Raw genomic sequence first — 269,211 nt, 5'->3', positions numbered from 1 at the left:
ACATGTCACTTGACCCTGAGAGGGCCCCTGAACTGCAGGGGGCTGTGCTCCCACAGGGTGTTTGGGAGGAAGGGGCCGTTTGTCTGGGTGTGGGGTGATGGGGCTGGGTGGGATGTGGAGGCACCTGCTGGTTATTGGGGGGGCAAGGGAGAAATCAGACCCTGGGGGGATGAGAGGTCATCTCTGGGGAGGGGCATCTCTTGAGGGTCCTGCCCTGGGGGAGGGGGCAATCTGGGGGCAATCTGGTGTCCCAGGGAGCTTTGGGGGTCCTTGTGTCTGCACTAACTGCCTGGCCCTGGCCCCTAGGGTTTGCTCTGTGTCTGGCTCTGGCGGGGCCCCCCTGGCTGAACTGCTGGTTCGTGGAGGAGGCTGGGGGGCGCATGGGGGTGATGCCGAGTTCCGTGACTCAGCGCCGGGCGCTGCTACTGCTGCGGGGGGTGAGAGGGGGGCTCCCCGAGACAGAGCCCGAGCTGCCCCCCGACCTGGAGCCAGGCATGGTTTTTGACATCACTGGTATGTACCCTTCCTCCCCCTCACTGGGCTCTCACACCCTGATCTTCCAGTGCCTGCCCCCACTACCACCCTGCTGCCCGGTCCTGCCCCACAGGACTACCACTACATCCCATCTTCCCCCCAGTGTTACCTCACCTGTCCACCACACCCTGCTCCTCCCCTCTGCTCCCCCATACCCGCTTCTTACAGCCCCCTCTTTTCCCCATCCTCCCCAAGTGCTCCCCCACTCCTCCACCCTGCCCCGCAGTGCCCTGCCACTCCCATGTCTGGCATGTCCCCCCATTTGCTTTCCTGTTCCTCACAACTGCCCCCCCATGGCCTCTCTCCCCTCAGATTCTGGGGGACCCTACATTGTATCCCCCTCCTAGCAACGGTGCGCATTGGGGTGTCCATGTCTCTCCCCCTGATTTCTTTCTCCCCTCCAGACCTTGCAGGGGCCCTGCACCGTGTCCCCCTCCCAGCGGGGGGGCACCCCAAGGATGGGGAGCTGCCCTCCTGTGAGATCAACGCCTACACACCACAGGAGGCCCACGTGCCCTGGGCAGCCGGCCTGACCCCCGAGCACCGCAGCCCCCTGGGCCTGGGGGGCCCCTGGTTCATCAGCAGCGTCCAGGCCCCGGCCAGGGGCTACGGAGTCAGCACTGTCCTCAAGAGTGAGGAGGCGACAACATCCCAGCAACCAGCGGTCATCATGGCAATTGGTAACCAGGGCGACTGGGAACGTAGGGTGGAAGCAGCCTCCCCCCAAAATCCTGCTGTGGGGACCCTCTCTTTCCTCAGGGCCCCAGGCTCCTTCCCTTGCCCCTACATCCTGCTGTGCTGCTCACAGCAGTACCCCCCCCAGGCACTGTCCGTGTGGCGCTCACAGCCCTGCCCTCCCTCAAAGCACTGTTCTTCATGGTGCTCACAGCCCTGACTTGTGCCACTGTTCCTGTGGTGTTCAAAGCACTACCTCTGAGGCATCATGCTCACAGTCCAAACCGTTCCCCATGGCACTGCTCCCATGGTGCTCACAGCCCTCCCCCTCCCCCATGGTACTCATGGGGCACTGTCCCTGTGGTGCTCACAATCTTGCCCCCCCCGGCATCATGCTCACAGTCCAAACCGTTCCCCATGGCACTGCTTCCATGGTGCTCACAGCCCTCCCCCTCGGGCACTGTCCATGTGGTGCTCACAACCTTGCCCCCCCGTGGCACTGCTTCCATGGTGCTCACAGCAGTAACACCCTCATCTCTGCCCCACAGCAGTGTTGTCCGTGTTCTCCCGCACCCCGCACCTGCACTCCCGCCTGGGCCGGGACGTGCTGCTGGACTGTTGCTTCACCGCACCACCTGGCCCATTCTCGGTGGAGTGGCGGTACCAGTACCGGGGTGCTGGGCGCGTGGTGCTGGCCTACGATGGGGTGTCAGGCCGAGCCCACGTGGCCGAGGCGGGGGCGCAACTGTTCCTGGAGGAGGGGAGGGCGGGCGCAGACACCAACGTGTCGCTGCGACTGCCCCAGGTCGGGGTGCGGCATGAAGGAACCTACATCTGCACCATCTACCTGCCCCACCTCCATGCCCAGCAGGCCCTGGAGCTGCGCATCACTGGTGAGTCTGGGGGGGCCTCCCGAGCTGCTGCCTCTGCTCCCAGCATGGGGGACATGGGTATGAGACTATCTTTGCACCCCACGGGTATCTTCCCCCCACCCCAGGCTAGTGATGCATGACTGATTTTGGGGAGGGGTCCCTGGACTGATGCTCCCACAGCCTGGGCTGTGAACTCCAATATTTACCCCCTTAGTTGGAGGGGTCCCAGAGTTCTCCACATTGACCCAGCACCCCCTAGGCTGTACAGGGCTGTATGGGACTGGTCTCTAATCCCGCCTTCCTCCCAGAGCCCCAGGTGGTGGCACTGTACCCCATGCCCCCCAGGAGATGAGGAAGGCCAGACTAGGTCGTAACTCATCTCTTCCTCTGAACCCACTTCCCCCCACCCCCAAGGTGACACTGCACCCCAACCCTCTGTCTGTGCCTCCCAGGGAGGAGAGACGCCGGGCTGAGCTCTACAGGCCCATATGGGACCAGTCTCTAACTCCCTCTCTCCTCAGAGCCCCCTGTGGTGACGCTGCGCCCTGACCCCCTATTGCTGGCCCCTGGGGCACCAGCTGAGCTGGCCTGTGAGGTCTCTGGCTATTACCCATTGGATGTGACGGTGAGCTGGCTGCGCCGGGGTCCCGGGGAGGCAGGGGGCGACCTGCTGGAGTACATGACTGAGACCTGGGAGTCAGGGCACCGGCGTGGCCCTGACAGCACCTACAGCCTGAGCAGCTTTGCCCGCCTGGCGCCCGTCCAGCCCCGCGACCACGGAGCCACCTACAGCTGCCACGTGACCCACGCCGCCCTGGCCACCCCTGCCCGGAGGAGCGTCCAGCTCCGCGTGGCAGGTGGGGACAGCAGGGGGACAGGGCAGGGGGCAATGGGAGAGGAGTGCAGGGATGGGGGACTCAGGGGAGCAGGGATGGAGTGGGGGCGGAGGGGAGATGGGGAGGGGGTAACACAGGGGTGTAGGGCAGGAAGGGGAGGGGTGCCATGGGGGAGGATCCGGGGGGGAGAAATGGGGAGTGTCTCTTGGTCTCATCCCCCATCTGCCCCAGGTGCCACGGGCCCCTCCCTGGAGGACGCCATTGGGATGTTCCTGGCTGCGTTCCTGCTCTATGGGCTCTTCCGCCTCCTAGGAAACAAGGGTGTGTGCCCCCCCATGTCACCTCCTCCCCCCATACACGCCCATCCCCACTGCCTCTATTGGGACAAGGATGTGTGCCTCCCCATGTCACTTCCCCTCCCCCCACTGCCCCTCATGTCACTGCCTCCCCCCATACACCCTGATCCCCACTGTCCCCCCGTTCTTCCCATTCACCCCAACCCCCCTGCCTCCTCCAGGACAAGGGTAGGTGCTGCCCTGCCCCTATTCACCCCATTGCCTCTCATACAGCCCCCAACCCTCCCACTCTCCCCATATGCCCCCCAGTCCCCATCCCCCCATACCACCCTCCATTGCACCCCCAACCATCCAGCCTCCTCTGCAACACCCCCCCATACTGCCACCCTATACACCCCTCAGCCCCCAGGTACCCTCCAACCAGCCCATTGCCTCCCAGACCACCCCCGTTCTCCTCCCCTGCATCTTCTGGGGAAGGATATGTACCCCCAGACCTCTGCTGCCCCTACTCCCCTCAGACCCCCTCTGCCTCCTTGCACCCCCCAATCTCACCCTGTATCCTCATGGACAGGGCTATATACCACCCGTACCCCCAGCCAGCCACTCTCCCCCACCTCCCTCCTACTCCTGTTCAGGGGAGCCAGGGTCTCACTCCTCTCTTGTTCCTTTTTCAGTCTGTCCATCCGGAGCTGAAGAGAAAAGCAAGGTAAATACCCCCCCACCCCCCAGTGCTCCTGCCCTGCTCCCCACAGCTCCCCACAGCGCCCCCTGTTGGGGGAGGCTGGGGCTGGAGCACCTGGTGTGATTCTTACCTGACTCTCTTCTCCCCGCAGAAATCAGAGTGAGACGTGCCCAGGGAAGCTGAGATTTTGGGGGCTGATCTGTGACCCCCAAAATAAGATTGTGAACCTCAGGACAGGAACCAGAGTTGGGGGCTTAATGGACAATAAACGTCTTCTCCAGTCCCCCTTCCCTGCACCTCCCGTGCTGTCAGCCAGGATCATGCCTCAATCCTCCCCCACTGTTTCCCCATCCCCTCTTGGCCTCCTCTCCCCACAGCACCCACCTCCCCTGCTGCCGGGGTCCCTCCGCCTGAGCCCCCCACCTCCACCTGTGCTCCCCCTACCGCCTGCCTCTCCCTGGGGGGCTGGACAAGTGGCCTGTTGTGTTTAAGGTTGGGGGGCTGTTGGTCTGCACTGCTACATGGGGGCTTCAGTCCCAGAAATAAAAATGTTTTGCTGTGACCCCCGTAACTCCGGCATGGGCGTCGTCATCTCTCAACACCCCTCCCCAGAGCCCCCACCCCCCAAGCAGAGGCCTCCTCTCCCCACCCAGCCCCACATGCCCTGCCCAAACTGCCCTCCCCAGTGCCCCATCTCCTTCTGCCTCAGCAAGAGACCTCCCCATCCCCTCACCCCACCTCCAGCTCCCCCATCCCTGAGACCTTCATAGCCAAGGCCAGTTGAGTTCAGAGAGTCGCCTCTCCCTAAGACCCAGGGCACATGGTCCCAAGGGTTCATGTCCAGTAGCAGAGAGTTCCACAGGCTCAGGGAGACGAAGCCTTTCCCTCCATCCTTACTACCCTTCGTTGCTCCTACTCTTCCGTTATGTTATGGGGTCTTGTATGTCCTGCTCTTTACTTCCCAGCTCTCCTCACTCTCTGAGCATTGCCCACGCTGGGTTCATACCCAGTGGGCTGGCACTGGAAGGGTGCAGTGGGGGTATGTGGGAGGTGTGACTTCCTGGCCGGAGGAAGACAGGAAGGCTGTCCCCATTGTTCAGCTTCCTCCCCCCCCTCCCCCCGGGAAGGAGGGAGAATGTAGGGACCAGAGGTTCCAGACTCCAGTGGAGGGGGAAATATATGGACTGGAGAGATGGGAAACACGGAACTGGACCCAGGGGAGGAATGTAGAGACTGGAGAGCTGGGAAACGTGGATGCAGATTCCGAGGGGAGGGGGAGAATATACAAACACGGGGTGGGGTGGAGTATATATACAGACTGGAGCGCTGGGAAACATAGAGCTGGATCCTGGGGGGGGAGGGGGAAGAATATACAAACCAGAGACCTGGGAAACGTGGATCTGGATTCCATGGGGAAGGGGAGAATATATACATACTTCAGAGTAGCAGCCGTGTTAGTCTGTATTCGCAAAAAGAAAAGGAGTACTTGTGGCACCTTAGAGACTAACAAATTTATTAGAGCATAAGCTTTCGTGAGCTACAGCTCACTTCATCGGATGCATTTGGTGGAAAAAACAGAGGAGAGATTTATATACACACACACAGAGAACATGAAACAATGGGTTTATCATACACACTGTAAGGAGAAAGAAAAGGAGTACTTGCGGCACCTTAGAGACTAACAAATTTATTAGAGCATAAGCTTTACATTTTCGTGAGATGCATCCGATGAAGTGAGCTGTAGCTCACGAAAGCTTATGCTCTAATAAATTTGTTAGTCTCTAAGGTGCCACAAGTACTCCTTTTCTTTTTGCGAATACAGACTAACACGGCTGCTACTCTGAAAACTGTAAGGAGAGTGATCACTTAAGATAAGCCATCACCCACAGCAGGGGGGGGGAGAGGAGGAAAACCTTCCATGGTGACAAGCAGGTAGGCTAATTCCAGCAGTTAACAAGAATATCAGAGGAACAGTGGGGGGTGGGTTGGGGGGGGAGAAATACCATGGGGAAATAGTTTTACTTTGTGTAATGACTCATCCATTCCCAGTCTCTATTCAAGCCTAAGTTAATTGTATCCAGTTTGCAAATTAATTCCAATTCAGCAGTCTCTCGTTGGAGTCTGTTTTTGAAGCTTTTTTGTTGAAGTATAGCCACTCTTAGGTCTGTGATCGAGTGACCAGAGAGATTGAAGTGTTCTCCAACTGGTTTTTGAATGTTATAATTCTTGACGTCTGATTTGTGTCCATTCTTTTACGTAGAGACTGTCCAGTTTGGCCAATGTACATGGCAGAGGGGCATTGCTGGCACATGATGGCATATATCACATTGGTAGATGCGCAGGTGAACGAGCCTCTGATAGTGTGGCTGAGGAAACTACAGTCCATTGGTAATCTTCCTAAAAACACCATCCTAGCCACTATGGATGTAGAAGCCCTCTACACCAACATTCCACACAAAGATGGACTACAAGCTGTCAGGAACAGTATCCCCGATACTGTCACGGCTAACCTGGTGGCAGAACTTTGTGACTTTGTCCTGACCCATAACTATTTCACATTTGGTGACAATGTATACCTTCAAATCAGCGGCACTGCGATGGGTACCCGCATGGCCCCACAGTATGCCAACATTTTTATGGCTGACTTAGAACAACGCTTCCTCAGCTCTCATCCCCTAATGCCCCTACTCTACTTGCGCTACATTGATGACATCTTCATCATCTGGACCCATGGAAAAGAAGCTCTTGAGGAATTCCACCATGATTTCAACAATTTCCATCCCACCATCAACCTCAGCCTGGACCAGTCCACACAAGAGATCCACTTCCTGGACACTACGGTGCTAATAAGCGATGGTCACATAAACACCACCCTATATCGGAAACCTACTGACCGCTATTCCTACCTACATGCCTCTAGCTTTCATCCAGATCATACCACTCGATCCATTGTCTACAGCCAAGCGCTACGATATAACCGCATTTGCTCCAACCCCTCAGACAGAGACAAACACCTACAAGATCTCTATCATGCATTCCTACAACTACAATACCCACCTGCTGAAGTGAAGAAACAGATTGACAGAGCCAGAAGAGTACCCAGAAGTCACCTACTACAGGACAGGCCCAACAAAGAAAACAACAGAACGCCACTAGCCATCACCTTCAGCCCCCAACTAAAACCTCTCCAACGCATCATCAAGGATCTACAACCTATCCTGAAGGACGAGCCATCGCTCTCTCAGATCTTGGGAGATAGACCAGTCCTTGCTTACAGACAGCCCCCCAATCTGAAGCAAATACTCACCAGCAACCACACACCACACAACAGAACCACTAACCCAGGAACCTATCCTTGCAACAAAGCCCGTTGCCAACTCTGTCCACATATCTATTCAGGGGATACCATCATAGGGCCTAATCACATCAGCCACACTATCAGAGGCTCGTTCACCTGCGCATCTACCAATGTGATATATGCCATCATGTGCCAGCAATGCCCCTCTGCCATGTACATTGGCCAAACTGGACAGTCTCTACGTAAAAGAATGAATGGACACAAATCAGACGTCAAGAATTATAACATTCAAAAACCAGTTGGAGAACACTTCAATCTCTCTGGTCACTCGATCACAGACCTAAGAGTGGCTATACTTCAACAAAAAAGCTTCAAAAACAGACTCCAACGAGAGACTGCTGAATTGGAATTAATTTGCAAACTGGATACAATTAACTTAGGCTTGAATAGAGACTGGGAATGGATGAGTCATTACACAAAGTAAAACTATTTCCCCATGGTATTTCTCCCCCCCCAACCCACCCCCCACTGTTCCTCTGATATTCTTGTTAACTGCTGGAATTAGCCTACCTGCTTGTCACCATGGAAGGTTTTCCTCCTCTCCCCCCCCCCCCCCCCCCCCCCCCCGCTGTTGGTGATGGCTTATCTTAAGTGATCACTCTCCTTACAGTGTGTATGATAAACCCATTGTTTCATGTTCTCTGTGTGTGTGTATATAAATCTCTCCTCTGTTTTTTCCACCAAATGCATCCGATGAAGTGAGCTGTAGCTCACGAAAGCTTATGCTCTAATAAATTTGTTAGTCTCTAAGATGCCACAAGTACTCCTTTTCTATATACATACTGGAGCAGTGGGAAACATGGAGCCGGATCATGGGACGAAATACGAAGCTGGATCCCAAGGGGAATATAAGGACTGGTTTCAGAGTAGCAGCCGTGTTAGTCTGTATTCGCAAAAAGAAAAGGAGTACTTGTGGCACCTTAGAGACTAACAAATTTATTAGAGCATAAGCTTTCGTGAGCTACAGCTCACTTCGATGAAGTGAGCTGTAGCTCACGAAAGCTTATGCTCTAATAAATTTGTTAGTCTCTAAGGTGCCACAAGTACTCCTTTTCTTTATAAGGACTGGATAACTGGCAAAACGGAGCTGGATCTCTGGGGAGCAGAAAATACAAAAAATGGAGATTCGGGAAACGTGCATCCAGGGGACAGAGCCCATAGCGCGTCTGCCCCAGGTTCTGGGTCTCTCTGGCCTTGGCTCCGTTCCCAGGCAGATCTGGTCTGGGCTTTAACTCTCTGCAGTCCTCTGGCTCCTCTCTGGGCTTTGCAGCTCTCTGCTCTGATTTCAGAGTAGCAGCCGTGTTAGTCTGTATTCGCAAAAAGAAAAGGAGTACTTGTGGCACCTTAGAGACTAACAAATTTATTAGAGCATAAGCTTTCGTGAGCTACAGCTCACTAAATGCATCCGATGAAGTGAGCTGTAGCTCACGAAAGCTTATGCTCTAATAAATTTGTTAGTCTCTAAGGTGCCACAAGTACTCCTTTTCTCTCTGCTCTGAGTTTCATGTCACTTCCTTTCCAGGTGTACTCCACTCCAGGATTTCGGTCTCCCCAGCAGGCTTTGCTCTGGGCTGTGCCGTTCTGGCTCCGATCCTCCCACTGCACTGCTGCCGGCTTTGCTCCCGGCTTTACGGTTTCCTAGAGCCAGTCCAGGCTGATACAGCTCCGGGCTTTGTGCCTCTCCACGAGTTCCAGCTCCGGGCTTTCCGTCCTGCCCCACTTCCAGCCCCTCCCTGGCTCCAGCTCTGGGCTTTCTGTCTCTCTGGCTCCAGGCTCTGTCCAGCTCCGTTCCGTCTGTGCCAACTCCAGCTCCGGATTTCTCTCTCTCCGGCCCCTGGCTCCACCCCGTCCTCCCCTCCTACCCAGCTCCGGGCTCCACAGCTCCGGAGTTTCCACCCAGCCTGTTCTAGGGCGTAGCAGGGAGCCGGGTGCCCGAGGGGAGAAGGGACCTTCCCACCCGCAGCCTGGCACCCAGGTGGGCGTGCACTGGGAGAGCGGGGTGCAATGGAGGGTATGGGAAGAGGTGCAAGGGGGTGCTAGGGAGGGGTGAAGTGGGGAATATGGGGGTGTGGGGGAGCAGGGGAGGAGTGCTGTGGGGGTGTTGGGCAGGGAAGGGGGTGCAGTGGGGAATATGGGGGTGTAGGAAGGGGAGGGGTGCAGTGGGTATGTAGGAGGGTGAAGTGGGAGGAAGTGGGGAGCGGGAGGGAGGGGGACAAAGTTCCCCCAAATATTTCCTGCTCCTGGAGAAGTTCTAACTTCCCTCCCATGTCCTTCCGTTTCTGCCCCTCTCTTTCTCAGTCCTGGACCTCGCCTGACACCCCCCTCGCACGGCAGTAGGGGGGCAGCCCATGACTCCTCCGTGGGGCTGAGACGTCCCCTCCCCCCATGCTGCCCCGCTCGCTGCGCCATCTGCTGGAGGGGGCCCGGCTGGAGCTGGGGGAGGAGCAGGGGGTCACTCTGAGCGGGTACCGGAGCTGGCCCCCTGACCCCCTGCAGCCACAGGTGAGGAGGGATGGGGAGGGATTGGGGTGGGGAGGAGCAGGTGAGGTGGGGATGTGGGGAGGGAGCATGTGAGGGGGGAGCAGGGGGCAGGCTGGGGGGGCACCGGGGGATGGGTCATAGGAAGGTGTGCGCTGGGGGCGGGCATGGGGGAAGGGGTGGCTGCCCCGTGGGGTTGTGTTGTGGGGGTAGCTTGGGCGTTGCTGGTAGCAGTCGGAGAATGAGGGGTTAGAGGGGATGTGGGGTCACACCCTTGTGTGTGGCTGAGGGGGAGGTTCTGTGTGGTGTTGGGTCACTCGGGTGTGAAGGGGGGGTGTTGTGGGGTCACACCATTGTGGGTGCATGTGGTACACGGGGGGGGCTGTGGAGCTGTGTGTTGTCTGATGTGTGTGGTGGGGTCACACCAATGAGGGTTTGTGGAGCTGTGTGTTGGGAGGGGCGTGTTGTAGTGTCACACCCTTGGTGCATGTGGTGGCACATTGTGTGTGTTGTGAGGTCACACCTGTGTGGGTTTGCGGAGCCATGTGTTCTCAGGTGTATGTGGTGGGGTCACACAGTTGCGTGTGGAGCGCGGTCATGAGGGGCATGTCGTTGGTAGTTGAGGTGTGTGTGATTGTTGGCTTTGCTGGTAGTTCTGCAGCTTGCTCAGGGTGTGGTTGTGTGGGGTGTTTGGGGGCTGTGTGTGCATGTGGTTGGGCGGTGTCTGTGTTGTGAGCTATTTGTGAGGCGTGAGTGACTGGGGTGCTGGGAGTGTGGTGTAGGGCAGTGAGCGGCTGGTGCTGTGGTGAGGGGCAGTGTGGGGCTTGGGTGTCAGTGAGCCCTGAGATGTCCCTTCACTTCCTGTCCCAAATTCCCATTGGTCCCCAGCAGCCATGTCCCACTCAGAGGTGGCTGCCGCTCCTTGGGGTCATAAGGCTCAGGTGAGTGCCCCCTCCCGAGGACACACCCAGCCCCTGCAGTGGGGGGCAGGGCAGGTAACCTGGCAGCTGCAGGGTTTGGCAGGGCAGGTTTGGGGAAGTGCCTGGGGGGGCAGGGCTGGAGCGGGAGGGGCTGGAGCAGACAGAGAAGGCGGAAGCAGTACTGGGAGGGAGACGGAGAGAGAGAAACTGGGGCAGACAGACCGGGGAAGGGGAACAGGACAGACAGACGGGGGAGGGGAGGGGTGTAGGGGGAACGGGGGTGTGGAGGGGGACAGACTGACAGGAGTGTAGGAGGGGTTTCTTGTTGGGGGTGTGTGTGAGAGACTGGGGAGGCGGGAAGGGTGTTTGTCTGTCTGTCTGCCCTGGCCTGCGTGTTTGGGAGGTTCACTGGGTCCCACGGTGCCCTCTCCCCCTGCACCCCCACCCTGCTGTCTATGCCCCTGAAGCCCCGCTATGCCCCCTAACTCTCCCACGCTGCCCCCCAGCCCTACGCACCCCGAACTCCTGCCTGGGCCCACAGGCCAGTCCCATAGGGCTGTGGGGTTTGGGGGGGCTCAGCTGGGTGATTCCCTCCCCCACACGCCCCACCCCAGTGAGAGTCATGCCCTGGGGTGGGGCTGAGTGAGACCCGGTGAACCTCTTCAACATACGTGCACCTTGGGGTGGGGTGGTGACCACCATCTGTCTGTCCCCACCCATGTATCCAGATGCCCCCTAGAGTGCTCCCTCTGCCTGAGGGGAGGGGGCAGTTCCTGGGGGGGTTGGCGGGGGCTATGCCCCAGTAGGCAGCAGGAGGGGGTCTCTGTTCAGGGGGTGGGGGGGCTGATGAAGGTTTTCCTGCGGCTGGGGGCATGCCTGGAGCCGGGAGGTCAGGAGGGAGGGGGGCTGTCCCGGACACGGTGGTACTGTCTGCCTGTCAAGGTGAGTGTGTGTGTGGCGGTGGGGGGCAGCTCCTAGTCAGCTGGGTAGGGGATATCCAGGAGGGCGGCTGGAGTAGGGGGAGGGGGATGAGACTCCTACAGTTGGAGGGGGCGGGGGGTGGAGAGCAGTGATATCTGGGGTAACCCTCCCCTCTCCCCAGCCCCCAGTGACCCTGATGGAGGAGACCGAGGAGGGAGCAATCTACACAGTGACCACACGCCGGTCTGGGGGCGCCCAGCAAGGGGTGAGTGGGGGGCAGGTCGGCTCTGATGACCTCTCTTTCCCCCAGGCCTCAACGGTATGGGGGGGGCGTATCCAGACTGATTGATGGTCTCCCCACAGGCCCGGGGGGGTCATGGAGCCAGGCCGGGTCACTGAGGGGTAAGTGGGGGGCTGTCCAGGCTGACTGACGCTCTCCCCACAGGCCCCGGGGGGGTTTTGGAGCCAGGCCGGGTCACTGAGGGGTATGTGGGGGGCTGTCCAGGCTGACTGATGCTCTCCCCACAGGCCCCGGGGGGGTCATGGAGCCAGGCCGGGTCACTGAGCAGAATGGGGGGGGGGTCCAGGCTGATTGACGGTCTCCCCACAGGCCCTGGGGAGGGCAGGCAGCCAGGCCCGCTCACTGAAGGCCGGGTCGCTGGTCCGGCTGGTTCGGCACCTGCTGGAGGCCCAGACGCTGGGCGATGCCACCTACGTCCCTGCCTTCCTGATCACCTACCGGGTGTTCGCCCGCCCCCCCACGGTGCTGGGGCTGCTGCTCGACAGGTGACGGGGTGGAGGGGGCGCAGGATGCTGGGGGAAAGTGGAGGGGGAGGAGGGGGTGCAGGACATGGGGTAAGTACAAGGGTGATGGGGGTGCAGGACACTGGGGGGAAGTGGGGAGTGACTAGAATTGGGATTATGGGGGAGATGTCAGGGCAGAGGGGATGGGGGGACACAAGGGGGGAGTTGGGCCCCATGGGGGGATGAGAGGGAAGGGCTGCGACCCGGCGGGGGGCGGTTAGGGGGCATGAAAATGGGAAAAGGAGTTGTCAGGGTGTGGGGAGGGGAGCGCAGGGGCAATGGCAACCCCCTGACCCGGTCTCTCCCTCAGGCTGGAGGAGGTCGGGGCACTGGAGCTGGGCCCCATTTCCCAGGAGACGGCTGAGCTGCAGCGGTGAGTGACCCCCCCCAGCCGCCACCCACCCCAACTTCCCTTTTCCTGGCCATGTCCCCCATTCATCCCCATCTCCCCCCAGGGCCTTCTCCTCGGTGATGTGCTCCTGGCTGGACGGGTACCCTGAGGATTTCGGGGGGGGCTTGGACCCTGGCCTGGTGGAGCGACTGGGCCGGAGCCTGCAATGTGCCCTGGGACAGGACTCTGAGGCTGAGAGACGCCTGCTCGCCCTACGGGGGGTGCCGGAGGGGCACAGCAATGGAGGTGAGGGGGGCTGCAGGTGGGGGAAGCCTGCAGGGGGGCAGATGGATGGGGAAGGATTTGGTTGGAGAGGAGTGGGGAAGCCGGGGGGGCAGGCAGATGGGGGTGGGGGCAGATGGGAGGGGGTACTGGGGTAGAGGGGAGGGTCTATCTGTGGGGCAGGCTCCCCGCCCTCCGCTGGATCTAACACTGCCTCCTCCCCCCTGCAGGGGAGCTGGAGGAAGAGGAATTGGGGGAAGATGGCCCCGAGGGGGGTATGAACCCTAGGGGGGACCCTGACCTCCTCGACATCCTGACCTTCCAAGCTGACCATGTGGCTGCTCAGCTGACACTGGAGGAGGCGGTGAGTGTGTGTGGTGGGGGGGCTGTACCCCAGGGGCCCCCATGTCAGGGTATATGGGGGAGGGGGACTCTGTTTAGGTTACAGGGTGTGGGGGTGCAGGACATCCCAGGAGATGTTCCTGTGGGTAAGTGAGAGATAAGGGACACCCCTAGCAGTGGGTGGGGGTCAGGGAGCAGCCCCCCATTAACCCCTGCCCCCCACCCCCAGGCGCTGTTCCTGCGGGTCGTGCCCTACCAGTGCCTGGGCTCACTCTGGTCTCAGCGGGACAAGAAGGGGCGGGAGCGGGACTGCCCCAGCGTCCACGCCACAGTGCGCCAATTCAACCGCCTGGCAGGGGCCGTGATCCACTCCTGCCTGGCGGGGCCGGGGCTGCGCCCCCAGCAGCGGGCCCGCATCCTGGAGAAATGGATCCATGTGGCTGAGGTGAGTGTGGGGCCAGAGCTCAGCCCCTCGGGGTTGGGGTCACCATGCTGCGTCCGGCCCCCGGCTTGTGGGAAAAGAGCAACCTCTGACCTCAGCTCTGCTCCCAATACCAGCCAGGCCCTCCCGACCCCTCAGCCCCTGAGCCAGCCCAGCCCCTGCCCCCGCCCTGCAGTTCCATGGGAGCTGGCCCCCCCTGAGCCAGGCCAGCCCAGCCCCTGCCCTGCAGCAGCGTTGGAGCTGGCCCCATGACCCCGACTGCTGTGCCCCCAGGAGTGCCGCGCCCTGAGGAATTTCTCGTCTCTCTGTGCCATCATCTCCGCCCTGCAGTCCAGCCCCGTGCACCGGCTCAAGCGGACCTGGGACGAGACCGCCAGGTGGGGCTGGGCTGGCGGGGGGGGGTGGAGCTGGGTGGTCAGGATGTGGGGGGGCAGCATCTCAGGGGTCACTCATCCCCCCCCCCCCCTCGCTTTCCCCACCAGGGATGTGCTGCGCAGCTATGAGGAGCTCTGCACCATCTGCTCTGAACAGGATAACTACAGCCTGAGCCGGCAGCTGCTGTTCCAGGTGAGGGGCCGCCTGGCTCCTGTGCCCTCCCATCTTGTCTCCCAGCTCCTGTGCTGCCTCCCAGCTCCTAGCACTCTATCCTGCCCCCTGGCTCCCAGATCCCCATACTGCCCCCTATCCACCTCCTCCCCATGGCCCCCTAATGTCCCCCTCTCCCATCTTGCCCCCGCTTCCTTCTTCTGCCCCCTCCCTACCCAGCTGCCCCATCGTGACCCCCAACCCCTAGGTCTTCTGTATCCGCCCTCATCCCCGACACCTTCCCATGTCTCATTGTTCCTCCCTGCGCTCGAACCCTGTGCCCTCTCTCACATTCCTCTGACCCCCCAGGAGGGCACCTCCAAACCGTCTGGTGCCGACCCTGCCCCCCGCCGGCAGCCACGGAGACCCCAGGAGCAGCGCCCAGTGGTGAGTGGGGGAAGGGGGGGCTGCAGTGATGAGTAAAGATGCAGGGGCACAGGATGGGGGGGCTGTCCCATCCCTGTTCTTCCCCTCCAGCGCACGGGGGGGCAGAGGTGGGGGGGGATACTGGGGGCATGGTGGGCTTGGGCAGCCCTGGTTGGGATATATGGGGCACTGGGTGGGGGATATGTGGGGGGGGGCCCAGTGGTTTGGGTTGGAGGTGTGGTTTGTGTGAGGGTACATGTGGGGGCTGGAGGGGGGGCACTGGGGCCTGGACTGGAGGTGTGGTTTGTGTGGGGCTATATGGGGGACTGGAGGGAGCATGGCAGCCATGGGGGGCCTAGGCAGGGTGCTGTGGGGTGGGGGCATTGTCAGTCATAGCATATGTGCAGGCAGCTGGAACAGCCTCACCTGCCCCAGAGGTCTCAGCCAAAATCACACACCCTATTCCCACCACCGAGGTGTTGGTGCAGCACACAGGGAAACCGAGGCACACATTATTCAGGCAAAACAGTAAAACTCACATAGGTTCAACAGTAAGACTAACATACAACATAACAAGGGAAAATCCCCACTTCGTCACAGCAGGGTGCTGCAGGGTGGGGGGTTGGCGGTGTGGTTTGTGCAGGGCTATGTGTGGGGCTGGAGGGGTGCATGGTGGGGCACAGTGGGGGCTATGTGGGGGGCTGGAGGGTGCATGATGGGTGGGGTGCTGCGGGGGGGGGTTGGCGGTGTGGTTTGTGCTGGGCTATGTGCGGGCTGGAGGGTGCACGGTGGGGTGGGACACAGTGGGGGATATGTGGGCGGCTGGGGGGTTGACTGCCCGCTCTCTGACTCCCTGCTCTCCCCAGGGTGTGGTTCCGTACCTGGGCACCTTCCTGCGAGACCTGGTGATGCTGGACACAGCAATGAAGGACGAGCTGGAGGTGAGACCCGGGGGTGGGGGGGTGATCCAGGACCTTGTTAGGGGTGGGGGCCAGGCTCGGGGAGGGGCTGGGGGGCCAGGCATGAGGGGCGGTGGGAGGGGCCAGTGGGACGGGGGCAGGCAGGCCATGGGGGAGCACGTGTGCAATGGGGGGCCAGGCAAGGGGACAGGAGAGCAGTGGGGAGGCAGGCTGGGGGAGGGATGGGGGGCCAGGCACATGTGGGAGTTGGTCACGGGGCTCATGGCACCTCTCGTTTCTCTGGCAGAATGGATACATCAACTTCGAGAAGCGGCGCAAGGTACCGGGCTGTGCCAGGGCTGCTGGGCTCCCTCCGCGTCTGGCTTGGGGCTCCCCTCTATCGCTCTCTGCCTCCCCCCGGTACAGCCCCCCTCTATCGCTCTCTGCCTCCCCCCACTGGGTACAGCTCCCCCAGGCTCTCTAAGCTCCCCCCCACCCCAGTACAGCCCCCTATGCTCTCTGTGCGGTCCCCCCCGCTGGTTACAGACCCTGGGCTCTGTGCCCCCCTTCTGTCCCCCAATATAGCCCCCCCACTTTCTGTGCTGCCCCCCAGTATAGCACCCCCCTGCTCTATGCCCTGCTGCCCTGTTATAGCCCTGCTGTCTGCAGTGTCCCCCCACCCATGTAACTGCCTCGCTCTGTGCCCCCAGGAGTTTGAGGTGCTGGCCCAGCTGCGTCTCCTGCAGTCCATGTGCCGCAACTACACTGTCCAGCCCAGCTCCCACTTCCAGCGCTGGCTGCGGGCACTGCCCCCCCTCTCTGAGGCATACAGGTAGCGGGGGGGGGAGGAGCGTCCCCCCGCGGCTGGGGCGGGCGGATGGGGCTTGTAGGTGCTGCATGAAGTGGTTGCTGCATGTAGGGAATTGTTTGCATGTAGGGTTGTGTAGTGTGGGGGTTGTGTAAGAGGAGTGTGTAGAGTTTTGGGGGGATATTGTGTGTTGTGTAGGGGGTGTGGGTAGAGGAGTTTGGGGATTGTGTAAGGAGTGTTGCATGTAGGAGAGGGGTGTGTGTGTAGAGGAATTTGAGGAGGTTGTGTGTATTGTGCAGTTCTAATCCCCCTCTCCCAACAGTCACAGTCTCTCCTGTGAGATCGAACCCCCTGGGGAGGCCCCAACCCCCCAGCGGCCCCTGAAGCCCACCCTGGTCATCACCCACTGCACAGAGTGAGTATGGGGGGGGCAGAGCTGAGGCACGACTGAGGGAGGGGGAACTGGGGGGCTGGAGGGATGGGGAGGGCTCAAGGGGTGAAGGTTGGTGGGGCTGAAGGTAGCAGCCCCCATTAAATCCATCTGTTACCTCCCCACCTCCAAGGCTGCTGAGCTCTGTGGGGAACCCTCTGGTCTCCTGGGAGAGGCCCAGCTCCCATGAGGGGCCCCCTGGCTGCTGCCACGACCTGCTGCCACCCCCCCGTGGCCCCACGCAGCTGCTGTCTCGCCTGGTGCAGGTGAGAGACCCCCCCCATTACCACTTCCTCCCCCTGCCTGATCTCCCCCCCCAAGGCCTGCACCCCATCTCCTGTCCCATTCCTCCCCCGCCCTGTCCCCCTCATCCCTTCCTCAATCCCAGCCCCTCGCCATCCCCAGTCACCTCCTCTGCGTTTCCGCAGCACATGAAGTGGTCATCAGTCTCAGCGCTGGACACAGCTCCTGAGGACGTGGCTCCCTTGGCTGGGGGCCTCTCGCCTCCCACCCCCACTGCGGGGGGCTTTCCCCAGGGGCACCGGCGGTCGGCTTCCTGTGGCTCAGCCTTCCCTGCCCCTCCCACCCGGGAGCCCGGGCCCCCCCACCCTGACTGCTGCATTATCCGCGCCCGCATGGCCCTGCACAACGGCAGCCTCTACAAGAGCATCCTGGTGAGCACCGGACACCTGGATCCTGTCCCCAGGGTGGAGGCTAGGAGCCAGGACTCCTGGGTTGTCAATCCTGCCCTGTCTGTCTTGCTGTGACACTTTCCTGCTGCAGTCTTAGCCTGGCCCACCCACTAAACACAATTAGTTTAGTTAGGGAACCCCCGCTTTTCCCCAGGGTGACCCTAATCTCACAGCTGCTATGGAGAGGGGGCAGCTGGTCCCCTGACTCACTGTCTCTCCCTGGGGGGAGGGGCTGCCCCATTGTGTGTCTGGTGTGAACAGGCTGGACCCCTACATGTCTGTGTGGGGCTGTGTTGTGTGTGCGCCTTGTCACAGGGGGCGGGGGTGTGGGGCTTTCTGGGATGTCTGCTGGGATTTGCTGCATTCTCCCAGCTTTGTGTGTTGTGCACGAGGCATGTTTTTGTAGCTGCACTTGTGTTATCTCTGTGGGGTGATCACTTCCCTGTACGTGGTGATGGTCGCAGGGGCGCCTGGTCTGGCTCTGTTGTGGAAAGTGGGAGTTGTGTGTTGTGTTGCTGTAGGTAACCAGCCAGGACAAAACCCCATCTGTCATCGCCAAGGTGCTGGAGAAGCACGGCCAGGAGCAGGGGGCTGCCCCCCAATTCCAGCTGGTCCAGCTGCTGCCTGAGGGGAAAGGTGAGGGGGGCAGGGGAATTGGTGTCCCTGGGGTAGGGATTGGGGGGCCCATTGGGGGGGTTGGGGAACCCATAGTGATGAGGGGTCTCCAAAGGAGTCCCTAGGGAGCTGGGGTCCCATGAGTGGGTGGGGGGTCCCTATTCCCAAACTGCCCTCACACCCTCTTTCCCTGCAGAGCTGACCTTCCTGCCTACAGCCAACATCTTCTATGCCATGAATGGCTCCAGCTTGGACTTTGTGCTGCGCCCCAAGGGCCCTGGGGAAACTCCCCTGCCTCCCAGTGCTGCCCTCCGCAGGGCTGAGCTCAGCGCCACCTTCCCCAAGATCAAGGCCACCGGCCGCAAGCTCGCCAGGGCCCTCTTCTGATGGTGAACCCCGAAACTGCCCTGGGGCTTCCTGGGCTGGAGGAAAGGAAGTGACCTGCGCCTGGGCTCTGGGGAAGGGAATTGGAGCTGCACAGGGCCTAGGACTGTCTGCTTGGCCTGGGGCTACCTTCATCTCCCCCTGCACCAGGCTCTGGTCTGCCCCAGGACTGTCCTGGGGCGGGCAGCCAGCTGCCTCAGGGCCATGACCTAAGTATCTTGAAATGGGTGATGTCCTGACAACCCCTCCCCCTCCAAACTCCAGTACATACTTCCTATCCACCCCGGAGGTACAGTTGGGGGGAGGGGTGCGACTGGGGCAGTGACCCCACTCTCCCACAGCCTGGCCTCACCCCTGCCAGAAGGACTCTGCAGCAGAGGCCAGGGTGGTAATTCCCCTCTAGATGCAAGTGGGAAGTGGGGTGCCCCTGCCAGTGCCAAGATGGCAGCTTCTCAGGGACTCAACTGGAGATGGGGGGAAGGACTGTGTGATCCAAGCCCTGCAGGGGCAGCTGATTTCCTCCCCCCCATCACTGTATTAGGGGACTTGTGGCCCCAGCCCTCTTTGCTGTAACACTAATGCAATAAAGACACTAGAAGCAGCTGGCAGAGAGCTGTGTCTCTGGGGAGGTGGGGGGGGGGCAGTATCTGCCTGGCACAGCACAGCCAGAGAACCCAGGAGAAAGCAGAGGGGACAAAACTCAGGGCAGGTCAGAGCACAGGCTGGGAGCAGCAGTGGCCCCAGGCCAGTGAGTGGATACCAAGGGGTAGGGGGCACAGAGGGCCAGGTGCCATCAGTTTTGTGCATCACCTCTTTATTTCAAACAGCAAAAAACTTAAATACAGCTCCCCCCTGCCCCAAAGATCCAGCTTCCCCCCCACCCAGCACCAGCTCATGCCTTAGCTGACCCCTTGCCCTGGGCTCGCTGATACTCCTGCTGCAGCCGGGCCAGCACCTCCCTCTGCTGTTCCGCCTTCTTCTCAGACTCCTGCATCTGCAGCTCATAGCGCTTGCTGTGGGGGGGAAGGGGAGAGTGAGATGGGCCTAGAACCCTCCCCCAAGCTCAGGCCCCTATCTGCCATAGGGCTGGATCAAAGCCAGTGAACCCTAGAGGAGAAGGGCTCATTCCTCATCCTAAACCAGCCAGTGCCCTTGTGGGGCAGGGGGCCAGCCCACCACATAGGAAACCCCACTTCCCCACACACATACATACATCTCCCCAGCGATATAGTCCAGCCGCTTGCTGACTGTGGCTTTAGCCTCGTCCATGTCCTGTTTCACCAACACCGGGCCAATCAGCTTGTAGACCGTGTTGGTCACATCCAGCAGCCCCAGCTCCTGTGGGGGAGCAGAACAAGGGGAGGTGAGGGGCAGGGAAGGGAGGGAGAGTACAGAGTTTGGGGGCAGGGTGCACTCACCTCCTTGACAATGTTGTTCTCAGTCAACTGTGCCTCCAGTTTCTGCCGTGCTGCCATGGACTTGCTGAGATCTGAGGGGCACACACAGAGGGACTCCATGAGCTCCAGGGCTGCAGCCCCATAGGGGGCACCAGAGACCTCTGCCCACATCACAGCCCCCCAGAAATCAACCTGCTCTCTCTTATATCGCAGCACAGGTGAATAACCCCCAGGGGTCTGCAGGAGGAGATGACCCAACTTCCCTCTGCCCACAGGGGGGGTTCTGCAGGCCAGTGGCTGGGGGTCTCTGCCAGTGCTCAGGTACAGGCAGAAGGGTCAGGTGGCAGGGGAGCTCTCCCCACGGGGATCAGAGCCCTCAGCCTGTCAAGCCAGCTCCTTCCCCAGCCTGTGTAATTGCATTAGGAGTAACTGGGGGAAAGAGAGTCGAAGGGGGGCTCAGGGCTGTGGGGGGCGGAACGTGGAGGGTGCAATGAAAGATCCCGGGGGGGGAGGAAATCGGAGGAACGGGCAGTTTGTTTGTCCGGGGGGGGGGAGCAGGGGCCCTGGGAGGAGGTCAATGGGCTGCTGGAACCCCAGAGGGGGGAAAGGGTGGGAGATGGACTGTGGCCCGGGCCTGCGGGGGCTGGGGCGGCGGGAGGGGGAGGGGCCGGTACCTTTCTGCAGCTGCTGGTATTTCTCCAGCTCACCCTGCAGCTTCTTCTGGATCAGGTCCGCCATGAGGGTCGGGTCCGCCTGCGGGGGGAGGGGGTTAGAGCGGGGGGGCATGGTCTCTTCCCCCGCCCCCTACCGAGCGCCCCCCACCCCGAGCAGCACCTACCGCTCCCCGCAGCTCCGGCGCTGAGCCCCGCCCCGCTCCGCGCGTGCGATCTCTCGACCCGGCTTCCGGTACAGTCCACTTCCGCCGGAGGCCGCGGTGCACCATGGGATTTGTAGTCCGGCCTCTGAGTCCCTCCGCTTCCTCCCCCGCGGGTTCCGGACCAATTCGGGGGCGCAGGTCCCGGCCCTCCTGTCTTGGGGAAAGGGAAGACGGGACAGAGAGACTAGCCTTCCAGTTCCGCCCGCTTCCAACATGGCCGCCGGCTGGGGGGGGCCTTGAAGGGTAGCTCACTTCCGCCTCTTTCCAAGATGGCCGCGGGCTCATGCGAGAAGAAGATTAAGCTACTTCCGCCTTTTTCCAATATGGCTGCATCGCTAGCCGGGGGAATGCGCCTATTTCCGCCCTGTTCCAAGATGGCGGCCACCCGTGCCTGAAATGGGAAGTTTCAGAGTAGCAGCCGTGTTACTCTGTATTCGCAAAAAGACAAGGAGAACTTGTGGCACCTTAGAGACTAACACATTTATTTGAGCATCCGATGAAGTGAGCTGTAGCTCACGGAAGCTTATGCTCAAATAAATTTGTTAGTCTCTAAGGTGCCACAAGTTCTCCTTGTTTTTTTTTGAAATGGGAAGGAAACTACTTCTGCTCCATTCAAAGATGGCGGCGGCTCCTGGGTCAGGGCGGGAAGTTAGTAACCTGCCTGGGCCCATGTAATTAAAGCCTGAAGCCCCCCAGGCCCAGAGCAGGAGCACAGGAGACATGAGATTCACATGTTAACCACACAGCATTAATGACATCACACCCGGCATCCCAGCGCGTCGCCGACACAGCACTAATGACATCACACCCGGCATCATAGGTCGTCACCAACCTGGTGTTAATGATGTCATATCTTGTGCAGTACTGTGGGGCTAATTAATATTATCCCAGCTATGTCCTGGGATGAGGCGGTTAATCCCCTGGGGATTAAATGCTTCCCCACTACTCCCTGATTTGGAAGGATGGGGGGGGTCCCTGAGTCCTGTCTCCAGACCCCAGCAAGCACAGTCCCTGGGTGGGGGGTCCCAGACATGAGCTCTTGTTTGGTCTGTCCAGCACTGCCCAGGGGGATGGTTCAAATCACAGGCCATGTTTGGACGTTTTCTAGGGGACCAGCAGGTGCAGTTGCCGTATCCTGCCTGCCCCACCCCAGCCCGCCAGTTGAGCGGAGCTGCCAAGCCCTGCCATGGGGCCTCAGAGGGGTGACAGGCCAGGCCCTGGCTCCCGACCCTGGGGAGCGGGAGAGCCCCACAGGGAGGTGCTGAGTGACAGGCCACGGACAGGAGCGACACTCGAGAGGCTGCAGGTACCCCCTCCCATGCACCCCCATGCCTCCACACCTCCCCCACTGCACCCCTCTCTGCACTCCCCCCCCCCGGCAGTGGCCTCTATTTAGGTACTTGAACTGTGGGATTCCTCGGTGCCGGGGGTACTCCCACGGATGTGGGGGGCAAAGGGCCCTTGGGGGTTTTCTCCTTCCTTGCACACATCAAGCAGGGATGGTGCTCGTCCTGCTCCCGGGCTGCCCCACCCCTGGGATCACTGGCAATGCTGCTCTCATGGTGAGGGGCTGGGGGGGGGCACCTGGCCATGTCCTGGGTGCTGGGGGGTGCTCGATCTGCTGAGCCTGCCAGATATGCTGGGAAGCAGCTGCTTTAGGGACTCCAAATTTCACCCTCCATCCAGGGGGCAGGCACCCTAGACAGCCATCCTCCTACCTCTTACACATTCCCAGGGAGGGGCAAGCAAGGGATGGCCTGGGCCAGAGGCACAGTCTTCGCCTTGCAGTTTAAGTCCCGTGTTCCTGGGACACCCAGCATCTGACGCGGGCTCCTCCCAGAGCTACCAGGGCCATGTTCTTGACTAGCACAGCTCTGAGCCATACATGTAGTGAAAACAAGGGCACGGCTGCCAGCAAAAATCCCAGTGAGCCTGAGGCAGAATAGTGGAGACAGGTGGTTACAAATAAAATCAACACGCGCTTTCTAGAGATGAAACGTAACAACCAGGTCAGTGCTGCCCTTGGGCCCCTACCTGCTCGAGCCCTGGCCACTCTTGCAGAGCTCAGGTTAGCCAGCTGTCCAAGAGGTCTGTCTCAGCCACAGGTCTCTGCAGCACTTTCAACTAAGGTTGGCTGAGCTCCTGTCTTCATGAATGCGCCCACACCGTCTGTGTGCGGGGTGCAGGGTGTCTTTACCTCCTGCAGGGGAGTCATTACCTCCCAAAGTTAATGGTCTATGTGCACAGCCAGCATACACCCCCCCGCCCTCCACCCCGGGGCTTGTATTTTCCTGGTGCTGCTTCCCTGGTGACTTTGTGTGCAAAGGGGAATCCTGTCAGTGAGACAGGCCAGCTCTTGTGAGACAGGAAATCTGGTTTTGCCCATGGCAGGATGTAGGTGCATTCAGATGCGGGTTTCACTGTACACATGCCCAGTCCCTTGGTCTGTACACACCTCTCACAAGCTATCCCTGACCCGTGTGACCCCCCAGCCTTCACTGGAGGCCTCGCCTGGAAACACCAGCCCACGAGCTGTCTCTATACAGGCTTAAGGGTCAGGGCCACACAGTGGGGGATGGGAGAACTGAGGGGGGGAGACGGGGGCTGGAAGGTGGGTGCTGGGGGATGGGAGAATGGGGGGGCTGGAGGGTGGATACGGGGGGGGGAACATGCCAGTGGGGGATGGGAGAACGGGGGAGGCAGATGCCGGTGGGGGAAGGGAGAACTGGGGTAGAGGGGGCTGGAGGGTGGGTGCCAGGGGGTGATGGGAGAACTGGGGGGGTGGGAGAGGCCGGGGTGGGGATGGGAAAATCGGGGGGGGGACTGGAGGGTGGGTATGGGGGGGGCAGATGCCGGTGGGGGAAGGGAGAACTGGGGGGGGACACTGGAGGATGGGTACAGTGGGGGGAGATGCCGGTGGGGGAAGGGAGAACTGGGGGGGAGGGGGCTGGAGGATGGGTGCCGGGGGGAGCGATGGGAGAACTGGGGGGGGGGGGCTGGAGGATGGGTACGTGGGGGGGAGATGCCGTTGGGAGAAGGGAGAACTGGGGGGGAGGAGGCTGGAGGGTGGGTGCCGGGGGGGGGGCGATAGGAGAATGGGGGGGACTGGAGGATGGGCATGGTGGGGGGAGATGCCATTGGGGGAACGGAGAACTGGGGGGGAGGGGGCTGGAGGGTGGGTGCCGGGGGGGGCGATGGGAGAACTGGGGCGGTGGGAGAGGCCGGGTGGGGATGGGAGAACTGGGGGGGCTGGAGGATGGGTATGTGCGGGGAGATGCAGGTGGGGGAAGGGAGAACTGGGGGGGAGGGGGCTGGAGGATGGGTGCCAGGGGGGTGATGGGAAAACGGGGGGGGGGCTGGAGGATGGGTACGTGGGGGGAGATGCCATTGGGGGAAGGGACAACTGGGGGGGAGGGGGCTGGAGGATGGGTGCCGGGGGGGCGATGGGAGAACTGGGGGGGGAAGATGGGGGGCTGGAAGGTGGGTGCTGGGGGATGGGAGAACGGGGGGGCTGGAGGGTGGATACGTGGGGGGAGATGCCGGTGGGGGAAGGGAGAACTGGGGGGGAGGGGGCTGGAGGGTGGGTGCCGGGGAGGCGATAGAAGAACTGGGTGGGGGACTGGAGGATGGGTACGGTGGGGAGAGAGCCAGTGGGGTAAGGGAGAAATGGGGGGGAAGGGCTGGAGGGGGGGGTGCCAGGGGGGCAATGGGAGAACTGGGGGGGCTGGAAAGTGGGGGCTGGGGGATGGGAGAACTGGGGGGAGGGGGGTGCCGGGGGAGCGATGGGAGGACTGGGGGGCTGGAAGGTGGGTGCTGGGGGAAGGGAGAACTGGGGGGAGGGGGTGCTGGGGGGGCGATGGGAGGACTGGGGGTGCTGGAAGGTGGGTGCTGGGGGAAAGGAGAACTGGGGGGAGGGGGTGCCAGGGGGGCGATGGGAGGACTGGGGGGGCTGGAAGGTGGGTGCTGGGGGAAGGGAGGACTGGGGGGAGGGGGGTGCCGGGGGGGCGATGGGAGGACTGGGGGGCTGGAAGGTGGTTGCTGGGGGAAGGGAGAACTGGGGGGAGGGGGGTGCCGGGGGGCGATGGGAGGACTGGGGGGGGCTGGAAGGTGGGTGCTGGGGGAAGGGAGGACTGGGGGGAGGGGGGTGCCAGGGGGGCGATGGGAGGACTGGGGGGGCTGGAAGGTGGGTGCTGGGGGAAGGGAGGACTGGGGGGAGGGGGGTGCCGGGGGGCGATGGGAGGACTGGGGGGGCTGGAAGGTGGGTGCTGGGGGAGGGAGGACTGGGGGGAGGGGGGTGCCGGGGGGGCGATGGGAGGACTGGGGGGCTGGAAGGTGGTTGCTGGGGGAAGGGAGGACTGGGGGGAGGGGGGTGCCGGGGGTCGATGGGAGTACTGGGGGGGGGGCTGGAAGGTGGGTGCTGAGGGAAGGGAGAACTGGGGGGAGGCGGGTGCCAGGGGGGGCGATGGGGGGACTGGGGGGACCGGAAGGTGGGTGCTGGGGGAAGGGGTTGGAGGGGGTGCCGGGAGGACTGGGGGGGCTGGAAGATGGTTGCTGGGGGAAGGGAGAACTGGGGGGAGGGGGGTGCCGGGGGGCGATGGGAGGACTGGGGGGGCTGGAAGGTGGGTGCTGGGGGGAGGGAGGACTGGGGAGAGGGGGGTGCCGGGGGGCGATGGGAGGACTGGGGACTGGAAGGTGGGTGCTGGGGGAGGGAGGACTGGGGGGAGGGGGTGCCGGGGGGCGATGGGAGGACTGGGGGGCTGGAAGGTGGGTGCTGGGGGGAGGGAGGACTGGGGGGAGGGGGTGCCGGGGGGCGATGGGAGGACTGGGGGCTGGAAGGTGGGTGCTGGGGGAGGGAGGACTGGGGGGAGGTGGTGCCGGGGGGCGATGGGAGGACTGGGGGACTGGAAGGTGGGTGCTGGGGGAAGGGGTTGGAGGGGGTGCCGGGAGGACTGGGGGGGCTGGAAGGTGGTTGCTGGGGGAAGGGAGAACTGGGGGGAGGGGGGTGCCGGGGGGCGATGGGAGGACTGGGGGGGCTGGAAGGTGGGTGCTGGGGGGAGGGAGGACTGGGGGGAGGGGGTGCCGGGGGGCGATGGGAGGACTGGGGGCTGGAAGGTGGGTGCTGGGGGAGGGAGGACTGGGGGGAGGGGGTGCCGGGGGGCGATGGGAGGACTGGGGGGCTGGAAGGTGGGTGCTGGGGGGAGGGAGGACTGGGGGGAGGGGGGGTGCCGGGGGGCGATGGGAGGACTGGGGGGGGCTGGAAGGTGGTGCTGGGGGAAGGAGGACTGGGGGGAGGGGGGTGCCAGGGGGGCGATGGGAGGACTGGGGGGGCTGGAAGGTGGGTGCTGGGGGAAGGGAGGACTGGGGGGAGGGGGGTGCCGGGGGGCGATGGGAGGACTGGGGGGGCTGGAAGGTGGGTGCTGGGGGAAGGGAGGACTGGGGGGAGGGGGGTGCCGGGGGGGCGATGGGAGGACTGGGGGGCTGGAAGGTGGTTGCTGGGGGAAGGGAGGACTGGGGGGAGGGGGGTGCCGGGGGTCGATGGGAGTACTGGGGGGGGGGCTGGAAGGTGGGTGCTGGGGGAAGGGAGGACTGGGGGGAGGGGGGTGCCGGGGGGCGATGGGAGGACTGGGGGGGCTGGAAGGTGGGTGCTGGGGGAAGGGAGGACTGGGGGGAGGGGGGGTGCCGGGGGGCGATGGGAGGACTGGGGGGGCTGGAAGGTGGGTGCTGGGGGAAGGGAGGACTGGGGGGAGGGGGATGCCGGGGGGGCGATGGGAGGACTGGGGGGGCTGGAAGGTGGGTGCTGAGGGAAGGGAGAACTGGGGGGAGGCGGGTGCCAGGGGGGGCGATGGGGGGACTGGGGGGACCGGAAGGTGGGTGCTGGGGGAAGGGGTTGGAGGGGGTGCCGGGAGGACTGGGGGGGCTGGAAGATGGTTGCTGGGGGAAGGGAGAACTGGGGGGAGGGGGGTGCCGGGGGGCGATGGGAGGACTGGGGGGGCTGGAAGGTGGGTGCTGGGGGGAGGGAGGACTGGGGAGAGGGGGGTGCCGGGGGGCGATGGGAGGACTGGGGACTGGAAGGTGGGTGCTGGGGGAGGGAGGACTGGGGGGAGGGGGTGCCGGGGGGCGATGGGAGGACTGGGGGGCTGGAAGGTGGGTGCTGGGGGAGGGAGGACTGGGGGGGAGGGGGTGCCGGGGGGGCGATGGGAGGACTGGGGGCTGGAAGGTGGGTGCTGGGGGAGGGAGGACTGGGGGGAGGTGGTGCCGGGGGGCGATGGGAGGACTGGGGGACTGGAAGGTGGGTGCTGGGGGAAGGGGTTGGAGGGGGTGCCGGGAGGACTGGGGGGGCTGGAAGGTGGTTGCTGGGGGAAGGGAGAACTGGGGGGAGGGGGGTGCCGGGGGGCGATGGGAGGACTGGGGGGGCTGGAAGGTGGGTGCTGGGGGGGAGGGAGGACTGGGGGAAGGGGGTGCCGGGGGGCGATGGGAGGACTGGGGGGCTGGAAGGTGGGTGCTGGGGGGAGGGAGGACTGGGGGGAGGTGGTGCCGGGGGGCGATGGGAGGACTGGGGGACTGGAAGGTGGGTGCTGGGGGAAGGGGTTGGAGGGGGTGCCGGGAGGACTGGGGGGGCTGGAAGGTGGTTGCTGGGGGAAGGGAGAACTGGGGGGAGGGGGGTGCCGGGGGGCGATGGGAGGACTGGGGGGGCTGGAAGGTGGGTGCTGGGGGGAGGGAGGACTGGGGGGAGGGGGTGCCGGGGGGCGATGGGAGGACTGGGGGCTGGAAGGTGGGTGCTGGGGGAGGGAGGACTGGGGGGAGGGGGTTGCCGGGGGGCGATGGGAGGACTGGGGGGGCTGGAAGGTGGGTGCTGGGGGGAGGGAGGACTGGGGAGAGGGGGTGCCGGGGGGCGATGGGAGGACTGGGGGCTGGAAGGTGGGTGCTGGGGGGAGGGAGGACTGGGGGGAGGGGGTGCCGGGGGGCGATGGGAGGACTGGGGGGGCTGGAAGGTGGGTGCTGGGGGGAGGGAGGACTGGGGGGAGGGGGTGCCGGGGGGCGATGGGAGGACTGGGGGCTGGAAGGTGGGTGCTGGGGGAGGGAGGACTGGGGGGAGGGGGTGCCGGGGGGCGATGGGAGGACTGGGGGGCTGGAAGGTGGGTGCTGGGGGAGGGAGGACTGGGGAGAGGGGGTGCCGGGGGGGCGATGGGAGGACTGGGGGCTGGAAGGTGGGTGCTGGGGGGAGGGAGGACTGGGGGGAGGGGGTGCCGGGGGGCGATGGGAGGACTGGGGGGGCTGGAAGGTGGGTGCTGTGGGGAGGGGTCTGGCGGGCGGGCAGCAGCGGCTGCGGCGGGGCGGGGGGAGGAGCACGGACGTAGCACGGAGCGGGGCGGGGCCGGGAGGTGAGTGCCGCTCCCCGGGCCCCCCCTTTTCCCTCCGGATCCCCCCAGTTCCTGCCCCGTTAGCCCCCCTCCGCGTACCCCCCCGCTCCTGCCCCCTCTTCTCACAGCCCCCTGCCACGCCCCCTTCCTTTCTCGTCCCCCGTGGCTCCTGCCCCCTTCGTCCCTCCCTGGGGCCCTGCCCCCCTCCGGCCCCGACCCCTTTCTGCTGCTTACCCCACCCATTCCCCCAAATTTCTATCCCCCCCGCGATGTGCCTCTGTCTGACCTTCTCCCTCCGTCCACTGCCCCTCCCCCCCAGAACAAGGGGGGGTTGCTTTGGGCGGGGTAGTGGGGGGCTCATACTGAGGGGCTGCAGGGACACTGGGGGGCTGTTCTGTGTGTCATCCCCCATCTCTCTTTCTCTTGCAGGCGACCTCCATCACCGGCTGACCCGCCCTCACCCCGTATGGCCCCCCGGCTCTGGCCCCACCGGCGCCCCCCTGCCTGGCTGCAGCGGGGGCTGCTGACAGGGCTGGGGGGGCTGGCGCTTGTGAGCCTCCTGGTTGGGGGCACAGGGGAGGAGCTGCTATCGTGGTCACTGGCCCCCTTCCTGGGAGGCGGGGGGGGTTTCCTGCATGCAGACCCCCCCTTGCCTGGCCCCGACTCCTTCCTGCTGCCCAACGTGGACGCCTGCGGGTCCCAGCCCCCCTTCCTGCTGGTGCTGGTGGCCAGTGCACCAGGACACACGGCCCAGCGCCAGGCGGTGCGTGCCAGCTGGGGGGGCGCCCGCTGGGCCGGCGGGTACCCAGTGCGGACGCTCTTCGCCCTGGGGGCACCGGGCTCGGGCGAGGAGCAGGCCCAGCTGGCGGAGGAGTCCCAGCGTCACGGAGACCTGGTGCAGGGCCGCTTTGCCGACACCTACGCCAACCTGACCCTCAAGACCATGATGCTGCTGGGCTGGGCGGCCGCCCACTGCCCCAGCGCTGCCTTTGTGGTGAAAGTTGATGACGACGTCTTCCTTAACCTGCCTGCCCTGGCCCGCCACCTGGGGGCGCTGCCCAGCCCTCACCAGCTCTACCTGGGCCGGGTCCACTGGCGGGTGCAGCCCAACCGCGACCCCAGCAACCGGCACCACGTCCCGGCCTCCGCCTACCCAGCTGGGGCCTTTCCCCCCTACTGCAGCGGCACGGCCTATGTGCTGTCCAGCGACGCTGCCCTGTGGGTGCTGGGGGCCGCCCCCCACGTGCCTTCCGTGCCCCTGGAGGACGTCTACGTGGGGCTGTGCGCTCGCTGGGCTGGCTTGGCCCCCACCCACACAGCCCGCATGGCTGGATCCACCCACTACCCCATGGACCCCTGCTGCTATGGGGAGGTGCTGTACAGCGTGCACCAGGTGGGCCCTCAGGCACTGGAGGCAGCCTGGGCTATGGCAGGGGGAGAAGGGGGATCCTGTACCCCACTGCATAGGGGGCTGGGAGTGCTGAGGTGCAAGGTGCTAGCTCTGCTGGAGCGTCTGTGAGGGGCGGGGGGGCTGGGCGCCAGGACTCCTGGGTTCTCTCCTCAGCTCTGGGAGGGGAGTGGGTTCTAGTCCAGTGGTTCTCAATCAGAGGCACGTGTACCATTGGGGTACGCCAAGGTCTTCCAGGGAGTGCATTGACGCATCTAGAGATTTGCCTAATTTTACAACAGGCTACACACAAAGCACTAGTCCAGTCAGTACAAACTAAAATTTCATACAGACAATGACTTTGTTATACTGCTCTATGTACTATACACTGATATGCAAATACAATATTTATATTCCAATCAATTTCTGTTATAATTGTCTGATGAAAATGAGAAAGTAGCGATTTGTCAGTAATAGCGGCTATGACATTTTTGAATTTTTATGTCTAAGCTAGTAAGCAAGTTGATTTTAAGTTAAGTGAAACTTGGGGGTACGCAAGGCAAATCACACTCCTGAAAGGGGTACAGTAGTCTGGAAAGGTTGAGAGCCACGGGCCTAGTGGGGCGGGGGCATGCTGGGAGCCAGGACTCCTGGGTTCTAACGCCAGCTGTTAGTGCAGTGATGCTCAATGGGTGGCCTGGGGCCAAATGTGACCCGCCAGCTTACCTTAAAAAAATGGTTGTAACTAAACTCATTACCAGTGATGTGCTGCCTATGGCTCCCTTAGTAACGTCCTGGAGCTTGGGTTCTCCAATAGCATCGGCTACAACTGAGTTGGGACGCCGCCTGTTTTATCATTGGTGATGTAAATGGAGCCGGAAACGAATTGTGAGTGGGGGAGTAAATGTCGCAAAGCCGACAGCGAAAACCAAGCTTTAAATCTCAGCTGCACGGTGGATTTTCTCCTTATTATGCCATTGCATTTAAATGCAAAACCTTTGTGTTTCCTCTACCAAACCACTGGATCTGTCTGTAAGCTCCCCACGGGGAGGCGCCACTTTGACTCAAAGCACAGTCACTTCCACGCGGCCTGGCCTCCTCATGGTGCTGCAAAATGTGACAAAATTGAAAATCTGAAGTCTTCATGTCACACCTGAAATGTTCTCACGAGATCAGCAACTGTACAGGGGAAAGCAACAGCTGCCTCTCGTTGGAGAATGTAGGCACTAGCTAAAAGGAAAAGGCCTTTCCTGAATGCCAAGCTCGTGAAGGAGCCCACATTGGAAATGCTGAAGGAGCTCTTTGCCAGGGATAAAAAACAAAGCTGACATTGTGACCCATGTGACGCAGGTTCCCCTGTCTGATTCCATGGCAGTGCAAAGAGTGGCTGATATTTGTAATTTATGTGGATTGTCTGTCAACACTGCTTTCTGATTTAAAAACGCAAAACACATGTCTCCTGCAGTGGACAAATCATTTAAGTTACACTCCCCAGCTAGTGCTGTTTGTTAGGTTTTATGAGGGTGAAATTTTCAAGGTAGAACTTTTATGCTTAATACCATTAAGAAACCTACCCCACAGGAACATCCTCTGTCGCCCACTCCCAGCTTCTGGCAAACAGGGGACACTCATCCTGCACATCCGCTCAACTTCTAGCTTGCAACATTGTTTTTATAAAACTGTTTTACGAGACATTTCAGCCGAATTCAGTGACCTGTTGCAGCATGACATTCGCTGGTTAAGCAGTGGGATTCATGATACAGGTGTTGTGTGCTTCAAAAAGAAATAATAGAATTCCTTTCAAACCCCAAGAGCAACAAGGCTTGCGAGTTCCTGGAATTTATGAATTATGTCACAAGTAGCTTTTCTGTGCGATATTACTGGTCACTTGAATTCCTTCAGCTTGCAGTTCCACGGTCATGCAAGCAGTGTCAGGAATCTGTTTGAAAAAGTGTGTGCCTTTCAGAGGAATCTTGAAAATTTTCAGGCAGACTTAACAGGAAAGCTGTTGCACTTTCCCGCATTGCGTGGTGTTGTTACAGATGAAGCCTCGATGAAAATGCTGCACAAATTCCTGAACAATCTGATCAAAAATTATAAAATGGGATTTGAGAATTTTAAAATTCCCAAGGATTTGATTTGATTTGTTATCTCTGCCGATGGCCCTTACCCTTCTGAAGCAAAGAACACTCTTGATTCAATCAATGAAGGGGCCTTTCTATTAGAAATCGTAAGGCTCGAGAGCTCAGATGTCTTGAAGGCAAAATCCAGAGAAGCGGGACATTGCAAGTTCTGGACTCAGTCTGCTGACCAGTTTCAGAATAGCCAGCATCTGGCTTTTAACTGTGTTCGGACCAACGTACCTCTACAAAGCTGGGTTTTCTGCCATGAACACTATAAAAACCCAATATCGCCATCACCTGAGGAACGAGCATCTTCATGAGTGCATGGGCCTTGGCCAGACCACCTACAACCCACTCATCATGTTTGGTGCTGTCACCTCTCCCACTAGCAAGTGCCACAAACACAGGTAATAATGTTGAGTTATAAACTGTGTTAGAATAGAGAATCACTAATACTTTCCTTGCCTCTTGTTGGAGGGGCTTTATTTATTGGCAGCTGAAGTGTTTTTTTTGTCAGACATCTGTACCAATAGGCTGCCTTGCGTCAGAACATTCTCAAATTGGCCTGTGGGTAGCTCTCATTGAATATCACTGAGCTAGTGGGTTAGAGTTTGGTTGGGGGGGAACCAGAACTCCTAGTGCGCTGGGACAGTCAGTGTGTGTCTGTGCAGGGCTCAGCCCAACAGAGGCCCTGATCTCAGTCAGGGTCTGGGCTACCTGGCCCAACGGTGGGGGTAGGCTTGCTCTCACTCATGGGTCTGTGCCACGCCCAGTGAGGGCGTCAAGCTCAAATAACCTGGTTGGCACCTGACCAGAAGGACCAATAAGGAAAGTAGATACTTTCAAATGTGTGTGTGTGTGGGGGGGTGTTGTTTGTGCTCTTTTTTTGTTCCCTCTCTGGAGGGAGAGAGAAGCCAAGCAGGGACAACATCTTCTGAAAATATATCTGGAATAATCCATCTAAAAATTACAGATATTGTAAGTGAGCCAAGGAAATGCATTAGGTTATCTTTTGTTTTAGCTTGTGAATTTTCCCTATGCTAAGAGGTAGTTTTATTCCTGTTTTCGTAACTGAAGCTGAGTCCAGAGGGGAGTCCTCTGTGTTTTAAATCTTTTTATTACCCTGTAAAGTTACCTTCCATCCTGATTTTGCAGGTGTGATTCTTTTACTTTTTTCTCTATAATAAAAGTCCTTCTTTTAAGAACCTGATTGATTTTAGTGTCCTAAAGATAAAGAGTTTGGGCTGTGCTCACATTGCAAACCAATTGGTTGGTATATTATTCTCAAGCTTCCCCAGGAAAGGGGGCAAAAGGGGTTGGGGGAATATGAACTCCAAGTGACCCTTTCCTGAATTTTTCTGTAAATCATGTGGTGGTGGCAGCGATATCGTCCAAGGACAAAGAAAGGAATTTGTGCCTTAGAGAAGTTTTTAACCTAAGATGGTAGAATATAAGACTAGGGGGTGTTTCAGGTGAGTCCCCACATCTGTACCCCAGAGTTCAGAGTGGGGAAGGAACCCTGACAAGGGCCCTGTGCTGCACCCAGCTCTGGGGAGGCACCGGCACATAGACTGAATGGGATGGGATGGGGTGGTAGGCACAGACGCTGTAATTAGTGTGTGGGAGGAGACAGGAACCCCCTATTCCCTCAAGGAGCTGGTACCTGCTCCTTGGGGTCCCTAGCAGTGGGTGGGGATGGCAGACTGGACAAGCCCTGCCTGTTGTCAGCACTGACAGGTCCAATGCCTGCCAGTCCTCAGCACCAGAGAAACGTCCGAGCCCTTTAGGACCCGTGCTCAGTTTGTGGCCTCAGCACAAGCCCGCGGGTGAATGTGCCCCTAGCCACTCAGAGCCAAGAGTCACTACCAGTTCCTGCTGGGCCGGGCCATGCCTGGCCCTGTGCCAGGGACATACAGCTGCCAGGTGAGGTATTACAGCGAGCGACGCTGACAACGGGGGTGTACCGGCTGGGGCAGGGATTCATCGCCAGCCAAGGGGAACCCGGGCTTCCCTCCAGCCAGGGGGTGAGCCCCACACAGCGGGCGAGGTCTAAGTCCTTAGCATACGCACAACGAGCCTCACGCATGCCCCCCACCTCGAGTAACCCCCTCCCCTTCCCCAAACATTCCCCGCTGTACAGAACCACCCGAGCCCCACCAAGTCTGCACTCAGCTCCCAGCCACGCTCCCTGCTTCCCCTCATGCATGCCCCCCACCTTGAGTAACCCCCCCAAACACTCCCTGCTGTTCAGAACCATCCGAGTCCCCCCAGACTGCACTCAGCTCCCAGCCACGCTCCCCGCTTCCCCTCATGCACGTTCCCCACCTGGAGTAACCCCTCCTCCTCTCTGCCCAAACCAGAGCCAGGCCAGGCAAAGCCAATGACAACTTTAATACAAAAATATCAAGGTGACAGTGCAGGGTGAGCGGGGGACCCCACCCCTCTCTCACCCCCACAGCCCTTACCCCGGAGGGGATGGGTAATGTTCGTGATCCCTTTTGCCCCCATGGGGGGCAATTCTCTCCCCCCAACCCCAATGAGGCTATTTCCTGAATCGATCCAGAGCCGACCTCTGAGCCCAGGGTGCCGCCTTCGGCTCTCGCTCCGCCACCGCCTGCTGCTCCAGGCTCTTCCGGATCTTGGCCTGGGGGGAGGGTGAGCGGGGGTGAGCCGGGGATGCCCCAATAAATGGCCCAATGTGGGAGGGGGGCTACCCAATGGGGGGGGTGACCCTGGGGACCAACCCCCTACCCCATCCCCCAATTCACAGCGTAATGGAGCCCTGGGGTATATGCCCCGATGTCACTGGCACAGTTGGACAGGGGAGTAGTGGGGGGGGGCGGGGCACACGGGAAGTCCCTATTTGAGACAGGAAGTGGAAAGCTGCCTTTTGGCAGTGGGGAGCAAAGCCTGATGGGTAAGGGCTGGCCCAAGGGTGGATGGGACAGACATACCCGTTGCTCCTCGTTCGCCACCTTCTTCTTACGCCGCAGGAGGTTCCCGGCTGAGCTGCGCCCCTTCAGCTTCCGGCGCGGCTGGAACGCCGGCTTGGCCTGGGGGTCGAAGCCCTGGGGAGCAGGGGAGGGGGGGAGAGAGTCAGTCCTTCTGTATCCCACAATGGACCATAGAGCCCCTCTGCTCTCCTCCCACCAGCTCCTGACGTGCCACAGCGACTACGGGCACTGCCTGGTCCCCACTGTGCCACCCCCCCACTTCCTGTAATGCTTCACGGTGCCACCCAACCCCTCACCCCACAATGCACCACAGCACACCCTGCGTGACAGCCACGGAAGTGCCCAGTCCCCACAACCCGCAATGCCCCACAGTGTCTCCCCACCACTTCCCGCAAGCACCACGGTGCCCCCCAAGTCGCTCACCAGCCGCGCCACTCGCTCCTGGTGCTTCTGCTCCATGGTGATGGCATCCACCCGGCCCAGCTGCCTCGGGTCCAGCGTGATCAGCTCTGATGGGATCTGCCGGGTGCCAAGCTATTAGGGGGGGCCCAGATCACCCAGTCTCCCCCCTCCCATGACACTACCCCTCCTGACGGTGCCCCCGCAGACATCCCAGCTACCCGCCCTGGTGTCCCCCCCAAGGGGTGACCGTGAACTCCTCCCCCCAGCCCCAGAGGTCCCTCCCTTAGCATCAGCCCCCTTGGACCCAGAGATCCAGCTGCCCCCCAGCTGGGGCTGCATGGCGGGGGGACAGGGCTGGGCACTGTGTGCGGTGGTGGTGGGGGTGACGTTACCTTCTCCAGCAGGGCTTTGACCTCCCACTCCTGCCGCTGCTTCTGGCTTCGGAACGGGTTGTTCTCCAGGGCATCGAAATTCGCCTGTCCAGCACCTGAGATGTTTGCGGGGGGGGGGGGGGGGAGACAGGAGGTTAGTGGGGGGGGGCGATAACCCATCCCCCCTCTACCACGGACACAGCCACAGCAGGCTGTAGCAGGGGGCATATGACAGGCAGGTCAGCTACCGGGTACTGTGGACATGGGGGGGTGGGGAGGTTATGAGGGTATAGTGGGGGGCCATACCTGGCACCAGGAGGCTGGTGACACTGAAGGGGATGGGGAGTTGTACTGGGGTGGGGGTCCATACCTGGTACCAGGAGGGTGGTGATGCTGTTGGGGATTGGGGGGGTGGTACTGTGGGGGGGAGGGGAGGGAGAACCGGGTCCATACCTGGCACCAGGAGGCTGGTGATGCCGCTGCCATGCCCTATGCCCAGCACATCCTCGAAGGGGCAGAAGCGCAGGCCGTGGGCCGCCCGGGCCAGTGTGTGCGACAGGTAGGGCTTGCGAGTCAGGTGCACAGGCACGTCCCGGTACACCTGGGGTGGGAGGGGCAGACATGGGGGATTAGTGCCTGCAGCAGGGCCTGGCTCATAGGGGGTGTCAAAGCACTGGGCAGTCAGAGCTCCCCCTCGGGTGGGGGACAGACAGGGCCCAGGCTCATCAGAACAGGGGCCAATGCCAGGTGCCCAGAGGTAACAAACAGAACAGGAAATCAAGTGATCCATCCCCTGTCGCCCATTCCCAGCTTCCAGCAAACAGAGGCTAGGGACACCATCCCTGCCCATCCTGGCTAATAGCCATTGATGGACCTGTACTCCATGAATTTATCTAATTCTTTTTTGGACTTTGTTATAGTCTTGGCCTTCACAACATCCTCTGGCAAGGAGTTCCACAGGTTGACTGTGCGTTGTGTGAAAAAATACTTAAACCTGCTGCCTATTAATTTAATTTGGTGATCCCTAGTTCTTGTGTTATGAGAAGGAGAGACCTAATTTCTCTTCGTTACCTAATTTCTCCACACCAGTCATGATTTTATAGACCTCAATCATATCCCCCCTTAGTCGTCTCTTTTCCAAGCTGAAAAGTCCCAGTCTTGTCAAGCTCTCCTCATACAGCAGCCGTTCCATCCCCCTAATCATTTTTGTTGCCCTTTTCTGAACCTTTCCCAATTCCAATAGATCTTTTTTTAAAATGGGGCAACCACATCTGCACACAGTATTCAAGATGTGGGCGTACTATGGATTTATATAGAGGCAGTATGATAATTTCTGTTCTATTATCTATCCCTTTCCTAATGATTCATAATATTCTGTTCAGCTTTTTGGCTGCTGCTGCACATTGTGGATAGTTCTTTGGAAACATCCACTCAATGACGCCAAGATCTTTCTTGAGTAGCAACAGCTAATTCAGACTCCATCATTTTGTATGTATAGTTGGGATGATGTTTTTCAATGTGCATTACTTTGCATTTATCAACACTGAATTTCATCTGCCATTTTGTTGTCCAGTCACCCAGTCTTGTAAGACCCCTTTGTAACTCTACACAGTTTGCTTTGAACTAAACTATCTTGAATAGTTTTGTATCATCTGCAAATGTGGCCACCTCACTGTTTACCCCTTTTCCCAGATCATTTATGAATATGTTGACTAGAACTGGGCCCAGTACAGACCCCTGGGAGACACCACTATTTACCTCTACTCATTTACCTCTCTCCAAAGCAGTTGGGGTGTGGGCGGGGGGGGGGGGAAAGAGATGGGAAGTGGGTTTGAGCAATACCCAGTCTGCAGGAGAAGGATGCGGGGCGGATGGGGCCCTGCTGAGCCCAGCGAGAGCAGGGGGGATGGCACAGAGTATAAGGTCCCCTCCTTTACCTGCACCACGGCCCCACAGCTACCCCCAGCAGCCCCCGCTGGCTGAAGGCCAGGTGCCAGTGTGTGGGGGGAGGAGTAGGGGGGTGTCTGTGTGTGCAGGGGCGGGGGGAATTGTTACCTGAACCACATCCCCGCAGGCGGCCCCCAGCAGCCCCCGCTGGCTGAAGCTCAGGTGCCCGGCGCCCACGGGCAGCACCAGCAAGTGCAGGGGCTGATATGTCCTGAGGTCATAGACGCGCAGCTTCCGGTCCAGCCCCGATGTTGCCATGTACCTGGCGGGAGGTGGGGGCAGACCCACAGCATGACCCCCCGCCACGGCACAGTGTCACCCAAGCCCCCCCCCACCATCCCACCCCAGCCCCGACATCGCCATGTACCTGTGACACGCCATGTCACAGCGTGACCCCCATCCCCCCCATATCCAACCCCCGGAAGGTGTGGGGGGAGACCCACACCACGACCCAGCCCCAAGCCTCCATATTCCACCTCTGCCCTGATGACACCATGTAGCTGGGGGGAAGTGGGGGGAGACCCCCCCAGCTCCCCTCCTTCCCCCACATGCACCCCCCTTTCCCTGTTCACCCCACTCGGGTCCCCTCCCCACCACGGCAGGACTGCCGCCCCTAGTCACTCACGTTCCAGAGCTGTCGACGGCCACGGCCCGGACCCCCCCTTGGTGGCACAACATCCGCACCAGAGGTTCCTTGACATTGGGGCTCCACAGGGTCACCGTGCCTGATGGGGGGGGGGCCCACAGAGTACGAGGGGTTAGCAAGTGGTGGAGGGGATGGACAGGGCCAGGTTCACCGCTTGAGGGTGTGGGGGGGGGCTAAGGGGCCATCATAGCAATGAGTCTGACTAACCAGGCCAGGCTGAAGGGGCAGGAAGGAGATGGGGCCAGTGGTCCCCAGGCCAGAGTGGGGCCATGCTGAAGAGCTTGATGGAACGTCGCTGTCTGAGCCGGTGCCTGCCCCGGCAATGGGCCAGGCTAGGCTGGGGGGCTGTGCCCTGCGAGAAACACTCCTAGCAGTGTGGGGCAGGGGACGATGGCGCTGAGGGGGTGGGAGCTCCAGTTATGGGGTACTGGTGGTGGCAGGGGATTATGGTGGGGCACAGGGAGGTCTCATCATTGCTGTGCCCCAGGTGGACGAGGACAGTGGCTGGGCGGGCGGTTGGTTATGGGGGTACGGGGAGTAGCAATGGGGTTGGGATTCGGGGTAGCAGTGGGTTTGGGTTGCGGTTCGGGGGGTAGTGTTGGAGTTGGAGTAACTGGGTTTGGGGCAAGGTTAGGGGTAGCAGTGAGGTGGGGTAGTAGTGCGGTTAGACTGTAGCGGTGGGATCAGGTTGGGGGTAGCAGTGGGTTTGGGGCAGGGATGGGGGAAGCAGTGGAGTGGGGGGTAGCAATGGGGCGGGGTTGGGAGGTAGCGGTGAGAACAGGCGTAGCAATGGGTTGGGGCGGTCTCACCGTTGCTGTGCCCCAGGTGGATGATGGCGTTGGCCGGGTTCTGCCCCATCACGCCCAGGCGTCCCCCCCGGGTGCAGATGGCAGCGACCTCCTTCCCCACCGAGATGTCCAGGTACTGCAGGAACCCCGTCTCGCTCTGCATGGGGCATGAGGGGTCAGTGGGGCACCAGCCCCCCAAACCCTGGCGCCCAAGCCCACCCCCCGTTTTACAGCATTGGCCAGCAAGAGCCCTGGTGTACAGGCCCCCCTCTTTCACTGTGGTGGGCAGCAGGAACCCCAGCATCTGGACCGCCCCACAGCAAGGCTCCCCCACATTCACTGCGGTGGCCAGCGGGACCCCCATCCCACCCCAGCACTCACCGCGGTGGCCAGCAGGAAGTGGTAGGGCAGGAACTCCATGCGCAAGACCCCATTGAAGCGCTTCAGGCAGTTCAGCTCCACGCCCTGGTTGTCGTAGACGTAGAGCCAGCGCCGCTGGGCCACCGCGAACATAGTCTCCGTGTGCAGCCACCTGGGGACGGGGGGCATGAGACAGGGGTGGGTGAGGGACCACAACGTGTCCCTTTGCACGGCTCAGCCTGTGTGCAACCTGGCAAACTCTGTCTGTGCAACACGCCTCCTCGTGCAACTCAACCAGCCTCCCAGGCCACGGGGGGGGCACGGATGTGCACATTCGCTTTCCCGATGCACGCCCACACGTGCGATGTGCATGCCCTACTGATGCACCGTTACACCTGCAGGGAGAGGCGGATGCAGCCCCCCCAGACACCCCCGTGTCGCATGCCCCCCCGTCGCACACTCACGTGACGTCAGTGACCGTCTCCATGACGTTGATCTCACACAGCAGTGACTTGGTTTGCCAGTCCAGGGCTGCCACATGGCCCCGCCGGCCCCCCAGCAGCAGGTGCCTGTACGGGGAGATGGGAGGGGTGAGGGGAGCACACACACAATCCAGTCTCCATATGTCTCCTGACTTGCTCCTCTGGGACCCCCAGAGCAGGTCAGGGGAGGCCTGCGGGGTCAGGAGTCCCTGATGCAGGCACTCCCTGACACAGGAGAACCCAGTCAGGCTCTGCCTCTCCAACCCCTCCCCAGAAGACATGCTACTTAGGTACAGCCAGCCCCCACACCTTCCCCACTGCCCTATGGGTCCCGCTCCCTCCTACTCTCTCCCCACATGCTCCTCCCTGCCCCCCCCTCACCTGCCAGGTCGGGTATAATCCATTCTGTAGGGGCCAAACTGGCTCAACGTCAGCTCAAAGTGCTATGGGGGAGAGAACTGGTTAGATACAGCACAGGGACCCCCAACTCCCTATGACGCCCCCTGCACCACTGAGACGCTGCCCCGGGATCCCCCCCGCCAGGTCCCTGCCTCCAGGGTGAACCCCCGCCACGTAGACACTGCCCTGGGATTCCCCTAGTGCCCCCCCAACTGAGATGCTGTCCCGGGATTCCCCCCCAGCAATACTGCCCAGTGACCCCCCCACACCCTAGGGGCAACCCCTCTCCCGGCCATTCCCCCCACCTCACAACACCCCCAGACCCGGTGCATGGGGGTGTCTCTGACCTTAGTGGCACTGGCGATGTCCGTGGCCTTGGCGATGTCAGCCTGGGCGATGGTGCAGGTGTCCTCGCCGGGGTCCCCCTCCAGGAACCTGCGGGGGGGACGAGGGTGAGAGTCAGGAATGGACCCAGCACTGGTGGGGGCGGGGAGCCGGCCGGGATTGGGAGTGTGTGTGTGGGGTTAGGGGGGTCACCCATCCCATCCAGGGCGGGGAGAACCAGCAGGCAGCGCCAGCTCAAGTGGCAGCTCCGGGCAGGGGCCCGAAGGGAGGAGATGATGGGGGCACTGGGGCAGCTGCCCCAGCTCGGGGGAGGGGGGGGAAAGGGAACGGACTCACCCTGGCTCCTCGGGCAGCAGCAGCTCCATGCGCGCAGCCTGTTGTGTTGCCAGCTCCACCTTCTGCTCCAGCGAGGCCAGATGGTCCCGGAGCCGCCGGCTGGACACCCCTGCCTTGGAGGGGGGGTGGATGGACAGACAGACAGACGGGGTGAGAGCCACACCTGGCCCCGTCCCTCCCACCCCCCCCACCACGGGGGGGGGATCAGTAACCATGGGGGGACCCCCTCGGGGACGACCTTGCCTGGCAACCCCCAGGGACCCAGCTGCCCCCCAATTTCCACCATGCCCCTCAACTCACCAGCTGTGATTTCTGGCCCCGCTGGAATTTCTTCACCTTGTGGAGGAGGACGGGGGCGGTGCCGGGGAATGGGTCCCTCTTCTAGGGAGAGAGAGACACACAGACAGATGGGGGGTGGGAGGGGCCTGCTACAGGCCTCCTTCTCCCCCCAGAGCCCCAGTTGTACTTCCCTTTGCCATGCAACCCCCCGGCCCTCCTCCCCCTGACCTCAGCCACCCCTCCTCCCCCCATGGCCCCCCAGGATTCCCAGCCTTACCCCAGAGATCCGGCTTGCGGCCCCTGACGCCTGCAGTCCCTTCCTGGCCTCCAGGCTCCCCTTTTCCCCAGCCCGCGACCTAGTTTTCTCATTGCGACGCCTCTTGGCCCTGAGGTGGGCAGCTGTGGGGGCGTCTGGCTGGGAGGCCCCTTCCCAGTAGCGCTGCAGCTTCTTCGTCAACTTCTTCTTCGGGGGGAAGGGGTGGGAGGGAGAGAGAAAAGGGTGATGAATCGTGGGGAAGAATCAGTTACCCCCAGCTCAGGAGGTAGGGACATTGGCAAGAGGATGAGACATGGGGAGTCAGTTCCCCCAGCTGGGAGAGTGGGCGGCACAGAGGATAGGAACTAAAACTACCCCCCAAACTTGTGGGGAGATACCTGCCTCACAGGCCAGAATACCCAGCCACTCCCACTGGCCTCATGGGGAGTGCCCCCCCCACCCCGCCGGGCAGAACCACAGCCACAACACATAGTCGGGGGGGCAGTCCCCAATAGGGAAAGACTTTCCCCCCTATCCCAGCAGGGGACTAAGTGCCCCGCGGGGACGGGGCTGCCCCTGCTGTAGCCCCTGCAAGAGGGCCAGCCCTGCCCCCCAGAGCACTCCGCGCATACACCCAGCGCACAAACAGGGACGCTCTACAGATACAGCCAGCCCCTCCCCCGTGTCCCCAGGTTACTAGAGGAGCCCTAGAGACCCCGCCACCCCACAGACATGAGGGCAATAAACTCCCTCCTAAACCCCTGTAATTGGGTGGTCGCCCCCTGCATACACCCGACTCGTGTTAGTGACATAACCCCTCCCTGCTCGTGACCTGGGGTAACCCCCCGGGAATCCCAGCCCCACTCCCCAGAGGGGAGGGGCTCACTGCCCCGGCACTCACCTTGCCCACCCCGGCTGGCCCCCCTTGCATCCCACTCCCAGCCACCACCTCCATCCTAAGCGCCCGGAACCACGTGCAGCCTCCAGCTGCGGGCCAGGTTCTTCCGGTCGTGGCCGCCGCACCCAATCACGGAGCGAGGCGACTGAGCCCATGGCCAATCAGCGCGGCGACAACCTGCCCGCTAATGAAGCCGTGCTACTGACATTATATGTGAGGGCAACTCTCCAGCTACGGAGACGCGGCGGCGAACCGAAAAGGGGAAGTCAAGCGACGGCCATCTTGGGTGAGGGCACAGGCCTGGACCATCCCATACAGACCTTTTGGCGGGAGGCCACTGAACTCACCAGCTCCACGCTATGGGGCACAGAGATGCAGCCACCTCTGGGGAGGAGCAGGGGTTTCACAGAATCCAAGGCCAAAAGGACAGCGACCAGCCCCACCATAACCCCTAGCGCTGAATTCATTTTAGAAAAGCAGCCAATCCTCATTTAAAACACAACCATGTCCGAGACTCCACCCCCACCCGCTTGTGGAAATTGGTTTAATTACTCTCAGCATTAAAAATTGATGCCTTATTTCCCATGTGAGTTCGTGTAACTCCAGCACCAGCCACTGGATCCTACTGTCAGACGTTTGATTGGAAGGTAGATACCTACAGACTGTCACCCATTGCCCCATAGATTGACCTCCCGGAGCCTAGCGGAAGATGGCCCCTTTTCCATTCTTCTTTATTCTCCAGACTCTTCTCTGACTCCTCCAGCTTATGGACAGCCTGCTGGAATTGCAGGTGGCAGAACAGGACACCCGATTCCAGCAGCAGGCAGGCCAGAGCCCTTCCAGAGGAAAAATAACCTCTGTGCACAACTCCAGTTTCAGCATCTCAGCATCCCATTGGTGAGGTGCAGCTGTCCAAGGCAGGGCATAGGGGCTGTTTATGCAGGGATCCCGCAGGAGGGCACAGGCACAGGTAGGGCAAGGTGCAGGGTCTGAAGCACTGTGCACAGGCTATGAAGAGGCAGCCTGTACCCCACCGCCAATTGTGAGTAGTTCAGGAGGCAGCATGGAACCCCACACTCTTGCCCCAACACCGCTGGGGGCTGCACTGACCACCCTTATCCACTTCATGGTAGGGAGGGCTCCCTGAGACCCAGTCCCACACCAACCCACTCCAGAATCTCCAGGGCCCAGGCCAGAATGATGCTTGCTCAGCTCGGCCCTGAGGTTTACTCCTCCCCATTGCCCTTCCACTAAGGCAATGACAACCCCCTAATCTCTCCCTATTTGGGGCCACTCCCTAGTCACAGAGATTCCCCCTCCCCCACGCAGTCAGGAGTCAGCTCTGAGAACAACACTTTATTGCAGACACAGGGCAGACACTACTTCTTCTTGGAGACACCAACAGTTCTGCCCCGGCGCCCAGTCGTCTTGGTGTGCTGGCCCCGCACGCGCAGCCTGGGGAGAGAGGGGAGTGAGACGGGCCCAGACCCCGGCCCGCCCTGCTGCTTCTCCCAGATTCCAGACCTGCCTCCCGAACTCTGAATCCACCCCCCCAGCCAACTCCCTATAGCCCTGCAGCCCCAGCTTTGCATTGTCCCATAACCCCCTGCTACGCCAACATGCAAAGGCTCTGCACCCAGTTCCCCCTCCCCTTATCCAACCCAATGACCCCCTTTATCGTCACCCACCCATCCCCTTCATCCTTTGCTGCAGAGTGGGGATGGGTGGGTGACGATAAAGGGGGTCATTGGGTTGGATAAGGGGACACCCCCCTGACATCTCACAGGGAGTAGGCAAAAGGACCCACCCCCGTTCACTAGACCCCACCATTCACCCCTCCCACCCCCACAGCTCTCACTCCTCTCGTACCCCCAGAAGTGGCGCAGGCCCCGATGCGCCCGGATTTTCTTTAGCCGCTCCAGGTCTTCGCGTAGTTTGTTGTCCAGCCCATTGGCCAGAACCTGACGAGGAGAGAGACATGGGGGAGGGGAAGTCAGGCACAGCTGGACTGGCTCAGAGCCATCCAGCCGAGTTTCCCTCTGCAACAGGGGCCAGCACCAGCTGGGGAAGTGTCCAACAGCTGCTCCTGTGGGCTATCTGCCCCACATCAGGGCTTCTCCTGCTCTGTGATCATCAGAGATCAGCTCAGCCCTGCAGCACAAGGTTTGAGATCCTTGCCCGATGTCAGCATGAACTGGTCCAGCTTTGAATAGTCTGTGAGCCACAGAAATGGCCAATCCCTTTGTGAACCTGGCTCAGTGACATCCTGTGGCAGTGAGTTCCACGAGGTAAGTACAGGACACATATAAAAAGTCTTCCCTTGTAGCAGGTTTGAACCTAGGGTTAGGGCATGCATGCTGGGATTCTTGTTAACTGTGCAGCGACGATCAGCCCTGGGAGACATGTGAGAGCCCTAGTGACAGCCAATTGGCTGGTGCCACCCCCAACGCACTGGGATGACAAAGTCCCCTGCTGCCTACAGGACCCCAGAACAGCCCCTGCAGTGGGGGGAGGAACAACCCTTGCCCCACACTGCTCTGATCAGAGTCCCCCCAAACACATCCAGCAATGGGCTCAGCACCCTGCTCTCACCTGGCTGTATTTGCCATCTTTGACGTCCTTCTGCCTGTTGAGGAACCAGTCGGGGATCTTGTACTGACGGGGGTTCTGCATGATAGTGATGACACGCTCCACCTGTGGGGGGCAAAGAGATGGGGTCAGGCAGGGGGCTCCCCTCATCCCAGAGACTCCCAACACTCCAGAAAGACCTCCCTCCTTCACCCCAGACATCCCTCCTCCAAGACATTCTCATGCTTTTGACACCAACCTACACCTAAATACCCCAAAAAATACACCCCCACCCCAGACACCCCTCAACTGGCTCCCAGATACACCCCAAGCCTCAGCCCCCCCTTCACTCCACAGCTCCCCACCCAGATCCCCAAGTGAAAGCCATACCACCTTCATCCCAGAGACCCCAGCTTCCCTTAGACCCCACGCATCTGAGACAAGTGCCATCCCCCATGGTCCCAGAGAGACCAATCCCGCCCTTGCCCACCTCATCCTCTGTCAGCTCCCCAGCCCTCTTGGTCAGGTCAATGTCCGCTTTCCTCAGCACCACATGGGCGTAGCGCCGACCCACACCCTGCAAGGGGGAAGAAACATTAATACAGCCCCAGGGCGGGGACCCAGTCCCCCCACCCCTTAAGGTTCCCGGGAAGCTCAGTCTCAGATGCAGAGAGCAGGACCCCCCCTCCCCAGGACAGGAGAACCTGCTTCAAGAGACACCCATGGTACAGCCCAGCTTTAACCCCTGCCCCATACCTGTCTCCATATACACCCCCACCCTTGCCCGTGTAACAGACAAACCACAGGATCAAACCTGGGACCTCAGGAGCTTGCTGCATGAGCTAAAAGCCACGAGGCTGTTAACTAAGGCTGTAGAGCAGACTCAATCTCTCTCTGAGTGGTCTCGGTGCCACTAGATGGGACAGAACCCCCCACCTGGGAGGGGTTTGGGTTACACCTGCACCCCGCTCAGTGAGACCTTGTGAGTTCCCTTGGCTAACTGCGTGGGGTGAGAACCTTTGGGAGCCTGACCCACTTCTCCATCCCAGCTGTACAGCACCTCTCCTTCCACCAGGGCCAGCCTGCCCACTCCACCACACAGGGTCAGCCTTAGCCCCTAAGTCTTCTCTGGCCTGAACTAGAGATGGGGCACCCACAGCAGAACCCCATCTCCCCAGGGAAGGCACCCCATGGATGCACACAGAGGCAGTGGGATGTTTTCAACGTTCTCTCTCTGGTACAGCATTCCCAGGGCTGATGGGAGTACCCAGCCATGCCCCCCTCACCTTGATGGCGGTGATGGCGAAGGCGATTTTCCGTCGCCCATCTATATTGGTGTTGAGCACTCGCAGGATGTGCTGGAATTTCTCAGGGATTACAAGAGACTGGAGAAAATGGGGGGGGTGTCAGCACAGGAGAACTGTTCCCGCTCAAATGCCCACTAACTGTTCCCTATCAATGCTCCCTCTGAAGCCCCCCCCGATACACTCCCCACAAGCCAGAAGTCAGCCCCAACCCTCTGCTCCTCCAGGAAGCAGCACCCCCCATACCTGGTTGTTATATATAGCAGCCAGCCGGCCCATGTCCCAGCCTTGCCTCCAGTGCCAGTTCCCTGAGCCCCCGACCCCTCCACAAGCAGCCAGCCTCCCTCCGCGACCCTCCCAAAGCAGCCCCCTCCTGTCCCCCGGGAGCCAGCACTTTCCAGCTTCTCCCCACTCCAGGGCCAGTCCCCCTGGAGCCCCCTACTCCTCTCCCCACAAAGCCCCGCTTCTATCCTTTCCAGGGAGCGCTCGCGGGCCCCGCAGCCCCAGCTGCGGGGCGGATGGACGCCGATTCCCGCCCCCCCGCCTCCATCCCCCCTTAGGTCTGATCGCGGCTGTTCCCCCCAATGACCCTTTGCCCCCATCGGCTCCCCGGGGAGCCCCCAGCTGGAAATAGGGCCCCCCAGAAAGCCCCGGCTCCGCCCTCTCAGACAAGCCCTCGCCAGCCCCGCTGCCCCCTTCCCCGGGGCGGATGAACCCAGATTCTCCCCCCTCCCCCCCACCATAGCGGCGACTCCGCGCTCTAGTCTCGCCCCGTCCGGAAGAGAGAGAGGAAGTGACGCGATGCCTTTTATAGACACTCCCCCTACAGGCAGATAAGCTTCCGGTCAGGGCAGTTCACCTTCCGGCAGAGACGACAGACTTCCGGTCCTCCCCGTAGTCTTTCCGGTCATCCTCCCGTAGAGTTCCCCTAGGGACACCGCTACTGGGTTTCAGAGTAGCAGCCGTGTTAGTCTGTATTCGCAAAAAGAAAAGGAGGACTTGTGGCACCTTAGAGACTAACACATTTATTTGAGCAGAAGCTTTCGTGAGCTACGATGAAGTGAGCTGTAGCTCACGAAAGCTGATGCTCAAATAAATGTGTTAGTCTCTAAGGTGCCACGGGTCCTCCTTTTCTTTTTGCGAATACAGACTAACACGGCTGCTACTCTGAAACCTCTCCTTACAGTGTGTATGGTAACCCCCATTGTTTCATGTTCTCTGTGTGTGTGTATATAAATCTCTCCTCTGTTTTTTCCACCAAATGCATCCGATGAAGTGAGCTGTAGCTCACGAAAGCTTATGCTCTAATAAATTTGTTAGTCTCTAAGGTGCCACAAGTACTCCTTTTCTTTTCGCTACCGGGTTAGGCAACCATATATCCGTTCCGGGTATGAAACCTGCCCCATGATAGAAGGTTCCTATGGGATTAAATCCCCTCTATGTGGTGGGGGCTGACCCCATTCGACTCTGGGGGGCATTTTCATGACGTCACCCCCTTCCGTTCCCTAAAGGAGGGTTTTGTTACCTTATTTCCGGTAAACCCCCGCCACCCCCAGCCGGTGCATCATGGGAGTTGTAGTTTAAAGGCGCAGGCCGGAAATGAGCCCTTGGAGGCCCGGATGCGGTGGGAGAGAAAGACGGAGCGGGGCGGGGACGATGGCGGCGCTGAGGCCCGATGAGGAGCTGGGGCTGCGGGCGACTGAGATGGAGGAAGAGGAGGGGATGGTGAGGTTCTCACAGCCTAACTTCCGGTCCCCAGGCACCCCACTTCCGGTCCCTCCAAAATAGGCCCGTGGTAGGGAACCGCCTCCTGATGTCCAAATTGGCCCTCACTTTTCATCTACTGCCCCCCCCGCAACGCCCTGGGGGCGGTTCTGGGCCTGGGCAGGGTTTGCATGTGACCCCCTTAAGTGTTGTGTGACATGTGGGAGCCTCAAGGTTCTGTGACCTTTGACCCTGACCCCAGTGACTCCAGGCCCTTGCTTGCATCACCCTGACCTCTGACCCCAACACGCCCCCTTGCCTGTTCATGTGACCTCTGATCCTTGTAACCTCTGACCCCCCCGAACCTCCTCCCCTCCCCCCTCTGGTGCCCCTAATGACCCTGACCCACCCCCTGCTCTGTTCCCTCTCTCTGCGCCCCCCCCATCCCCGACTCAGCTTCAAGGGCCCCACGTTGCCCCCCCCATGTGGACCCAGTGGCTCTGTCCCATGGCTGGCCTGGTGTGTGGGGCTGCAGCACCTGATGGCCGTGTGTCCCGAACTTCCTAAACACCAGAGTGATGTTAGCGACCCTCGCTGAGTGCTGACCATGTTCCCTCTAATTTTCCCACCCATGTGCGGAATTAATTTTGTTATGTGCACTGATACATAATCACCCCTATATTGGTACTCATAACAAAATTCATGTGGTGGAGTTGAGGCCGAGGGGTTCGGAGTGTGGGAGGGGCTCAGGGCTGGGGCAGAGGGTGTGGGGGGGCATGAGGGCTCTGGTTGGGGTTGTGGGCTATGGTGTGCGGCCGTGGATGAGGGTTTTGGGGTGCAGGCTGCCCCAGGGCTATGATGGGGAGAGAGGAGTCTTTCCAGCTCTCTCTCCCCTCAGCAGCATCTGGGCAGGGCAAGGAGAGGCACAGCAGCTCCGGGGTTGGGGCCGCATGATAGGTACCCCGGCCCTGGTAGGTCCGAGCTGGGGCTGGGTTCGGACTGCGGGAGAGGCGCCCTGGCAGGGCTGGGAGAGGGGTGCCGCAGCAGGTCCGGGCCGCAGCAGAGTTGGGGCCAGGGGAGGGATGCCTCGTCCGTGGTAGGTCCCCAGGTGGGTTCCCTGAGTGCCTGCACGGCACTGAATAGGCTGCTGTGTCGCCACGCAGCTTACAGGGAACTTAGGCGCTGACCCTTGCCAGTGCTATGTTTCCTCTGTCTCCACATGTTAGCCATGATCTTTCACCCCCTGCAGTGCCCCCAACCCTCCATAACCTCTGATTCTCCTATCCCCATCCATCCACCCTTGGCTCCATATCCCCTGAACCCACCTTCAGCTGTCATCTTTGACCCCACACTGCTCCCCATGACCCTGGGACCTCCTGTTTCATGGGTGATAGAACCCCACTGACCCCTTTTTGTGCCCCATACCCCATAGCTTCCAAGTCCCGTTTCATGCCCCCGTAGTCTTTTATCTCTGCAGTGAATCCTATGTTCTGTGCTCCCTTCTTTACCCCCACTTGTCCCTCTGTTCCTAGCCCACCCCCCATAACCCTGAGCTCTATTCCCTGAACCTCTGTAGCGCTTACACTCCCCAGCCTCCGGCCTGTCTAGCCTGGTTACTAGGTGTACCTCCAAGATCCCTTCCCCAGAGCCTGATAGAGCTCACTGCTCCCCCACAGCCCCCCATAACTGCCTGCCCTGCACTCCCCAGGGTCGTGGAGAAGAGCAGTCGCTGCAGCTGAACTTGGGGGACCTGGACCTCACCTCCAATGAGTTCATCCTGGATGAAGTGGACAGTAAGTGCGGGGTTTACCCCTGCACAGCAACCAATAGGGGGCAGACAGTGATCTGGAAAAGTGGGGGGAAGGCTGTGAGGTGGGGGAGACCAGGAGTAGTTTGGGTGGATGGAGGGTAGGGGGGGAATGCAGGGAGGTGGGGGTACTGTGGGGAGGTAGGTTTGAGGGCGACTCTTACTGGGTACTGACCCAGTCTCCTCTCCCTCAGTTCACATCCAAGCCAACCTGGAGGACTCCTTGGTTCAGGAGGCACTGAAGACAGTAAGTTGCCCCCCTCCTCCCTCTCCTGGGGCAGGGGCCCAGCTGAGCCCCCCCCCCAGGCCAGGTGACTTTCCCTTCTCTCCCCAGGGCGTGGATCTGCGGCAGTACTCCAAGCAGGTGGAACTGGAGCTGCAGCTCATTGAGCACGCCTCCATCAGGGACTGTATCCTGCCCCATGGAGTCCCCCCTAGGGCCCATTCTCGGGGCACAGTGTGGGTGGGGGCAGATGGGGGAGGTCTCAGTGTCAGAGGGAGGTCCTTGTACCCTGGCTGTACCGCTTCATATCCTGGGGTGTCTCCCTCCACACCAGCAGAGAGGGGTGTTAAGGGGCAAACCCCTCCCCAGGAGAAAGAGGAAAATGGCCCCTACCCAGGGCCTCTCACATGCATTCCCCCCACTGCCCTGGCTGGCTGGGCCCCCTGGTCCCCCATGCCTATTTCCTTAGCAGCCTGCGTGCCCTGCAGACATCAAGGAGAGCAAGAACATCACCTCCCTGCACAACCAAATCACCGCCTGTGACACCATCCTGGAGGTGAGCTCCTGAACCCCCTGGGAAACCCCCAGCTCCTGGGACCCACCCCTCCAGCCCCCCACCCTTAGGTCACTGCCTGTGTTACCATCCTGGAGGTGAGACCTGGAACCCCATGGGGCCCCCCACAACCTCCTGATGCCTCCAAACTCTCCCCACTCCCCAGAACGCTGTCTGCAGCCTTGGCCCCCAACCCCAGCAGCCCTCCCTGGGGTGTCTCCCAGCCCGTGCACCTCCTTGCCGGGGAGGGGGGTGTCCATATCTCTGACTGTTCCCCTCTCCCTGCCCCTAGCGCATGGAGCAGATGCTGAGCTCCTTCCAGTGCGACCTGAGTAGCATCAGCTGCGAGATCCAGACATTGCAGGAGCAGTCGGTGGCCATGAACCTGCGGCTCAAGAACCGCCAGGCCGTGCGCAGCCAGCTCAGCCAGCTGGTGGATGAGCTTGTGGTGCCAGCTGCTATGATCAGGTGGAGGGATGGGCTGGGAGCTGACCGCTGTGGTCAGGTCAGGGGCTGGGCTGAGGGCCTGCTGCCAGGTGGGGGATAGGAGGTGTGGGGAAGGCACCATGGGGGGACAGGCTGGCGGCTGGCTGCCATGGTCAGGTGAGGGCTGGGGGATGGGAGGTGTGGGGAGGGCACTGTGAGGGGACAGGTTGCAGAGAGATGGGGGAAGGTGCTGGTGGGTAGAGGGGCTTGGGGTGCTGGCCACCACCTCTGCGGGGAGACTGTCTCCTGGGCCGGATGAGTAGGCTGTGAGGTGTGACCCTGGGACGCCTTTGTCCCTGCCCCCTATCCCCCCAGCACCATCCTGGAGGCCCCGGTGACCGAGCAGGACTTCCTGGAGCAGCTGCATGAGCTGAACAACAAGATGAACTACGTGAAGGAGCAGGCCTTCCGCGAGACCATGGCCTGCACCGACGTGCACCACGTGCTGGACCGGCTGAAGGTCAAGGTGAGCCTTGCCCCAGGAGACCAAGCTCAGCCCTTCCCCCAGAGCTGGTCACACGGGTGTCGCAGGATGGAGGTGCAGGGGTGTGTGGAGCTGAGGGGGGTGGGGAGGCACTGGGAGGAAGGGGAGGGTGTCGGTGTGGGCTCAGCCTGCCCTGTGTCCGTGATCTGCTCCTCCTCAACCCCCTGCAGGCTGTGACCAAGATCCGGGAGTTCGTCCTACAGAAAATCTACTCCTTCCGCAAACCCATGACCAACTACCAGATCCCCCAGAATGCCCTGCTTAAGTACAGGTCAGCCATGGGTTGGGGGATAAATGAGAATCTTCCAGAATGCACTGCTCCAGTACAGGTCAGCCCTGGGTGGGGGTGGGGGTGGGGGTGTTAAACAGGAATCTCTCAGAATGTCCTGCTCCAGTACAGGTCAACCCATGGGAGTGGGGATGGAAGAGTACGGCGATCTCCCAGAATTTCCTGTTCCGCTACAAGTTAGCCAGTGGGCAGCTGGGGCTATGGAGCTCTCCCAGAATGCTCTGCACCCAGTGGCAGGCAGTTTCTCAGGCTGACTCCCCTTGGCAGGTTCTTCTATCAGTTCCTGCTAGGGAACGAGCGGTCGGTGGCGCAGGAGCTGCGGGAGCAGTATGTGGAGACCATGAGCAAGATCTACCTGTCCTACTTCAAATCCTACACCAGCCGCCTCATGAAGATCCAGGTGAGGGGAGCCCAGGGAGAGTGGGGCAGCCCTCGGGGTGGTGGTGTAGGGAGGCAGGGGGGCATGGGGCAGGCGTGTAGAGGTGGGAATTCCCACACATCGTGCTCTGGTTCCCCCCCATGTGAATGACGGGGTGGGGATGGGGGAACCCACCCTAACCCCCGCCGTCTGTCCTGCAGTATTGGGAAGAGGGGCTGGGAATCCCACACTGAGCCCCTCCATCTGTCTGTCCTGCAGTACTGGGGGGAGGGGCTGGGGACCCCACACTGACCCCCACCGTGTCTGTCTGTTCTGCAGTATGAGGAGGTGGCGGAGAAGGATGATCTGATGGGAGTGGAGGACACGGCCAAGAAAGATATCCTGGCTCCCTGTGCCTGGACAACTGCATTCCCCGGCACCCTGCAGGGCAGGGAAAGGGTGGGGGGCTTTGGGGCGGGGGGGCTGGGAAAGCAACGGGGGGGGTTGGATGGGGCAGCATCTCCCCGCTCTTTCCCTTGACACCCTCTGCCACGGTTTTTCTCAAAGCCATCGCTGAAGAACCGCAACACGATCTTCACGCTGGGGAACCGGGGCAGTGTGATCGGGGGGGCTGAGCTGGAGGGGCCCATCATTGTGCCTCACGCCGCCCAGAAGAGCGATGTCCGTGTGAGCGAGTGGGGTCCTGGGGGGCTGAGACCCTGGGTGGGGTCAAGCTGTGGGAGGGCGGGAAGGAGATGGGGAGGTGGGGAACAGGAGGCTTGGCCTGGCTGGGGTGGAGGGGCAGGAGGCTGTGACCTCTTAGGGCCAGTGGATCAGGCAGGTCACTGGGGAAGCAGGTTGGGTGGGGGGGCTGGGTGTGTGTCCCTCCCCCCCAACGGCAGTACCCCTTCGAGTTGCTGTTCCCCTGCCAGAGGGGTTAGTCCTCCCCCTGAACTAACACTTCCTCCCCCCCCCCCCCCCCGGCAGTACCCTTTCGAGTCGCTGTTCCGAAGCCAGCACTACGCTCTGCTGGACAACAGCTGCCGCGAGTATCTCTTCCTCTGCGACTTCTTCCTGGTGACGGGGCCCAGCGCCCAGGAGCTCTTCAACGCCGTCATGGGCAAGACGCTGGCCATGTTCCTGGTGAGCCTGGGGAGGGTGGGGTGGCTCAGTGGGGGGCAATCCTAGGGTGTTGCTGCAGGCAGTGCGTGGGAGATGGCGGCTGTTGGGGGCTCTCAGCCCCTTTGACCCCGTTTCTGTGCCCTCCAGAAACACATGGACGCATATGTGTGTGACTGCTATGACAGCATTGCCATCTTCCTCTGCATCCACATCGTCCTGCGCTTCCGAGCCATCACGGCCAAGCGCAACGTCCCCGCCATCGACAAGTGAGTGTGGGCCTGCCCTGCTCTGTCGCCGGGTGAGAGCCCCGGCGTCCTGGCTCCCAGCCCCTTGCTCTGACCCACTGCCCGCGCGGTGCCAAGTGAGAGCCCCGGCGTCCTGGCTCCCAGCCCCCTGCTCTGACCCACTGCACCCCACTACCCGCTCGGAGCTGGGAGAGAGCCCTAGAGTCCTGGTTCCCAGCCCCCCTGCTCTACCCCACTACACCCCACTCCCTTCCCAGAGCTAGGGAGAGGACCCAGGAGTCCTGGCTCCCAGCCCCCTGCTCTGACCGCTGGGCCCCACTGCCCACTCAGAGCCAGGGGAGATCCCAGGTATCCCGCTTCCCGCCAGGTACTGGGACACGCTGCTGGAGATCCTGTGGCCGCGGTTCGAGTACATCCTGGAGCTGAACATCCAGAGCATCCAGAACACAGACCCCCAGAAACTGGGCTTCCTGGACACGCGCCCCCACTACGTAAGGGATTGGGCATGGGGTGCGGGGGTCCGTGCAGAGACAAGGGTTGGTGGGGATGGGGGGCTCACCCTGGGTAGTGTTGGGGGGGGCTTTGCAGGGTGTGGGGAGTTAGTGGGCACTCATATGGGGCAAGGGGGGCTAGGGCTGTCAGGGAAGTTGGGGGACTGGCCTAGGGCAGGGTGAGGAGTTTGCGGGGGGTTGGGGTGTCGGGTGGAGGTCAGGGAATGCTGGGGGAGGAGTGTCTGGGATCCCAGGTGTCCCGCTCCCCCCCAGGTACTAGAACCCTGCCGTGCCCTCATGCCCAGTGTCCCCCCAGATCACGCGGCGCTATGCGGAGTTCTCCTCTGCCATCGTCAGCATCAACCAGACCTTCCCCAACGAGCGAACCCACACGCTGCTGGGGCAGCTGCAGGTACGGGGGTCCTGCCCTGCTAGGGGCGGGCTGCAGGTCTGGGAGGGAGACACAGCACAGTGGGGGGCGCAATGGATACCAGGGTGGGCCCTGTGCAGCCAGAGGGCTATGGGTACCATGGGGGGGGAGATACAGCCAAGGAGTCCTGTGGCCAGGGAGGAACTGGGGTCCCTCAGGTCTATGGTGGTGGGGCACACCCAGCCAGGGGACCCAGGAGTCCTGGGGTCCCTTGGGCACTGGGGTCATTGGCTCAGTCCCTCAGCCCCCGCTCTGCCCCAGGTGGAGGTGGAGAACTTCGTGCTGCGGGTAGCGGCTGAGTTCTCATCGCGCAAGGAGCAGCTCATCTTCCTCATCAACAACTACGACATGATGCTGAGTGTCCTCATGGTAACGGCCCCCCAAGTGCTCCCCCCCTCCCAAGAGCCAGCCTGTGCCCCCTAGAGGGGACAGGCCCCATGTCCCCTCCCCCACACCCCTCTGAGCCAGCCAATCCCTGTCCTGGGGCTGGATGGGAGCTGGCATCTCCAGAGGGGAAGTCCCTGTGTCCTATTCTCTGCCCCCCTGAGCCAGCCAGTCTGCTCTTGGGCTGGATGGGAGCCAGTGCCCCCTAGAGGGGACAGACCCCATATCCCATTCAAACCTCCCCCAGCCATTTACCCCCCTGCCCTGGGGCCGGCTCAGGACCAGCATCCAATAGAGGGGAGAGGCCCCGTGTCCCTTTCCCTGCCCCCCCCCCACATCGAGCCAGGCAGCCCCCCCTACCTTGGTGTTGACAGCCTTGCGGTGACAGGTCACACATGCCCCCGCTTGGTGCTGACTGCCCTGGGGTGACAGGTCACACTCTCTGCCCTGTTCCCTGCCCCCCCCCGGCTTGGTGCTGACGGTCCTGGGGTGACAGGTCACACCCCCTGCCCCATTCCCTCCCCAGGAGCGGGCGGTGGAGGAAAGCAAGGAGGTGGAGGGCTTCCAGCAGCTGCTTTCAGCCCGGTCCCAGGTGAGTTCCCATGCGCCATGCAGCTAGGGCCAGAGCGTGGGCTGTGGGTCCAGGCGGGGGAAACTGACCTGATGGACGGGGGTCTGGAACAGACGGGAGTGCAGGGCAACGGGGGGGCTCTGGAACAGACGAGGGGCATGGTAAGGAATCCGCTGAGCCTGAGCTCCATCCTGGGATCATGATTGTCCCTTCTGGCCTTGGAATCAAAGAATGCGTCACGCGGCCCTTTGGGGGGTGGGGGAAGGGGTCTAACCACCTGGTGCTACTCCAAGGCCCCCCAATGGGGTCTCCCCACCCAGCAGAAACCTTCCTAGGGTGCCCTGATCCAGGCCTGGGACCCTGGGGTAGGAGATGAGTGTGGGGGGGGAAAGGTGCTGTGCTGGGCAGGGGGGGCAGTGCTGGGGTGGGAGTGTGGGGAGGGTGAGGGGGAAGGGCTGGCACTGACTCTCTTCCTCCCCCCCAGGAGTTCATCGAGGAGATCCTGTCGCCCCCGTTTGGGGGAATGATTGCCTTCGTCAAGGAGTCGGAGTCACTCATTGAGAAGGGGCAGCTTGACCGGCTGCGTGGGGAGGAGGGTGAGACATGGGGCCCCCCTACCCCCTACATGATGAGGGTGACAGACAGGGACCCCATTCCTACCCCCTTGTCTCCACCCCCCCACTGGTTACACCAGGAGGGGAACTGAAAGAGTCCCTCAGCTGCCGGTGTGAGCCTGTCCCCAGTGCTGGGTTCTCTATAATTGGGTTCCCTAGACTGGGGGCTGGTTCCAGGCTCTGCCCCCACCCTGGTGGCGCTGACCCCCTGTCTCTCCCCAGCCCGGGTGACCCAGCTGGTGCGCGGATTCTCTACCACATGGAAGGCGTCGGTGGAATTGCTGAGCCAGGACGTCATGAGATCCTTCAGCAACTTCAAAAACGGGACCAGCATCATCCAGGTGAGACTGGCAGCAAATCACAGAGCCAGGAGGCTGGCAGGGACCCCCAGAGGCCACCGAGTCCAGCTCCCTGTGCTGAGGCCAGGCCAAGTAAAGCCAGCCTAGCGCCGCCTGCCCTGGGGAGCTTGTCCAACCTGGCCTGAAAAACCTCCAGGGCTGGGGATTCCCAGGTGTGGGGGCTGGTCTGGGGTCCCAGCCTCCCCCAGCGCCTGGTCCATGGCTTTGCTGCCTGGGCAGTTAGAAAATGTTTCCTCATCTCCAGCCGGACTCACCCTTGCTGCAGAGTGGGGACACGGAGAGCAAGCAACCCCCGTCCTTTCTAAAACAGCCCGGGACAGAGCTGAAAGCTGCTCTCAGCCCTGCCTCAGGACTAAACGAGCCAGGTGTCTTTTTTAACCTGATCTCACAGGTCACGTTCCCTAAGCCTTTGTCACTTGTGGTGTTCTCCTCTGGACTCTCCCATTTGTCCCCAACTCTCCTAAACTGTGGGGCCCAGGGCTGGACACACACTCCAGCTCTGGCCGAGCGGGACAGTAGCCTCCTGTGTCTTACACACAACACCCCTGTTAACACAGCCCAGCGTGACATCAGCCTTTTCCACAGCTGCATCACAGGGCTGGTTCACACTCTGTGTGATGCACTGTAACCCCAGCTCCTTCTCAGCGGTGCGCCCCCCAGCCAGCTAGGCCCTAGACTGGAGCTGTGTGTTTCAGTTCTTCTGCCCCAGTGACTTACTTTGCACTTTATTGAATTCAGACCAATTCTCCAATGTGTCCAGGTTGTTTTGAATTCCAACCCTGCCCTCCACAGTGCTGGCAACCCCCCCACCTCAGCCAGGGGTCAGCAGCAGATTTTATAAGCAGCGTCTCAGCTCCATTCTCTAAGCCATTAATAAAACTATTGACTAGTACAGGAGCCAGGACCGACCCCAACAGCACCCCCTGAGATACGCCCACCCAGTCTGACAGTGCCCGCTGATACCTAGTGGGCAGACCGGCTCCCTGCTTTGTCACTTCATGTAGCCCCTACGTCCCGTGTTTGCTTAGGAGACTGTCCTGGGGGCTGTGGCTAAAGCCCAGCTTCCTCCCCGGACCCCTGGCAGAGACTGACGTGAGGGGGGCTGGGGTGTTCCTTAGAACCCTGTTACCCTGCATCTGCTCACCCAGTGAGGGGCTAATCACTTGGCCCAGCAGCTGTACAGGTATTGACCTTATGTATGGAGGGGGGGGTGTCTGCCTGAGAGCCAGGTCCCGCCAGGTGGTGGGGGCTGGAGTGCAGGGGAGGAGGGGGGCACCGAGGTCCAGCAGGTTTTAAGGACGGGTGAGGTGGCACTGTCCAGCAGAGAGAGCCCTGTGGGGGGATGGACATGGGGGGGGGCTCTGACTCCCACACTCTCTCTCCCCTGCAGGGGGCGCTGACCCAGCTGATCCAGTACTATCACCGCTTCCACAAGGTGCTAGCGCAGCCCCCCCTGCGCACCCTGCCGGCCCGCACCGAGCTCATCAACATTCACCACCTCATGGTGGAGCTGAAAAAACACAAGCCCAACTTCTAGGAGAGGGGAACCCACACCCCACACACACACACCCTGCCCCTAGCATGGGTGGATCGGTGCAGCCCCCTTCCCCGTGTGGGCACAGGGGTGGTCTGTGCCCCCTCCCCCCATCTGCCCAATGCACTGTGGGAAGTGGAAGATCCTTGTCCCCCATTTTCCCCTGCCCCATGCTCCTATAACCCCTTGGGACCAGTCCAACCCCAACACTCCCCACCAACCTGGGGGGCCCCTATGGTTGGGGGGTGGCTCCAGGCTGCAGCAGGGACCCCTCCTTCCCTCCTATGTCAGCACCCCTCTCTGCCCTGCAGTGGATCCCCACAAGGGAGGGGGAAGGTGAGGGACTTGCAGGTGGGTGTCAGGGGGCTCTCTTCTCCCCTCCAGATTGCTTGTGTGTGGGTATCTGACTTTGAACAGTGACAATAAACTCTCTGCTACTCACTAGCTTGTTTGGGACCCCTGGCATGTGATGGGGGAGGGGCAGAACAGCAGGGAGGACCCTCCCCTCTCCCACCCTAGCACAGGGAGGGGCAATGGGGTGGGACTCAGGACCTGCAGCAGGTACCTGGCTCAGATACATGTGCTCCAGCTGCCTAGACTCCCCCAGCTCAGACCAGTCTGTCCAGTTCACCCAGTACCTCCCCTCCCACTCCAGCCTGTAACCCCTCCCCAACCCAAGGGGGAGCCAGGACTCCTGGGTGCTCTCCCAGCTCGGAAGAGGAGTGGGATCTGGTGGGCTAGAGCAGGATGGGGGCTGGGAGCCAGGACTCCTGGGTTCTATTCCAGCTCCGGGAGGGGAGTCGGGGCTGGAAACCAGGACTCCTGGGTCCTCTCTCTAGCTTGGGGGGGGGGGGGGGGAGAGTGGGGGCTGGTTGGTTAGAGCAGGGGGGTCTGGGAGCCCAGTTCTGTGAAGATAGGGCCAAGGCTCCTCCACCTTCCCCCCCCCCCCCAAGAGACTCAGACGCTGATGCTTCAAAGACCCAAATTGCTTAATGAGCCACAAACAGCAGAACCACTGTGAAAAGCCCCCAAAGCGAATTCCCCCCACAACAGCATGGGGGGAAGCAGCAGGTGTCCCCGTGCAAGGGGGACAAAGCAGAATCTAAGGGATGCCCCTTAGGGGCAGGCATCTGTCCTGGGAGCAGCACCCCATCCTTGGGGGAATATTTCCAGCTTTTGGGGGGCCCTATCTGGGCCCCCAGCCCTGCTGGCTCCAGCGGCTGTACATGGGGGTGCAGCAGCAAGGCGATCGCTGGGCTGAGTTCCATGGGGGGATGGGTCAGTTCTGGTCAGAGGGGCCCCCCTACTTCTGCTCCTTGGTGGGGGCATAATACAGCTCCAGGGGCTTGGTGACCTTCCAGAACTTCTCATTCACCAGCTCCAGGGTGAGGGAGCCATTCAGAGTCTGCAGGGAGATAGGGTTAGTGGGGGGGGGGAAGAGCACCCCCTGCTGCCCCCATCCCCCACAGCACAGCCCTCTACTGCAGAATTGGGGCCAGCCCTGACTGCCAGAGGAGAGCACCCCCTGCTGACCCTGCCCCCTAGAGTTTCAATGGGGCCAGCCCTGACTGCCAGGGGAGAGCGCCCCCTGCTGCCCCCACCCCCTAGAGTTTCAATGGGGCCAGCCCTGACTGCCAGGGGAGAGCGCCCCCTGCTGCCCCCGCCCCCTAGTGTTTCAATGGGGCCAGCCCTGACTGCCAGGGGAGAGTGCCCCATGCTGCCCGTCTCCCACAGCACAGCCCCCTACTGCAGTAATGGGGCCAGCCCTGACTGCCAGGGGAGAACGCCCCTGCTGCCCCCGCCCCCTTGTGTTTCAATGGGGCCAGCCCTGACTGCCAGGGGAGAGCGCCCCTGCTGCCCCTGCCCCCGCCCCCTAGTGTTTCAATGGGGCCAGCCCTGATTGCCCGGGGAGAGCGCCCCTGCTGCCCCTGCCCCCGCCCCCTAGTGTTTCAATGGGGCCAGCCCTGATTGCCAGGGGAGAGTGCCCCCTGCTGCCCCTGTCACCCACAGCACAGCCCCCTACTGCAGTAATGGGGCCAGCCCTGACTGCCAGGGGAGAACGCCCCTGCTGCCCCCGCCCCCTAGTGTTTCAATGGGGCCAGCCCTGACTGCCAGGGGAGAGCGCCCCCTGCTGACCCTGCCCCCTAGAGTTTCAATGGGGCCAGCCCTGACTGCCAGGGGAGAGCGCCCCCTGCTGCCCCCACCCCCTAGAGTTTCAATGGGGCCAGCCCTGACTGCCAGGGGAGAGCGCCCCCTGCTGCCCCCGCCCCCTAGTGTTTCAATGGGGCCAGCCCTGACTGCCAGGGGAGAGTGCCCCATGCTGCCCGTCTCCCACAGCACAGCCCCCTACTGCAGTAATGGGGCCAGCCCTGACTGCCAGGGGAGAACGCCCCTGCTGCCCCCGCCCCCTTGTGTTTCAATGGGGCCAGCCCTGACTGCCAGGGGAGAGCGCCCCTGCTGCCCCTGCCCCCGCCCCCTAGTGTTTCAATGGGGCCAGCCCTGATTGCCAGGGGAGAGCGCCCCTGCTGCCCCTGCCCCCGCCCCCTAGTGTTTCAATGGGGCCAGCCCTGATTGCCAGGGGAGAGTGCCCCCTGCTGCCCCTGTCACCCACAGCACAGCCCCCTACTGCAGTAATGGGGCCAGCCCTGACTGCCAGGGGAGAACGCCCCTGCTGCCCCCGCCCCCTAGTGTTTCAATGGGGCCAGCCCTGACTGCCAGGGGAGAGCGTCCCTGCTGCCCCTGCCCCCGCCCCCTAGTGTTTCAATGGGGCCAACCCTGATTGCCAGGGGAGAGTGCCCCCTGCTGCCCCCGTCACCCACAGCACAGCCCCCTACTGCAGTAATGGGGCCAGCCCTGACTGCCAGGGGAGAGCGGCCCCTGCTGCCCCCCCCCCACAGCACAGGCCCCTAGCACTGCCCTAGGGCCAGCGTTGCCTCCCAGCCCCCGTACCGTGAAGGGCCCCCCGGAGGTGGTGATGTAGATCGTGTACTGCTTCTCGCTCACATCCTCCAGGCCGGGGGCCTCGGGGCCAGGGGCTGGTGCCTCCTCCAGTGCGATTCGCAGGGCCAAGTACTTGGAGAGGTGGTCCACTGTGGCATTAGCCGTCGTCTTTACGTACCTGCCAGGCACAGGGCAGGGTGAGGGGGACTGCCTGACCTGGGGGGGGGGGGAGTATGGGTGCTGTAGGAGGGGACAGAGGGGCAGGTCACTTTGGAGGCTGTGCTTGGGAGAGGCGCAATGGGGTGGGAGCAGGCAGGCACATGTGACAATGGGGTGCTGGACTCTTGGGGTCGCCAGGCTCTCCCCTCTGCTGCAACTGGCTCGGGGGGATCGTGGAATAGAGGGGCCCCTGGAGGCTGCTCTCACCTGGTCTGGGAGAACTCCCACTTCTTCCCAGCACAGGGAGCAGCCTGGGTTCTAGGAGGAGGACATTGGGGCTCGGGGGATCGTGGAATGGAGGGCCCCCGGATGCTCAGGGGGCTGCTCTCACCTGGTCTGGGAGTATTCCCCCTTCTCCACCAGCACGGGGTGGGGGCGGAAGACAAGTTCGATCTCGCTGCTGCCCGGCTCGACGCCCGGCTCGGGAGTCCCGCAACCCCCCCCGTCATGTGAGGTCTCAGGGTCGGGGTCGGGCTCAGGCCCCGAGTCGTCGGAGGCACGTGAGCGCTTGCGGCTGGGGCCGGCCTCAGGGTGGCTGGGGGCCGAGGCGTTGCTCAAGTGGGAGCGGCTGTCACAGTTGTCCTCCCCCCCGCTGAATGTGGTGTTGTCAGACTCCTGGTGCAGCTTCCGCACCCGCTGCGCCCTGGGGTGGGGAGGAGCAGAGCGGGGTTATCGGGGGGGGGCAGCGGAGGGGGGTTATCTGGGGGAGGGGGAGTGGAGGGAGAGCAGCTGGAGGCGGGAAAACACTAGGAAACTCCCTGCAAAACCTGTGGGAAATGCCAAACTGAGCCAATAGACGCAGCACTCGCTTTGGGCCAGACCCCTCAGCCTGCCCCAGCCCCCCAGAGGAGGGCATTGAGAGCAGCGCTAACAGGTGGGATTTAGGGAGGGTGGGAAGGTTCCTGAGGGATGGGTGGGGGGGCAGGGGCACGGCTATAGCGATACCCTGGTTCCTCTGCACATGAAAACTGTGGTAAAAACCCAGGAAATTCCCTGCCAACAACAGTGTGAAATGCGGCCGTGATCCTGGGGAGACCCCTGCCCGCCCCCCCAGGACGCCTCGGTCCTGCCCCCGCACCTATGCATGGCCTGCATGCGGAGCCCCTCCTCGATGCTGCTGCTGAGCGCCTGCTGGTTGTGGAGCCGGCTGAGCTTGGCCAGCACCCGGTCCTGGTGAGCCTCGTACTCGTCCCGGCTCGGGTAGATCTTGGAGATGAGGGCATCGAAGTTGGGGTCGGGACGGAGCGAGCGCTTGGAGACCAGCTTCTTCCGGCAGGTGGGGCACTCCTTGTTCCTGCACCGAGGGGGGGTTATCCCAGGCATGGGCCCCCCCAACCCGCTTGGCCCTTCCGCAGCCACCCCCCAGCCATCCCCCAATCCACCTGGCCCTTCCCTGTCTGCCCCCCACAGCCTGATACACCCCCCAGCAACCCCCTGATCTGCCCGGCCCTTCCCCGTCTGCCCTCCGTAGCCACCCCCCACCCAATGCACCTTCCAGCGACCCCCCCTCTGCAGCCACCCCCCACCCAATATACCCCCAAGTCACCCCCAACCCCCCCGGCCCTTCCCCATCTGCCCCCTGCAGCCACCCCCCACCCGATGTACCTTCCAGCGACTCTCCCAGAGCCATCCCCCACCCAATATACCCCCAAGTGACCCCCAACCCACCCGACCCTTCCCCGTCCGCCCCCTTCAACCACCCCCAACCCAATGCGACTTCCAGCAACCCCCCGCCGCAGCCACCCTCCACCCAATACACCCCTCAGTGACCCCCCAACCCACCCAGCCACCCGCACCCAATGTGCCCTCCAGCAACCCCCCAGCAACCCCAGGTTTTCTCTGACCTGCTCCCAGGTGGCCCCATCCCTTCCCCAAGACTCCCCCTTCACTTCCGTCTTTCCCCGCAGCCCCCCGTACCCGCTGCGCAGGGCAGTGACGATGCAGTCGGAGCAGAAGCGGTGCAGACACTCCTTGGTGGTCATCGTGTTCTTCAGCATGTCCAGGCAGATGGGGCACATCAGCTCACTGTGCAGGCTGCGTGGGGACACCGCGATCTCCGTGCTGTCCATGATGGCCTCCTGCCGGGGGGGTGTGTGTGTGTCAGAGCCTAGGCACCCACAGACCAGCCGCCCGCCCCCCCTTAGAGCCTGGGGTCCCCATACCCTCCCTTCCAGCCTAGTGCCCCCACTGCCACTTCCAGCCTGGTCTCCCCCAGCCCCACCTCCCACTTTGGTGTCCCCCCACCCAGCCTAGTGTCCTCACCCCCCTACCCCACCAAATCAGACCAATGGGTCCACCCAACCCCCTCCTTCCAAGCCTGTTATCCCCACCCCGTCCCCCAGCCCAGTTGCCCCCTCGCCTCTGTCCCCCCCTCACATGTCTCACCTGGGGGGTCCGGTGCAGCTCATACAGACTCAGCTCCCAGGTCTTGCTGGCACTCTGAGCATTGGCCGGGGTCGCCATGGTGGTGGGGGCTGAGGGGAGGGGAGCTGGGGGGGGAGACAGATTAATGGGGAGCAGGCAAAACTGGGGTTACCTAGGAAGCCCCCCCATACACTGAGCCCCCCCAAGGGCTGCCCCTTGAGCCTCCCACTCTTCCCCCATAACCCAGCCCGCAGGGTCCCCTGAGCCAGAACTGCCTCGCCTCAAGTCACAGGACTTCCCCCCCATTCCCAGCCCTCCCTCCAGGGCTTCCCCAGCTGCAGGGTCCCCCCATCCCCATCCCCCCAGCTGCAGGGTGCCCCCAGCCCCCCAGGATCCCCCCAGCTGCAGGGTGCCCCTCATTCCCAGCCCCCCAGGGTCCCCCCAGCCCCCAGGATCCCCCCAGCTGCAGGGTCCCCCCAGCCCCCCAGGATCCCCCCAGCTGCAGGGTGCCCCTCATTCCCAGGGTCCCCCCAGCTGCAGGGTCCCCCCATCCCCCCAGGATCCCCCAGCTGCAGGGTGCCCCTCATTCCCAGCCCCCCAGGATCCCCCCAGCTGCAGGGTCCCCCCATCCCCCCAGGATCACCCAGCTGCAGGGTGCCCCTCATTCCCAGCCCCCCAGGATCCCCCCAGCTGCAGGGTCCCCCATCCCCCCAGGATCCCCCAGCTGCAGGGTCCCCCCACTCACCGACTCTCCGAGTCCGAGACACAAACAACGTTTTTTTTCCTCCTTCACTTTCGGGGGGCGGGGCCTCCCCTCCACCAGAGACGTCACTTCCTCCCCTCCTTCCCCGTGACGTCAGGCACTCCCCCTCCACCCACCGGTGATGTCACCCGCCCAGCCACGCCCCCCTCCCGAAGCGGAACGGGGCGGGCGGGGATCCCGGGGAATCCCCCCCAATGGGTTCCCCCCCACGGCCCCTCCCCCAGACAGAGACCCCCCAGCCCCCCTTAATGGGACCCCCATGGCTCCTCCCCCAGAGAGTCCCCCGCCCCCCTGGAGAGACCCCCTCCCAGCCTCCCAACAGAGACCTTCCCCCAATGCCCCTCCCCCCAGCGCTTCCCACAGGGAGGTCCGGTCCCGGACCCCTTTCCGAAGCGGTTTAACCACCCCCATCCCTCCCTCCCCCCCCTCAGAGAGAGAGACCCTGCCCCCCCAGACCCTCACAGCAGCAAAGCCCCTGAGCCTTGCTCCCCAAGGGGCTTAACCCCCTAGACCAGGACCCCGAGACAGAGACCCCATAGTTTATTTGCCATAGCTGTGGGACCCTCCCCACACACTATTCCCCCCATGTGTGATTTACCTGCCATTACCCCCCCCAACACCTCCATCAGGCCAACTCCAGAACTTGGGAGCTGAGGGGGCTGCAAGGGGGGGCACTGGCAGCACTGGGGTTGGAATTGAAGGGCACTGGGTGGGGTTGGGGTGGGGGCTCAGGCATGCAGATGGGGTGAAAGCGGGTGGGAGGGCTACCTGCCAGTGCCCCCTTCCTGCCCCATCTCTCTCTCTCTCTCTCTCCCCCAGCCTCCTGACCTGACCCTCTGCCAATCACCCCCCTGGGGACAGGGGCTCGGTGTTTACTGGGGGGAGCTGAGTCGGGATGGTAGGGGAGGGGTTCTCTAGGAAAGGGGGTGGGGGTGGGGCAAGGCATGGCTAAGAAGCGGGGGTGGGCTGGGAGTGGTGGCTGCTCCGGGTGTCTCTGCTGGGCCGTTGAATGGGACTGGGACCACACAGGCTGCACCCCTCCCCTCGCCCCCCACCCATTGTGCCCAGTGAAAGAGCCCAGAGGATTATGTAGCGGGTGGGGGAGTTAGCTCTAGTGTTGGAGTTGGGAGGGCTCACACCAGACACAGGCAGAGCCCCTCCCCCCTCTCCTCACTGCCCGGTCACCCCAACCCAGGGTCCTCCCTCCCCTCCCCTCCCCTCCCCTCTGCCCCTTGGCTCTGCTGTCAGGCCCTGCCCCCCCAAACCCTGGAAATGGCCCCTTAATACTTGGGGGGCACTGTACCCTAAAACCTGAGCCACCTGCACGCCCCCCACCTATCAGCCAATCAGGGAGTGTCGCCTTCACACCGTTGGCTAATCAGGTCATGCCAAATCCATATCTTCCCACCTCTTGTCCAACCAGAATGGGTGTTGGGAGGGAGCTGGCAAGCACATTCAGCCAATCAGGTTTGTGACCTTCCCCAGTAGCCAATCAGAGGGCGCTGTCTATATTCCCTGCCACCTGTCAACCAATCAGGTAGCATCACCTGTATTTGCACCCCCACCTGTTGGCCAATCAGTTTTCAAATGGTGAAGGTGGGGATGGATCATCCCCAGCTTATAGGTTCCCCCCTCAGCCACCTGTCAAGGTCGGCCACTGGTCTCCATAGAGATAAGGAGATGGGGGGGTCAAAGGGCAGAGGTCATAGGGGCTGACAAGTTTGGGGTTGATGGATGAGGGAGGTTGGGAGAGGAGAGTCGCCCGCCACACCCCACCCACCCCCAGGCCAGCCTGTCCCTGCCCTGGGGCTGGATCAGAGCCAGGCCCCCTAAAGAGGCCTCATGCCCCATTCCCTGCCCCCCTGAGCCAGCCAGTCCCCACCCTGGGGCTGGATGGGAGTTGGCACCCCCTAGAGGGGAAAGGCCTCATGCCCCATTCCCCCAGGTTGTGTGGGGTGCTGTGGCGATTGTCCCCCCCATCTTCGCCAGGTGTCGATAGGAAACCCCGGCTCACGACGTCCACACTCAATTCTTGGGCGCAGACACAAGAATTGCGTTTGGACAATCAGGAGCCGGCATTCAGTGCAGGGTGCAGACAGAGTTGGGGGCTGGGGGATATGTGAGGGCAGCCACGGTGCAGGGAGGGGTGCGAATGACAACATGAGGGGGACAATTCACACACGTCACCTCCAATGAGCAGCGAGACCAACACAGGACGGCATCATGCTGATAAGCATTTGGGCTAGAACAGGTGTGGACTGGGATTCAGATCAGTGTGAGGTCACTATGCAAACATGTCAGTTCACATGTGTCACATGACACGTCTGAACTGGGCTGGAAACCCATAGACTTGCACATGGGTGAGCTGTGATGCAAACATATTAATTCAGACACACTATACAATCATACATGTAATCACACAAGATCACACACATGCATCACACACACCATACACAAGCATATATGTGAACACACACACAGTGCCTGATGCAAACATACATGAACCCACAATAAATGAGTCTGATACAAAAGTGAACTCAGTTGTCAATAGAATTGTCTAAACATGTGAATCTACACGTGCAAACAGGGCAATCACCGCATGTGAATCTGATCATGTGACCTCATATACATGAGTGGCTACAAATGCACACAAGCATGCACATTCACACGTGTGACCCCTAGCATGAACATGTGTCCATTTGAACATGGCAGTCATGAGCTGTTACGCAAACAGGTGTTAATGCACAGCTATACATGTGAGCTGTCATATGTGTAAACTCAAAGATAGGAACTGACACATGGGATCTGGTCCAAACACACATGGAATCATGGGTCACATGTATGAACTCTGATACAAACATTTGTTAACTCACATACATGCCCTCTGATACATCCATGAACAAAAAAAAACAAACGTGACCTTGTGTGGCACAGACATGAAGTAAAAAATAACCATGAACCATGATGTAAACACATGTGAGCTCAGCACCCAGATGAATGTGCATACAAAATCACAAACACACATGAACTCAAACATGCTCTTACATGTAGAAGCTCTTCAAACATGTGAGCTCATATATGTGAGTTCACATATGCATGTGATGTAAACTGAACACAGCTGAGCTCACAGACATGAACAAGGCTCATTAACATGCACAAATTCACATATATCATCTGGCACAACTGTGAGCTCCCATGCAAAGCCACATGACCTACGACACACTTGAATTCACAAACAGCACAAGGTCTGACATGAGTGCACATGGAATTGCACAAGCGTCAATGTGTCTTCACAAGAACTCAAATGCAGACATGCATGAACTCACAAATAAATGTGATCCAACATTGTCTGATCAGAAATAAACATTAATTCATGTGTTCTTGCAAACACACATGAGCTCACCATTAAACATGTCGTCTGCTTCACACGTGATCTACACGTGGCTTCACTCAGGTGTGAGCTGTGATGTCAATACATGTGATCGCACATACATGATCCTCTACACACATGAAATTACAAGGAAGTAAATGTGGAGGTGCACATGTGCATGCACACACACGGCTGACACATTCTCTCCTGAACTCAATGACCATTGTGACCTGGGTCCCACATAGGAACCCAGATATCTTGTGAGCACACGTGGATAATCCCAGGAGTTCACGTGTGTGACCTCAGGAACTCACCCATTACTTCCTAACACACACACACACACACACACACTCAGGCAATTAACAAAAGAAGGGAACTCACCCTGTAGACCCCGATCCCTGGCACCCAGACACAGGACATGGACTGAGGGGGGGAGTGTCTGGGACAGCCCAGCCTGGAATAGTCCCTCGGGATGGTCCCAGGACAGGGTGATCCCCAGGGATTCAGTTCTCCCCCCACCAAGTGCTGAGAGATCCCACGAAGGATTCCCCTGGATAATGCATGTCACATGCTAGCACCTAGGACACCTTACAACCTACACACTAACATGCAGAACCCCTCCATCCCACATGCCTGACACACACTAACACACCTCAAGACATGGTAACACACAGGATACCCTCAAGCAACATGCTAACACACAGACCCTGTCAATCCTACACACTAGGGAGCAGTGCATGTCACAACCCTCACACGCACTGACACAAACACTGCAAAGCTCTCAGGGTGCCAGAGACCTGACATAATAACACAGGCTTGTACACATGCTATACCACATGAGACACATGGGACACCTTACAGCCCTCCCAATAACACGGAGGACACCCGAAATCCGACATGCTAATGAACACGCGAGCACACACACAGACACACAGGGACCCCCAGCAGCCCTTACACTACCCCAGACACACGGACACGCGTGCTGGCAGCTGTAATGTACAGCCACTCCCGCACAGAGACACGCTAACACACACGGGACGCCCAGCGCCCCGTCTGCTAAACACACATGGCGACACAGGCTCCCACACGTTAACTCAGCCAGCCCCTGACTGCCACATGCGTGACACGCACGTTAACACGCAGGACCCCCCCCGGGGGGGCTGACACAACCCAGAACATACAGGAGCTAACACAAGTGACAGCCCCTCCAGCCCCCCCCCAGCAACTCCCGTCTAGAAACAGGTGGGGAGAGACGGCTGGACAGACCTCCCGCTGCCCCCCGACTCCCACTCCCCAGGAGCTGGGGGGTGTTTCCCCATCAGACACAAAGCGGAAGGTTTTGGAAAGTCCCGGGCTGTCCGGCTGTCCATCTGTCCCAGGCCAGCGGTGGAGGGGTGGGGGGGTTGACACCAGTTCCCCGCATTAGGGTCAGTGTGTGCTGGGGGGCCCCCCAAACTTCACCCGTCGCCGTCCTAAATTCCCCCTCATGCGGCTGGAGAAAAGGGGTTAATTCCTGCTCCCCTTCCTGCCCCACAAATCCCTCCCGATCCAGCCCCCTATTCCTTCCCCCACTTCCCTGCTCACTACCCCCATCCCTACACCCCACCCTGACCACCCCCATCTCCCCCATCCTGTGTCCCAGCCTCCACACAACCTGCCCGCTCACAGCCCCATTCCTGCCCCCCAAATCCCCCCACAAACCCCTGCAGTTCCATTCCCGCTACCAGTCCCAATACAGTCCCCTCCCCCCACAGCCCCAGACCTCCAGCCCCAAATCCCCCCTAGTACCCATCCCGCCCCCTCTTCCTGCCCCCTCTGAATCCCCCAGCCCCTACCCACCGGCTCCCTCTCCCCTGGGGGCTCCGGCCGAGCCCCCATCCCGCAATGAGATGGGGGTATCTGGTTTCCTCCCTCATCCCCCCTCCCCACAGCAGCTAAGAGGGGGGCTGCCCCCATCTCTCCCTCCCCCCCATTCCCCATGGGGGGTGGACGGATCCCCCCACCCCGAACCCCGGTCCTGGGCTCTGTGCGCCGGCTCCGTCCCTGGTGTGTGAGCTGGGGCAGGCTCCGGCCGGACCCCCCCCCCCGCAGCCCCCCCCCGAGGGGCCGGGCAGCTGGGCCACAATAGGCGGGAGGGGGAGGGGGCGGGGGACCCTCCGGCCGGCTGAATAGGCTCGGGGAAAGCTGCCTGAATGGGGATGGATCCGCCCCCTTCCCTATGGGGCGCGGTGTGTGTCCCCCGCCGCCCCCGGGCCGAGCAGCCACCCAGGACGATGGGGAGGGGGCTTAGACCACCCTAGAGGGACAGAGACCCCCAGATCCCAGCACACTTGGGGGGCATGGCGAGGGGCTCAGACCACCCCAGAGGGGCAAAGACCCCCAGCTCACTTGGGGAGCAGGGCGAGGGGCTCAGCCCCCCAGATTCGGGCTCAGACAGGGGAAGAAGGGAGAAGGGCTCAGACCCCCAAAGCCCCCCCCCCACCTGGCTCTGACACACGAGAGTCCCTCCCTCCCCTCTGCCCCCTTTGTGCGCGGCTCCTCCGCCCCCGGCCGTTGCCCTGAGAGATGGGGCTTTGAATGGGGAGGCATCTCCCCCCAGCGACCCCCCCCGCAGGGATAAGGGGGCGGCGGTTTCAAACACGAGGGAAGCGTGTGGGATGGACAGAGCCCTCCCCTCCGCACAGCCAGCCCCCTAATCCCCCTGATCCTCCTCCCCACAGTCAGCCTCCTAATCCCCCTCCTCCCCACACTCCCTCCCCCTCCCCGCAGCCAGCCCCCCACTCCCTGCCCCTCCTCCCCACAGCCCCCAATCCACTTTTCCCCCAAACCTCTTCCCCTCCCCACAACTCCCAACTCCCTGCCTCCACCTCCCCACAGTCCTCTAATCCCACAGCCCCCTCCCCAATATCCCCCCTCCTCCCCTCCCCCCAGCTCTTATACTCCCAGGCCCCAAATCCCTGCCCACCACCTGTCCCAGTCCCTCCTCTTTTCCCCAGTCCCAGGGTACCCCCACCCCCCGCAGCTGCAAACACTCATTAATGCAGCCCCACACGCAGCCTCCTCCAGGGATTTGTCGCTGGGTTACAGAAGAGAAACTGAGGCACAAAGAGAGAAACAGAATGTATAGAGCCAGGGGGTGAACCCAGGAGTCCGGGCTCCCAACACCCCCTGCCTGCTCTAACCCACTAGACCCCCCTCCTTTCCCAGAGCGGGTGATAGAACCCAGGAGTCTAGGAGCTTTAGGGAAGAAAACAATGGGAGACGGAATCAGCCTGGTACAATTAGTGCTTTATTTTATAATGCCCCCCCCGGACCTCTCAAACTCAGGTCTGTTCCCCAGATCCTGCAGGGCTGGGGGCTTCCCAGGGGGCAGCTCATAGAGGCACTTGGCAATCGCTGCATCCCCCAGAGGTGGCCGTATGTCCAGAGACTGGGGGCAGATCCATCAGAGAAAGAGACCCCCTGCAACAGAGAGAGAATGAGGGAGCCCCATGGAGGAGGGAGCCCCCAACTGTTTCCCCTCTCTCCCTTGTCTCTCTGTTCCTCCAGCTTTCCCCCCACCCATGCCCCTACTCCCAAGCACCCTGTAGCACTGCCCCTCCCCTCATCTCTGTCTCTCACCCCATCCTCCCATCCCTCCTGGCTTGTCTCTACCCCACTACCCCCACTCCCCTCCCAGAGCAGAGATAGAACCCAGGAGTCCTGGCTCCCAGCACCCCCGCTCTAATCCATTAGACCCCACTCCCCTGCCCTCCCAGAGCTGGGCTAGAATCCAGGAGTCCTGGCTACCAGCTCCCCCCCCGCCCCACCCCATACCTGTCACCTCCACACTGGCCCCTGTTATGTAACGACTCTCCTCTGAGGCCAGGAAAGCGCATACGTCAGCAACCTCTGGGGGGCGGAAGGGGGGGTTAGTAACAGCCAGACGTGTGGGGTCCACAGCCCCTTCCCTCATGGGGAGCCTTCCGTACAACACCCCAAATCAGTGTGCACAGTCCCGACCCCCCAATCTATACATGCACCCCTCAGAACTGTGCCCGACACCCTCCTCCCCACACCTGGCAGATCCAGCCCCACCTACACAGGGCACCCTGAGTCAGGGGGTCTCACCTTTGGGGTCCCCGAGTCGTCCCAATGGCACCATCCCTGCAAACTGAGCAGCAGGAGGGGAGTGGTCAGAGATGGCTGCTGAGCATGGAGCCCCCCTGCACCCCAGGGGAAAGGGGGGAACCGGGGGGCAAGGCACGGCTCTGCAGGGGAAGGAGAGGCATTGCAGTGGGGAGGGGGTAATAAGAGGTTATGGGCTGGATGCTTCAGGGGATACAGTGCACACCTCCCACCCCCTGTGCACCACTTAGAGGAAGCTCACAGCCCCAGATAGTCCCATCCAGGGCACTGCTCCAAGGACGCTCACAGCCCCAATATCCCCCATCCCCTAGGTTGTGGAACAATGGGGGGTACTGGGCAGGAATAAGGGGTGCAGCGGGACTGTGGGGCTCAGTGGGGAGGAGGGCACTGGGGGAGGTATGAGACAGAGGAGGTTGTGGGGGGCAGGGTGATGGGGGAATATGGGGCAGGTTCTTTAGAGGAAAAGGTGGGCTGGCCATGTGGAGAATGGAGTAGAGGGGGGCTATGGGGCAGAGAGGGGTTGTGGGGCTCAGGATGATACAGGGCAGATTCTCTGAAGGGAGGGGGCGGGGAAGTTATGTGGCCCAGCCCCTCCAGTGTTACCTTCTGCAGCACTTTGGGAGGCACCTTGTCCGTCATGGGGGTGGCGATGAACCCGGGAAGCACCACATTACAGCGGATCCCGAACCTGGGGGGGGACCATGGGGGAGAGGGAAGCCCCCCCCCACCTGGTTACCACAGCTCCCCCTGGCCTGCTTCCCCCCAATAGCCAGCTGCCCCCAACACCTCCACCCCAGCCTAAGCCTTTGCCCCCCATCTTCCCAGCACAGCCCCCCCACCATACCCCTGCCCTTCAGCCTGCCAACCTGCCCATGATTTGCCCTACTTTTCCCAGGCCTCCTCAGCCTGCCCACCAACCTGTACCCACAGCCTGCCCTGCCTACCCTGCAGCCTACCTCCCTGCCCTGCAGTCCCCCCGCAGCTTGCCCCCCTGCCCTGTCCTCCTCCCCCATGCCTGCCCCCTTGCCCTATAGTCCCCCTGCAGCCTGCCCCCTTGCCCTGCAGTCCCCCCCAGGCTGCCCCCCTGCCCATTTGGACTGCCCAGCCAACTCACCTGGCCAACTCTTTGGCAGCGGTCTTGGTCAGCCCCTCCACACCAGCCTTGGACGCTGCATAGCTCACCTGCCCCAGGTTCCCCACCTTCCAGGAAGAGGGATGTGTGAGTACAGGGCACTGCTCCAGGGAAGCTCACAGCCCCATTATCTCTCCCCAAGGGCACTGCTCTGGAGAATTTCACAACCCCCATTATCCCCCCCATGGCACTGCTCCAGGGAAGCTCACAGCCCCCACTATCCCCCCATGGCACTGCTCCAGGGAAGCTGACAGCCCCTATTATCCCCTGAGGAAACTCACAGCTCTCACCTTGCCCACGATGCTGCCCATGTTGATGATGGACCCTCCTGGGGCTCCGCTCTCCACCAGCCCCCGTGCCACAGCCTGGGTGACCAGGAAGGTTCCCTGAGGAGAGGGGGGCCAAGTTAGCCCCGGGGGCATCCCAGCTGGGGGGACCCTGCCCTACCCCCGTACGGAGAACCCTGTACCTTGAGGTTGACTTGAAGCACCTTGTCGAACGCCTGCTCTGTCTGCTTGAGCAGGAACTCGTCCATGGTGATCCCGGCGCAGCTCACGCAGACCCGGGGCAGAGCAGAGAACTGGGCCTGGGGAGAGGGGGGTTCAGGGGGCCTGAGTTCTCCCAGAGGCCAGCGGGGCTTGTGCTTAGAGTGTGGGGGGGGGAGGGAAGGGGCGGAATCAGGACATCTGGGTTCTCAGGGAGGGCAGTGGGGCCTAGTGGTTAGAGTGGTGGGGTGGGAGCCAGGACTCCTGGGTTCCCTGGGAGCAGAGAGGAATCTATTGGTTACAGTGGGGAGAGCCCGGACTCCTGGGTTCTCTCCAGCCCTGTTACCTGGATCCGAGCCATGAGCTCCCCCACGCTCTGGGCGGAGCTGACGTCCACCCCGAATGCCTCGTGCTCCTGGCCAGGCTCCCCCCGTGGCAGCCCCCGCACTGTCTCCGCAGCCCCCACTTCATTCTGGTCAGCCACGGCCACCAGCGCCCCCTCCTCGGCCAGCCGGGCACAGACAGCACGGCCAATCCCGCTGCCCCCACCTGCCATGGGGGGAACCAGGGTCAGGGACGGGGTGGGGGGACCCAGAAACCCCTCTAGAGACCCACCAGAAACACCCCCCACTTATACCAATCTCCCTCCCCCGCCTGCCATGGGGGGAACCAGGGTCAGGGACGGGGTGGGGGGACCCAGAACCCCCCCCGAACGTCCCCCAGCCTCAAGGAGGCCTCCCTATCCCCCAAATGCCCCCCCAGGAACATCCCCCAGCCCCTCAAATGCTGGATGGGGGAGGGGTGCCCCTGCCCCCCGGCTCAGCCCCCCTCGTGTAGCCGGGGGGGCTGGCTCCCCATGGGGGGGTTCAGGCCCCGCCCCCGAGCGCCCCCTGCTGGGGGCACCTGTCACCAAGGCCAGCGTGGAGCGGAGCCGCAGCGGAGCCTCCATGACAGTGGGCGGGGACCATAGAGCAGGCGCGGGGACGGGCCCCATGAACAGCGGCGCTAGGCGGGAACTCTATGGTCAGAGTCCTCCCGACCCAGTGGGCGGGACTCTTGGGTTCTCTCCTGAGCTGGGGGGCCGGGGAGGGGCGCACGCTAGGAGCCAGGACTCCTGGGTTCCCTCCCTGCTCGGGGGTTGGTAGCCAGGGCCAGATCGTGACAGAGCAGGCAGAGGGGCGTCATTCTGTGCTCCCTGCTTTCCATGGGGTATCGCCACCCCCCTTCTCCAGTACATACAGAGTTCACATCAACAGCCTCTCAGATTATTGTTTAATTTGTTAATTAATGACACAATTTTCGCTACAATCATCCACAAAATAGTCCTGCAAGGCCCCACCCTGCCCCCCAACCCCCAGCCCACCCATACAGAAGCAAAATCATATACAAAAATACACCCCCCTATAAAACCTTTCCTGCCCACCCCGGGGAGTAATTGACCCCCACAACCACCAGGCTCCAAAGTCACCCCCAATTAATAGTCCCTCCCCCAAGGCATACCATTCAATAGGGACACCATCGAGCCGGGTGCTTGTGATTCACCCTCCAGCCCCGGAAGCCTGGGTCTGCATAGCACCCCTTGATCTTGCAGTATGTGCTAGTTCCCCCAGGTCCCGCTGCCTGGGTCTGCATGCCAATCCTCCCTTCCCGGGCAGCCCCAGATGACTGGGTCTGCTTGTCCCCTCCATCACCAAAGCCCCTGCACCCCAGAATCACCCCGTCCCCTCCAAAATAACCTCTGTCGGGGAACTGTCCCCTAGCAGTGTCTTGATTAGCCCCACTCTGTCCCCCTTGGTCCCCAGTGTGCTGGGGGGCTCAGGGCAGCCTCCCCCATATGGAACTAGCCTGGATACCTGCTCTGGTTTGGGGGTCACACAGGGTGGGTTGTGGGGGAGATTTCTGGGTAATTATCCCAATAAAACCTGGTCCAAGAAGCAAAGGATTCTGGGTAACCCCCATGTAGTCCAGAGGACAGGGGCTTTTCTCCCCATCTTCTCTGAACCAACCCATGATGTGGCCCAGAGGATTCACTTCCATAAACTCCCCCTTCCAAAGGAAGGGGTGGCCCTGCTGCCCCCCATCTCACCCCTAGGGAACACACAGGGCCTGGGAGGTGGGGAGGGACTTCGTTTTTGACCCTTCCAGAAAACAAATCAAGCAGCATCTCATTATCTCCCCCGCCCCAGATTTGCACGCCCCCTGTTCAGCTGATGCCCCCAGATGCCGAGGCCCATGAGATTCCCCTCACCCCGATGTCTGGGCCATCCTCTCTCCCTGGCTGCTGGGGCTGTGCGGCTGATCCCCTCCCCCAAGCAGAGATGCCTGCGTCTACAGGGCACCTCATATCCCTGCAGTCTATATGGTGCCTGCCCCAAGGTCTAACCCAGCCCCGGAGCCTGCACTGAGCCAGCCCTGCTACTGGGGTCCATGCCACCACCCAATCCCAGAGCATGTCAGCACCTGGACACCAGTGTCCGTGCCACCCTCTCCCCACAGCACGCACTGCAGCCTCCCCAGGGCTCACACAGCACCCCTGCGCTGGGGGGAAGCTCTGTGTGGACCCAGGAATCTGGGATGGGGGGCCACGTCCCCCCACCCTGGTCACCAGGATTCATGTGGCATTCCCCCCCCCACAGCCCAAATAGCATCCCCCATCCTGGACACCCAGGGCTATGCAGAGTTGGCCCCCACTCCCCTCCCCCCTGTGTCTCGGATGCCAGGGTCCACCACACCCCCTGCAGTCCACATGAAGTCCCATCCCGGACGCCTGGGTCCACACGTCACCGCCCCCCAGGCGCCCCCCCGCTGGGGCCTGCTATTCGTACTGCGCGATAAGTACCATCATGGCGACGCCGCAGACCAGACCCAGCACCTCCAGCAGGGACTGCAGGGGCGCTGCGTCCCGCAGCAGCTCCGGGATCACTGACACAGTGCCCACGTAGATGAACCCGCCCGCCGTGAAGGGCAGGATCCAGGCTGTGGCCGCCTCCCCAATGCCCTCAGCCAGCAGTGAGCAGGCTGTGCCCGCCAGGGCGCCCAGCGCCGTCAGCAGCTGCAGCTTCATCGCCTGCGGGGGAGAGAGAGTCAAAGACCAGGGGAAGCAGACTCTGCTTTCCAGCACCCCCAGCTTCCATGTCACTGTGTACGGGGGGGGAGGGAGGGAGAAAGAGAGTCACAGACTGAGGGGGTGGGGCAGGCCCTGCTTTCCAGTGCCCCCAGCCATGTTACTGTGTGAGCGTGGGGGAAGCAGAGCCTGGCGGGGGCGGGAGGTCACAGACTGGGGGGAACAAGCCCTGCTTTCTACCATCCCCAGCTTCCATGTCAGTGTACCGGGGGGGGGGGGGGGCGAGAGAAAGAGTCACAGACTGAGGGGGTGGGGCAGGCCCTGCTTTCTAGTGCCCTCAGCTTCCATGTCACTGTGTACATGGGGCGGGGGGGAGCAGAGCCTGGACGGGGGGGGGCGGGGGTCACAGACTGGGGAGAACAGGCCCTGCTTTCCAGCGCCCCCAGCTGCCAGGTCACTCCTTGCATGGGGTGAGGGCAGAGCCTGTGAGGGGAAAGAAAGTCACAGATGGGGGGGAGCAGGCTCTATTTTTCGGCGCCCCCAGCTGTCACCACCTCACTGTGTGCATGGGGGGGGGGGAAAGGGGAGAGAGAGGCAGAAAGGTCCAGGGAAGTCTGGGGAAGTGAGGGACCAGAGACTAGATGTGGGGGGGCTGGCGCAGCAGGGAGGGACGGGGGGTGCTCTGGGGATATAGGTGGGGCCAGGGACCATGGGAGAGGGGGTCAGTGGAGGGCTATGAGCTTTGGTGGGACTGGGGCGCAAGTGGGAGTTTGGAGCAGGGTCAGCAGGAGAATACAGGGGGGTGGGGTCAGGCCTTAGCAGGAGTCCCGGGGCAGGGGTGAGTAGGGGAATATAGGGGCGGGGTCAGGCAGCAGTGGGAGTCCCGGGGAGGAGTTAGCAAGGGGGCGGGGTCAGCAGAGATCCTGGGGCTGTACCTTGCGCTTGCTGCAGCCTGACTGGACGAGAATGGCGAAGTCGCCCACTTCGTGAGGCACCTCATGCAGCAGCACGGTGAGGGTGGTGATGGCCCCCACACCAGCCCCTGCCAGGAATGACGCCCCGATCGCCAGCCCGTCCGTGAAGTTGTGCGTCAGGTCAGCCGCCAGGTTCAGGTACCCTGAGACCTTCATTGCTGGTGGGAGGGAGACAAGAGTTGAAACCCCCCCAACCTGATCACAGCCCCCTTAAATTCTCTCCCCCGCACCTCCCCCCCTTATCCTTCCCCAGATGCTCTCTGTGTCATGGTGCCCCACCCATGGACCCAGCTCCCTCCCTCCAACCCCCCCCCCCCGACAACTTACCGGATTCCTGAGTCTGCTCCTCTGACTCCTGGCCCCTCTTCTTGGGGGCTGCCTTGTCAGGGGTACACACCTTGCCGGCCTTCCTCTCCTGGGGCCCGTTGTCCTCCTCGCCAGAGCTGCTCTTTGCCTTGGGAGCTGCAGGTGGACCAGGGGATAGGTGGGGGGGGATCAGGGCTGACTGCTCTAGTCTCACCCCCAGGAGCCCACCCAGGGACAGTGCAGGGAGAGGAGGGAGACTCTCACTACTGTGCGGGTCCAGGACCCCCCAGCACCCCTACCACTGATCCCTAGAGTCACGTGCAGACCCCCATCAGGGCCCTTGTATGGACACCCCCCCACATCTTCCCAAACCCACTCCAATCCATGGATTCCGAGGCCAGAAGGAACTGTCTGACTCCCTATACAGCACAGGCCAGAGACCTGACTCACGATAATCCCCAGAGCAAATCTCAGAGAGAACCAGCCAACCGTGAGTTAAATACAGCCGGGGTGGAGAATCTGCCAGGACCCTGGGAAATGGTTCCACTGGTTCATTCCCCTCCCTGTTAAAAACTCTCAGCTGGTGGATGGTGTTAGACCTTCGTGGGCTAGACCGGGAAGCCCGGCAGGAAATGTTCATCTCCTTCATGTCACCCCTTCAGGAGCTCCATCTGTTTCGTTGAATCAGGAGAAGGTGGACTCCAGATTTTCGAGCCCTTTCACCGTTCTCATAGCTCTTCTCTGACCCCTTCCCAATGTATCCCCAGCGCACTGGAGTTGGTGGCTTCAGAATCGGACCTGGGATTCTAACAACAGGCACAAACGGGGGGTGCTAGAGATGGGGGAGGGTGTTTCAGCTGGTACATACCATGGCTGTGCCACCGTGGCTCTGCCCATGGGCAGGGGATCTGGGGGGGAGGGGCACATGGGGTGTCGGAACGTAGGGGTCCTGCGTGGTACGTACCATGGCTGTGCTTGCCGTGGCTGTGCCCGTGGCCATGTCCCCCTTTCATGTGTCTCACAAACTTCTCCACCACCAGGAAGGCTACGATGCCAGCCAGCACGCAGAGCCCCACAGTCATCATCCGCTGGTGATCCTGCCCTGGGGGGCAGAGACAATGTGGGGCAGGCTGTGAAAGAGACTGCCAGCCCCTCTTCCGCCCACCATGGTACAGCCCCCGTCCCAAGACTAGAGTCCCACTACTGTCACTTGCCAGGGATGCTGCCCTGGGGGGGAGGGGGAAAAGAGTGCCAATCCACTAACCTGCTCCCCACTACACCTCCCCTATAGCCATTACCCCCATCCCCTGTCCTAGCCACAGACATGAACCACTCCAGCTCTCCGTAGAACCCCTAGCCCTTCTGGACCCCCCTTCATGCTGCCCCACACAAACCTCCAACCACAGCCCCCTTCCCCCAGTCTGTCCAGCTTTCCTTCCCCCATCCACTGCCCCCACTTCCCCCGGCCTCACCTTGGTGGGAGTGACCATGGCCAGCCAACACTGTGGAGGAGTGAGAATGGGCATGGCTGCCCTCCGCATGGTGGGAATGGGGCACTGGGGAGGGAAAGGGGCAGAGATGAATGACTAGACCCCCGAGAGAGGAGAGGGCCCATTCCCTGCCCCCTGAGCCAGATGGGCCGCACCTCAGGCACCTCCCAGAAAGGAATGCCCTGTATCCTGTTCCCCACCCCCGAGCCAGCCAGACCCCCAGCCGGATTGGAGCTGGGACCCTGAGAGGCGAGAGGCCCCTTGTCCCATTCTGTCTGTGTGCTGCTCACCCAGCGCATGGGGGATGAGGTGCAGGAAGGCATCCCCCAGGAGTCCCCCTGAGGCAAAGCTGAGCAGCAGCCTGAGCAGGGCCTGGTGCTGGGAAGTGTTTGAGTCCACGGGGATGAGGAAGAGGATGAAGTAGGGAGCGGCACTGATCAGCAAGGTGGCTCCGATGGCCTGCAGAGGTTGGGGAAAGGGGGAGGAGAGAGACTGTCAGGGGGTTACCCCGGTGCAAGCACATGCAAGGCAGCACCTCCACATTTGACACGGGAACTCACGTGTGTCCATAGCTTGACCAAGTCCTGCCTCTCCTTCCCAGGCAACTGCTGGTGGCTCGGGGACACCTCAGCCGAGTGCGGAACACGGACCTCCTCGGGCTGATGGCTAAAGTCAGCCTGGCTGGGGCCATGGAAGTCCTCATGTGAATGCCCATGGCCATGAAAGTCCTCGTGCGAGTGGCTGTGGTGAGCATGGCTGTGCCCATGGTGCAGATCCTCATGGCTGTGCCCGTGGTACAGATCCTCATGGCTGTGCCCAATGTGGCTGTGGCCATGGTGCAGATCCTCGTGCGAAGGTCCATGGTGCAGATCCTCGTGCGAAGGTCCATGGTGCAGATCCTCGTGCGAAGAAGTAATCTGTATCAGTGCTGCACAGACCATCATGGTGGCGACTGGGCCATACAGTCCCGCTCTGCCCTGCGTCCATCTAGGCAGCACCATCCTGCTGTCACAGCTGGAAAGCAAGAATGTGAGCATGACCTTCCCTGTCATGCTCATATACCCCCTCTAGTCCCTGTTACCTCCAGCAGAGGTAGAGGGGCCTCAGAAATGTGGAAGAAATTCTAGAGAGTCCAGTGTAAAATCAGAGAGGCGCAGCAGAGTCTAGAGCCTGCACTACACAACCATAAATAACCAGAACAGACCTAGCACGGCAGGGCCACAGTGATGGAGAGGAGTGTCTAGAGCGGCACTGCTGGGTCACTGGGATCACAAGAGGAGGGTCTAGAACAGCGTTTCTCAGCGACCGGTCTGAGGACCGGCGCTATCTTGGAGATCTCCCTGACACAGGTTAGGAAGGCAGAGAGTCAGTCCCTAAAAAGAAAAGGAGTACTTGTGGCACCTTTTTGCGAATACAGACTGACACGGCTGCTACTCTGAAACCAGTCAGTCCCTAGTATCAGAAACAGTGACAAATACTGCTCTTGAAGAACCCCTGCAAGATCCTTCTCACAATCGCCATGACTCACATAGTACATACTCTACACCCGCGGCCCTCAGCCTTTCCAGACGACTTAACCCCTTTCAGGGGGCTGATTTGTCTTGCGTACCCCAAGTTTCACCTCACTTGAAAACTATTAGCTTACAAAATCAGACATAACAGTGCAAGCGTCACAGCCCACTGTTACTGAACAATGGCTGGCTCTCTCATCAGCTGCGTGAAAGTTCAGTTTGCAGGGACTTGGCTGGTGCTTTTCATGCCGCCTGTTGTGCGGCTAGGCAAGTATCCAGCTGAGCTGATGAACCCCCCGGAAGACCCCCGCGCTGTGCCCCTGGTGGAGAACCGCGCTCTAGACTCCCGCCCCTGCCCCCTCTTTGCCATCCCCATGGCCCCGCCGCGCGCTTTGCCCACGGCCACGACCCCACGGCGGCGCCTTCGGCCACGCGCGTATTTATAGCCCGGGGCGTCCCAGCGGTTTGTGCGGCCCTTCTGGCCCCCTCGCCGAGCATCTCTGTGGCCATTATACCTCCAAGTGGCCCCCTCTACCTGCCATGCCAGCCCACCAGGCCCTTCTACCCCCCCGCCCGGCCGCCGTGTCCAGGGCCCCGCGGGCCCCCCAGCCTGGGCTTGTCTCGGGGACCGCGGGGCCCCTCGAGCCCCAACCCAAGGGGCGCTCTAGCCTCCAACACCTTCCTCTCTATGGCCCAGGGGCCCCGTCCTCCCAGCTCCCGAGCCGCAGATCCACGCGGCCCCTCTAGCCCCCTCCCCCGTCTCTATGCCCGGGGGGTCTCACCGTCACGGGGATCCGTTAGCTCCGGCTCAGACCCGACGTGGCATCCAGGCTCCGCCCCCTCCAAAATCTCGCGGGAACAATCCCCAGACCCGTCCGCCCCCGCCCCCGCCCCCGCCCCCGCGAGCAGGCAGTGCCCCTCACAAAGATGGCGGCCACCATAGAGCTCAACTTCGCCCCTCTGAAAGATGGAGGCCGCAGCGGGCCGTCAGTTTGCTCCTCACAAAGATGGTGACTGCGGCGAGACGCAGCCGGATAATTACCATGGGGCCGCCATCTTTGTTTAGGGCGGAGTGCTTCCCCCCGCTGGTGTGGTAGCAACCAACGGGGGCAGATCTCCCGTCTCTATCGTGAGTGGGCGGGGGGGAAGCCGGGTCAGCGATAGATCGGTCGCAGTGACTGTTTGGAACATATCCCGTCTCTATGGTTCATAGCGTTGCATGCCGGGAAGGCGGAGGGGGCGGGCTCTCGTGGATGGTCAATGGTGCGTTGCGGGCTGGTTTATAGTCTCGCCACGGTGCATTATGGGCTGAACAAGCCTTCGCGCGATGCATTATGGGCCCGGTTCCCCCTCCCGCGCGGTGCATTATGGGCCGGAATCCTCCCTCCCCGCGCGGTGCATGCTGGGCCTGGCCGCGGTGCAGTTTGGGCGGGGGAGTCCCCGCGCGGGGTATCCTGGGGCCGGCCGCGGTGCATGCTGGGCCGGGGAGGCCCCCGCGCGGGGCAGGCTGGGTCGGCTGGGCCCGGCCGCGGTGCACTGTGGGTTTGCTCGGCTCCCGCAGGAGGCGGTGGCGGAGCCCGGATCAGGCCGGAGCCCGGGGGGGTCTGAGGCCCGGATCCCCCCGGCACGGAGCGGGGACCCCCGGGATGGGAGACCGCGGCCGCGGTGAGCAGGGGGGGACCGAGACGCCCCGCCCGGACCCGGACCCGGACGCGCGGGGGGGGGCCCGGCGGTGCAAGCTGGGGTGTGACGTAATGGGGGGCCTGGCCCTGTCGTGGGGGGGAGGCCCCAGGGTTGGGGGGAGGATGGGGGGTGCCCAGCGCGGAGACGAGGCTGCCCGCGAGCAACCCGTCAGGTCAGGCAGGTTTGGGGGGGCCCAGGATGGAAAACGGTGGGGTTGGGAGGTTGCAAAGTAGGGGGGGCGCTGGGGAGGGAGACCTGGTGGTGGGGCCCAGGCAAGCCCTTCTCGGGGGCTACCCTCCACCGCGGAGGTCCTGTGTCCCAGAGACCCCTGGCCGAGGCGGGGGGGCTGCCCCTCTCTGTGGGATTCTGGGGAGACCTGTCCCCCCGGAGCACATAACCCCCCGCGCTGGCAGGCCGAGAGCTGCACAGAGATTGCAGGTGGAAGTGCGGGGGGGGGCGTTCCCAGTGCTGGAGGGGGTGCCTGACTGGGAGAGGGCCCATTTCTGGGGGGCCACTCCTGATCCCTCTCCCTCCCCCAAGGTGCCTGTTGTGGACCGGGGTGATTGGCAGAGAAGGGTGATCATGTGCTCACTGGGCTCTTGTGCAATAGCTGGGGAGGGGGGGAAGTGCAGGCATCTGGGCAGATGCTGACCTGCAGTAACCCCAGGGTGAGGTGCCATGCTGCTGGGGGCCCTGCCCTTGGTGCCCCATCTCCCCAGGGGTCGACACACTGCGGGGGGAGGATCCCGCTGTGCCTCGTCACCCCAGGGGGTGTCTTGTTACTGGGGGCCCTGCCCTAGGTGCCCTGTCTCCTCAACTGGGTGCCATGCTGTGGGGGAAAGTGTCATCCCAGCTGTCCCCCGTCTCCCTAAAGGGGGGGGGCACATCTCCCCAGCCAGGCGCTCGGGGTGCCACACTGCTGGGGAGGGAAGGGTATGTCCTGGCTGTGCTGTCTCCCCAGCCGGGCACAGGGGGTGCCATGCTGCCGGGGGGGTGTTGTCTCAGCTGTTCCCCGTCTCCCTGGGGGGGGCACATCTCCCCAACCGGGCGCACAGGGACACCACATTGCCAGGGGGTGTGTACTGGTTGTGCCCCGTCTCCGTCCCATCTCTCCAGCTAGGCACTGGGGGCTGCTGTGCTGATGAGCTAATCCCCTTCTTTTCTCCCCAGACTGCAGGAGCCCCGACAGTTCATCTCTGAGCTCGTCACCCCCACTGGAGCTCTCGGCCCCACTTCACCCCTCCATGATCAGCTCAGCCATGACCTCCTCCGTCAACTCGCCCGTCAGCAGTTTGGGTTCGCCCTTCCCTGTCATCAGCTCCTCCCTGGGCTCCCCAGGGCTCCCAGCCACGCCCTCCAGCGGCTATGGCCCTGTAAGCAGCCCCCAGGTAAGGGGGAGGGTGGCTCCTCCCCCACGGTCAGAGGAGATCGGGTGGGGGCTGAGGGATGCTGTGGCTGGATGGTGAGGGGCGCTGGGGAGAGGGTTGGGAGTTAGGGGGATGGTCTCCTTGGAGGCAGGGGAGGCAGGATCCAGCGTGGGAGGATGGACAGCCAGTGAGCTGGGAAGTGGATAAAATAGGGAAGGCGCCCCAGTTGGGAGAGCTGAGGGGTCACAGACATGATGGGGATAGGGGCACATGTGTGGCTGGGCTGGGGGCCACAGGGGTAAGGGGAGGGAAAGGCTGAACCCTAGCAGTGACCGGGGTGTGATCTTCTGGGGAGCTGATACCCATGAGGGGATGGGAGCCGAGGGGAGGGATTGGGAAGTGGGGCATGCTCCCTTCCCCCGGAGCACTGCAGTGTAGCCAGGTCATCTCTCATCTCTCTGCCCCTAGATTAACTCCACTGTGAACCTGTCGGGCATGCACTCCGTCAGCAGTTCAGAAGACGTCAAGCCCCCCCTGGGTGTGCGGGGTCTCCCGTGCCACCCCCACGGTGGCATGATGCCGGGGAAGCGCCTCTGTGCCATCTGTGGGGACAGATCATCAGGTACTGGGGGCCAGGGAGCCTGGGTTCTATCCTCAGTTGTGAAAGGGGAGTGGGGTCTAGTGGGCTAGAGCGGGGGGGCTGGGAGCCAGGACTTCTGGGTTCTATCCCTGGCTCTGGGAAGGGAGTGGGTTGCGGAGGGCTGGGGGCCCGGATGCCAGGGTTCTCCTTGACTCTCCCCCTCCTCTCAGGGAAGCACTATGGGGTGTACAGCTGTGAGGGCTGCAAGGGTTTCTTCAAACGCACGATCCGCAAGGACCTGACCTACACGTGCCGGGATAACAAGGACTGCATCGTGGACAAGCGCCAGCGTAACCGCTGCCAGTACTGCCGCTACCAGAAATGCCTGGCCACTGGCATGAAGAGGGAAGGTACTGCCCACCTGGGGGGCAGGGCCAGCAGAATGGGGCGGGACCAGAGGGGGCGGGGGCGGGGTTGGTACTGGTACCAGTACTACTGCTACCAGAAATGCTTGATGGGAAGGTCCCCCTCTGGGAGATGTGGGGCGGCAGCAAGGGTGGGGAGGGTGTTGTCGGGGGGTGAGGGATTCTGTGCCGTGTCTGACCTGCTCTCTTCCCCAGCAGTGCAGGAGGGGCGGCAGCAGGGGATGGGGAGGGCGTTGTCAGTGGGGGTTCTGTGCCGTCTGACCCGTCCCCATCTCCCCGCAGCGGTGCAGGAGGAGCGGCAGCAGGGAGTGGGGAGGGCGTTTTCGGCAGGGGGAGGGTGTCTGACCTGTGTGTGTCCCCTGTCCCCGCCCCAGCGGTGCAGGAGGAGCGGCAGCGGGGGATGGAGAAGGCATTGTCGGGGGGGGGGGGGGGTTCTGTGCCGTGTCTGACCTGTGTCTCACCCCCTTTCTCCCCCCAGCCGTTTAGGAGGAGCGGCAGCAGGAGATGGGGTGGGTGTTGTTGGGGGGTGGGGTCTGTGCTGTGTCTGACCTGTGTGTCCCCTCCCTTCCCCCCCTCCCAGCGGTGCAGGAGGAGCGGCAGCGGGGGAAGGAGAAAGACGGGGAGGGGGATTTTGCGGGCGGTGCGAATGAGGAGATGCCAGTGGAGAAGATCCTGGAGGCAGAGCTGGCTGTGGAGCAGAAATCGGACCAAAGTGTTGACGGCTCTGGCACCGGGGGCAGCTCGGTGAGCGGGGCAGGGGGATGGAGCCAGGCCCTGGCAAGGGGCATGTCCAGGGAGGACAGGGGGCTCCAGAGGCATGGGGTTTCAGGTCTGGGGTGGGGGGAGGGAGGTAGGGGAAGCGGTGGTCCTCGGGGTGGGGCTGGGTTCTGGGGGGGAGGGCAGGGGTCTCTGGGGGGTCAGGGAAGGGGGGAGGGAGAGCAGAGGCTGCGATGGGGGGAGGAGGCTGCATCTGACCCCCCCCGTCTCTGACACCCCCCCCAGCCGAACGACCCGGTGACCAACATCTGCCAGGCAGCTGACAAGCAGCTCTTCACGCTGGTGGAGTGGGCCAAGCGCATCCCCCACTTCTCCGAGCTGCCTCTGGACGACCAGGTCATCCTGCTGAGGGCGGGTAAGTGACTCGGGGCGCGGGGGCAGGACATCCTGCTGCAAGTGGATGAGTGACGGGGGGTGGGTGGGAGGGAAGTCCTGCTGATGGAGGGGGTGCCTCCCTGGGGGTGCCCTCAGGCAGAGGGTGGTGGAGTGAGTCAAGGGGGCTTTGGTGCACACGGTTTCAGGCTGGATCCTAGAGAAGGAGGGGACCCCAAACTGTCCCCTCTGCTCTGTGTCTCCTGGGGACAGGGGTTCTGTTGAGGAGGGGTGACTGCCAGTGGAACTGGGTTGGCTTCGTTCTTAAGTCACGTGGCGGGCGGGGTGGATTTCCCTCGCAAAGGGGGCAGTCCTGGGCACAAACTGTGGGGAGGGCAGGGGATCAGGGTGGGGGGGCTCTGGGCACAAGCTGTGGGGGGGGTGGGGTGCAGGGGATCTGGGGCATCCCCGGCCCGGCTCTCAGCCGCTCTCCCTGCACCCCAGGCTGGAACGAGCTGCTCATCGCGTCTTTCTCGCACCGCTCCATCTCAGTGAAGGACGGGATCCTGCTGGCCACGGGGCTGCATGTGCATCGCAACAGCGCCCACAGCGCCGGCGTGGGGGCCATCTTTGACAGGTGGGGGGCAGGGGCCCAGGGGGCACAGCACTGGTAAGGGGGCTGCACTTACCGGGGGGCACAGGGCTGCCAAGGAGGCTGTAGTTCCCATGGGCACAGCGACAGGGTGGGTCCCGGGGCCCAGAGCTGGCGAGGGGGCCGTTGCTGACAGGTGGGGACGGGGTCTCCAGGGTGTAGTGTGGGGATTCAGGAGGGGTCAGGGGAGCCTGTGCTGAGCTGTCAGTGGCGGGGGTGTCCCTGCCCCAGTGCCCGCTGATGTGTGCCCCTCCCCGTCAGGGTGCTGACTGAGCTGGTCTCCAAGATGCGGGACATGCGAATGGATAAGACGGAGCTTGGCTGCCTCCGGGCCATTATCCTCTTCAACCCGGGTAAGGGACCCCCCTGAGACCCTCTCAACCTCCCCGGCGCTGCCTGCCCCCACGTCGGGTAAGGGACCCCCCTGAGACCCCCTCCCAACGTCCCGGTGCTACCTCCCCCTGCCAGCTTCTTCAGCCCGGGTAAGGGACCTCCCCAGAACCCCCCCAATCCCCAGGGACTCCTCCCCCCATCGTCCTCTACAACCCTGGTAAGAGGGTTGATCCTCCTCTCCCCCAGTTGTCCACCACCCTATCACCTTGGGGGCTGTTGACCCTGTGACCTTACAGCCCCTCCGCCCTGGGGGTGTGGAGCCATGGGGGAGGGGCAGGGAAGGCTGTGTAGGCGCTGATTCCAGGAGGGCTGACCCCCCACAGATGCCAAGGGGCTGTCGAACCCTGGGGAGGTGGAGTTGCTGCGGGAGAAGGTCTACGCCTCTCTGGAGTCCTACTGCAAGCAGAAGTACCCCGAGCAGCAGGGCAGGTACGGGGAAGGGACAAGAAGGAGGGGAGGCCGGAGATGGTGTTGGGGGCATGGGCCAGTGCCCAGGTGTCTGCACGGGGGGCTGCTGCTGTCAGTAAGGTGAGCTTTGTGCCTGGATTGGTAGATGCTGCAGGTGGCCACTAGATGGTGCCAGCTCACAGTGTCTGACCCATAGCTTGTCTGGCATGGGGTGTTTGTGTGGGGTTGGAGGATCCCACTGGTGGGGGTTCTCTCTGGGGAAGGCTGGGTTGGCATCCTGTCTGGGTGGAGTGTGGGGGGGTTCTCTGTGGTGGGGAGGAGCAAAGCATGGGCTGTTGTGGGACTTCTGGGGCAATGTTGGGGGCAGCAGAGGGTGTAGGGTGACGTGTGTATGGGGAACCTGGGGGGTTCTGGGGCAGTGTTGGGAGGTGCAGGGTGCTGTGTGTATGGGGAGCGTGGTGGGTTCTGGGGCAGTGGTGGGGGATGTTGGGGGGTTGCAGGCTGCTGTATGTACAGAGAGCATGAGGGGTTCTGGGGCACTGTTGGGGGGGTGCAGGGTGCTGTGTGTACGGGGAGCATGGGGGGTTCTGGGGCAGTGGTGGAGGGGTGTGTGTTGCTGTGTGTACGGGGAGCGTGAGGGATTCTGGGGCAGTGTTGGGGGGGTGTAGGGTACTGTGTGTATGGGGAATGTGGGGGGTGCGGGGTGCCGTGTGTACAGGGAGCGTGAGGGCTTCTGGGGCAGTGGTGGGGGGTGCGGTGTGCCGTGTGTACAGGAAGTGTGGGGGGTGCAGGATGCTGTGTGTACAGCGAGTGGGGGGGGTTCTGGGGCAGTGGCTGAGGGGTCTCCCCACCCCCATCTAACCCCCTGCCTGTCCCCCAGGTTCGCCAAGCTGCTACTACGCCTGCCGGCCCTGCGCTCCATTGGGCTGAAGTGCTTGGAGCACCTCTTCTTCTTCAAGCTCATCGGGGACACCCCCATCGACACCTTCCTCATGGAGATGCTGGAGGCCCCCCACCAGCTGTCCTGAGCCCCCGGCCGGTCACACAGAGAGCGGTGCAGCCTGCGGCGGCTCCCTGGCGCCCACCGCTGGACTGGGGGGCTGCGGACTCTTTTTGGGGGGCTGCCAGGAGAAGGCCCTGGGGGTAGTGTTGTCAGTTGTTGTGTTGGGGCCCCCTGGGCATACCCCCTTTCGCCATCCCTGGTGTGGGAGCCCCCTAGGGTGTACCCTGTGTGCCTGCCTAGAGCTGGGGTGGTCCCAGACCACTCCCCAGGGGTGGGCTATGGGATGTACCTCGTTCCCCCAGTTGCTGGTACCCCCTGGAGGTACCCCAGGTCCCTCATCCATAGTGGGGTGCCCCGGGCTGACCTCCCAGGCTCCCTCAGTGCTGTGGCACCCCAGTATCGGTGTGCTGGGGGGCAGCAAAGCTAGAGATTTCAGGTAGGGGGGTGAGGAGCCCCCCCAAACTCCCCGCTGTAAAATAATCCCCGATCTCCCCCTTCTCTCTGCAGGGCAGTGGGACCACCCCCCCATGGTGTGGGAAGCTTGGCCCAGGCCCTCACCTTGTGGGGGGACCTTCCCCTGTCTGGGGGGGTCTTCTGGCGAAATCCCCCTCCAGCGCTCCTGTGAGGAATGGTTGTGTGTGTGGAGAGACTCCGGTGCTGTTGGGGGGGGGGAGGAGAGGGCACCTGTGTCAGCGCTGACCCCCCCCCCCAGGGCCCGTGGGGGCTGTTACCTGCCCTGGTGGGCCAGGGGAAGTCACTCTTGGGTGGGGGCCAGCTCATGCCTGTCATTAGTTCTCAAGGCCACGTCCTCCTGCCTCCTTGCCATTCTGCCGGGGGAGGGGCAATCCCTATTTGGGGGTTTCGGGGCAGATCACACTGAAATCGCAGGAGGGTTATGCCCCGCTCAACCCCCCCAACCCCCATTTCTCAGGCACCCGGTTAGCACTTTGAATCGACACCCTGTGCCCCTCCCCCACCTCAAACTATGCAGCAGGTACCAGACCTCCCCCCCCCCAGCCTTCCGGAGTCCAGACTGCAGCCTCCCCCATCCACACTAACCATGAGCTCTCCCACGGGGGTGTGTGTGGGGGGTTATTGTAGGTCCTACAGCCTCTGGGGGGTGGTGGTGTCTGTGGCTGTGAGCCAGAGCTCAGACCCCCAGTGAATTGGGGGTGGCAGGAATGTCTCACCCCCCCCCGTTTGCAGGGTCTGGGGGTCCCCCCTGCTTGGACAGTTTGTTTGAGTTGCTGTGGGGGGAGGGGTGTGTCGGGTGGGGGTCCTGCCTTAGCAGCGCCCCCTGTTGCGCTCTGCCTTTCTCCCTGCATGCCCCTCCCCCAGTTTTTTTCGCTTTTATTATTATTAACCCCTCCCCCTCCCCATTGCTTTGGAGTTACAGTGATTAAAGCTGCTGCTTCTCAACCACAGACAGCGCCTCCCCCTGGTGGTGACGTGCTAGCGCCCCTGGAGGGTGTCCTGTGCAGACTGGGACCTGTGGGGGCAGGGGACTGGGACTCTGGGAAGGGACGTTTCTCTGACATGGGGGCAGGGACAGGGACCTGGTTGGGCCCCTGGGGGCGGGGTGGGGGGTGAAGGAGATGGTCAAAGTTTGGACCAGGTGGTGGGGGGGAGTGGAACTCTGGAGATGGGGGCATGGTCCAAACCTGGACCCTGGAGGGGGGTGGGGGAGAGGAGACAAGAGGGAGGATGGTTCAAACTGGGACCCGGGGGGCTATAGGGGTCCCTGAGTGACTCTCCTGCTCAGCAGGGCAGGGTGGGGGAGATCATCCTACTGCCGGGGGCTCAGCTGTGACCCTGGCTGGGATGGGGGGGGACAGTTCTGGGGTGATTCACACTGTTGGGGGCGGGGGTGTCAGTCCTTCTCCAAGGTGACAATCCAGGAGGGATGTGGGGGTTAGGAGATCAGACAGAACCATCCCCCCCCGCCCCCCAGCCCTGCTTGCTTCCCCAATCTGCCTGGACCGCAGAGCCCCCGCCCCCTCCAAGCTGCGGCCTCCATCTCTATCCACAAGAGATCAGCTCCCCCCATGACCACCACCCCCCGCTGCAGGGCCACCTGACCCCCCATCTCTGCGCAGCTCCCTTCCACTGCAGGGACACCTGACCTCCGCATCCCTGCTGCACAGCTGGGTCCCCCTGGCACCTCCCTTTCACTGTAGGGACACGTGACCCCCCTGCACAGCTGAGTCCTTTCCACCCACCCTGCTCCCCCCTCGTGAACCCAGCCTACCCACATGTGCCCCCCCCTTCCTCCTGCCCTTACAGGGAGGGAGGGGATCCCGCTGCAGGGAGTGCCAAGTTGCAGCTGGCTGATCCCTGTGGGGTCCCTCCCCCTGCTAGGAAACACACCCCTTCCCGTGGCCCGAGGTGACCCCGCTGCATCTCATCAATGGGGCTTGTCTGAGCCGGGTGGGGGGGTGGACAAGGGGGCTTTGTTCAGCTGCCCTGTGCCCGGAGCTGAGCTCACCTTCCAGGCCGGGAACCCCAGGCAGACCTTGCTCCAGTGGGCTGGCTGGGGGCAGGATTGGACCCCTCTGGTCTGCCCCCCCCCCAACCCTGAGAGCAGCTGGGACAGGATTGGGCCCTTCCCGTCTGTTCCCAGCCCAGAGAGTGTCTGGGGAGGGGATTGGGCCCCTCTGGTCTATTTCTCCCCCCCACACCCCAGCCCAGATAGCTATTGGGCGGAGGAGGCTGAATGGGGGGGCTCTAAACTCTCCCCCCCCCGTGTGTGTGGGAGTGGGTTGGGATATTGCCTGTGTGGGAGGGGCAGGGGAGGTTAGGGGGCTGGGATATTAGGTGGGGTGATCCCTTGTGCTGGAGGAGGGTCTGGGATACTGGGGGGTGGGGGACTCCTACAGGGGAGGGTCGCACTGGATCCCAGGTGCCCCCTAGAGGGGAAAGGCCCCGTGTCCCATTCTTCAAACACACCCCTGGCCACACCACCACAGCCAGCCAGTCCCTGGGGCTGGATCAAGGCAAGCGGCTGGGGGGGAGGGGGGGCAGAAGGTGGATGCAGGGCGTGGTGCCTCCCCTCCGGCCACAGTGTCTATTTCTAGTCCCAGCCCAGAGCAAACTTCCCTCTCACAAAATAGCCGGGGAGGGGGGGCAGCATCTGTGGGGTTGAGTGTTAGATGGGGGGTGTCTGTGGGTTATTGGTGTTTGTCCCCTCCTCTGATGATGTGTCCCCCTGGGGGGCAGGAGGCAGCTGGAGCGGAGCAGGGGGGACCCAAGATAGGGCCCTAGCAGAGGCAGCTGACCCCCGCTTCAGGGACCCCATCTGGCCCCCAGTTATGGGAGATCCAGCGCTGCAGCCCCCCCACACTTCCACACTGATGGGAGCCCTGGAAGCAGGTGCAGACGTTGCACAACCCAGCGTGCCCCCAGAGAAACAGGCATTGGTGCAAAGTGCACACTTGTGCACGGATGAGCTGGCCTCTGAAACTCACTGGTCAGCACAAATCCACCCAGCTGTGGGCAGGTGCACGCACACACATACACACGTGGCACATGCACTAACACACACCAAGCACACATGCCTCACTAGACACACAACTGCTTCACACACACTAGTGCAATGCACAGGTGCACACGGGCCAGCCGTGCGATTCCCACGCAGGCCCCGCCCCCTGCAGGACGTTCCCAGCCTCATGGACAGTGGGGGTCCTGTTCCTAGCCAGGCTACCGTGGGCACCCCCCCCCGTCTCAGCGCAGAGCCCCACCCCGTGGCTGGGAGCTGGCAGGGCTGGGGCCGCACCAGGGCCCCTTTGAACCTGGGCAGCATCTCGGTGCCGTGTTTATCCGCAGGGCGGACAGAGGCAGCTCTGTGCCGGACATGAACAGCCCCGCTGTCTGGCTGCTGGGCTGGGGCTCAGCCACGAACCACAACCCCCCACTTCCCCCATCCCAGGGGGCGAGCGGTGCAAACAGCCCCTGGCAGAGGCCAGTGGGGCTTTGACCTGGCAGACCAGGAACCAACTAGCCCTTGTGCCCAGCCAGTGGGACCTGGGGTTCAGTCTCCCAGCTCCCCATGTGCCTGGTGGGTCCAACTGCTAACCTAGCGCTGTCCCCGCTGGGCCGTGCCTCCCCCCTATATACAGCCCTGTGCGGATGTGTGTGTCTCTGGGAGCCTCCCTGGGGCAGGCTGAGCCAGGCTGCAATTGCTGGGCAATCTTTCATTGCGGGAGCTGGAGTGGGGCCGGCCTGAGCCAGAGACCTGGCCCTGGGCCACAGCTGGGGCTCCCCCTGCCTCCCGCACTGGCTCCCCACCCCCACCTGCCCCTCCCAACCTGCCCCCTCCCCTGCCAGCCCCTGTCCCTCCCAACTTATCCTTTCCCTCCTATCTCCTCCCAGCCAGCTTGCTCCCCCCTTTCATCTTCCCAACTTCCCCCTCTGATCCCCCACTTCCAGCCCCCTTTTGCTCCCCCTCAGCCTGCCCCTCCCCCCCGGTGTCCCCTCCCCCCAGCCTACCCCCAACCTTCCCCCTCTATTTTCAGGCTTTCTCTCCATCTGTTCCCACCTCCCACCCTCAGGACCGGGCCTCTGGTTCCTAGGGGAAGTGCTTAATTACAGAGCCTTAATTATAGCTCGGGTGGGGAGCTCTGGATCCAACTATACCTCAGGCTGGACTGGGCTGGAGTCTCCTGAGCACGGCGGCTTTCCTGTTCATCCCCCCCCGTTTCTCCTTCCCTCACGTGCAGGGAATGGCGGGAGCACTGGGCTGGGGCCCAGGAGCTGGGTGAGGCTTCGTCTGCGGCATGGCTAGTAGCAGCAGAGGCTTGTCCCAGGGGGCTCTAGTCTCAGACCCCTCCCACAGGGGTCAGCACTGATGAATTTCTAGGGAGCTGGGGTGTCTCCGGTGCTCGGGCTGGGGAGCTGCAGGGTGGGGCTGTTCTCCCCCCTGAATGCTGTGTGCCCCACAGGGTGTTGGTATTTGCTGGCTGTATTAGGGTGGTGTGGGGACCCCAGCCCCATTGTGCCAGGCGAAGCACAAACCCAGAGTGAAGCCCTGGCCCCAGTGGTTACAGCGTAAGGCCAGGCCAAGGGCCCCCTGGAGCCAGAGAGTCAGATGGGGGTCACAAGGCCCTGATGCCGCGCTGCTGGGGCAGCGGGACAGGCTGAGCCTGGCACACCGGCAGCCCAAGAGCAGCTGGGCTGGGTCAGCCCAGGGGTCCAGCGCCCTGCCAGTGCCAAGAGCTGCTGAGGGTGTGAGTGGAACTGGGCGATAGTGGAGTGTCCGTCCCCACGGCCGAGGCTGGGGCAGGCAGGTTCAGGTGGGAGGTTCGGGGGGGTTAGTTCTGTGGCTGTCTATGGGGAGCAGTCCCTCCCGCGTGGGGGCAGCTTGAAGCTAGCCCCGTGGGGGGGCAGGGGCTTGTGTGCAACAGTACCAAAAGGGCGATGGCATCAAGCGGGGGCTGGATGGGAGACTTGGGCTGGGCCAGGACGGGCCTGAGCAGTGATGAAGAGGGTGCTCCAGGTGGCAGGCGTATCTGCGCACACCCACAGTCACACGCATGTGCCTAGCCTCACACATAGATGTGCCTGCAATATGCACACTCGTGCATGGCTACACACTCGCTCGCACACAGGGCCGCCGTGATCACTAGGCCATTTCCAGGTGAGTACGTGGCCCTGCTGAGGGGGGAGAGGATGGGTCCCTCCTGCCCACATGTTGTGCCTTCACCCCCCCACCCCCTCGCACAAACCAAGCATGGGGCCCCAGAGGGAGGGGGAGGGGGCTGAGGTCCAGAGAGCCCCCATGGCTTGCTGTGGGGCCCCAGGGAGCAAGGGATCAAACCAGCCAGGTCAGGGCCTCATCCACAAGCATGTTCTCGTCCTCGTCCTCCCCCACCCCCTCCCCTCCCCTCCATTGCTGCCAGCGCCCACATGCACACTGACACATGTGGGCACACTGACACACACCCTCGGGCGCCGCTTATGTACACACACACACACAGGTGCTGTCACCCAGGCTTGTGAGCAGACACGCTCACACCTCTAGCCACACACACGGGCTCACCAGTACAGCTCCCCGTGCAGCACACGGATTTGCAGGCACCTGCACACAGAGGGTTACTCATGCACAATTATCTGTGCTTGTGCCTGTCCCCCCCATGCTGCAGGAGCGCTGGACAGGAACCCCCACATCTACGCACCCCCCCACCCCTCACTGCTGGGGTCCTGGGCAGGGACCCCCAGGTGCCTATTTCGGGGAAGCTGCTGACAGGGAGGGAGGGGAAGGCGCAGGGGCTGGCCTGGCTGATCAGCTCTAGGGGGGGATCGGGGTCCGGCTTGCTGGCCCCTCTATCCTGCCAGGAGGCAGCACCCAACCGAAGGGCTGTGCTGGAGAAATGGAGGTCTCCTAGCTCCCACCCCCAAACTGGCCAGTCCCTGCCCTGAGGCCGGATGGGAACCGGCACCCTATAAAGGGGACAGGCCCCATGTCCCATTCCTGCCTCCCTGAACCAGTCTGGATTTTGCAGCCTAGGGGCTGTGACCCTGCTTGGGGGGCGGGGGGAATGGGTGCAGTCCAGGGCTGTGTGTCTGTTTGTGTGTGATTAGCTCCCCCTCCCTCCAAGTACACCCAGCGGGGGGAGGCCCATTTCCTACAGCACCCCCCAGGGGCTGGGGGTTCCCTGCATGAGCAGGGAGGGGACTGCTAGGAGATGGGGGGGTGTTCCTGGGTTAGTGGGGTGGGTTGCTAGGAGATGGGGGGCTCTGAGCCAGGAGAGAGAGATGGCACTGGGGTGGGTCCCACCTGGAAAGGGGGGGGCTTAGGAGGGGTAAAGGGAGGAAGGACATCTCTGAGGGGAGGGGATTTTTGAGTGGGGGGGAAGATCAGGCTGTGGGTCAGGTAGTGGGAGGGGCAGTTAGGGGCAGAGTGTGCAGGAAACTGGGTCTCCCAGGGAGAGGTGGGAGTACGGGAGGTTGGGGGGGGGGTGAGAGCTGGAAAAGGAGCTGGGCAGGGGGGTGGAGCAGAGCTGGGGGCTGCAGATGTGAGTGGGGGGCTGAAGTGATCTCAGGGTGGGCCGGGCTGGGCAGGGGGTAAGATGGGGCGGGTCTCCCGGCCCAGGAGGGCAGGGCTGGGGCGAGCAGGGCAAGACTGGCTGGCGGGTGGGGAAGGAAGGATGAAGGGGGCCGGGGCTGGAGGGAGGACGGGCGGGGGCGGACAGGGTAGGACTGGAAGGCTGGAGGGGGGCCATGCTGCGGGGAGGGAGCATGGGGGGGCCCGGGGCGGGCCGGGCCGGGCTGGGGGTGGAGGGGGCAGTGGGGCGGACCGGGGAGGCCGGGCATTGTGGGGGGCAGTGGGGGGGCCCGGGACGGGCAGGGTTGGACAGGGGCTGGGCAGTGGGGCGGGCCGGGCAGGGCTGGAGGGGGGCCGGGCTGGGACAGTGCAGGGGAGCCGGGCGCTCGCAGACAGAGCAGGGGCTGGACACGGGGCAGCCGGAGCTACCGAGCAGCCGGGACCCCCTCGCCCTGCGCCCCCGACCCCGGGCTGCCCCCTCTGCTCCTGCCGGGCTCCGGAGAGCCCCTCTCGGCCATGGCCCGCGCCAGGCGCCCCCGGGCCCCCGGGCTGCTGCCTCTGCTGCTGCTACTGCCCGCTCTGTGCGCCCGGGCAGGTACGGGGGGGTGCGAGGGGCTCAGGAGGGCGCGGGGGGCTCTGTGTCTGGGGCGCAGGGGGACGCTGGGAGGTCTGTGTCTGGGGTGCAGGGAGGGCACAGGGGGGCTCTGTGTTTGGGACCAGGAGATCTGGGGCAGGGTCATTGCCCTGCTCTTTGCCGGGTGTCTGTGCGTCTGGGATGCAGGGGCAGGGGGTGTCCGTGCCCTGGATGGGGGGATCAGGGGCTGCAGTAGGAGGTCAGCGCCCAGTCCAGGGCTGGCATGGGGGGTATCAGCGCCGGGCACAAGGAGTGGTGCTGCGGCTCTGGCACGGTCCCCTGGAGCCCGGGCTTGGTGTGGGGGGCAGGCGGGTGCAGGGTCTGGGTGTGCAAGTGGAGTCACGAGGCAGGCCGGGGACGGGGGACTGCGGAAGGCAGGTCCCAGCTGTGACAGCCAAGCCCTGGGTGTGTGTGGGGGTGTCCCTGCCTGTCACCCACCCCCCCATTGTGCTTTGCGGAGCCACCAGCAGGTGGCCGGGGAGAGCTGGGGGTGCCAGCTGGGGTGATGTGGCAGAGACAGCACCCTCTTCTCTGGGCATCTCAGGCACTGACCGATCCTTGGGATAGGCATGGGGGGTACTGGGAGGCAGGCAGTGGGGGCCATGGGGGACAAGAGGGCAGGCACTGGTGCGCATGAGGGGAACTGGGGGGCAGGGGTTTAAGGGTGCAGAAGGGTCAGAAATTCAGGGGATCTGAAAATGGGGGCCAGAATTTGGGGGTTTAGGCACGGCTGGGATTTTAGGGCAACGAGAACTGGATGAAGGGGTCATGGAGTGGGGGGCAGGGAGAGGGGCAGGAATTCGGGGGGGGTACAGTCCTTCCTTTTTATTCCATCCCCAACTTTAGCTCCCCCAACTTCTTATGGGGGAGACTCCCCCAGGCTTGGGGGTGGACCTTTGGCAGCAGGGGGTTGTGGGGGTTTCTCTGGCATCAGGGTCAGAGTGGGGATGTCTCAGGTATTGGGGGGCTCTGGGAGGGGGAATTGCTGGCCTGGGGGCACAGGGGGTTCTCTGGTGCGATAAATTCAACCCTGTTTATTCAGCCCCCCCTCAACCTGGACTGGCTTGGACTGAAAATGGGAGATCCGCCCCCTCGACCTATCTGGGTTTGTCCCATTGCCCTTGTGGGCCTGCACCGCCCAGGGCCCCCCATTGTCCATGTGGCCTGTGCACCCCCGGGCCCCCATTGCCCGTGTGGGCCTGCACTGCCCAGGGCCCCCCATTGCCCGTGGGGCCTGTGCACCCCCGGGTCCCCCATTGCCCGTGTGGCTTGAGTCCCCCCAGGCCCCCATTGCCCGTGTGGGCCTGCACCTCCCAGGGCCCCCCATTGCCCGTGTGGCCTGCACCCCCCAGGCCCTGCACATACAGAGGCTCTTTGTGCTAGGAACAGTGTGGGAGTGTGCACTGGGCTGGGGCGGGGGTTTATTTATCTTTGGGCTGCGGCTTCCCCTGACCCCCTGCCCGGCCTGGCTTGTGCTGAGCCAGAGCCACCTGGCCCGTGTGTAGGCGATTTATAACCCCGGGGAAGTGAGTGCAGAGCCCCACTGTGCACCCCCACCCCTCCATTCCGCCACTGTGCCTCCCCTTCCCTGCTTGGCCCCCTGTGCCCGCCAATCTCTCCTGCTCCCCCATTCCCCCCCCTTATTCCCCTATTCTTCATTCCATGTCTCCTGCATCCCCCACACTGCATCCCCCCTTCTCCCTTCACAGGGTAGACTCCGGGATGGGAGGGGTGGACTTGGGGGGTCTCTGTCTTGCTGGGCTGGGACTGGTGTGGGGGGGTGCATGTGTCTGGTCCGCACTGCTCTGGCCCTGTGTTGTGTGTGTGTGTGGGGATTGTACAATTGTGTCTCCCAGTAGGGTGTGGAGTCAGCTGTCTCCCCCGCAGGATGTGTAAGGTGTGTGTGTATGCAGGTGTATAGCTCCGTGTGTGTTGCATACAGTTGGTTTATGCTCAGATACATTTGTTAGTCTCTAAGGTGCCACAAGTCCTCCTTTTCAGTTGTGTACTTGTTTTTCCTGCCACAAGGGGTGTGTGTGTATGTTGTCTGTGTGAGTGCATGTAGTTGTGTACCTGTGTCCCCACCCGCCCAGGTTGTGCGTGTGTAGACAGTTGTGTAGTTGTGTCTCCGCCTGGGTGTGTGTGGGGGGTTGTTGGTGTGGGTGTGTAGTGGTGTGTCTCTGTGCCCATTGTGTAGTTGTGTTCCTTCACACACCTGCTGTATATCATTTTAACCTCCCTCCTCCCATCACCTTCACCTAACCCAGGTGACTGGGCTGCTGGGAGGGGGGCTAGTTCCCCAACATCCCCCTCTTTAGCTGGGATGGACACTGCAGGGAGTGGGGAGCGATTCCCTGGGGGGCAGGGAGGGAGAGTCCCTTGGGACAGACTAGGGAGGGGTAAATGGCTGGGGGGAGACATAGGGAGGGGGCACTGGGATGGCTGGAGGGAGGGGCAGATATGGGGGGCTGTAGGGAGGGATTTCACCCCTCCTCCACAGGCCTGAACTTTCCCTCTCTATGAAACATTTTTTCCTTCTGTGGTTCCCCCACCCCCCTCTCTCCTGCCCAACAAAGGGGCTTTTCATAGGCTGGGGGTAGGGGAGGGACCCTGATGGGGGGGAAGGGGGAGTGCTGGGGGCATCTGAGGGTGGGGGAAGAGAAGGGCTGGGTTGGCCCCAGGGTTGCAGCATGGGGGGACCCAAAGCCAGCAGGGTGTGGAGAGGGGGCAGCAGCCGGGAAGGGAGATAGCAAGTCCTGATACCCCCCTCCCCCGGACCCCCAGTGTCTGGGCCCGTCCTCTCCTCCCCACCCCGGACCCCCAGTGTCTGGGCCCTTCCTCTCCTCCTCCTCCCCTCCTGGACCCCCAGTGTCTGGGCCCTTCCTCTCCTGCTCCCCCCCCCGGACCCCCAGTGTCTGGGCCCTTCCTCTCCTCTTCCCCACCCTGGACACCCAGTGTCTGGGCCCTTCCTCTCCTCCTCCCCCCCAAGACCCCCAGTGTCTGGGCCCTTCCTCTCCTGCTCCTCCCCACCCCGGACCCCCAGTGTCTGGGCCCTTCCTCTCCTCCTCCCGCCCCGGACAACCAGTGTCTGGGCCCTTCCTCTCCTCCTCCGCCCCGGATCCCCAGTGTCTGGGCCCTTCCTCTCCTCCTCCCCCCCGGACCCCCAGTGTCTGGGCCCTTCCTCTCCTCCTCCCCCCCGGACCCCCAGTGTCTGGGCCCTTCCTCTCCTCCTCCCCCCCCAGACTCCCAGTGTCTGGGCCCTTCCTCTCCTCCTCCCCCCCCGGACCCCCAGTGTCTGGGCCCTTCCTCTCCTCCTCCCCCCCAGACCCCCAGTGTCTGGGCCCTTCCTCTCCTGCTCCTCCCCACCCCGGACCCCCAGTGTCTGGGCCCTTCCTCTCCTCTTCCCCACCCTGGACCCCCAGTGTCTGGGCCCTTCCTCTCCTCCTCCCGCCCCGGACAACCAGTGTCTGGGCCCTTCCTCTCCTCCTCCGCCCCGGATCCCCAGTGTCTGGGCCCTTCCTCTCCTCCCCCCCCCGGACCCCCAGTGTCTGGGCCCTTCCTCTCCTCCTCCCCCCCCCAGACTCCCAGTGTCTGGGCCCTTCCTCTCCTCCTCCCCCCCCCCCCAGGCTCCCAGTGTCTGGGCCCTTCCTCTCCTCCTCCCCCCCAGACTCCCAGTGTCTGGGCCCTTCCTCTCCTCCTCCTCCCCCCCGGACCCCTAGTGTCTGAGCCCTTCCTCTCCTCCTCCTCCCCCCCTGGACCCCCAGTGTCTGGGCCCTTCCTCTCCTCCTCCTCCCCCCCTGGACCCCCAGTGTCTGGGCCCTTCCTCTCCTCCTCCTCCCCCCCTGGACCCCCAGTGTCTGGGCCCTTCCTCTCCTCCTCCCCCCCAGACTCCCAGTGTCTGGGCCCTTCCTCACCTCCTCCTCCCCCCCCCAGACTCCCAGTGTCTAGGCCCTTCCTCTCCTCCTCCTCCCCGCCTTGACCCCCAGTGTCTGGGCCCTTCCTCTCCTCCTCCTCCCCGCCTTGACCCCTAGTGTCTGGGCCCTTCCTCTCCTCCTCCTCCCCCCAGACTCCCAGTGTCTGGGCCCTTCCTCTCCCCTTCCCCCCCCAGACTCCCACTGTCTGGGCCCTTCCTCTCCTCCTCCCCCCCCGGACCCCCAGTGTCTGGGCCCTTCCTCTCCTCCTCCTCCCCGCCTGGACCCCCAGTGTCTGGGCCCTTCCTCTCCTCCTCCCCCCCCCTGGACCCCAGTGTCTGGGCCATTCCTCTCCTCCTCCCCCCCCCCGGATCCCCAGTGTCTGGGCCCTTCCTCTCCTCCTCCTCCCCCCACAGACTCCCAGTGCCTGGGCCCTTCCTCTCCTCCTCCCCCCGACCCCAGTGTCTGGACCCTTCCTCTCCTCCTCCTCCCCCCCCAGACCCCAAGTGTCTGGGCCCTTCCTCTCCTCCTCCTCCCCCCCCAGACCCCAAGTGTCTGGGCCCTTCCTCTCCTCCTCCCCCCCGACCCCCAGTGTCTGGGCCCTTCCTCTCCTCCTCCCCCCCCGGACCCCCAGTGTCTGGGCCCTTCCTCTCCTCCCCCCCCAGACTCTCAGTGTCTGGGCCCTTCCTCTCCTCCTCCCCCCCGGACCCCCAGTGTCTGGGCCCTTCCTCTCCTCCTCCCCCCCCCCAGACCCCAAGTGTCTGGGCCCTTCCTCTCCTCCTCCTCCCCGCCTGGACCCCCAGTGTCTGGGCCCTTCCTCTCCTCCTCCTCCCCCGGACCCCCAGTGTCTGGGCCCTTCCTCTCCTCCGCCCCAGACTCTCAGTGTCTGGGCCCTTGCTCTCATCCTTTTTGTTTCTTCTTTCATTCCCTGTTTGCTCGTCTTGCCTTCATTCCTTTTCTGAATTTCTCCCCGACTCCCGCTTTTCCTCCCCTCCCCGCCCCACTCTGGACAATCGCTCTAATTACTGTTTGGGTTTCCGGACGGAAAGCTGCCTGAACCAGCCCAAAATAGACGCTGCAGAGTCAGGCCTCCAGACCCGCTGCGCCCCACCCGGCTGGGGCAGCTCCAGGATGGGGTCTGGCTGGGGCAGATCAAGAGGGGGTGCTGGGGGTCTGGCTGGGGCAGATCCAGAGGAGGGGTGCTGGGGGTCTGGCTGGGGCAGATCCAGAGGGGAGTGCTGGGGGTCTGGCTGGGGCAGATGCAGAGGGAGGGTGCTGGGGGTCTGACCGGGGCATATCCGGGGGGGTCTGGCTGGGGCAGATCCAGAGGGGGTCTGGTTGGGGGCCTGGCTGGGGAAGATCCAGAGGCGGGGTGCTGGGGGTCTGGCTGGGGCAGATCCAGGGGGGGTCTGGTTAGGGTCTGGCTGGGGCAGATCCAGAGGTGGTGCTGGGGGTCTGGCTGGGGCAGATCCAGGGTGGGTCTGGCTGGGGCAGATCCAGAAACGGGTCTGGGGGTCTGTCTGGGATGGTCCCACAGGGTTGGAGCTGGACCTGGATGCAAGATCATCCCCCTTGTCTCTCCCTGCTGCCCCACCCACAGCCGCAGCCCTCCCCATGTCTCCAGCCCATCCTCTCTCTTCACTGTGCCCCTCAGTTATTTAACCCCATAGAACAACCAGGGACCTGCAGCTCATTGGAATGTGTATCGACCCCCTATCTCCAGATCCCAGGACATCCCTCCATCACTCCACCTGCCCCTCCCTCTTTCCATCCCAAGATCCTAGCTGTGCTTCCATCCATCCATGTATCCCTCGCTTCCATCCCTCCATTCCCAGATCCTAGCTGTGCTTCCATCCATCCATGTATCCCTCGCTTCCATCCCTCCATTCCCAGATCCTAGCTGTGCTTCCATCCATCCATGTATCCCTCGCTTCCATCCATCCCTCCACCCATCCCCAGATCGTAGCTGTGCTTTCATCCATCCATGCATTCCCAGATCCCCGTGTTTGTCTCCATCCATGTCACTCTTTATCCATGTATCCCTCACTTCCATCCATCCCTCCATCCCTTCCTTGCTCCCAGGGTGTCATCGATCCATCTCACCCCATTCCTGTCTTCTAGCATCACCATCCATCCATCTCCATACTTCACTCAGCATCTATCTATCTATCTATCTATCTATCTATCTATCTATCTATCTATCCATCCCTGTGCCCCTCCCCATGGCATCTGGTCCTTTGCAGACCCCAGCTCCTCTGCCCATTTCTTTAGGTCTCTAAGACAATCCACCCCACACCCTGCCCTGAGTCTTGTGGGGGTTGGGTGCCCCCGATGCCAGGCGGTGTCCCCCTGGACACACCCCCAGGAGCCCAGGTGAAGTGGACTGGCTGGAGGAGCTGGATGGGGAGCAGTGGGCTGGAAACCACAGCTGGGTGGGGCAGGAGCAGTGGGAGGTGAGGGCCACACAGATTGGGGCTGCGGGGAATGGGAGCCAGGACACCTGGGTTCTATCTGTGCCTCTGGGGTTGGGGAATGGAGCCTAGGAAATCCACAAACCCAGCTCTGTGGGGATATTAATAACCCCAGGGTACCATGTTCCCCCCTCTTTGTCCTTGGTTAAAACCCCTCACCCACTTTTCACTGTTATACTCAGCTTTCTATGCTCCTGCCTAGAGCTGGCTGCATTGCACCGCATGTAGAAGTCCCAGTGTTGCTTCTCCCTTACCTCAGTGCATCCCAACCCTGGGGTCACAGAGAGCCCCACCTGGACTTTGGGGGTCAAGCCAGGAGCTGGGAAAGCTATCAAGGATCGGGGACCTTCTCTGAGCTGTCCTATTCTCTGCATCTGACTGTGGAAGCAGCAGCCCCTCCCACACATGCCTGCTGGTGAGGGTGTGGGGGATAAGAAGGTGGGGGGCAGAGTTAAGGGTATATGGTTTGAACTTCACAGGGACTGGGTAAATAGTTGGTCTCCGTGGGGAGGGGGCCATGGTACATCTGTGGTTCTCAGAGCACTTTACAATGGGACTTTATCCCAGACTGGGAAACTGAGGCACAAAAAAGGGAAAGGAGTTCCCCCTTAACGAATAGAACCCAGGAGTCCTGGCTCCCAGTGCCTCCCCGCCCAGAGCCAGAAATAGAACCCAGGAGTCCTGGTGGGTGGGGTGAGTCGTGTGGTGGGTGCCGAGGGGGCAGGCGGGTGACCCGTGGTGTGATGCCCCCCGGGGGTGGGGGCCAACACAGCCGTATGAATGGCTGTCTCAGTGCATTGATGTCTGGGGGCCTAGCCAGCGGTCTGTGGCAGGAGCCATGCTCTCCTGTGGTTTGCCAGCCCCTGCCCTGACCCCTGGGGCCGTGGGCGGCAGAGAAAGGGGCCCTTCAGCCACTCCCCTTCCTGCCCTGCCCCACCCAGCCTGGGGGGCTGACAGCCTTTCACACAGCACTGAGCTGGGGGAGGGGAGCGATCACCAAGGGGTGGGGGCAGCTTTATGTCTGCCCCCCACCAGATGGCTGTCTGTCTGTCTGTCCATCCACTCCAGAGCCTAGTTTCAGAGTAGCAGCCGTGTTAGTCTGTATTCGCAAAAAGAAAAGGAGGACTTGTGGCACCTTAGAGACTAACAAATTTATTAGAGCATAAGCTTTCGTGATGCATCCGATGAAGCGAGCTGTAGCTCACGAAAGCTTATGCTCTAATAAATTTGTTAGTCTCTAAGGTGCCACAAGTACTCCTTTTCCAGAGCCTAGTGTCCCTGCGTGTCCATCTGTCCTGTCTGTTCCCAGGTCCCGTTGTGGCTGTCTGTCCTGTGTCCCCCGGTCACACTGTCTGTCTGTCCCATCTGGCTCCAGGTTCCCGCTCTGCTTTCTGTCTAGGTCCTAGTGTCAGTCCCCCCAAGCTGTCCCCAGGAGGCACTGCTTTTCTCTGTGCCCAGGTCCCTGTCTGCCTGTCTAGTCAATCTCCTGCTGCCCCCGATTGGGGGGTATGTCTCCCCTCTGTGTGGGGTTTCTGTGCTCTGGGCAATAGGAATATGCCCCTCCACCTGCTCTCTGGGGACCCAGCATTCCTGAAATGCAACCACCTCTGGGGTGGGAAGCACAGCAGCCAGATCTAGCAGTGATGTGTGTAGGGTAGGAGGAGAAACAGACACCAGGGCACAAACCCTGACTTTTCTGGACAGATGCTGGGGCGTGGGATCAGAGACAGGATCCTATATGGGGGTGGCTATGGGGATCAGAGCGGGGGCAGTTGAGGGGGGCAGAGCCAAGGTCCTGGGGGAGGGGGGAAGCTCTGTGGGAAGAGTTGGCATCCTATACAAGAGGGGTGGAGGGGGGTCTTCTATCCATGGGTGCTGCTGGGGAACAGGGGGAGCTGATACTGGGGAGGGTCTGTCTTAGCAGGCAGTGGAGCTGGGTGTCCTGTATGGGGTCACCGGCCCCAGATACCAGCCTGTCTCTCTGTCTGTCCCCGCTCTGGCAGCAGGGTGCTCTGGGGTGGGGGGGCCACTGGGGGCTCTGCCGGTCGCTCTCTGGGAAGAGCAAGTGTCAACTGGAATTTTAGGATGCTGCAGGATCCTTGCTTTGGTGACCTGCTGGTGTGGAACTGGGGCATGCCGGGTCCCCCCTGGGATGGTGGGGGCCAGGGATATGCTGGGAGAGTTGAGTTGAGAGTAGGGGTAGGGGAGCGCTGGTGCCCCATGGGATTGTGGTCCCGAGGCATTCTGGGTCCGTGGAGTGGTGGGATTGGATTGGCTGTGACCTAGTGTGACCTGGGACTAGGACAGACGGACACGGTGGGACCTGGGACCAGGATAGACGGACAGGCACAGCGTGACCTGGGAACAGGACAGACAGATGGACACGGCGTGACTGGGGGAACAGGACAGATGGACTCTCTCAGATGGTGGGATGAGCCGTGGCTGGATTTTCAGAATCGGGGGCCAAGGCTTCTCACCTCTGGCTGGTTCGGGGCAGAGCCTCCTGCGCGTCCCCAGCAGATGCTCAGGGCTGTCTTCCAGAGATCCCCCCATGGGGCTGTGCAGGGTCCCTGCCCCCGCCCCCGGGGCAGTGCAGCTGTGGGGCTGGTGCATGGGAGTAGCAGGTGCGAGCCGGGGAGCTAATCGCTTTCCCAGGTGCCGCTGGACTGGCAGGTCCCTGCGTCTTGCCGCAAATATGTCCCATCCCAGCCAAGCCTGTACCGGAGCCATGGGGAGCGAGGGGGGGGGGGAGCTGGCCGGGGGGGAGCCAGGGCAGCTGGGGAGGAGATGGGGGGCATGGCCGGGAGGAGCCAGGGCAGCTGGGGGGGGAGATGGGGTGCACGGCCGGGGGGAGCCAGGGCAGCTGGGGGGTGGGGCTGTGGGTTGTGTGGTCGCTGGCAGGATCAAGTGACCCCATCTGGTCCCAAGCCTGCCACCCCCCCCACGGCCCTCCGTGCTGTGGAGCTCGTGGTTCAAACAGAGGAAGTGACTCGTATAAAGGGTCCATTCTCTGCTGCCCAGTCCCTTCCCCCCTGCCCCCCACTTCCCTCCCTCTGCTCCTCTCCACCTGCCCCACATTTCCCCTCCCCTCTGCCCCCTCCTTCTGTCTCCACTTTCCCTCTGCTCCCCTCTCCACCTGCCCCCCACTTCCCCTCCTCCTGACCCCCCACTGTGACCTCTCCTGTCTGGCCCCTCCCACTCTACCTGACCCCCCCATCCCTCCCTCCTGCTCCTCCTCCATGGGAATAACCCCCTCCCCTGACCCTCACGCTGTGATTCCCCACAGGAGCCGTCTCCCTCCCACCCCGCTCCTGGCCCTTCTCCCCTCACTTCTTTCTACAGCCAATATCCCCTGACCCCCCTTCACCCTCCCTTCCTCTAGTGTCTCCTCCCTCAGACCCCCCATTCCAGCCCTGGCTCTGGGGGCTCCCCTCCCCCATTCCCGCCCCACCCCTCCTTGGGGAGTTGAGCTATGCAGCCCTAATGGCTTTTCCTCGTGCCCGCCTGGCAGCCCAAAGAAAGGTGTCTCTGTGTGGCTGGCGTGGCCTGGCTGCCAGCGCTCCCGGCTGGGGCTGGGCCAGCACCGAGCTCAGCGTGTGGCCGGGGGGCTGGGAGACCCCGGGTGGGGATGTGGCTCTGAGAGGGGCCCTGAGTGTGTGTGTGTGTGGGGCTTGGATGCTCTCTGCCAGGGGCTAACGTTCCCCTCCCCTGCCAGTTCTCCAGTGCTGTGAGCTTCCCCATGGCAGTGCCCCCAGCCAGGGACCCCGGTGCTATAAGCCTCCCTCACAACACTGTCTCCAGCCGGGAAGTCTGGCGCTGCAAACTTCCCTGGAGCAGTGCCCCCAGCTGGAGATCCCATGGCAGTGCCCTGAGCCAAGGGCTCCAGTCTCTGTCTCACTGTCTGTGTCCTGCGGGGGATATTAATGGATGCCAGATGCCGAATGGAACAACGGGGGAGTGTGTGCGGGGGGAGAAATGGGGCTCCCGCTTTCACAACAGGGCCATAAACATAGGGCTGATGAGAAACCCAGATGGGGGCTGGAGGAAAAATGGGAGAGGGGGACAGGTGTGGAGAGACGCAGGCAGACAGATGGGGCAGGGGTGGGGTAGGGTCACTCACAGCACAGTACCCACTGAGGTCCCTGCCCCCAGCCCTGCTCCATCACCCCCCAACCAGGGAAGCCCCTGTACTTGGGGGGCAGTGCCCCCACTCAGCAGGCTCACCCACTGCCCACCCTTGACCCCAGCGAACAGGTCTGGGCTCCCCCTTGTGGCCAGTGTCCGATGGGGGGGATAATTCCCTCCAAGGGTCCTGATGCCAAGCCCCTGGGGCGGTGATGGCGTTCACTCACAAAACTGCCCTGGCTGGAGCGAGGGTCTCCTGGCCCATGTTCCCGTCCGTCTGAGCGCCTCTGCCCCCCTCCGCCCCCATATGCAGGCTGGCATTGCTGCCCACCATCACCCCTCACCCCTGGCTGGGAGGGGTCAGCCCCACCTGAGGTTTGGGGTGTGGGTGGGGGGGTGGGCCATGAGCCAAGCCCGGCTGGAGCTGATGGCTTCTGTTTTTGTTCAGCATGGAATATTGAGCTCAGCTGAGAGGGGGTCTGGGAGCTGGGGGCGAATTGTGTAATGGGGTGCGCATGTGATTGTGACACAGCTGCGTGCAATTGTGAAATGGGATCTGTATGACTGAAGTGGGGTGTGTATATGTGTAATTGTGATACCGGTGAGCCGCTGTGCTATGGGGTATGTGTAACTGGTGATTGTGAGCTCGTGGTGGGTGCATCTGTGAAGCTGGGTATGTGATTGTGACTGACATGGGGGGGTGCGATTTGTGATGAGGCAGCTGTGCTTGTGGAGTGGGGGGGCATGCAATGGAGAATGGGCCGTGGTGAAATGGTGCGTGTGTGTGCGAACCAGTGTGTGCTGAGGGGCACGTGTCCGATGGTGAAGCAGGCTGGGTGCCTGCTGCTAGCAGAGGGTGCATTCTTTATGTGCAATGGGGAGTTGGGTGGGGTGGGATTGCGGGGGGGCTGCGTTTGGGCAGCAAAGGCGGTGTGCCTGGTAGTGTGTGTGATTGTGAGATGGGGGGGTGAGTGAATTGCTGCCCCCTCGCTCTGTGTGTGTGTGCACGTGCCACAGGGTGTGTTTCCCCTGGACCCTCCAGACCCCCTCCCCCGCCAGCTGGGAACAAAGACCCTGTTGATTGGGCCTGAAAAAGCCCGTCTCTGTGAGCGTCGGGGAGGGGAGATTGGAATTTGGATAGAGCTGGCCAGCGCACCTGAGGGACTCCTACCCCCTCCTCAGCCCTGCCAGTCCCGCCCTGCTCCCCAATCAGGGCCCCCCGCCCTAAGCCCCCAGCCAGGAGTCTTATAGCCAGCTTCCAGTGCACCTGGGCAGGGGGACCCCATCTCCTGCACACGGCCAGTCCCCCTTAACTGCCCAGACACCCACTTCCATGCAGCCAGGCCTGCCTGCTCTGGGGGCATTCCTCCACCTTGTCCCAGGACCTCCCCCCAGCTCAGCCCCCAAGGCAGAAGGTCTCTCATGGAGAGGGGGATTTATAGGTTGGTGGGGCCTGAATGTGGAGAGGCTCAGCGGGGAATGGGAGTCACGGCTGGAGGGGGGACCCTGGTAGCTGCAAGAGGGTGAGTTCATGTCATCCCAGAACTGGGGAGCTCTGTGGGGCTGGGGAGGGGGCCCCTGTGGCCCTAGCGTGGGGAGCCCCTGTTGGGGAGGTGGGGGCTGTTTGCAGAGCTCTGACCCCTCCTCCCCTCGTGTCCCACAGCAGAGCCGGTGGACGTGCTGAAGGCGCTGCAGTTCCAGGCCCAGCCGGCCGGCGTGCGGAAGACGACGGGGTTCTGCCCTGCCAGGCGGGCAGGGGCGGGGCCGGACGTGGCCTACAGGATATCACGGCAGGCGCAGATCAGCGCCCCCACCAGGCAGCTCTTCTCAGGTACCGGGCCATGCGCCCGCCCCAACCGCATGGGATAGTCTACCCCCTCCCTGTCCTGCGGCATGTTCCCCCGCCCTGTGTCCTCCATCAGCTGTGTCCTGCCCACAAACTCCCCCCGCCTCCGTGGCTGGTCCCACACCCCCTAGCTCACCGCATGGTCCCGCGCCCCTAGTGGAACATTCCCACATCCCCCTTGGGATGTTCCTGCACCTCCCGTGTCACTAGTGGAACATTCCTGTGCGCCCACCCCTGTTTTCCTACAGCCCCATTGGGATGTTCCCACACTCCCAGTGTCCATAGTGGAACATAACTGTGACCCCCCTGTCACTAGTGGAACATTCCCACGCTCCCTTGGGATGTTCCCACACGTCCCGTGTCACTAGGGGAACATTCCTGTGCGCCCACCCCTACTCTCCTATACCCCCATTGGGAAGTTCCCGCCCCCATGTCACTAGTGGATCATTCCCACGCCCCTCTTGGAATGTTCTTGCACCCCACCGCCATGTCCTTAGTGGAACATTCCTACATCCCCCTTGGGCTGTCTCTGCACCCGGCGTCCTGCCCCCAACCCCCCCGCCCCCCGTGGGGTCCCACAGCCCCTGCTGTCTCCCCAGGGAAGTTCCCGGAGGATTTCTCCATCATGGCCCTGGTGAAGCCCAAGGCTGGGACCCAGGCGTTCCTGCTCTCCATGTACGACCAGAACGGCACCCAGCAGCTAGGGGTGGAGCTGGGGCGCTCGCCCGTCTTCCTCTACCAGGATCAGAGCGGCCAGCCCGCCCCCGAGGACTACCCACTCTTCCGGGGCATCAACCTCGCTGACGGCAAGTGGGTACCCACTGACCCCTGACCCCCAAACCCTGCACCCCCCGAGGACTCCCCACTCTTCCAGGCATCAACCTCGCTGACGGCAAGTGGGTACCCACTGACCCCTGACCCCCACACCCTGCACCCCCCCGAGGACTCCCCGCTCTCCAGGCATCAACCTCGCTGACAGCAAGTGGTACCCACTGACCCCCAAACCCTGCACTCCCCCCGAGGACTCCCCGCTCTTCCGGGGCATCAACCTCGCTGACGGCAAGTGGTACCCACTGACCCCTGACCCCCAAACCCTGCACCCCCCCGAGGACTCCCCACTCTTCCGGGGCATCAACCTCGCTGACGGCAAGTGGGTACCCACTGACCCCTGACCCCCAAACCCTGCACCCCCCCGAGGACTCCCCGCTCTTCCAGGGCATCAACCTCGCTGACGGCAAGTGGGTACCCACTGACCCCCAAACCCTGCACGCCCCCCGAGGACTCCCCGCTCTTCCGGGGCATCAACCTCGCTGACGGCAAGTGGTACCCACTGACCCCTGACCCCCAAACCCTGCACCCCCCCGAGGACTCCCCGCTCTTCCAGGGCATCAACCTCGCTGACGGCAAGTGGGTACTCACTGACCCCCAAACCCTGCACTCCCCTCGAGGACTCTTCGCTCTTCCGGGGCATCAACCTTGGTACTGCAAAGTGGGTACCCGCCGACCCCTGACCCCCAACCATTGCACCCCCCACCCCACCTCCGAGGACTCCCTGCTCTTCTGGGGCATCAACCTTGCTGACGGCAAGTGGGTACTCGCTGACCCCTGACCCCCAAATCCTGCACACACATCCCGAGGACTCCCTGCTCTTCCGGGGCATCAACCTCGCTGATGGCAAGTGGGTACCCGCTGACTCCTGACCCCCAAACCCTGCACCCCCCACCCCACTCCCGAGGACTTGCCGCTCTTCTGGGGCATCAACTTCGGTGCCGGCAAGTTGGTATGCGCTGACCACTGACCCCAAATCCTCTCTGCACCCCCACCCCACCCCCGAGGACTCCCCGCTCTTCTGGGGCATCAACCTCGGTGCCGGCAAATGGGTACCTGCCGACCCCTGATCCCCAACACTACAGCACATGGGTACCCTCTGCCCCCTACACCGACCTGACTCCAACCCCTGAGGACTCCCCTTTTCAACCCTCACGTCCTCCTGTCCTGTCTCCCGCCGTGTCTGTTTGTCCTGCCCCCTCCCATTGGCGTGTCTGTGTCCCCAGGTGGCACCGGCTGGCGCTGAGTGTGCACAAGGAGTCCGTGACGCTGATCCTGGACTGTAAGAAGAAGGTGACGCGGCCGCTGCCCCGGGGCCCCCGCCCAGTGATTGACACCCGTGGCATCACTGTCTTTGGCACCCGCATCCTCGACGAGGAGGTCTTCCAGGTACCGGCCAAGACCATCCTGCATCCCCCGGCCCACAGGGACCCTGCCTGACCCCCATGTCTCCCCTAAGACTGGCTGGGTGTGAGGAACGGGGGCACCCTTCCATCAATCCCCCATCCATCCATCCCTCCATCCATTCCCACATGCATCCATCCATCCATCTATGCCTCTAATCCATCCACGATCCATCCTTTCATCCCCACCCTCCCTCCCTCCCTCCATCCCCACACACCTGTCCATCCACCCAATCCTCCATCCATCCATCCCTGCACACCCCCCTCCATCCCCACCCATCCCTCTATCCCCCCCAATCCATCCCTCCATCCCCACCCTCCCTCCCTCCCTCCATCCCACAGACCTGTCCATCCACCCAATCCTCCATCCATCCATCCCCGCATACCCCCCTCCATCCCACCCATCCCTCTATCCCCCCCAATCCATCCCTCCATCCCCACCCTCCCTCCCTCCCTCCATCCCCACACACCTGTCCTTCCACCCAATCCTCCATCCATCCATCCCTGCACACCCCCCTCCATCCCCACCCATCCCTCCATCCCCACCCTCCCTCCCTCCCTCCATCCCCACACATCTGTCCTTCCACCCAATCCTCCATCCATCCATCCCTGCACACATCCCTCCACCCACCCATCCCTCTGTCCCCCCAATCCATCCCTCCATCCACCCCCCTCCCTTGCTTCATCCACACACCTTCCTTCCACCCAATCCTCCATATCCATCCCTGCACACATCCCTCCACCACCCCATCCCTCTGTCCCCCCCAATCCATCCCTCCATCCCCCCTCCCTCCCTCCCTTCATCCCCCACACACCGGTCCTTCCACCCAATCCTCCACATCCATCCCTGCACACCCCCTCCATCCCCACCCATCCCTCTACCCCCCCCCAATCCATCCCCATCCCCACCCTCCCTCCCTCCCTCCATCCCCACAGACCTGTCCATCCACCCAATCCTCCATCCATCCATCCTGCACACCCCCCTCCATCCCACCCATCCCTCTATCCCCCCATATCCATCCTCCATCCCCACCCTCCCTCCCTCCCTCCATCCCCACAGACCTGTCCATCCACCCCAACGCATCCACCATCCGCACACCCCCCCATCCCCACCCATCCCTCTGTCCCCCAATCAACCCTCCATCCCCACCCTCCCTCCCTCCTCATCACACATCTGTCCTTCCACCAATCTCCATCCATCCATCCCTGCACACATCCCTCCACCCACCCATCCCTCTGTCCCCCCCAATCCATCCCTCCATCCCATCCTCCCTCCCTCCCTTCATCCCCACACACCTGTCCTTCCACCCAATCCTCCATCCATCCATCCCTGCACACCCCTCCATCCCCACCCATCCCTTCATCCCCCCCCAATCCATACCTCAGCCCCACCTCCCTCCCTTCCTCCCATCCCCACACACTGTCTTCCACCCAATCCTCCATCCATCCATCCTGCAACCCCCTCATCCCACCCATTCCTCTATCCCCCCCAATCCATCCCTCCATCCCCACCCTCCCCCCTCCCTCCATCCCCACACACCTGTCCTCCACCCAACCCTCCATCCATCCATCCCTGCACACATCCCTCCACCCACCCATCCCTCTGTCCCCCCAATCCATCCCTCCATCCCCACCCTCCCTCCCTCCATCCATCCATCCCCACACACCTGTCCTTCCACCCAATCCTCCATCCATCCATCCCTGCAAACCCCCCTCCATCCCCACCCATTCCTCTATCCCCCCCAATCCATCCCTCCATCCCCCACCCCCCTCCATCCATCCATCCCCACACACCTGTCCTTCCACCCAATCATCCATCCATCCATCCATCCCTGCACACACCCCTCCACCCACCCATTCCTATCCCCCCATCCATCCCTCTACCCCCACCCTCTCTCCAATCCATCCAGTCCCACACACCTGTCCTTCCACCCAATCTCCATCCATCCATCCATCCCTACACACCCCCCTCCATCCCCACCCATCCCTCTATCCCCCCCAATCCATCCCTCCATCCCCACCCTCCCTCCATCCATCCATCCCCACACACCTGTCCTTCCACCCAATCCTCCATCCATCCATCCATCCCTACACACCCCCCCTCCATCCCCACCCATCCCTCTATCCCCCCCAATCCATCCCTCTACCCCCACCCTCCCTCATCCATCCATCCCCACACACCTGTCCTTCCACCCAATCCTCCATCCATCCATCCATCCATCCCTGCATACACCGCTCTGTCCCCCCCTCCATCCATCCATCCCCACGCACCTGTCCTTCCACCCAATCCTCCATCCATCCCCAATCCATCCATGATCCATCCCTTCATCCCCTCCCTCCCAGCCCCCCATCCCTCTATCCCCTGCAATCATCCACGATCCATCCCCTCCCACCCTTCATCCAACCCCTATCCCTCCTTCTCTGGCCTCTTTCCCCATGAGTGGCGGGTGGGGACTCCAGGCCCAGCAGTGCCCGTCCCCCCATCACCCCATTTCTCTCTGCAGGGTGACATCCAGCAGCTGCTCATGGCTCCGAACCCCCATGCGGCCTACGACTACTGCGAGCACTACAGCCCCGACTGTCACGCCCAACCCCACGTGCCCCTGGTGCAGGAGGTGCAGCAGAGACCTGCCAGGCCCGAGGTGAGGGACGTGGGGCAGACGGAGCAGGTCAGGTCTTTGGGTCTGATCTCCGGGAGGATACGGGGCTGGGTGGGCCCGGGGAGCTGATCTTGGGGGGATGCACTGATCTCGTGTATCTTGTCGGGCCACCCGCCCCCGTGTTCCCAGCGTGCCCCGCTCCTTGTCGGGGCACACCACCCCCGTATCCAGCGTGCCCCGCTTCTCTCGGGGCCACCTACCCCCGTGTTCCCAGTGTGCCCTGCTCCTTGTCGGGGCCACCCACCCCCGTATCCCAGCGTGCCCCGCTCCTTGTCGGGGCCACCCGCCCCCATATCCCAGCATGCCCCGCTCCTTCTCAGGGCCACCCGCCCCCATGTTCCTAGCGTGCCCTGCTCCATCTCTGGGCCACCCGCCCCCATATCCCAGCGTGCCCGACTCCTTGTCGGGGCCACCCGCCCCCGTGTTCCCAGCGTGCCCCGCTCCTTGTCGGGGCCACCCGCCCCCGTATCCCAGTGTGCCCCGCTCCTTCTCGGGGCAGGCTGCTGTGGCTTGTGGTGGGGTGGAGGGTGAACCCCAGAACTGGAGGTTTAAAGGCAGTTCTCCCCCCATCCGTCGGGGAACTGAGAGTCAGGCCTGAGGAGGGGGAGGGAGGGGCACAGGGGTGTGGGAGCTGGGGGGGAAGAACTGGGGCGGGGGGAGCAGACGAACCCCCCCACCCTGGTCCAGCCCCTGACCCTCCCTGCGCCGTGGGTTTCTGTTATGATTATTTTGTTCTTCTCCTTTCCCCCCTTCTACCATCCCTCCCTCCCCCCCCGGCGCCTCGTACTTTCATGAGGAGGTGGAGTACTATGAGTACCCCGACTCTTACGGGAATAAAGAGGATGGGAATGCGCCCCTCCCCACTCCTTCGGGGGGCACAGTGGTGTAGGTAACTGGGGGGGGCAGGCTCTGCTCCCCCCACAACGTCCGTCTTTCTGTCCCAGCTCCTGTTGTGTCTGAGTCTCATCCTCTCATGACAGTGTCATCCATCCATCCATCACTGCTTCATTGCACCCCCTAAGCAGGAGCGTGGGAGGCAGGGGTTGGGGGGCAGGGAATGGGGATACTATTGGGGGGAAAGCCATGCCCTCCACATATTGTAACCTGCTGGTGGGGCCTCTGGGGGCGAGGCAGAGGGGAGGGAATCCCGGTGTGTGCTCCATACACATGGGGGTCCCAAGGACAATGGGTGCTCTCGGGTAACCCCTAGAGATTCGGGGTGCTCTATATATATCCAGATCCCCGGGGCAGAGGGGGTCTGGGGTGACCCCTGGAGATTCGGGGTGCTCTGTATGTATCCAGGTCCCCAGGGGCAGAGGGGGTCTGGGATGACCCCTGGAGATTCAGGGTGCTCTGTATGTATCCAGGTCCCCAGGGGCAGAGGGGGTCTGGGGTGACCCCTGGAGATTCAGGGTGCTCTGTATGTATCTGGATCCCAGGGCAGAGAGGGTCCAGGGCAACCCCTAGAGATTTGGGGTGCTCTGAATGTATCAAGCTCCCGGGGCAGAGGGGCTTTGGGGCAACCCTGAGGGATGTGGGGTGCTTCGTACACCAGGGGGGTCCCTGCAGCAGCCCCTGCTCCTCATGAACTCATGCCCTGTGTGTTGTGTTTTCTTTCTGTGCCCGGCTCCCGGTCTGTGTGTGTGTCGCTGCCGCTGCCATCTTCATCCTCATCACCTCCATCCTCCTCACGTTGCGGCACCAGAAACCCGCCGGGCCGGGCCGCAAGGCACCTGCCAAGCCGGCAGCCAAGCAGCAGAAATGGCAGCAGCTGATGAGCACGGCCCCAGCCTACGGCAAAGCCCCCGGTGGCGGGAAATCCCCCAGCAAAGCCCCCGGCAATGCCAAGTCCCCTGGCAACGGCAAATCCCCTGGCAATGCCAAATCCCCCGGCAACAGCAAATCCCCCGGCAACGCCAAGTCCCCTGGCAACGGCAAGTCCCCTGGCAACGCCAAGATGGCAGCTGGGGGGAAACACCCGGCCGTGAAAAATGCCCTGGGCAAGGCCCAGACTGGGGGGAAGGCCTACGCTGGCACCGGTGCGCCCAGGAAACACGGCAACAGCTACAAGCAGGTAGAGCAAAAGCGAGGCATCCAGATCGGTGCTGGGCACCGCCCCGAGGGGGCAGCACGATCTGAGATCCGTGGGGGGGAGCATGCTCCCCCCACCCCATCCCCCCCACCCAGTCTGTGCATCTCGCTCGTGTCTATCTGTCTGTGATGGGGCCATTCGGGAAATGCCTCGGCAACATAAATAAACCAGCGGACAGGGAATGTGGGGAAGGGCCCATGTCCCATTCCCTGCCCCCCTGAGCCAGCCAGTCCCCCCCATGGGGCCGTATCTCAGCCAGCGCCCCTTAGAGGGGACAGGCCCCGTGTCCCATTCCCTGCCCCCTTGAGCCAGCCAGTCCCCCCCATAGTGCTGTATCTCAGAGGGGACAGGCCCCATGCCCCATTCCCTGCCCCCCTGAGCCAGCCAGTCCCTGTCCTGGGGCTGGTGGGAGGCAGTGCCCCCTAGAGGGGAAAGGTCCATATCCCACTTCCCTCACATTTTCTCTCTGTGTTTATTTATCTTGCACTTTCTTTCCCGTGAATGGACACCCCAAGTCCCCCTTGAGTGACAAGGGGTAGTTGCTCCCCGGCAGGGGATGCTGCAGGGTGGTGCGATTCCATCAGCGATCGGTTTGTCTCCGTGTATCCAGGAAAACGATCCGGGATGAATCCAGTTCCGCTTCCCCTGCCCCTTCCCGAGGGGTAGAATAAGAATAACCTACTAATACTTCTGTCCTCTTTCTCTCTCTCCTCTAATCCATCTATCTCTGTGCATATCTGTCAATCCATCCTCATGCATGTATCGCCATCCATCTCCATGCACTTCTGCTTGTCCATTGCATCCATCCATCCATCCCTGTTCATATCTGCCTGTCTGTCCATCTGTCTATCCATTCCTATGCATGTTTATCCATCCATTGCGTCCATCTGTCCTCATGCTTATCCATCCATCCATCGCATCCAGTCATCTCTGTGCATATCTGCCTGTCTGTTCATCCCTATGCATGTTTATCCATCCATTGCATCCATCTGTCCTCATGCATATCCATCCATCCATCCATCCACATGCATATCCATCCATCCCTGTGCATATCTGCCTGTCTGTCCATCTGTCTATCCATCCCTATGCATGTTTATCTATCCATTGCATCCATCTATCCATCTGTCCTCATGCATATCCATGGCCTGCATCCATCTGTCCATCTGTCCTCATGCATATCCATCCATCGCATCCATCCATCCATCTTTCTCCCCCTGGCCCCATGACTGCTGTTCCAACCCTGTTCCCCCCGGGGCCCTGGCGACTGCCGAACCCACCCCCCAGGATGTGGGGCTGTTCCCTACAGAGGAGCCCTGGGGGGCTGGCAAGTACCTGGATTATATCCTACCCCTTGACCAGGACCCTGATGGTGCCTACAGGGAGGAGACGATGGGGCTGGAGGTGACTTCCCCCATCCCCCTCGGAGCCCTGGGGTTGGACTGGGGGATGGCTAAGGGGCTGGATGGGAAGGGGAAGGGGGCTGAGCTGGCTCCAGGGTGAGGTCTAGCTCCACCCTAGTTCCCCACAGCCCCACTATCTGTCTCAGTGGGGTGGGGCCTTAAAGCCTACGCACGCTATTCAGGGCTGGTCCCCCTGAGAGCTGCCTCTGTGCTGATCCCGTGATGGAAGAGTTGGAGACCCTGCTCCAGGGGGCAGAGAGAGGGGTCTGTGGGGAAAGGACTGAGGATTCAGGACTGGGGGTCACGACTCCTGGGTTCTATCTCCAGCTCTGGGTGGAGAATGGGGTCTAATTGGTTAGAGCCGGGAGAGAGGGGGCTGGGAGTCAAGGGGGATCCAGTTTCGGCACATCTCCTTGATCCTGTCTCCCAGTAGGCACCGTGCTGGGCATTAATGTGTTGCTGGTTTCTTCTCATTCTCCCCTTCTCTGCCCCACTTCTCCCCCATCCCGTGGGGCAGGAGACTCCCAGCCCGCCCCCTGCCGCTCCGGGTGAGGACGAGGTGCTTGTGGAGGCGTACGTGACGGGGCAGGAGTACGAGTACGTTTATAAGGACTTTCCCAAGGGAGCCGAGCCATCGGAGCTGGGGCCCGTGCTCTCTGCAGAGACCCCCCAGAATGGAGGCGTAAGTGGGGCACAGGGACGTCTCCTCAGGCCCTTCCTCCTGCTGGCCTCTCATGGATGGTCTTTCCATGGTCACTTCCTGTTGGTTGTGGCGTCTGTCATGTTTGTGGTCCTGTGTTGGTGTCTCAGGGTGTCACTTCCTGTTTGTTGAGATGTCACGTCCCATTCATGGCTTTGTGTTGTTATCGTCATGGTGTCACTTCCTGTTTGTGGCCATTTGTTGGTGTGTTGTGGCAGCACTTCCTGTTTGCCGCGGTGTCGCTTTCTGATGTGTTAATTCCTGTTTGTTGATGTGTCACTTCCTGCTTTTCATGGTGTCAATGCTGTTTGCCGTGGTGTCATTTTGTTTGTGGCATCCCTGCCTCCTTGACAGCATTTACTGTTGTGTCACAGTCATTTCCTGTTTGTCGTGACATCACGTCCTCCATGTTGGCTTGGCATCATGGGGGTCATGGCTGTCCAGTGTGGCATCAGTTCCTGTTTGTTGCCTTCACTTCCTGTCCAGTGTGGTGGTCACTTCCTGTCTTTGGCAGTCCTTCCCTGCACCTCACTGACCATTGTGTCACCTTCCCTCCGCCATTCCATTTCCTGTGATGCGCTTCCTCTCTTGTGAGGTCACTTCTTGCTCAGAGTGACATCAGCACCCTCTCCCCCACCTCGTATGTTCAGAGATGGGCCTGTCGTGCCCCGATGGCATCGCACCTGATGTTATAACTATGACATCCTCTGCCTTGGCAATGCCCCTACCCGCCAGGGAATCCCCACTCTGTGATGTCATTCCCATGCACAGCCATCTCTGTTATTCACCCACCTCCCAGAGTATTGTCAGCGCTGGTGTCAATTACTGATTTGGGGGGATAACCTCCAAAAGGCATGCGGTAATTCCCCTCCCCCCACGCTGCCATCTCAATGGGGCTGGGCATTTAGGGCTGGAGCATCTCCAGATGTGGACCTTTAAATCTCTCCTCCCCATGACCCCTCCCTTGGGGTGTGTTTCACCTGGTGATGTGACCTGTCCTCAGTTTCCCTTCAGAGCTGCTGTGGGTCGCGATGCATTGATTAGTTCAGAGCTAACAGAGCATCCTAACTCAACAGGCCCAGAGGCTCCAAGGGGGCTGATAGGGGCGAGGGTGGGCTCCAGTGAGAAATGGCAGCCTTGTCTCCCTAGGTTGCAGGCGGATAACTGAAGGGTTGGGACAAAATCCTGAGGCCTTACACAGAGCCTGCCCCAGGTTTACTCTAGCTTTACTCAGACTTTACTCCACATTTACACAGACCCTGATCTGCATTTCCTTCACCTGTACTCCATTTTTCCTCACCATGGGGGACAGGGAGCCGCAGATAACAGAGCCTCGGGGTGGTGCGGCTGAATGGTGCTGGGTGAGCCCTGCCGTCCGATGGGGGAGCTGGGATTTGCAGGGCTGGGAGGGTGCCAGAGTGGGCCTTGAGTGTGTTATATTGACCGGGCCCCTCTTTGCGGTTATATGTGTGTTACCCTCAGGCTGTGCGCGGAGTCAGAGGCTACAAAGGAGAGAAGGGAGAGCCGGCCGTCATGGAACCGGTAGGTCCCTGCGTCGACAGGTTAGGGGAAGACCAGTTGCTCCCACCAGCCCCTCCATTGTCCATGCCTGGACATTGCCCATTTCTGCATAGTCCGGGCCCTGGGGTGCCCCACCCCCATGCAGCCCCCAATGCACCCTGTGGCAGGAGCAGGATATTCTGCTGTTTATGGGACAGAGCCCACCCCAAGCCTCCTGTCCTGCCTCAGCCCCTGCCCTATTCAGGGATCAGCATGCCCTGAATGCCCTGTCACAGGTCATCTAGGCCTGGAGCCCCCCCGGGGTTGTGTGTGCGCGATGGATGTAGTGATCTATCGTGTGATGATGGGCACAGACGAGTGTATATGTGCAGGATAGGACATGTGTGCGTGTCCGCACACACCTGTGTGAACAAGCATATATGTATTGTCACATCTTAAGTGTGGAAAATCATGTGTGTGCACATATGTTGCATGTGCCTCTGAGTGTGTGCATGAGTTTGCACAGACCTCTGCAGGCAGAGTCACATTTGCATCTGTCTGTTGGTGCTTGCACCTGTTACTGTGCACAATTGTATATGCGTGTGCAATTGTATATTTGTGAGTGCCTGTGCGTGCACATCTAGTTTGCATGTAGGTGTTAGTTCCCATGTGTGTGCATCTGTTACGCACCACAGCGTGTGTGTCTGTGTGGATTTGCATACCACGGTGCATGCATGCCACCGTATTTGCATGTTTGTGTTAGTATATGTCTATGTGCGTGGGAGGGTGCCCAGTTGTTTGTGCACAGCCCATAGCCGTCTCTCCTGATGGGGAGAGTGGTCGAGGGGTGTGGATGAGCCAGGAGACCCTCCCCCTTTTCAAACTCACCTGGGCCTTCCCCAGTCTCTCTAGGATGCCTCCTGGCCAGAGGCTGTGTCTGCCCAAGGCCTCCTCAGCTGGGGGCTTTATCCCCCCCAGGGCCCACTGTGCCCTTGCCCCACCTGGGCCTGTTGCTGGCATAACCCTGCTCTCTGCCTCTTGTTCCGCAGGGAATGCTGGTGGAGGGCCCCCCCGGCCCTGAGGGACCTGCGGTAAGAGCCTGTCTGTCTGTCCGGGGAGTTCTGGGGGATGCTCTGGGGCCAGGGGCAGATCCCTCTGCTGGTGCATTAACCTCACTGTGTGTGTCTCGTGTTTCCTCAGGGCATATCAGGGCCGCCGGGCACACAGGGCCCGCCGGGCCCCCCAGGAGATCCTGGTGAGAGGGTGAGTGCGAGCTGGAACCTGGCCCCATGGCAGGGGTTGTGGGTCCAGCACCAGCTTTTGGGGAAACTGCGGCCCCCCTTCCAAGGGAGGAGTGAACGTGAGTTTGCATGGTGATGTGCGAATGTGCGCTGGGAGGGGATGTCATTGTGCCCCCTTGGCTGGGGAAGGCGCTGTGCGTGTGAGTACCTGGGCGTGTACATGCGTTAGCATGTGGGATTGTGCATTCGTGTGCACACGCCACGCCGATGGCCTGGGGTGTTTGAAGATAGGCCAGAGATCCCGGCAAGGGTCAGTGTGTGTCAGGGTGTTGGGAGAATATGAGACTGGCACTGTGTGTGGGGAAGATCGGTGCACCCTGGAGGGGCTGTGGTTGCTGAGAAGTGCAGGGGCAGCAGCAGCAGCACTGTCTGAGGAGAAGATCGCAGGCCCCATCCCCATGCAATAACCTCCCGCTCTGCCTCTCTCTCAACAGGGTCCTCCTGGCCGTTCAGGTCTCCCTGGCTCGGATGGGACGCCTGGACCCCCTGGTGCGTCTCTCATGCTCCCGGTGAGTGAGGAGGTGTTTGATGGGTTAATGATGGGGCTGCTGCAGTCTGGAATGAAATGGGCTAACACAGGCCAATTAGGGTCTAGGACAGCAGGGGAAGGTGCTGACAGGGTGACCTAGAACTGGCGTGGCTCTGTGGGATCTAGAATAAAACTAGACGAAATACTTGTGGGAGCTGGAACAAGGAAGTATATGGAAGGTGGGGGCTCTGAGGTCTAGAATAAGATCAAGAGAACTAATTGTGTGATCTAGAACCAGAAATAAATTTGTTAGTCTCTAAGGTGCCACAAGTACTCCTTTTCTTTTTTGCGAATACAGACTAACATGGCTGCTACTCTGAAACCTAGAACCAGAAAGGATAATGTGGGTTTGTGGGTCTTGAATAAATCAAGGAAGACTCTCATTGTGTTACCTAGAACTAGGGACAATATGATGTGTCTGTGGAAGTCTAGGACAGGCATGGCGCTAAGATAGCAGTATCCAGAACTGGTAGGTGATACAGTGGGTCTATGGGGCTCAAGAACTCAGATACCTAATACTGTAGACTATACAGTGGGCTTGTGGGGTCTAGAGTAAAACAAGAGGAACTCTGATAGCATGGCCTAGAACCAGAGAGGATAGATGGACTTGTAAGGATCTAAAAGGGATGAGAGAACAGAGATTGTGTTACGTAGAACTGGGGAGGATACAATGGGTCAGCTGAAGTCTAAAACAAAAAGGGGAACTCTAGTACTGTGATCTAGAACTGAAGATTGTAGAGTGGATCTGTGAGGATCTAAGATATGGGAGAGAGGAGGCTGATTCTCCTAGCTAGTCCTGGGCTATTTGAATGTAGAACCCAGAGAATAACTCCTAAAACAGAGGCATCTTGGAGTATAAATCTGTAACAGACAAGATGGATTCTACAAATATTACCTAAAACCAGAGAAGATGTCTAGGTCTAGATTAGAAGAAAAACCTGTGACCTAGAACTGGAAATTGCACAGTGGATGGGCCTGTGTGGAATCTAGAAAAGGACAGGAAGACTCTGGTGCTGTTCTCTAGAAATGTAGATAATATAATAGGGATATGGGAATTTAGGATAGAAGGGGGAGCTCTCATAGGGTGATCTAGAACTGGAGAACACAGTGAGTTAAGAACAGAAAGGCTAGTGTTAATAGCATTATCTAGGACCAAAGATGATGCAGGGAGTATATGGGAGTCCAGAACAGAAGGGTGAACCCTGATAGCATTACCTGAAACTAGCAAGGCTACATAGTGGGCTTATGTGTGTATGGAAGAGAAATGGGCACTCTGGTAGTATTACCTAGAATCGTAGAGAATGCAGTGGATATGTGTGAGTCTAGATGAGAAGGGAGAGTACCAAGAATGCAGCCTGGAATTGGATAGGTTGCAGCAAATCTCTGGGAATCTAGAACAGGCCAGGGGAGCTCTGGCAATGTGATTCCCCCCCCACCCCACCCCATCGTGAAGTGTGAAGGACAGAGCAGGCCTTGGGCTCTGGAGCTCTAGGGAGGGCTCCGGGTATGTCTCCCAGGAGCCCAGTTCTGGGAGGGCGGTGTGAATTCTGGGATTTTCGTGTGACTTCAGGGATGGCGGCAGTGTAATTTTCACACCTGAAGGTTTATCTTTCCTCCCGCAGTTCCGGTTTGGGAGCAGCGGTGGAGACAAGGGGCCTGCAGTTTCCGCACAAGAGGCACAAGTGCAGGCCATCTTACAGCAAGCCCGGGTAAGTCCAGGTGGAGACAGGGCAGGGAGAGTTGGGTCGGGTCAGGGTAGGAAAAGATCCTGCCTTATTTCCTTCCCTGGAGCCCTGATAAATTTGGTAATCGAGATCCCAGGTACCAAATGGGTTGTTACTTTTCTAGAACCTCAGTGGGATCACAATTTATCATCTTTCTAGAACCATGTTAAGGATCACTCTTTTATTGCTCTTTAAGATTCCATACCAAATACTGGTCAGTGCCCTTCCAGAGCTTCCCCAAGGTCACAATTTACTGCCACTCTAGAACTGCAGGATACTGGTTTGCCACCTTTCTAGAATCTAAGTAAATCCCTGTTTGCTGCCCTTCTAGGTTCATTTATAACGTTATGGTTAAGTAGCTCTTCAACAGTATCTCAGTGTGTTGCCCTTCTAGAACTAGGACGAGATTACAATCGACTGCTTTCCTGGAACCACGGGGGTTACAGTCTGTGCCCACCTAGAACCCTTGCAAGTGAAACAAAACATTTTACTGCATTTCAAGAACCCCAAGACTATCATGGATCATTGCCTTAAGACTGTGATTTGATTGATCTTCCCTTCAAACCTCAAATCTTATTAACCCTCCTGAGTGCTGATCAAATCACAATTTCTCCTTTTCTAGAATTCCAATGAGGCCCCAACTTGTCACCCCTCTAGAACCCCCATCAAACATGCTAGGACCATGCTTGTCCCCTTCTAGAACCCTGCTGACATCACAATGTGCTTTTTCTTAAAACCCCAGTAAATCTGTAGCTTCTTTTCTAGAACACCAAGTGTCACTGTTTTCCCTCCAGTCTATTGATGCTGATAAATTCATGTTTTATTCCCCTCTTAGATCCCCAACTGGGACCCTGTTCTTACCCCCCAAGTCCCAATAATTCTCTGGATCCCCATGTTTCCGGTTCAGCCCTGTTCTAGTCCGACCCCTTATTCCCTGCTTTGTTCTGTGTTTGGCTGGGATCCTGGCTTGCTGCAGTCTAATTCTCTTTCTCCTCTCTCTTCCCCCAGATGGCCCTGCGTGGCCCCCCGGGACCCATGGGTTACACTGGCCGGCCTGGGCCCCTGGTAGGTATCTGCTCTGGGCTGGGGTTGGGAGGAGGCATCGCTTGATGGCTAGTGCTTTGGGGATGTGGGGATGGGTGTCAGGATTTAGGGAGAATGTGGCGGCTTGTCCCTGGGTGGGACATGGAGTGCTGGAGTCACTAGGGCTTCATGTCCTTGTGTTCCCCGTGCTCTGGGCATGTGGGGCTGTGGTCACTGGAATTTCACGTCCCCAGGTTCTGTAGGACCCAGCGCCCCGGGATATGGGGCAGGGGGTGGGGCTGGTGTCACTGGACTTTCTGTGGGTCCCAGCGCCCTGGGGAGATTGTCGGGAGAGTTGTGTCCCTGAGCCCACGTGCTGCCCCCATGTAACCCCCTCTGCTCTGCTGTCTCATTCCAGGGGCAGCCAGGGGTCTCCGGGCTGAAGGGGGAAGTCGGAGACTTTGGACCCCAGGTAACAGGCTTGGCCTTGGCAGGAGATCGGGGGGTTGGAGCCCAGCACGACCCTGACTCTGACCCCTGGCTCCTGCCCTGACCTCTTGCTCTGACCCATGGACATGACCCCTGTCACTGACCTCTGACTCCTTCACTCTAACCTCAGGAACCTGACCCCAGTCCCCTTCACCCTGACCTCTCTCTCCAGCCCATGACCCTGGTCTCTGACCCTGACTCCCAATCATTGGCTCCTGACCAGCGTGAATGACCCATGACCCCCATCTCTGTTCTGTGACCCTAACTCACGATCAGTTACCCCTGACCTTGACGTCTAACCCCTGATGCTGGCAAGCGACCTCTGACCCCTGGTTCCGATGCTGGATTTATTCTGGGCTGTTTGGATCACAGGCTCCTGTGACTTATAACTCTGACTCAGAGCCGGGGTCGCTGCTGTCCGCCCCTCTGTTTACCCTTTGTTACCACTCTCTGTCACCCCACCTCTCATTAACCCCTCAGACAAGGGGGAAGAACCCCCCTTTCTGGCCCCAGGAGCCCCGTCCCTCCTTGGAGCCTAACCCTGATCTGACCCCCCAGACTCCCGCATTAGCCCCTCGGACCCTGGAGAGCTCCCACCCCCGTATCTCCCTCTTCTCCTCCCTGCACAAGCTGCTTGTGGGGGAAGCTCTGCTCACCCTTTCCCTCTCTCTCTCTCTTTAGGGACCCCGCGGGCCACACGGCCTGTCTGGTCCCCCAGGGAAGCCTGGAAGGAGGGTAAGTGTGTGGATCCTGGTGGGGATACCCCAGGGTGGGGGCAGGTATATGCCCAGCGAGCCTCCTCTCATCCCATCTCTGTCTCTCTCTGGCAGGGTCGTGCTGGAGCCGACGGCGCTCGGGGGATGCCCGGGGAGCCTGGTGTTAAGGTAACAGGGTCATGGCTTCTGTGGACAAAGCACTGGGTGTGAGCCTGCCCAGGGGAGCAATCAGGGCCTGGCCTCCTTGGGCTGGTGATCCACTAGGTCTCAGCACTGTAGATCCACTGATGATCCAGTAGGTCACTGCTCTGGTGACCCACTGGGCTGTAGCAGTGTTGATCCAGTAGATTGCGTTGCTGGTAATCCATTAGGTCACCACCCCTGCAAATCCACCAATAGTCCATGAGGTGAAGGCACTGAAGATCACTAGATCACCTGAGCTAGTTATCCATGAATCCAGTGGTAATCCACTCTTCTAGCAACTCACTCATTCAGCATGACGATCCATTAGCAATCTAGTCATTTGCTGTGTGAGTAATCCACTCAGTGCATGCACGAATCTCCTGGTGATGCACTGTCCTGGTGACCCACCCATGCAGCGTGATGATCCTCGTGCACCAGTGATCCACTCTAGCATGTTGGAGATCCACTAACTCAATCGGAGGTCCACTAACTCAACCAGCGACCCTCCCATTCTGTGTGGGAACATCACTGCTTCAGAACAAGGATCCCCGGGGGCCTGCGGGTGACAGGCCCACCCTTGTTCCCAGTCGGGATTTGCAGCCCATCTTCTGGGGATGGGGTGACCTGGGAGGGGGTCCTACAGGGGTGTCTCCCCAGCTGGGGTGTGCTGGCTCAGAGAGCTGTTCTGTGCTTCTCTCCGCAGGGCGACCGAGGCTTTGACGGGTTGCCAGGGCTGCCGGGGGACAAGGGGTACAGGGTGAGTCACGTTGGCCGGGCACCTCGTGATGCGGGGAGCAGGGGGGGCCCAGTCCTGGTGCACTGTTGGGATCTCCCTGAGAGATGTGGCTGCCCCTCGGTCAGTTCTGGCCAGCCCATGTGTGTACTACACAATTGTGCACCCCCCTCTGAGCATTGATACAAACAGACACACAACTGTACACCACACAACCAGAGCCGCCCCCCCATTTGCAGTCACACGCCGCCTTACCAGCACATACAAGCGTATCTACACATACAGATATACGCAGTCTAGTTCCAGCAGGGCTTGTTTCGGGGCAGACCAACGGCCGGAGCGACGCAGGGGCAGCCAAGCCCTTCTGGCCTCAGAATCTACTGACAGTCTTATGCACCTTGTGCAACGCACACAGCCACGTGAAATACTACACACCTCCTGCACACACACATCCCCACAGCCGTGTCACCACAAACATACTGCACTGTGCAGTATATACACAGCCGCCCCAGAGCACATGTGCAGCCCAGTGTGTGCAATCACACAGTCACATAGATACAACCACACACACACTAATGCTCTCCTAACTATATGTGCACACACTCAGATATGCAACAATACACACAAAGCCACTGCATTCACACACACAGGCACACACACTTGCAGTCACACAAACAGTACACACAGCACACCTGCAATTGCGCACAACAACACAGCTGCACACAGTTCACAGCACAACACATACACATCCGGCACATTTGCAATGCATCCCCACCCCCTGCAATTACATACTCAGTCACACTCACCCCCACAGCACATACAGCCGTGCCCCCATCACACACACCGCCATCCTCAAAGCACCTGCGCATCCCATGTACACAACCCCCATGGCTCCCCACTCGCCCGCCCAGCTGATCCAAGGCTTTGTCCCCGCAGGGTGAGACAGGTTCCCAGGGCATCCCAGGCCCCCCTGGTGAGGACGGACAGCGGGTGAGTAACTGCTCACTGGAGGGTCTGGGGGGTGGGAGGGAGACTGAGGGGAGCTGGGGTGGCTCCTTGGGGAGGGAGATGTGGGAGAGCTGTGGGGAATATGGAGAGGGGGAACGGGAAGATGGAGGGGGCTGGAGGTGGGGGGAGCAGAGGGATCTGGAAATGGGGAGCAGGGATGGCTGGGGGGAACTGAGCTTGCTTCCCCTCCCCGTTCTCTGCCTCACCCCCTTTTTCTCTTCCCTCAGGGAGACGATGGAGAGGTCGGCCCCAGAGGGCTCCCTGGAGAACCGGTACGTCCCCTCCCTGCCAGGCAGGCAGCAGGAGCTTGTGCCAGTGTGAGAGGGGGCAGCTCCCCAGGGTGGTGCAGAGAGATAATCAGGGCCCCATTTACCCTGTCCCCCCTCCCCACGCTGGGATTTACTCCCCCTACACTCCATGGAATTGGGCCCCACAATCCTCACTTTTCTGGCCCTGCCTGAATCTGCAGCGGGCCTGAATCCACTGCTCTGAGGGGAGGCAACTGCCCCAGCAAAGCCTTGATTCTCAACCCCTTGGCTCTCAGCTCTGTGTTGTTAACCCAGGGGTGGGCAAACTTTTTGGCCTGAGGGCCATATCTGGATATGGAAATTGTATGGCAGGCCATGAATGCTCATGAAAATGGGGCTTGGGGTGCAGGAGGGGGTGAGGGCTCTGGCTGGGGGTGCAGGCTCTGGGGTGGGGCCTTGGATGAGGGGTTTGGGGTGCAGAAGGGGGCCCCAGGCTAGGACCAAGGGGTTCGGAAGGCGGGAGGGGGATCAGGGCTGGGGCAGGGGGTTGGGGCATGGAAGGAGGTCAGGGGTGCAGGCTCTGGGCGGCACTTACTGCAAACTGCTCCCAGAAGCAGTGGCATGTCCCCCCTCCGGGTCCTATGCGGAGGTGTGGCACTGGCCGTGTGGCTCTACGTCCTGCTCCGTTCACAGGCACCACCCCTGCAGCTTCCATTGACTGTGGTTCTCAGCCAATGGGAGCTGCGGGGGCGGCGCTTGGGGCAGGGGCAGCCTGCGGCCGGAGGGGGGACATGCCGCTGCTTCCAGGAGCCACGCGGAGCCATAGCACGTGCAGAGAGGGGCAAGCCCCCGACCCCACTCCCCAAAGGGAGCTCGAGGGCCAGATTAAAAGTTCTGACGGGCTGGACTCGGCCCGCGGGCCATAGTTTGCCCACCCCTGTGTTAACCCCTCTCCATAAAATCACCATTAACCATTCAACCTACTGATGGCAAAATCAAAGCTCAACGTTAACTGCTTCACCCCCCTCACTTCAGTAGAAACAAGCCAGTTAATGGTTTACTCCCAAACCTCCATCTGCTCCCACTTGTGTCCAAACTGCCCCCTCTCTTGTGCCCCTGGCACTCCTGGTATTGCCTGGACTGGACTCCTTGGTGTCTCAGGAGCTGGCAGTGCGGAGGGGAGGAATTTAAAATTGGCAGGATATAGCCAAGGGTTGGTACAGCGTGGAAGGGATCCAGTTGCGGCCCTAGACTCAATTTGAAAATCCCAGCCTGGGTCCCTGAAGGCACCATTAGGGGTGAGCTGAAAACTGTGGGTGCTAAGGCCCTGCTGTTGGGGAGACACGGGATGGGACTGCAGCCAGCTTTCGACGGGAGTGCCGACTAGTGCAGGGAACACTCTGACATATCAGTTTGGAAAATGGGACCCAGGCAGGAATTGGGGCTGGCACTATGATTGGACTAAGTGTTGGTATTGAGGCTGGCATTGGCGTTAGGGTTGAGATTGGTGTTGGAGTTGGTACTAGGGTTGGGGTTAGGGTTGGCATTAGGCTTAGTGTGGGAGTTGACATTGGGGTGGGCTTGGCATTGAAGTTGGCGTTGGGATTGCAGTTGGTATTAGGGTTGGTTGGAACTGGAGTTGCCGTTAGGATTGCAGTTGGCATTGGAGTTGGTATTAGGAATAGTGTTGGTGATAGGGTTGGCGCTGGGATTGGTGTTAGGATTGTGGTCGGTGTTAGAGTTGGGATTGGAGCTAGAGTTTGGATTAAGGTTGGCGTTAGGATTGGAGTAGGCATTGGCATTAGGGTTGGGGTTGGGATTGGAATAGCAGTTGGCATTAGGGTTGGGGTTGGGATTGGAGTAGGCATTGGCGTTAGGGTTGGAGTTGGCATTGGAGTTGGCATTAGGGCAGGCGTTGGGATTGGAGTAGGCGTTGGCGTTAGGGTTGGCATTGGGATTGGAGTAGGCATTGGAGTTGGTATTAGGATTGTGGTTAGTGTTAGGGTTGGAGTGGACATTGGAGTTGGTGTTAGGGTTGGCGTTGGGATTAGAGTAGGCGTTGGCGTTAGGGTTGGGGTTTGGTTGGGTTTGTTTTCTCTTTTCTCCTGTCCCTTCCCCGCTCTTGCGGCTCTGTTACATTTACAGATTTGACGTTGTTTGGAAAAGCTACAGCCGGGGGTGGTGGGAGGATGAAAACCCACCAAAATCCTTTTTCCTGGCACATTTGGTAGTAAAACCCAGGACAAATGCAAGTGTCTGGACGCTCTGAAACACTGGGTTTATCAGAGTAGCAGCCGTGTTAGTCTGTATTCGCAAAAAGAAAAGGAGTACTTGTGGCACCTTAGAGACTAACAAATTTATTTGAGCATAAACTTTCGTGATGCATCCGATGAAGTGAGCTGTAGCTCACGAAAGCTTATGCTCAAATAAATGTGTTAGTCTCTAAGGTACCACAAGTCCTCCTTTTCTTTTTACTGGGTTTATCAAGAGCCTGAGCGGCGTGAACATTCCCTCATGGTGCCTGTATCCCCGTCTCCCGGAATGCTCTTCCCCGACAGCAGTTCCCTTTTGGGCAAGCCTCCAGAAACTGTTTGGGGGTTAGCCTGGTGCTACCCATGGGGTGGATGGATGAACTGTCTGGGGCCGGGCCTCGGGGACAGAGCAACACCAGCTGGGGATCTGGCCTGTGGGGTCCCTCCGTGCCTGCCCCTGACAGACTCCACAAGGGCCCAGCGTCTCCTAATACGGGTGCCAGCGGTGTCTTGTTGCAGTGAAACTGAGGGGTCTTAGTGCCATGTCCCAGGATGCTCTGGGGTTTCACCCCAGCACACGGCCCAGGCCACAGGGTCTGGGATCGGAGCAGGAGCAGGGTCTGCACCACGGAGCAGCGTTCTCATGGGGTCCTCCACTCCAGGGCTTATGTGTTGCTTGCTCAGTGTGGTGCCGGGAGCGTGGGCTGGTTCAGGGTGTGCATGTGTGCTGCTGTTTGCTGGGCGGGGTGGGTAGTGTGAGGGGCAATTGCTGGCTCCCTCCGCAGCCCTGTTGGGAGACCCAGGCTCAGCTTAGTCCCCACAGCCTCAGTAACTCAGGTCTCTCCCCTCCCTGCAGGGACCCAGAGGTTTGCTTGGACCCAAAGGCCCACCAGGGATCCCCGGGCCTCTGGTAAGTGCCACACATGACATCCCAATTCCCCCAACCCCCCATGACCCCCACCACATTATCCTCCATCTGTCTGTCTGTTTCCTCCGCAGGGCGTGCGTGGCATAGATGGTCCCATTGGGCCCAAAGGGAACCTGGTGAGTCGGCACATCTATCTGTCTGTCTGTCTGCGCTGCCCGGTCCTGCTATGGACTGGGTTGGCCCACCCAGGGACGCCAGTGCTGTGAGCTTCCCCTATAGCAGTGCCCCAAGTCAGGGACTCCAGTGCTGCGAGCTTCTCCTACAGCAGTGCCCTAAATGGGGTCTCTGGTGCTGCAAGCTTCCCCTATAGCAGTGCCCCCATCCAGTGATCCCAGTGTTGTGAACTTCCCCTACAGCAGTACCTGCTCTCCCTTCTGTATAACATGCAGGTCGTTCTGGTTCTAACTACAGTTGTTTCTAACTGTTACAGGGGCCGCAAGGCGAGCCAGGCCCCCCAGGTCAGCAGGGAACTCCAGGCACCCAGGTAAGGAATACCCTTGCCCTGAAACAGCCCAGCTCTGGGGACACAGGATCCAGTAGGGCTGGGAGTCAGGACTCCTGGGTTGCATCCCCACTCTGGGTGGGGAGTGGGGTCCAGTGGATTAGAGCAGGGAGAGCTGGGAGCGACTCCTGGAGTCTCTCCCTGGCTCTGGGTGGGGAGTGGGGGCTGGATCTGACGGATGTGTCTCTCTTTCAGGGATTGCCTGGCCCACAAGGTGCTATGGGGCCCCCCGGAGAGAAGGTGAGTGCCCCAAACCTACCCTGCTCCCCGGTGTTATGTAGCTCCCACCCTCTGCACCAGCCTGGCTCACACAATGAGGGTCTCTGCTCTGCCAGCTCTGAGCTCTGCTTTTCTCTCTCTCTGCAGGGTCCCAGAGGCAAACCTGGCCTCCCCGGCATGCCGGGGTCTGACGGGCCTCCCGTGAGTAACCTGCTCACCCCAGCTCCTCCTCTCCTTTCTTTCACCCTCTCCTCCTAGCACCCTGGCCCCCAGACTCCCTCAGCCCCGGAATGGCAATACGGTGGCCATATTTAACAGGAAGTGAGTCCATACTGTTGGCCTCCTGCACGGCATGGTTCCCTCCTGCCCCTGGGGCAAGAGCCCGGCAGCCATATTTAACAGGAAGTGGGCCAGTGCCATTTCTTCTTGACTCCTGGCCTGGGGCAGCCATGCTTAACAGGCAGTGAGCTAGCACATTTCCAGTAGAGGCCCCCTCATCACAGAGATGCTCTTGAGCAGTGCCCCCTCCCCGCTATGGGGCAATGACTGGTGGCCATGTTTAACAGGAAGTGAGCTAGCATCACTTCCTGTTGGCCCCCCACTTGCACCCCTGCTCATGGGGTGAGACATGGTGGTCATGTTTAACAGGAAGTGAGCCCATACCACTGACCATTCACCCCTAGCAGGCCAGGTGTCCCCCGACGCTTGGTTAAAGAAGTTCAGGTCAGAGCTGGGCAGACGAGGGCTATTCCTGCCCCACAGGCAGGGGGCACTGCCCTTTCCACAGGAGCAGGGGGTGGGATGTTGGGGTGGCTCCTTAGGCAGGGGGACAGAGCAACGCCCAGGAGTTAAGTGCTGTGGTGCTGGTGTTAATGATTCATCCCTCTCTGTCTTCTCCCTTTCCCATTCCCTCCCTCTCAGGGGCATCCAGGGAAGGAAGGTCCGCCAGGAACCAAAGGTAACCAGGTAAGGGGATAACGACCGCTCCTGCCCTTTCCTGTCATCCCCCCAGACCCCAATATCCCCTCCTCCCTCAGACGCTGGGGTCGAGCCCCCCTCCCGCCAGTCCTAGCCCTTTCAGACTTTGGAGGCCAAGTCACAACCCCCCAGGTGCTAGGGGTGAGGTGCTAAGACCCTGTCCCCCAAGGTGCAGGGGTCAGAGCCCCCGGGTTAGTGGGGTGACATTTCTCCCATCTCTGATTCTAACCCCCCCCCAGGAGGGAGCAGGGACCTCAGCGACTCTCCCCTGTGATTGGTCTGATTTCTCTCCATTGCAGGGTCCGTCTGGTCCCCAAGGTCCAATTGGCTACCCAGGCCCACGTGGTGTGAAGGTAAGCGACTGATTGGTCCAAGGACTTGGCGTGACTCTCTGGGACTGGGATATTACCCACAATTCTTAGTAACGATGGGTGTAGCCAGGAGGTCCCTGCCCCTCAAGGGGAGAAGAGGATTCTGGCTAGAGTGGAAAACAAGACAAGAGGATTGTAGCCAGTGGGAGCCAGGACTCCTGGGTTCTATTCCCACCTCTGGGAGGGGAGTGGGGTCCAGTGGGTTAGACCAGGGGGGCTGGGAGCCAGGACTCCTGGGTTTTGTCCCAGCTCTGGGAGGGGAGTGGGGTCCAGTGGGTTAGACCAGGGGGGCTGGGAGCCAGGACTCCTGGGTTCTATTCCCACCTCTGGGAGGGGAGTGGGGTCCAGTGGGTTAGACCAGGGGGGCTGGGAGCCAGGACTCCTGGGTTTTGTCCCAGCTCTGGAAGGGGAGTGGGGTCCAGTGGATTAGAGCAGGGGCCAGTGAGAGCTGGGAGCCAGGACTCCTGGGTTCTCTGCCTAGATCAGTGGCTGGTCTCTGCAGTGCAGCTCACCCTGTTGAACTCTCCCCGTCTCTCCCAGGGCGTGGATGGAATTCGGGGACTGAAGGGTCACAAGGGTGAGAAGGTGAGTTCTGCTTCCCCGACCCTCAACCGCAGGTCGGACATGATGCTGGCAGCACCGCACAGCACCCCCTAGTGCCCGGCTGGGGGAATGGTGCCCGGCGCCTCCTAGTGCCCGGCTGGGGGAATGGTGCCCGGCGCCCCCTAGTGCCCGGCTGGGGGAATGGTGCCCAGCGCCCCCTAGTGCCAGGCGGGGTAATGGTGCACGGCGCCCCCTAGTGCCAGGCGGGGTAATGGTGCACGGCGGCCCCTCGTGCCAGGCTGGGGGAATGGTGCACGGCGGCCCCTCGTGCCAGGCTGGGGGAATGGTGCACATCTCTCCCTAGCTGCGGACCCCTGACCAGGGGTCAGGAAGGGATTTCCCCCTCCCCAGTGTGTTCTGTGTTTTTTGTTTTAACTCTCCTCCCTCTGCAGCGTCAGGGCCAGCCCCAGCTGGAGATGGGACCTGGACAGGGAGGGCCGGGCGCTGAGGGGGCACCCAGCATTATCTCATCCACAGGCGTGGCTGGCTGGTCCTTGCGCCCATGTGCAGGCTACAGCTGATCGCCGGGGGTGGGGTCAGGCAGGAATTCACACACCCCCCCCCGGTCTGGTGAGACTGGCAGTGACCTGGGGGGTTCACCTTTCTCTGCAGCTGGGGGTGGGTCACTGGCCAGGATTATCTGGGGAGGGGGTGTCTCTCACTTTACCCTCTTCCTGCCATTGCAGAGTCTCAGGCTCTGGTGCCCCTCGGCCCCCCTGTTCTCAGCATGTGGCAAGTATCGGTCCAGTCTCCCGGGGGCTGTGGCACTTTGGTCTCATTTCGTGTGCTGGGTTAGTGTGCGGGGGCAGGGTGGGGCTGGTGGCCTGTGACATAGAGGAGATCGGACCAGCTGAGCTGCTGGTTCCTTCTGGCCTTAACGCTCTGGATGTACGACTGTCACCGGTCTGTCTGTCTTCTGTGCAGGGTGAGGATGGATTCCCTGGGTTCAAGGGCGACTTCGGGGTGAAAGGAGACAGGGTAAGTTTATGCCCGGAGCCTCTCGCTACCCGCCTGCTCCTGGTGATGCCAGTCTCACCTACCCCTCTGTTCTCTCTGCACCCGCAGGGCGAGGTGGGTGTCCCAGGATCCAGAGGAGAGGATGGACCAGAAGGTCCCAAAGGCCGGACTGGACCCTCGGGCGACCCGGGTCCCCTCGGACTGGTGGGAGAGAAGGTGAGGAGCCTGGACAGCATGGGGCCTGCCCTGGGGTCAGCATGGGGACTGGGCAGTGCCGAGCATGAGGGAGTGGGCCCCTGCCCATGTGTCCTGTTCCCTGCCCCCTGAGCCAGCCAGTCCCTGCCCTGGGGCCAGATGGGAGACGGCGCCCCCAAGTGGGGAAAGGCCACATGTCCCATTACCTGCTCCCCTGAACAGCCAGCCCCCCACCCTGGGGCTGGATCAGAGCCAGTGCCCCCAAGAGGGGAAAGGCCCCATGTCCCGTTCCCCTAATCCCATCTCTCTCTCTCTTGCAGGGGAAGCTGGGTGTACCAGGGCTTCCCGGATACCCAGGACGGCAAGGCCCGAAGGTGAGTGCTGTGGACGGTGGGTCTACCCCCTCTTCCCCCACTCTGCCCCCCAGCACTCCCCCTAACCCCATCTCTTCTCTCTCCGCAGGGATCTCAGGGCTTCCCTGGATTCCCTGGCACCAATGGTGAGAAGGGTGCTCGGGTGAGTAACCCTCCATCATGGCTCCCCGCACCCCAGCATGGCTCCCCTCTACTGCCCCCCAGGGGAGTTGGGTCCATGTTTCCCTCTGCAGGAGGCATCGCCACAGGGGAAACTGTTGGGAGGATCTGTGGGGGGGGGGTGCAGGTCCTGCTGGGTGGGGCTGACACCCACCAGAGATGGATCGGAACTGGGACTTACTAGTGGGTCTGGGTGAAGAGTGAGAGGCTGATGGGGGGTGGGGGAGGGTCTTCCAGGGACGGGCTGAATGGGGAGGTGGTTCTAGGTGGGGGTGTCTGCAAATCCCTGGGTGGGGTCCCCATGGGGGTTGGAGTTGGGGGTCCCTGTAGAGCTGCAAATAGGGTGTCCTTGGGGGTGTCCGATGGGTGGGGTCTCTGTAGAGCCCTGGATTGGGGGATCCCTATGCAGGTTCTGTGGGGTTGGGGGCCCTGCAGAGCCATGGATGGGGCGGGTCTTTATGGGGGCTAAGAGGGGGGTTGGTTCTGGGTGGCGGGTTCCAGGGGTGGGTGTTAGAGGTCCCTGCCAGGCCCTGGCTGGCTGAGGGGTTCCTGTGTGAGCTGGGTGGGCATGGGGGGGGTCTCTGTGTGTTTTCCGTGGGTGGGAATATGTCACAGAGCCCTGGGCGATGCTCTGGAACTGCTCCCTACTGAAGCCAGGCAGGACTCTGGGGGAGTCTCCTCTCTGGGCGCAGCCTGTCTGCAGGACACACAGCTCACCTGGCTCCCCCCTTCCTGGGTCTGACCTCGGAGCATTCAGCATCCCCTGCCCCACCGTGCGCTTCCCACAGCCAGTCCGCCCAGGCGGGATCCTGGGGAAGCCAGAGGGTCCTGCCCCCCAACTCCGCAGTCAGATGGGACTCTCAGCCAGCCGGGGAAACAGAAGGTTTATTAGACGACAGGAACATGGTCTAACACAGAGCTTGTAGGTGCAGAGAACAGGACCCCTCAGCTGGGTCCATTTTCGGGGGCAGTGAGCCAGACAACCCCATCTGCACTTCACTCCATGTCCCCAGCCAGCCCCAAACTGAAACTCTCCCCAGCCCCCCCTTCCTATGGGCTTTGTCCCTGTCCCGGGCCAGGAGGTCACCAGATTCCTTTGTTCTCCAACCCTTTAGCTCTCACCTTGCAGGGGGGAAGGGCCCAGGCTATCAGGTGCCAGGAAACAGGGTGTCGGCCATTCTCTGTGTCCAGACCCCTGCACAACCTGCCCTCTAGGACTCTGCAACGATCATACACCCTTATCCCACCCCCTAGAGACTTAAGAACTGCCTAGGGGAAACTGAGGCACCCCCACACTATTCAGAGGAAACATTAGGAACAGTCCCGCTTCATCACAGTATATTATGGATCCCTGAAGGGCCCTGGCTGGCTGAGTTCTCCCACAGGTGCCCATGCCCTGGCTGTGTCTCACTGACTCTCTCTGTTGCAGGGTCTATCCGGGAAGCCAGGGCCTCGGGGCGAGCGCGGCCCCTCGGTGAGTGTGTGCGGGAGGCAGGGGGGTTAGTGCAGCCAAGTCTCTGGGCTTCCCCCAACCATCCTCACTCCCCGCGATCCATCTCTTCACATCTGTCCATTCTTCCATCTATGTTCTCCTTCCATCCAGCCCTCCGTCCTCCCATCCCTGCCTCAGTCCCAATCCCCTTTGATCCGTCCCTTCTCATCTGTCTGTCCATCCTTCCCTCTGCTTTCTCCATCTGAAACATCCATCCCCTCCTTCTCCCATCCACTTTTCTTCTATCCATCCATCCATCCATCCATCCGTTCACCTATCCATCTGTGCCCAGTGCAGGCCTCCCATCGCAGCCCCTGCCCCACACGTGGATCCCCACCTCACCCAGTCCCCAGTGAGGTCATGCCCATGACCCCTGGAGCCAGCCACGCCCCCTGCAATGGGGCTCACCCCCCCAACTTGACTCATACATGATGTGTCCCCTTTGGGCTCCACCCTGCCTTGGCACAGGGCTTCGGGACTGGGCCCCTCTCTGGTGGGGGGGCAAATATCCCCCTCCACCTACCCTCCTTAATCCTTCCATCTGGGGTTGGGGGGGATCCAGCATTCCCCTACCAGAGCTGGGGGTCATGTTCCCATCATGTGTCCTATGTGGCTGGTGGGTCCCTCCTGTCTGCTGCCTCTACCCCTGAGATCCTCATGAACAGCCCCAGGGCACTGTGTGGGTTGCTTGGGTTCTGCCCCCCGGGAAGTGGGGATTGGAGGATGGGAGGGGTCAGAGCCAGGGCTCAGACACTCACCCACCTCTGTCTCATTCCTCCAGGGTCCCAGGGGCCAGCGGGGGCCACGAGGAGCCACTGGAAAGCTGGGGGTAAAGGTGAGTGCTGGGGGAGGGGCTGGGACACAGGGTCTGTCTGTTGGTCTGAGTGTCGGGTTGGGGTGGGATGGGGTCAGTGTGTCGCAGGGTTAGGTCTGGGCAGGGCTCAGAGGTCCGCGTGTGTGAGCAGGCTCTGGGCATGCAAACGTGCAAGGTTGAATGTGTTCCTTTGTGTGTGTGTGTTTGTGTGTCCCTGTGTGCGTGTGTGTGTGTGTCTCCTGTCTGCGTGTGTGTCCCATCTGCATCTCTCTGTGTCCCTGTGTGTGTGTCCGTGTGTGTATATGTGTGTCCCCGTATGTGTGCGTGTCCCTGTGTGTCTGTCTCTGTGCATCTGTGTACATCTGAGTGTGTGTGAGTGTGAAAATGGGTGTGTGTACATGCACAGGGATGAATGTACACATTTGTGCACGTATGTCAGTGTGTGTTGGAAGGGGACATGCTTCCGGTTGCCCCACACATTTGTCTCCCCCTGCAGGGCACCTCTGGCGGTGACGGCCCCCATGGCCCTCCAGGGGAAAGGGTGAGTGTGAGCGTGGCATGGGGGGGACCTGGATGTGCAAATAGCCCTGGGCACTGGGCACCGCACTTCGCTGCACCAGCTGGGCCTGGAACACCACTGCTGGGCCTCGTGCAGCCTGTCCTGCCTTGTGCCCATTCCTGTTCACCTCTCCAGGGCCCTGTGCGACAGGTGTGCCAGGCATGGGTCACATTAGTGCAACACTCGCACTAGGCCTCTGCTCACCACCGCCGGGCCTCATGCAGCCTGCCCTGTCCGAACATCACTAGCACTGTTCAGCCTCTCCGTGAGCCGGCTCCAGATTTGTTGGTGTGAGGAGCAGGTCACTGCAGTGCAATGCTCACACGGCCCCAGTCACGGCTGCTGGGTCCGGCACGGTGCACAGCAGCCTCAGCAGTTCCCTGGTGCAAGGGACAGGTCACTGCAGTGCGACACGGCTGGCTTTGTGCAGCTGGCCTCCCGGTACAACACTGGCCTGGCCCCCGCTCGCTACGGCTGGCCCTGGCCGTGCTGGCCTCCAGCTGGTGTCCCTGGGGCCAGGCATTGTTGTCCCTGCCTCCCCAGCCTCCCTAACCTCCGCTCTGCTCTCCACAGGGACTCCCGGGCCCCCAGGGGCCAAACGGCTTCCCAGGACCCAAAGGACCACCAGTGAGTAACATAGCCTACCTACTGGCTCCCCTGCCCCTCTGCAAGTCCCCTCCCCCTGCATCCAAGTTACCCCAAACCTGCTCTCCAGCCTCCCTGCTGGCTTCTCGGCCCCCTCTCACCTGCTTTCCAGCCTTCCTGCCTGCATCCTAGCCCTCTCCCACTGCCATTCCCACCCGCCTGCTCCCTGGCCCCCCAGCTGGCTCTCCTGCCCTCCTGACTGCTCCCCAGTTCCCTCCCCCTGCGATCTCCCCCTGCCTCACTGACCTCTCCGTTTTCCTCCCTACAGGGCCCCCCTGGCAAGGATGGGCTTCCTGGGCATCCCGGTCAGCGAGGAGAAGTCGTATGTGTCTCTGTTACTGCACTGTTGGGCTTTGGATACTTTTCTCTTACCCCTGTGTTACTCTGTGGTTCCTCCCGTGTTACACTCTGGTTCCTCCTGGGTTACACCTAAGTAACTCCAGGCTACCTCTGAAAACTCCCTCATTACTCCTCACATAGTACCTTGTTACTTTTTGATTATTTCCCGTGTTACTCCTTTCTTACTCCCGTGTTACTCTCTGATTACTCTCATGTTACTCTCATATTACACTTCACATACTCTGGTGTTACTCTCTGGTTACTCCCACGTTACCCCAAATTACTCCCACATTACTCTCTGGATACTCCTATGTTACCCCTCATATGCTTCTATGTTACGCTTTGGATACTCCTGTTACTCTTCTTTCACTCCCGCTTTGCATTCTGGTTGCTCACATATTACTCTCTGGATACTCCTGTATTGTTCCTCTCTCACTCCTGCATTGCACTCTGGTTACTCCCACATTACTCCTCTCTCCCACATTGCCCTCTGTTCACTCCGCTGTTACTCTTGGTTACTCCCACTTTACCCCTTTCTTACGCCCAGGTAACTCTCAGGGTATTCCCATTTGAATCCTTGTATACTGATGTATTACACTGCATTACTCCTCACATACTCTAATGTTAGTCTCTGTTTACGCCCATATTACTGCTCATAAATTCACGTTACACTCTGGATTCACCATTGTTACTCCTCGCACGCTCATGTGTTACACTCTGGATACTCCATGGTTACTCCTCACACTTCCCTGTGTTACTCCTCGCTCACTCCTATGTGACTCTCCACTTACACTTGGGGGGTGGGGGGCAGAGCCATCTGCCATGGCTCATGCTAATGCCCCCATCTCTCTCTGTCTTTCAGGGTTTCCAAGGCAAGACGGGCCCCCCTGGCCCCCCAGGGGTGGTGGGACCTCAGGTAAGAAGCCGGGTGGTGGGGGTTTCCAGGGTGGGCTGGGAGCGGCTATGCCTACAGGGTGCAGTTACTCAGCAGCTCCCCCCGGTGGTGGAAGAGGCAGGGGTCGAAGGGTCTGGCCCAATCCCTGAAGATCTCACACTGTTTCTTGTCTCCCCCCGCACTAGGGCGCCTCTGGGGAGTCTGGTCCAATGGGGGAGAGAGGTCACCCAGGCCCTCCCGGACCCCCAGGAGAGCAGGGCTTGTCAGGACCCTCTGGGAAAGAAGGAACCAAGGTAAGGAGCTGTGATGCTCCAGTGCGGTGCTAGGGGGCACTGTGCTGCAGGGAGCGGGACCCACCTAATCCTCCTTCTCCTTCCCCCGGCGCAGGGAGACCCTGGCCCCCCGGGAGCGCTTGGGAAAGACGGCCCGGCTGGACTGCGCGGTTTCCCCGGTGAGCGTGGGCTGCCTGGCACCCCGGTGAGTACCCGCCCCCCCCAATGCCCCCAGCCCGTCCCCGGTGCCAGCAGGCTCTACCTATGCTTCTCTCCCGCAGGGCGGCACAGGGCTGAAAGGGAATGAGGGGCCGGCCGGACCCCCAGGACCCGCAGTGAGTATGATGTGGGGACCCTCATGCCAGCCCCTCCCTCAACTCCTTCCCCCCAACTATTCCCCTAGGCCCCCACCTCCCCAACCCTTCTCTGACCTCCCTTTCCTCCCTCCCCCATCAGCCCCTCTCCTCCCTAACCTCCGACCTCTAACCCCCCGATCCATCCCCTTCCTCACCCCTGATCCTGGTCCCCGCGATGTGTGTCGGGGGGACCCTGCTGTTGGGGGCAGCAAGTGACTCCTCCTCTCTCTCCCCCCAGGGCTCCCCCGGCGAGAGAGGTGGCCCTGGGCAGGGTGGCCCCATCGGACCCCCAGGCAGACCGGGCCCCCAAGGGCCCCCAGGCCCCGCTGGAGAGAAAGGAGTTCCTGTGAGTAGGGGGCACAGAGGGCATGGGGGGAGTGGGGCTTAGTCGGATGCAGGGGGGGCTGGGAGCCAGGACTCCTGGGTTCTATCCCAGCTCTGGAAGGGGAGCGGGGTGTAGTGGTTAGAGCGGGGGGGCTGGGAGCCAGGACTCCTGGGTTCTGTCCCCAGTACTGGGAGGGGAGTGGGATCAGGTGGGTTACAATGGGGGATGGGTTGAGGCCAGGACTCCTGGGTTCTGTGCACCTCACTCCGCTCTGTTTCTCCCTAGGGTGAGAAAGGTCCCATAGGCCCCGCTGGCCGTGACGGAGTCCAGGGTCCCATTGGGCTGCCTGGCCCAGCGGGGCCCCCAGGGGGTGCTGGTGAGGATGGCGACAAGGTAAGGCCCTGTCTGTGTCTGTGTCCTGACCCTGCATGCGGCAATGGGCTAAACCCCCCTTCTCCTCTCTCCGCAGGGCGAGGTGGGTGAGCCAGGCCAGAAGGGTGGCAAAGGCAACAAGGGAGAGCATGTGAGTATGAGCTTGAGGCTCCCCTGACTCCAGACGGGGGTGACCCCCCCCCACTTCCTGCCTGGGGTATCTCTGTGTCTCAGCACCACTGACCCCCGTCTCCTTCCTTCCAGGGTCCCCCAGGCCCCCCAGGTCCCATGGGCCCAGTCGGGCAGCCTGGAGCAGCTGTAAGTACCTTGCACCCCTCAGATAGCCTCCTGCAGTACAGGGTGGGGGGTCCCTGCAGCTGGTAGCACGGGGCAGGGTGGGACGACGGAGCTGAGTTGGCTCCATGCAGGGCAGGGGATGGAGCTGGTTAGCCCCGTTCAGGGCAGGGGGATGGAGCTGGGTCTGCTCTGTGCAGGGTGGGGGCAATGGAGCTGGGTTGGCTCCATGCTGGGCCGGGGGGCAGAGCTGAGGGTGATGGAGCTGGGTCTGCTGTTTGCCAAGCTGGATGAGGGAGCCGGGTTGGCTCTGTGCAGGGCCTGGGTGATGGAGCCGGGTTGGCTCCCTGCGGGAGGGGGGGCGTAGCTGAGGGCGACGGAGCCCAGTCTGCTCCATGCTGGGTGGAGGGTCCCTGTCTCCTGGCAGCGCAGTGTCCTGGCCTCTCACTCATGCCATGGGGTGAGGTGCTTGGTTCCTGATGGCACAGGGGCCCCATAGCGCACTGATGGAGTGTGAGTGGGATTCCAGGGGGTCCCATCAAGGAGGAATGGTGGTGGTAGTGTTTCCCGCTGCTCCCACAGCGCCGAGACCTCCCCCCACTCCCCTGCCCACTCATTGAGTCCCGTCTCCCTGGGGCTGCTCGCAGCCTGTCTCACTGTCTCTCGTGTCTGTGTCGAGGGGGCTGATGGGGAGCCGGGTGCTCGGGGCCCCCAGGGCCACTTTGGGGCGAAGGGCGACGAAGGAACCCGTGGATTCAACGGGCCGCCTGGCCCCATCGGGCTGCAGGTGAGTGGGGCCTGTCACTGGCCTTGCAGGGTTGCCCCCTCTGTCCCCCATTGAGCCACTCCGGTGCCCTGGCCTTGCCCCTGCACCTGCACTTGGCCCCACCCCTATGCTCTATATCTCCCACCTGTCTCCGCCCTCTCCCCTGGACCCAGACCTGACCCGAGCTCCCCTACCTAGCCATGGCCCCAGCCCTAGCCACACAGTCCGTCCTCCCTAAGTAAAACCTGCCCCATGGTGCAGTTCTAGCTGGGGACAGGATTCCCCTTCACTTCCTGTCCCAAACTGCTGGACAGCATGAAGGTGTGACCACTGGCCAGTTGTTGCTGGGTCCCACTCCCAAGCCAGCTGTTTTGGGAGGTGGGGGAAGCTATCCCTGTGTGCCCTCTTCCCCACTTACCTGGATCCAGATGTTTCCCTCCTTTTGGGCCACCATCCCATCCTGAATCCAGATGTGTCCCTCCATCTCTGCCCCCCATCCTCCAGATCCAGATGTGTCCTAGGTCTAGGACCCTCTTCATCCCAAATCTAGATGTGCTGCCTGCTTCCCCCATCTCCCTCGATCCAGATGTGCCTCTTGATCTGCCCTCTCCCCCCAGTTCAGATGTGCCCCACACTGATGCTCTCTGTCTCTCCTTAGGGTCTGCCGGGCCCGGCAGGGGAAAAGGGTGAGACAGGTGATGTGGGCCCCATGGTAAGTGACCGTGGCTGCCCCCCATGCCCAGTTCCCCCTCCAGGTGGGAATGTCCCAGAGCTCCCCTCACCTTGTTCTTTCTCCCCACAGGGCCCCCCAGGACCCCCGGGGCCACGTGGCCCAGCTGGACCCTCCGGAGCTCACGTAAGTGCCGCCCCCGCCCCCCACCCCTGTCAGCCCTGCCCAGGGTGTCCCCGGAGGTAACCAGCTCTGCTCTCTCCCCCTGCAGGGACCCCAAGGTGGCCCTGGAGGCATTGGCAACCTGGGCCCCCCTGGAGAGAAGGTAGGTGGTGGCAGGACACCTGGGTTCTCTCCCAGCCCTCGGGGGGTGCGGAGGGGCAGTGGGGCTGGTAGATTTCATGGAGTTCAAGGCCAGAAGGGCCCATTCGCTCCAGCCTGGCCCCTGGACAGAAGCGGGCAGAGAATCGCTCCCTGTCACCCTGTGCCCAGCCCCGTGACCTGGCTGGACTGACACGTGTCAGCTCTCAGGGGACCAAGCCTGGGGATGCAACAGCAGAGCCCAGGAGGGCCCCAGGGGCCCCAAGGGCCGACACCCCTGAGATGGCAGGGACCCGATCCGCTGAGCCCAGCCGGTGACCCACAACCCATGCTGCAGGGGAATGGGAAACTCCGCAAGGGCCCTGCCTGTTTATCCTGGGGGAGATTCCTTCCCTGCCCCCAATCTGGGGACCCCCAGCTTGTGAGCCAGACTCAGCAGCCAGCCAGAGGTGTCTCTGGAGACGCTCAGAGCACCAGTCCCCACCGTATGGTGCCCTGTCTTCAGCTGGGCCAAGCCCTGATGCTTCCGAGGAAAAGCCCCAGAGACAGCTGGCCAATTGAGTCTCGGGGAGCAAATCCCTTCCTGACCCCGCCGCCCTGCAGCCTGAGACTGGATGAGTCACTGTTCTTGTGCAGAGCATGCAGAGGGCAGTGCAGGCGACCCTGTTCTCCCCATAGCCCGTGAAGGGAGGGGACGCATGGGGGGACTCGGAGGCACAGACTGCAGGGGTCAAAGGGACTCACCACCATGCTCCCAGGGGAATGTGGGGCTGGAGCAGGACTCCTGGGTTCTGTCCCAGCTCTGGGAGGGAAGGGGAGGGGAGTGGGGGGCCCTGTGGGTTGCTGTCGGGTGCTGCCGCGCTGTGGCCCCTGGGACCATCCAGAGGGGGACCGGTCGGAGCGCGAGCGCTGACGTCTCTCTCATTTCAGGGTGAGCCTGGCGATTCGGGGGCCCCCGGCATCCCCGGGGAGCCAGGAGTCAAGGTGAGTCTTCGGGTCCCCCCGCCCCTGCTCCCTTGCACATACTACCTGGCAGCACAGCTACTAACCCCCCTGGGAAACTCCCTCCCCCCTTTTGTCCCTCTCCTATCCCCCTGGGGCTCCCCCGGGTCCTTGCCCCCACCTGGCGGCCCAGCCCCTATCCCATGGGACGCCCTTGCTCCGTCCCCCACCAAGGAGCCCCCCGAGCCCTCCTTCATCCCCTCTACTGGGGCCCTGCCCGCTATGGGAATCAGTGGACAGCTCCCCACATTTGTCTCTTCCTTATTAAGGCCCACCTAGAGCTGTCAGCCTCCAGCCAGGGACCCCTTCTTGGGGGGTGTCTTCTGTCAGGGGCCCCCAGAGCACTGCTTCCCCCGGCCAAAGGACTCGCAGGGCCCATCTGTCCCCATGCCTTGTGTGGGGAGACCCAGGGCTGGGCCGGGCCTGGCCTTTCCCCCACCCAGTGAGGACCACCCCAGAGCCCCTTTCTTTCAACAGGAACCCCCCCAAGTCTGGAGTGCTCCCCGCTTCCTGGCTGTGGATCCCACCGCAGAGACTCTGGGGCCAGGACCACTCCCCCAAGATAGGCCCCCCCAGAAGAGACTCCTTCCCCCGCACACGTGGGGGACCCCCCCAAGGGATACTGGGGCTGGGACCCCTCCCCTAGAGCTGACCCCCAGATCTCTGCTCTCAGCCAGGCCACTCCCCCCATCTTCCCCCTCCTCACGGACCCCACACTGAGTGACACCCCCCCCCATGCTCTGTCTCCTTCCCAGGGCCCGCGAGGAGAGCGAGGGGAGAAAGGAGAAACGGGAGCTGCCGGCGCAGCTGGACCACCTGGAGGGAAAGGGCCCCCCGGAGATGATGGGCCCAAGGGGAACCCTGTGAGTGATGCGGCGCAGAGACCGGAGGAGGGGGAGCCAGGACTCCTGGGTTCTATCTCCAGCTCTGGGAGAGGAGTGGGGTGCAGGGAATAAGAACGGGGGGCTGGGAGCCAGGACTCCTGGGTTCTGGGGGAGTGGGGTTCAGGGAATTAGAACAGGTGGGCTGGGAGCCAAGACTCCTGGGTTCTATCCCAGCTCTGGGAGGGGAGTGGGGTCTAGGTTAGATCGGGTTGGCGGGGTGCAGGGTGTTGGGAACCAGGATTCCTAGGTTCTGTGCCTGGCTGTAGGAGGTGGTGGCTCAGGCTAATTAATTCCTGTCTCTTCCAGGGTCCTGTTGGTTTCCCAGGGGATCCGGGCCCCCCAGGTGAAATGGGCCCCAGGGTAAGTATCAGTCCCATGCATTGTCTTCCAGGTCCCTGCAGTCTGGGGGCAGGGGAGGTGCTTGGAGGTCGGGTGGGGATCCAGGGGGAATGCAGCTGAGTTTGGGGTCCCTGCTGAGGCCTCCTGCTGACTCAGGGCTTGTTTTCCCCCTCCAGGGCCAGGATGGGGCAAAGGGCGAGCAAGGCGAGGATGGGGAACCCGGTCAGCTGGTGAGTGACCAGGGCTCTGGAGCAGGGCCCTGATGGGGTCCCCTCCCAACGGTTTGGAGTGGATCTCCCCTGACATTTGGACTGGACACCCCACCTGTGTCCCCAGCGCTCCGGACGGGATCTGCCCTCCCCCCTCCAAGTCTCCCCAACAGTCTGATCAGACTCCGTACGCTCCCCAATTTCCAGATCGGGTCCCTCTCTGGATTCCTTTCTTTCCGACTTTCCTGATTGGCCCCTCCAATGTTCTGGATTGGAACCCGCCTCCGATGTTCCGGATCCCCCCCTCTCTGATTGTATCTGCCCCCAGCCTGCTTCGGGTTCCCCTGTTCCAGATCAGACCCCCCCCATCCCTGGGTTCTCCTTTCCCTCATGTTCTGGATCTGATTCCCCACCTCTCCGGGTTCCCCTTTCTGTGATGTTCTGGATTAGATTTGTTCTCCTAACTCCAGCTCTCTCTCTCTCTCTCTAGGGCTCGCCAGGCCCGACAGGAGAGAATGGCCCCCCAGGCCCTCCAGGGAAGAGGGTAAGTGATGGGACTGTCTGGGCCCCCCTCCCCTGCCCAGGTCACCCTTCTCCTCTTGCTGTCCCCCAGGAGCAGGGCAGAGGCGTCTGCTGTCCCAGAGACTGTGTGATAGGGACGCTGACCGGCACAGGACAAAATCCCCTGTACCTACACAGACCCCCCCTGCACTCCGGGCACCCACCCCATCTTCAGCCACAGTGACCCCGCCAGCAGGGGTCAGCAGACACGCGCAAGCGCACACACAAATCCGGCTCCCTGGGAATCTCATTGCGGGGAGGGTGGGGCTGGGATTTGTGAAGCCGTCTCTGGCACCAAGGGCAGGAAATTCCTTCACGTCCCAGGCAGCAAGCGAAACGCCCAGCCCAGAGTGCGGCAGCTAATGACAGGGAAACCTCTTAGCTCTAGGGATGCCTCCCGCCCCACACCAAACCAGCCAGTCCCCTCCCTGGGGCTGGGTGGGAGCCAGTGCCCCATAGAGGGGAAAGGCCGCATGCCCCATTCCCTGTCCCCCTGAGCCAGCCAGTCCCCGCCCTGGGGTCGGGGGGGAGTCGGTGCCCCCTAGAAAGGCCCCGTGTCCCATTCCCTGTGTCATGGAGTCCCCGGGCGATGCTCTGGTGCTGCTCCCTATGAAGCCAGGCAGGACTCTGGGGAAGTCTCCTCTCTGGGAGCAGCCTGTCTGCAGGGCACACAGCTCACCCGGCTCCCCCCTTCCTGGGTCTGACCTCGGAGCATTCAGCATCCTCTGCCCCTCCGTGCGCTTCCCACAGCCAGTCCGCCCAGGCGAGGTCCTGGGGAAGCCAGAGGGTCCTGCAACCCACTCCGCAGTCAGACGTGACTCTCAGCCAGCCAGTAAAACAGAAGGTTTATTAGACGACAGGAACATGGTCTGAAACAGAGCTTGTAGGTGTAGAGAACAGAACCCCTCAGCGGGTCCATTTTGGGGGGCAGTGAGTCAGACAACCCCATCTGCATTTCACTCCATGTCCCCAGCCAGCCCCAAACTGAAACTCTCTCCAGCCCCCCGCCCCCGGGCTTTGTCCCTTTCACGGGCCAGAAGGTCACCTGATTCCTTTGTTTTCTAACCTTTAGCTCTCACCTTGCAGGGGGGAAGGATCTAGGCCATCCGTTGCCAGGAAACAGGGTGTCGGCCATTCTCTGTGTCCAGACCCCTGCACACACCTGCCCTCTAGGGCTCTGCAATGATCACACACCCTCATCCCACCATCTAGATACTTAAGAACTGCCTAGGGGAAACTGAGGCACCCCCCCAATATTCAGAGGAAACATTAAGAACAGTCCCGCTTCGTCACATCTCTTCCCCCTTCGAGACTGAACTGAGCGGGGTCACTTTAGCCAGTGACCTGGGGAAGTTTGAAGCCACCAACGTTGCCATGGATGCCCCAGCATCTCTCCCATTCCTTGGTGGGAGTTACACCAGGCCCTTCCAGTTTCACGCCCTCCCTTAGGTCAGGGGTGGTCGATAGCACTCGCATGCCGCATATGGGAAGGTTTATGCAGCCCGTGCCCTTTTGCCACCCCAAAACCCCCAGGAGTCAAACTGGGATCGGGTCTTCTTCCAGCACTCCAGTCTAGAGGGCTGCAATTTGGGCTCTCTTGGTTAAGAGCCCCCATCTTGACCTGGGCCAGATACTGTTCACTTACAGAACTAGCATGGAGACATCCCTTTCTCAACAACCGTGTCTCCCCAACAAGCTGGCCAAACACAGCCACTTCGTCATAGGACTGTTTAACTTTCTTAACAGCTTTCACTTCACCTGAGACCTTCTCAAAGCTATCCACACTGGATCTTTCAACAGGAAAGTCAGTGGCTTCATTCACAACAGAAAATTTCTGGCTGTTAGGAACTGAAACTTTCCTGATTAAATCACTTTCACACCCTTCAGTTGCAGTAAACTGCTTGCAAAGACTCCATGAAGATTCCTTTCCCTAGGAGCTCTTCTATGCAACAATTCACCCTTCACAGAAATTCTGCCCTAACCCTCTTCACCTAGGGCTTGCTCTAGAGGAACACTTTCCTGAGCAACAACAGACTCTTTCTGGGTCTCACTTACATCCAGAATTACCTCTGGCCCATCAGGCGGATTCCTACACAATCCCCTTTCAGGCAAATTTACAGACTTCCTAGATAAAAGGTTAGAAGCCTTCTCCTTCCCTTTGCCACACACAAGTTCAGGAATCTTTTCCTTCTTGCTACAGGTTTCCACACCCTCAGTCGGTAACATAATCAAATCACCTTTCTGCTCTCCTTGTGCCCTGGCTAGGATCTCACCCTGATTAGACAGAGTTGCTACAGCCTTTCCCAACCACACACTAGCAACAGGAAAATACAAGCACCAGAATTGTCTGGTCTCTGGGATTTTACATAGGCACTAACTGGAGGCGACCTAGTTACGGCGCCATTCTCCCGAGCAGACACAAACTTAGGGCCATTCCTTTCCTGGGCTTTAGCTGAATCCAGAACCAACTCTGAGACAACTGCACTATTCTCCACCATCCCAGGCTGAAAGGCCCCTTCTGTCTGCTCCACAGACAAAGCAGAGCCGGAGGCACTTTCTCCTTTCCCAGACACCCAGCTTGGGATCATTCCCCTGGTCCCAGCACACAGGGCTGTTCACAGACAAGGGCTTGGAGACCATAGTAGCTCCCTCCATAGACAAGTCAATACCCCTGACAGACACAGGCACGTTCCTTCCCTGTCCCAATTCTCCACCCAGGTAACAGGTAAGGTGCAGGGACACTCGTCTTCCACTCTCCTCGCCTTCCCACCCGGCTGACTAGACAAAGCCATCAGCTCACAAGGCTGCCTAGGCTCATCCAGACTTTCCTTACCAAGCACCTTGCCACTCCAACAGATCCCCTGCCCTGCCTGTGTCTCCCCCCAGACTTTCCTTACCAAGCACCTTGCCACTCCAACAGATCCCCTGCCCTGCCTGTGTCTCCCCGCGCTCAGCTGGGGTCTCAGCTCCCACTGTGCTCAGCGCTGCCCTTGCTGTCCCAGTGGGGGTAGGCAGCGAGCTCCCTGCTTTCCTCACTGCATCAGAGCCAGCCTGAGCTCCCTCTCTGGTGTGCAAGGGGGCAGGGAACATCTCTCTGTCCCACCCAGCCCCAGGGGTCTGGTTACAGGCAGGCAGGTATCCTGAGCCTAGCAGCTCCTCCCCGCTGCCAGCCAGGTCATCTGCATTTTCACTGACCGTTTCCCTTTCCACTGATTTGGTTCCCTGGATTCAAATTCAAACCCTTGGCCGTTACAGGAGCAGGGCCTGGATCCTGTCCCAAAGAGACACAGTCACCCCCCAACAGGGTCTCGCAGCTGGTATCCTGGAGAACCCCAACGACCAGCCAGCCCCACCCCTCCTGGGTCTGCACAGGGATCTGGGCCATAGGCAGGGCAGGGGCTTCCCTGGGACCCTCACACAGCCCCTCAACATCTGTGGTTGCACCACCCAGGGCCTGACAACAGTTCCCTCTGTCCCAGGATCTCGACACCCCAGGAATGTCTCCCCATTGACCATCACCTTCCGACCCCACTGGAGGTCCGAGGGGTCTGGTCCCAGGAGACTCCACACAGACATATAGGTTGGGGTCAGGAGTGGGAGCCTGTCCACCTCCCCACTCATCTGGCTGACGGTGTCTATGGCCTTGGGACCCAGCAAGGGAGCTAGATATTGGGGCTGTTCCGCAGGGTCCCCTGGTTCAAATCACCAGCCTGCTCAAAGGCAGTGAGGTGGCATCCACATCCCCCCCCCCTTAACCAGGGGCAGCAATTTTAGTCTCGAGATTCCCTGCGGAACTGGCACCCTGGGGTCTATCCCCACTCACCCCTGGGAGGTCCCCTCTGCCTCTCTGCTCCACCATCGCCAGTTCATGCTGCTGCTGCTTCTGCAGCTCTTTCTTGGGCTCTCGCTGTCTCTCACAGTCCTCTCGCTCTCTCGGACTCAGCTCCAATCCCGTCCGTCTCTGATCCCCTGGTGGGGAACCTGATCGTGAAGACCCTCGTCTGGTCGGAGACAGGAGTCTTGGGGATGCCTGGCTACCACTCCAGCTGCTCCCAGATCCTACTATAGCCCCATTTGGGTCAGGAATCTGCTCCTTAGAGTGATCATCCTCCTCCAGCTGCACGATGAACTGTGCCTTGGTGAACTTTCCAATGCACAACCCTCTCTTTTTGCACAGGGTTACAATGTCCTTCCTAAGGAGATGGTGACAGGCCATCACTCCGCTGTCCCCAAGTTGTTGTGGACTCACAGGCCTGTGTGCTCTCAGCTCCCTATGGTTTCCAGGGAGAGCCCCTAGGGTGCCAGCCCTTCTCGAGGTCACCACCTCTTTGCCAGGGTCGAGCTGCAGACTCCTCCGCACGTGAGACTGCTCACCGCAGTCCCCAGGGGGACCCCATTACTGCACAGTACTTCTCGCTGGTCACACACTCCCAAGGGTTAACCATCCCCCGAAACTCCTCCTCTCTGAGCCTTCAGCATGCCTGGTCCTCGTCAACCCCCCTTCGTTTTACTGCTCCCCAGTCACTTACTGCAGGAAGCGCCATCCACGGAGTGCAGTACATCCCACCGCTGCCACCAGTTGTCACGGAGTCCCTGGGCGATGCTCTGGAACTGCTCCCTACGAAACTATGAAACATAGGGGAAACTGAGGCACCCCCACAATATTCAGAGGAAACATTAAGAACAGTCCCGCTTCGTCACACCCTGCCCCGAGCCAGCCAGTTCACGCCCTGGGGCTGGGTGGGAGACAGTGCCCCCTAGAGGAGACAGGCCCCATGCCCCATTCCCTTGTTCAACCCCCGTCTCCTCTCTCTGCAGGGCCCCGCAGGCTCCCCGGGTCCCGAGGGGCGTCAGGGTGAGAAGGGCACTAAGGTAAGTGACCCAGGCTCCATGGGCCCTTCCCCCAGGTGGGGTCTCTGCTGGGGAGGTGTTGGGTCCCGGATCCCCTGGGGTCAGATCCAGCTCGGAGCTCCCTAGAGACGAGGTGCAAAGGGGTCTGTCCTTAGGCCCAGGGCCCAGGCTGGGAGCTCCCAGTATAGCCAGCCAGGCCACGGTCCAGCCACGCCAAGGGCTCCTGTCCCATGGTGCATTGGGGTCGGTGTGATGGGGAGCCCCAGGATGGTCTCTGACCCCAACGGGGTGCGGTGACGCCAAGGAGCCCCTGCCACAGCTGTGAACGTGTCACCCATCCCCAAGCTCACCCTGACCTTCTGTCCTCCAGGGCGAGCCAGGTGCCATGGGACCTCCTGGCAAGACCGGCCCCGTGGGGCCCCAGGGACCGGCCGGCAAGCAGGGGCCTGACGGGCTGAGAGGCATCCCTGGCTCCGTGGTAAGTGATAGCTAGCTGCATGCCAGCAGGACTCCTGGGTTCTATCCCCAGCTCTGGGATGGGAGTGGGGGCTAGTGGGTTAGAGCAGGGGGGCTGGGAGCCAGGACTCCTGGGTTCTATCCCAGCTCGGGGGGGGAGGAGTGGGGGCTAGTGGGTTAGAGCAGGGGCAGGCTGGGAGCCAGGACTCCTGGGTTCTATCCCAGCTCGGGGGGGGGAGTGTGGCTAGTGGGTTAGAGCAGGGGCGGGCTGGGAGCCAGGACTCCTGGGTTCTATCTCCAGCTCTGGGAGGGGAGTGGGGGCTGGTGGTTAGAACGGGGAGCCAGGACTCCTGGGTTCTATCCCGGCTCTGAGAGGGAGTGGGTCTGACCCCAGCTCCGCAATCCATGCTTGTATTTCCCTGCCTGCTGATGGGTCCCTGAGCCCCAGACACACAGGGGCTGGGGCTGGTCTCAGCTGCCCCTTCCACCCTGCTGTAAATCCAGAACAGCCCTCCCCCAATGCCAATGGGCTGAGAGTGGAGCTCTCCCCACTGCAGGCCTGTCTAGGGCAGTCAGCGTATGAGACCCACTGCCTCCGACTGGGGAGCCCCAGAAGGGTGGGGTGCAGGACCCCTGCATCCAGGCTAGGAGTCCCAGAGCAGGGTGGGGCCTCTGAGGCTGGGCTGTGGGGGGCAACCCTGGGGCATGGTCAGGGCAGCGTTTAGCTCTAACCTCTCCCCTCCATCCTCCGCAGGGAGAACAAGGCAAGCCAGGTGCGACGGGCCAGGCGGGCCCCCCGGGACCTGTGGTGAGTGTGACTTTGCCCTCCCTTGTGACAGCATCCCCAGCTGGGGAGCCCCCCTCCCCTCCCCGGCTAACCGGTCTGCTTGTGTCTCCCTGCAGGGCCCCCCGGGGCTGCCCGGCCTCAAAGGGGATTCCGGAGCCAAAGGAGAGAAGGTGAGCGGGGAGCACACAGGGGGCACACAGCCTGTGTGTGAACACACAACACACCAGTGCATGGGTGGGAATGATACATGCCCCGTGCAGCACTGTGCACCAGCATGTGCCATGTGACACCAGCCCACGCCACGCAGTGCCAGGGAACATGCCAGCACACACACGTGGTACACAGTGCGGGTGAATGCACCGAGGGTCAGGAACGCCCATGAGGTGCACATCATGAGCGTGGCACAAGCGATACACAAGTCTGTGTGAACGAGACATATCAGTACAACAGCCTGCGAGTATCCCTGGGGAGCACGTCCCACAGCCTGCACAAGGTGCACAAGGGTGTGTGAGAGCCCGGGACAGAGACTCCGCACAGACCCCTCCCCACATGCTGTCCGTACCAACACACCCAGTCTGTCGGACACACAGCCCTCGATGCCCTTCCCCCATCTGTCCGTCCTGCACTGACCACTGTCTGTCTTTCTCCAGGGCCACCCCGGTCTGATCGGTCTGATCGGGCCCCCAGGCGAGCAGGGAGAGAAAGGAGACCGGGGCCTGCCTGGCCCGCAGGGCTCCCTGGGGTCAAAAGGAGAGACCGTGAGTATTGGGGTGGGGGGGAGTTCTCCACCGCCAGACCCCCTGCCAGAGACCCCTGCCATGTGGGGAGCAGTGGGAGCTTGGGGGGCCAGGAGCCTGGACTCCTGGGTTCTATCCCTGGCTCTGGGAGAAGAGTGGGGGGTTTGGTGGGTTAGAGCAGAGGGGATGGGAACCAGGACTCCTGGGTTCTAATCAGTGCTCTGAGGGTGGGTGTGGTGAGCAGGGCTGCCCAGGGAGGAGGCTGTGTTGGACCCAGGGCAGACGGGGGGTGAACGTGGGAGCCCCTGTGAAGTCTGGGGTGCGAGGGGTTAATTGAGGTGCTTCTGTTCTCGTGCTAATTCCGCTCTCTGTTCTCATCCCTGCAGGGGATCCCTGGTGCTACCGGCCCCATCGGACCCGCCGGGCACCCGGGCCTTCCTGTGAGTGACCTTTGACCTTCCCCTGTGCCACTTGTGGGTCTGGGCCTCACCCCATGGCCCCCCCCTTCTGAGCATCACCTGTAATGGGCCCCGTTTTGTCACTTGCCCCTCACCCTTGTGTCTGGGCATCCCTTGTAACATGCCTGTGACACTACGGGGTGCAGTCCAGACTAGGTCAGGGGCTGTGTCATCGGCTGCCTGGTATCCTGGGGCACCCTATGGTGCCTTGCTGTTGGAGCTCCCAGCCTGGACCCCCCACAACTAGCCCCCAGCATGCATGTTCCCCCTGAGGGCTGGGTACAGCCACCACCTGCCAGCCATTCGCAGGCCACACCTGGCCCCCACCAGCCTAGGTTAGTGCTGCAGGGTGACCCCAGCCTGTTCCCTGCCTCGGCTTGCCCCCAAGACCGTGTGTTCTGCACTGCCAGCCCTCTCCTGGACAGGCCCGATAGGGGATTTCATACAGCCGGAAGCCCCACAGATGGCATTACCCACACAGCTCGCAGCCCGGGATTAGGGTCAATAAGCAATAGAAGAAGCTTTGTTCACTACAGAGCAGCAGGTGGTCAGTGAGTCGCAGGTGTCAGTGAGTCCCAGTGACAAGGTGTCGAGGTCAGATGGTCACAGGAGAATAAAGATAAAATGCTGCCCAGATCAAACCCTAACAAGCTGGGCGTGGTCCCTAACCACTGCTGGCCATGCGCCAGGTCGGGGTCTATCCTGGGGGCCGACGGCTGGTTCCTTGTGTCCTCAAAGGTGAAAGAGCTGGGCAGGGAGTGAGAGCGTAGGGTGTTCGCCCCCCTTGGATAGCTCAGCCCCTGTGACATGTGTGCTCCCGTGGGGACCCCTAGATAATGGTCTGTCCCCCAGAGTGAGGGGACATGGAATTGGTGGGACGGGTGAGCTGAGCAGTTACACCGATATAGTCTGCAGTGTAGACCTGGCCTCAGACCTGGTTGTTCCTGCCCCGTCCGTGCCAGAGCGCAGCTGCTTGCTAGGTGCTGGCCCATCTGCTCGGACGGCGCCTGGTTGGACGCGAGCCCTTGTCCTTGTCGCCGCCCCAGACCTGTCAGTCGTGATTGCAGCGTGTCTGTGACGTGCGTACGACATGGCTGCATGGGGCTTCGTGAGCTCACCGACCAGCCAGTCACTGGTGTGCAAAGGGACCTCACTAGGTGCATTACAGTGGGGTGTGGGGTGTCATACTGCCCCTCCCCCTGCCTGAGGGTTGCCAGTGCCTCCCACTCCCAGCCCCCTATGTCTCTGATTGTCCTGTCATTGCTTTGCAGGGCCCAGCCGGTCCCAAGGGTGCGAAGGGAGCCACGGTAAGCACTGTCCCTGGTGCCCCAGCAGGGGGTGCCTTTCCCCCCCACCCCTGTCAGCCCTGCAGGCAGCTGACATCTTTGTTTTCTCCCCCCCCAGGGACAAGCCGGCCCCAAGGGTGAGCGAGGTGTCCCCGGCCCCCCTGGACACCCGGTGAGTGACCTGCCTCCCCCCGCTTCCCTTCGACCTGCTGCCTCACACCGTCCGTTCTCTGCGCTCTGGCTCCCAGCGTCGTGCCCCTTCCCGGCTCAGTTACTTACCCTGCCCTGCCCCCCATCCCTTTCTGCTCCTCCCCCTGCTCCCCCCATCCCTCGCTCCCAGTGTCATCCCCCTTCCCGGCTCAGTTACTTACCCTGCCCTTCCTGCCCCGCCCCGCCCCACCCCACCCTCTACCCTCCCCACCACCTTCCCTCCCTGCCTCTCCTGCACCACTCTTTTCCCTGCCCTACACTGTCCCTGCCATCCCTGCCCCGCCCACTCCCATCCCAACCCCCGGTCCCTGCCTCACTGACGATGCTGTGCCGGTGCAGGGCCCCCCCGGGGAGGTGATCCAGCCGCTGCCCATCCAGCTGCCCAAGAAGAGCAAGCGGTCGATCGACGCCAGCCAGCTGGTGGGCGAGGATGGGGAGGGGATGGTGGCGGACGGGGTCCATGGCCACGCGGGCGGCATGGATGAGATCTTCGGCTCCCTCAATGCCCTCAAGTGGGAGATCGAGCACATGAAGCACCCGATGGGCACCCAGGACAACCCAGCCCGCACCTGCCAGGACCTGCAGCTCTGCCACCCTGACCTGCCCGACGGTGAGCGCCGGGCTGGGCTCGATGGGAGACAGGGCAGCGCTAGGGGCTGTACTGCAGGGAGCGGGGCGGGGGGCAGGGCTCTCCCTGGGCAGTCAGGACTGGCCCCATTGCTCCAAGGAGGCACTAGGGGCTGTGCTGCAGGGAGCGGGGCGGGGGCAGCAGGGGACTCTCCCCAGCAGTCAGGGCTGGCCCCATTGCCCCAGGGCGGCACTAAGGGCTGTGCTGCAGGGAGCAGGGCGGGGGGGAGCAGGGGGCTCTGCCCGGGGAGTCAGGGCTGGCTCCATTGCCCCAGGGCAGCGCTAGGGGTTGTACTTCAGGGGGCGGGGCAGGGGGGCAGCAGGGGGCTCTGCCCAGGGAGTCAGGGCTGGCTCCATTGCCCCAGGGCAGTGCTAGGGGGCTGTGGTGCTGGGGTGGCTCAGAGGGAGGAACGAAGGGGATTCTTTGTGCACTGACCCCCCCCGTCCCCCAGGTGAGTACTGGATTGACCCCAACGAGGGCTGCTCCCGGGACTCCTTCAAGGTGCACTGCGACTTCTTGGCTGGCGGGGAAACCTGCCTCTTCCCCACCAAAGAGACGCAGGAGGTGAGTGATGGGAGCTGAGCGGAAGGGGAAACTGGCAGCCAGACTCCTGGGTTCTCTCCCCGGCTCTGGGAGGGAAGTGGGGTCTGGTGGGTTAGAGCAGGGGGGCTGGCAGCCAGGGCTCCTGGGTTCTCTCCTGTTATAACAGCCCCATGCTGCTGCTGTCTGGTTTTGGCATTAGAGCAGCTGTGGCTGGCCGAAGGGAGGATTTAGCCCCAGCCTCGCCCCCAGCTCCCAGCCAGGCTCGCGTGCGTGGGGCACCCCATGGTGTAGCCCCTGCTGAGCCCTTCTCTCTGGATCTCCCCTGCCAGGTCCAGATGTCTGCGTGGCAGGAGGAGAAGGCCCCGCGCTGGTTCAGCCAGTTCCAGGAGGGCAGGAAGGTGAGAGCCGGGCTGGGCGGCCGGTGGGCGTGTCCTGGGCTCGGTGACATGCCAGGGTCACCCCAACAGGTGGCCTGGTCCCGGGGATCCTGCACCCTGATAATACACCTTGCACTCCCCATACACGGCCCTGGCCCCTCTGAATGAGCCCCAGAGACAGGCCCAGCCTGAGCGTGTGTATGTGTGTGCGCATGCAGATACCTCCTGTACCCTGCAGCTCCAACACTGACCCCCTGCTGACACCTGTAGGGGGGGGTCTCCGGTGACTGCAACCTCCTCCAGCTAACGTCCGTCCGTCCAGCCTTCCAACTCCTCTGTCATTCATCCCCCCTGGAATCCCCCTCTGGGCCAAGGCCCAAGGGTGTATATCCCCAGTCCTAGATCCTCACCTCCCAGCCCATCCCCCCAGAATCTCCTCTATCTGATCCATCCATCCGCTCGTCCTGGAAGCTACCCGTCCCTAGATCCACCTGGAGTCTCGTCTGCCCTGCTAGTCGCCTGTTTAATGTCTGTCCAGCCCTGAGTCCCTCTGTCTGTGATGTGGGAGATCTGTACCAGAGAAACCCGCCTGTAGCTCTGTCTATCCATCTGTCCTGGGCTCTGTCCATGCCCTTGTCCTCAGCTCTATCCGTCTGTCCTCGGCTCTGTCCATCTCTCTCCCTGCCTCTGGCATCCCTCTCCACAGCACACAGACTCTGATCCCCATTGAGTGCCCCCCAGGCAGAAGCTCCCTGCGCCTTGTCCCGAGCGGGGAGTGCGGGGGGGTGGCCACAACGTGTGTCTCCCCTTAACGTGTCCCTGCCCCCCCAGTTCTCATACGTGGACGCGGACGGGCACCCGGTGGGCGTGGTGCAGCTCACCTTCCTGCGGCTGCTCAGCGTGGCCGCCCGGCAGAACTTCACCTACCACTGCCAGCGTTCGGTGGGCTGGCGCAGCGCCGCCTCTGGGGGCCACCAGCACGCCGTCCGCCTCCAGGGCGCCAACGAGGAGGACATGAGCTACGACACCAGCCCCTACATCACGGCCCTCACAGACGGCTGCGCGGTGAGCGGGGCCCAGGGAGGGGAACCAGGGGGAGGGACAGGCTGGGATGGAGGGGGCGAAGAGAGAGATGGGAGCATGTGGAGGTCTGGGGAGGGACAGATATACTGGGATGGAGGTACAGGGAGGGAGGGATATGTGACGTTGCACCCCATAATGCGTTATAAAAATATGCTTATGAGTGTAAATATGACATAACTGGAATCTGTTTTATGCTACATATGCCATGTAACACACTTTGCACAGGTTATGTTCTACTGAAGTCTTCATCCTATTGGTATGCATGGACCATGTTTATATCTGAAGTTATGAGCGTTGGCTCTGTGCTTCTATTTAAAGTGTTTGCTGTAGGACGCACCGAAGGCAAATCTGGTCAACATAGTGTGAGGGGATTATTCAGGTAAATGGAAGTACTTGGCGAACAACGGACCTTGAGAGACGCCAATCCACATCTGAGCTTTCCTGGGAACGTTCCTGTAGAGAACTGAGTCACGCATGGACATGTGACTTGCCCATGTGACTCCAAAACTCCATCTTGTAGAGGGGATTCTACACAGGGGGAGAGAGGGGTTTAGACCCACAAGGAGAAACTATATAAAGCCTTGGGAGACGCCTCCATTTTGTCTTCAGCTGGCTCAAGAGATAGCCTCTCCATCCCCAAAGGACACCTGAAAGAAACTGGAACAAAGTACAGTAACCACAGGGGGTGTGAGTAGATCACTGGACCCAAACTAGAAGGAGTCTAGTCTGTAAAAGAAGCTTACTGGAACATTTCTGAGGGTGAGATTTCATCTGTAATCACTTTCTTACTCTATTAGGCTTAGACTTGTGTGTTTTATTTTATTTTGCTGGGTAATTCACTTTGTTCTGTCTGTTATTACTTGGAACCACTTAAATCCTACTTTTTTGATTTAATAAAATCACTTTTTACTTATTAATTAACCCAGAGTATGTATTAATACCTGGGGAGGCAAACAGCTGTGCATATCTCTCTATCAGTGTTATAGAGGGCGAACAATTTATGAGTTTACCCTGTATAAGCTTTATACAGGGTAAAACGGATTTATTTGGGGTTTGGACCCCATTGGGAGTTGGGTATCCAAGTGCTGGAGACAGGAACACTTCTTAAGCTGTTTTCAGCTAAGCCTGCAGCTTTTGAGAGACGTGGTTCAGACGCGGGTCTGTGTTTGTAGCAGGCTAACGTGTCCGGCACAACCAGGCAGGGCACTGAAGTCCCAAGCTGGCAGGGAAAACAGGCTCAAAGTCTCAGCTCATCAGGTGGCAGTTCCTGAGGGGGTTTCTGTGACCCAACCCGTCACAGTGGCATCACGAACAGGATTTGAACCTGTGCAGAGAAACCCCATTGGATTTCGAACACTGTGACGGGTTGGATCACAGAAACCCCCTTTGGGAACTGCCACCTCATGTGCTGAGACGACCCCTGAGCAAAGTGAATTACCAAGCAAAATAAAATAAAACACGCAAGTCTAAGTCTAATACAGTAAAAAAGTGATTACAGATAAAACCTCACCCTCAGAGATGTTTCAAGAAGCTTCTATCACAGCCTTCCTAGTCTGGGATCAACCCTTTCCCCGGTACAGCCCTTGTTCCAGCTCAGGTGGTAGTGAGGGGATTTCTCATGATTGCAGCCCCCTTTGCTCTGTTGCACCCCCTTATATATCTTTTGCACAAGACGGGAATCCTTCGTCCCTCTCTGGGTTCCTACCCCTCCTTCTCAATGGAAAAGCACCAGGTTAAAGATGGATTCCAGTTCAGGTGACATGATCACATGGCACTGTAAGACTTCATTACCCACTTGCCAGTCCACACATACACAGGAAGACTTACAAGTAAACAGAGCCATCTACAGTCAATTGTCCTGGTTAATGGGAGCCATCAAGATTCCAAACCACCATTAATGGCCCACACTTGGCATAATTACAATAGGTCCTCAGAGTTATATTTCATATTTCTAGCTTCAGATACAAGAATGATACATTTGTACAAATAGGATGACCACACTCAGTAAATTATAAGCTTTGTAATGATACTTTACAAGAGACCTTTTCATGAAGAATATTCCAGTTACATTATATCCACACTCATTATTATATTTTCATAGAGTTTCATTTTATAGAGTATAACGTCACAGGATGGATACCCTGGGATGGGTGAATAGACAGTTGGAGGGTTGAGGAGAGTGGATGGATACACTAGGAGGGAGGCTGGATGGATGGATGGATGGAGGGATGGATGGATGGATGGAGGGATGAGGAGATGAGGGATGGATGGATGGATACACTAGGAGGGAGGCTGGATGACCAGACAGTTGCGGGGGGGATGGGCAGATGCACCGGGAGCTGGAGTGGGGTTGACGGACAGGTAGAGGCAATAGGATTCCAGGATGCAGAGGGATACGCAGAGGGGCGGCAGGGTGACCAGACAGACACACTAAAGCGAGGGAGGGAAGGATGGATAGATAGGTGGATGTGCCAGATGTAGCAATAGACAGACGGATGGACGCATCAGGTGCAGGAACAGACGTCAGACAGACAGCTAGATGCACCAAGCTCAGGAGTGGACAGACAGTTCCAGGGCTAGGCAGGCACCCCGGTTCGAGGGAGGGGAGGATGGATCGATAGATGAATACACTAGATGCAGGAACAGACAGATGGTTCCAGGGGCTAGGCAGACACCCCAGCGGAGGGAGGGGATGGGGAATGTAGGAGAAGGAGGGGACAGGCTGGTGTCCATGCCAGGAACAGAGGGCAGAGCCTGGGTCACAGCGGAGCGAGAGGCCCCCAGTGGGACCCCGTGGCAGGAACAGGCCTTGGAGCCACTGACCTCATGGCCTGACTCTCCCCCCATCCCCTCCGGCAGCTGCGGAAGGGCCCGGACAGGACGGTGCTGGAGGTGAACACGCCCCGCGTGGAGCAGCTCCCACTGCTGGACGCACACTTCACGGACTTTGGGGAGCCCAACCAGAAGTTTGGGTTCGAGGTGGGACCCGTCTGTTTCCTGGGCTAGGACCAAACCCCTGTGAGCCCTGCCCTGGTCCCTGAGGGAATATCCTAGCCTGGCCCAGGCCCCACCATCCCCCGAGCAGTGAAGCTACGGGACCGTCTGGCCACCTGAGGGACGGAGACGCCACGACCACCCACAGCCACCGAGACCAACGCACCCGCTGCCATCTCCTGCTGGGACCAGGGACGGAGAGAGACACCGAAGAGACGTCACTGCTTAGAGCCCACCTGTATTTTAATGTGTAGAGAGAGAGGGCACGATTACACCCACACGCTAGCGGGATCCCTCGGAGCCCCACATCCCCCCTCCCACAATCTTCTAGCCAGAGCTCCCAGAATGCCCCAGCAACATCCCTCAGAGCCCGTGGGCCATATTTCCCAGGATGCCTCAGGGTACACCCTCCATATCTCCCAGAGCCCCTCAACTCTAACCTCAGACTGGGGCCACCCCAAAATGGTGGAACCAGTACCCTAATTTCCCCTCTGACCGGGGAGCTAAGCCATTAATGTCTAATGAACATTGTGAGCAAACCAGAGTTAATTAATGTTAGCAGCGCGGCCGGCTCCCCTGTGCTGGGCAGCATCGTGGACAGAGGACCTGGGTTAACACCAATGGGTTCCCATCCTCCCTCCCTACAGTGCTGACACCTGTCACAGTGACAACGACCCTCATGCTTCAGGGTAGGTGCCGGCCTGCAGGGATGGGGTCAGGAGGAAACTTCCTCCTCATGAGGGCTCATTTAATTACTGGTTTAGTCACTTCCTGCAGGGTTACTGCCCCTTCCATCCAGAGCAGCCACAGGCAGGAGGCCAGGCTAGATGGGTCCACTAGTCCGGTCCAGGCTGGGATTCCTCTGCTTCATTCATTCCTATCAATGGGCTCCAGTCCCCCGCCTCCACGGCACTAATTAATGTCAAAGGAAGAAGAAATGTTAATTTCAGTAGGGTTCTCTGCTCCCCTCCCCCACTATGGTAATTAGTATTGATTTGTGAGGCTCCAACCCCTCGCCCACTGGACAATTAATATCAAAGGAGAAAATCTTATTCATTAATATCAGTGGGGTGCTCCCCCTTCCCCCTGGTACTAATTAGCGTTAATTGACATGGACATGGCTCCTCCTTCCCTGCCATATCAGTTAAAATAATGAATAAAGCCTGTTACTTAACATCTCCACAGGGCTCAGATCCCCCCACCCCCAGCTATTTGCAAGTGATTGTTGCTCTGGGTGTATTTAAAAGCCTTCACCAACCTCCCCCCATGGAAGAAGCGGAGGAGCGAAGAGGAGGACGCTGGTTTTATTGTTTTATTTTAAATTAATTATATTATTTAAGGCGTGGAGACACACAGGGGTCTGGGCCCTGCCGCGGATTTTGAATCCCAAATGAGCCCATGTGCTCTGGTGCGACACTGCCAGTCTTCAGCCGGGGGGGGGAATCCAATTCATTTTCTTGGGGCAGCCGGACAAAAGTTTCACGGGGTGACTGTCTTTGCTTTTCGGGGTCTAACAGGCAGCCCCCCCCCCGATGCTGAGCCGGCGGCCGGTGTAATGTTTGTAAGTAATTTTGGAAGTTGTATTGTAATATATCAGCTATAATTTTGCTGCTTTTGGGGCTCAGTATTTTTGTTGTCATGTCCCCTCAGCTTCCTCCCAACCCTCCCCCTGGCCTTGCCCTGCTTGGGTGCTTTGCTCCACCCTTCACCCCCCCATGAAAATACGGGCCATGAACAAACCCTCGTGCAGAACTGTGGCCCCCTGCAAGGCCAGCCTGTGACCTGCACCATGACAGGTTTCAGAGTAGCAGCCGCTTACAGCTGGATTTTATCCCCAAGCCCCGCCCGATTCACCGCTGCCTAGTGCATCATGCAGCCATTTACACGGGGCTGAGACGTTTCTGAGTGTGGAGCCGGAGCCAGACACATCTGTGGCTGGGATGCTCCCTTCGGGGACCTGACGCAGGGATCCAGGAGACCCCTGCCCCGCCTGATGACAAGGACCTGTGGAAATGGCCCAGCTACTCAGTGGTGTAAATCAGCAATGCCCCCCTGGATGGCAATGCTGGTTTGCACGTGGGGGGGTGCTGCCCCAGAAGGATCCACCCTCAGCCTGGAGTCAGTCAGAGCCATGCAGCTGTGGCAGGACCCAGGTAATCACCTGGGGGGCTCAGGTGTTTGCAGGCTTGGGGGGGGGCAGCTGCCTGGGGGGGGCATTCATAGAATCCTAGAATATCAGGGTTGGAAGGAACTTCAGGAGGTATCTAGTCCAACTCCCTGCTCAAAGCAGGACCAACCCCCAACTAAATCAAAAAATTAAAAAAACTAAATCACTCCACCTGTGGTCCCCTGGTCCTATTGGGGTCCAGGAAGTGGCGGGCGGAAGCCAGCCCACTGCTAAAGGATCCCCCCCCCAGCCTAAGGGGGGGATCTACAGGACCTGGAAACCAAATGATTTCGGGGGACAACTAATGAAATAACAGGGACAGGAGTGTGGTCAAAGGGTCAAACGAAGGGAACCGGACGGGGACACCGAGCAGAGAACCCCGGACAGCGCCCACTGCTCCTCAAAGGTGTCAAGGGAGTCAGAGGACGCCGCCCAGAGGAACTCTGCCCGGAGGTGTGAACGGACGGAGGACTGGAAATAGGCCCCACAGTCACAGGAGACTCCATCGGCCAACCTCCTCGCTCTGGTTTTATAGATGGCCATTTTAGCTAGGGCCAGGAGGAGGCTGACCAGGAGATCCTGTGACTTTGTGGGGCCACGGATAGGGAGTGCATAGATAAGGAGGTGAGGGGGAAAGTGCAACCAGAAACGTAACAATGTCAAAAAGGTGCTGGAACAGGGGCTGCAACATGGTGCATGCCAGGTAAATGTGCACCAGGGTCTCCTTCATGCCGCAGAAGGGGCAAGTGTCCAGGACGGGGGTGAACTGTGCCAAGTACACACCCGTGCTCACGGCTCTGTGGAGACACACACACACACACACACACACACACACCTACCTACCTCTCTCTGGCGTGGTCAGGCCCCAGGTTGTTGGGAAACGCCCAACCGGGTCCGGGTCCCGGCAGCAGGAGGAGCTGGAACGAGATCCCAGGGGCTGAGAACAGCGGGGGAGGGGGACGCAGGCAGGTCACTAAGGGGCTAGAGTTGCCCCGATCCTGTAAATGTGCCAAGCTACGAGTTGCTGAGTGACCCCCTGGATTTTGTGAGAAGCTGCGTGTGCTGACGTGCTCTGCTGGTTTGGGGTCAAACTGAGCCCCTCCCCCCATACTGCATTTCCCCCCCACACCCACCCCAGCAAGGTCCCCCCAGCTGGGCCCCAGCTGCCCCATTGTCATAGGGCTTAGAGCTCCCCCAGCTCTCCAGTGCTGCACCGAACGAACAACCCCAGCACTCCAGACGCTGCCCTTGCTGCCACCTGCAAGGAGTCTTACTCCCCGTCCCCGCTGCTCCTCAGCTTGGCTCCATCCCTGCGTGGGGCAGATCCCCTGCCTTGAACTGCGGGGGGACGTGTCGAGGTCACTTGTGGCACCTCTATCTCCGGGGGCCTGACCCAGGATGCCCTGAGGAGCCCCGATATCTGGGGAGCAGGCGGGCAGCGCGGCGTGAAGACCCAGCCCCTCGAACAGGGCACTGCTTGGCCCCCCAAGAGCTAGGCACTGCTGGAGTCTCAGCCGGCTCTGTGATGCCAGGAGGGGCCCGGCTGGCGTCCCCCCCATCCACAGGCTGGTGTGGGGACTGCAGGGGGAGAGGACAGAGGGAATCTGGGCTGGTAGGGCCCCATGGGGCAGGGGAGGGTCCCCCATGCTGAGCCGGAGGCAGCCCCAGAGCCAGACAGGAGCTGGTGAAGCTCTGGAGACCCCTGCCCTGGGTTTGACCAAACACCTGCGGACAGTCTCGCCCGCCCCATGGAAATCGGGGGGGTTCTGCCCATGAGTTCAGTGGAGCCAGGACGTCACCCAGCCCTGGCTTTAAATACAGACAGACCCACAGCTGCTGTGACTTGGTGTCATGCCATCAGTCAGTGCTGAGTGACCCTGGCTGGAGACCCAGCCCTCCATAGCCAGGCCCTACAGCCGCCTGGCACTGCCCTGGGACCTGGCCTGCCCCCTGCTGAGCCTGGCCCCACCAAGGCCCACCCTCCCCCATGGGCCCAGGGGCCCCTGCCCTCTCTGACAGGTGTGGAAGTGGGGGGAGCAGGGCTGTGGTTCCCCCTGGGGTCCCCCCATGTGTCTCCTGCTCTGGGGGAGGGGCTGTTCCCTTGAAAACGCCCAGCTATAAAGACAAGATCTATGGGTCTGTGCTGGGGTGGGATGGGGCAGGGGAATCCCTTGGGCTGGGGTCCCTGCAGGGAGCAGTATTTGCTGACGCTGTGGGGACAGGGAGCGACCCGTGTCTGTCTCTGAGAGCGTATCGGGGGGGGCACTCCGTTCACCCCCCACAGCAGCACCCTCTCCATAGAGCTCAGGGGAGCGGGGAGCAGGAACATGGGGTGGGTGGGCGGAATCCAGTGGGGACCGTGCAGAATGGGCCTGATTTCTTGTGAAGTGTCTCAACCATGAGGGAGGGGACGTGTCCCACAGACCCCGCCCCCACACACCCTCAGAACCCACACGCAGGAAAGCCGGCCACAGAGGGTCCTGCTTGGGCAGGGGTGTCTGTATCCGTGACGCGCAGCCTGTCCCTCCGTGTGCACCCGGAGCCTGAGCACCCCCAAACTCCCATGCACAGCCAGGACCCCTCATTCCACACCAGCCCCACTCCGACTGAGCACCCCGATGGACAGACAGCCCCCATACTTGTCTCTAGCATGCAGGGGTTGGAGGGAGACAGGATTCCTGGGTCCTATTCCAAGCTCTGTGAGGAGAGTGAGGTGTAACTGTTAGAGCTGGGAATCCAGGACCCCTCGGTTCTATCCCTGGCTCTGGGAGGGGTGTGGGGCTGGTGGGTTAGAGTAGTGGGGGCTAGGAACCAGGACTCCTGGGTTCTATCACAGTTCTGTGGTTTCTGACAAGTCCCTTGCCCTCAGGGGTCCCCGTTGCACAGTGGGGTGAGGATACTGACCAGGGCTGCATTTCTCTCATAGTTTATTCCTCTCCAGTGCAGGTGTGGGGCTGGGCCAGGCCCCCGGATGCCAGCCAGGCTGCAGGCCCGGGTGGTTTTGGGTAGAAAGTCCCTGGCACCGAAATAACGCCCGCCCATGGGAGCCTGGTGTTTCACTGATGCACAAACAAGCAGCAATGCTGGGCTGGAATTAGTGCCTCCGGGGCTCGGCCAGTGGCAGCGCGGCACCGACCTGGCATCACCGGGCGCCGGGCAGAGTTGGGCCGGGAAGCAGAGTGTGTTGGATGCTGCTGGGGCTCGGGGCTGGGGAGGGGGCTCAGAACCATCCCTGGGGGCGGGGGGAGTGAAACCAGGTGAGGGGAAAGCTGACGTCAGTCTGTCCGTCTGTCCACCCACCCACAGGCGGAGGGAGTGAGCAACGACGTAGAGAGTTAACCCTTTCTGGGTCGCAGGGCCGGAGCAATGTCTCCACTGGGCTGTGGGCAACTGCAAGGGGACTTTCCTGCTGACCCTGGATTGACGGCCCTGGACTGCAAAGGCCCCATGTCCCGGCCCCCTGAGCTAGCCAGTCCCTCCTTCCCCTCCCTGCCCCGGCTCTTAAGTGCAGCTCCAGGGCGCGCAGCCCCATCCACTTGCCCTCCCAGACTGAGTCTGTGCAGGGAAAGCCCAGGGGGCCAGGCTCAAGGGCTGGAGTCAGCAGGGGCCCGTACTCAGAGCTGGGCTGGAACCCAGCAGTCCTGATGCCATCGGGCTGCCATAGCTAGTTAAGTTGTGACAGACTTTGGTTTGCACAGCGGCAGGATGGTGAATACCTTGTGGGAGGAGGGTCCGGGGGCAGGGGGGAGTAGGAGCAGGGCTGGGATGGTCCGTGTGGGGTGCTGGAGAGAGGAGACTCCACAGGCTAGGCTCTGAGTGACTCACACAGATTCACGCCCTTGTCCTGCGGGGACAGCCCATGGGTGCAGCTGATAGGGACGTCCCCACGGCCTCGTCTCCCCGCTCTCTGGGATGCTCCCCCGCCAGGATCCCAGAGCTCTTTGCACCCTGAAAGCGCTGGGGCCAATTCCCCCCACAGAAATGCAGCCACCTCTGGGGTGGGGCCTGGCAGCTGGGAAACAGCATATGTCATTTGAGACAGGAAGTGATGGGGACTCCAGTACCCAATGGAGCAGTGCGGGGAAGGGCCAGGGGAACATTAATGGCCATGGCGGGGCAGGGGCTGGGGCTGGTGTCTCCCCAGCAGCCCTAGGGCAGGGTAACAGCGACAGAGCAGGGCCGGGCTGGGGGGAGGGGGAATATGAGCACCCAGCCCACATATTGCCCCAGAGGTTGTGGGGTCCCCCCAGTCAACCCCCCCACAGTCAACCCCCCACCCCGCTGGATGTGGGACTCTCTGACTGGAATGGGGCTCTGGTGTCGCTGGTGAGTCTCTGGGCTCCTGGGGGGATGGGGCTGTGTCTCCCTGGGGGGTTTGGACTCCTGGATAATAACTGCCCTGCCCCATAGCCCAGCTCACTGACAGCCCCCCCCATCCCAGACCGGCCCCATTGCTGCCCCCCAGGCTGGGGTGTCCACGCTGTTGGGCTGCAGCCTGGGCTCTCCGGGGGTGTGGGAGCATCCTCCCCTCTGCAGCTGCCTCTACCCTGGGAAAGGGACTTGGGGCCCCCGCTCCCCACGGCCTCCTCCCTGCTGCCCCCAACCCTGGGGAAGGAACCGGTCTGCACTGGGACTGGAAACCCACAGCCTCCCCCAGGGGTCACCCCCATCCCCACAACCCCCCTCTGGGGCCCTGCCCAGACCCCCCCAGCACAACCCTGATCCCTCCAGCCGCTAAATGGCTCCATGGTGTGTCTGGAGAGTCCCCTCCCCCAGGGCAGCTGCTTTGTGCCCTGTGTCCCGCTCCCCACAGCCAGAGCCCAAAGTGCCCAGTGGCCCCAGCCCTGTCCCAGCTCTGGGGGAGCCGTGAGCATGGAGACGGGGGGGGCTGGGGATGGTTTATTAGGGTGCAGCAGTTCTAACAGTGCCCGGCCTCGGTCCGGCTTCCCCCCGGGCTGTGGAACAGCGTCCCCCAAAGGTTCCCCGAGGGCAGCGGGGTCAGCGAGAGGGAACGTGGGGCTGGGCTGGGGCAGGGTAAGGGTTAACGCAGGAGGGGTTGCCCCTGGGGCAGACGCTGCGGGGACTGAGGGGCAGGGACAGATCCCCAGGTGGGGACAGTGTGGGCTGGAGCCAGACAGAGCGCGGGGAGAAGACGGGAAGGGACTGGCCCCAGGTTCTGCATTCTCCAGGCTGGGTGAGGGGCTGGGAGAGACGGACGGAAACTAGAAACTAGAGTGACTCTGAACTGGACTTGGGGATCATGATAGAAGCCAATTGAACACGAGCTCCCAGTGTGATCTGTGGCTAAGGGTAGGTGTACCTTGCAACTAGACACTCTGGCTGGCCTGTGCCAGCTGTCTCGGGCTCATGGGGCTCAGGTTGTGTGGCTGTTTCATTATAGTGTAGCCTTCCGGGCTTGGGCTGGAGCCAGGGCTCTGGGATCCTCCCACCACGCGGGGTCCTAGACCCTGGTCTCCAGCCCAAGCCTGGAAGTTTACACTGCAATGAAACAGCCCTGCAGCCCGAGCCCCGCGAGCCCATCAGCTGGCATGGGCCAGCCGTGGGTGTCTAGTTGCAGTGTAGATGTCACGTACCCTAAGAGGGTGAATGTGACCATGGGCCGTATGAACAGGGGAATATCGAGCAGGTGTAGGGAGATGGTATCACCTCTATATACAGCACCAGTGAGACAGTCACAGGCTACTGTGTCCCATTCTGGGGTCTGCCCTACAGAAAGGCCATTGAAACGCAGAGACGAGCCACAAGGACGATTCAATGTCTGGAGAAACCTGCCTTTGAGTGAGAGATGGAAGGAGCTCAGGCTGTGCAGTTCATCCAAGGGAAGGTTCCGGGGGAGCAGATTTCTGCAAGCAGGAGGCTCTTTAGTCTCACAGACAAAGCTGAGTGAGAGCCAGTGGCTGGCAGCTGAAGTGAGACAAATTCAGACGAGAAATAAGGGACGCATTTAACCGAGAGGGGCACTAACCATTGGAACGGCCAACCCAGGGACACAATGGATTCGGCAACATTTAGAGTCTATACATCAGGCTGGGACGTCTCTTTCTAACAGACCTACTCTAGCTCGACTACCAGATATGGGCTGGATGTTGGTATTCCCGGGTGCGACTCTCTCTGGCCTGTGCGTGCAGGAGCTCAGACCAGATGCTCTGAACAGTGCCTTCTGGCCTTGACAGCTCTGGCTACGTGATTGGGATGGGGGGTGAGGGCCCCAGGGACATGGTGCTGCCCTTCAGGAGAGGCCAGCAGAGTGCTCCTGGCAATTACTGCCCTGCAAAGCTCGCTCCTGGACCCCAGCTGGGGTATGAGAACTAACAGCACCAGGGAGAGAGCCCTGACAATACCAAGTTGGGGGCAGGGGGCAGGACCGTGAGCTGCAGGGCAGCACTGGGGGTAGGGGCGGGTGGCAATGGGTAGAACTGCAGACTGAACAGTGGTGGGGAGGGCAGGGCACGGTGCCAGCAAGGTCTGGGGAGGGGCCCAGAGACAGATTGGCAGGGTCTGGGGCTCAGGGCACTGCCCAGGGTTGGGGTGTCATAGGGGGTGGGTCTGGACAGGGTGTAGAAGGGTCTGGGCTCAGGAAGGGACCAGGATGTGAGGTTATGGGGTTACCCAGAGGCGGGGGTGGGGCTTGGGATAGGGGTTGGCCCACAGGATAGAGTCTAGATGGGTCAGGGGTTATCTTTGGTGGGGCCTAAGACGGATGAAGGAGCTGGGATTGGGGGGTTCAGGACCACACAGGACAGGGTCTGGCCGAGTCAGGGGTTACCCCGGGAGTGTAGGGCTGGGGGAGGGGTTGGAATGGGGGGGGGTCAGGGAGAACACAGGACAGGGTCTGCAGGGGTCAGGGTTTACCCGTGGTGGGGGCTGGGGCTGAGAAAGAGGCTGGGATTTAGGAGGGTCTGGCAAGTCAGGGGTCACAGGGCTGCAGGGCACTGGTTGCCCTATGCCAGGGTGCAGGGAGGCTGCTATCCCTCAGGCCGGCCGAGGTGTCTCTGCAGCTCGGGGCACACCCTGTCCCCTGGGGTGGGGGATGGAGCAGACACGGCTCATGCAGAGCCCAGACCCGGCTCTTGCTGTAGCAGTTTCACCCGGTAACCGGTGACTCAGCGGCCCCAGGGCCTGCAATTGCTGCTTCTGGACCCACACCCAGTGCACGGAAAGTCCCTAGCAAAGCCGTGGGTCCCGGGAGCATGTGCCAGGGAACCGATCCTGGGAGAGTCCCTGGTGCCGGTCCAGCATGGGGGATGGGGAGTAGCTCCCAGTGCATCATGTATTGGGGAGTGGCCCAGCCTAGAGACGCCCTGGGGGTAGCAAAGCCAGATAGGGTGGCTGGGCCAGCTCAGAAAATCCTGCATGGACCCCCCCCTCCCCTCAGAGAGAGGAATCCCCTCATCTCACACCCACCCAACCCAGGGGCTCCTGAACCTTCCCTTGGGGAAAGGATCCCCCACTCACAGACCCCCCCCCACCCTAGGGCTCCTCCTGACAGCTCACAGACCCCTCACAAGCCACAATTCCACAGGCATGGAAAAAGTTGCACTCAGCAAGAAGCCATCCTGCTTGAAAGGAGATGTGGGAACAACAATCAAACATTAAACAATCAATATAAAAAGGGGAAGTAAATGGCAACAAATATGTTACAAGTCAACCAATACAGGCTATTGATAAGGGAAGCTAAAGGATTCAATGGTCAACAGGGTTAAGGACAATAAAAAGACATTTTAAAACATATTAGGAACTAAAATAACCCTCAGTCAGGTATAGGTCCATCACTAGATGCAGATGGTAAAACATTAAAGATGCAGAGAAGGCAGAAATGTCCCACAGCTATTCCTGTCTGTGTTTGGAGTGAGGCAGGAGGCTGTGTCCATCCCTGAGGAAGTTGTGGATGGACCAGAAAATTCACCATCTCTAGCAAGGAGGAGGTGTCTGCTAAAATTGGACACTTTCACATCAACAGTCCCAGATAATTTACACCCAAGATCAGAGGAACCAGCTGAGGAGCACTCTGAGGGTAAATACAGCCCAAGGCGAGGCAGCCCTTCTGGGCACCAAGAATGCAGGTTGTACCTGCAGGATGGGGATTGCCTTGGAAAGCCCTGACTCAGAGACAGGCTCAGGGTCAGTGTAGATACCTGCCTCACCATGAGTTTTCAGTGCAGGGCTGAGGAGATCCTTGGATGTATGAGCAGGGGAATATTGAGTAGAAGCAGGGGTGTGACCCTGCCTCTGTATGGCACATCTCACAAGACCGGACATAGGTAGAAACATCCTTGCCCTTCCCTCCCAGTGGAACGACTTTCCCAAACGGTCTTTGGTCCTGTTCACCCCAGCATGGCCATTAGGATGATCGTGGGCTAAGCTTAATAGCTTGACCTGGGACTTAGTTGGAACTACCAACTGTCTCTGAGGATGCCAGTCTTCCTGGTGTCCACCAGAAAGTTTCCTTGTATAAAAATCCTCTTTCTACAACAAACCTGGATCAATTAGAAGAGCTGAGAGGAGGTGGGTTGCTCCGGGCCGCCGTCTTGAGCCTCTTGTGTAGGGTTATCGGCTGCTGCCAGTGCAGGTTTGGTGCGGCTCTCTGGTGTTGGGGTTGCAAATACTGGATTCAGTGCTGGCAATGGTTCTGGTGCTGGTTGTTCTGCCGGTTCCGGTTCTGGGACTGGCTCTGTCTGGGTCTCTGGGACTGGATCCACTACTGCTGTTGCTGACGTTGGCATGGGGTCCGGTTCCAACACCTCTGATCTGGTCCCAGTAGAAGTTTCCGGAACAGAGCTAGGCGTGAGAGCTTGCTTAGCCTGGCTGCGGGTGACCATTCCCACCCTCTTGGCTAGCTTCATGTGATTAGCCAAGTCTTCCCCCAGCACCATGGGGATGTGATAATCATTAGAGACTGCAAAAGTCCATGTTCCTGACCAGCTCTTGTACTGGACAGGCAACTTGGCTGTAGGCAAATTGAAAGAGTTTGACTTGAAGGGTTGAATTGTTACTTGGATCTCTGGGTCGATTAAATTGGGGTCCACTAAGGAAGCATGGATAGCCGACACTTGCGCTCCGGTATCCCTCCACGCGGTGACCCTCTTTCTGCCCATACCCTCAGAGCACAGGGAAACTGTGAGTATCTGGGAGGCATCAGGGCCTGAGGACCTCTGGTGTGATTCCGGTGCAATGAATTGTAATCTGTTGGGGTTCTTGGGGAAGTTGGCCTTTTCATGCCCTGGCTCGTTACATTTAAAACATCGTCCAGCTGATGGATCACGGGGGCGAGGTGGGTTGCTAGAGAACGGTGTGGCAGGACGATAAGGTGTCTGGAGTGTTCCTTGGTGTGTAGTTGGGGCTTTGGGCTGTCCCCAGTAGTAGGGTGTGGTCAGAGGTTGTCTCTTCTGGTTTCCGCTCCAACTGCGACCAGGATTGTTCCTCTCTTCTCCCTCCACCCATTCTGTTCCGGTTTGCCCTTTCTGATATTCGCCCCAACTGCTACTAGTTTTTTTCTTTTCTGTCACCTCCACCCATTTGGCTCCAATCTCCCCTGCCTCGATTACAGTTGTGGGCTTCCCATCTAGGATGTATCTTTCTATTTCCTCAGGAACACCCTCTAAGAACTGCTCCATTTACATTAGGAAGGTCAACTCTTCCTAAGAGATTTAACACTTGCTCCCGATATCCAGGCATCCCAATGTTTCACAATGTGGTAGGCATGTTGGGTAAATGACACGTCTGGTTTCCACCTTAGGGCTCTGAACCGCTGATGGGAATGCTCGGGTGTTAGCCCCATTCTGACTCTCGCCTTGGTTTTAAACAGTTCATACTGGTTCATTAGTTCCTTAGGCATTTCAGCCGCCACCTCTGCTAAGGGTCCACTGAGCTGCGGCCTCAGCTCTACCATGTATTGGTCTGTAGAGATGCTGTACCCAAGGCAGGCCCTTTCGAAGTTTTCTAAGAAGGCCTCGGTATCATCGCCTGCCTTGTAGGTGGGGAACTTTCTGGGATGGGGAGTGGTACCTGGAGAAGGATTGCTAGGGTTTGTTGGTATATTCTGCTGAGCCGTTGCCTTCTCCATCTCCTCAGCATGCTTCCTCTCTTTTTCCTTTGCCTCCATTTCTGTCCTGTGGGTAGCCTCTTTGGCTTTTTCTGCCTTGGGTTCTGTCATCTTAGCCGCTCTGTTTTTAACTAACTTTACACCCGAGAGTTAAAAAAACAAAACAAAACTGACTTGTAAAATTTAGTTGTGCTGTAACCTGATACCTATGTTCTGTGATAGCTATTCTCAGCCTACAGAAAAATCCTCCAGCTGCTCTTAGCTAAAAAAAAAGAAAACAACAAAAACATCTTCAGGTTTGTGAAAAACTTGTGAATTTCCCTGCAGGAGTTTAACTACCCTGCCTTTAGGTAGAGAAAACTCCAGCTCACAAAAGGAAGGTCCCTTTATTATGCTTGCTGCTGTTCCCTTTTACAAAACCCTTTTAAAATCCTGCTGCGCTTCTGGTTCAAAATGATCCCACCGTCTCCACCATGTCAAGGTTCCTCCCCAACTCTGAACGCTGGGGTACAGATGTGGGGACCTGCATGAAAGACCCCCCAAGCTTATTCTTACCAGCTTAGGTTAAAAACTTCCCCAAGGTACAAACTTTGCTTTGTCCTTGAACCCTATGCTGCCACCACCAAGCGGATTAAACAAAGACCAGGGAAAGAGCCCACTTGCAGACATCTTCCCCCCAAAATATCCCCCCAAGCCCTACATCCCCTTTCCTGGGGAAGGCTTGATAAAAATCCTCACCAATTTGTACAGGTGAACACAGACCCAAACCCTTGGATTTTAAGAATAATGAAAAAGCAATCAGGTTTTAAAAGAAGAATTTTAATTAAAGAAAAGGTAAAAGAATCACTCCTGTAAAATCAGGATGGTAAATCCCTTACAGGGTAATCAGATTCAAAACATAGAGAACCCTTCTAGGCAAAACCTTAAGTGACAAAAAGACACAAAAACAGGAATCTATAGTCCATCCAGCACAGCTTATTTTACCAGCCATTAAACAAAAGGAAATCTAACGCATTTCTAGCTAGATTACTTACTAACTGACGCCTGCATTCCTGATCTGTTCCTGGCAAAAGCATCACACAGACAGACAGACCCTTTGTTCCCCCCCTCCAGATTTGAAAGTATCTTGTCTCCTCATTGGTCATTTTGGTCAGGTGCCGGCGAGGTTACCTTAGCTTCTTAACCCTTTATGGGTGAAAGGGTTTTTCCTCTGGCCAGGAGGGTTTGATAGCCCTGTATACAGAAAGGTGGTTACCCTTCCCTTTATATTTATGACAGCCCCCTAGAGGGGAAAGGCCCCATAGCTTACTGCCCCCCCCGGCCAGCCTCTCTCCCCACACTGGGGATAGACTGGAGCTGGTGCCCCTAGAGGGGAGAGGTCCTGTACCCTCCCCCCAACAAACCAACCAGCCACCCCAATTCCCCTCCAGCCTGGAGTCATTTGGTCACTCGGGCCTCATTCCTCTGCGTTAGAAAGCACAGACGATGTGTGTGAGATTAGGCCAGGAGTCCCGGCCCCCAGCCCTGCCCACCCCCCCTGCTCTAACCCACTAGCCCCCACTTTCCTCCCAGAGCTGGGGATGGAACCCAGGAGTCCTGGCTCTCAGCCCCCCCTGCTCTCACCCACTAGTCCCATTCCCCTCCCAGAGCCGGGGAGAGAACCCAGGAGTCCTGACTCCCAGGCCCCCCTCCTCATAGACTTAAGCTCAGAAGGGACCATTGTGATCATAGAATCATAGAAGATCAGGGTTGGAAGGAACCTCAGGAGGTCATCTAGTCAACCCCTCTGCTCAAAGCAGGACCAATCCCCAAATAAATCATCCCAGCCAGGGCTTTGTCAAGCCTGACCTTAAAAACCTCAAAGGAAGGAAATTCCTCCACCTCCCTAGGTGACGCATTCCAGTGCTTCACCACCCTCCTAGTGAAAAAGTTTTTCCTAATATCCAACCTAGACCTCCCCCACTGCAACTTGAGACCATTGCTCCTTGTTCTGTCAACTGGTACCACTTGTGCAGATACTTGAGTGTGATGCAGGAGGGAGGGGGAGTGCTGACCTGGGAATGTGGCAGGGGAGTTTCACTGGGGATGGGTTTCAGAGTAGCAGCCATGTTAGTCTGTATTCGCAAAAAGAAAAGGAGTACTTGTGGCACCTTAGAGACTAACAAATTTAGCTGATGAAGTGAGCTGTAGCTCACGAAAGCTTATGCTCAAATAAATTTGTTAGTCTCTAAGGTGCCACAAGTCCTCCTTTTCTTTTCACTGGGGGTGGGAGACCGGAGAGCCTGTCACCTGAGCCAGGAGGGGGAGGGGGAGGTAACACCTCTGCCCAGGAATGTGGACAAAGGCTACAGGAGGGAGCCTGCTGGGGGGGTTTTGGTTTCAGTTTGGTGCTGGGTGGTGGAACGCAGGGAACGCCAGGGCTGGGGTCTAAGCTCCCGGCCCCCCAGAAGGACTTGACTGAGGGGTCCTGGTTGTACCCACAAGCTCTGTTTTAGACTGTGTTCCTATTGTCCAATAAACCTTCCCTTTTACTGGCTGGCTGAGAGTCACAGTGAATCCCAGAAAGAGGGGTGCAGGGCCCAGACTTCTCCACACTCCATGACAACTGGTGGTAGTGGTGGGATCTACTGCACCCCGTGAACGGCGCTTCCTGCAGTAAGTGACTGGGGAACAGTAAAACGAAGGGGGATTGATGGGGACCAGGCATGCTGAAGATTCAGAGAGAGACGGTTTCAGGGGGCAGTTAACCCCTGGGAGTGTGTGACCAGAGAGAAGGACTTTTGCAGTAACAGGGTCCCCCGGGGGATTGCAGTGAGCGGTCCCAGGGGTGGAGGAGTCTGCAGCTCGACCCTGGCAAAGAGGTGGTGACCTCAAGAAGGACTGGCACCCCAGGGGTTCTCCCTGGACACCGTGGAAAGCTGCCCAGGCCTGCGAGTGGCCAGCAGGGAGATGTTTGCTAAACGCCTTAAGAGCGACCTGGGGGAGCTGTGCAGGCAGAGGGGGCTGCGCTTTGGGAGGTCCACCAAGGAACAGCTGATTGCCCAGTTGGAGGAGAAGGATGGCTTGGACAACCCGATCCCTGTCCCTGAGAGAAGCCCAGTGAATATCGAGAGCACTCTGACCCCAGCAGCCAGCAGGGGATCCTCCCAGCGGAGCTCCCCATCCCTGGAGTGGAGGCAGCTGGAATGGGAGAGGGAGATGAAAATGATGGAGCTGGAGGGTCATGAAAAGCAGCATCAGCATGAGGAGAAGCAACGTCAGTATGAGCAGGAGGAGAAGGAGAAACAGAGGCAGCATGAAGAGAAGCAGAGGCAGCATGAACTGGAGCTGGCCAGGCTGAGGAGCAGTGGGGCCCAAGCTGCAGTGAGTGAGGGGGGACCCAAGACTGCAAGGAGCTTTGATAAGTGCTTCCTGGCCCAGCGTAAGGAGGGGGAGGACATAGATAACTTCCTGATGGCCTTTGAGAATACCTGCGAGATGCACAGGATTGACCCTGCAGGCAGGCTCCAGTTTCTCACCCCTTTACTGGATCCCAAAGCCGTGGAGGTGTACAGCCGAATGACAGGGGCAGAGGCAGGGGACTACGAACTGTTCAAAAAGGCCCTGCTCCGTGTGTTTGGGCTGACCCCTGCGATGTACCAGCACTAATGAATGGTGTGGGGGTGAGCCATGCTACAGGGAATGCAGCTCTCCCAGCTGGTGCCTGGCCAGGCCATGAGCCATGGATTCCCCGAGGATGCCAGTCGGGCAGCCTGGGTCCATGACTTCTCCATGAGGAAGGTGATATCACAGCCCCAGGTGTCTCTGAGGCTGTCACAGAGTGTGAGGGAGTCAGGGCCCTGTACCCCCACTTCCTGCGATTCCCTGTGACTCTCAGCCAGCCGGGGAAACAGAAAGTTTATTAGACGACAGAAACATGGTCAAAAACAGAGCTTGTAGGTGCAGAGAACAGGACCCCTCAGTCAGGTCCATATTGTGGGGCAGTGAGCCAGACAACCCTGTCTGCACTTCACTCCATGTTCCCAGCCAGCCCCAAACTGAAACTCTCTCCAGCCCCCCCCCCCCGGCTTTGTCCCTTTCCCAGGCCAGGAGGGCACCTAATCTCTTTGTTCTCCAACACCTTCAGTTGGCACCTTTGCAGAGAGGAGGGGCCCAGGTCATCAGTTGCCAGGAGACAGGGCCTCTAGGGCTCTGCAAGGATCATACACCCTTATCTCACCACATAGATACTGGTTTCAGAGTAGCAGCCGTGTTAGTCTGTATTCGCAAAAAGAACAGGAGGACTTGTGGCACCTTAGAGACTAACACATTTATTTGAGCATAAGCTTTCGTGACCTACACGAAACTGTAGGGGAAACTGAGGCACCCCTACAGTATTCAGAAGAAACGTTAAGAACAGTCCCACTTCGTCACAGGAGTGTCACTGCAGTGTCTGGGACTGGGACTTATCTCCCTGCTGGGGCGGGTCGCCCAGACTGGCAGGGCTGGGCCAGAGGAGAGGTGAGGGCCACAAAATGAACCGGGGCTCGAGAGACGGTGTTTAACAGGCTTGGGGCCTTGCTTTGGATCCAGCGACAGACGGGGCTTTGGTCCTGGTGGTCCCAATTCTGGCTGGCGAGCAGGGAAGAGCCCAGCCCATCCGACGCCCCATGTGGGAGACGGGCGATTCCTGCTGCTCAGGGAGCGGTTACGTCTGGTTACTGGTTTTTATGTGTGTCTCTGTGATACTTTCCCCCTGAGAGTTGCTGTCTCTGCTGAGCACGAGCCAGCTGGGAACTGGTCTCCCAGGTACACTGAGTCGGGGCTACGGCCCTGTGGATCAGGCTCTGGGAGGCCACGTCAGGCCAGGGGGCCAGACCTCTGGGGTCTCACTCTGCCGCCAGGGTGAGCCCCACAGCTTCACCACCTCCTTAGGCTGGACATCTGGGCCTGCAGCCCCCTGCTCCCCCACGTGAGCTTGTCAGCCAGCCCCACTGAGGCAGACCCTGGGGGAGACCTGGCCGCTCTTCGGGGATCAGAGCCCCGGCCCAGCATTTGCAGGGACATGCAGACAGTGCTGTCAGAACAGGCGGGTTTATTAGCCAGCTGGCCCCAGCACCGGGAGGCCTGAGGGGAGCCCAGAGGACCGAGCGTTACAGCCCGGCCCATGGTCAGCCCAGCGCCCAGCCCGGCTGCAGGAAACCCCAGGGTTCAAGCTCCTTCTGTCTCTCCTCCTCCAGCAGACTCCAGGTGGGAGCCCCAACTCCTCGCAGCAGCCAGCTCCTCTCCCCCACACCCCTCCCAGCCCTTTGCTCTCCAGCGGGGGGGTCGTTGCTCAGCCCCCCTGCAGAGAGGCGGGGAGTCCGTCTCCCTCTGGGGTGCTGGGTGCTTGGTGTGTCAATGTCCTGGCCACTGGATCTGCCATTCTCAGCTGCTCCACGGATCGGGGGGCTATGGCCCAGGCAACTGGGTGATACCCACACCTTTGGCTCCTAGCCTGCCCTGAGGACAGACAGTCCTTCTCCACTCCACTGGGTAACAGTGCAGCACATGGGGGAAACTGAGGCACACACAGGACTCATAAAAACATCACAGAAAATTCCCATGTCATCACACCTGGTAACTACTGGCAAACACTGAAGCTCAGAGCCAACCCCCCTGAGACAGGTCTGGGATTCTCTGCCAGGGACGGGGCTCCGGGGTGTTTGGGGAGTGAATCTCTGGGCCCCGGGGGTTGAGGGGCTGAGACTCCCTAGGGACGAGAGGGTTGGAAGGCTGGGTAATAATTGCCCCCCACCCCGTGTGCTGCCCCCGAGCTGCTCCCCAGCCCTGGTGCCCCACTGCTGAGCCCCCGGGGCTGGGGGTATCAGGCTGGTCCCTGCAGCCCAGGCTTGGGCCAGAAGCATCTCTCCAGCTGCCTCTCCCCTGGGAAAGGGATTTGGGGGGCCCCCTCCCTGGGGCTCCCGATGCTCCCTCCCCGCTCTCCCCACCCCTGGGCAAGGAGCCCATCCAGCCTGGGAACAAACCTGCAGCCTCCCCCAGGAATCACCCCCCTCTCAGAGCCACCCCATGGGCTCCTGCCCCCTCCCTGCAATCAGAACCGGCCCCTGCCCCGTGCCCAGCCTGGCTCAGCTGTGTGTTCGCACTGTTAAAACGGGTGTTAGATGGATCCCAGTGCGGTCAGACTGTGTGAAATGCTCGTAAGGGCTGTCTGTGTTAGTCTCACCTAGAACAGGGGGGTCCCAGGCTATCAGGCGACAGGGAAGGGTTTGCTCTGAATCAGTGAATCCAGGCAGGAGAGACGAGTCACTAGGTGTGAAATACCAGAGTGCCCAGGCCGGGTTCTTTCCACCCGGCCCAGCAACAGACACCCTAGGGTAAGTCTACACTACGGCTCATGTCAGCGTAATTTGTGTCGCTCGGGTGTCACAGGGGCATGCACAGGAATACAAATATGGCCACTTTTGGAGGGGTCCTTTCTGTGCCCCCCTGTGCCTGGAGGAGTTGGCTCTTCCCCCGCCTCCCCCCACCCCGGCAGCCAGAGGAGCTGGATCTCCCCCCGCGGCTCCAGGGCTTGAGGAACTGTCGTCTCCCCTCTGGGGCTGGGGGAATTCTGATGGGGCTTGCTCCTGCTTGACCCCCCTTGCGCATGCCCCTGGGGGAATAAACGACCTCCTGGAGTGACGTAAGTTACACTGACACAAGCAGTCGTGTGCCCAGCGCTGCCAGCGGAGAGCGTCTCCCCCCACTCCCATGCTGCGCGCAGAGATGGGTTTTCGGGCCAAGGGGAGATCTCCCTCCCATCGGCGTAAAGCATCTTCACCAGACATGCTACAGCAGCCCTGGGTGTGTGGACAAGCCCCACGCCCCAGGTGGGCTCTTGGGGGACCTCAGAGGACACAAGACTTGGTTGAGGTCCCCCCCACACACCCTCATGAAGGGGAGAGGTGCAGGAGCGCTCGTCCCACCCGCTTGAACATGGGGAGGAAGGGCATGAAAACCCCCGTCCAGGAGAAAGCCCTCGCTGGATGCGGCGTGGATGGGAAGGGGCAGGAATGACCAGGCACCAGATCCTCTGGCTGTGCCCGGGTCAGCCCCACAGCACACACAGCGCTTGCTTGTGACAGGAGTTTCTGTGACCTTTGGGCCCCTAGAGCTGTAACTCCCTGGTGGGGGTGTGTGACCTGCTGTAACCTTGTAAAGAAATCCCAGTGCTTGGTCTTCGTTAACAAATCTTTACTGAGGTTATTACAGGATTGGCTACAAGCGTTGTCTGTGGAGCGAGACGAAAGGTGCAACTGCCCTGGGGTAAGTGACTGGTCCTTTGGGACAGGGAGAGACCCGAATATCGCTGTGATTTGTGGGGGAAGGGACGATCGATGGATCACAAGGGCAGGCTGGTCGGGGTGGCCAGACAGATGGGAGAGCCCAAGGGGACTGTCTGTGGCTCCGCGGTGACGTTGTTACAGGGCCTGCAGAGTTCACACCCGATACTTTGGTGAAATCTCAGTACAGATCTCAGCCAATTTGGGGTTGGTGCCCTGGGTGCCACTGAGATTGGTATCCACACTCGTGAGCCACTCCAGACAGTGTGACAGGGTCGCCCCAGGGCCCTGTGGGGACTGAGGGGCAGGGATGGGTCCCCTGGCGGGGGCAGCGCGGGCTGGAGCCAGGCAGAGCGCGGGGAGCAGATGGTGATGGGAAGGGACCGGCCCCAGGTTCTGCATTCTCCAGGCTGGGTGAGGGGCTGGGAGAGACGGACGGAAACTCCTGCCGGCCGGGGGATCCGACGCCCAGGATCTAATTCAGGAGCCCTGCAGGGAGAGGGGAGAGAAATCAGCCCCTGGCCGTGGGGCTAGCGGGAGGGATGGGGGATTTTCTCGGCCAGGCTCCAGGGCGCCCCCAGGGACTCTGCCCGGCAGCCACAGGGCTGGGCGATGCTCAGCAGGACCCAGGACCCTCTGTCCCCAGGAGCAGCTCGGGGATTGGCCTGAATGGGACCGAGGGAGCTGCAGACTCCTCCTCCATGGTGCCAGCGCCCCATTGCCCAGCTGCCCCAGGTGGGTGTCATAGGCCGATGGGAAGAAGCAGCTGCCCCACAGGTGTCCCAGGCAGCCTGTGGTCAGTGTGGGGAGAGGCGGGTTTAACAGGGGAAGGGGATTGAAATTACCTGCAGGTTGGGGAACGGGGCGCCCTGAAAAACAAAGAGAGACGTGGTCATAGCCCTGGGCAGCGGGAGCCGATTCCTGGGCATCAGAGCTCCAGCCCCTGCCCCACAGCATGGAACATCCTTCACTAGGAACCCAGCCCCCATCTAACCCCCAGACCTGGGGTTACCCCCTGCCCCTGCCCCGTTATTACTGCAAATCCCTGTCACAGAATCCCTGCCCCGGGGGAGGGGACGGGAAATGCTCTGAGCCCCTGGGCAGGGGCAGCTCTCCGCACTGCGAGGGGTCGGGGTTTCTGTCCCACCCCGGGGATAGGGGAGGGGAGAGTGGGAGCTCCCAGCCTGGCCCCGGCACCCCACACTGAGATCCCCACATGGCCCCTGCTCTGTCCCTGCCCTAGGAGCAGGTAGAATCTCACCCAGCGCCGGCCCCAGGAGACTAGAAACTGGGAGGCCCCTGCCAGATTCTGAGCAGTCCCGGAGGTGGGGAGGGGGGGTGGGGCCTGCAGCCAGACCCAGATCCCCCTGAGCCCCCCTCAGACCCACATCCCCCCAGAGACATCCTGGTGCCCCGCCCCTGCCCGGAGCCATTCACCTTTCTTATTCTTCAGGTAGATGAGGAGTCCCGGCACCAGGAAGATCAGCCCCAGCACGAAGCCCCCGACCCCCGTCAGCATCTTGCTCCTGGCGGAGTCAGACTGCGCCTCTGAAACAGGGACATGGAACGGGCCGGGTCAGAGCCAGGGGCCTCTGGGCCGGGTTCCTGTCTGCGCCGGTGACCAGCGCCAGCCGGGGCAGAGCCAGGGGCCTCCGGGCCGGACTCCCGTCTGTGCCAGTGACCAGCGCCAGCCGGGGCAGAGCCCGCAGAAGCAGCTGTGGGACAATCTGCCCCTTGTCAGGGCTCCGCTTGGTTTGTCCGATGTCCCTGCCCATTGTCAGCATGAACTGGTCGAGCCAGGGTCGTCCCTAGGGGAGTGCAGGTCCCAGGGCAGAAGTGACGGATTCGCTTCTTTCAGGACCGATCGCAGCAGCCAATTGCACCGGCCCGTGGGGCCCGGAGCAGTTGTTCCAATTCTCCCTACCCAAGGGACGGCTCTGAGTCTTCTGTGAGACACAGAAATAGCCAGTCTCTGTGTGAACCTTGCTCTGTTCTTGGGCTCAATTATATTCTGTGGCAGTGAGTTCCACAGGCCAATTACACAGTGTGTGGGAAATGTCCTTCCTTTTATCAACTTTGAATTTGTCCCCTTTCCATTCCATTGTGTCTCTCCTTGTCCTTGTGTGGTGAGACAGGGAGAACAGATGCTCCCAATCTCCCTTCTCCAGACCAGTCATTATTATGAACATTTTTCTCCTCTCCCCGCCCCGTCACTGCCCCACTCAGGTTGTGTCTACACAGCGTTTTGAAGCCCGTGGAAGTGAGCTCCCAGCCCAGGTTGATAGATTTGGGTTAGCAGGGCTCGTGTGAGTGCTCTGCCCCAGGCCCATCCCCTGGGGGCTCCACAGAGCGAGGGGTGCCCCTACGGGCTCAGGGGTTGCCCCACACACAGAGTCTCTTACCCCAGTTCACAGTGATGGGGCCCTGCAGGCTGATGTGCTCCACCTGGCAGGTGTAGATGTCCCCGCGCTGGGGGCTCATCTCCAGCATCACCAGGATCTGGAAGGTCCAGTCTCCGTTCTGGAGCAGCTCCGTGGACACCACCCCGGCCGTCTGCTCCTGCCCGTTCTTCAACCACTTGATCTCGATCCCCGAGGGGTAAAACCCCGTCACGGAGCAAACCAGCAGGTGGGAGTGGGGCCCAGACTCCGATGTTGTTGGGGAAACTTTCACCTTGGGCTGAACTGGGGGGCGAGAGGGGAGGGGCTGGGGGAGGGGCTGGAGACGGAGCAGGGTGACTCCCCCTCCCCCAGGGAACGGCCCCAGCTCCAGGATCAGCAGAAAGGGCCTGAGGGGAGTCGCGTCCCGTCACCCCCATGGGGACAGAGCCGGGGACGGTCTGACCCTCGGGGCCCCGGGAGACGCGGTCTCAGCCAGGGACCAGGGGCTGCTCCCTGCCCCCTGCCAGGGGCACCCCAAGGGGGGCGGGGAAAGTTCTGCCCCATCGTGCGGCCCCGCCCACCCCAGGAAGGGGGGTAGGAGCCGCAGCAGCCGCCTGCCGCAGGGGGTCTGAGTGGGGGGCGCTGGGGCCTGGACCCCCCGAGGGGCGGGGGAGGGTCAGTCACCCGAGACTGACCCGGGCCTGGGGCTCTGCTCCCGGCCGACAGGGGGCGCCGCAGCCAGACCCGGGGGCGGCCGCGGGGGGGGCGAGAAGGGAGGAGACTCCCCCGCCCGCCCCCCCCGCAGCTGGGCGACCCCGGCCCCCGCCGCGCCCCGCTCTCTGTGCCCCGCCCCCCCCGGCGCAGCCGCAGCTCAGCCCCCCCGGCCGAGAGCCGGACCATGGACCCCCCCGCTCACCTCTGCGGCCGACCATCCTCCCGGTCTGCGCCACCGCGTAGTTGTGCCGGCAGAACGTGTCCACCGCGGCCCGCCCGTCCGCCAGGATCGCCGGGTCCTTGTTCCAGAACTCGGCGTCGGGCCGCCCCAGCTCCGTGTCCGCCACGAACCGCCCCAGCTCGCTGTCGAAGTGCACGAACTGCTGCCGGCCGTACAAGTATCGGTGCAGGAACCGGACCCGCGCGGTGCCGTTGGTGTAGAGACATTCGGCCTTCGCCTGGTAGAGGAAATGCTCTGGGGGCGGGGGCGGAGACGGGCCGGGCTCAGGGCTCCGAGCTCAGCGGGGGGGAACAACCAGAGCCCCGGGACCCCCCCAGCACCGCCCTGGATCCACTGGCCGCCGCGGGAGCCCGCAGGTCTGGGGGGGGACACTGAGCGGGGGGGCACGGGGGGAGGGGCGGGGTAGGAGGAACAGCAGAGAAGTGGGGGTGGGGCACAGGCGGGGTGCGGGGAGACTGAGTCACGGGCGGCACAGCACCGATGGGGGACGCAGGGGAGCTGGGAGCCAGCCGGGGGCCGCTCGCTCTGGGGCAGGAGACGGTCCCAGGGTCTGGCCCTGGAGCAGCCTGTTAATGTGGATTCACCCCAGGTTCCCGGGAGGGGGGGAACGGTGTAAAAGGGAACGATTCTGTGCATTGTGTCTCGCCCCCATGGGAGGGGCCTGGTCCCCCCATGACCCCTCCCCAGCCTGGAACCCCCCCAAACGCCACAGAGGGAGCCGGAGCTCATGGAGGAAAGACAGAGACCACCACATCCAGCACCGGCCCAGGATAGGGCTCCCCGGGCGTGTGTGGTCCAATCTCCCCCTCATACATCTGCTGTCTGCCTGGATGGGTCTCGCCAGGGCCTATGGGGCTGATCCTCCCTGATACACCCAGCACCTGCCCAGGCTCCCCGGGGTGAGGAGGGTCTGATTCCCCCAATACACCCGTGACCAGGATGGGGCTCCCCAGGACATGTGGGGTCTGATCCCCCTGATACACCCAGTGCCTGCCTGGCGTGCAGCTCCCTGGGCATGTATGTGGGGTCCAATCCAACCTCGCAGATATACACAGCACCCACCTGGGCCATGATCTACAGGGTGTGTGGGTCCAATCCCCCCCGGATACACCCAGCACCTGCCCAGGACAGGGCTCCTGGCTGTATGTGGGGTACAGTTCCCTGAGTGATACACCCAGCATGTGCCCAGGATGGGACTCCCAGGGCGTTTGGCAGTGCACAATTTGTGCCAGGGCTGAGCCCCGGCCCCTCTGGGCTGCATCAGTTATGAATATAAAAAAATTGCTTGAGCCCCCGCCCCTCTTTCATTACAAATTAAGCCCTGGCGCTGGGGGTCTCTACTCACCTGGGGGCTCCGTGCAATGAGCCAGGTGGGTTCTCAGCACCGTCAGTGTCACTAGCAGAGCCCCAGCCCAGCGGCTCCCGGTCCCCAGGATCCAACCAGCCCCCATCGCTGCTCAGGAGGGAGAGATCTGGAAAGTTGTCGGGACCCCCCAGCCTGAGACCTTCTTTGTCCAGCTCCGAGCACCAGCTGCAGGACGCTGCCCACGGCCCCGGGGATTGGGCACCCCCAGCTCAGGGGCCAGTCAGCATCGGGTCTGTGCAGCATCATCCCTTGCCAGGCAGAGCCAGCCCCAGCAGGGCTCTGTTCCATACTTCTCCCTGGCAGGGGGCAGAACAGGGCCTGGGGTCGGGCTGCAGGACTCACCTGGCGCCTGCCATGGCCCCGGGGCAGCTGGAGAACGGGGCCACCCCAGGGACCAGCCCCCACCAGAGCAGGTCCCCCAGCAACAAACCTGGGACCCTCTATCCCCTTCCCCTGGTGCCTCGATCCTCTGCTGCTGGCTGGGGCAGGCCTGGTGTGGGGGCATCTCTGGTTTGTCTGGGTAAATTTAGGCCCAGTGAAAGGTTTGGGGCTGGCCCCACAGGCAGAAGTTCTAAGCTTCCCCCTCCCCCACCTCCATGGGCCTGAGCCCTGCCCCCCGGGACCCTGCTAGAGATGTTCAGTCTCCATGAGTCAGGCACAGCTTGGCCTCCCAGCTGCTCTCACTATCGAGCTCCCTAAGGGGCTTCTCTGGCCCCCCATCTCTGAGCCCCTCCCCCTCTCCGCTGCATTCACCCCCCGCTCCGGTGGGGCAGGGCCGAGCCATTGTCCCCAATGCCCAGCTACGGAGGGAGGCCCAGAGAAGTCAGTGACTGGCCCAGGGTCACACACGGTCTGTGGCATGGCAGGGCCGGGAATGACCCCAGGGCTCCTGGGTCCCAGGCCAGCTGCTCCAGCGCCCGGCCCCTCCTGCCGGGGTCAGTGTGAACACCCAGCGCGTTAGCGGGTTGGGGGTGCGGGGACGGATGGCAGCGGGTTTGGGCAGGGGACACGGATCAACACACCCACACAGGGCCCAGAACAGACCCTGGTGGGAGGGAGTTTGGTCACTAACAGCAGGTTGGAGCCGGTGCCAGCAGAGGGGACAGGCCCCATGTCCCCGTCCCCCCCTCCTCAGCCAGTCAATCCCCGCCCTGGGGCCTCATGAGTAATGGTCCTGTGTCCCAGTCTTCCATGGATGTTGCCCCAAACCCCGTTTGTGACCTAGTCTACACTTAACACTTATCCCAGCAGACCTCTGTGGGTCAGGGGTGTGACACACCGCCCCCCCAATGGAGAGCTGGGCCGGCTAAGTCCCCAGTGTGCACACAGCCGTGCTGCAGAACAGGGTGTCTGGGGGTGGTGTGAGTGCCATGTGGGGAGACCCCACCCAGTGGCGCGGCATCCACACTGTGGACAAACCTCCCCCGCTCCTGGTGGTGGTGCATTCACATCAAGGACAACCCCCTGCCCCTCCCCCAGCGGCGCCGTGTCCCCATCAGGGACAACCCCCCACTGCAAGAGCCATGTCCACACCAGGAGCAGGCATCTGGCCGGGAATATGCAGTATGGTCAACCCCAAATGCTTTAAAATGCTGCAATGATGTACAAATAGCAGCTGTGGGGTTTATTTGCCTTCTGCTCTTTGAGCCCTCCGGGTGCCCGGGGGTTACAGTTTGAAGCTCTCCCCACAGCCCCGAGGGCTGGACACTCACTTTGTCTCTAAGATCGAGGCTGGAATCGTCCCAGACTCGTGACACGATCCTGAGAGCCGGGAACACTGAATTTCTCCGTCTCCTCTCGGCGAGGCTCCGCGCTGCTGCTCTGCCCGGTAACAGCCTGGTCGGTGCAGGGATTTCTGCCATTGGGTGCGGGCCCCTGGGCCGGGCTCCCCTGGCCAATGCCAGGCCCTGCCCCCCAGCCCTGCCCCCCCCAGGGTGTGACATGTGCCCTCCGGCCCCCTAGCACTGCCGGCCCCGCGCCCAGCCCAGTGCCTGGCGAGAGGAGATGGGCGCAGGACGGGGCGTCCCTATGGCCCAGCTGGCCCTGCTCACCCTGCTGGCCCTGCCGGGCGCAGGGGCAGTGAGAGGTAGGGTCAGGGTGGGGGCTGGGGCACCTGGCCCGGGGGGGTCAGCTACACCCCCATAGCGCTCCGCTCCCATCCCCAGGAGGGGACAATGGGGGGCTGAGGGGTATGCGGGGAGCTGCAGGGAAGAGGGTCTCGTCCCATAGTAGGGAGGGGTGATCTGGATGGGGTGGAGGGTGGTGGGTCTCACCCCTGTGTCAGGGAAGGGGGAGGGGAAGCTGGCACGGGGGCAGCAGAGGGATCGTGGGGAAGTCGCTGTGGTTTGGGGATGACACAGCCCTGCCCTGGGGTACAGCCCCCCATTCCACAGAGGGGGGACGGGGGAACGTTCCCCAAAAGGTCACTCCAGGGCCAGACCCTGCTGAGCAGTGAGAGCGTCTGTGCAGAGCAGGGAGCCCCTGGCCTGTCCCCATTGTCCCCCCAGGACTCAGACACACAGGGGGGCTCTGTGGGGCACTGTCTCTCCTTGGCTAATGGTGTCGGGTTCCCTGCTTTGCAATCGCTCGGTGAGATCCTGCCAGGCGAGCTGGGATCCCTAGGACAGTGGTTCTCAAACTTTTGTGTGGGTGGCCCCTTTCACATGGCAAGCTTCTGAGTGCGACCCCCCTTATAAATTAAAAATGTTTGTTTATATATTTAACATCATAATAAATGCTAGAGGCAAAGTGGAGTTTGGGGTGGAGGTTGAGAGCTCGTGACCTCCCGTGTAATAAGCTCGTGACACCCTGAGGGGTCATGACCCCCAGTTTGAGAACCCTTGCCCTGGGATGTGGGTGCCGAAGTCCCTTGGGCCCTGGGGGATCCCAGCCTCAGCCCTGAGCCAGACCCCTCCCCCTCGTGGAGGGTGTGTGACCTCCCCAGGGCAGCTTTAATGTCTCTGGCTGGGGAGTTCCCAGGTCTCCCAGTGACCGGCCCCGGGGTGTGAGTGTTGGGGGCCAGGGATTGAAATCGCCCCGAGAACTAGGTCATGGCGACACCGGGACACAGAACGAGCCCCATGGATAGATGGGAGAATGAAATGTCCTTAGCCGCAGCCGCCAACTCCCCCCAGGAGCCGCTTTGGGCTGGGTCATGTCCCCACTTGCCAGCTGAGCCGGGTTTGGTCTGGTCACTGCTTGGCTGGGAGACGTGAATGGAAAGCAGGGAACTGAGCAGGGGTCAGTAGGGGTCTCTCTGCTCTCTCAGTCCTTGCACCAGGGCAGCCCTAGGGGGACTGGGGCAGGGGTGCTCTCCCCTCACAGTCAGTGCTGGCCCCATTGCCCCCAGCGATGCTGGAGGGGCGCCATGCTCCGTGCACCTGCCCCCCTCCCTGACACCGGGGAGTCCTAGTGCGAATGTCACAGCCTGGGAGCTGGGGGGCTACACTCTTGGGGGAAGCACTGAGATCCCCTCCCCCGAGCTGGGGATCAGCCCCCCAGGTGGCTGGTGCTGACGCCCGTCTCCCTGCAGTGGAGAACATGCTCTCGCAGGTGGCGTTCTACCAGCGCACGGACCCAGCCCAGCGGGAGGCCGGGGAGTTCATGTTCGAGTTCGACCAGGACGAGATCTTCCACGTGGACCTGGAGAGGAAGGAGACCGTCTGGCGCCTGCCCGACTTCGGCAAGTTCACCAGCTTCGAGGCGCAGGGCGCCCTGGGCAACATTGCCGTGCTGAAGAAGAACATGGAGATCATGATCCAGAGGTCCAACCGCACGCGGGCCCAGAACGGTATGGGGGGGCACCTTCCCCACCAGGGACCTGATCCCTCTCCGACTTTCTCGCCTAGGAACCTGAGCCCTCCCCCAACCTTCCCTGCGTGGGATCCCTCTCCCCATGTTCCCGAACAGAGACCCCCCTCCTGTCCCTACCTCACCGTCCCCTGATTACACACCCACCCAGCCCAATACCAGACCCCACCAGAGACTGTGTGTCCCAAATCAGCTCCCCTCCCAGCCCGTGAGGGATTCTCTCCCCTGCCCCTGGTACTCCATGAGCCATCAGTGCAGGGAGCTGGGACGACCCCGGTGACGACCCCCAGAGTCCTGGGGAGAGACCCTGAGCTGGAGCGTGAGCACCGGGGACTGGCTGGCTCAGGGGGGCAGGGAATGGGACACGGGGCCTTTCCCCTCTAGGGTCCGATCCAGCCTCAGGGCAGGGACTGGCTGGCTCAGGGGCAGGCAATGGGACCCACTAACCCCTGTCTCCCCAGTGCCCCCTGAGGTGACTGTGTTTCCCGAAGACCCTGTGGCGCTGGGCGAGCCCAACGTCCTGATCTGCTTTGTGGACAAGTTCTCCCCACCCGTGCTCAACATGATGTGGCTGAAAAACGGGCAGGAGGTGACGGGGGGCTTCTCTGAGACCGACTTCTACCCTCGCCAGGACAACTCCTTCCGCAAGTTCTCCTACCTGCCCTTCCTCCCCAGCCAGGGCGACTTCTATGACTGCCGGGTGGAGCACTGGGGGCTACCCGAGCCCTTCACGAAGCACTGGGGTGAGGCTGGGGTGCCCGGGGACCCCGCTGGGCACAGGGCTGGGAGCCAGGACGCCTGGGTTCTCTCCTGGCTCCGGGAGGGGAGTGGAGACTAGTTGGTCAGAGCGGGGGCAAAACTGGGTTGTCAGACACCTGGGTTCTATCCCAGCTCTGGGAGGGGAGTACTGGCTAGTGGGTCAGAGCAGTGGAGGGTGGGAGCCAGGACACCTGGTTCTAACCCAGCTCTGGGAGGGAGGGGTGGGAACAGCCCCCCTCACTCCATGTCCTGTCCCTCTCCCCCGTCTCCAGAAGTCCAGGTGCCCACCCCCGTCCCCGAGACCACAGAGACCCTGGTGTGTGCCCTGGGCCTGGCCGTGGGCATCATCGGCATCATCGCGGGCACCATCCTCATCATCAAGGGCATGAAGATGAATGCCGCCCGCAACCCGCGGGGCCCCTTGTGAGTAGCTGCTGCATAGGGAGGGCACCCACTGCACCCACAGCCCCTGGGCCCTCACAGCACCCCCTGGGGATACCCCCCCACCTGCTGTGCTCCCCCAACCAGCCACAGCCTCTCCTCCACCCAGCACCCACTGGGGTGTGTTATCAGATTTGCCCATTACTTTGGGGGATGCTCATTTATTAGGGTTACTCTTCTGGGGGCGGGGGGGGTCTGTAATTCTATCGATGTACTGCTTGTGTCACTTGTGTGTTCACATGGAGCTCTGCTTCTCCTTTCTGCACGTCCCCTCCCAATGGAGCTGTCCTGCAGGACCTAGGTTCCCTAGGGCTGGGTTCCTCCAGACACAGACACTGTCTGAGTGGACCGGGTCAATCAGCACTTTCATTCTGCCACTCTTATATGCCACAGGTCCCGCACCGGAATAGAGTAAGCCTGAGCAGGTTGGGTCGACCAGCACTTCCAGGCTGCCCCCCTTATGTGCCCCTGGACTCGTAGTCTGGGTTGAGCAGCACTTCCCAGCTGCCACCCTGGTATGTCACAGGTTCAGCACGTCCCTGTCCCCACTTTCACGTTACAATTGTTCTGGCAGTAACCCACTGGATGAGCAAACCCCACGGTATTTTGGGGCACTACAGGGATCTTTACCTTAGGCACGAGCAGTGTTGCTGCAGAGTTAATGGGGAAGCTAAAAACACAAAAGCGTAAAGTTCAGAGAGAGAGGGAGGGAAGCAACCAGCTTAACCATAAAAGTTATTTATTGAATAGTAGTAATAACCACACAAGGAGAGCCTAAACCAACGTAACAGTTACATTATTAAAGGTTACAAAAGTCATATATAGAAAACTGTACCTGATCAAACAAGTCAGGGTTAGAACATTATACCTAAGTTAGAAAAGAAAACAGAGAGAGAGAAAGAGAGGGATCTCACCACTCCATGAAGCTTGAACTGTTCGGGGTTCCCAGGTGATGGTGGTAGCTCAGGGTCCTGAGTGCTGGAGACAGGCAGAGCCCTCAGCACGATCAGTCAGAAGAAGATGAAATCCCAGTGGAACTGATTCAGAGTTTCGGTCCATGCATCAGAACACTTACTTGAGCATGGATAGGGTTTTTTGTAGGGCAACAACAATGGTTCAAGGGAGAACATTAGATTTGTTTATGGGTAATCTGATGACTCAAGAGTTTTCTTTAGACTAGACAATAAGAGCTGATCACTCCTGGCTCTGGGAGGTGTTCCTTCCAGGGAGCTCACAATGCAATTAGGCAGCTTCAGTATTTCGGATACCAATCAAGGATTCATTGCTAGGATTGGTCTGATAACTGCTGAGCTGGGTGTGCACAGGTGTAGGTTCATTAACATCTGGAGAAGAGATTCCCCATCATGCCATGCTTCCCTGGTCCCAGAGTTCAGTGCGGTTCTTGCGTCGGAATCTCTGTTCTCCATTCTGTATGCTAATGGAGATGCCTCCCTGTCCCATCTTTGATGCCGATGAGTCTAGGGGAGTTGCCTTAATCCTGTCACCCTTGTCAGGAGGGGTCTAGGTGTGTCTCCCAACGCCCTTCACTGCTCTCTGCAAGTCTTTTCTCTGATTGCTTTTGGTTCAAGCAGAGGCTGGGGGGGTGGGGTGTCCTTCATGGGTCAGACAGGCTGGATACTGCGCCCTGGTTCCCCAAGAACACGGAGCTGACTGATATCAGGAGACTCCCACCCACTGTGCCCCTCTCAGCCCAGCCCGCACCTAGCTCCCCCTGCATCAATGGGAGGCTCCATGGCGGCGCTGGGGAATAGCCCTGATCCCTGCCATCCTCGCATCGGGGCCTGGGGCTCCTGGTAACTGACCCTCTTTGCCTTTCAGATAAACGTGGGGCAGAGCTGGGGCCCCCAAATCCTTCCCAGGTGCCTTCGTGAGACCCGCTCGTGCCACCCCGGCCCCTCCAGCTCTGCCCCCAGCGTCCTGCTCTGTGTCCGTCAGTGTCAGCTGCTGTACCCAGCTGGGAGCCCCCTGGCCCCATACCCATGGCAAGCTAGAGACTCACCGGGGAGCAAGCCCCGCAAGCTTCCCCCACGCCCTCTACTGGGCTTGGGAGGGGGGTGCCTATCCAGGGAGAGGGCTGCTGCCCCATGGGGCTGGGAATGGGGGTCACCCCTCGTCGGGGGGCAGAAGTGCCCATGGGGCTGATCCAAACCCCATTGCCGTCATGGGGAAGGTTTCTCTTGACTCCAGTGATCACTGGATTGGGCCCTGAGCCCGGCCCCTATTGGCCAGAGGCTGCTGTCAGTCACTCTAGGAAAAGCCCCTCCAGCAGCCTTTGGGGCAGATTCGGCCATTCCAGGTCAATGGGGTCCCCACAGGGCGGGATCGGGCCCATGGCTGGGGGTGGGGCAGCCCTGGTGCCCAGCTAAAGGCTCCATCACACCCGTGTGCAGCACCCCAGGGGTCCAGCCCTGCTGAGCCCAGAGCCCAGCGTGGGGTCTGTGTGGGAAGGGCCCAGTCCCTGTATAACCCCTGCCCCGTGTGTGTCCACAGCCCAACCGCCCCGAATCTCTCTCTGCAGCTTTGCTAACAGCAATAAAGTGGGTTTTTGGGACATTTCTGAGGTTTTGATCTTTATTTAAAATCTGGTCAGTCTGGGCCGTGCCCGTGGCAGCCTGTGTTAGTCCAGCCCAGCCGCAGTCTGTCCAGGGGCCCCGGGGTTATACCGGGAGTTAAGGGAGTTTGGATGAGGGTTAAGGAAGGGGCCAGGACTCCTGGGTTCTATCCCAGCTCTGTGGTTTATCCAAGGGAAGGTTCCTGGGGAGGAGGTTTCTGCGAGCAGGGGGCTCTTTGATCTCACAGACAAAGCTGAACGAGAGCCAGTGTCCGGCAGCTGAAGTGAGATAACTTCAGACGAGAAATGAGACACATTTTTAATGGGGAGAGGGACTAACTGTTGCAACAGCTGACCCAGGGACGTGGTGGATGCACCAGCACTTGGAGCCTGTACATCAGGCTGAGACGTCTCTTTCTAACAGACCTGCTCTAGCTCGACTACCAGATATGGGCTGGATGCCAGGATTCCTGGATGTGACTCTCTGCCCTGGGCCATGCTGGAGCTCAGACCAGGTGCTCAGAACAGTCCCTTCTGGCCTTGAGAGCTCTGGGTCCATGACAGGGGTGTGGGGTGAGGGCCCCAGGGATGTGGTACCGACCTTCAGGAGAGGCCAGCAGAGTGCTCCTGGCGATTACTGCCCTGCCAGGGGTGGGTGGCAGGAGGGAGAGACCAATGAGTAGAACTGAAGACTGAACAGTGGTGGGGTGGGCAGGGGCTGCGGGGATTCACAGAAAGAGGTCGGCAGGGTCTGGGACTCAGGGCATTCCCTGGAGGGTGGGGGTGGGTCTCAGGGGCACACTGGACAGGGTGTAGCTGGGGCTGGGCTCAGGCAGGGACCAGGATGGGAGGTTCTGGGGTTACCCAGTTTGGGGCTGGGGTTGGCACACAGGACAGGGTCTGGAAGGGTTGGGTTTCAGGGGTTAGCTGGAGCTGAGGGAGGGGCTGGGATTCGGGAGGGCCTGGCAGGTCAGGGGTCATAGGGCTGCCAGACGCTGGCTGGTGGGGATGGAGCAGACACGGCTCATGCAGAGCCCGGACCTGGCTCTCGCTGCAGCAGTTTCACCCGTTAACCGGTGACCTGGTGGCCCCAGGGCCTGCGATTGGTCCTTTTGGATCCGCACCCGGTGCACAGAAAGTCCCTGGCAAAGCCCCGGGTTCCCAGGAGCACGTGCCGGGGAACCAATCCTGGGAGAAAGAAAAGGAGTACGTGTGGCACCTTAGAGACTAACAAATTTATTAGAGCATAAGCTTTCGTGAGCTACAGCTCACTTCATCGGATGCATTTGGTGGAAAAAGCAGAGGAGAGATTTATATACACACACACACAGAGAACATGAAACAATGGGTTTATCATACACACTGTAAGGAGAGTGATCACTTAAGATGAGCCATCACCAGCAGCAGGGGGGGGAAGGAGGAAAACCTTTCATGGTGACAAGCAGGTAGGCTAATTCCAGCAGTTAACAAGAATATCAGAGGAACAGTGGGGGGTGGGGTGGGAGGGAGAAATACCATGGGGAAATAGTTTTACTTTGTGTAATGACTCATCCATTCCCAGTCTCTATTCAAGCCTAAGTTAATTGTATCCAGTTTGCAAATTAATTCCAATTCAGCAGTCTCTCGTTGGAGTCTGTTTTTGAAGCTTTTTTGTTGAAGTATAGCCACTCTTAGGTCTGTGATCGAGTGACCAGAGAGATTGAAGTGTTCTCCAACTGGTTTTTGAATGTTATAATTCTTGACGTCTGATTTGTGTCCATTCATTCTTTTACGTAGAGACTGTCCAGTTTGGCCAATGTACATGGCAGAGGGGCATTGCTGGCACATGATGGCATATATCACATTGGTAGATGCGCAGGTGAACGAGCCTCTGATAGTGTGGCTGATGTGATTAGGCCCTATGATGGTATCCCCTGAATAGATATGTGGACAGAGTTGGCAACGGGCTTTGTTGCAAGGATAGGTTCCTGGGTTAGTGGTTCTGTTGTGTGGTGTGTGGTTGCTGGTGAGTATTTGCTTCAGATTGGGGGGCTGTCTGTAAGCAAGGACTGGTCTGTCTCCCAAGATCTGAGAGAGCGATGGCTCGTCCTTCAGGATAGGTTGTAGATCCTTGATGATGCGTTGGAGGGGTTTTAGTTGGGGGCTGAAGGTGATGGCTAGTGGCGTTCTGTTGTTTTCTTTGTTGGGCCTGTCCTGTAGTAGGTGACTTCTGGGTACACCATCCTAGCCACTATGGATGTAGAAGCCCTCTACACCAACATTCCACACAAAGATGGACTACAAGCCGTCAGGAACAGTATCCCCGATACTGTCACGGCTAACCTGGTGGCAGAACTTTGTGACTTTGTCCTGACCCATAACTATTTCACATTTGGTGACAATGTATACCTTCAAATCAGCGGCACTGCGATGGGTACCCGCATGGCCCCACAGTATGCCAACATTTTTATGGCTGACTTAGAACAACGCTTCCTCAGCTCTCGTTCCCTAATGCCCCTACTCTACTTGCGCTACATTGATGACATCTTCATCATCTGGACCCATGGAAAAGAAGCTCTTGAGGCATTCCACCATGATTTCAACAATTTCCATCCCACCATCAACCTCAGCCTGGACCAGTCCACACAAGAGATCCACTTCCTGGACACTACGGTGCTAATAAGCGATGGTCACATAAACACCACCCTATATCGGAAACCTACTGACCGATATTCCTACCTACATGCCTCTAGCTTTCATCCAGATCATACCACTCGATCCATTGTCTACAGCCAAGCGCTACGATATAACCGCATTTGCTCCAACCCCTCAGACAGAGACAAACACCTACAAGATCTCTATCATGCATTCCTACAACTACAGTACCCACCTGCTGAAGTGAAGAAACAGATTGACAGAGCCAGAAGAGTACCCAGAAGTCACCTACTACAGGACAGGCCCAACAAAGAAAACAACAGAACGCCACTAGCCATCACCTTCAGCCCCCAACTAAAACCCCTCCAACGCATCATCAAGGATCTACAACCTATCCTGAAGGACGAGCCATCGCTCTCTCAGATCTTGGGAGACAGACCAGTCCTTGCTTACAGACAGCCCCCCAATCTGAAGCAAATACTCACCAGCAACCACACACCACACAACAGAACCACTAACCCAGGAACCTATCCTTGCAACAAAGCCCGTTGCCAACTCTGTCCACATATCTATTCAGGGGATACCATCATAGGGCCTAATCACATCAGCCACACCATCAGAGGCTCGTTCACCTGCGCATCTACCAATGTGATATATGCCATCATGTGCCAGCAATGCCCCTCTGCCATGTACATTGGCCAAACTGGACAGTCTCTACGTAAAAGAATGAATGGACACAAATCAGACGTCAAGAATTATAACATTCAAAAACCAGTTGGAGAACACTTCAATCTCTCTGGTCACTCGATCACAGACCTAAGAGTGGCTATACTTCAACAAAAAAGCTTCAAAAACAGACTCCAACGAGAGACTGCTGAATTGGAATTAATTTGCAAACTGGATACAATTAACTTAGGCTTGAATAGAGACTGGGAATGGATGAGTCATTACACAAAGTAAAACTATTTCCCCATGGTATTTCTCCCTCCCACCCCACCCCCCACTGTTCCTCTGATATTCTTGTTAACTGCTGGAATTAGCCTACCTGCTTGTCACCATGAAAGGTTTTCCTCCTTCCCCCCCCTGCTGCTGGTGATGGCTCATCTTAAGTGATCACTCTCCTTACAGTGTGTATGATAAACCCATTGTTTCATGTTCTCTGTGTGTGTGTGTATATAAATCTCTCCTCTGCTTTTTCCACCAAATGCATCCGATGAAGTGAGCTGTAGCTCACGAAAGCTTATGCTCTAATAAATTTGTTAGTCTCTAAGGTGCCACACGTACTCCTTTTCTTTTTGCGAATACAGACTAACACGGCTGCTACTCTGAATCCTGGGAGAGTCTCTGGCGCCAGCCCAGCATGGGGGATGGGGAGCAGGTCCCAGCACATAACTGCATGAGGACAGCTAAGCCAGACAGGGTGGCTGGGCCAGCTCAGAAAATCCTGCCTGGACCCCACATCCCCTCAGCTCACACCCCAACCCAAGGGCTACCGGCCTTTCCCTCGGTGAAAGGATCCCCTAGCTCACAGACCCCCACCCCCACCCCCAGAGGTCCCCCTGACAGCTCACAGACCCCTCACAGATTCCACAGACACAGAAAAAGTTGTGCCAGGCAAGAAGCCATCCTGGTTAAAAGGAGATGTGGAAACAATGATCAAACATTAAAAAATCAATATCCAAAGGATGGAAAAAGGGGAAGTAAATGGCAACAAATATAAGTTACAAGTAAACAAATACAGGCGACGGATAAGGGAAGCTAAAGGATTCAATGGCCAACAGGGTTAAGGACAGTAAGACAACATTTTAAAATCCTAATTTAACCCGACTCTGATCCCTGTCACACCCATGCTGGCAGCTGGCCCCCTCCCGGCCCCATCCCAGCCCTTCTTCCCCTGTGTGCCCTGGGGCTGGTGGGTCCCACAGCCCAGCCTCCCCCTCCTCAAGTTAACCCCCCCATGGTTCTCGGTGCATCTCCGGCGGGGGGGGGGTCCCGTGTCCCTGGGCAGGGCTGGTGCAAGTGTCGGTTCTCCCCTCCTGCCCAGCCCTCAGGGCTTTTCCCAGAAAGCTTCCACTTCACCTTGAACTCAAGTAACCCCCGCCCCCCTGGCCAATCTGCACACGGCCCCTGTATAAATCCATGGTACTTCCACATCTTGAATACTGTGTACAGATGTGGTCACCCCATCTCAAAAAAGGTGTATTGGAATTGGAAAAGGTTCAGAAAAGGGCAACTGAAATGACTAGGAGTATGGAAAAGTTTCCATATGAGGAGAGGTTAATAAGACTTTTTTAATTAATGGGACTTTTCAGCTTGGAAAAGAGACACCTAAGATCTATAAAATCGTGGTGGGTGTGGAGAAAGTCGATAAGGACGTGTTCTTTACTCCTTCTCATAACACAAGAACTAGGGGGTCACCCAATGAAATGAATAGGTAGCAGGTTTAAAACAAACAAAAGGAAGTATTTCTTCACACAGTGCAGATCAACCTGTGGAACTCCTTGCCAGAGGATGTTGTGAAGGCCAAGACTATAACAGGGTTCAAAAAAGAACTAGATAAGTTCATGGAGAACAGGTCCATCAATGGCTGTTAGCCAGGATGGGCAGGGATGGTGTTCCTAGCGTCTGTTTGCCAGAAGCTGGCAATGGGCGACAGGGCATGGCTCACTTGGTGATTCCCTGTTCTGTCCATTCCCTCTGGGGCACCTGGCATTGGCCACTGTCAGCAGACAGGATACTGGGCGAGATGGACCTTTGGTCTGACCCAGTACAGCCATTCTTATGGAGGGGGCTGCAAGGAGGAGGGTCTAGCCCCAGAGTGGGGAGGGGATGGGGGGGCAGGGAGGGAGATGGGGTGCTGCTCTGAACAGGGTGGGGGGTTGCAAGGAGGAGGATCATAGAATCATAGAATATCAGGGTTGGTGGGACCTCAGGAGGTCATCTAATGCAATCCCTGCTCAAAGCAGGACCAATCCCCAACTGGGGGGGGAGGACTGATCTGGATGGGGCGGGGGCTGCAGGAAGGAGGGTCTCACCCCCATGGCAGGAAGGGTGGGGAGGGCAGGCTGTCACGGGGGCAGCAGAGGGATTGTGGGGAAGTCGCTGTGGTTTGGGTATGACACAGCCCTGCCCTTGAGGTGCAGCCCCCCCTTCCCCACAGGGACTTGGGGGCTGATCCCCCCAAGGGGGCGCCAGGCACAGGGCCAATGGGGGAACATTCCCCAAAGAGCCGCACCAGGGCCAGACCCTGCCGAGCAGCGAAAGCATCTTTGCAGAGCAGGAAGCCCCTGACCCCGCTCCCCAGCCTAGCCCCATTGTCCCCCAACTCCCCAGGACTCTGCGGTGCCGACTCTCTCCTTGGCTAGTGATGGTGGGTTCCCTCCTTTGGGCCCTGGGGAATTCCAGCCTCAGCCCCGAGCCAGACCCCTCCCCCTCCCGGAGTGTGTCTGACCCCCCAGCGCAGCTTTAATGTCTCTGGCTGGGGAAAAAGAAAAGGAGGACTTGTGGCACCTTAGAGACTAACAAATTTATTTGAGCATAAGCTTTCGTGAGCTACAGCTCACTTCATCGGATGCATTTGGTGGAAAAAACAGAGGAGAGATTTATATATACACACACAGAGAACATGAAACAATGGGTTTATCATACACACTGTAAGGAGAGTGATCACTTAAGATAAGCCATCACCAGCAGCAGGGGGGGAAAGGAGGAAAACCTTTCATGGTGACAAGCAAGGTAGGCTATTTCCAGCAGTTAACAAGAATATCTGAGGAACAGTGGGGGGTGGGGTGGGGGGGAGAAATAACATGGGGAAATAGTTTTACTTTGTGTAAAAAGAAAAGGAGGACTTGTGGCACCTTAGAGACTAACAAATTTATTAGACCATAAGCATCCGATGAAGTGAGCTGTAGCTCACGAAAGCTTATGCTCTAATAAATTTGTTAGTCTCTAAGGTGCCACAAGTCCTCCTTTTCTTTTTGCGAATACAGACTAACACGGCTGCTACTCTGAAATCTGGCTGGGGCGTTTCCGGGTCTCCCAGTGACCGGCCCTGAGGTGTGAGTGTCAGGGGCCAGGGATTGAAATCACCCTGAGAACCAGGTCATGGCGACGGCGGGACAAGGAACGAGCCCCATGGACAGACGGAAGAATGAAATGTCCTGTAGCCGCAGCCCCCAACTCCCCCCAGAAGCTGCTTTGGGCTGAGTCACATCTCCCTTCACAGGCTACCCAGTGGGTAGAGGCCTGACCACTACTTAGATGGGAGACCCTGCAGTGAACAGATGAGTGTGGGGGTTACAGTAGGGGGCGCTGTCCCCTCCCAGGCAACGCTGACCCCAATGCCCCAGCGTGATGCCAGGGGTCCCTGTGCTCCCTGCAGCTGCTTTCCCCTCGCACCAGGGCGTCATTGTGCCAATGTCACAGCCAGGGAGCTGGAGGGCTGTGGCCTTAGGAGAAGCGCTCAGAGACCCTGTATCCCAGGTCTCTATCCTGTGGGCCAACCCCTATCCCAAGCCCCACACCCGCCTCTGGGTAACCCCATAACCTCACATCCTGATCCCTTCCTGAGCCCAGACCCTTCTACACTACTCTCCCAGGTGGAGTTCTACCAGCGCACGGACTGATCCCAGCAGGAGTCCGGGGAGTTTATGTTCGAGTTCGACCAGGACGAGATCTTCCACGTGGACCTGGAGAAGAAGGAGACCGTCTGGCGCCTGCGCGACTTTGGCAAGTTCACCAGCTTCGAGGCGCAGGCGGCTGTGGACAAAGCGAACCTGGAGAGTCTTATCAAAAGCTTCAACCACACACGGGCCCAGAATGGTACAGCAGGGCAGGGGGTGGCACCTTCCCCGACAGGCACCTTTATTGGGGCCTCCCTCAATCTTGCTCACCAAGGGACCCTCCACTCCCCACATGAGCCCAGTACCAGACACCTGAAAGATGGCACGTCCCCCCTCAGCTCCCCCCACAGCCCCTGCAGGGCTCCGGGGAGCCAGTCAGCCAGGCCAGGGCTCTGCAGGGCAGGGGGCCTGGGCAGTTCACACCCTCCAGGCTGGTGGCCCAGGGCAGCTCCTTTGCCAAGGGCTCTTCGTGGCCCCTGCCCAACGCCAGGCCCTGCCCCGAGGGATTCTCTCCCCTGCCCCTAGTGCCCCATGAGCCGTCAGTGCAGGGAGCTGGGACGGCCTCGGTGATGCCCCCACAGTCCTGGGGAGAGACCCCTGAGCTGGAGCGTGAGCACCAGGGACTGGCTGGTTCAGGGGGGCAGGGAATGGGACACGGGGCCTTTCCCCTCTAGGGGGTGCTGGCTCCGATCCAGCCCCAGGGCAGGGACTGGCTGGCTCAGGGGCAGGCAATGGGACCCACTAACCCCTGTCTCCCCAGTGCCCCCTGAGGTGACCGCATTCCCCGAAGACCCCGTGGAGCTGGGGGAGCCCAAAATCGTGATCTGCTTTGTGGACAAGTTCTCCCCACCTGTGCTCAGCGTGACGTGGCTGAAGAACGGGCAGGAGGTGACGGGGGGCATCTACAAGACCAACTTCTATCCCTGCCAGGACAACTCCTTCCGCAAGTTCTCCTACCTGCCCTTCCTCCCCAGCCAGGGCGACTTCTACGACTGCCGGGTGGAGCACTGGAGGCTGCCCGAGCCCTTCACGAAGCACTGGGATGAGGCTGGGGTGCCCAGGGACCCCTCTGCGCACAGAGCTGGGAGCCAGGATGCCTGGGTTCTATCCTGGCTCTGTGAGGGAGGGCTGGGAACAGCCCCCCTCTCTCCAGAAGCCCAGGTGCCCCCCCATCCCCGAGACCACAGAGACCCTGGTGTGTGCCCTGGGCCTGGCCGTGGGCATCATCGGCATCATCACGGGCACCGTCCTCATCATCAAGGGCATGGAGATGAAAGCCGCCCGCAACCCGCGGGGCCCCTTGTGAGTAGCCGCTGCCTGGGGAGGGCACCCACTGCACCCGCAGCCCCTCCCCCACCCAGCACTCACTAAGAGACCCCCCCACAGCCTTGGTGTCCCCCCAGCCAGCCACATCCCCTGGGCCCACCCAGCAACCCCTGGGGAGACCCCCCACCCGCTGTGCCCCTCCCCAGCCAGTCCCCACTGTGTCAATGGGAGGCTCCATGGGGGTGCTGGGGAACGACCCCGTTCCCTGCCAGCCTCGCGTTGGGGCCCAGGGCTCCTGGTAACTGACCCTCTTTGCCTTTCAGATAAACACGGGAAGGACCGGGGCTCTATCCCAGCTCTGTGGTTTTTCCAAGGGAAGGTTCCTGGGGAGGAGGTATCTGCGAGCAGGGGGCTCTTTGATCTCACAGCCAAAGCTGAGCAAGAACCGACGGCTGGCAGTTGAAGTGAGGAAAATTCAGACTAGAAATAAGGACGCACGTTTAACTGTGAGGGGCACTAACCATTGGAACAGCTGACCCAGGGACATGGTGGATGCACCAGCACTTGGAGTCTGTACATCAGGCTGGGACGTCTCTTTCTAACAGACCCACTCTAGCTCAACTACCAGACATGGGCTGGATGCCAGGATCCCTGGGTATGGTTCTCTGGACTGTGTTTGCAGATGCTCAGACCAGATGCTCAGAACGGTCCCTTCTGGCCTTGGCAGCTCTGGCTCCATGACTGGGGTGCAGGGAAAAGGCCCCAGGGACATGGTACCAACCTTCAGGAGAGGTCAGGAGAGCGCTCCTGGCGATTACTGCCCTGCAAAGCTCGCTCCTGTGCTGTGGCTGGGTAACAGAACTAACAGCACCAGGGAGAGAGCCCTGGAAATACCAATGGGGGTGTGGGGCAGGACCCTGAGCTGCAAGGCAGCACTGTGGGGTGGAGACCAATGGGCAGAACTGCAGACTGAACAGTGGTGGGGCAGGCAGGGCACAGTGCCCGCAGGGGCTGGGGGGATTCAGAGGCAGAGGTCGGCAGGGTCTGGGGCTCAGGGCACTGCCTGGGGGTGGGTCTCAGGGGCACACTGGACAGGGTGTAGCAGGAACTGGGCTCAGGAAGGGACCAGGATGTGAGGTTCTGGGGTTATCCAGCATGTGGTCTGGGGTTTGGGGCTAGGAGTAGGGGCTGGCACACAGGATAGGGTGTGGAGGGGTCAGGGGTTACCCAGGTGAGGAGTGAGGTGCTGAGGGAGGAGCTGGGATCGGGGGATTCAGGAGCACACAGGACAGGGTCCAGAGGGGTCGGGGTTAGCTGGGGCAGGGGCTGAGGTTGGGGGAGGGGTTAGAATGGGGGGCTCAGGAGGACAAAGGATATGGTCTGGAGGGGTCAGGGTTACCCGGCTTGGGGTTGTAGGGCTGGGGGAAGGGTTGGAATGGGGAGGATCTGGGAGCACACAGGACAGAGTCTGAAGGGGTCATCAGGGGTTACCCGGGATGGGGGGGGCTGAAGGAGGGGCTGGAGTTCAGGAGGGTCTGGCTGGTCAGAGGTCACAGGGCTGCAGGGCATTGGTTGCCCTATGCCAGGGCGCAGGGAGGCTGCTGTCCGTCCAGCTGACTGGGATCTTTCTCGAGCTCAGGGCGCGCCTTGTCCCCTAGGCCAGGGATGCAGCAGACATGGCTCATGCAGAGCCCGGACCCGGCTCTCGCTGCAGCAGTTTCACCCGGCAACCGGTGACCCAGTGGCCCCAGGGCCTGCGATTGGTGCTGCTGGATCCACACCCAGTGCACGGAAAGTCCCTGGCAAAGCCCCTGGTCCCGAGAGCACGTGCCAGGGAACCGAGCCTGGGAGAATCCCTGGCACCAGCCCAGCGTGGGGGATGGGGAGCACCTCCCAGTGCATCACCGAATGGGGAGTGGCCCAGCCTAGAGATGCCCTGAGGGCAGCAAAGCCAGATAGTGCAGCTGGACCAGCTCAGAAAATCCTGCCTGGACCCTCAGTCCCCTCAGAGAGAGGGATCTCCTCATCTCACACCCACCCAACCCATGGGCTCCTGAACCTTCCCTTGGGGAAAGGATCCCCCAGCTCACAGACTCCCCAGCCCCAGGGCTCCCCCTGACAGCTCACAGACCCCTCACAAGCCACGATTCCACAGACAGAAAAAGTTGTGCTGGGCAAGAAGCCATCCTGGTTAAAAGGAGATGTGGAAACAATGATCACACAATAAAAAATCAATATACAAAGGATGGAAAAAGGGGAAGTAAATGGCAACAAATATAAGTTACAAGTAAACAAATACAGGCGATTGATAAGGGAAGCTAAAGGATTAAATGGCCAACAGGGTTAAGGACAATAAGATGACATTTTAAAACGTATTAGGAAAAAAATACCCCTTGTTCATAGAATTTCAGGGTTGGGACCTCAGGAGATCATCTGGTCCAACCCCCTGCTCAAAGCAGGACCAATCCCCAATTTTTGCACCAGATCCCCCTCAAAGACTGAACTCACAACCCTGGATTTAGCAGGCCAATGCTCAAACCACTGAGCTATCCTCCCCAGTATAGGTCCAGTGCTAGATGCAGCTGGTAAAACTGTAAAGATGCAGAAAAGGCAGAAATGTCCCACGGCTATTCCTGTCTGTGTTTGGAGTGAGGCATGAGGCTGGGTCCGTCCCTGAGGAAGCTGTGGATGGACCAGAACATTCACCATCTCTAAGGAGGAGGTGTCTGCTAAAATCAGACACTTTCACATCAACAGTCCCAGATAATTTACACCCAAGATCAGAGGAACCAGCTGAGGAGCACTCTGAGGGTAAATACAGCCCAAGGCAAGGCAGCCCTTCTGGGCACCAAGAATGCAGGTTGTACCTGCGGGATGGGGACTGCCTTGGAAAGCCCTGACTCAGAGACGGGCTCAGGGTCAGTGTAGATACCTGCCTCACCATGAGTTTTCAGTGCAGGGCTGAGGAGATCCTTGGATGTATAAGCAGGGGAATATCGAGTAGAAGCAGGGGTGTGACCCTGCCTCTGTATGGTGCATTGGTGAGACCGCCAGAGATTGCTGTGTCCAGCTCTGGGGTCCACACTTGAAGAGAGATGTGGAAATACTGGAGCAAGTTCAAAGGAGGGCCAGAAAAACGCTCCAAGTCCATTGGCCAGGTAACAACCCTTAGGAGGTGAGACTAAAGGCAGAGGGGACTGGTCACTGGGGCTAGGTCCTGGCCCCCAGACAGATCTGAGAGTGGGGCGGCTTCTCAGTCCTGCTGACAAAGGCAGAATAAGAGCCAATGGCTGGAAGCTGAAGTTAGACAAAACTCAGTTTGAAGTAGGGTGCAGTCTCCTAGCAGAGGGTGGTAACACACTGAAACAGCTCCCAGGGGAGGTGGGTGGCGATTCGCACCCTCGCGGAGTCATTGAAACGAGATGGGATCTCTGCGTAAAAGATTTGCTTTAATCCAGCCTCCCTACAGCCCGTGTAATGGGGAGGGGTCGGGCTGGGTGGGTCCCTTCTGGCCTTGGAGTCTGTGAATCTGGGGTTCCCATTTGTCCCCTCCCTTCACAGGCCATGGGAGAACAGGGTCACCTGCACTGCCCTCTGCATGCTGTAACACTCAGACAATGGCTCTCATCCAACCTCAGGCTTCAGGGCTTCAGCCAGCTACCTGCGGGGTCAGGAAGGGATTTGCGCCCCAAGACTCAGTTGGCCAGATTTCTCTGGGGCTTTTCCTCTGAAGTGTCAGGGCTCAGCCCAGCTGGAGACAGGGCACTGCATGGGGGGGGATGGGGGGGGATACTCTGAGCGGCTCCAGAGATTCTGCCTGGCTCTCATGCTGGGGCTCCCCAGATTGGGGGCAGGGAAGGAATCCCCCCAGGACAGACTAGAGGGACCCTTGGGGGGTTTTCTCCTTCTGCTGTAGCATGGGGTGTGGGTCGCCAGCTGGGCTCACTGGATCAGGTCCCAGCCACTGCAGGGGTGTCAGCCCCTTGGGGCCCCTCAGTCCCACCTGGGCTCTGGCTGGGGTCACATCAGCGCGGTCCCCCAACGGCTGAAATGCCTTGGTCCGACCAGGCACTGGGGACTGGCCGTGGGTTTCTGGCCTGGGCTGGGCTGCAATGGGACTGGCCAGAGGATCCGATGGACCCTGCTGGCCTGGTTCTCTATGGAGCCATGCTGGGGGCCTGCTCCTGGCGGGTGTCGCTCCTGGCCCAGGGCCCCACTGCGGGGGAGTCCGGCCCCCATTCACCTGGCTGGGCGCTGGCCCGAAGGCTGGGCTGGGCGCAGCGTGTCCGGGGACTGGAGGCCGGGGCTCATTGGGGTGAGGGGACCCCAACCTTCGCCCTCCCCCCAGTGCTAGTCCCCATCCCTGCCCTCTACTTCAACCCGACCCCCATATCCGACCCATCACACCCGTGCTGGCAGCTGGCCCCAGCCCCTCTGTCCCCGACCCCCAAGTGCCCCAGGACGGGGGGGTCCACAGCCCAGCCCCCCAGGCTAACACCCCCCATGGCTCTCGGTGCATCTCCAGGGGGGCGGGTGTCCGTGTCCATGGCAGGGCTGGTGCGAGCATCGGTCCCATCCGCCCCCAGGGCCCACTGTCCCCCCCCCAATTCCCAGCCCTCGGGGCTTTCCCCAGAAGCTTCCACTTCACCTTGAACTCAAGTAACCCCCGCCCGGCCAATCAGCGCGCGGCTCTCGGTAGCGTCATCGGTCTCCGGCAGATTCCGGCCGGGCCGGGCTGCGCTGGGGCAGGCTGAACGGTGCTGCGGGGTGCGGGGACGGAGGGCCTGGCTGGGGATAGGGGACAGCGGATCCCCCACTCCCCGCCCCCCATTACCTTAGGCTGTAACCTCCGGAGGGCAGAGCCCATGTGTCTGGGCAGCGCCCAGCACAACACGGCCCCGATCCCAGCTGGGGTCTGTGCAGCCCCCCGGGGAGGGGACTGGCTGGGTCACGGGGGCAGAGAATGGGGCACAGGGCCTTTCCCATCTGGGGGGCGGTGGCCCCAATCCAGCCCCAGGTTTGGCTCTTCAGCTGCCTGCTCCAGACACTCCAAACCCACCTCCCGGCCAGGTGCAGCCAGTTTGTACCATCCCGATTTCCAGACCCAGCTGTTGATTGGTGCCCTCCAGGGCTTTCCCTGCACAGCCGGCTCCGGCCAGCAGGAGGTGCCGGACGCAGACGCTGAGCCCACGCACTGAGCTTTGGTCCTGGGGCGTTTGGGGTCGGGTCAGGCAGGTGTCTGATGTAAACAGGCCCTTTGAGGGGCAGGAATCCCCGAGCGGCTCAGCCTGGCCCCCTCTAACCTGGTCACCCGTCTCTGACAGAGGCCAGTCCCACCTGCTCTGGGGGCAGGGGTAGGAACCCCACAGGGATGGGATAACCTGCCCTGGGAGAAGTTTAACCCACCATAGCCAGAGTTCAGCTGCTGTCCTGCCACAGGTTGTGTTTGCTCCCATCCCAATCCCTTATTAGCCATTACTGGATACCCTCACAGTCCATATACATCTCCAGTTCTTGTGTGAATCCCACTGGAGCTCTCAACCCCAATGAGATCTTGTGGCAGTGAGTTCCAGAGGCCAGAGGTGCATCTTTCCTTTTGACAGCTTTACATTGAGTGTCCCCTTGTTCTTCTATTAATTATTTCTAATACAGGATGTCTAGAGGCTCCAGACTCCCTGTTGTGCCAGGGGCTGCACATACACCCCCAGACCAAGACTTCAGCCTCGCCACTGCTCCAGGCACTACCCAGACTCCCTCAGCAGAGATCAGCCAGGCACTGCACAACTGAGACTGGGGCTGGATCGGGATCAGCTCTCCGTGAGGGAAGCCCCCAGCACCATGAGGCTGACCCCGGATCCAGCGTCTCAGTGCTGGGGTCCCAGCGTGGGGACCAAGTGACACTGCAGACGCCCGGGGTTTCGGTTCCTCCCCTGCAGCCCCACACTGGGTGGAGTCCAGCCTTGGGGGAAGCAAAAGGGAGAAGCTGGTGGGTTCCAGGGCTCGGAGGGGAAGTGGCCCTGGCTGGGCGGTTCCCCTGGGTCAGGCAGCCCCGTGGCAGGGCCAGTGGGAGGGAGAAGGGCCCCGCGTCACCTGTCCCCAGGGCAAGGAGAGCACAGAGCCCAGGGCACGGGCTGCTGGCAGGGCCCATGCATCCCTGCTGGGGCAAACAGCCATTGCAACAGACAGGCCCCAGCATCAGAGCCAGCGGCCCCTACAGGGGAAGAGCCCCATAGCTTACTGCCCCCCACCCTCCACCAACCTGTTGGACTGGAGCTGGTGCCCTTAGAGGGGAGAAGCCCTTCCCCCCAAAAAAACCAACCAGACACCCCAATTCCCCTCTAGCCTGGAGCCATTTGGTCACTCGGGCCTCATTCCTCTGCATTAGAAAGCACAGATGATGTGTGTGAGATTAAGCCAGGAGTCCTGGCCCCCAGCGCCGGCCCCATGCTCTATCCATTAGACCCCACTCCCTTCCCAGGGCCAGGGAGAGAACCCAGGAGTCCTGGCCCCCAGCGCCCCCCTCCATTAGACCCCACTCCCCTCCCAGTGCCGGGGAGAGAACCCAGGAGTCCTGGCCCCCAGCGCCCCCCTCCATTAGACCCCACTCCCCTCCCAGAGCCGGGGAGAGAACCCAGGAGCAGTCCTGGCTCCCAGCCCCCCTGCTCATAGACTCTAAGGCCAGAAGGGACCATTATGATCATCTAGCCTGGCCTCCTGCTCTTTGCAGGCCACAGACCTTCACCCACTCACTCCTGTAACAGACCCCAAACCTCTGGCTGGGTTACTGACAGCCTCAAACCATGGGTTAAAGACATCACATGACAGAGACTCCACCAATGACACTAGTTTAAACCTGCCCATGCCCCACGCCCCAGGCTGTAGGGGAAGGCGAAACCCCCCCTCCCAGGGTCTTTGCCAATCTGACCCAGGGGAAATTCCTTCCCCACCCAACATCTGGTGATCAGTTAGACCCTGAGTATGTGGGTGAGACCCACCAGCCAGCCCCTTCCCAGACTCCCCAGCCTGCCCTGGTCACTGAACCCTGCCCAGTGAGCAGAGATCAGTGCGGGCAGCCTGGTTATCAGCAGGTGTTTTCGGGGAGCGGGGACACCCCTCGCTGGCTGCCAGCAGCTGAGCTGGGAGCCCAGGCCCCAGTAACAAGCCCACCCTTCAGGGTCACCGGGAGACAGCCTGGAGCCCGGCAGGGGAAAATGCTGCCAGGCCGGAGTAAGGGGGGATCTAACCGTCCATGAGCAGCCCCTGCTGTGCAGGTAGCTGAGGAGGTCGGGGCGATCAGACCCTGTGCGGGTCACAGAGAACTCTGTGCTATCCCCGTGTCTGACACCTGCCCCGTGCCTAGGACAGGTGAGATCCTGGCCAGGCTGGGAGGGGCCCAGTTCCTGATCACGGCTGACCTCACTAACGGGTATTGGCAGGGGCCTTGACCTCAGATACCCGGCTCCAGTCGGCATTTACCCCCCACTGGGGCTCTTGCAGTTCCTGGTCCTGTCGTTTGGGCTGGAGGGGGCCCCAGCTCCCTTCCAGCGGCTGGTAGGGTGTGGGGTGGGCTGGGGAGTGTCCCCTGACGTGGCAAGAGGGTGTTTGTATGTTAGTCAGACCTGGGACAAGCCTGTGACTCATGTCAGGTGGGGGCTGCGTGGCATTCAGACTCCAGCCCTGCCTGGGAAGGGGGAGCTGGGCAAGGTTGGGCTGGCACAAGGGGGGGATCTCGGCCATGGAGGGGGGAGGGGGCTGCATGAAACCAGAGCCTGCAAAAGTGGAGGCGACTGAGACCTGGCCCATCCCCAGCCAAGGGAGCAGGTACCGGCCGTCAGCTGCTGGCAGGGGATTGCCGGAGATTGTCCCTCGCTGTGGTACCCGCCCGCCCCGTCACTGGCCTGTGTGAGCAGGGGCAGCCAGACAAGGGCGTCTGGTCTAACGGGGTCCACGGGCCGGCTGGGAACAGAGGGCAGCCCTGCGCACAGACCCAGCTCTGGGGGGCCGCAACTGTGACAAACTGGTTGTGGGTTTCACAGCCGCCTCTGTCAGGCTGCACTGCTGCTGTGAAGCCATGAACAGGGGAGACACGCCCCCCTGCCCACACGCGCGTGCACACACACACCCGGGGGCAGATCTGAGCAAGATATTGCTTCCCTCAAAGAACTAAGGGACAATAGACAATGAACATCTGGTCCAGGGCCTGGCCCTCTGCAAACTACAGCCCTGTCTGTCCTGGAGACGTCGCCTGTCTGTACAGACCCCTCGCCGGCCCGCAGCCAGTGACAGGGGCTAAGGCCAGGGGACTGCCATGGAGCCTGGTGCCCCTAGTAAATGGGGTGGGGGTGAGCCATGCTACAGGGAATGCAGCTCTCCCAGCTGGTGCCTGGTCAGGCCATGTGTCACGGCGTGAGGGGGAGTCAGGGCCCCGCACCCCCACTTCCTGCAATTCACCGTGACTCTCAGCCAGCCAGTAGAACAGATGGTTTATTAGACGACAGGAACACAGTCCAAACCAGAGCTTGTAGGTACAGACAACAGGACCCCTCAGTCAAGTCCTTCTGGGGGGTAGGGAGCTTAGACCCCAGCCTTGGGGTTCCCTCCATTTCCCCAGCCAGCCCAAAACTGAAAACCCCCCTCCAGCTGTCTCACCCAGCCTCCCCTCAGCTCCTCCTCCAGCCTTCGTCACCTGGCCCCAACCCCACTCCCGGCTCAGGTTACAGGCTCAGGCATCATCCCTCAAGTAAAGTCACCCCCTGCTCTCCCATCCCCAGTGCAGACGGTCCCAATAAAATTAGACGCATTCCCAGGTCAATCCGCCCCGCTCCCTACTGCGTCACACCATGAGCCATGGATTACCCTAGCATGCCAGTCAGCAGCCTGGGTCCCTGACTTCTTCATGAGGAAGGTGATATCACAGCTCTGGGCGGTGTCTGTGCGGCCCACACTGGGTTACGTCCATGAAGGATTTGTGGATGACTGTGAGCCAGGGATTGATCTGTTTCATGGCAGGGGGGTGTGATGAAGTGGGGGGTTTTCTTGGTTTTTCCTTGGTTTTGTCAATGGGTTGCATGTAGAGGGGGTGGGACTCAGTTTCCCTGGGTGTTTGGGTTTAACGAGATGATGGAAGAGGGAGTTTGTTGGGACACAGGGCCGGCGAGGGAACTTGGGGCCCCGGCCGATGGCCTGGAGAACGGAGACCCCAGTGACTGGTGACCTGGTGACTCGGAGGCCCAGCTCGGGGTTGCAGCCGGGTCTGGTCAGTGGGGGGACAATGGGTTGTGGGGAGAGGACCCCGGTGACCGTACCAGCTGGTTCCAGCCAGAGGGGGCCCAGGTGACCCTGTTCACCTGGAGAGGAGACAATAGATGGGGGGGAAGGGACTTGGGGGCCAGGGCGGCTTGGGGCCGGGGATCTCAGAGGCCCATCGGGGAAACAGGAGGGCTCTGGGCCGGAGAGAGGGAGCAGGCAGAGCCCCCCGTGGATGCAGGGGAGACTGGGATGTTCTGGCCTGGGGGAGGCCAGGCCTGAGGGCCCTGAGAGTTTTCTATCCTGGGTTCACAAAAAGAAAAGGAGTACTTGTGGCACCTTAGAGACTAACAAATTTATTAGAGCATAAGCTTTCGTGAGCTACAGCTCACTTCATCGGATGCATTTGGTGGAAAAAACAGAGGAGAGATTTATATACACACACACAGAGAACATGAAACAATGGGTTTATCATACACACTGTAAGGAGAGTCACTCGATCACAGACCTAAGAGTGGCTATACTTCAACAAAAAAGCTTCAAAAACAGACTCCAACGAGAGACTGCTGAATTGGAATTAATTTGCAAACTGGATACAATTAATTTAGGCTTGAATAGAGACTGGGAATGGATGAGTCATTACACAAAGTAAAACTATTTCCCCATGGTATTTCTCCCTCCCACCCCACCCCCCACTGTTCCTCTGATATTCTTGTTAACTGCTGGAATTAGCCTACCTGCTTGTCACCATGAAAGGTTTTCCTCCTTTCCCCCCCCTGCTGTTGGTGATGGCTTATCTTAAGTGATCACTCTCCTTACAGTGTGTATGATAAACCCATTGTTTCATGTTCTCTGTGTGTGTGTATATAAATCTCTCCTCTGTTTTTTCCACCAAATGCATCCGATGAAGTGAGCTGTAGCTCACGAAAGCTTATGCTCTAATAAATTTGTTAGTCTCTAAGGTGCCACAAGTACTCCTTTTCTTTTTGCGAATACAGACTAACACGGCTGCTACTCTGAAACCTATCCTGGGTTCAGACGCTCAATAACCCCTCCTGTTTTACGCTGGTGGAGAGTCGCTCTGGTCTAGAGAATGGGTGGGGGGCATTATTCCCTCTGGGAGTGGAGGCCGTGGGGGTCCAGAATGAGGGGACTCCCTGAGGGGGCCCACGGCAGAGAAAGGTGGGCTAAGGCTCAGAGAGGTGTGGCTCCAGGAGGTGGAGGGGTTGAACCCCCGAGAGAGAATGGACCCCTGGAAGAAGGGCTGTCGCACTGAAGGGGGCGTCCCCAACAGACCAAACAGGGCCAAGAGTCGGCACGACCTGTGTCCACAGGCACTAACAGCAGCGTGGGGTGGTCCCTGCAGTGCCTGGCACTGTGACCAGCTCAGAGGCGTATCCCCCTGCCCGGGCGGGTCGCCCAGACTGGCAGGGCTGGGCCAGAGGAGAGGTGAGGGCCACAAAATGAACCAGGGCCCGAGAGACGGTGTTTAACAGGCTTGGGGCCTTGCTTTGGATCCAGCGACAGACGGGGCTTTGGTCCTGGTGGTCCCAAGTCTGGCTGGCGAGCAGGGAAGAGCCCAGCCCATCCGACGCCCCATGTGGGAGACGGGCGATTCCTGCTGCTCAGGGAGCGGTTACGTCTGGTTACTGGTTTTTATGTGTGTCTCTGTGTTAAAATGCATCCGATGAAGTGAACTGTAGCTCACCAAAGCTTATGCTCTAATAAATTTGTTAGTCTCTAAGGTGCCACAAGTACTCCTTTTCTTTTTCCCCCTGAGAGTTGCTGTCTCTGCTGAGCACGAGCCAGCTGGGAACTGGTCTCCCAGGTACACTGAGTCGGGGCTACGGCCCTGTGGATCAGGCTCTGGGAGGCCACGTCAGGCCAGGGGGCCAGACCTCTGGGGTCTCACTCTGCCGCCAGGGTGAGCCCCACAGCTTCACCACCTCCTTAGGCTGGACATCTGGGCCTGCAGCCCCCTGCTCCCCCCCGTGAGCTTGTCAGCCAGCCACACTGAAGCAGACCCTGGGGGAGACCTGGCCGTCTTCGGGGATCAGAGCCCCGGCCCAGCATTTGCAGGGACATGCAGACAGTGCTGTCAGAACAGGCAGGTTTATTAGCCAGCTGGCCCCAGCACCGGGAGGCCTGAGGGGAGCCCAGAGGACCGAGCATTACAGGCCGGCCCATGGTCAGCCCAGCGCCCAGCCCGGCTCCTTAGTCTCTAAGGTGCCACAAGTACTCCTTTTCTTTCTGTAAGGAGAGTGATCACTTAAGATAAGCCATCACCAACAGCGGGGGGGGGGGGGGGGAAGGAGGAAAACCTTTCATGGTGACAAGCAGGTAGGCTAATTCCAGCAGTTAACAAGAATATCAGAGGAACAGTGGGGGGTGGGGTGGGAGGGAGAAATACCATGGGGAAATAGTTTTACTTTGTGTAATGACTCATCCATTCCCAGTCTCTATTCAAGCCTAAGTTAATTGTATCCAGTTTGCAAATTAATTCCAATTCAGCAGTCTCTCGTTGGAGTCTGTTTTTGAAGCTTTTTTGTTGAAGGATAGCCACTCTTAGGTCTGTGATCGAGTGACCAGAGAGACTGAAGTGTTCTCCGACTGGTTTTTGAATGTTATAATTCTTGACGTCTGATTTATGTCCATTCATTCTTTTACGTAGAGACTGTCCAGTTTGGCCAATGTACATGGCAGAGGGGCATTGCTGGCACATGATGGCATATATCACATTGGTAGATGCGCAGGTGAACGAGCCTCTGATAGTGTGGCTGATGTGATTAGGCCCTATGATGGTATCCCCTGAATAGATATGTGGACAGAGTTGGCAACGGGCTTTGTTGCAAGGATAGGTTCCTGGGTTAGTGGTTCTGTTGTGTGGTGTGTGCTTGCTGGTGAGTATTTGCTTCAGATTGGGGGGCTGTCTGTAAGCAAGGACTGGTCTGTCTCCCAAGATCTGAGAGAGCGATGGCTCATCCTTCAGGATAGGTTGTAGATCCTTGATGATGCGTTGGAGAGGTTTTAGTTGGGGGCTGAAGGTGATGGCTAGTGGCGTTCTGTTGTTTTCTTTGTTGGGCCTGTCCTGTAGTAGGTGACTTCTGGGTACTCTTCTGGCTCTGTCAATCTGTTTCTTCACTTCAGCAGGTGGAGGATTCTGGGTGGACTCCTCCTGAAGGTCGAAACAGCAGCCTGGATTTCTACATAGACTGCTCCCGCCGACGTGCACGAGCTGAAATTGTGGAAAAGCAGCATCGCTTACCCCATAACCTCAGCCATGCAGAACACAGTGCCATCCACAGCCTCAGAAACAACTCTGACATCATAATCAAAAAGGCTGACAAAGGAGGTGCTGTCGTCATCATGAATAGGTCGGAGTATGAACAAGAGGCTACTAGGCAGCTCTCCAACACCACTTTCTACAAGCCATTACCCTCTGATCCCACTGAGAGTTACCAAAAGAAACTACAGCATTTGCTCAAGAAACTCCCTGAAAAAGCACAAGAACAAATCCGCACAGACACACCCCTAGAACCCCGACCTGGGATATTCTATCTGCTACCCAAGATCCATAAACCTGGAAATCCTGGACGCCCCATCATCTCAGGCATTGGCACCCTGACAGCAGGATTGTCTGGCTATGTAGACTCCCTCTTCAGGCCCTTCGTTACCACCACTCCCAGCTATCTTCGAGACACCACCGATTTCCTGAGGAAACTACAGTCCATTGGTGATCTTCCTAAAAACACCATCCTAGCCACTATGGATGTAGAAGCCTCTACACCAACATTCCACACAAAGATGGACTACAAGCCGTCAGGAACAGTATCCCCGATACTGTCACAGCTAACCTGGTGGCAGAACTTTGTGACTTTGTCCTGACCCATAACTATTTCACATTTGGTGACAATGTATACCTTCAAATCAGCGGCACTGCGATGGGTACCCGCATGGCCCCACAGTATGCCAACATTTTTATGGCTGACTTAGAACAACGCTTCCTCAGCTCTCGTCCCCTAATGCCCCTACTCTACTTGCGCTACATTGATGACATCTTCATCATCTGGACCCATGGAATAGAAGCTCTTGAGGAATTCCACCATGATTTCAACAGTTTCCATCCCACCATCAACCTCAGCCTGGACCAGTCCACACAAGAGATCCACTTCCTGGACACTACGGTGCTAATAAGCGATGGTCACATAAACACCACCCTATATCGGAAACCTACTGACCGCTATTCCTACCTACATGCCTCTAGCTTTCATCCAGATCATACCACTCGATCCATTGTCTACAGCCAAGCGCTACGATATAACCGCATTTGCTCCAACCCCTCAGACAGAGACAAACACCTACAAGATCTCTATCATGCATTCCTACAACTACAATACCCACCTGCTGAAGTGAAGAAACAGATTGACAGAGCCAGAAGAGTACCCAGAAGTCACCTACTACAGGACAGGCCCAACAAAGAAAACAACAGAACGCCACTAGCCATCACCTTCAGCCCCCAACTAAAACCTCTCCAACGCATCATCAAGGATCTACAACCTATCCTGAAGGATGAGCCATCGCTCTCTCAGATCTTGGGAGACAGACCAGTCCTTGCTTACAGACAGCCCCCCAATCTGAAGCAAATACTCACCAGCAAGCACACACCACACAACAGAACCACTAACCCAGGAACCTATCCTTGCAACAAAGCCCGTTGCCAACTCTGTCCACATATCTATTCAGGGGATACCATCATAGGGCCTAATCACATCAGCCACACTATCAGAGGCTCGTTCACCTGCGCATCTACCAATGTGATATATGCCATCATGTGCCAGCAATGCCCCTCTGCCATATACATTGGCCAAACTGGACAGTCTCTAGGTAAAAGAATGAATGGACACAAATCAGACGTCAAGAATTATAACATTCAAAAACCAGTTGGAGAACACTTCAATCTCTCTGGTCACTCGATCACAGACCTAAGAGTGGCTATACTTCAACAAAAAAGCTACAAAAACAGACTCCAACGAGAGACTGCTGAATTGGAATTAATTTGCAAACTGGATACAATTAACTTAGGCTTGAATAGAGACTGGGAATGGATGAGTCATTACACAAAGTAAAACTATTTCCCCATGGTATTTCTCCCCCCCAACCCACCCCCCACTGTTCCTCTGATATTCTTGTTAACTGCTGGAATTAACCTACCTTGCTTGTCAACATGGAAGGTTTTCCTCCTCTCCCCCCCCCTGCTGTGGGTGATGGCTTATCTTAAGTGATCACTCTCCTTACAGTTTTCAGAGTAGCAGCCCTGTTAGTCTGTATTCGCAAAAAGAAAAGGAGTACTTGTGGCACCTTAGAGACTAACAAATTGATTAGAGCATAAGCTTTCGTGAGCTACAGCTCACTTCATCGGATGCATCTCACGAAAATGTAAAGCTTATGCTCTAATAAATTTGTTAGTCTCTAAGGTGCCACAAGTACTCCTTTTCTTTCTCCTTACAGTGTGTATGATAAACCCATTGTTTCATGTTCTCTGTGTGTGTGTATATAAATCTCTCCTCTGTTTTTTCCACCAAATGCATCCGATGAAGTGAGCTGTAGCTCACGAAAGCTTATGCTCTAATAAATTTGTTAGTCTCTAAGGTGCCACAAGTCCTCCTTTTCTTTTTGCGAATACAGACTAACACGGCTGCTACTCTGAAACCTAAGAATATCAGAGGAACAGTGGGGGGTGGGGTGGGAGGGAGAAATACCATGGGGAAATAGTTTTACTTTGTGTAATGACTCATCCATTCCCAGTCTCTATTCAAGCCTAAGTTAATTGTATCCAGTTTGCAAATTAATTCCAATTCAGCAGTCTCTCGTTGGAGTCTGTTTTTGAAGCTTTTTTGTTGAAGGATAGCCACTCTTAGGTCTGTGATCGAGTGACCAGAGAGATTGAAGTGTTCTCCAACTGGTTTTTGAATGTTATAATTCTTGACGTCTGATTTGTGTCCATTCATTCTTTTACGTAGAGATTGTCCAGTTTGGCCAATGTACATGGCAGAGGGGCATTGCTGGCACATGATGGCATATATCACATTGGTAGATGCGCAGGTGAACGAGCCTCTGATAGTGTGGCTGATGTGATTAGGCCCTATGATGGTATCCCCTGAATAGATATGTGGACAGAGTTGGCAACGGGCTTTGTTGCAAGGATAGGTTCCTGGGTTAGTGGTTCTGTTGTGTGGTGTGTGGTTGCTGGTGAGTATTTGCTTCAGATTGGGGGGCTGTCTGTAAGCAAGGACTGGTCTGTCTCCCAAGATCTGTGAGAGTGATGGGTCGTCCTTCAGGATAGGTTGTAGATCCTTGATGATGCATTGGAGAGGTTTTAGTTGGGGGCTGAAGGTGATGGCTAGTGGCGTTCTGTTGTTTTCTTTGTTGGGCCTGTCCTGTAGTAGGTGACTTCTGGGTACTCTTCTGGCTCTGTCAATCTGTTTCTTCACTTCAGCAGGTGGGTATTGTAGTTGTAGGAATGCATGATAGAGATCTTGTAGGTGTTTGTCTCTGTCTGAGGGGTTGGAGCAAATGCGGTTATATCGTAGCGCTTGGCTGTAGACAATGGATCGAGTGGTATGATCTGGATGAAAGCTAGAGGCATGTAGGTAGGAATAGCGGTCAGTAGGTTTCCGATATAGGGCGGTGTTTATGTGACCATCGCTTATTAGCACTGTAGTGTCCAGGAAGTGGATCTCTTGTGTGGACTGGTCCAGGCTGAGGTTGATGGTGGGATGGAAATTGTTGAAATCATGGTGGAATTCCTCAAGAGCTTCTTTTCCATGGGTCCAGATGATGAAGATGTCATCAATGTAGCGCAAGTAGAGTAGGGGCATTAGGGGACGAGAGCAGAGGAAGCGTTGTTCTAAGTCAGCCATAAAAATGTTGGCATACTGTGGGGCCATGTGGGTACCCATCGCAGTGCTGCTGATTTGAAGGTATACATTGTCCCCAAATGTGAAATAGTTATGGGTGAGGACAAAGTCACAAAGTTCAGCCACCAGGTTAGCCATGACAGTATCGGGGATACTGTTCCTGACGGCTCGTAGTCCATCTTTGTGTGGAGTGTTGGTGTAGAGGGCTTCTACAGCCATAGTGGCCAGGATGGTGTTTTTAGGAAGATCACCAATGGACTGTAGTTTCCTCAGGAAGTCAGTGGTGTCTCGAAGATAGCTGGGAGTGCTGGTAACGAAGGGCCTGAGGAGGGAGTCTACATAGCCAGACAATCCTGCTGTCAGGGTGCCAATGCCTGAGATGATGGGGCATCCAGGATTTCCAGGTTTATGGATCTTGGGTAGCAGATAGAATACCCCAGGTCGGGGCTCCAGGGGTGTGTCTGTGCGGATTTGTTCTTGTGCTTTTTCAGGGAGTTTCTTGAGCAAATGCTGTAGTTTCTTTTGGTAATTCTCAGTGGGATCAGAGGGTAATGGCTTGTAGAAAGTGGTGTTGGAGAGCTGCCTAGTAGCCTCTTGTTCATACTCCGACCTATTCATGATGACGACAGCACCTCCTTTGTCAGCCTTTTTGATTATGATGTCAGAGTTGTTATACAGTTCTGTGGTGACCTAGAATCCTATTTTCGACGTCTCAGACTCAAGGAATATTTCCAACACACCTCTGACCAACATATTAACCCACAGAAACCTTCCTGCCAACACTACAAAAAGAAGGATTCTGGGTGGACTCCTCCTGAAGGTCGAAACAGCAGCCTGGATTTCTACATAGACTGCTTCCGCCGACGTGCACGAGCTGAAATTGTGGAAAATCAGCATCGCTTACCCCATAACCTCAGCCATGCAGAACACAGTGCCATCCACAGCCTCAGAAACAACTCTGACATCATAATCAAAAAGGCTGACAAAGGAGGTGCTGTCGTCATCATGAATAGGTCGGAGTATGAACAAGAGGCTACTAGGCAGCTCTCCAACACCACTTTCTACAAGCCATTACCCTCTGATCCCACTGAGAATTACCAAAAGAAACTACAGCATTTGCTCAAGAAACTCCCTGAAAAAGCACAAGAACAAATCCGCACAGACACACCCCTGGAGCCCCGACCTGGGGTATTCTATCTGCTACCCAAGATCCATAAACCTGGAAATCCTGGATGCCCCATCATCTCAGGCATTGGCACCCTGACAGCAGGATTGTCTGGCTATGTAGACTCCCTCCTCAGGCCCTTCGTTACCACCACTCCCAGCTATCTTCGAGACACCACCGATTTCCTGAGGAAACTACAGTCCATTGGTGATCTTCCTAAAAACACCATCCTAGCCACTATGGATGTAGAAGCCTCTACACCAACACTCCACACAAAGATGGACTACGAGCCGTCAGGAACAGTATCCCCGATACTGTCATGGCTAACCTGGTGGCTGAACTTTGTGACTTTGTCCTGACCCATAACTATTTCACATTTGGTGACAATGTATACCTTCAAATCAGCGACACTGCGATGGGTACCCACATGGCCCCACAGTATGCCAACATTTTTATGGCTGACTTAGAACAACGCTTCCTCAGCTCTTGTCTCCTAATGCCCCTACTCTACTTGCGCTACATTGATGACATCTTCATCATCTGGACCCATGGAAAAGAAGCTCTTGAGGAATTCCACCATGATTTCAACAATTTCCATCCCACCATCAACCTCAGCCTGGACCAGTCCACACAAGAGATCCACTTCCTGGACACTACGGTGCTAATAAGCGATGGTCACATAAACACCACCCTATATCGGAAACCTACTGACCGCTATTCCTACCTACATGCCTCTAGATTTCACCCAGATCATACCACTCGATCCATTGTCTACAGCCAAGCGCTACGATATAAGCGCATTTGCTCCAACCCATCAGATAGAGACAAACGCCTACAAGATCTCTATCATGCATTCCTACAACTACAATACCCACCTGCTGAAGTGAAGAAACAGATTGACAGAGCCAGAAGAGTACCCAGAAGTCACCTACTACAGGACAGGCCCATCAAAGAAAACAACAGAACGCCACTAGCCATCACCTTCAGCCCCCAACTAAAACCTCTCCAACGCATCATCAAGGATCTACAACCTATCCTGAAGGACGACCCATCACTCTCACAGATCTTGGGAGACAGACCAGTCCTTGCTTACAGACAGCCCCCCAATCTGAAGCAAATACTCACCAGCAACCACACAACAGAACCACTAACCCAGGAACCTATCCTTGCAACAAAGCCCGTTGCCAACTCTGTCCACATATCTATTCAGGGGACACCATCATAGGGCCTAATCACATCAGCCACACTATCAGAGGCTCGTTCACCTGCGCATCTACCAATGTGATATATGCCATCATGTGCCAGCAATGCCCCTCTGCCATGTACATTGGCCAAACTGGACAGTCTCTACGTAAAAGAATGAATGGACACAAATCAGACGTCAAGAATTATAACATTCAAAAACCAGTTGGAGAACACTTCAATCTCTCTGGTCACTCGATTACAGACCTAAGAGTGGCTATACTTCAACAAAAAAGCTTCAAAACAGACTCCAACGAGAGACTGCTGAATTGGAATTAATTTGCAAACTGGATACAATTAACTTAGGCTTGAATAGAGACTGGGAATGGATGAGTCATTACACAAAGTAAAACTATTTCCCCATGTTTCAGAGTAGCAGCCGTGTTAGTCTGTATTCGCAAAAAGAAAAGGAGTACTTGTGGCACATTAGAGACTAACAAATTTATTAGAGCATAAGCTTTCGTGAGCTACAGCTCACTTCATCGGATGCATTGCATTTTTATTTCCCCATGGTATTTCTCCCTCCCACCCCACCCCCCACTGTTCCTCTGATATTCTTGTTAACTGCTGGAATTAGCCTACCTGCTTGTCACCATGAAAGGTTTTCCTCCTTTCCCCCCCCTGCTGTTGGTGATGGCTTATCTTAAGTGATCACTCTCCTTACAGTGTGTATGATAAACCCATTGTTTCATGTTCTCTGTGTGTGTGTATATAAATCTCTCCTCTGTTTTTTCCACCAAATGCATCCGATGAAGTGAGCTGTAGCTCACGAAAGCTTATGCTCTAATAAATTTGTTAGTCTCTAAGGTGCCACAAGTACTCCTTTTCTTTTTGCGAATACAGACTAACACGGCTGCTACTCTGAAACCTATCCTGGGTTCAGACGCTCAATAACCCCTCCTGTTTTACGCTGGTGGAGAGTCGCTCTGGTCTAGAGAATGGGTGGGGGGCATTATTCCCTCTGGGAGTGGAGGCCGTGGGGGTCCAGAATGAGGGGACTCCCTGAGGGGGCCCACGGCAGAGAAAGGTGGGCTAAGGCTCAGAGAGGTGTGGCTCCAGGAGGTGGAGGGGTTGAACCCCCGAGAGAGAATGGACCCCTGGAAGAAGGGCTGTCGCACTGAAGGGGGCGTCCCCAACAGACCAAACAGGGCCAAGAGTCGGCACGACCTGTGTCCACAGGCACTAACAGCAGCGTGGGGTGGTCCCTGCAGTGCCTGGCACTGTGACCAGCTCAGAGACGTATCCCCCTGCCCGGGCGGGTCGCCCAGACTGGCAGGGCTGGGCCAGAGGAGAGGTGAGGGCCACAAAATGAACCAGGGCCCGAGAGACGGTGTTTAACAGGCTTGGGGCCTTGCTTTGGATCCAGCGACAGACGGGGCTTTGGTCCTGGTGGTCCCAAGTCTGGCTGGCGAGCAGGGAAGAGCCCAGCCCATCCGACGCCCCATGTGGGAGACGGGCGATTCCTGCTGCTCAGGGAGCGGTTACGTCTGGTTACTGGTTTTTATGTGTGTCTCTGTGTTAAAATGCATCCGATGAAGTGAACTGTAGCTCACCAAAGCTTATGCTCTAATAAATTTGTTAGTCTCTAAGGTGCCACAAGTACTCCTTTTCTTTTTCCCCCTGAGAGTTGCTGTCTCTGCTGAGCACGAGCCAGCTGGGAACTGGTCTCCCAGGTACACTGAGTCGGGGCTACGGCCCTGTGGATCAGGCTCTGGGAGGCCACGTCAGGCCAGGGGGCCAGACCTCTGGGGTCTCACTCTGCCGCCAGGGTGAGCCCCACAGCTTCACCACCTCCTTAGGCTGGACATCTGGGCCTGCAGCCCCCTGCTCCCCCCCGTGAGCTTGTCAGCCAGCCACACTGAAGCAGACCCTGGGGGAGACCTGGCCGCTCTTCGGGGATCAGAGCCCCGGCCCAGCATTTGCAGGGACATGCAGACAGTGCTGTCAGAACAGGCAGGTTTATTAGCCAGCTGGCCCCAGCACCGGGAGGCCTGAGGGGAGCCCAGAGGACCGAGCTTTACAGCCCGGCCCATGGTCAGCCCAGCGCCCAGCCCGGCTGCAGGAAACCCCGGGGTTCAAGCTCCTTCTGTCTCTCCTCCTCCAGCAGACTCCAGGTGGGAGCCCCAACTCCTCGCAGCAGCCAGCTCCTCTCCCCCACACCCCTCCCAGCCCTTTGCTCTCCAGCGGGGGGGTCGTTGCTCAGCCCCCCTGCAGAGAGGCGGGGAGTCCGTCTCCCTCTGGGGTGCTGGGTGCTTGGTGTGTCAATGTCCTGGCCACTGGATCTGCCATTCTCAGCTGCTCCACGGATCGGGGGGCTATGGCCCAGGCAACTGGGTGATACCCACACCTTTGGCTCCTAGCCTGCCCTGAGGACAGACAGTCCTTCTCCACTCCACTGGGTAACAGTGCAGCACATGGGGGAAACTGAGGCACACACAGGACTCATAAAAACATCACAGAAAATTCCCATGTCATCACACCTGGTAACTACTGGCAAACACTGAAGCTCAGAGCCAACCCCCCTGAGACAGGTCTGGGATTCTCTGCCAGGGACGGGGCTCCGGGGTGTTTGGGGAGTGAATCTCTGGGCCCCGGGGGTTGAGGGGCTGAGACTCCCTAGGGACGGGGGGGTTGGAAGGCTGGGTAATAACTGCCCCCCACCCCATGTGCTGCCCCCGAGCTGCTCCCCAGCCCTGGTGCCCCACTGCTGAGCCCCCGGGGCTGGGGGTATCAGGCTGGTCCCTGCAGCCCAGGCTTGGGCCAGAAGCATCTCTCCAGCTGCCTCTCCCCTGGGAAAGGGATTTGGGGGGCCCCCTCCCTGGGGCTCCCGATGCTCCCTCCCCGCTCTCCCCACCCCTGGGAAGGAGCCCATCCAGCCTGGGAACAAACCTGCAGCCTCCCCCAGGAATCACCCCCCTCTCAGAGCCACCCCATGGGCTCCTGCCCCGTGCCCAGCCTGGCTCAGCTGTGTGTTCGCACTGTTAAAACGGGTGTTAGATGGATCCCAGTGCGGTCAGACTGTGTGAAATGCTCGTAAGGGCTCTCTGTGTTAGTCTCACCTAGAACAGGGGGGTCCCAGGCTATCAGGCGACAGGGAAGGGTTTGCTCTGAATCAGTGAATCCAGGCAGGAGAGACGAGTCACTAGGTGTGAAATACCAGAGTGCCCAGGCCGGGTTCTTTCCACCCGGCCCAGCAACAGACACCCTAGGGTAAGTCTACACTACGGCTCATGTCAGCGTAATTTGTGTCGCTCGGGTGTCACAGGGGCATGCACAGGAATACAAATATGGCCACTTTTGGAGGGGTCCTTTCTGTGCCCCCCTGTGCCTGGAGGAGTTGGCTCTTCCCCCGCCCCCCCCCCCCCCCCCCCCCCGGCAGCCAGAGGAGCTGGATCTCCCCCCGCGACTCTAGGGCTTGAGGAACTGTCGTCTCCCCTCTGGGGCTGGGGGAATTCTGATGGGGCTTGCTCCTGCTTGACCCCCCTTGCGCATGCCCCTGGGGGAATAAACGACCTCCTGGAGTGACGTAAGTTACACTGACACAAGCAGTCGTGTGCCCAGCGCTGCCAGCGGAGAGCGTCTCCCCCCACTCCCATGCTGCGCGCAGAGATGGGTTTTCGGGCCAAGGGGAGATCTCCCTCCCATCGGCGTAAAGCATCTTCACCAGACATGCTACAGCAGCCCTGGGTGTGTGGACAAGCCCCACGCCCCAGGTGGGCTCTTGGGGGACCTCAGAGGACACAAGACTTGGTTGAGGTCCCCCCCACACACCCTCATGAAGGGGAGAGGTGCAGGAGCGCTCGTCCCACCCGCTTGAACATGGGGAGGAAGGGCATGAAAACCCCCGTCCAGGAGAAAGCCCTCGCTGGATGCGGCGTGGATGGGAAGGGGCAGGAATGACCAGGCACCAGATCCTCTGGCTGTGCCCGGGTCAGCCCCACAGCACACACAGCGCTTGCTTGTGACAGGAGTTTCTGTGACCTTTGGGCCCCTAGAGCTGTAACTCCCTGGTGGGGGTGTGTGACCTGCTGTAACCTTGTAAAGAAATCCCAGTGCTTGGTCTTCGTTAACAAATCTTTACTGAGGTTATTACAGGATTGGCTACAAGCGTTGTCTGTGGAGCGAGACGAAAGGTGCAACTGCCCTGGGGTAAGTGACTGGTCCTTTGGGACAGGGAGAGACCCGAATATCGCTGTGATTTGTGGGGGAAGGGACGATCGATGGATCACAAGGGCAGGCTGGTCGGGGTGGCCAGACAGATGGGAAAGCCCAAGGGGACTGTCTGTGGCGCCGCGGTGACGTTGTTACAGGGCCTGCGGAGTTCACACCCGATACTTTGGTGAAATCTCAGTACAGATCTCAGCCAATTTGGGGTTGGTGCCCTGGGTGCCACTGAGATTGGTATCCACACTCGTGAGCCACTCCAGACAGTGTGACAGGGTCGCCCCAGGGCCCTGTGGGGACTGAGGGGCAGGGATGGGTCCCCTGGCGGGGGCAGCGCGGGCTGGAGCCAGGCAGAGCGCGGGGAGCAGATGGTGATGGGAAGGGACCGGCCCCAGGTTCTGCATTCTCCAGGCTGGGTGAGGGGCTGGGAGAGACGGACGGAAACTCCTGCCGGCCGGGGGATCCGACGCCCAGGATCTAATTCAGGAGCCCTGCAGGGAGAGGGGAGAGAAATCAGCCCCTGGCCGTGGGGCTAGCGGGAGGGATGGGGGATTTTCTCGGCCAGGCTCCAGGGCGCCCCCAGGGACTCTGCCCGGCAGCCACAGGGCTGGGCGATGCTCAGCAGGACCCAGGACCCTCTGTCCCCAGGAGCAGCTCGGGGATTGGCCTGAACGGGACCGAGGGAGCTGCAGACTCCTCCTCCATGGTGCCAGCGCCCCATTGCCCAGCTGCCTCGGGGCTGAGCTGGGCGGGTGTCATGGGCCGAGGGGCAGAAGCAGCTGCCCCATGGGTGTCCCAGGCAGCCTGTGGTCAGTGTGGGGGGAGGCGGGTTTAACGGGGGGAGGGGAATAGAAATTACCTGCAGGTTGGGGAACAGGGCGCCCTGAAAAACAAAGAGAGACGTGGTCAAAGCCCTGGGCAGGGGGAGCCAGTTCCTCGGGGTCAGAGCTCCAGCCCCTGCCCCACGGCATGGAATGCCCCTCACTAGGAACCCAGTCCCCCTCCGACCCCCAGATTCCCCTGAGCCCCCCCAGCCCCACATCCCCCCAGAGACACCCTGCTGCCCTGCCCCTGCCCGGAGCCATTCACCTTTCTTATTCTTCAGGTAGATGAGGAGTCCTGGCACCAGGAAGATCAGCCCCAGCACGAAGCCCCCGACCCCCGTCAGCATCTTGCTCCTGGCGGAGTCAGACTGCGCCTCTGAAACAGGGACACGGAACGGGCCGGGTCAGAGCCAGGGGCCTCCAGGCCAGGCTCCTGTCTGCACCAGTGACCAGCGCCGACCGGGGTAGAGCCTGCAGGATCCGCTGTGGGACAATCTGCCCCATGTCAGGGCTCCTCCTGGTCTGTGATTGTCAGAGATCAGCTCAGGCCCTGCAGCGTGAGGTCTGATATCCCTGCCCATTGTCAGCATGAACTCACCTAGCCAGGGCCGTCCCTAGGCGGATGCGGGGCCCATGGGGGGAAGTGACAGATTTGTCTCTCTTCTGGGAGTGATCACGCTGGCCAATCGCACTGGCCCGCAGGGCCCAGAGCGGTTGCCCTGATTCACCCTACCCAAGGGACAGCTCTGAGTCTAGTCCTGGCTAGTCTGTGAGACACAGAAATAGCCACTCTCTGTGTGAGCCTCTCTCTGTTCTTGGGCTGAGTTATATCCTTTGGCAGTGAGTTCCACAGGCTAATTACACAGTGTGTGGGAAACATCCTTCCTTTTATCAGGTGTGAATTTGCCCCCTTTCCATTCCATTGAGTGTCCCCTTGTCCTTCTGCTGTGATCTCCCTTGTCCAGACCAGTCGTAATTATGGAGACTTTTCTCCTCTCCCAGCCCTGTCACTGCCTGTCATAAACATACAGCTAAGGGTAGCATAAAATCCCTCCTTTACCTGTAAGGAGTTAATCAGTTCAATTAACCTAGTTGGCACCTGACCAGAAGGACTAATGGGGAAAGAAAATACTTTCAAATCTGAGGGGAGGTTTTCTTTGTGCTAATTGTTTTGTTCCATCTCGGGACAAAGAAAAAAACCAAGCAGGTAACCCAGCTCCTACTGAAATGATGCATCTAAAATTACAAAAATTGTAAGCAATAGCAAGAAAATGTGTTAAATTATCTTTTGTTTTAGCTTGTAAATTTTCCCTATACTAAGAGGGATGTTTATTCCTGTTTTTGTAACTTTGAAGTTGAGCCTAGAGGGGAGTCCTCTGTGTTTTAAATCTTATTATTACCCTGTAAAATTACCTTCCATCTTGATTTTACAGAGGTGCTTCTTTTATTTTTTTCTTTATAATAAAGTTCTTCTTTTAAGAACCTAATTGATTTTAGTGTCCTAACATAAAGGGTCTGGTCTGTACTTTTATTAAAGACAATTGGTTGGAATATTATTCTCAAGCCTCCCCAGGAAAGGGGGTGAAGGGGCTTGGGGGGAGATTTTGGGGAAATAGGAACTCCAAGTGGTCCTTTTCCTGAATCTTTGTCTAACTCACTTGGTGGTGGCAGCGATACCATCCAAGGACAAGGGAAGGAATTTGTGCCTTTGGGAAGTTTTTAACCTAAGGTGGTGGAATATAAATTTATGGGGTCTTTCATGCTGGTCCCCACATCTGTACCCCAGAGTTCAGAGTGGGGAGGGAACCCTGCCATGGTGGCAGCGTGGTGGGATCATTCTGAACCAGAAGCACAGACTTGAGGATATTAAAAGGACATTTTTTTTTCTTTTGTGCTTGAAAACCAGGGAGGTTTGTTTGTTTTTTAGCTGAGAGCAGCTGGAGGTTTTTTCCTCTGCCTGAGGACAGAGTAGTTAAGTTCCTGCAAGGGAACTGAGAAGCTTTTTTTTTCTTCTTTCTTTCTAGCTCTCGGGTTAGGCTAGGCTAAGCGCAGGAAGGCTAGGATGAGGGAAAGTGAGGTCCAAAAGAAACTAGAATTAGCCAGATTGGAAGCTGAAGAGAGACAGAAAGAACATGAAAGACAAATGGCCTTAAAGCGCTTGAAGTTGGACGCGGAGGAGAGGAAGGAGGCAAAACGCTTGGAGGCAGAAACAGCCAGGGAGGAGGCTGCCCATAAAAGAGATCTGGAGTTAAAAGACAAAGAAATACAGGCCCAGATTGAGGCTCAGAAACATGGAGCTCATAACTGGCTGTTATGGAGTTGAAATGACAGAACCCTTCAGCAGCTGGCTCCACTTCCCCAAAAATCCACAAATGGGAGCTTTCAGAGTAGCAGCCATGTTAGTCTGTATTCGCAAAAAGAAAAAGAAGTACTTGTGGCACCTTAGAGACTAACAAATTTATTTGAGCATAAGCTTTCATGATGAAGTGAGCTGTAGCTCACAAAAGCTTATGCTCAAATAAATTTGTTAGTCTCTAAGGTGCCACAAGTACTTCTTTTTTATTTTTTTTTACAAATGGGAGCGAGTATGTCCACAGTATGATGAATCCAGTGATATTACTGAATATTTCATCACCTTTGAGAGACTGTGCACCCTCCATACAATTCCTAAAGATCACTAGATGACCACATTAGTAGCAAAATTAACTGGAAGAGCTCTGGACATATTCAACAAAATGCCTATTAAGGATGCTTCTGACTATGGTAAATTTAAGGATTTGGTTTTGAAACAATTTTAAATTCCACCTGAAACTTACAGAGTAACATTTAGAGCCCTTAAGAGAGGGGCTGGACTAAGTAATGTGGCTTATGTAAACCCGATAAAGGATCTGTTAGATAAAGGGGTCAAAGGAAGGGGTGTAACTAGTTTTGAAGGAATGTGTACTTTGGTTGTACAGGAGCAGTTCCTGACTATGACCAATGATGATGTAAAACAGCGTTGATGGGATAAAAAAATAAACTCAGCAGAAAGTCTTGCTTCTTATGCTGATCAATACAAGCAGTCCCAGACTGCCAAAGAGGCGGGGCAAATCGGAACAAAATGGGTGGAGGTACCAGAGAGGAATAGCCCTGGTTGCAGTTTGGGCAGATATCAGAAGGGACACCCTGAGACAACACCATACCACCGGGGGCAGCCCAAGGCCCCACCTACACCCCAAGAAAAACCCCAGACCCCTTATCGTCCTGCCACACCATTCTCCAGCAACCCACCTCGCCCCAGTGACCAGTCAGCTGGGCAATGTTTTAAATGTAACAAACCGGGGCAGGTAAAGGTCAACTGCCCGAAGAACCCCAACAGATTACAGTTCATTGCATCTGGGTCACAGCAAAGGTTCTCAGGCCCAGATGCCTCCCAGATACCCTCAGAGCGAAGGAAAACTGTGAGTGTAGGCGGGAAGAAGGTTATTGCATGGAGGGATACTGGAGCACAGGTGTTAGCTATCCACCAATCCTTAGTGGACCCCAACTTCATCAACCCAGAGGTTCAAGTGACGATTCAACCCTTCAAGTCCATCTCTTTCGATTTGCCTACAGCCAAGTTGCCTGTCCAGTACAAGAGCTGGTCAGGAATGTGGACTTTTGCAGTCTATGATGATTATCCCATTCCCATGCTGCTGGGGGAAGACTTGGCCAACCATGTGAAGCCTGCCCAGAGTGTGGGAATGGTCACCTGCAGCCAGGCTAAGCGAGCTGTCTCATCTAGCTCTGTTCCTGAGCCTTCCACCAGGGCCCCGTCTGTGCTACCAGAGACCCAGACTGAGGTGGTGGAACCGGACCCCTTGCCAACAACTGCAACAGCCATAGTGGGTCCAGTTGCAGAGACCCAGCCAGAGCCAGTCTCAGAACTGGAACAGGCGGAGCAACCAGCACCAGAACCATTGCCAGCCCTGAGTCCAGCGCTTGCAACCCCGTCTACAACCCCAACCCCAGAGGGCCCCACCGAGCCCGCCCTGGCAGCAGCAGCTAAACCAGCGCAAGAGGCTCAGCCGGAGCCTGAACCCCAACTTAGTGCACCTGCGGAGAGCGGGTCACCATCACAGAACCAGCCCCGTCCCCCACGTCGCTTCCCAAGGGACCAAGCCCAGGTCCACCATCCAGTGAGGAACTGATGTCTCCTGCATCAAGGGAACAGTTTCAGGCCAAGCAGGAAGCAGATGAAAGCCTCCAGAGAGCTTGGACGGCGGCACGGAGCAATCCACCACCTCTCAACTCTTCTAATCAATCCTGGTTTGTGGTAGAACAAGGACTTTTATACAAGGAAACTCTGGTGGGCACTAGGAAGACTAGCATCCTCAGAGACAGTTGGTAGTTCCGACTAAATACCGGGTAAAGCTCTTGAGCTTAGCCCACGATCATCCTAGTGGCCATGCTGGGGTGAACAGGACCAAAAACCATTTGGGGAGGTCATTCCACTGGGAGGGAATGGGCAAGAACATTTCTACTTATGCCCGGTCTTGTGAGGTGTGCCAAAGAGTGGAAAACCCCCAAGACCAAGTCAAAGCCCCTCTCCAGCCACTCCCCATCATTGAAGTTCCATTTCAGCAAGTAGCTGTGGATATTCGGGGTCCTTTCCCATAAAAGACACCTGGGGAAAGCAGTACATACTGACTTTCATGGATTTTGCCACCTGATGGCCGAAAGCAGTAGCTCTAAGCAACACCAGGGCTAAAAGTGTGTGCCAGGCCTTGACAGACATTTTTGCCAGGGTAGGTTGGCTCTCCGACATCCTTATGGATTTGGGAACTAATTTCCTGGCAAGGACCATAAAAAGCCTTTGGGAAGCTCATGGGGTGAACTACTTGGTTGCCACCCCTTACCACCATCAAACTAATGGCCTGGTGGAGAAGTTTAATGGAACTTTGGGGGCCACGATACATACATTCGTAAATGAGCACTCCAATGATTGGGACCTAGTGTTGCAGCAGTTGCTCTTTGCCTACACGGCTGTAACACATCCCAATTTAGGGTTTTCACCATTTACACTTGTATATGGCCACGAGGTTAAGGGGCCATTACAGTTGGTGAAGCAGCAATGGGAGGGGTTTACACCTTCTGCAGGAACTAACATTTTGAACTTTGTAAACAACATACAAAACACCCTCCGAACCTCTTTAGCCCTTGCTAAAGAAAACCTAAAAAATGCTTAGAAAGAGAAAAAGGCCTGGTATAATAAACATGCCAGAGAGCGTTCCTTCAAAGTAGGAGACCAGGTCATGGTCTTAAAGGTGCTCCAGGCCCATAAGATAAAAGCATCGAGGAAAGGGCCATTTATGGTCCAAGAGCGCCTGGGAGCTGTTAACTATCTTATAGCATCCACCACCTCAAACCTAAAGCCTAAGGGCTCTAAAGCCCTTTTATTCCAGAAAATTAAAGGTTTGTCAGTTTACAGCCCAGGAAGGAGATGACTCTGAATGGCCTGAAGGTGTCTACTATAAAGGAAAAAGTGACGGTGATATGGAAGAGGTGAACCTAAGAAAGGAAAGGAAAAAAAAGTGATCCGGGTAACTACAGGCCAGTTAGTTTGACATCTGTAGTATGCAAGGTCCTGGAAAAAATGTTGAAGGAGAAATTAGTTAAGGACATTGAAGTCAATGGTAAATGGGACAAAATACAACATGGTTTTACAAAAGGTAGATCGTGCCAAACCAACCTAATCTCCATTTTTGAAAAAGTAACAGATTTTTTAGATAAAGGAAATGCAGTGGATCTAATTTACCTAGATTTCAGTAAGGCATTTGATACCGTGCCACACGGGGAATTATTAGTTAAATTGGAGAAGATGGGGATCAATATGAACATCAAAAGGTGGATAAGGAATTGGTTAAAGGGGAGACTGCAAAGGGTCCTACTGAAAGGCGAACTGTCAGGTTGGAGGGAGGTTACCAGTGGAGTTCCTCAGGGATTGGTTTTGGGACCAATCTTATTTAATCTTTTTATTACTGACCTTGGCACAAAAAGTGGGAGTGTGCTAATAAAGTTTGCAGATGATACAAAGCTGGGAGATATTGCCAATTCAGAGAAGGATCGGCATATTATACAGGAGGATCTGGATGACCTTGTAAACTGGAGTAATAGTAATAGGATGAAATTTAATAGTGAGAAGTGTAAGGTTATGCATTTAGGGATTAATAACAAGAATTTTAGTTATAAGTTGGGGACGCATCAATTAGAAGTAACGGAAGAGGAGAAGGACCTTGGAGTACTGGTTGATCATAGGATGACTATGAGCTGCCAATGTGATATGGCTGTGAAAAAAGCTAATGCGGTTTTGGGATGCATCAGGAGAGGCATTTCCAGTAGGGATAAGGAGGTTTTCGTACCGTTATACAAGGCACTGGTGAGACCTCACCTAGAATACTGTGTGCAGTTCTGGTCTCCCATGTTTAAAAAGGATGAATTCAAACTGGAGCAGGTACAGAGAAGGGCTACTAGGATGATCCGAGGAATGGAAAACTTGTCTTATGAAAGGAGACTTAAGGAGCTTGGCTTGTTTAGCCTAACTAAAAGAAGGTTGAGGGGAGATATGATTGCTCTCTATAAATATATCAGAGGGATAAATACAGGAGAGGGAGAGGAATTATTTCAGCTCAGCCCCAATGTGGACACAAGAACGAATGGGTATAAACTGGCCACCAGGAAGTTTAGACTTGAAATTAGACGAAGGTTTCTAACCATCAGAGGAGTGAAGTTTTGGAATAGCCTTCCAAGGGAAGCAGTGGGGGCAAAAGATCTATCTGGTTTTAAGATTCTACTCGATAAGTTTATGGAGGAGATGGTATGATGGGATAATGGGATTTTGTTAAGTAATTGATCTTTAAATATTCAGGGTAAATAGGACTACTCCCCTGAGATGGGATATTAGATGGATGGGATCTGAGTTACCCAGGAAAGAATTTTCTGTAGTATCTAGCTGGTGAATCTTGCCCATATGCTCAGGGTTCAGCTGATCGCCATATTTGGGGTCGGGAAGGAATTTTCCTCCAGGGCAGATTGGAGAGGCCCTGGAGGTTTTTTGCCTTCCTCTGTAGCATGGGGCATGGTTGACTTGAGGGAGGCTTCTCTGCTCCTTGAAGTCTTTAAACCACGATTTGAGGACTTCAATAGCTCAGACATAGGTGAGATTTTTCGTAGGAGTGGGTGGGTGAGATTCTGTGGCCTGCGCTGTGCAGGAGGTCGGACTAGATGATCAGAATGGTCCCTTCTGACCTTAGTATCTATGAACCTATGAAACCTCTCCATGACCCTCAAAAGTATGCAGCGACAGCAGATCAAGGAGCTATGCACTAGCTTTGCCCCGATGTTCTCAGCTGCCCCAGGACTGACTGAACGGGCATATCACTCCATTGACACAGGTAATGCTCAACCAATTAAAATCCAACCTTACCGAGTGGCCCCTCAAGCCAAAACTGCTACAGAATGGAAGATCCAGGACATGCTACAGATGGATGTAATCCGTCCCTCTAACAGTGCATGGGCATCTCCAGTGGTTCTAGTTCCCAAACCAGATGGGGAAATATACTTTTGTGTGGATTACTGTAAGCTAAATGCTGTAACTTGCCCAGACAACTATCCAATGCCACGCACAGGTGAACTATTAGAGAAACTGGGACGGGCCCAGTTCATCTCTACCTTGGACTTAACCAAGGGGTACTGGCAGGTATCGCTAGATGAATCCGACAAGGAAAGGTCAGCCTTCATACCCATGTCAGGCTGCATAAATTTAATGTGCTCTCTTTCGGGCTGCAAAATGTACCCGCCACCTTCCAGAAACTTGTAGGTCGTTTCCTAGCGGGATTAGGAGAATATGCCGTCGCCTACCTTGACAATGTGGCCATATTTTCGGATTCCTGGGCAAAACACCTGGAGCATCTACAAAAAGTCTTTGAACGCATAAGAAAGGCAGGACTAACTGTTAAGCCTAAAATGTGTCAAATAGGCCTAAACAGGGTGACTTACCTTGAACACCAGGTGGGTCAAGAAACTATCAACCCCCTACAGACCAAAGCGGATGCTATCCAAAAGTGGCCTGTCCCAAAGTCAAAAAACCAGGTCCAGTCTTTCTTAGGCTTGGCCAAATATTACAGGCGATTTGTACCGCACTACAGCCAAATCGCTGCCCCACTAACAGAGCTGACCAAAAAAACCCAGCCAAATGCAGTTCATTGGACTGAAGAGTGTCAGAAGGCCTTTAACCAGCTTCAAGCGACACTCAAGTCTGACCTTGTGCTAAGGACTCCAGATTTGAACAAACCTTTCCTAGTAACCACAGATGCGTCCAAGCATGGTGTGAGAGCAGTTTTAATGCAAAAAGGACCAAATCAAAAATTCCATCCTGTCGTGTTTCTCAGCAAAAACTGTCTAAAAGGAAAAGCCACTGGTCAATCAGCAAAAAGAAATGTTACGCCATTGTGTACGCTCTAAAAAAGCTACACCCATACGTTTGGGGACGGCGTTTCCACCAGCAAACCGACCTACTGCGCTAAAGTGGTTTCATACCGTCAAAAAAAATAACAAAAAACTTCTTCAGTAAAGTTTAGCTCTCCAAAATTTTAATTTTAAAATACAGCACATTTCTGAAGCTAATGCACTCTCCTGTAAAAGTTTCCCCAAATCAACTGGTTAAAATCGTCCTTAAAAGGTGAAAAATATTGTTAGTGTTTGTATAATCAGTAGTATATCTAAAGGTCCATGTGTCTTATTAACTCTGTTTTCTCCTAGAGCTCCAGGAAAAAAATCACAGCCAGTGTGGAGCAGGTTGTCCAGCACCATCTGTGATTTGGGGGGCGTGTCATAAACATACAGCTAAGAGTAGCATAACATCTCTCCTTTACCTATAAGGGATTAATCAGTTAAATTAACCTACTTGGCACCTGACCAGAAGGACCAATGGGGAAAGAAAATACTTTCAAATTGGGGGTGGGGGGGTTTTGTTTGTGCTCTTAGACTCATAGCCATTAAGGTCAGAAGGGACCATTATGATCTTTGTTTCGTTCCCTCTCGGGACAAAGAAAAAAACCAAGCAGGTAACCCAGCTCCTACTAAAATGATACATCTAAAATTACAAAAATTGTAAGCAATAGCAAAAAAAAATGTGTTAAATGATCTTTTGTTTTAGCTTGTAAATTTTCCCTATGCTAAAAGGGAGGTTTATTCCTGTTTTTGTAACTTTAAAAGTTAAGCGTAAAGAGGAATCCTCTGTGTTTTAAATCTTTTTATTACCCTGTAAAATTACCTTCCATCCTGATTTTACAGAGGTGCTTCTTTTACTTTTTTCTTTATTATAAAGTTCTTCTTTTAAAAAATTAATTTTAGTGTCCTAACCATAAGGGGTCTGGTCTGTACGTTTATTGAAGGCAATTGGTTGGTATATTATTTTCAAGCTTCCCCAGGAAAGGGGGTGAAGGGGCTTGGGGGGAGATTTTGGGGAAATAGGAACTCCAAGTGGTCCTTTTCCTGAATCTTTGTCTAAATCACTTGGTGGTGGCAACAATACCGTCCAAGGACAAGGGAAGGAATTTGTGCCTTGGGGAAGTTTTAACCTAAGCTGGTGGAATATAAGCTTAGGGAGTCTTTCATGCTGGTCCCCACATCTGTACCCCAGAGTTCAGAGTGGGGAGGAAACCCTAACACTGCCCCACTCGGAAGAGTCAAGGGAGACTACACCAAATATGAGCCCCAGGAGGATACAGGATGGGTTGAAGAGGATTATAAGGGAAAATAGGAATGGAAAGAACTTGCAGCCAGAGGGAACAGGGGAGAGACTGGAGAATAGCACCGTTACTAGGAAAAGGCAGGTCTATGTGATCGGGGACTCTTTATTGAGAAGAACAGACAGGCCTGTAACTAGAGCTGATCCAGAGAATAGAAGGGTGTGCTGTCTTCCGGGTGCTAAGATACGGGATGTAGACCTGAGGTTGAAAAGGATCCTAAAGGGAGCAGGAAAGAATCCCCTAATTATCCTTCATGTGGGAACAAATGAAGTATTAAGGGAGACTATGCTAGGCTGGGGAAGACGCTTAAGGAAATCGAGGCTCAGGTGATCTTTAGCGGGATCCTTCCTGTTCCTAGAGAAGGGCAACAAAGGTATGACAAGATGATGACTGTCAACAGATGGCTTAGGCAGTGGTGCTATATGGAGGGATTTGGGATGTATGGCCACTGGGAGGCATTCACGGACAGAGGACAGTTCTCTCGGGATGGACTTCATCTGAGTAGGGAAGGAAATAGACTTCTAGGATCGAGGCTGGCACAACTGATAAAGAGAGCTTTAAACTAGGAATTGGGGGGAGATGGATGGGAGATGTCCAGAAAATCTCCACGCCAGATTTTAGCATTGAGAGGGAAGAAGACGAAGTAAGAAAGGATACAGCCGTGGGTAGGAGAATGTATATAAGGAGCGAGGGCGGTGTGGATACTAGTCTAATAGGTTATACTGGCTGTAGAATGACTGTGCCTAATAGGGTACAAAATGTGAGCGAGGCCAAACAGCAAAAATTAAGATGTTTGTACACCAATGCAAGGAGCCTAGGTAACAAAATGGAGGAACTAGAGCTACTGGTGCAGGAAGTGAAACCAGATATTATAGGGATAACAGAAACATGGTGGAATAGTAGTCATGACTGGACTACAGGTATTGAAGGGTATGTGCTCTTTAGGAAAGACAGAAACAAAGGTAAAGGGGGTGGAGTAGCATTGTATATCAATGATGAGGTAGAATGCAAAGAAATAAGAAGCGATGCAATGGATAAGACAGAGTCCGTCTGGGCAAAAATTACATTGGGGAAGATAACTAGTAAAGCCTCTCCTACGATAGTGCTTGGGGTGTGCTATAGACCTCCGGGCTCTAATTCGGATATGGATAGAGCCCTTTTTAAATGTTTTTAATAAAGTAAATACTAATGGAAACTGCGTGATCATGGGAGACTTTAATTTCACAGATATAGACTGGAGGACCAGTGCTAGTAGTAATAATAGGGCTCAGATTTTCCTAGATGCAATAGCTGATGGATTCCTTCATCATGTAGTTGCTGAACCGACTAGAGGGGATGCCATTTGAGATTTAATTTTGGTGAGTAGCAAGGACCTCATAGAAGAAATGGTTGTAGGGGATAATCTTGGCTCAAGTGATCATGAGCTAATTCAGTTCAAACTGAACAGAAGGATTAACAAAAATAAATCTGCAACTAGAGTTTTTGATTTCAAAAGGGCTGACTTTCAAAAATTAAGGAAATTAGTTAGGGAAGTGGATTGGACTGAAGAACTTATGGATCTAAAGGTAGAGGAGGCCTGGGATTACTTTAAATCAAAGCTGCAGAAGCTATCAGAAGCCTGCATCCCAAGAAAGGGGAAAAAATTCATAGGCAGGAGTTGTAGACCAAGCTGGATGAGCAAGCATCTTAGAGAGGTGATTAAGAAGAAGCAGAAAGCATACAGGGAGTGGAAGATGGGAGGGATCAGCAAGGAAAGCTACCTAATTGAGGTCAGAACATGTAGGGATAAAGTGAGAGAGGCTAAAAGTCGAGTAGAGTTGGACCTTGCAAAGGGAATTAAAACCAATAGTAAAAAGTTCTATAGCCATATCAATAAGAAGAAAACTAAGAAAGAAGAAGTGGGGCCGCTAAACACTGAGGATGGAGTGGAGGTTAAAGATAATCTAGGCATGGCCCAATATCTAAACAAATACTTTGCCTCAGTCTTTAATAAGGCTAAAGAGGATCTTGGGGATAAAGGTAGCCTGACAAATGGGAATGAGGATATGGAGGTAGATATTACCATATCAGAGGTAGAAGCAAAACTCAAACAGCTTAATGGGACTAAATCGGGGGGCCCAGATAATCTTCATCCAAGAATATTAAAGGAATTGGCACCTGAAATCACAAGCCCATTAGCAAGAATTTTTAATGAATCTGTAAACTCAGGAGTAGTACCGAATGATTGGAGAATTGCTAATATAGTTTCTATTTTTAAGAAAGGAAAAAAAAAAGTGATCCATGTAACTACAGGCCAGTTAGTTTGACATCTGTAGTATGCAAGGTCCTGGAAAAAATGTTGAAGGAGAAATTAGTTAAAGGACATTGAAGTCAATGGTAAACGGGACAAAATACAACATGGTTTTACAAAAGGTAGATTGTGCCAAACCAACCTAATCTCCTTTTTTAAAAAAGTAACAGATTTTTTAGATAAAGGAAATGCAGTGGATCTAATTTACCTAGATTTCAGTAAGGCATTTGATACCGTGCCACACGGGGAATTATTAGTTAAATTGGAGAAGATGGGGATCAATATGAACATCAAAAGGTGGATAAGGAATTGGTTAAAGGGGAGACTGCAAAGGGTCCTACTGAAAGGCGAACTGTCAGGTTGGAGGGAGGTTACCAGTGGAGTTCCTCAGGGATCGGTTTTGGGACCAATCTTATTTAATCTTTTTATTACTGACCTTGGCACAAAAAGTGGGAGTGTGCTAATAAAGTTTGCAGATGATACAAAGCTGGGAGGTATTGCCAATTCAGAGAAGGATCGGCATATTATACAGGAGGATCTGGATGACCTTGTAAACTGGAGTAATAGTAATAGGATGAAATTTAATAGTGAGAAGTGTAAGGTTATGCATTTAGGGATTAATAACAAGAATTTTAGTTATAAGTTGGGGACGCATCAATTAGAAGTAACGGAAGAGGAGAAGGACCTTGGAGTACTGGTTGATCATAGGATGACTATGAGCTGCCAATGTGATATGGCTGTGAAAAAAGCTAATGCGGTTTTGGGATGCATCAGGAGAGGCATTTCCAGTAGGGATAAGGAGGTTTTCGTACCGTTATACAAGGCACTGGTGAGACCTCACCTAGAATACTGTGTGCAGTTCTGGTCTCCCATGTTTAAAAAGGATGAATTCAAACTGGAGCAGGTACAGAGAAGGGCTACTAGGATGATCCGAGGAATGGAAAACTTGTCTTATGAAAGGAGACTTAAAGGAGCTTGGCTTGTTTAGCCTAACTAAAAGAAGGTTGAGGGGAGATATGATTGCTCTCTATAAATATATCAGAGGGATAAATACAGGAGAGGGAGAGGAATTATTTCAGCTCAGCGCCAATGTGGACACAAGAACGAATGGGTATAAACTGGCCATCAGGAAGTTTAGACTTGAAATTAGATGAAGGTTTCTAACCATCAGAGGAGTGAAGTTTTGGAATAGCCTTCCAAGGGAAGCAGTGGGGACAAAAGATCTATCTGGTTTTAAGATTCTACTCGATAAGTTTATGGAGGAGATGGTATGATGGGATAATGGGATTTTGGTAAGTAATTGATCTTTAAATATTCAGGGTAAATAGGCCAAATCCCCTGAGATGGGATATTAGATGGATGGGATCTGAGTTACTATAGAAAATTCTTTCCTGGGTATCTGGCTGGTGAATCTTGCCCATATGCTCAGGGTTTAGCTGATCGCCATATTTGGGGTCGGGAAGGAATTTTCCTCCAGGGCAGATTGGAGAGGCCCTGGAGGTTTTTCGCCTTCCTCTGTAGCATGGGGCATGGTTGACTGGAGGGAGGCTTCTCTGCTCCTTGAAGTCTTTGAACCATGATTTAAGGACTTCAATAGCTCAGACATAGGTGAGATTTTTCGTAGGAGTGGGTGGGTGAGATTCTGTGGCCTGTGTTGTGCAGGAGGTCGGACTAGATGATCAGAATGGTCCCTTCTGACCTTAGTATCTATGAATCTAGGTTGTGTCTGCACAGCCTTTTGGAGCCCATGGAAGTGAGCTCCCAGCCCAGGTTTATAGATTTGGGTTAGAAGGGCTCATGTGAGCGCTCTGACCCAGGCCCATCCCCTGAGGGCTCCACAGAGTGAGGGCTGCCCCACACCCAGAGGCTCTTACCCCAGTGCACGGTGAGGGGGTCCTGCAGGCTGATGTGCTCCACCTGGCAGGTGTAGACGTCCCCGCGCTGGGGGCTCATCTCCAGCATCACCAGGATCTGGAAGGTCCAGTCTCCGTTCTGGAGCAGCTCCGTGGACACCACCCCGGCCGTCTGCTCCTGCCCGTTCTTCAACCACTTAATCTCGATCCTCCCAGGGTAAAACTCAGTCACAGAGCAAACCAGCAGGTGGGGGTGGGACTCGGACCCCGATTTTGTGGGGAAAACTTTCACCTCGGGCTTAACTGGGGGGAGAGAAAGGGGGGGTTGGGAAAGGGGCTGGAGACGGAAGGGTGCTCAGGAAGAACCCCCCCTGCCCCGGGAAAGGCCCCAGCCTCCCATCTACCCCCCCAGGCTGGTTCTCTCCTGCGCCCCGTTGCCGTGGGCAGGCTCCGGCAGAAGGGCCCGAGGGGAGTCGCGTCCCGTCACCCCCATGGGGACAGAGCCGGGGACGGTCTGACCCTCGGGGCCCCGGGAGACGGGTCTCAGCCAGGGACCAGGGGCTGCTCCCTGCCCCCTGCCAGGGGGGACCCCAAGGGGAGAGGGGAGGGATTGGGGGGAGGGGAAAGTTCTGCTCCATCGCCCGGGCCCCCCAGAGCAGGAGGGGGCAGGAGCCGCAGCAGCCACGTGCCCTGGGGGGGCCTGAGGGGGGGCGCTGGGGGCTGGACCCCTCAGAGGGGCGGCGGACGGGCCAGTCAGAGCCCCGCAGAGACTCACCCGGGGTCCGGGGCTCTGGGCCCCGCCCACAGGGGGCGCCGCAGCCAGCCCCGGGGACACGGTCTCGCCCGCTCCGGGACCCGGGTTCCCTCCCGCACCTGCCGCTGGGTGACCCCGGCCCCGCCCGGCCCCTCTGCCTGCCGCCCCCCAGCGCAGCGGCGCCCCCCGCGCCGTGTCTCCCGCGCTGCCCTGCCCGCCCCCGCTCACCTCTGCGGCCGACCATCCTCCCGGTCTGCGCCACCGCGTAGTTGTGCCGGCAGAACCGGTCCACCGCGGCCCGGTTGTCCGCCAGGGTCGCCGGGTCCTTGTTCCAGAACTCGGCGTCGGGCCGCCCCAGCTCCGTGTCCGCCACGAACCGCCCCAGCTCGCTGTCGAAGTGCACGAACTGCTGCCGGCCGTACAAGTATCGCTCCAGGAACCGGACCCGCGCGGTGCCGTTGGTGTAGAGACATTCGGCCTTCGCCTGGAAGAGGAACCGCCCTGGGGGGACGGACTCGGCTCGGCTCGGCTCGGCTCGGCCCCCCCCCGCTGCCCCTCCCCCTCCTGAGCCCGGGCTCGTAGCCCAGCGGGGGGGGAACGGCCGGAGCCCCCCCCGCCCTGAACCCCTCCCACACCCAGGGGAGCCCGGCGGGCGGGCAGGGCCGTGGAGGGGGAGGGGAGTGACCGTAACACTGAGCCCGGGGGGGGGCGTAGGGCAGAGACACTGACCGGGGGGGGCACCGGCACAGGCAGGACGGGGTGGGACTCGGACCCCGATTTTGTGGGGAAAACTTTCACCTCGGGCTTAACTGGGGGGAGAGAAAGGGGGGGCTGGAGACGGAAGGGTGCTCAGGAAGAGCTGGGATCTGACACCCCCCCACACCCCCAGATACACCCAGCGCCTGCCCAGGACTCGGCTCCCCAGGGCGCTGGGATCTGACACCCCCCCCACACCCCCAGATACACCCAGCACTTCCCCAGGACTCGGCTCCCCAGGGCGCTGGGATCTGACACCCCCCCCACACCCCCAGATACACCCAGCACTTCCCCAGGACTCGGCTCCCCAGGGCGCTGGGATCTGACACCCCCCCACACCCCCAGATACACCCAGCGCCTGCCCAGGACTCGGCTCCCCAGGGCGCTGGGATCTGACACCCCCCCCACACCCCAGATACACCCAGCACTTCCCCAGGAATCGGCTCCCCAGGGTGCTGGGATCTGACACCCCCCCACACACCCCCAGATACACCCAGCACTTCCCCAGGACTCGGCTCCCCAGGGCGCTGGGATCTGACACCCCCCCCACACCCCCAGATACACCCAGCACTTCCCCAGGACTCGGCTCCCCAGGGCGCTGGGATCTGACACCCCCCCACACACCCCCAGATACACCCAGCACTTCCCCAGGACTCGGCTCCCCCGGGCGCTGGGATCTGACACCCCCCACACCCCCAGATACACCCAGCACTTCCCCAGGACTCGGCTCCCCAGGGCGCTGGGATCTGACACCCCCCCCCACACCCCCAGATACACCCAGCACTTCCCCAGGACTCGGCTCCCCAGGGCGCTGGGATCTGACACCCCCCCACACACCCCCAGATACACCCAGCACTTCCCCAGGACTCGGCTCCCCAGGGCGCTGGGATCTGACACCCCCCCCACACCCCAGATACACCCAGCACTTCCCCAGGACTCGGCCCCCAGGGGGCTGGGATCTGACACCCCCCCACACCCCCAGATACACCCAGCGCCTGCCCAGGACTCGGCTCCCCAGGGCGCTGGGATCTGACACCCCCCCCACACCCCCAGATACACCCAGCACTTCCCCAGGACTCGGCTCCCCAGGGCGCTGCGATCTGACACCCCCCCACACCCCCAGATACACCCAGCACTTCCCCAGGACTCGGCTCCCCAGGGCGCTGCGATCTGACACCCCCCCACACCCCCAGATACACCCAGCGCCTGCCCAGGACTCGGCTCCCCAGGGCGCTGGGATCTGACACCCCCCCCACACCCCCAGATACACCCAGCACTTCCCCAGGACTCGGCTCCCCAGGGTGCTGGGATCTGACACCCCCCCACACACCCCCAGATACACCCAGCACTTCCCCAGGACTCGGCTCCCCAGGGCGCTGGGATCTGACACCCCCCCACACCCCCAGATACACCCAGCACTTCCCCAGGACTCGGCTCCCCAGGGGGCTGGGATCTGACACCCCCCCACACCCCCAGATACACCCAGCGCCTGCCCAGGACTCGGCTCCCCAGGGCGCTGGATCTGACACCCCCCCCACACCCCCAGATACACCCAGCACTTCCCCAGGACTCGGCTCCCCAGGGCGCTGGGATCTGACACCCCCCCCACACCCCCAGATACACCCAGCACTTCCCCAGGACTCGGCTCCCCAGGGCGCTGGGATCTGACACCCCCCCACACCCCAGATACACCCAGCGCCTGCCAGGACTCGGCTCCCCAGGGCGCTGGGATCTGACACCCCCCCCCACACCCCCAGATACACCCAGCACTTCCCCAGGACTCGGCTCCCCAGGGCGCTGGGATCTGACACCCCCCCACACCCCCAGATACACCCAGCACTTCCCCAGGACTCGGCTCCCCAGGGCGCTGCGATCTGACACCCCCCCACACCCCCAGATACACCCAGCGCCTGCCCAGGACTCGGCTCCCCAGGGCGCTGGGATCTGACACCCCCCCACACCCCCAGATACACCCAGCACTTCCCCAGGACTCGGCTCCCCAGGGCGCTGGGATCTGACACCCCCCCCACACCCCCAGATACACCCAGCACTTCCCCAGGGCGCTGGAGTCTCGACTTACCTTCGGGCTCCGTGCAATGAGCCAGGTGGGTTCTCAGCACCGTCAGTGTCACCAGCAGAGCCCCAGCCCAGCGGCTCCCGGTCCCCAGGATCCAACCAGCCCCCATCGCTGCTCAGGAGGGAGAGATCTGGAAACTCGTCGGGACCCCCCAGCCTGAGACCTTCTCTGTCCAGCTCCAAGCACCAGCCCCAGGATGCTGCCCACGGCCCCAGGGATTGGGCACCCCCAGCTCAGGGGCCAGTCAGCATCGGGTCTGTGCAGCATCATCTGTTGCTAGGCAGAGCCGGCCCCAGCAGGGCGCTGGACCATACTTCTCCTTGGCAGGGGGCAGAGCAGGGCCTGGGGTCGGGCTGCAGGACTCACCTGGCGCCTGCCATGGCCCCGGGGCAGCTCAAGAACGGGGCCAGCCCAGGGACCAGCCCCCACCAGAGCAGGGACCTCCATCCCCTTCCCCTGATGCAGGCCAAGTGTGGGGCGATCCCTGGTTTGTTGGGGGTAAATTTAGTCCCAGTGGAAGGTTTGGGGCTGGCCCCACAGGCAGAAGTTCTGAGCTTCCCCTCCCCCACCACCATGGGCCTGAGCCCTGCCATCCCCAGGATCCCACCAGAAAGCGAGGGCTCAGTCTCCATGGGTCAGGCACAGCTCAGCCTCTCAGCTGTTCCCACCATCGATCTCCCTAAGGGGCTTCTCTGGCCCCCCAGTCTCTGAGCCCCTCCCTCTCCCCCCTCTCCTGCATTCACCCCCAGCCCAGTGTGGCGGGGCCGGGCCATTATCCCTATGGCCCAGCTGGGGAGGGAGGCCCAGAGAAGTCAGTGACTGGCCCAGGGTCACACAGGCTCTGTGGCAGGGCCGGGAATGACCCCAGGGCTCCTGGGTCCCAGCCCAGCACCCTAACTGCTGGGTCAGCCCCTCTCCGGCCCCTCCAGCACCCGGCCCCTCCAGCACCCAGCCCCTCCTGCCAGGAGCAGTGTGAATACCCAGTGTATTAGCCGGGGTGGGGGGTGGATAACTTGGTGCCATGGGGGGGGGGCGGATTTGAGCAGGGGACAGGGACCAACGTGCCACACGAAGGGCCCAGGACAGACCCCAGGGGGAGGGAGTTTGGTCACTAACAGCAGATTGGAGCCGGTGCCAGCAGAAGGGACAGGCCCCATGTCCCAGTCCCCACCTCCCTCAGCCAGTCAGTCCCTGCCCTGGGGCCTCATGAGTAATGGTCCCATGTCCCAGTCTTCCATGGATCATGCCCCAAACCTCGTTTGTGGCCTGGTCTACACTTAACACTTGTCCCGGCAGATCTCTGTGGGTCAGGGGTGTGACCCTCCCAGTGTAGAACTGTGCCAGCCAAGTCTCCCGTGGCCAGCCGTGCTGCAGAACAGAGTGTCTGGAGGTGGCATGAGCACTGTGTAGGGAGGTGCTGTCTTCACAACGGGAACAAACCCCCACTGGCGGTGGCGCATCCACACCTGGTACAACCCCCCCCTCCCCCGTGGTGCCACGTTCAAACCGGGGACAAAACCTCTCCTGGCAGTGCTGCATCTACATCAGAGACAAACCCTCTCCCCCCCGGTGGTGCCATGTCCACATCAGGGACAAGCCCCTCCCCCCCGTGGCAGCACATCCACACGTGGGACAAACCCCTCCTGGAGATGCCGTGTCCACACCAGGAGCAGGCATCTGGCCAGGAGTTTGCAGTATGGTCAACCCCAAATGCTTTAAAATGCTGCAATGATGTACAAATAGCAGCTGTGGGGTTTATTTGCCTTCTGCTCTTTGAGCCCTCCGGGTGCCCGGGGGTCACAGTTTGAATCTCTCCCCACAGCCCCGAGGGCTGGACACTCACTTTGTCTCTAAGATGGAGGCTGGAATCGCCCCAGACCCACATGACTCCTGGAGCTGGGGCTTTAGGAAAACACAAGAATTATCCTGAGACTCGTGACACGATCCTGAGAGCCAGCCGGGAACGCTGAATTTCTCCGTCTCCTCTCGGCGAGGCTCCGCGCTGCTGCTCTGCCCGGTAACAGCCTGGTCGGTGCAGGGATTTCTGCCATTGGGTGCGGGCCCCTGGGCCAGCCTCGCCTGGCCAATGCTGAGCGCTGCCCCCCAGCCCTGCCGCCCCAGGGTGTGACATGTGCCCCCCCACCGACCTCCTAGCACTGCCGGCCCCGCGCCCAGCCCAGTGCTTGGCGAGAGGAGATGGGCGCAGGACGGGGTGTCCCCATGGCCCAGCTGGCCCTGCTCACCCTGCTGGCGCTGCCAGGTGCCGGGGCAGTGACAGGTACTGGCGGAGCGGGGGCTGTGACACCTGGTCTCGGGGTGAGGGGAGGGATGAGGTGGCTTCACCCCTCGAGCGCCTGCCTCCCACCCCCAGGGAGGAACAATGGGGGGCTGATGGGGTATGGAGGGGAGCCAAATTTGGGGGGGGGCTGCAGGGAGGAGGGTCTCCCCCCCATGGCAGCGCGGGAGGGAAGGCTAGCGTGGGGGCAGCAGAGGGATCATGGGGAAGTCGTTAGGGTTTGGGTACGACACAGCCCTGCCCTAGGGGTGCAGCCCCCCTTTCCCACAGGAACTCAGGGGCTGACCCCCCCCGGGGGACACCAGATACAGGGGATGGGGGAGCGCTCCCCAAAGAGCCACTCCAGGTCCAGACCCTGCTGAGCAGTGAGTGCATCTGTGCAGACCCGGGAGCCCCTGGCCCCGCTCCCTGGCCTGTCCCCATTATCCCCCATCCCCCCAGGGCTCAGACCCACGGGGAGGCGACTCTCTCCTCGGCTGGTGGTGGCGGGTTCCCTCCTTTGCAGTCACTCTGTGAGTTCCTGCCGGGTGAGCTGGGGTCATCCAACGACTCCCTAGGATGTAGGTGCCCAACTCCCTTGGGCACTGGGAAATCCCAGCCTCAGGCCTGAGCCAGACCCTTCCCCCTCCCGGAGTGTGTCTGACCCCCCAGTGCAGCTTTAATGTCTCTGGCTGGGGAGTTCCCGGGTCTCCCAGTGACCGGCCCTGGGGTTTGAGTGTCGGGGGCCAGGGATTGAAATCGCCCTGAGAACCAGATCATGGCAACGCCAGGACACAGAACCAGCCCCACACACAGATAAGAGAATGAAATGTTCAGCAGTAATGACGGCCAACTTCCCCCCTACACCACTGTGAGCTGGGGTCACGTCCCCCTTCACACGCTAAGTGGGACAGGCCCAGCCCCTGCTTACATGGGATTGAAGTGAGCAGAAGGGGGAGCAGAGTGCAGGGCACTGTCCCCTCCAGGCAGCACTGACCCCAATGCCCCAGCACGCTACCAGGGATCACTGGGCTCCCTGCACCCGCTTTCCCCCACACCAGGATGTCCCAGTGCCACGGTCACGGCCGGGGGGGCTGTGGCCCCAGGGGAAGAGATCAGAGACCCTGTATCCTGGGGAGGGGCTGGCGTGGGTGCTGATGGGGATGCCCGTTTCCCCGCAGCGGATCACGTGCTCTCCCAGGTGGCGTTCTACCAGCGCACGGACCGATCCCAGCGGGAGGCCGGGGAGTTCATGTTCGAGTTCGACCAGGACGAGATCTTCCATGTGGACCTGGAGAAGAAGGAGACCGTCTGGCGCCTGCCTGACTTCGGCAAGTTCACCAGCTTCGAGGCGCAGGGCGCCCTGGGCAACATTGCCGTGCTGAAGAAGAACATGGAGATCATGATCCAGAGGTCCAACCACACGCGGGCCCAGAATGGTACAGCAGGGCAGGGGGTGGCACCTTCCCCGACAGGCACCTTTATTGGGGCCTCCCTCAGTCTTGCTCACCAAGGGACCCTCCACTCCCCACATGAGCCCAGTACCAGACACCTGAAAGATGGCACGTCCCCCCTCAGCTCCCCCCACAGCCCCTGCAGGGCTCCGGGGAGCCAGTCAGCCAGGCCAGGGCTCTGCAGGGCAGGGGGCCTGGGCAGTTCACACCCTCCAGGCTGGTGGCCCAGGGCAGCTCCTTTGCCAAGGGCTCTTCGTGGCCCCTGCCCAACGCCAGGCCCTGCCCCGAGGGATTCTCTCCCCTGCCCCTGGTGCCCCATGAGCCGTCAGTGCAGGGAGCTGGGACGGCTGCAGTGACGCCCCCACAGTCCTGGGGAGAGACCCCTGAGCTGGAGTGTGAGCACCAGGGACTGGCTGGCTCAGGGGGGCAGGGAATGGGTGTCCCGGAGTCCCCGGGCAATGCTTTGGAGCTGCTCCCTACCAAGCCAGCCAGGACTCTGGGGGAGTCTCCTCTCTGGGAGCAGCCTGTCTGCAGGGGACACAGCTCACCCGGCTCCCCCCTTCCTGGGTCTGACCTCGGAGCATCCAGCATTCCCTGCCGCACCGTGCGCTTCCCACAGCCAGTCCGCCCAGGCGAGGTCCTGGGGAAGCCAGAGGGTCCTGCCCCCCAACTCCGCAGACAGACGTGACTCTCAGCCAGCCAGTAAAACAGAAGGTTTATTAGACGACAGGAACTTGGTCTAACACAGAGCTTGTAGGTGCAGAGAACAGGACCCCTCAGCTGGGTTCATTTTGGGGGACAGTGAGCCAGACAACCCCATCTGCACTTCACTCCATGTCCCCAGCCAGCCCCAAACTGAAACTCTCCCCAGCCCCCCCTTCCTCTGGGCTTTGTCCCTTTCCTGGGCCAGGAGGTCACCAGATTCCTTTGTTCTCCAACCCTTTAGCTCTCACCTTGCAGGGGGGAAGGGCCCAGGCCATCAGGTGCCAGGAAACAGGGTGTCGGCCATTCTCTGTGTCCAGACCCCTGCACACACCTGCCGTCTAGGGCTCTGCAAGGATCACGCACCCTTATCCCACCCCCTAGAGACTTAAGAACTGCATGGGGAAACTGAGGCACCGCCACACTATTCAGAGGAAACATTAAGAACAGTCCCACTTCATCACAATGGGACCCACTAACCCCTGTCTCCCCAGTGCCCCCTGAGGTGACCGTGTTCCCCAAAGGCCCTGTGGAGCTGGGGGAGCCCAACATCCTGATCTGCTTCGTGGACAAGTTCTCCCCACCCGCGCTCAGCGTGACGTGGCTGAAGAACGGGCAGGACGTGACGGGGGGCGTCTACGAGACCGACTTCTACCCCCGCCAGGACAACTCCTTCCGCAAGTTCTCCTACCTGCCCTTCCTCCCCAGCCAGGGCGACTTCTACGACTGCCGGGTGGAGCACTGGGGGCTGCCCGAGCCCTTCATGAAGCACTGGGGTGAGGCTGGGATGCCCGGGGACCCTGCTGGGCACAGGGCTGGGAGCCAGGATGCCTGGGTTCTCTCCTGACTCTGGTAGGGAGGGCTGGGAACAGCCCCCCTCACTTCATGCCCCATCCCTCTCCCCCTCTCTCCAGAAGCCCAGGTACCCACCCCCGTCCCCGAGACCACAGAGACCCTGGTGTGCGCCCTGGGCCTGGCCGTGGGCATCATCGGCATCATTGTGGGCACCATCCTCATCATCAAGGGGATGAAGATGAACGCCGCCCGCAACCCGCGGGGCCCCTTGTGAGTAGCCCCTGCCTGGGGATGGCACCCACTGCACCCCCAGCCCTGGGCCCAGACAGCACCCCCTGGGGAGACTGCCCTCACCTGCTGTGGCCCCCAGCCAGCCACAGCCCCTCCTCCACCCAGCACCCCCTGGGGAGACTCCCCCACCCACTGTGCCCCCCCAGCCAGCCACAGCCCCTGGGCCCAGACAGCACCCCTTGGGGAGACCCCCCTACCCGCTGTGACCCCCCTAGCCAGCCACAGCCCCTGGGCCCACCCAGCACCCACTGGGGAGACTCCCCACACCCGCTGTGCTCCCCCAGCCTGCCACAACCCCTCCCCCACCCAGCACCCCCTGGGGAGACCCCCCCACCCACTCTGCCCCTCCAGCTGCACCCACAGCCCCTGGGTCCCCACCCCACTGTGTCCTTCCCAGCCAGCCAGCACCCCGGCCCCCCCCTCCCCAGGACCCACTGGGAGACCCCACCCCACTCATTGTGCTCCCCTAGCCAGCCAGAGCCACTCCCCCACCTAGCACCCTTTGAGGAGACCCCACCCCACCTGCTGTGCCCCCCCCCAGTCAGCCACAGCCCCTGGGGACTCCCAGCACCCCCCGTGTCAATGGGAGACTCCCAGGGGGTGCTGGGGAACAGCCTCGCGTCGGGGTCCAGGGCTCCTGGTAACTGACCCTCTGCCTTTCAGATAATCGCGGGGACAAGCCGGGGCCCCCGAATCCCCCAAGTGCCTTCGTGAGACCCACTCGCGCCGCCCGCCAGTTCTGCCCCCAGCGTCCCTGCTCCACTCCCTGTGGTGCCAGCTGCTGTACACAGGCGGGAGTCCCCTGGCCCCGTAACCGCGCCAAGCCACCCGCTAGAGACTCACTGGGGAGCCGGCCCCGCAGGCAGGCCCTACACCCCCGCTGGGCTATTCAGGGATCCCCGTGAGCTGGGAATGGGGGTTGCCCCCTCATTGGGGGCAGCAGGGCCCACAGGGCTGATCCAAACCCCATTGCCGTCAGGGGAAGGTTTCTCTTGACTCCAGTGGGTGCTGGATTGGGTCCCGAGCCTGGCCCCATTGGCCAGAGGCTGCTGTCAGTCACCCCAGGTAAAGCCCCTCCAGCCATTACCCAGGCGGCTTTGGGCCAGATTCGGCCATTCCCGGTCAATGGGGTCCCCGCGCGGTATCAGGCCCATGGCTGGGGGTGGGGCAGCCCCAGCACCCAGCTAAAGGCCCCATCGCACCCGTGTGTGGCTCCCCTGGGGTCCAGCCCTGCTGAGCCCAGAGCCCAGCGTGGAGTCTGTGTGGAAAGGGCCCAGTCCCCTTGTATGGCCCCCACCCCTGCCCTGTGCCCCATGTGTGTCCACTGCCCTGCAGCCCCGGATCTCGCTCTGCAGCTTTGCTAACTGCAATAAAGTGGGTTTTGGGACTTTTCTGAGTTTTTGATCCTCATTTAAAATCTGGTCCATCTGAGCCGTGCCATGGCAGCCTGTGTTATCCCAGCCCAGCCGCAGTCTGTCCAGGGGCACCAGGTTATACTGGGAGTTAAGGGAGTTTGGTATGAGGGCTAAGGAAGGAACCAGGACCCCTGGGTTCTATCCCAGCTCTGGGAGAGGAGTGGGGGCTAGTGGATCACAGCAGGGGGGTTGAGAGTCAGGACTCCTGGGTTCTATTCCCGTTGCTGACACTGACTTGCTGCAAGCTGTGAGGCTTTCTGTGCCTCAGTTTCCCCTTGTGTGACATGTGGCTGGTCTCCTCCTGGAGCAGGGGTGGGAACTCTGGGGCTGAGGGATGGTCCATGGAGCACTTTGAGATCGTCCCAGGGCCGGGCACCCTGGAGCAGGGCAGGGCTCATGGGCCGGGCACCCCTGGGACTGAACCCCGCAGGGCGAGCGGCTGCAGAGAGACACTGGCCTGTCCGGGTGCTGCGGTCACGTCCCCCAGGCTGGGGTCACTGTGACGCGAAGGGCAGATTCCCCCCCGAACATGGCATCGAGACCCAGCCCAGCTTCCTCGAACCCCTTCCCTGGCACGTGCCAGGAGACCCCGCCCCACCCCCGGCTCCCAGCCAGCCAATAACGCCCCCAACCGACCAAGCTCTCCCATTGGCCACTGGAGCCTTGGAGCAGCCTCCTGCGCGTTCCATTGGCTGCCGCCGTACAGCTGTCCCTGGTGGGAATGTTCCCAGGTCCCTTCAGGCAGCTCCAGCCACAGGCCCTGGGCTCCTGCCGGCTGGGGAGGCCCTGGGGGGCTGGGCACGTGGCTGGGGCGGGGGCTGTTTCCAGTGGGGTCTGGCAGGGCCCAGCCCTGGGGCCAGGGCTGATCAATAGCTCAGAGAGCCGAGAGCCGATGTAAACCCACCATGGGGTGTGTCTGCATGGACACCGAGGCTGGGGAGTGGTGGGTAATGACGGGACAGGTCAGTTACACACATCGAGCTGGGTCACGTGGGGAGCTGGGCCCATTCACACATGTTTTTTGCACAGCTGGGTGCCAGGCTGGACAGTGAGGAACCGAGGATGTGGGTCCCACATGACTCTGAACTGGACTTGGGGGGGTCAAGGCAGAACCCAACTGAGTGTGAGCTCCCAGTGCCATGCTGTGGCTTAGGGGGCAAGTGTGACCCGGGGCTGTAGGAACGGGAATATCGGGCAGGCGCAGGGAGATGGTGTCACCTCTGGATATGGCCCTGGTGAGATCGTCACTGGCTGTTGTGTCCAGCCCTGGCGTTGGCCCTGCGGAAAGGAGGCTGAAAGGTTAGCGAGGTTCAGAGGGGAGCCGCAAAGGTGCCTCAAGGTCTGGAGAAGCTGGTTTTGAGTGAGAGACAGAAGGAGCCTGTTCTGTGCAAGGCTCAGGGGTGACCTGATCCCGGTCTGTAAGGACCGACCGGGGAAGCCGATTTCTGGGAGCAGGGGGCTCTTCAGTCTCCCAGACAAAGCAGAACGAGAGCCAGCGTCTGGGAGCTGACATGAGATGACCTCAGACTAGAAACCATGGTCACATTTTTAACAGGGAGGGGCCCAACCACTGCAACGGCTGAGCCAGTGGGAGCACGTTGCTCTCCAAACACAGTCACGACCCTGAGACTGGATCTGCACAAGCAGACCGTGCGTGGGGGAGCCCCATTGAATTCTGCAGAGGGACAGGAGTCCACTCACAGACAGCCACCGGCAGGGTCAAGGCTTTGAGTTAAAAAGGCTTTTTAAGAACACAGCATTAATGGCTGGAACATGCAAACACTGAGCTGGATGGAGATCAAAGCCCAGTCAATACAGAGGATGGGAAACAGGAAGTAAATGGCAAAGAATATAAGTTACAAGTAAACACGTAGGCAATTGATAAGGGAAACTAAAGGATCCAATGGCCAATAGCGTGAAGGACAAGAGGAAGACAGCTTAGAAACACTTCAGGAACAAAGTTTCAGAGTAGCAGCTGTGTTAGTCTGTATTCGCAAAAAGAAAAGGAGTACTTGTGGCACCTTAGAGACTAAAAATTTATTAGAGCATAAACTTTTGTGAGCTAAAGCTCACTTCATCGGATGCATCCGATGAAGTGAGCTGTAGCTCACGAAAGCTTATGCTCTAATAAATTTGTTAGTCTCTAAGGTGCCACAAGTACTCCTTTTCTTTTTTCAGGAACAAAATAGCCCTAGGTTGGGTCTGGGTCCAGGTCCAGGGCTGAATGCAGATGGTGAAACTGTAACTAGTGAAGCAGGAAAGACAGAAATGTCCCATAGCTATTCCTGTCTGTGTTTGGCGTGAGGCAGGAGGCTGTGTCCGTCCTTGACGGTGCTGCCGATGGACCAGAAAATTTCCCAGCTCTAACAAAGGAGGAAGTGAGGCAGCAGTTGCTAAAATCAGACACACTCACATCACCAGTCCTGGATCATTTATACCCAAGAGTCTCAAAGGAACTGGCTGAGGTGTGTAAATACAGCCAGTACCAGGCAGGCCAGCTGGGCAGCATAGAGGCTGCCTTGGAAAGTCGCAACGCAGAGCAGGGCCCAGGGGTCACTGCAGATCCCAGCCCCAACACGATCTTTGCTGTGTCCTGTAGCCAGGTGGATCCAGGGCGATCAGAGAGACATGGTGGGGGAGGGGAGGTCAGAGCTTTGATTGGAAAAACTTCTGCTGCGGGCAGAGACGAGCTCGTGAGCTGCCCAGAGCCCTTCAACCCCACCCCCCCTTCCCCTCCGCCCTGCGTCCCCACCTCCCAGTTCCCAGCAGCTGGGGCTTTCCCCAGAAGCTTCCACTTCACCTTGAACTCAAGTAACCCCCGTCTCCCGCCAATCAGCGCGCAGCTCCAGGCAACATCATCGGTCTCCGGCAGATCCTGGCCAGGCTGGGCTGCGATGGGGTAGACTAAGGAGCAGCCGAGCAGGTTGGGCTGGGGGACAGGTGGGAGCGGGGCTGGGGATGGGGCAGTGGCTCCTCCAACCGCAGCCTCACACCCACGCCACTCACCCAGGCTCAGTCCAGCCCTGACACCTCCCCCGGCCTGGGTCTCTCTGAGCCCCCCGACCCAGCCTCCCCCAGCGCCCAGCTCGCCCCAGGACAGCCAGTGAGGCCCCCCTGCACAGGGACTGGGAGCCAGGACTCCTGGGTTCAGTTCTCACCTTCACCACTAACGTGCTATGTGCACTGGGGTAAATCCCTCCCTGTCTGGGGCTGGTCACCCCCCTTTGTCTTGTTGTCTCAGGCTGCAACCCCTTGAGGGCAGAGCCCGTGTGTCTGGGCAGCGGCCGGCACAACACAGCCCCGATCCCAGCTGGGGTCTGTGCAGCCCCAGGATGGGAGGTGGAGGGCTGGCTCAGGGGGTGGGAATGGACCATGGGGCCTTTCCCCTCTGGGGGGCACCAGTTCTGATCCAGCCCTCTTTGGCTCCTTGGCCACCTGCCCCAGTCAGACCAAACCCAGATTTGGGCCCAGGGCAGCCAGTTAATAGCCACGATTCCCGCCTCATCTCTGATTGGTGCCCTGAAGGGTTTTGCCGGCCCAGCCAGCTCTGCCAGCCCTGAGATGCCTGGACAAGAACCTCCCTGTGACCCAGCCCCGGAGTCCGAGCCCATGCGCTGGGCTTTGGGCCTGGGGCATTTGGGCAACTGCAGGCGTCTGATGTCAACGACTCTCTCGAGGGGCAGGGATCCCCCGAGCGGGTCAGCTCCTGGGCCCGTCTAACCTGGTCTCCTGTCTCTGAGGGGGGCCAGTCCCAGCAGGTCCAGAGGGAGCGGCAGGAACCCCACAGGGACGGGATGACCTGCCCCAGGGGACCTGCCCCAGTAGCTAGAGCTCAGCTCCTGTCCTGACACAGCTGGGGGTAGATCTTGTCCCACACGCCCATTAACCTCTTACTGCAGACACCCACCATCCTTACAAACCTCCAGTTCTTGTGTGAATCCTGCGGAGCTCTTGGCCCCAGTGAGATCTTGTGGCAGTGAGTTCCAGAGGCCAATAGCCTTTTGCTAGCTTTCAACTGGCCACCTTTCAACTTCACTGACTTCCCTTGTTCTTGTATTAGTTGTTTCTATTACAGTGGGGTCTGCAGGCCCCTGACTTAGACTGGGGTCCCTGTTGTGCCAGGTGCTGCACATACACCCCAGACTGAAATTGACCTCCCCACACTGCTCCAGACTCCCAACAGAGATCAAGACACCATTGTGCCAGGCGCTGCACAGACCCCGACTGAGACTGGGGCAGGATCGGGGCCAGCTCTCCATGTGGGAAGCCCCCAGCACTGTGAGGCCGACCCCAGGTCCAGTGCTGGGGCCCAGCGCAGGGGCCGAGCGATGCTGCAGACGCCTGGGGTTTCGGTTCCTCCCCTGCAGCCCCGTGCTGGGCAGAGTCCAGCCTTGGGGGAAGTGAAAGGGAGAAGCTAGTGGGTTCCAGGGCTCAGAGGGGAAGTGGCCCTGGCTGTGCGGTTCCCCCGGGCCAGGCAGCCCCGTGGCGGGGCCAGTGGGGAGGGAGAAGCACCCCGCGTCACCCGTCCCCAGGGCAAGGAGAGTGTTGCGCCCAGGGCACGCAGTGCATGGGCTGCTGGCAGGGCTCGCTCAACTCTGCTGGGGCAAACAGCCGTTGCAACAAACAGGCCCCTGCATCAGAGCCAGCAGCCCCTAGAGGGGAAAGGCCCCATAGCTCACTCCCCCCCCAGCCTGTCTCCTCACGCTGGGGCTGGACTGGAGCTGGTGCCCCTAGAGGGGAGAGACCCTGTACCCTGCCCCCCCAGCCAACCAAATTCCACTACCCCCCCGCCCGACTGCAGCTATTTGGTCACTCCAGCCTCATTCCTCTGTGTTAGAAAGCACAGATGATGTGTGTGAGGTGAAGCCAGGAGTCCTTGCTTCTAGACATCCCCTGCTCTAACCACCAGACCCTACTTCCCTCCTAGATCCAGGATAGAACCCAGGAGTCCTGGCTCCCACCCCGCCACTTCCCTCCTTGAACTAGGGATAGAACCCAGGAGTCCTGGCTCCCAGTCCTGCTCATAGACTCAAAGGCCAGAAGGGACTACCGTGATCATCTAGCCTGGCCTCCTGCACATCACAGGCCACAGAAACTCACCCACCCACTCCTGTAACCGACCTTGAACCTCTGGCTGGGTTACTGACAGCCTCAAACCATGGTTTACAGATGTCAAGTGACAGAGACTGCACCATTCACTCTAGTTTAAACCTGCCAGTGACCCACGCTCCATGCTGCCGGGGAAAGCAAAAATTTGCCAATCTGACCCAGGTGAAAATTCCTTCCTGATCCCAAACATGGTGATCGCTTAGACCCTGAGCATGTGGGTGAGACCCGCCAACCAGACACCTGGGAGAGAATTGCCTGTAGTAAGTAACTCAGAGCCCTCCCCAGCTAGTGCCCCATCACCAGCCCTTGAGGATTTTTGCTATTATCAGTTGCCAATGGGCCATGTGTCACTGTAGGCAGTCTCATGAGACCATCCCCTCTGTAAACTTATCAAGCTCATTCCTGGAGCCAGTTCCATGTTTTGCCCCCACTGGTCCCCTTGGGAGGCTGTCCAGAACTTCACCCCTCTGATGGTTAGAAACCTTGACTAATTTCAAGCCTAAACTTGTTGATGGCCAGTTTGAATCCATATGTTCTTGTGTCCACATTGGCGCTTAACTTAAATAACTCCTCTTTTGCCCTGGTATTTATCTCTCTGATGTATTTATAGAGTGCAATCATATCTCCCCTTAGCCTTCTTTGGTTAGGCTAAACAAGCCAAGTTCTTTGAGTCTCCTCTCACAAGGTAGGTACGACGGGATCCACGGGGTGCAGTCTGGGACTGGGGGACCGCTGTGCCCCTTTTTCTCTCTAGCCTGGGCCGTCTCTCAGAATGCTTTGCTAGTGACAAGCAGCAAATCCCTCCAGGCGCTGCGATCACTCAGCACAACTGCATGTGGAAACCCACACCCAGCTAGACTGCATGAATGCTCCCAGAGCCACTCATGAATCACACAGAGAAAGGCATTAGCTGAATGCCTCCAGCTCCCAGCCTTGTACCTCAGGAATGTACCATCCTGCACTGCTCAGGACGAGCTGTGCAAGTTTATTAATTGGTTCACCACTTCGTCAATGGAGAGTGGACATACACCAGCCTTTGTAAACCTGAGCAGATTTACCACACTTCAGGCAAACTCACTGGTAAAGATAAACAGTTAAACAAATTTACTGATTACAAAATATAGATTTTAAGTGATTATAAGTGATAGGCAAAAAGTCAGAGTTAGTTACCAAAAGAAAATCAAATATCAGCACGCAATCTAAACTCTCAACCCTATTAGACTGGGCAACATCTAGATTAAGTAGGTTTTCTCACCCCACTGGATATTTCAGTTCATAGTGAACAGGTTTCACCCTTAAAACCTGGGTGAGTCTCCTCTGTTGGAGTCTTCAGTCTTCTGAGTGTCTTGGTTACTTGCAGCATGGGGGTGGGGGGGAAACAGGAGAAAAGCCAAGCATGGGGCCACTGTGTTCTGTTTTATACCCTGACTCCTATGTGCTTGAGGAAACACACAAGTCGAGACATGTCTGGGGGGCATTGCTGAGTCTCCAGGCAAGGTTGAGCAGCAATCCCCCTGGTATGGCCTCATGCAGGTGAGTCATTGAATTGTAGCTCCCTTGCTGGACAATGGCTATGGATGGTTGTTTGACACCCCACCCGGGCATTGGTTACTTTCCTTGATGCTGCCTTGGGGGAGCTAATATCTGGCTGATTCCCCAATTTACAGCATGTTTTACTGACAACCATACAACACAATCTCATAACTTCATATGCACTAAAGCTATACATTTTCAGATAGAACAGTGACTTTCAGCAGATCATAACCTTTCCCCAGATACCTTACATGGCATGCTTTATTTGCAATATCACAATTATATATAAATGAGGAATATGGGGATTACAGGGTGCTCCTCCAAGGTATAGAATGTCACAGCAGATTCTTCATTCCTCAAATCATCCTAGCAGCCCTTCTCTGCACCTGTTCCAGTTTGAATTCATCCTTCTTAAACATGGGAGACTAGAACTGCGCACAGTATTCCAGATGAGGTCTCACCACTGTCTTGTATAACGGTACTAACCCTTCCCTGTGTCTACTGGAAATACCTCGCCTCATGCATCCTAGGACTGCATTAGCCTTTTCAAAGCCGCATCACACTGATGGCTCAAAGTCATCCTGTGATCAACCAAAACCACCAGCTCTTTCTCCTCCTCTGTCACTTCCAACTGGTAAGTCCCCAGCTTACAGCAAAAATTCTTATTATTAGTCCCTAAGTGCATGACCTTGCACTCTGCACTATTAAATATCCCAATTTCTATTACTCCAGTTTTCAAGGTCTTGCAGATCTTCTTCTATGATATTCCGGTCCTCCTCCGTATTGGCAATACCTCCCAACATTGGGTCCTCTGCAAATCCTATTAGTAACCTCCCACTTTTTGTGCCAAGGTCAGTAATGAAAATGTTAAATAAGATTAGTACCAAGACCAATCCCTGTGGAACTCCACTAGTAACCAAATGAATAGAGGATAGCTAATGTGATGCCAAATTTTTAGAAAGGGGGCCAGAGATGACCTCGGCAATTACAGGCCAGTAAGCCTGACTTCAATACCAGGCAAACTGGTTGAAACTGTAGTAAAGAAGAAAATTGTCAGACACAGAGATGAACATAATTTGTTGGGGGAAGCGTCAACATGGTTTTTGTAAAGGGAAATCATGCCTGACCAATCTACTAGAATTCTTTGAGGGAGTCAACAAACATGTGGACAAGGGGGACCCAGTGGATATAGTGTACTTAGACTTTCAGAAAGCCTTTGACAAGGTCCCTCACCAAAGGCTTTAAGCAAAGTAAGCTGCCATGGGATAACAGGGAAGGTGCTCTCATGGATCGGTAACTGGTTAAAAGAGGAAACAAAGGGTAGGAATAAAGGGTCCGTTTTCAGACTGGAGAGAAGTAAATAGTGGTGTCCCCCAGGGGTCTGTACTGGGACCAGTCCTATTCAACCTATTCATAAATGATCTGGAAAAAGGGGTAAACAGTGAGGTGGCAAAATTTGCAGATGATACAAAACTACGCAAGAGAGTTAAGTCCCAGGCAGACTGCGAAGAGCTACAACGAGGTCTCACAAAACTGGGTGACTGGGCAACAAAATGGCAGATGAAATTCAATGTTGATAAATGCAAAGTAATGCACATTGGAAAACATAATCCCAACTATACATACAAAATAGTGGGGTCTATCTTAACTATTACCCGTCAAGAAAGAGAGCTTGGAGTCACTGTGGATAGTTCTCTGAAATCATCCACTCAATGTGCAGCGGCAGCCAAAAAAAGTGAACAGAATGTTGGAAATCATTAAGAAAGGGATAGATAATAAGATGGAAAATATCATATTGCCTCTGTATAAATCCATGGTATGCCCACATCTTGAATACTGCATGCAGATCTGGTCACCCCATTTCAAAAAAGATATATTTGTATTAGAAAAGATTCAGAAAGGGGCAATAAAAATGATTAGGGGTTTGGAACTGTCACGAGTCCCCGGGCGATGCTCTGGAGCTGCTCCCCACGAAGCCAGGCAGGACTCTGGGGGAGTCTCCTCTCTGGGAGCAGCCTGTCTGCAGGACACACAGCTCACCCGGCTCCCCCCTTCCTGGGTCTGACCTCGGAGCATTCAGCATCCTCTGCCCCTCCGTGCACTTCCCACAGCCAGTCCGCTCAAGCAGGGTCCTGGGGAAGCCAGAGGATCCTGCCCCCCAACTCCTCAGTCAGACGGGACTCTCAGCCAGCCAGTAAAACAGAAGGTTTATTAGACGACAGGAACAGGGTCTAACACAGAGCTTGTAGGTGTAGAGAACAGAACCCCTCAGCGGGTCCATTTTGGGGGGCAGTGAGCCAGACAAACCCGTCTGCACTTCACTCCATGTCCCCAGCCAGCCCCAAACTGAAACTCTCCCCAGCCCCCCCTTCCTCTGGGCTTTGTCCCTTTCCCGGGCCAGGACGGCACCCGATTCCTTTGTTCTCCAACCCTTTAGCTCTCACCTTGCAGGGGGGAAGGGCCCAGGCCATCAGGTGCCAGGAAACAGGGTGTCGGCCATTCTCTGTGTCCAGACCCCTGCACACACCTGCTCTCTAGGGCTCTGCAAGGATCATACACCCTTATCCCAACCCCTAGAGACTTAAGAACTGAATAGGGGAAACTGAGGCACCGCCACACTATTCAGAGGAAACATTAAGAACAGTCCCGCTTCGTCACAGGAACGGCTGCCGTATGAGGAGAGATTAATAAGAGTTGGACTTTTCAGCTTAGAAAAGAGACTGCTAAGGGGAGATATGATTGAGGTCTATAAAATCATGGCTGGTGTGGAGAAAGTCTATAAGGAAGTGTTATTTACTCCTTCTCATAACACAAGAACTAGGGGTCACCAAATGAAATTAATAGGCAGCTGGTTTAAAACAAACAAAAGGAAGTATTTCTTCTCACAACGCACAGTCAACCTGTGGAAATCTTTGCCAGAGGATGTTGTGAAGGCCAAGACTATAACAGGGTCCAAAAAAGAGCTAGATAAATTCATGGAGGACAGGTCTATCAATGGCCATTAGCCAGGATGAGCAGAGATGGTGTTCCTAGCGTCTGTTTGCCAGAAACTGGAAATGGGTGACGGGATGGATCACTTGGTGATTATCTGTTCTGTTCATTCCCTCTGGGGCACCTGGCATTGGCCACTGTTGGAAGACAACAAGGAGTCCGGTGGCACCTTAAAGACTAACTGATTTATTTGGGCATAAGCTTTCGTGGTTAAAAAACCACTTCTTCAGATACATGAAGTGAAAATTACAGATACAGGCATAAATATACTGACACATGAAGAGAAGGGAGTTACCTCACAAGTGGAGAACCAGTGTTGACAGGGCCAATTTGATCAGGGTGGATGTAGTCCACTCCCAATAATAGATGAGGTGTCAATTCCAGGAGAGGCAAAGCTGCTTTTGTAACGAGCCAGCCACTCCCAGTCCCTATTCAAGCCCAAATTAATGGTGTTAAATTTGCAAATGAATTTTAGTTTTGCTGTTTCTCTTTGAAGTCTGTTTCTGAAGTTTTTTGGTTCAAGTATGGCTACTTTTAAATCTGTTATAGAATGTCCAGGGAGGTTGACGTGTTCTCCTACTGACTTTTGTATGTTACCATTCCTGATGTCCAATTTGTGTCCATTTATTCTTTTACGTAGGGACTGTCCCGTTTGGCCAATGTACATGGCAGAGGGGCATTGCTGGCACATGATGGCATATATCACATTAGTAGATGTGCACGTGAATGAGCCCCTGATGGTGTGGCTGAGGTGGTTGGGTCCTCTGATGGTGTCGCTAGAGTAGGTATGGGGACAGAGTAGGCAACAAGATTTGCTACACGGATTGATTCTGGGTTAGTGTTTCTGTGGTGTGGGGTGTAGTTGCTGGTGAGTATTTTCTTCAGGTTGGGGGGCTGTCTGTAAGCGAGGACTGGCCTGTCTCCCAAGGTCTGGGAGCGTGAGGGATCGTTTTCCAGGATAGCTTGTAGATTGTTGATGATGTGCTGGTGAGGTTTTAGCTGGGAACTGTACGTGATGGCCCGTGGCGTTCTATTATTTTCCTTGTTGGGCTTGTCCTGTAGTACGTGATTTCTGGGTACCCATCTCGCTCTGTCAATCTGTTTCCTCACTTCCCCAGGTGGGTATTGTAGTTTTAAGAAAGCTTGATAAAGATCTTGTAGGTGTTTGTCTCTGTCTGAGGGATTGGCGCAAATGAGGTTGTATCTTAGGGCTTGGCTGTAGACAATGGATCATGTGGTGTGATCTGGGTGAAAGCTGGAGGCATGTTGGTAGGAATAGCGGTCAGTAGGTTTCCGATATAGGGCGGTGTTTATGTGACCATCTCTTATTTGCACTGTAGTGTCCAGGAAGTGGATCCTTGTGTGGACTGGTCCAGGCTGAGGTTGATGGTGGGATGGAAATTGTTGAAATCATGGTGGAATTCCTCAAGGGCTTCTTTTCCATGAGTCCAGATGATGAAGATGTCATCAATGTAGCGCAAGTAGAGTAGGGGCATTAGGGGACGAGAGCTGAGGCAGTGTTGTTCTAAGTCAGCCATAAAGATGTTGGCATCCTGTGGGGCCATGCAGGTACCCATCACAGCGCCGCTGATTTGAAGGTATAAATTGTCCCCAAATCTGAAACGGTTGTGGGTGAGGACAAAGTCACAAAGCTCAGCCACCAGGTGTGCCGTGGCCTCATCAGGGATACTGTTCCTGACAGTTTGTAGTCCATCCTCATGTGGAATGTTGGTGTAGAGGCTTCTACATCCATAGTGGCCAGGATGGTGTTTTTAGGAAGATCACCAATGGACTGTAGTTTCCTCAGGAAGTCAGTGGTGTCTCGAAGATAGCTGGGAGTGCTGGTAGCGTAGGGCCTGAGGAGGGAGTCCACATAGCCAGACAATCCTGCTGTCAGGGTGCCAATGCCTGAGATGATAGGGAGTCCAGGGTTTCCAGGCTTATGGATCTTGGGTAGCAGATAGAATACCCCAGGTCGGGGCTTTGGGGGTGTGTCCGTGTAGATTTGTTCCCATGCTGTAGCAGGAAGTTTCTTGAGCAGATGGTGCAGTTTCTTTTGACTCTCCTCAGTGGGGTCAGAGGATAGTGGCCTGTAGAATGTGGTGGTGGAGAGTTGCCTGGCAGCCTCCTGTTCATAATCCAACCTATTCATGATGACGACAGCACCTCCTTTCTCAGCTCCTTTGATTATAATGTCAGAGTTGTTTCTGAGGCTGTGGATGGCATTGTGTTCTGCATGGCTGAGGTTATGGGGCAAGTGATGCTGATTGTTCACAATTTCAGCCTGTGCATGTCTGCGGAAGCACTCTGTGTAGAAGTCCAGTCTGTCATTTTGACCGTCAGGAGGAGTACACCCAGAATCCTTCTTCTTGTAGTGTTGGTAGAAGGGTTCCTGTGTGTCAGTGCACTGTTCAGTGGTGTGTTGAAAATATTCCTTGAGTCGGAGATGACGGAAGTAGGCTTCCAGATCACGGCAAAACTATATCATGTTCCTGAGGATGATGGGGCAGAAAGAGAGTCCCTGAGATAGGACAGACTCTTCCACCGGGCTAAGTGTGTGGTTGGATAGATTAACAATATTGTTGGGTGAGTTGAGGGTACCACTGTTGTAGCCCCCTGTGGCATGTAGGAATTTAGATAGTTTACTGTCCTTTTTCCTCTGTAGAGAAGTGAAGTGTGTATTGTAAATAGCTTGTCTCATTTTTGTAAAGTCCAACCACGTGGTAGTTTGTGTGGAAGGTTAGTTTTCTATGAAAGTCTCCAGTTTTGAGAGGTTTCAGAGTAGCAGCCGTGTTAGTCTGTATTCGCAAAAAGAAAAGGAGGACTTGTGGCACCTGAGAGACTAACAAATTCATTTGAGCATAAGCTTTCGTGAGCTACAACTCACTTCATCGGATGCATTTGGTGGATTGAGAGCTCATTCTTGATCTTCTCCTGTCTGCTGTACAGGATGCTGATCAGGTGGTTCCTCAGTTTCTTTGAGAGTGTGTGCACAATCTCTCACCATAGTCAGTGTAGTATGTCGATTGCAATGGATATTTTACCTTCAGCCAATTTGGGATGATGTCCATCTGTTTGCACTTGGAGAGGAAGATGATATTTGTCTTTATCTCTGTGAGTTTTTTGATGAGGTTGATGGATTTCCACTCCATATGGCTAAATTTAGTGCCTTGCATGGTGTCAAGTATCAGGGGGTAGCCGTGTTAGTCTGTATCCACAGCTCCCGTCCCCTAGCGCCCCTCCTCTACTTGTGCTACATTGATGACATCTTCATCATATGGACCCACGGAAAGGAGGCCCTTGAAGAATTCCACCTGGATTTCAACAATTTCCACCCCACTATCAACCTCAGGCTGGACCAGTCACACAAGAGATCCACTTCCTGGACACTACAGTGCAAATAAGTGATGGTTACATAAACACCACCCTATACCGGAAACCTACTGACCACTATATTTACCTACATGCCTCCAGCTTCCATCCAGGACACATCACACGATCCATTGTCTACAGACAAGCCCTAAGATACGACCGAATTTGCTCCAATCCCTCAGACAGAGACAAACAGCTACAAGATCTTTATCAGGTTTCAGAGTAGCAGCCGTGTTAGTCTGTATTCGCAAAAGGAAAAGGAGTACTTCTGGCACCTTAGAGACTAACAAATTTATTTGAGCATAAGCTTTCGTGAGCTACAGCTCACTTCATCAGAGGTGCTTCAAGATCTTTATCAAGCATTCTTAAAACTACAATACCCACCTGGGGAAGTGAGGAAACAGATTGACAGAGTGAGATGGGTACCCAGAAATCACGTACTACAGGACAGGCCCAACAAGGAAAATAACAGAACACCACGGGCCATCACGTACAGTTCCCAGCTAAAACCTCACCAGCACATCATCAACAATCTACAAGCTATCCTGGAAAACGATCCCTCACGCTCCCAGACCTTGGGAGACAGGCCAGTCCTCGCTTACAGACAGCCCCCCAACCTGAAGAAAATACTCACCAGCAACTACACCCCACACCACAGAAACACTAACCCAGAACCAATCCCTGTAGCAAACCTTGTTGCCTATTCTGTCCCCATACCTACTCTAGCGACACCATCAGAGGACCCAACCACCTCAGCCACACCATCAGGGGCTCATTCACGTGCACATCTACTAATGTGATATATGCCATCATGTGCCAGCAATGCCCCTCTGCCACGTACATTGGCCAAACGGGACAGTCCCTACGTAAAAGAATAAATGGACACAAATTGGACATCAGGAATGGTAACATACAAAAGTCAGTAGGAGAACACGTCAACCTCCCTGGACATTCTATAACAGATTTAAAAGTAGCCATACTTGAACCAAAAAACTTCAGAAACAGACTTCAAAGAGAAACAGCAAAACTAAAATTCATTTGCAAATTTAACACCATTAATTTGGGCTTGAATAGGGACTGGGAGTGGCTGGCTCGTTACAAAAGCAGCTTTGCCTCTCCTGGAATTGACACCTCATCTATTATTGGGAGTGGACTACATCCACCCTGATCAAATTGGCCTTGTCAACACTGGTTCTCCACTTGTGAGGTAACTCCTTTCTCTTCATGTGTCAATATGCCTGCATCTGTTGTTTTCACTCCATGCATCTGAAGAAGTGTTTTTTTACCCACAAAAGCTTATACTCAAATAAATCAGTTAGTCTTTAAGGTGCCACCGGACTCCTTGTTGTTTTTGTGGATACAGACTAACACGGCTGCCCCCTGATACTTGTTGGAAGACAGGATACTGGGCTAGATGGACCTTTGCTCTGACCCAATGTGGCCATTCTTATGTTATGTAACCTCTCTCTAGCCTGACATTCCAGCTTTCAGTAGGACCTGTTGTAGTCTCCCCTTTAACCAGCTCCTTATCCACCTTTCGACTCTCATATTAATCCTCAAATTCTCCAATTTAGCTAAGAATTTCCCATGTGGAACTGTATCCAGTGCCTTGCTGAAATCCAGGTAGAGCCAATCTGCTGCCTTTCCTTTGCCTAGATTAGAAGATGGGTTATGTTCTCAAAGAAAGACATCAGGTTGGTCTGGCACAAGCTACCTGTTGTAACACCATGTTGTATTTTATCCCAATTACCATTCACCTCCATGTCCTTAACAGTGGCCTCTTCCAAAACTTGTGCCAAGACCTGGCATATATTTGGGATCAAACAAGCAGGCCTGTAGTTTCCTGGATCGCTTCCCCTCGACCCCGCCTTAAAAATCAGTACTGTATTAGCCAACAGCGCCAGAACGGGGGGGATGTGGGGACAGACCAACCAGGGGGTCTATGGTCCCCCTACTTTTCCACCTGAGCTGTGCTTAACCCCTTTGCTGTTCGTCTTCCCCCTTCCTGAGCTCACCCAGCAACTCCCAGGCCGTCCCTCCCTGCTCAGCCGGCCAGGCAGCCCCTCGGCCTGCCCCGAGGTAGGGACCCCGAGAGGCGGGGTTCACTTGTGGGCTGGTTCAGTCAGCGTGTGGGAAGGGCTGGCGAATGCCCCCTCCACTCTGTCCGTGGGGGGGGTGGACGTGGGCAGCACGACAGGTGAGCGTGGCCCCGTCCACGACAAGTGGCTGCACTCGGCGGCTCCAGCAGGAAGGTGAATGGAGGACAGCAGGGAGGAGGAGGAGGCTGCTGGGGGTAGGGAGGATGCTCAACCCCCCCCCCCACACACACACACTCCTACACGCTGTAGGGGCCTTCCTCTGCCCCTTCCCCTGCTCCTCCCTCTCCCCATCCCTCCGTCTGGGCACCGTGTGAGCCATACAGCCTCACCCCCCCAGCCTCCCCAGGAGTTGGCCAGCCCCAGCCCCTGCCCCTCCATGGACAGACTCCCCCTCACTGGGGGGAGGTTCTCGCCACCCTCCTTCCCTGCTGCACAACGGTCGGGAATTCCTGCCACAGGCCTTGGGGCAGCGAACCCTTGAGTCGAGCCAGGGAGTCCCAGATGCCAAAATCCTATCGCCCCAGCCACACCTGCTGGTTCGGCAGACATACCTGGAGGTTCGCAGCAGGAGAAGCCTTTGTACCGAAAAGGTCCAAGCGCTTTGCCTCCTTGTTCTCTGGGTAGCGCTGGCCTGGCCCTGCCTCTCCCCCTCGCTGGCTGCGGTGACCCCCAGCGAGCCCGGGGGCATTCGGAGCACAGAGAGTCAAACCCTTCTGCAGGCAGGTAACACTTCTTCTCTGCCCTTTCAGACGCTGGGGGCAGGGAAGCAGGGTCTGCCCTAGAGCCATCACTGCTCGGAGCACCCCCGGGTGGGGGCAGAGCCACCGCTGCCAAACCACCAAAGATGGGGTCCACAGGTGTGACAAGGCGCCCTTTGGGGCAGGGTCATCCCTAGCTATTCTGGGGCCCTATGCAGCCCCAGGCCTCTGTGGGGGGACAGGGCTGGCTTGGGGGGCAGGCGGGAACCACCCCCCAGCACTCGCTAGTGGCGCGGCTGCGGCCAGGTCACTGCACTTCCCACCGCCGGTGAGTGCAGGTCTGACCCCTGCCACAGACCTCAGGGGAGCGGGGACGGGGCGGGGGCCCTGGGGAAGAGGCGGGGAAGGGGTTGGAGCAGCACGCAGCTGCACAGGGCACCAGGAAATTTGGCCAGCCCCAGCCCCAGCCCCAGCCAGGGCACCAGCCCTGCCCCAATTTTCCTGGTGCCCTACACAGCTGCATACTTTGTGTATGGGTAAGGACGGCCCTGCTTTGGGGGACACCGCTGAGAGTATCAATTCAGGACAAATTGCTTAGAGCAGGGCAGTTACAGCCCAAGGCTGGGGGTCCTTTGCACACCAAGGCAAACCAAACCAGCCAGACAGAGAGGACTTTGATCTCAACCCACTGGCTAACCAGAAGTCCAACAAGCAATTCCCTCAGATACCCCAGTTCCCTTGTATCACCACCAGTGACACACCTTACAGGAACAAATGGTTATGAAAACCAGTGTCCTCAATTAAAGGTTCTCCTTATCCCAAAGGACCAAGCCCCAGACCCAGGTCAATAGACAAATCTGATCTCACCCACAAATCACGCTGTTGCCAATCCTTTAGAATCTAAAATCTAAAGGTTTATTCATAAAAAGAAAGAAATAGAGATGAGAGCTAGATTTGGATGGGTTCTTCAGTCCTTTGTGCAGAGCTTCAGTTTATATCAAAGCTCCTCCAGTGGTCAGAAGCAGGGTTGAAGACCAAATGGAGGGGTTTCCAGGGCCTTTTATATCCTCTGCCATGTGGAAGGACCCCTTTGTTCTTACTGTGGAAAATCACAGCAGCAAGATGGAGTTTGGAGTCACATAGGCAAGTCACATATCCCTGCATGACTCAGTTTGCAGGTAGAGCAGCCATTGCTCACACGCTACCTTGAACTCCCAGGAAGGCTCCTCAGATGGGACTGGAGTCTCCCAAGGTCCATTGTCAGTTAAGTGTTTCTTGATTGCTCACGTACTGAGAATAGTCCTTTCTCAAGAAGCTGACCAAATGCTTCACTGATGCTACTTACAATCAAACACATTGAGATACAAGGACATAGCCAATATTCATATCTTCAAATACAAAAATGATACACAAATAGACAGCATAATCATAACCAGCAACTCCACCTTTCCATAGACAACCCACATGACCTCCTTTGTACAAGATTTGGTGCAACTATAGGACCTTGGTTGCAACAATGGTCCAGACGGTCACAGTACACGTCAATAATGTCACACAGGTTCTGTGAGCTCCTCCGCCTCCAGGCCCAGGCCTGATGTCCTGTGGACTCTAAGATCATCGGGGGTACAGGGTTAGTGGATCCTGTGAGCGCCTCGTCCGAGGATTACGAGGAGGAAGCCACCATGTGGGGAGGGACCAGGCCCTCAGCTCTCCCAGCGCCCCTTCGACGGGGGTACTGTGGGGTGCTCGATGCAGTGATCTGAGTCAATGGCAGCGCCCCCCGTCAGCACATGTCCTGTGCTGCTATGCCAGCGTGGGGGAGGTCAAGCGGCACCTGGTGCTGGGGCAGGGAGGCCACTACGCACAGAGGCGGATGCAGTCGGTGCTGAGTCCCAGCAGTTCGGAGGCTGGTCTCAGCGCGGCTCCCGTACACGGGGCTTTCAGTGGAATGTCCCTGTCCTTTTGCGTGCGGGGCCTGAAACTCCGGCAGATCCTGCACATGTCCTGTCCATGAGTCTCCCCCAGACCGTTCAGACAACTACTGTGGGGATCATTCCCGGGCCTGGCTTGAGGCCTGGACACCAGCAGCCCGGGAGCAAGGTCACTTTTTAGGAACTAACTACTGATTCCTATCGACTCTTTACTACAGTCCAGCAAGGACCACGGGCAGGAGGCTGCCGAAGCGAGAGAGACTGTTCCAGCAACGGTCACTTTGGAGCTGGAGGGTGCAGGGCGGGTGGTGGCCCTTATACCGGTGCAGGAGCCTAGAGCCAGCCCCATGGATACCACCGGGAGGGAAATCCCCAGCACCGATGCACGCAGCGCAAACAACTGGCCTGGACTGGAAATGAGCAAGCACTTGAAGAATCAACCCAATCCAATCCTCAACCCATCGGGCCAGCCGGTGCCGGAGCTGGGGCCCTCTATAGGGGAAAGACCCCATGTCCCAGTCGTCCCTCCTGCCCCAGCCAGCCCGTCCCCCAGCCCAGGGGCTGTACAGACCGCAGCTGAGAGCCGGGTTGTGTTGTGCCGGGCGCTGCCAGACCCACGGGCTCTGCCCACAGGAGCCTGACAACAGGACAAAGGTGGGATCGGCCCCCCCACCTTACAGCAGGGAACGGAGACCTGGGGAGAGCGAGGGATTGGCCTGGCCCAAGATGACACATCAAATTAGTGGCAAAAGTGGGAGCTGAACCCAGGAGTCCTGGCTCCCAGCCACCCCCGCCCCCTGCTCTAGCCCCTGCTGCCCCCTAGTGGACGCCTCCCTCCTTACACACATCCCTGCCGGCCAGCGACGTCAGCGCCACGGGAAGGGCTGCAAGAAACTCTCGGGCCACAGTCTGGTTGCGACAACCACAACTCTTCAGACACCCCACAACCCTTCTTAGCTGCAGCAGCTTTCCTCACCTCGGGTGCTGCTGCCCGCGGCAGGGTCCAGCCTGTGCCCAGCGGCTCCCTGTGCCCCGGCTCCCTGCCACAGAGAGCGGCTCTGAGCACGTGGCACAGGGACCTGGCACCGTCACCACGCCGGGCGCCGCTTCATACTGGGCTGAGGTGCACGGAGCATCCACGGGCTGGGGGCGCTGAAATGACCCCTGGCAGCCCAGCAGTGCCAAGGGGTCGCCTGGGCCATGCTGGGGCAGGGGGGTCTGGGCCGGGCCCGTCCACCCGCTGAGGCCGTGATGGCAGATCGTGCCCGGGGAGCCGGGGCAGGGCTGGACGAGAGACGGGGGGTGGGGGAAGCAGGGCCGGAGCAGTTGTTGTGAGTGCTCAAAACAGCAACGTAACAAACTGTTGCCCCAAGTGCTGAACAGAGCCAGTCCCAACTTTCTTCCCACCTGAGCCACGGGAGACCCAGAGACCCCAGGTCAAGAGCTACCAGCCCCACACGTGTCTATTCCCCCACGGCAGCCAGCTGGGGACCCCCTAGCCCATAGCCAGCCAAACCCCAGCCCCATGAGAAAGGAGAGGGCGCCCTCGGCAGGGCAAGGAGGGAACAGCACCTGCAGTGGGAGCGCCAGGGGCAGCCTGGGGAGAAGGGACGGGGGTCGGCCACCCCTGCTGGGCCCAGTCACTGATGTCAGCGGGCAAAGTGCACCGTGACCGGCCAGGCCTGGTCTGCACCAAACACTTGGGGCGAGGTGGCTGCAGTGCTCCAGGGTGTGACAAACCCACTCTGAGCGACCAGCTCCACCAGCCTCAGCCCCTGTGTGGACAGCGCCAGGATTTCAAGGGCAACGTCCCTGTGACCAGCTAGGCTGAGTCTGCACCTCCCCCCCCAAAACCAGTTACCAACCAACGTTCTTCAAGACGTGCTGCTCGCGTCCCTTCCATTCTAGGTGCGCGCCCACGCGTGCTGTTGGCAGAGATTTCTGCCCTAGCAGTATCCCTAGGGCCGGCTGCGGTGCCCTCTGGAGCCCCGCGCTCGTGCGCTGGTATATCAGGCGCTGCTGGCCCTGCGCCCGCTCAGTTCCTTCTCGCCAGCAACTCCGACAGAGGGGCCGGTGGAGACCTCTGCCCTCTCTGTGCCTGGGGAGCCAGGGAGGACGACAGTGCTGGCGGGGGGGGGGGTGTCCCATATTCCTCCCAGGAGTCGGTGACGGACCTTTGAGGGAGCTGGGGGCCCCAACCGGGGAGGCACAATCATGTGGCTCCACAGTAGCCTGGCAGCCAGGCCCAGGTCCCCTGGCCAATGACCCCTTGGGTCTCTCTGCTTGGTGCCAGGGAGCTGCGCTTTCTGGTTTTCTTTTTTAGCCATGGCCATGGCGAACGGTGCCGGGAGGAGCCATGCGCTGCGTACAGAGGCCGAGGTGCTCGGTGCGACCTGCCTGGGCGGCTCGGAAGCCGGGCAGAGGGCGGGCTCGATCAGGAGAGCCCTGAGGCGGAGATCCCGCTCCTTTTGGGTGCCGGGCTGAGAGATATTGCGGAACCAGCACCACTCCTTAACGTGTGATTCCCCCATGCACTGACACAGCTGCTGTGGGGGTCATTGACAGGCATGGGCCTGCTGCAGTCCGAGCAGGGCTTGAACGCGGGAGCCTGGGGCCAAGTCCCCACTGGGATGCTAACCACTAACACTAAACAACTACTTCACACTGCTGTCTGCAAATGGTAGTGAGACAGAACCAAGGGTGGGGAGCTCTTGGAATGCAGTCGGGGATGTTTTTGTCACCCCTTCCTGCATCAATTTTGCGTTGGGGGTGTGACGTTATTGACATAAACTGGGACCGTATAGATCATTGTTGCAACCAAGGTCCTGTAGTGGCACCAAATCTTGTATAAATGGGGTCAAATGGGGTGTCTCAGGCAAGGTTATGGTTTGCTGGTTATGATTATGCTGTCTATCTGTGGGTATATTTTTGTAGTTAAAGTTATGAATATTGGCTCTGTACTGTCTGTATTTCAAACTTGTGCTCTGCTTCTGGGTGACACCCCAGACAAGTTGGAGTCAGCTCTGCCTAGCCTGCTGGATGGCCCATTAAGGACCATCAGCTATAGAACTGACCCACAGAGAGAAGGCAGACACGCCTCGGGACTCAGCCAGGCAGGCAGGGACCTGCCTATGGACAGAACCCTGAGGTTTTCCAGGCCAGGTGATGGGCAGCTTGTCCTTGGGACACAGAAAGCAGAGGTTACATGGCAAGAGACTATAAAAAGCTGCTGCAGCTCCTCCATCTGGTCTTCAATCCTGCTTCTTACCTCTGGAGGGACTTTGCTACACTGAAGCTTTGAACCAAGGACTGAAAGACCCATCCCAGCTGGGGATGTTCTCCAGAGACTTGATTTGAACCTGCAGTTTATTCCATCACTGCTACAAGCCTGAACCAAGAACTTTGCCATTACTGCATGTCATTGATTCCATTGAACCAATTCTAGCTCTCATCTAGATCTTTTTCCTTTTATGAATAAACCTTTAGATTT

At 59.1% G+C, this 269,211-nt stretch overlaps 16 protein-coding genes and 1 long non-coding RNA gene across 38 annotated transcripts in view; 9 read left to right on the top strand and 8 right to left on the bottom strand.

Annotated features, from left to right (window-relative positions):
• The window catches only part of LOC119842575 (TAP binding protein), a 5,222-nt gene extending 752 nt beyond the window's left edge, over positions 1 to 4,470 (top strand). Inside the window, exons 2-8 of one of the 2 annotated variants that reach the window (XM_038370921.2) lie at positions 307 to 513; positions 939 to 1,214; positions 1,758 to 2,102; positions 2,603 to 2,938; positions 3,149 to 3,238; positions 3,888 to 3,919; positions 4,047 to 4,470. In XM_038370921.2, the coding sequence (XP_038226849.1) occupies positions 307 to 513; positions 939 to 1,214; positions 1,758 to 2,102; positions 2,603 to 2,938; positions 3,149 to 3,238; positions 3,888 to 3,919; positions 4,047 to 4,058 (1,298 nt within the window). In that variant the 3' untranslated portion in view covers positions 4,059 to 4,470. The remainder of the gene's footprint in view (positions 1 to 306; positions 514 to 938; positions 1,215 to 1,757; positions 2,103 to 2,602; positions 2,939 to 3,148; positions 3,239 to 3,887; positions 3,920 to 4,046) is intronic. The other variant, XM_043497215.1, reaches the window with a different exon arrangement.
• RGL2 (ral guanine nucleotide dissociation stimulator like 2) lies at positions 3,318 to 19,153 on the top strand. Of its 7 annotated transcripts, none has more exons than XM_043497196.1 (19): positions 3,318 to 3,345; positions 9,633 to 9,755; positions 11,754 to 11,837; positions 12,183 to 12,358; positions 12,687 to 12,749; positions 12,832 to 13,013; positions 13,220 to 13,353; positions 13,561 to 13,776; positions 14,047 to 14,150; positions 14,256 to 14,340; positions 14,668 to 14,745; positions 15,591 to 15,665; positions 15,931 to 15,963; positions 16,334 to 16,455; positions 16,754 to 16,846; positions 16,995 to 17,127; positions 17,290 to 17,535; positions 18,075 to 18,189; positions 18,365 to 19,153. In XM_043497196.1, exons 1-19 carry the CDS (start codon positions 3,322 to 3,324, stop codon positions 18,553 to 18,555), a joined length of 2,277 nt encoding a protein of 758 aa, XP_043353131.1. In that variant the 5' UTR covers positions 3,318 to 3,321; the 3' UTR covers positions 18,556 to 19,153. The 7 variants fall into 7 exon arrangements, with proteins under 7 accessions (XP_043353131.1, XP_043353129.1, XP_038226819.1 ...); XM_038370888.2 differs by lacking the exon at positions 3,318 to 3,345 and adding an exon at positions 8,707 to 9,228 and having other exon boundaries at positions 9,552 to 9,755; XM_043497194.1 differs by lacking the exon at positions 3,318 to 3,345 and adding an exon at positions 8,702 to 9,228 and having other exon boundaries at positions 9,552 to 9,755; positions 14,047 to 14,340.
• Positions 19,154 to 19,349: 196 nt separating this feature from the next.
• PFDN6 (prefoldin subunit 6) lies at positions 19,350 to 21,026 on the bottom strand. Its single transcript, XM_038370986.2, has 5 exons — positions 20,788 to 21,026; positions 20,624 to 20,702; positions 19,971 to 20,041; positions 19,766 to 19,890; positions 19,350 to 19,565 (listed from the first exon to the last, which is right to left on the bottom strand). Exons 1-5 carry the CDS (start codon positions 20,890 to 20,892, stop codon positions 19,445 to 19,447), a joined length of 501 nt encoding a protein of 166 aa, XP_038226914.1. The 5' UTR covers positions 20,893 to 21,026; the 3' UTR covers positions 19,350 to 19,444.
• Positions 21,027 to 22,688: 1,662 nt separating this feature from the next.
• Positions 22,689 to 32,901, top strand: B3GALT4 (beta-1,3-galactosyltransferase 4). 3 transcript variants are annotated; one of them, XM_043497232.1, is made up of 2 exons: positions 22,689 to 22,835; positions 28,617 to 32,892. In XM_043497232.1, exon 2 carries the CDS (start codon positions 28,654 to 28,656, stop codon positions 29,704 to 29,706), a length of 1,053 nt encoding a protein of 350 aa, XP_043353167.1. In that variant the 5' UTR covers positions 22,689 to 22,835; positions 28,617 to 28,653; the 3' UTR covers positions 29,707 to 32,892. The 3 variants fall into 3 exon arrangements, with proteins under 3 accessions (XP_043353167.1, XP_043353168.1, XP_038226872.1); XM_043497233.1 differs by lacking the exon at positions 22,689 to 22,835 and adding an exon at positions 23,171 to 23,380; XM_038370944.2 differs by lacking the exon at positions 22,689 to 22,835 and adding an exon at positions 28,175 to 28,208 and having other exon boundaries at positions 28,617 to 32,901.
• Positions 32,902 to 34,066: 1,165 nt separating this feature from the next.
• On the bottom strand, positions 34,067 to 42,470 carry WDR46 (WD repeat domain 46). 2 transcript variants are annotated; one of them, XM_038370903.2, is made up of 16 exons: positions 42,164 to 42,470; positions 41,284 to 41,466; positions 41,028 to 41,108; positions 40,728 to 40,840; positions 40,394 to 40,481; positions 40,029 to 40,090; positions 39,630 to 39,734; positions 39,187 to 39,337; positions 38,827 to 38,962; positions 37,997 to 38,096; positions 37,480 to 37,633; positions 35,878 to 36,025; positions 35,446 to 35,540; positions 35,075 to 35,170; positions 34,652 to 34,765; positions 34,067 to 34,341 (listed from the first exon to the last, which is right to left on the bottom strand). In XM_038370903.2, exons 1-16 carry the CDS (start codon positions 42,215 to 42,217, stop codon positions 34,240 to 34,242), a joined length of 1,782 nt encoding a protein of 593 aa, XP_038226831.1. In that variant the 5' UTR covers positions 42,218 to 42,470; the 3' UTR covers positions 34,067 to 34,239. The 2 variants fall into 2 exon arrangements, with proteins under 2 accessions (XP_038226831.1, XP_038226830.1); XM_038370902.2 differs by having other exon boundaries at positions 41,284 to 41,469; positions 42,164 to 42,391.
• Positions 42,471 to 43,503: 1,033 nt separating this feature from the next.
• RPS18 (ribosomal protein S18) lies at positions 43,504 to 46,893 on the bottom strand. The gene is made up of 6 exons (XM_038370993.2): positions 46,773 to 46,893; positions 46,015 to 46,113; positions 45,219 to 45,305; positions 44,753 to 44,854; positions 44,030 to 44,121; positions 43,504 to 43,615 (listed from the first exon to the last, which is right to left on the bottom strand). Exons 1-6 carry the CDS (start codon positions 46,773 to 46,775, stop codon positions 43,540 to 43,542), a joined length of 459 nt encoding a protein of 152 aa, XP_038226921.1. The 5' UTR covers positions 46,776 to 46,893; the 3' UTR covers positions 43,504 to 43,539.
• A 592-nt stretch (positions 46,894 to 47,485) lies between these two features.
• VPS52 (VPS52 subunit of GARP complex) lies at positions 47,486 to 58,127 on the top strand. 3 transcript variants are annotated; one of them, XM_038370894.2, is made up of 20 exons: positions 47,486 to 47,757; positions 49,445 to 49,529; positions 49,738 to 49,790; positions 49,878 to 49,953; positions 50,255 to 50,322; positions 50,612 to 50,787; positions 51,121 to 51,271; positions 51,460 to 51,560; positions 51,846 to 51,978; positions 52,276 to 52,333; positions 52,490 to 52,623; positions 52,924 to 53,079; positions 53,206 to 53,324; positions 53,671 to 53,794; positions 54,111 to 54,206; positions 54,486 to 54,593; positions 55,135 to 55,200; positions 55,664 to 55,775; positions 56,016 to 56,134; positions 57,543 to 58,127. In XM_038370894.2, the coding sequence occupies exons 1-20, from the start codon at positions 47,632 to 47,634 to the stop codon at positions 57,687 to 57,689; spliced, it is 2,208 nt and encodes a 735-aa protein (XP_038226822.1). In that variant the 5' UTR covers positions 47,486 to 47,631; the 3' UTR covers positions 57,690 to 58,127. The 3 variants fall into 3 exon arrangements, with proteins under 3 accessions (XP_038226822.1, XP_038226821.1, XP_043353125.1); XM_038370893.2 differs by having other exon boundaries at positions 47,608 to 47,757; positions 55,105 to 55,200; XM_043497190.1 differs by having other exon boundaries at positions 47,608 to 47,757; positions 52,490 to 53,079.
• A 530-nt stretch (positions 58,128 to 58,657) lies between these two features.
• Positions 58,658 to 64,076, bottom strand: RING1 (ring finger protein 1). The gene is made up of 7 exons (XM_038370947.2): positions 63,955 to 64,076; positions 63,231 to 63,334; positions 62,763 to 62,923; positions 61,924 to 62,139; positions 61,177 to 61,488; positions 60,636 to 60,804; positions 58,658 to 59,091 (listed from the first exon to the last, which is right to left on the bottom strand). Exons 2-7 carry the CDS (start codon positions 63,306 to 63,308, stop codon positions 58,990 to 58,992), a joined length of 1,038 nt encoding a protein of 345 aa, XP_038226875.1. The 5' UTR covers positions 63,309 to 63,334; positions 63,955 to 64,076; the 3' UTR covers positions 58,658 to 58,989.
• A 6,533-nt stretch (positions 64,077 to 70,609) lies between these two features.
• Positions 70,610 to 74,097, bottom strand: HSD17B8 (hydroxysteroid 17-beta dehydrogenase 8). 3 transcript variants are annotated; one of them, XM_038370975.1, is made up of 9 exons: positions 73,991 to 74,097; positions 73,434 to 73,636; positions 73,072 to 73,188; positions 72,893 to 72,988; positions 72,585 to 72,670; positions 72,074 to 72,158; positions 71,453 to 71,495; positions 71,159 to 71,233; positions 70,610 to 70,804 (listed from the first exon to the last, which is right to left on the bottom strand). In XM_038370975.1, exons 1-9 carry the CDS (start codon positions 74,079 to 74,081, stop codon positions 70,788 to 70,790), a joined length of 813 nt encoding a protein of 270 aa, XP_038226903.1. In that variant the 5' UTR covers positions 74,082 to 74,097; the 3' UTR covers positions 70,610 to 70,787. The 3 variants fall into 3 exon arrangements, with proteins under 3 accessions (XP_038226903.1, XP_043353182.1, XP_038226904.1); XM_043497247.1 differs by lacking the exon at positions 71,453 to 71,495; XM_038370976.1 differs by lacking the exon at positions 72,893 to 72,988.
• Positions 74,098 to 74,517: 420 nt separating this feature from the next.
• SLC39A7 (solute carrier family 39 member 7) lies at positions 74,518 to 79,979 on the bottom strand. 2 transcript variants are annotated; one of them, XM_043497213.1, is made up of 9 exons: positions 79,832 to 79,979; positions 79,482 to 79,777; positions 79,212 to 79,380; positions 78,904 to 78,987; positions 78,357 to 78,533; positions 78,300 to 78,326; positions 77,453 to 77,587; positions 77,087 to 77,283; positions 74,518 to 76,154 (listed from the first exon to the last, which is right to left on the bottom strand). In XM_043497213.1, exons 1-9 carry the CDS (start codon positions 79,977 to 79,979, stop codon positions 75,903 to 75,905), a joined length of 1,485 nt encoding a protein of 494 aa, XP_043353148.1. In that variant the 3' UTR covers positions 74,518 to 75,902. The 2 variants fall into 2 exon arrangements, with proteins under 2 accessions (XP_043353148.1, XP_038226847.2); XM_038370919.2 differs by lacking the exon at positions 78,300 to 78,326 and having other exon boundaries at positions 78,396 to 78,533; positions 79,482 to 79,979.
• Positions 79,980 to 81,919: 1,940 nt separating this feature from the next.
• On the top strand, positions 81,920 to 89,455 carry RXRB (retinoid X receptor beta). Of its 2 annotated transcripts, none has more exons than XM_038370905.2 (10): positions 81,920 to 82,097; positions 83,286 to 83,488; positions 83,951 to 84,104; positions 84,293 to 84,472; positions 85,068 to 85,231; positions 85,490 to 85,619; positions 86,081 to 86,213; positions 86,490 to 86,581; positions 86,945 to 87,050; positions 87,910 to 89,455. In XM_038370905.2, the coding sequence occupies exons 1-10, from the start codon at positions 82,079 to 82,081 to the stop codon at positions 88,055 to 88,057; spliced, it is 1,329 nt and encodes a 442-aa protein (XP_038226833.1). In that variant the 5' UTR covers positions 81,920 to 82,078; the 3' UTR covers positions 88,058 to 89,455. The 2 variants fall into 2 exon arrangements, with proteins under 2 accessions (XP_038226833.1, XP_038226832.1); XM_038370904.2 differs by having other exon boundaries at positions 81,923 to 82,097; positions 83,286 to 83,503.
• A 6,132-nt stretch (positions 89,456 to 95,587) lies between these two features.
• Positions 95,588 to 160,283, top strand: COL11A2 (collagen type XI alpha 2 chain). The gene is made up of 66 exons (XM_043496357.1): positions 95,588 to 95,666; positions 107,876 to 108,043; positions 108,640 to 108,868; positions 110,113 to 110,275; positions 112,794 to 112,958; positions 114,655 to 115,023; positions 116,959 to 117,123; positions 118,624 to 118,683; positions 119,691 to 119,732; positions 119,842 to 119,904; positions 120,377 to 120,451; positions 122,094 to 122,180; positions 123,204 to 123,260; positions 123,637 to 123,690; positions 124,389 to 124,442; positions 124,538 to 124,591; positions 125,310 to 125,363; positions 126,276 to 126,329; positions 126,575 to 126,619; positions 129,704 to 129,757; positions 129,847 to 129,891; positions 130,206 to 130,259; positions 130,473 to 130,517; positions 130,644 to 130,697; positions 131,418 to 131,462; positions 131,774 to 131,827; positions 132,386 to 132,430; positions 133,373 to 133,426; positions 133,514 to 133,621; positions 133,921 to 133,974; positions 134,063 to 134,116; positions 135,563 to 135,607; positions 136,407 to 136,460; positions 136,936 to 136,980; positions 137,572 to 137,625; positions 137,912 to 137,965; positions 138,845 to 138,898; positions 139,063 to 139,170; positions 139,265 to 139,354; positions 139,431 to 139,484; positions 139,744 to 139,851; positions 140,116 to 140,223; positions 140,300 to 140,353; positions 140,467 to 140,520; positions 141,176 to 141,283; positions 141,921 to 141,974; positions 142,065 to 142,118; positions 142,204 to 142,257; positions 143,184 to 143,237; positions 144,011 to 144,118; positions 144,446 to 144,499; positions 144,655 to 144,708; positions 145,178 to 145,231; positions 150,067 to 150,120; positions 150,470 to 150,577; positions 151,310 to 151,363; positions 151,459 to 151,512; positions 151,993 to 152,100; positions 152,466 to 152,519; positions 153,809 to 153,844; positions 153,942 to 153,995; positions 154,373 to 154,643; positions 155,113 to 155,225; positions 155,534 to 155,602; positions 156,413 to 156,646; positions 159,524 to 160,283. The coding sequence occupies exons 1-66, from the start codon at positions 95,588 to 95,590 to the stop codon at positions 159,668 to 159,670; spliced, it is 5,535 nt and encodes a 1,844-aa protein (XP_043352292.1). The 3' UTR covers positions 159,671 to 160,283.
• Positions 160,284 to 162,394: 2,111 nt separating this feature from the next.
• On the bottom strand, positions 162,395 to 172,542 carry LOC122456691. Its single transcript, XR_006275690.1, has 3 exons — positions 172,532 to 172,542; positions 164,298 to 164,308; positions 162,395 to 162,895 (listed from the first exon to the last, which is right to left on the bottom strand). It is a non-coding gene; the product is annotated as an uncharacterized LOC122456691 (long non-coding RNA).
• Positions 172,543 to 179,086: 6,544 nt separating this feature from the next.
• On the bottom strand, positions 179,087 to 241,251 carry LOC119842603 (H-2 class II histocompatibility antigen, E-S beta chain-like). 4 transcript variants are annotated; one of them, XM_043497250.1, is made up of 6 exons: positions 241,067 to 241,251; positions 238,452 to 238,731; positions 237,491 to 237,772; positions 223,822 to 223,932; positions 180,038 to 180,061; positions 179,087 to 179,681 (listed from the first exon to the last, which is right to left on the bottom strand). In XM_043497250.1, the coding sequence occupies exons 1-6, from the start codon at positions 241,163 to 241,165 to the stop codon at positions 179,668 to 179,670; spliced, it is 810 nt and encodes a 269-aa protein (XP_043353185.1). In that variant the 5' UTR covers positions 241,166 to 241,251; the 3' UTR covers positions 179,087 to 179,667. The 4 variants fall into 4 exon arrangements, with proteins under 4 accessions (XP_043353185.1, XP_038226907.1, XP_038226906.1 ...); XM_038370979.2 differs by lacking the exons at positions 223,822 to 223,932; positions 237,491 to 237,772; positions 238,452 to 238,731; positions 241,067 to 241,251 and adding exons at positions 180,630 to 180,740; positions 181,595 to 181,876; positions 182,490 to 182,762; positions 183,874 to 184,055; XM_038370978.2 differs by lacking the exons at positions 179,087 to 179,681; positions 180,038 to 180,061 and adding exons at positions 222,629 to 223,223; positions 223,592 to 223,615 and having other exon boundaries at positions 238,452 to 238,724; positions 241,060 to 241,249.
• LOC119842598 (HLA class II histocompatibility antigen, DR alpha chain-like) lies at positions 185,819 to 200,337 on the top strand. Of its 3 annotated transcripts, none has more exons than XM_038370972.2 (5): positions 185,819 to 185,980; positions 187,427 to 187,684; positions 188,166 to 188,447; positions 188,736 to 188,886; positions 190,744 to 191,476. In XM_038370972.2, exons 1-5 carry the CDS (start codon positions 185,899 to 185,901, stop codon positions 190,745 to 190,747), a joined length of 777 nt encoding a protein of 258 aa, XP_038226900.1. In that variant the 5' UTR covers positions 185,819 to 185,898; the 3' UTR covers positions 190,748 to 191,476. The 3 variants fall into 3 exon arrangements, with proteins under 3 accessions (XP_038226900.1, XP_043353187.1, XP_038226901.1); XM_043497252.1 differs by lacking the exon at positions 190,744 to 191,476 and adding an exon at positions 200,322 to 200,337 and having other exon boundaries at positions 185,832 to 185,980; XM_038370973.2 differs by lacking the exon at positions 190,744 to 191,476 and having other exon boundaries at positions 185,832 to 185,980; positions 188,736 to 188,890.
• On the top strand, positions 198,464 to 200,053 carry LOC119842617 (mamu class II histocompatibility antigen, DR alpha chain-like). The gene is made up of 4 exons (XM_043497463.1): positions 198,464 to 198,643; positions 198,742 to 198,931; positions 199,493 to 199,785; positions 199,886 to 200,053. The coding sequence occupies exons 1-4, from the start codon at positions 198,464 to 198,466 to the stop codon at positions 200,036 to 200,038; spliced, it is 816 nt and encodes a 271-aa protein (XP_043353398.1). The 3' UTR covers positions 200,039 to 200,053.
• Positions 241,252 to 243,185: 1,934 nt separating the features above from the next.
• On the top strand, positions 243,186 to 246,556 carry LOC119842595 (HLA class II histocompatibility antigen, DR alpha chain-like). Its single transcript, XM_038370966.1, is given in 5 exon segments — positions 243,186 to 243,245; positions 243,247 to 243,334; positions 244,513 to 244,770; positions 245,982 to 246,263; positions 246,402 to 246,556. Coding segments are annotated over 5 exon segments (843 nt in total).
• Positions 246,557 to 269,211: the final 22,655 nt, after the last annotated feature.

The sequence above is a fragment of the Dermochelys coriacea genome, chromosome 14, assembly GCF_009764565.3.
Source record: "Dermochelys coriacea isolate rDerCor1 chromosome 14, rDerCor1.pri.v4, whole genome shotgun sequence".
Taxonomy (NCBI): domain Eukaryota; kingdom Metazoa; phylum Chordata; order Testudines; family Dermochelyidae; genus Dermochelys; species Dermochelys coriacea.
This window is presented reverse-complemented; position numbering and strand designations above follow the sequence as displayed.

Bases quoted from the DNA above. Each gene is read 5' to 3' on its own strand.
- WDR46 (XM_038370902.2), bottom strand. From the start codon at position 42,217: ATGGAGGTGGTGGCTGGGAGTGGGATGCAAGGGGGGCCAGCCGGGGTG. The intron at 38,097-38,826 runs GTGAGACCGCCC...CCCCCCCATCAG, and splicing joins CCACCTGGGGCACAGCAACG to GCACGGTGACCCTGTGGAGC. The intron at 34,766-35,074 runs GTGAGCGACTTG...CCTGCTCCCCAG, and splicing joins AGGAGCGAGTGGCGCGGCTG to GGCTTCGACCCCCAGGCCAA.
- LOC119842617 (XM_043497463.1), top strand. From the start codon at position 198,464: ATGCCAGGGGTCCCTGTGCTCCCTGCAGCTGCTTTCCCCTCGCACCAG. The intron at 198,644-198,741 runs GTAACCCCATAA...GACTGATCCCAG, and splicing joins AGCCCCACACCCGCCTCTGG to CAGGAGTCCGGGGAGTTTAT. The intron at 199,786-199,885 runs GTGCCCAGGGAC...CCCTCTCTCCAG, and splicing joins AGCACTGGGATGAGGCTGGG to AAGCCCAGGTGCCCCCCCAT.
- RXRB (XM_038370904.2), top strand. The intron at 84,473-85,067 runs GTACTGCCCACC...CCCCCCTCCCAG, and splicing joins CACTGGCATGAAGAGGGAAG to CGGTGCAGGAGGAGCGGCAG. The intron at 85,620-86,080 runs GTAAGTGACTCG...CCTGCACCCCAG, and splicing joins GGTCATCCTGCTGAGGGCGG to GCTGGAACGAGCTGCTCATC.
- RING1 (XM_038370947.2), bottom strand. From the start codon at position 63,308: ATGGCGACCCCGGCCAATGCTCAGAGTGCCAGCAAGACCTGGGAGCTG. The intron at 60,805-61,176 runs GTGAGAGCAGCC...TGTGCCTGGCAG, and splicing joins GGGGAATACTCCCAGACCAG to GTACGTAAAGACGACGGCTA. The intron at 59,092-60,635 runs GTACGGGGGCTG...ATCTCCCTGCAG, and splicing joins CCTCCGGGGGGCCCTTCACG to ACTCTGAATGGCTCCCTCAC.
- PFDN6 (XM_038370986.2), bottom strand. From the start codon at position 20,892: ATGGTGCACCGCGGCCTCCGGCGGAAGTGGACTGTACCGGAAGCCGGG. The intron at 20,703-20,787 runs GTAGGTGCTGCT...CTCCCCCCGCAG, and splicing joins CGCCGGAGCTGCGGGGAGCG to GCGGACCCGACCCTCATGGC. The intron at 19,566-19,765 runs GTATGTATGTGT...TCCCCCCCACAG, and splicing joins GACTATATCGCTGGGGAGAT to CAAGCGCTATGAGCTGCAGA.
- HSD17B8 (XM_038370975.1), bottom strand. From the start codon at position 74,081: ATGGGGCCCGTCCCCGCGCCTGCTCTATGGTCCCCGCCCACTGTCATG. The intron at 71,496-72,073 runs GTAACACTGGAG...CCTGCTGCTCAG, and splicing joins CTCCCAAAGTGCTGCAGAAG to TTTGCAGGGATGGTGCCATT. The intron at 71,234-71,452 runs GTGAGACCCCCT...TCCGCCCCCCAG, and splicing joins ACGACTCGGGGACCCCAAAG to AGGTTGCTGACGTATGCGCT.
- LOC119842603 (XM_043497250.1), bottom strand. From the start codon at position 241,165: ATGGGGGCTGGTTGGATCCTGGGGACCGGGAGCCGCTGGGCTGGGGCT. The intron at 238,732-241,066 runs CCCGAAGGTAAG...GCCGAGTCCGTC, and splicing joins ACCTGGCTCATTGCACGGAG to CCCCCAGGGCGGTTCCTCTT. The intron at 237,773-238,451 runs GTGAGCGGGGGC...CTCTCCCCCCAG, and splicing joins GAGGATGGTCGGCCGCAGAG to TTAAGCCCGAGGTGAAAGTT.
- SLC39A7 (XM_043497213.1), bottom strand. From the start codon at position 79,979: ATGAGCATGACAGGGAAGGTCATGCTCACATTCTTGCTTTCCAGCTGT. The intron at 78,534-78,903 runs GTGAGGCCGGGG...TCTGCCCCCCAG, and splicing joins CCATGGTCACTCCCACCAAG to GGCAGGATCACCAGCGGATG. The intron at 77,284-77,452 runs GTAAGTTGTCGG...CCCTCCCACCAG, and splicing joins GGAGCAGACTCAGGAATCCG to CAATGAAGGTCTCAGGGTAC.
- LOC119842598 (XM_043497252.1), top strand. From the start codon at position 185,899: ATGGGCGCAGGACGGGGCGTCCCTATGGCCCAGCTGGCCCTGCTCACC. The intron at 185,981-187,426 runs GTAGGGTCAGGG...GTCTCCCTGCAG, and splicing joins GGGCGCAGGGGCAGTGAGAG to TGGAGAACATGCTCTCGCAG. The intron at 187,685-188,165 runs GTATGGGGGGGC...CTGTCTCCCCAG, and splicing joins CCGCACGCGGGCCCAGAACG to TGCCCCCTGAGGTGACTGTG.
- B3GALT4 (XM_038370944.2), top strand. From the start codon at position 28,654: ATGGCCCCCCGGCTCTGGCCCCACCGGCGCCCCCCTGCCTGGCTGCAG.
- VPS52 (XM_043497190.1), top strand. From the start codon at position 47,632: ATGAGCCCTTGGAGGCCCGGATGCGGTGGGAGAGAAAGACGGAGCGGG. The intron at 49,954-50,254 runs GTATCCTGCCCC...CGTGCCCTGCAG, and splicing joins GCACGCCTCCATCAGGGACT to ACATCAAGGAGAGCAAGAAC. The intron at 53,080-53,205 runs GTGAGCCTGGGG...TGTGCCCTCCAG, and splicing joins AGACGCTGGCCATGTTCCTG to AAACACATGGACGCATATGT.
- RGL2 (XM_043497194.1), top strand. From the start codon at position 9,639: ATGCTGCCCCGCTCGCTGCGCCATCTGCTGGAGGGGGCCCGGCTGGAG. The intron at 11,838-12,182 runs GTGAGTGGGGGG...GTCTCCCCACAG, and splicing joins CTGGGGGCGCCCAGCAAGGG to GCCCTGGGGAGGGCAGGCAG. The intron at 18,190-18,364 runs GTGAGGGGGGCA...CTTTCCCTGCAG, and splicing joins GCTGCTGCCTGAGGGGAAAG to AGCTGACCTTCCTGCCTACA.
- COL11A2 (XM_043496357.1), top strand. From the start codon at position 95,588: ATGGCCCGCGCCAGGCGCCCCCGGGCCCCCGGGCTGCTGCCTCTGCTG. The intron at 129,758-129,846 runs GTAAGTGCCACA...TTTCCTCCGCAG, and splicing joins CAGGGATCCCCGGGCCTCTG to GGCGTGCGTGGCATAGATGG. The intron at 151,364-151,458 runs GTGAGTGTGACT...GTCTCCCTGCAG, and splicing joins CGGGCCCCCCGGGACCTGTG to GGCCCCCCGGGGCTGCCCGG.
- RPS18 (XM_038370993.2), bottom strand. The intron at 44,855-45,218 runs GTGGGCAAGGGC...TGCCCCCCACAG, and splicing joins GGGAGCTGACAGAGGATGAG to GTGGAGCGTGTCATCACTAT. The intron at 44,122-44,752 runs GTGAGAGCAGGG...TCTCCTCGTCAG, and splicing joins AAGATGGCAAATACAGCCAG to GTTCTGGCCAATGGGCTGGA.